This window comes from Podarcis melisellensis (genome assembly GCF_964234715.1).
Source record: "Podarcis melisellensis genome assembly, chromosome: 2".
NCBI lineage: Eukaryota > Metazoa > Chordata > Lepidosauria > Squamata > Lacertidae > Podarcis > Podarcis melisellensis.
In genome coordinates, this window is record NC_138529.1 from 62029697 (window position 1) to 62262182 (window position 232486).

Below are 232486 nucleotides of genomic sequence, written 5' to 3' on the forward strand. Positions count from 1 at the left end.
GCTGTATCCAAAGACATGGAAACTGGGAGCCTTTGGTGTCCATCCATAATATGGCTCTGGAGGCAAGTGCACTGCTTTTCAGGGATATTCTGAGCCTGTTCCTTCTCCTCCCACAAGAGGCAGCTGGCTGGCCACTGTCAGAAGAAGATGCTGGACTAGATGGGCCTGACCCTGCAGGCTTTTCTTAAGTTCTTAGGCTCTCCAAGACTTCTGGTACAATGCCGTCTGGGCCAGGGAGAGCAACAGACCTCCACTTTATTCTGCCTTTTCACACATGTCTTTGCCTGTGAGGTTCACCTGACTTGAGAGCAGGCTCTTTCAACAAAATGTTGCAGCGCTCCGGTTAGCATCGCTCTTTGAGGATATCCCATTCCATTCACCTGACACTCTTATTGCACAGTGTGATTCCTTTTGTGTGGTGCAATGGTTAGAGTGTTGGACTTGGACCTGGGAGAGTAGAGTTCTAATCCCCACTCAGCCAGGAAGCTCACTGGACGACCTTGAACCAGTCAACGTCTCTTAGCCTGACCTACCTCACAGGGTTGTTGTGAGGTTGAAACGGGGAGGAGGAGAACCATGTCCACTACCTTGAAAGCCTTGGAAGATAAAGTTGGTATATAAATATCAACAATAACAACAACAGCCAATGATCAGTCCTACCACATTGACCATAATACAGCACCTAACTTCATTATTTATATATATGATTTGTGGGAAGGCGGAAAGAGGAAGCCTCTTTCAGACTCAAGGTAAGTGGCTGACAGAGGAAACAGCTACTTCCTGTTGTTGCTGCTGCTGCCTCCTCCTTTCCTCTCCACCCCATCTTGGATCCTGCATCTGAGGGGCATTCACATGCCTCTTGAACTCCCCCAGCTTAACAAGCAGATATTTAAACTCAGGGCATGTCTTGTTAGCAGTGCCCCACAATTTCAGTCTGGCCTTGGTGTGCAAACCTGAATAGCAGGAAGCAAACACAAAGCAAATATCCTAGAAAAGCCGCTGCAGCTTCTAGTATGACACTTGTTATGTAAACTGCACAACCAGCTTTGGGCCTTCGAGTGCTACTGCTTAAAGCAGGGGTGTCCAACCATTTGGGGCACATTTGAGAATCTAAGCAACTCTCATGGGCAGCACAAAATTGCCATGTCACATGCAGAGGAAAAACTAGTGATGGTCAGACCAAAAATGAATGAGACATAAACTAAAAAGCAAGACCCTCCCCACAAAAAATAGGCAACCTGCTCCCAAGCAAACAATCCCCAAAGACACAAATACTCATTTTAAAAATAAATAAAAATAAAGATTGTAATCTGAGGGTGTTGTGGTGCCCACTCGCACCACCTTGGGAACTCCAGACCTAAACATACAAAGGATGTCAGATCAGAATTGCAAAAATAATGGGGGGCTCTTGTGTCTGAAGTAATATGAAGTACAGTGGTACCTCAGGTTAAGTACTTAATTCATTCTGGAGGTCCGTTCTTAACCTGAAACTGTTCTTAACCTGAAACACCACTTTAGCTAATGGGGCCTCCCACTGCTGCCGCGCCGCCGGAGCATGATTTCTGTTCTCATCCTGAAGCAAAGTTCTTAACCTGAGGTAATATTTCTGGGTTAGCGGAGTCTGTAACCTGAAGCGTATGTAACCTGAAGCATATGTAACCCAAGGTACCACTGTATCAGTTAGATGAAGGGTAATGTATAGGCAAGACTGCCCAAATACCTTTACTGCTCATTTTAATGCTCTTTAAAGGTTTTTAATTTTACAACTGTTTTCCTTAATAACTTTAATATTTCTAGTAAACCCCTTTTAGAGGTTTCATTATAATTAAGTGATATACTTAATTTCTGTTAGTTAAATAAAGTGCTGAAATAATGACTTTGTGTGGGTTATTAACTATAGGAACGTGATGTCTTGCTCTATAATAAAATTGTAAGTCTGTCATCATGCTGCATTTTGCATGGCTGCCAACAGGCAGCTCCAACATGATGACAGACTGGCAGGGAGGCGGGCAGGTGAGCAAGCAAGCAGTGTGGGAGGCAGGTGGCCCAGGAGAGCTGCTTAAAGGGAGGGGGAGGCACTTCAGGAGGCACCTGGGCTCTCTGAAGTGCCTCTTAACCTCCTGTAAAAGGAGTTGGGTCAAGTTATGAGGGAGTGGTAGCAGTTTGGGACGGGGACGGGGTGGGGGTGGGGAGTAGGTGGGTGCAGTGGCGTAGCATTGGGGTGCAGGGGGGGCCGGCCGCACCGGGCGCAACATCTGGGGGTTAGGGTTAGGTGGCGCAAATCCACGGGTTAGGGGGCCCAAATTACTTGCCTTGCCCCGGGTGCTGACAACCCACGCTACGCCACTGGGTGGGTGGGGTATAAAGGGAGAAGGAGTTAGCTGGGTGCAGAGGAAGGGGGCTTGGCAGGTAGGGGGATTGTCAAGCAGAGCAAGCGGGGTGGCAGCCCCAGTTAAGAATTCAAGTGTATAATAACTACCAGAGTTCCACTTTGTCTCACAAAGTTCACAAGTATGGCAAGATGGAGACAGACATTTCAAGAGCACTTCAGTTAGGAGCAAGGTGTGGAAACAAGGCAACCTTTTGTTGCCAGTGTCACTTGTCACTTCAATGCTCAGTTGAATCTATGCTTCGGTTTGTGGAGATGGACTCCCCTAAGTAGGTTCAAATCACTGTGACAGAGTGAGCTCCCATTGCTCTGTCCCAGTTCCTGCCAACCGATCAGTTCAAAAGCACACCAGTGCAAGTAGATAAATAGGTACCACTGTGGCAGGAAGGTAAACAGTATTCCTGTGCGTTCTGGTTTCTGTCATGGTGTTCTGTTGCACCAGAAGTGGTTTAGTCATGCTGGCCACATGACCCAGAAAGCTGTCTGCATACAGCCCTCGGCTCCCTCAGCCTGAAGCGAGATGAGCGCCGCAACCCCATAGTTGCCTTTGACTGGACTTAACCGTCCATGGGTCATTTACCTTTTTACTTTTATATTCAGTAGCAGAGATGCCCTTCAAAATAGGAGTCCTCTGGCAGCCCCAAGCAATATAGTTGTGCTGCAGTCACCCAGATGTGGCTGCCAGGCATTGGTGGAGCAGGTAGTGACACTGCAAACCTTCATGGGACCTGATTCTTATCCGTCAATCAAACTACTGTACTCTGCAATGAGTACAGCATGAGCAGCCTTAAGCTGCTAAACCAGCTGCCTGAGCACTCTGGAGTTTGGGGCCCCACCTGCTGGATAGAAGATGGAAGTGCATTTCTATATGGGCTGGGAAAAGTTCCTTCCAAGCTGTTTTCTCTAGAATTGGAATCATTCGTTTCACCCAGCTGTCATTGTCAAGCTGCTGCATTCCTTTACCTGTTGTGCGGTGTGTGTATTTTCCAGAAGTGGTGACTTGCAGCAGGTTTTTTTCCTGACTTAGGATTGCAATTGCAATGTCATGCTGTTCCCCGCGAACGAACAAAGCATCGCTGACGCATTTGACAGGACAAGCGGGCCATGCTGACCAGTGGCGTAGCGTGGGGGGTGCAGGGGGGGGCCAGCCGCACCGGGCGCAACATCTGGGGGTTAGGGTTAGGGGGCGCAAATCCACGGGTTAGGGGGCACAAATTACTTGCCTTGCCCCGGGTGCTGACAACCCACGCTACGCCACTGATGCTGACACAGGCGGTATGATGTGTTTCCACCCGGAAATGATTCAAAGGAAAGAGCCAGGGTCATGGGCAGAGCGGTCAGGAGACGTGGAAGCCGCTTGAAGCCACACCAAATGGGGACATCGTTGCTCGTTGAAAACTGCAATCCTTGATAGCACAAGGATGGAAGAATGAGGAAATCCTAACGAAAGAACAGTGGCAATAAAAATGGATGAGTTATGCAGAACTGGCTAAATTGGCATACAAACTGCAGGACAAGGACAACTGTGACTTTAAGGAAGAATGGGAGCATTTTACAAATTCTCTAAAAAGACAAAAAAATGAACTGGACTCCTTGGCAGGGTTTGAATAAACATATACAAATTTATTGGTTGATAACATGATAGATAGATAACGTAAGGATATGTATAATTTTATAACATGCAGAGAATATGTGCTGAGAAATCAGAGAGAGGAGCTGAGGGAAGTCTCTGGGATGGGGAAGGGAGGGTTTGAAAGAGGGAAAGGGGAAAAATAATAATAGTATGGTATGTTTTGATAGTTTGTATGTTGAAATTGTGAATAAAAGTATTTAAAAAGAAAGAAAAAAAACTGCAGTCCTAACCATGCTTCCTATGCAATAAGCATCAAGGCTGGGATGTTTCGTTAGAGTCAGCAGCAAGTAAAACTGAACGTGGACTGCAATAACAAATGTAACACTGTGTCCCCATTAGGGAAAACAATAAGCAACCTTGCTGGAGACTGAATGCGGTAGAAGCAGGGAGTGAGCAGCTGCAATCTTCTTTTAAAAAGGGAGACACCTGTATTAACACTTGGCATTGCCGAGGTAGTTTTACTTGACAATGGAATGAGTCCTCTATTAGAGTCTAACGCTCACTGGGTACACAGGACACCAAGAATTGAAAGGGTCTAAGCAGTGCTTTCTTCTAAAAAATAAAAATAAAATGTTTAGGGGTACTCTCATTTTCCTACTCATATTGAAATGCTGCCCCTCAATGAGGTCAAACTTAGACTCGCAAAATGTTTAGCGGTATGCATAACCCTGAGTACCCCCAGAAAAAAGCACCAGGACTAGGGGCATCATCTAGACTGACCCCTCAAATCCACAACAGCATGTCGTCCACACACTAGTGTTTACTGGAAAATGTAAAAAAACGGAACTTTGCTTTTCGACCATTTAACCTGAGAAGAATTGGACTACTGCGAGGGATAATTCCAAAAAGCGTTTTGTGCTTGTCCAATGTCAATAGGCTCCACTAAAGGGCAGTTCTCACAGTATTATCTTTTAGGCAACTGGTCAGCTGCCACAAGAACCTTATCACTGATATGAAAAGCTTCTAGTTACTTGTTCCTCTAGCTGACTTTCCCTGTCCTTGACACAGTCCAGTATTCATGTTTTCTTTTGGGGCTATATATAATTGCATTCTAGACAGCTACTTGTTCAAAGTCAGATCTAGGGGAGTGCGACTGGTCGTACCCAGCACAGAGCTTCTGGGGTGCCACAACTATTACATCCAACAGAAGGCGAGAGGTGGGGGAGGGTGCCCAATTTTGGCACCGCACAGGGCACCACTGAAATTTGAGGTGCCGAGGTCCACCACTGACATGTTCTCACCTTTATCTCCTTGCCTTTGAAGGCTGAAGTACCCTTGAATTCAGCCCCCATCTGTGCTCAACGTTTAAAGCAGTATCATTCCACTTTATGCAGTCATGCCTTCTGCCAAAGAATCCCGGGAGCCGTAGTTTTCTAAGGTTGTTGAGAGTTGTTAGGAGACCCTTATTCCCTTCAGAGAGCTACATTTCCCAGAGTTCCCTGGGAAGAGGGCTTGACTGTTGAAACACTCTGGGAACTGTAGTCCACGTACATTATGTCAATCTGAACATTATCTCCATGCTTGTTGATACACTCTAAGAAATGTAACAGGTTTGTGAAACGGAGTTGTGTTTGGATTTGTTTTTCTTATGTATTTTGTGTTTTTTTATATTGTGATTTTTATATTGTGTGAGATCTATGGGTATAAGAATGTATACAAAATTATCAATTAATTATTAAATAAATTTAAATCATTAAATTATTTATTTATTTAAAAGGAGCTACAATTTCTGGAACTATTGCAATCCATCACTATTATAGACCTCATAAGTGGATAAGTATAACTCAAAGAACAACCCTTTTTTTCTTTTTTCCTCCCCCCCCCCCATTTCTTTAAGAGACAATAATTGGAAACTGGACTGGCCTAACTTATTACTCTACCTTCTCAGTTTTTCGGAATACTAATTAACTACTTTTCTCTTTCACTGTTCAACATTGCATTTGTACATTTTATGTTTTTTTTTTTACTTATTGGAAGTTTTGCTTTTATTTTTTATGTTTCCCCTCTGTTTTTGTGATAAAAGTGCATGTTACAGTGTGGGGTGGGGGAGAAAGCAGACGAAAGGGAAAGAGAAACTAAGAGAAGTCTGGGGGGGGGGTAGTCTCACAGCTGAATAGACTCAGAATTTGCAAGTGTATCGCAAAGCACTGGAAGACACAAGATTTACCCACCCAGGAAGAATGGCAGATGAAGTTGATGGACTACATGGAACTGGCGGAAATGACTGGCAGAATCCGAGACCAGGGAGAAGAGTCAGTGGAAGAAGATTGGAAAAAAAATTAAAGACTATTTACAGAAACACTGTAAAATTAATGAATGTTAGAAAGATGTTGGAATGAAGTTACATGGCTTTAGCAGAAATGCTATAAAGAATTAAGTACAATAAATTGTAAAGGGATTAAAGGGAAAAATAAGGTTAGAATGTGTTAAGATAAATTATAGGACAGAGAATTAAGGAAGATGGAAAGGATTTGCTGAAACAATTAATTGAAGTGGAATACAAAAAAGGGAGGTGTGAGGAAGTCGCTGAAACAAGTTAATAAAAGATAATAATATTGAAAGTATTGAATGTGTTTTTAACTGTTTTTGTTTTGGTTTGTTATATATATGTAGTGTTTTTGTTTTTGTATTGTATTGTTATGTCTAATTTCTTTTCTTTTCTTTCTGTGATTTTCAAATTCTTAATAAATATAATTAAAAAAAACAACAACAGAATTTGCAAGTGTGACCTTGAACAGCTCATATAATGCTGGGAACCAACAGATAAGAAATGTCTGGCATGGAAAGAGCAACAAGGAAAGCCATTGCTGCGACTGCTGCCAGATGGGCCAGTGTACAATTGGGAGACATAGGAGATAAGGGAGAGAAAGAGCAGGCAGATCCTTTTGCATTGCAGCTTTTGGAATTCAGGAAAGAGATCAATCAATCAATGCAAGAATTTACACAAGTGGTTCGCAGTGATATGGAAAAATCTAACTTATCATTGAAGGAACAAGTACATAGAGACATTGAGAACTCAAACAAAGTTATGAAAGAACAGTTTGGGATATTGGGAGACAAGGTCACTAATTTGGAAACAAAAGTAGACAAATTATAAAAACTAAGCGAAGAGGTAGCAGAAGTAAAAGAGGAACAAAAAGGGGCGTTGGGACTGGGGTTCAAGGGGTTCAAGAGAAACAGAATGACTTAGAAGATCAGGTTCTTCTTTTTCAATTAAGAGATAAAGACAGGACGCTCAGAATCAGAGGTCTTCCATACTCTGACTCTGAGCCAATCTTAGAGACAAATGTCACACAGACAATCTCAGAATGGATGGGGGAAAGTAAAGACTGGTTGGATGACCTAGTAGAAAGCTGTTGTAGAATTAAATTGTTCCAAAGCAGAGAACGGAAGCAGCCAGGAGATATCTTGTTAACATTAGTGACAAAAGAAGTGAAGGATGCAATCCTTCAGAATAGTTTTGAGAAAGATCTCATGGTTACTGAGCAGAAGGTAGACATTTTTAGAGAAATTCCACTGAAATTGAGATTAAGAAGAACAAAATATAGGTTTTTGACCACAGTACTCAGGAGAGCTGACATCAGATACAAATGGAAATTCCCAGAGGACATTTCCTTTACATACATGAAGAGGAGATACAGACTGACATCAGAATTTCAGGCAAGAGAGGTTTTGGACAAAAACAGGAGAGACTTAGACCGTAAACAAGATAGGGAAGATCCCTGAGCTGAGCAAAAGAAACAACTAGCATTGGAAGAGGTACCATCAGGGAAAACAAATATTGTAACTGACTTCGGAAATTGCCAATCTTAAAATATTGAGTTGGAATGTAAATGGTTTAAACTGTGGAACCAAATGTCATGGGATTGAGCATGTAATAGCAAAACAGAAATTAGACATAATTTGTCTACAAGAGACACATATTGCAAAAAAGCATAAAAGGATTTTAATTTATAAAAAAATAGGTATGTACTTCATCTCATCAGATAAAACAAAAAAGAGAGGAGTTGTTTTCTATATTAATCCTGCACTTGAACCCAAATTGATTCAGAAGGATGAAAAAGGCTGAATTTTAATTATACAAATCAAAATCCAGGGAGAGAAAGTGATACCAGTCGGTATCTATGCACCTAATGATAAAAAATCATTTTTTTTCAAAAAGCTAGAGACAGAACTACTTGAATTCACAGATCAAAAAATTATTTTAATGGGAGATTTAAACAGAGTTCCATCCTTAGATAGAGACAGATCAGCCAGGAAAAAAGAGACTAAAGAAGGTAAACTGTCAAAAACCTTTTTTTGACATGACTCAAAATTTAAATTTGATAGATATTTGGAGAATAAGACATATGTCTGATAAAGAGTACACTTTTTACAGCCATGTACATGATAGCAGCTCAAGAATAGATTCTGGGAGGTTTTATGGGAGGGAGGGGGAAATGGGGGGGAATTAAGGATTATATGTTTTAAGATCATATGTTTTGTTTAAATTCCTAATAAAAAATTTAGAAAAATATTTATTTAAATAAATAAATAAAATTGCTAAAGTCGTGATGGCTTTGCTTCAGCAATTTGTTCTTCTTGGTTATTTTCTCTGTAACCATACTTTCCATCAGTTTTGTTTGTGCCCTTTAGATCTCATTTTTTAAAAAAGAAATCAAAATCAAAATACAGGTGAAGATAACTATTATTCCAGGTATATGTTATCTTTTAATGACCATACATGTTATCTTTCAATGCCAACCTAAAACTCTGAAATGTATAAATAAGCATGCAAACAAGTCACATATCTCTAGAAAGTACTCAAAGGACAATTGATAGGGCTGTAAGTCAAATTTACCACTTAGTTGTATAACTCTCATAGAAAGAGGTACATAACACCTACTCCTTATGCCTGTGTTAAACAGATCATCATTCTCTCCCCCAGAGAGTCTGTACCAAATAGCTTGCAAGCAGATGCCGCTGCAAATACAGGAATGAGTGGCAATGTCAGATCTATGGACCAGCAGTGGTTAGAGTGTCGGGCTGATGGGAGTTGGGAAATCCACATCTGTAGAACCACAGGTGTCCCATCCCTCCTCTACATAGAATAGCTCAGCTGTCCTCAACTTGGTGCACTCCAAATATTTCAGACCACAGCTCCCATCAGCTCGTGCTGGTTGGGGTTGATGGGAGTTCTAGTCAGAAACATCAGGAAGGCACTAGGTTGCAGAAGGCTGGAGCAACAGACCCACTGACACCCAAGTTAGCCATGCCTATTAATTCCAAATTGCTTAATGCAACCTTTTGGATGCACGGCTTCCTGCCCAACTTCCTTCTATTGAGTCAGTGTAACCAGGAGCTCAACCTAGACAGCCAGCAGTGGCTCCATCTGGCAGCCAGCTGTGGCATTTGTCAGCAAATGTATTGGCTGATGCTGGGTGTGTGTACACTGTTATGATAACTTTGAGGATTAGGCCTGGCGGCCCACTGCTTCCCTGGTATTTCTCAGGCCCAGCAGGGAGCAGAGCTTGGCAGTGCAAATCAACCCATGGTAGAGGGATTCTCTCCTCTGCTGATACCAAGAAAATGAAAAGATCGTGCCTCCACAGAAGGGAGGGAGGGAAGGGTCGGTAGGAGATATACTATTTATTTCCTCCCTTTAAGCCTTTGTAGAGGACAAGGGAAGAAGCAGTTGTCATTGCCTGGCTGGTGCGAAACGAAGCAATATGTTCCGTGAATACATCTCATTGTCTCAGTCCTTTGCAAACTTTCTCTCACACACAGTGATATATGGACACTCCGACTCTTCTTAAGCCCGATTGCTAAATAAGGCTGTTGCAAACCCAGGCCTGCTAAAAATAGCCAAGCGTTCTCGTGTCCTTCTTGACCTTCCAGATGCTCCCTCTCGTGAAGTCAGAAAATGTGGTTTAAAGAAGGAGAGCAATAGCTCTTCAGATGACTTTTGCACCTCCAAGGTCCTGGAGAGACATGCTCCCTCCCTCCATTCTCCTTTCGAGCACAGTTTTAGTACTCATCTGGTAGAGACAACAAGCTATGGAAAGCTAACATCTCTTTGACTCATGCACTGTATGATTAGGTGTCAACAAGACTGTCCTTCATCTTGGAGTGGGAAACCTGTAGGGTCCTTCAGTTGTTGTTGGACTCCAGTTCCCATCAGCCCCAGTCAGTGCATGGCCAATGGACGGGGAGCTACCTGCACTCAAGCGGAAGCCGCGTCGGATGTTTGGCTTCCGGAAAGCATTCAAAAACCGGAACACTTACTTCCAGGTTTTCGGCGTTTGGGAGCCAAAACGTACGAGTACCAAGGCATTTGAGAACCAAGGTATGACTGTATACATAACTTCTCAGAAGTCTCAAGCTTAATAGGGTTTAATCTCAGGAAAGTGGGTAGTATTGTAGACTTACACTTTTGTTACAAAGCTAACAGTGGAATTTTAGCTGCAAAGTTCTACGTAGTGCATTGTAAGTTTTAAGGGAGCAATCCTAAGGTGAGGACGGATAGGAATGTGAGGAGAGCAGTGGTGTAGGGAGTCACTGTCATTCATAAGAGTTCCACCATTTTTGCCAGGAATCTGGACAACCCTTTGACTGCATTTGTAGTGCTGGGCCTGAGAGACAGAATGTGGATCCCCTTGGTGTATCTCCCTTCTGATTGCTCATGGATTTTGCAATACTGTACACATATTCTAAAAGGCACAATTTGTGTACATGTATATAATATTTTCTCTCTCTCTGCTATGGGTATCTTGAAAATTGTATGCTGCATTTGATATTTATGGTCTTTAGACCAAATAAACTGAAGCAGAAAGAAAATAAATAAAAGCAGACCTCCAATGTGATTGAGAGGTTGAATATGTGAGATGAGGATAAGAGTTGAGTGGCAGTGGCATGGCAAGGTTGGATAAGAGGCTGGCTGAGTCAGTGGAGTGGGTGTAACAGCAATAAGTTACACCTAGAGTGTGGGTTAAACAGGGCCTTTCCCATGTAAATATCATATACCCACCCCCTCCCTCCTTTTAGTACATCATCAAAAGATTGCTTCAGTGTCCTGTGTTCTGCACACCCAAAAGACACAACTCACATTGCTTTCCCAGAGACTTCCACCCATAATAAAACCTTAACACATCTTATACAGATAATGCAACAAACTCTTTGGTTAAATGTATGTGCCCTGAGGGGAAAAAGGCTGTGTGTAAGTTCCACACCTGATTCACATGCGCCATACAGTTGCATAATGGCTTCCCATTTTCTCAGAAGATGTGTTGGTCTAGCTCACCTGCCATTTATGATAATGTTTTCTGATGGTTGTTGCTTAATGCTTTTTGTGGATTTGTTTTTATGGTTTGCATACAGTCATATCTCATGTTGCGTCTGCTTCAGGTTGCGGACTGCTGAAACCCGGAAGTACCAGAATGGGTTACTTCCGGGTTTTGGCAGTCGCACATGCGCAGAAGCGCTAAATCACGCTTTGCACATTTGCAGAAGCGCCGAATCGCAACCTGTGTGTGTGCAGACGCGGGTTGCGAACACTGCGGGTTGCGAACGTGCATCCCACACGGATCACATTCGCAGCCCGAGTGTCCACTGTATTTCATTTGCTGTAAGCAACTTTTAGTTTTTATTTTGGGGGTGGGAGAAAGCAGGACACAAATTTAAATTAATTTTTTTTTTAAGTCTTCTGTTCATTCTTTCCTTATATACAGGGCAGTAACGACCCATGACTTTGACATGGTGAATATGGAATATAACAACAGCATTGGAAAAACCCATGTAGGCAATTTCATCCAGCCCAGCAGAGAAAGTAATGGGCCAGTCTGCAACCCCTGTCCTGCCTATCCATCATTTGTGCACAGTAAATAGATTTTGAGGGTTTCTTTAGGATTTTTTGGTGGAGGCATCCTAGCATGCAGCTGTCCAGCTCAGCTGGCTTCCTGCAATTATTTTTGTCTTATGCTTTTGCTAAATTTCTAGGTGGAATTTGTATTCTACCTTTCCTCCAAGGAGGTCAAGGTCAAGTACATGATGCCCCACTCTCGATTTATCCTCTCAACATCTATATAGGGTGAGAGATGACAATTTCGTCCAAGTCACCTATTGAGACGCATTCTGCTTCTACACTCTAATCTTTATGGCACATATGAAACCCTCCAGATATTGCTGAACTACAACTTCCATCAGTATGGACATAGCTGCGGGGGGGGGGGGGGCAGGAGGAGCAGCTGCCCCCCAATCAAGTAAATCAATAAAAATACTTAACTAACTGAGGTTCTGCATCTGGAGCACCAAAGGTTCCCCACATCTATGGTGCATTTCCATTGGAATACTCAGCATAACTAGAAAGTGGATAAGTCAATAGAGTCTCCTCTACAGTTTCCTAGGCTCTCCAGTTCTCCAGCTGAAGATAAAAATGGGGAGGAGAAAAGTGAATTAAGTTCACTGGTACAGCATCTGCTTTGCATGCAGGTAGGGCTGGGAGATCCTTGCCTGCAGGGCCACCCATGAGGCAGACTGAGGTAGCCGCTGTGGGAGAAAAAGTGTGTGTGTTTGTCTGGGGGCTAAATTAAATCCATGCACACCCACATCCTGCCGCCTCCAGTTTTAGCCAAATAATGCCTGCTCCTATCGCCTTCTAAAATAGGAGCAAAGGAGAATGAAGCAAAAGGTGAGGGGGCTGAGCAGCACCTGCAATTCAGGCATCAGTACAGAGCCCTCACCTCTGTTGAATATGTGGCAACACATAGAACATTTATTCTAATAACTCGGCTGTTTATTGTTTACAGCTGCCCAAGTCCAGGGCCGGCCTGCCCATGCGGTAGACTGAAGCAGACGCTTTTGGTGGTGGAATCCTGCTTTAATGGCTATGGCAGCAGCTTCCGGCTATGGTACCAGCTTCCAGGGCCGGAACTCTCGTGAGATCTCGTGAAACTCCCGCGTGATCTTGCGAAGTCACTGCCTTATGGCCCTGGTAAGTGAAGCTTTGGAGGGAGAGGGCAGGTGTTGAAACCAGATGGGCCACTCCTGCCCAGGGCAAAGATCTCAGGCCAAAGAATTAATAATGCAGTGGTACCTCAGGTTACAGACGCTTCAGGTTACAGACTCTGCTAACCCAGAAATAGTACCTCAGGTTAAGAACTTTGCTTCAGGATGAGAACAGAAATTGCACGGTGGCGGCGTGGCAGCAGCAGGAGGCCCCATTAGCTAAAGTGGTGCTTCAGGTTAAGAACAGTTTCAGGTTAAGAACGGACCTCCAAAACAAATTAAGTTCTTAACCCAAGCACCACTGTATAACAAGAACAAGAACAACAACAACAACAACAAAATATTAAAAAATTTCATTTATACCCTGCCCATCTAGCTGGGTTTCCCCAGGCACTCTGGGCTGCTCTCAATAGAATATTAAAAAGCAAGTTCAACTTAAGTGGGAAACTGGCCCTGATTAGTAGTCCATTTGAGCCTCTCAGGGCGCTGAAGAGAAGTTTATTCTGGTCCAACCACTTAACATAGGTCTCTGCCTCAAAAATAAAACAATCCTACTCAGTTCTCTCACACGACCTACTTCTGCTGAGCCCTTCTGGGCTTGCCTCTTGAAGAGGCAGTATACAACACACACACACACAACGTACACATGTACCCTTGGCCCAGAGGTTGCTGAATGGCTTCCCACCCTTCCCTGTCAACAGTTGCCATCAGCAACAGCAGCCCACCTGTGGCAGACATGGGGAAAGGTGTTGCTCCCCAGGTGTTGTTGGCCTCTGTCTCCCACCAGACCCAGTCACCGAGGCAGAGAGAGGTGTTTACCAGAGGATGCAGGCAGATTTAGCCCCCAAAGGGATGGTGGCCCTGAGGCCTGAGCAGATGCATCTTTACTTCCTCCCATAAAAGTGAATGACTGGAATTTGTGATGCAGTGGAGCGAAATCTGCTCAGATGCTTTAGTTTTCATCAGCCAGACAGATTATACTTTAAGAAATTAAGGTATTGCAAATTCAAGCGAATGAGGCACATTACTCAGTTTCCTTCAAGATTTTTGTTTCTCAGCTTGAAGGGTTGTTTTATTTTTTTAATATCTCTACTCAAAAACAAAAACACCCCTTGCATACACTACCTTGGATATCATTCCACAGAATGACAATGTATGCATCTTTTCAATGACCTTAAGTAAATTATCGTTTGTAATTTGGATCCCCTGCATTCATCTGCAATTATATGTTTACACTGCATTCCTATACATGTTGCATCCCACGGATTTTAATGGGATTTACTTCCAGGTAAATGTGTACAGAAGTGTACCTTTATTATTAACAAATGAATTATAACCAACAACCCTTGGCCCTCAAACTAAAAAATACATAAAAACCATTCCCCAAAAGTGGGTCAAACCTGGAGTTCCCGTTTATAAGTACCACTTTATTTGAACAGGACTCTCTCTCTCTCCCTCCTTCCCGACAAAACTATTTCTTAGGCTCTGGAATTTATGGCTACACAAGATGCCTTTGTGCGCGTGCAAAAGGCCTTGGTGGGATGAGATGCAATACCCTCGAATGCCTGATCCCGACCTTTTATTTTATAAATGAAACACGGTCTGCGCGTGAATGGAAGCGCCTGAGTCCTCCTCCTCCTCTCCCTTTCCTGCGTTATCTGGGGGAAATGCGCCTTCCATCCCAGCAGAGGGCAGAGCCGCTTCCCTCCATCAAGGGCATGCTGGGTGATCATTTCCCGGTGCTCGCGGGGGGGGGATCCCTCTTTAAATGCGATTAAACCTGTGTGTCTAGTGCCTGCAGGGGAAAGGACAAGCCGGTACTTGAACTGAGCAAGCGTCTTCTGCTACGCTTGCTTGGGACGGTGTCAGGTGCTTTCTGTCTCCGACTCCTGAGCAGCTAAAGTCCAGCGTCTCGTTTTGCACCCGCCCTTTCCGCGCTTGTGATCCGCCTGCTCGCTTCGCTTCCTCGGTCTCCTTGGCGCTGCGTTCAGTTTCAGCCTCGCCTTCCTGCGTTCCGGAGCAGCCCCAGATATGCCCGCTTTGGCGCTCTCGCTGGCGCTGTGCGCCCTGCAGATGTTGCCAGCTGTGGTCGGCGGCCCTCCCCAACAGCGGTTCGCCGTGCTGGACAAGCCCTGGCCCCTGAGGCTCACCAAGGTAAGGGGCCAGCTGTTCGGCATCTCTTGCGGGGTGGAAGAAACACCGCGGACAGAATCATTGCCGCACACAGGAAGAACAAGGCTATAGTTCTGAGTTCCTCCCTTGCGGTTTTATAAATCATTTAATGTGTCAACACGAATAGAAGTGCAGTTGTTGGAGGAGGGATTATTACTGTGGCCCATCTTTTTGTGCCTGCCTAACAACCGTGTCATGCTTATAATATTTTATTCTCTTGTTAATTATGCTGTCTTAAATGTGCTTTTTATATTTGACTTCTCTTCGCAGTGTTTTCTTTTGAAATGTTTAAGATTTTGTTTTTTGTTAACTTTGTGTTAAATATGTATTCTGCAGTTGACCTCCTTTGTAGTGTTTTCTTTTGAAAATCTTTTGAGGTGGTATTTTGGTTTCCTGTTGACTGTGTTGCTTTGACTGTACTTGATATCTAACTTTCTTCAGAAATGTTTGAGTCTGCATTGTTTTATTGATGTTTAATATGCTGTAAACCGCTTTGAGATTTATATTTCTTAAAAATATAAAGCGGTATAGAAATGAAATAATAATAATTGAAATTAATAAGATTTTGGAATGCAGAAATACTGTAAAGAAAATCAAATCTAGCATCTGGGGGGCAACTTTATCTAAATTATATAATTCTGGATTTGAACGATTGGTATTAATAATTGTATTGTAAATTGATATTGTTATAATGAGGCTATTATTGGATTGTAATTGAAAACTAATAAAACTTAATATTAAAGGGAGTGTGGGATGGGGGTGTCGTTGTTAAATGGGAAATATTTGGGTGGGGGGGCATGTCTCCAATGTTTGCACACTGGTGGTACCCATCTTGGCATTGGTGAGTCACACACACCTCTGCTAGGATAGCCCATTATGGCAGGGCTAGCCAGCATAGCTCCCTCCAGATGTTGCTGGATGGACTGCTACTCCCCTTATCCCCAACCTTTGGCCATGATGGCCGGGGTCAATTGCAGGTGCACTCCAATATCTGGAGAGCACTATGTCAGCAATCCCTGCTTCAACATATTTCTCGGGGCCTAATTTTGCTTCCGCAGAAGTGTCTGCCTTGTAAAAGGCTTCAAAAAATTGCTTTCTCTTTCAGGCTATAAGTGCATTTCTGCACAGAGATACTGTACATTTGCATGTGGAAAACTCTTCTCATTCCATGTGGTGGGAGGCTATTCTTACAGTTGACGCTGCCTGCTTCCTTTAGCCTCTCTGTTGAGGTCTGCATTGATAACTAGCCCCTTCCAAAAGTCGGTATAATTAATGAAGCTCTAGCAACAAAGCTAAGAGTCTTGTGGCACCTTAAAGATTAATAAATTTATCATGGCATGATCTTTCAATGTGCTGCAATCAGGAGCTGTTCAACGGTGGAATGGACTCTCTGCAGAAGGTGGTGGGTTCTCCTTCCTTGGAGGTTTTTAAGCAGACGTTGGCTGGCCTTCTTTCAGGGATGCTTTAGCTGCATTGCACAGGGTTGGACTAGATGAAGCTCGGGGAGCTGTGCTATGATTCAGTCCTTAAACCTCTGTTTCCATAGGTAGCCACAATGACTCTGCATATGCTGGGTTTAGTGTTTCAGTTAATGCTTGCCACTTACGGAAAGTGAATTAGATAAGTGTTAATTGGATAAGTGTTAGATGTTCATCAGTGTGATGGTGTGGCATTAATAGGTTTGCATAACATAGTCTAGGAATAATAAGTGGAGCTCTAATTGGGCCTGCTTGCTCTGCCAGGATAATACTGTGCCCACTAGTGACAGGTGGAATGTGGAGCATTACAATCTGCCCAGCTGACGTGGGATGGATCAGAGCCAGTTATTGGGTTGGAAGGTTTTCAGACTGTAATGATCTGTGGTAAGCTCATCAAGCGTTATTGCTTGTCATTCAGTGGCAGCATCTTGACCCAGGCGAACATGGCTACTTGCAAAGCTACACCAGGGTCGTGTGGACTTGTACAAGTCAAGATGTAAGGTAGTAATTACAGTTATAGTGTACGACTTATTTGCACCAGGTTTTCCTGTGTGTTTGCAGCTGTTCGCGTTCCCATTTAATTCGCAGACCACAGGACATTGCCCTCAAAGAACAGTACAGTGGTACCTCGGGTTACATACGCTTCAGGTTACATACGCTTCAGGTTACAGACTCCGCTAACCCAGAAATATTACCTCGGGTTAAGAACTTTGCTTCAGGATGAGAACAGAAATCGTGCTTTGGCGGCGCAGCGGCAGCAGGAGGCCCCATTAGCTAAAGTGGTGCTTCAGGTTAAGAACAGTTTCAGGTTAAGAACGGACCTCCGGAACGGATTAAGTTCTTAACCCGTGGTACCACTGTAGTCTCAATACTTACCCCCTGTAAATTCAGGTTTGCCCAAGATAGGGGAAAATGGGGCTCTAAACTGCTCTACCAGGGCTACAGGCTATTTGTTTCAGTGTTTTGGGGTGGGTGGATTAATGGTCACTTTCTGCTATTCTCCTTTCCATGCCTGCTGCTTCCTTAGTGCTTTCATCCCCCCCCCCCCCAGCTGTGGTCATAACTATTTCCGGTGCTCTCCCGATCTTTTTGATCCCTCAGATTTGCAGAAAGCCAGAAAACTGCAGAAGCAAATCATATTTAAAAAAACATCACCAGATATATTGGGCAGCAATCCGAAAAGTGTGTGTCGAGTGTTTACAATCACTTTAATTTCTTTTCCAGCATGCCAGTAATGGAGAGTCAGGCACTTAGCCTCTCTCTCTCTCTCTCTCTCTCTCTCTCTCTCTCTCTCTCTCTCTCTGTCTCTTCCCTCAGATTTGCAAGAAAACTGTACAAGCAAATTTACAAGTTGCCTGATGGTGTGCTTTTGCAAACTTCTTGAGCAGGGAATCTTTTTTTTAAAAAAGGCTCTGTGCACATGCCTTGTCAGTATTTAACTGGCGTAATAGAAGCAACAAATTTGAAGGCAAACACAAGCACAAAAGGGAAAGCCTGCTGTTATGATTGGGAAAAGAACAAAGTTGTTCCTCATATGCAAATTCACATGTGTGGGTGTGGATTTCTGTGGTCTAATTCAAACTGGTGGGGTAGGATGGGGGGAGAGTTAACAGCAGAGTAATGCTCAAGTGTGGACAAGCCCATGGATCGTAGTAACTGTTGGTAATAGGAAAATGCCCAAGGCTTTGCAGTTGAATGTGAATTTGAATCAGAATTTGCCTACACGCCCCAAACCTCCCATTGCTTAATATGCTGATCTCTCTTTCTTTCCATTTCATTTCAACCATAAAAACGATGTTGCAAGTGCAGTTAGATGTTTCTCTTGGCACTATGTGACTAAGCAGCGTACTGCGACTGATCCTCAAATATTATAGCTCAATTGGTAGAGCATAAGACTTGCAATCTCAGGGTTGTGGGTTCGAACCTCCCATTGGACAAAATGTGCATTGCAGGGCGTTGGACTGGATGACCCTTGTGGTCCTGTCCGACTCTACAATTCTATGATTCTCTATAGCAATAAGATCCTGAAGCAAGTCATTTGTTCTATCTGTTCAGTACTGTGTATAATATAAGAGTTTCTGCATCAAAAATAAGGTCCGTATAGTTAAAGCCATGGTTTTCCCAGTAGTGATGTATGGAAGTGAGAGCTGGACCATAAAGAAGGCTGATCGCCGAAGAATTGATGCTTTTGAATTACGGTGCTGGAGGAGACTCTCGAGAGTCCCATGGACTGCAAGAAAATCAAAACTATCCATTCTTAAGGAAATCAGCCCCTCACTGGAAGGACAGATCCTGAAGCTGAGGCTCCAATACTTTGGCCACCTCATGAGAAGAGAAGACTCCCTGGAAAAGACCCTGATGTTGGGAAAGATTGAGGGCACAAGAAGAAGGGGACGACAGAGGACGGGATGGTTGGACAGCATTTTCGAAGCTACAAACATGAGTCTGACCAAACTGCAGGAGGCAGTGGAAGACAGGAGTGCCTGGCGTGCTCTAGTCCATGGGGTCATGAAGAGTCGGTCACGACTAAATGACTAAACAACAACAACAACATCAAAAATGGGGAACCTGCGGGCCTCTAGATCACTTCAGCTGGTGGTTGGGCCCTGCTTATATGCAGATGCTGAGAACTGAAACTGTGATCTTTTGCAATCAAAATATGTGAAATACAGCACTTCTCCATTCCACGCCTTGAGTCCACATGCTACCTGGGGAACTTGTTTTGTTAAGAACATTTGTTCCATGTCTGAAAAAAGAAATTTTGTAGAGTTCATGACAAGCAGAAGTGTTTCTTCCATAACCTAACCGTAAACAGCCCCCTCTCCAATTTGTTGTGTTTTTTTTCCCTACCTCTGAATTCCAGCTTTGTATTAGTAGCAACCTTCCCAAGACATTTAAACCTTGGGACAAAACTTTCCTGTCTAGAATGGTTTGTTTTTATTAACTTATTTTATTAGTTTATAAAACGCCTTCTACATAAATTTACAAACATAAAACAGCTGAGAATAATTTTTAAGAGTACCCAAAATAAATGGTGATAGGTTTAAAAATGATACAAAATGAGCAATACAGAATTATGTGTACTCAATTCCTATACCGGCTACATAGGAAGCTGTCTCATACTGAGTCAGACCATTGCATCCCATTTTGTCTGGCTCTCCAGGGTTTCAGGTAAGGAATTGTTCCCAGCCGCTGCATTTCCCAAAAGTGCCTAAGGTTTCCCCCTCCCTCTTGGGTCACATTTGGAGGTGATCTGCATTGTCAGAAATGCCACATAGTATTTCTGGAACTGTGCTACTTCAGAATTCAGGCATGCTATTGTACGATGGAACTTTCTTCCGTTTCAAAACTTTTATGCCTGTGGGAAGCTAGCATAGAATCATAGATTTGGAAGAGATGCCCAAGGCATCTCTACTAAAGCATCCATGGCAGGTGGCCCTCCAGCCTCTTCTTTAGTGAAGGAGAGTCCACCACCTTCTGAGGAAGTCCGTTCCATGGTCAAACAGCCTTTTCCATCTGTGACCTCTGTGAAGTCCAAAATGAAAAGTTAGCTGGTTGGTCAAATGTTATTGGTTATAAAAGCCATTGGTTATAAAAGAAATGGCCACCGGACCATTAATATATATATATATATCTTTGAAGGAGGAATGTCGTTCTTTAATTACAAGGGCAAACCAACGATAATCGTCTTGGTGAGTGGGGTGTTGTTCACTGCCAAAATGTTTCGGATAATTTCCATAACCAGCACTATAGTCCACATTTCACCAGTCACAGAAGTCAGTTACAGAGCTAATTGTAGCAATCACTTCAAAGTATATTGCGTAACTGTGGCTAACAAACTGTGTCGACATGCTGATGTGGGAGGAGGGTTGTACATTCTGAGCATATATCTGAGCAGGATGAGAGAAAGCCAAGGTTATCTTGCTTCTGGAATGCCAATGCCTTCCCTCCTGACAGTTCTACTTGCTTTAGGGCAAAAACTAGGCCTGTTTAACAGGACCCACAGTGAACTTGCGAACATCAGCTGATGTCCCAGTATCCTGTCAAATTCTTTACTGCTTTTTGAAGTAGTGTACTCTTGCCGATTGCTCAACACCCAACTGCTGCCTTACTCTGGATGTTCTAATTATCATAGAATTGTAGAACTGGAGAGTTGGAAGGGACCTCGAGGGCCATCTAGTCCAACCCCCTTTTTGCCTAATGTGGGGCTCGAACTCACAATCCTGCGATTAAGAGTCTCATGCTCTATCTATTGAGTTACAGCAACCCAGAGTCTCTGCATTGAGCACTCTTGAGGCGCATGGATATTGTTTGTGGAAGTCCCCATTTGCACCCGCAGAAAACTGAAACCTCTTTTCAGTGTTGCACTGAAGACCTTACTGGCATGCCCAAACCTTTTCATTACTCAATATATTTTCATGCTTTGTTTTATACTGTTGTAAACTGCTCAGAGGCTTGTGAGTTTGTTTTGCGGTGAAACAGTTTGTAAATGTTGTCAGATAAAACAAGAAATAATGCCCGGCCTTAGACATGTTTTGGCAACGTGGCTTTTCATTTGCAAAGCTACAGTGGCATATGGTTGCCCAGTATTTTGGTCCTTGTTGGGCTAAGTGGGTGGTCAAGGGACACTTTAGACTAAGCTTCCGCAAACTCAGCCCTCCAGATGTTTTGAGACTACAATTCCCATCGTCCCTGACCACTGGTCCTCCTAGCTAGGATCATGGGAGTTGTAGGCCAAAAACATCTGGAGGGCCAAGTTTGAGGAAACCTGCTTTAGGCCACCAGTGCCTCACTTGTGGCCCACTGGTTTTTCCTTGACTCAGCTCCCATTATCCCTGAGCATGGGCCATCCTGGCAGATGGGATTTGGGTATCCAACCACCTCTGGAGGGCCACAGGATTCCCAACCCTCCTCTTAGACCACTGCTTTTTAGAGAGAGAAAATCTCATCCGAGAGCCTCATGAGAACACCCTTCCATATCACTTATTTAATGTTAAACGTTGGGAGTCTGATCTCTGATAAAGGACCCTAAGCTGAGAAATGGGATGGGGGAGCCTTAGAAGGATACGTGCCTTTCTCAAGGTTGGTGAATCATTGAAGTTGGGCTGTACCCCTAACTGAGGACAGTGGGCAGGACACCATGAGCTTCACGGAGTGTCTGAGGAGTGCTGTGGCTCCAACATGTAGAGGCCTGGAGTGCTGTGTGATGAAATAAGATGTTGGTGCTGTACTCTGTCAAAAGAGATCCTTGGGAACATCTAGGCAGGTGCCCTTGAGATGACAGAGGTTTTACGGGTTGGGGCCAAGGGGAGTTGCCCCTGTCTAACCAGTCTGTTCAATGGCTGAATCAAACGCTGGGAAACTCCTAAGCCCAAAAAAAGCACTCCTGGGAATGAGTTGGAGTCTCGACAGCAGGTATGCTTGCCAGGTGTGCTGGATGCTGATTACAGAGCTTAGGAAATGGACGTCGCCTGAGGTGACCTTAAAAGTGCCGTCATCACCTGCAGATGAACATGGATCATTGGCATGCTTGCCGACAAAAGGGGAGGGGAACAGCCCTCCAATAGTGGTGGGAAATGAATTGAAGACCACCAAGGGCAAGCCTGCCCACCCATCCAATTTTATTATGTGCATTTGTCTTAAAATCTGTTGGTTTCATCTACTTTTGATAATTTTATTACGTCTGCTGGTTTTGTTGCAATTTTTAAATTAAGGTTTCATGCCTTTTTGTTTGTAAGATTTTTGTTCTTGATTAAGTGGTGCAGAACTTTTGCCAAATAAAGCCTCTTCCTGCGGTATATGGAGGCTGGCGTAAGGCAATGGCATAGTCTGCTTGGTGCAGCATTGCCAAGTTTTCCAGTTCTGTGACGCCTGGGTAGATAGAAGCTTGTTTGTGTTATCAGAAGACAGGAATGCAAGGTCCACGGAGCATTGTTTGAAATAGGACTCCCGCTTTCCTTAATCAAGGCCTGCTGGTTGGAAGATTCCCACAAAAGTCTGCTTTGGAATCTTCCGCTATGTTCACCTTTGCTTTACTTGCTTGGTGTGATGACAAGGGCCAGACTGAGTACCTTCCTCCACTTTAAGCTCCACACGTTTATTCTAACATATTTTCTCCTCTAAACCCTTCAGATCCAAAACTTCGCATGGCAGAACTGTGGCCCCCCCTCTGATCCTGCTGTAATCAGGAGTTTGTCCATATCTCCAGATCCAGTTTCGATGCCGGGAGATGTGACAGTCAGCGTAGCCGCTGCTACCACTGTGGCCCTCACTTCACCTCTGAAGGTATGTATGTGGAAGGCCAGTGGGCCAAGCCAGGCAGAAGTGGTTCCTTCACACTGGGAACAGTTTCAGTGCTCTAACAAGGACAAACGTGACTTGATGAAGCGTGTTTGCAACTATGGGCTCCTCTGCACCTCTGTTTGCCCCACTGCTTTCTCCCAGGAAAACCCGTGGTTTCACACGGAGTCAGAACAATCTGCAATGGGGTTTTCCACAGGTTTCTGTTTGTTCCCATTTTGCACTAAACTGCAGGTTTACTCCGGAAAAGTGGCAGGACAAAGGCAAAACTGCTTGGACCTGTGCTTTTTAGGCACGGGACAAGTGGAAGTGTGGACCAAGGCCTATCTGGGACTGGCACTAGATTGCATTGGGGCATCAGGAATGCCAAATCCAGGTGTGGGCCACAGCTTTCCCCACTTCCTTTCTTTTTCTTCCCCTCCAGAGTTGTGGTCAGAAAGAAGACATCTTTTCCAAAAGGACAGGCATGGGGAACTTGTGGCCTTCTAGATGCTGCTAGACCCCGGCTCCCATCACCTCTGACCATTGGCTGTGCTGGCTGGGGCTGGTGGGAATGAGAGCTCAGTAGCAGGAGCTAGAATAGAGGATATACAGTGGTACCTCGGGTTACATACGCTTCAGGTTACAGACCCCGCTAACCCAGAAATATTACCTCAGGTTAAGAACTTTGCTTCAGGATGAGAACAGAAATCATGTGCTGGTGGCATGGCAGCAGCAGGAGGCCTTATTAGCTAAAGTGGTGCTTCAGGTTAAGAACAGTTTCAGGTTAAGTATGGACCTCTGGAACGAATTAAGTACTTAACCTGAGGGACCACTGTATTCAAGATTTACAGGCCCCTCTTTTCTTTTCTGTTTTTCTTTTCCAAGTAAAGGAATTTGATATGTAAGTGCATGTCAAGAAAATATGAGCCAATAAAATGTGATCTGGGGAAAAAAGGACTTCATTAGATGGGGCGAGTCTCTCTCACTGACATAGGATCTCCGTCCGAGTCTCTGAATGGAGAACTGAAATCATAGAATCATAGAGTTGGAAGGGACCCTGAGGGTCGCCTAGTCTAGCCCCCTGCAATGCAGGACTATGCAGCTGTCCCATACAGGGACTGAACCTGCAACCTTGGCGTTATCAGTACCGCTCTCTAACCAACCGAGCTATCCAGTCCTGTGTTTAAATGGGAAATATCCCTTAGGATAAGGCAGAGGGGTGTGCACTGCCTTTCTCCCTGTAAATCAGCCAGCATAATACAAATCTTTAGATGGGGCAGGGCTTGTGAAAAGCTCCTGAGGCATGTTTTCCCTAATAAGAGGTTTCCCTTCTCTAATGTGCTAATGTGGGGTAATTTGAGCCTAAAACATCTAGTCATTAGGAAGACGACATATGAACATTTCTACTTGACATGTCGCACAGGTAGGCTGAGCAGAAATGGGAGCTTTCTTCTGCACAACAATTTAGACCCCTTAACAGGCTGCGACGGCCAAAGAAACAAAACTGGGACAACCTAGTGTTGGTCACTCTCCAGAATCCCCTTTTTGAAATAGAAGTATGTTGTGCTGAGTTGAGCAAACCCCTTAGTCCTGTGGCTGGTAGGAGCTGGCCTTATGCTGAAATGTTACTGTGTGGTTTTCAGTGGGATCAAGTTCTGCTGGTGTGGGTATGAAGCACTCAAAATTCCTGCTATGCTAACCACCGCTGAGCACCTGGTTGTCTATCAGCAGGAACTGGGCTGGGCCCAGCTGCATCCTCCCCTGTTAAGCAACTGCATGACCATAGAATTGTAGACCTGGGAGGGACCTTGGGGGTTCAACCCCCTGCATTGCTGGAATAGGATGTTGAAATCTGTTTCATTTGCATGTGTTAAGTCTCAACCTTACCTCTTAGTGCAGCCAAGTGGGGTGGGGTAGGGGGTGGGCTTGGGGGCTTGACAGAGAACCCTGGAAGAGGCAGTGTCAGTATTGAAATGGCCTCCCTTTTGGAAAGATGGTGATTATTTATAGAGAATACTCCTAACGCAGGCCAAAACATGCTGGTCTGTGTTTGTGGGTTGCATTGAAGCAACACATCTGATCAAAATCTTGGTAGCTAAGATATGTATACAGTGGTACCTCAGGTTACATACACTTCAGGTTACAGACTCTGCTAACCCAGAAATAGTACCTCGGGTTAAGAACTTTGCTTCAGGATGAGAACAGAAATCGTGCTCTGGCGGCGCGGCAGCAGCGGGAGTCCCTATTAGCTAAAGTGGTGCTTCAGGTTAAGAACAGTTTCAGGTTAAGAACAGACCTCCGGAACGAATTAAGTACTTAACCTGAGGTACCACTGTATGTCAAATGCCTACACACAAACACCTTCTCTTTCCGGGCCCTAGGCCTGGAAACTTTGATTGTGTGACTTCGATGATGCAAGTCGCTTGGGTCTTTACCTCTCTTGCTAGTACAGTCATATCTCAGGTTAAATGTACTTCAGGTTGAGCATTTTCAGGTTACGGTCCGCAGCGCCCCGGAAGTAACGGAGCGTGTTACTTCTGGGTTTTGCCACTTGCACATGCACAGACGCTCAAAAATGATGTCACTCGCATGTGCGGAAGCGGCGAATCACGACGCACGCATGCGCGCTCAGACATGGGTTGCGTTCACTTCAGCATGCGAACGGGGCTCCGGAACGGATCCCGTTCGCATCCAGAGGTACCACTGTATAATTCTACTGGTGATTTTCAGAGCTGTCTTTAATCTCATGCTCGTGTTTAGTGGTGGTATTCCTGCTTTAGAGGTGAAGGAAACAGGAGCACAGAGCTCCTATGTGTAGAACCATAGAGTTGGAAGGGATCTCTAGTCCCCCTACAATGCCAAATTTACATCTACAGAATCCCTGAGGCCATCCAGCCTCTGCTTAAAAACTTCCAATGAAGTAGAGGCCACCACCTTCTGATGTCCGGTAGTCAGTTCTGCTGCTGAGCAGCTCTTCCCTTCAGAGAGTTAGGTTTAGTCGGAATCTTTCTTGTAATTTGGATCTGTTGGTTCGAGTCCTACCCTCTACAGCAGGAGAAAACAAGCATGTTCCCTATTCCATGTGACACCCCTTCAGATATTTGAAGAAGGCTATCGTATCATATCTCCTCTCAGTCTCCTCTTTTCCAGGCTGAACGTATCCAACTCCTTCAACCATTCCCCTTAAGTCTTGGTTTCCAGACCCTCCTCTGCACACGTTCCAGCTTGTCTGATGACCTGCAGGGAAACTGAAGCAGAAAAGGAAAATGCACTCCACTGACCATGAGATAACCTATAGGACTTAACTAGCAGGGAAGCCCTTCAGCCTCCTTAAAGACCTTTCTTATAAGCAGCTCCACACTTGAGCTTATATTGGGCCTTTAGGCTACCAGTTGTTTTTTGCCACTTCCTATCCTGTGACAGATTCCCTGGACAGCTGCAGACATGGAATTCTTCCTGGGTTGGTCCAGGCGCCACAGCAAACCATGATTTGTCAAGCGCACGGACTTGGTGTGAGGGTTCGATCTTGGTTCCTTATTCTTTCCTGCAGGGCAAGCACAAACCATAGTTGGCCCGTTAGGCCAAAATGGCAAACCGAGGTTGCCGCAAACCAGAAAAGGAGGCGGGAAATTGCTGCAAGGGAGGGAGAAGTGTGTGCTTGGATGCTCAGTCTGGGCTCACATTTGTAATGCTAAACCGTGGTCTGCCATTCCATCTTGCCACAGCAAAAGCATGCACCTTTCTCGAATGGGCTTGAGATATGAGAAAGAAGGCTGTGATGAGTCTTCATAACCAAGTAGATGTAGAGAGTTTAAACGTGAGGCATCGGAGGAAGTGCAAGTGAGCTTCACTTCCTTTTACGAGGCTTCAGATGCAATATGGAAAGAGGAGGTGACCTCCAAAGAGGAACCTGTGTGTGTGTGTGTATGCATGCATGCACCACCTGTTTCCCATTCAGAAAGCTGTGGCCTTTTGCTTCATTCTCAATGTGGGTGCCACCATTTCTGGGACCCCAGTGGACACCTTGCCACCCCTCCACTTACACTGCCTTCCTGCATCTCCCCACAAGCTCCCTAATTATTATTTTTTGCAAGATTCCTTTTTTGAAACATGGGGAAGAAGCGTCACAAGAGGTAGCATGACCTGCTTGTGTGTTCCTGTCCAGTGCTGCTTTTTAGGACTCTGGCACAACGGGACAGGAATCCTCCTTGAGCTGGGGCTGGCACACTCTCCCTGGTGCCCGTCCTATTTAGCAAGACCACATTGGTCCATAATGGCAATTCCTAAAGAAGGACACTGTCAGAGAACAGCTTGCTGGAGAAGAGACTCGGGGAGGCAATGCTGGGTGCTTGAGCAGTGGGATCAGGTACACCCTGGGAATATCCTTACACTGCCTCTGGTTTTCTCAAACTCTCCATGCATAGCGACAGGTCAGGCAAAGGAAAGCACGAGAGCCAGTGTGGTGTAGTGGTTAAGAGCGGTAGACTCGTAATCTGGTGAACTGGGTTCGCATCCCCACTCCTCCACATGCAGCTGCTGGGTGACCTTGGGCCAGTCACACTTCTCTGAAGTCTCTCAGCCCCACTCACCTCACAGAGTGTTTGTTGTGGGGGAGGAAGGGAAAGGAGAATGTTAGCCACTTTGAGACTCCTTAGGGTAGTGATAAAGCGGGATATCAAGTCCAAACTTCTCCTCCTACTCCTCCTCTTCTTCTTCTTCTTCTTCTTCATGGTTAAACTGTGGAGGCAGTGCCCACCACCAACCTGGATGGCTTTAAAAGAGGATTAGACAAATCCATGGGGAGGAGATGAGGCTAGCAATGGCTAATAATCACAATATGTTCTCCGTATACTGTCACAGCCAGTATGCCTCTGAAAGCTAGTTGCTGGGGAGTGCAAGCATGGAGAGTGCTCTTGCTCTCAGGTTCTGCTTAGGGGCTTCTCTCAGGCATCTGGATGTGAGAAGAGGAATCTGGACTAGATGGGTCTTTGGCCTGATCCGTCAGGGCTCTTATGTTCTGATGACACTGAAGATGCAGCTGGGGCAGAGGGCCATGGGCCCACTTAGGCGCCACAGCAAATGCCTGAATTCTCCGATGTTGCAGAAAAATGGAACTTTGCTCATTGAGGGAAATGCCTGGCATTATTATACAGAGCAGCCTTATGTTCAGTGAGAGGAAGGAAAATAGCTAAGCTCAGCTGCTCCCGAAACATCTCCGAAAGCAAGAGAGGCCCTGTGAGCTATCATGCAGGTAGGGCCTGTTTCCAAACCAGTTGGAGCTGGGAGGCTTAATTAGGGTTGTTCCTTGCCTATTCAGCCAGGTTGCATGTTTAAACCCAAGGGTGGCAGAAGTACATGTGGAAAAGATCTAGGGGTCTTGGTGGACCACAACCTTAACTTGAGTTAATAGCGTGGCGCAGCAGCAAAAAAAGCTAATGATCTTCTAGGCTGCATCAACAGCAGTTGAGTGTTCAGATCAAGGGAAGTCATAGTCCCGCTCTATTCTGCCTTGGTCAGACCACACCTGGAGTTCTATGTCCACAAATTAAGAAGGATATTGACAAGCTGGAACATGTGCCGAGGAGGGGAGACCAAGATGACCAAGGGTCTGGAAACAAAGTCTTATGAGGAACAATTGAGGAAGTTGGGTATGTTTAGGCTGGATAAGAGGAGACTGAGAGGAGATATGAAAGCCATCTTCAAATATATTGTTGGTTTTTTGTTTTTTTAAAAAACCCTGTGAAGAAGCAGCAAGTAGTTTCAGACTGAGAGGGTTTAGCAGAAGCTGTTTACTGAACTTTGTCTGTTCAGAAATGCACACGCATGCGCACACACCCATCCACATTTGTTTTTCTCTCATTGAGAGGGAAGATGCAGAGGGCAGAAGGAATTCTGAGCAGATCAGTGTCTGGGAAGGAAATGGTTAAGCAGTTCCTCTGTACACAAGCACACTTTGAAGCAGAAGCTTTTCAAGATAAAAGAAGGATGGGAGGAGGGTGGTGTATATCTGGGACAAGAACCTGCTCTAATGTGGCCATTCATTTGTTTCTTCTCAGTTTTGCCTCTGCCTGTCGAATGTTGCAGTGTTGTTCTGTGTTTCTTTATTGTTGCATACAGCCCAGTAATCTGTTACAGTGAAGGTCAATTCAGGGGGGAAAGGCATAAAGAAATCATGAATTGTTGCTCCTTACTGCCCTCTTGTGGTGGTACCTAAGAGCTGACTCCAATCAAAGCTGCAAATTAGAGCCCACTCGGGTGCTTCTGGGGACTGACAAGTTCCCAGCCTCTGGTAATAAGAGGTACCGTATATGGATGTTATCAATGGCGATGCTGATGAGGCCAATGATGAGGGATAATGGGAGTTGCGGTCTTTCAAATGATGATAGACTACAGGCTCCCCAACCCTGGCCTATAGGTAGGATGGCCAGTTGTCCAAGCTATAGTAAGCATTGAGCTGTGGGTGATTTTTGAGGAGGAAAGTCGGAGGTTAAATTAATGTTTGTGTATAATGTTTGCTTCTAGGCAGAGGTTGTTTTGGAGAAGAAGATTGGCGATATGTGGATAAAGGTCCCCTGCGTGCAAGATCTTGGCAGCTGCACCTATAATGATTTGTGTGCCATACTGGATCAGGCTATTCCTCCCGGCCAGCCATGTCCGGAACCATTGCAGTCTTATGACATTCCTTGCCATTGCCCCTTCAAAGCGGTAAGTTTAAGCTCCCCCCTCTTGGGAACCAAAGAAACAAATCCCACATGAGATGGGCAGCTGCAAGGCATGCCACCAAATTCCACATCCCTGTGGAATGTGCAGGTCCATCAGAGAAGGACAGGGGTTCCATACAGCTGATAGGCTTAACCAAGGTTTGCAGTCAAATTTGCTGCATGTTTAATAATCAAGGAAGTATGGGGGCAGGGCAGATAAAGATTTGAAACCCCCGTAGTGGAGTGCACCTATAATTAAGCTCCATGTGCATTAAAAGAAATTAAGGGAGAATGAAGTTCAGTAAAGGAATGATGGAGCTGGCTGTCTTTCCAACAGATAGCTGGGTTTCCTCTGGAAAACCAATACTTGGAGCCTGAAAGATGAGTTTTAAAACGGCATTCCTCATGCAAGTTTTGCAGACCTTTAATTCAGTCCAATTTCTGCCCAACTCTGCTCCACATCTGCATTCTGTAAACCAAAAAGGGGCAGCCTACGAGGTATTTTTCAGGGATGCTTTTAGCAGCTCCTTGTGTCCTAAGGCAAGGTTCAGAGTTAGTGCATTGCTCATATAGGGACATCTCTAGGCGGCAGCTTGGGCCTTATATGCGATGGATAAGTCAGAAGCTGCTGACTCCAGCTAACCCACTCATGCTTCTAGAAAAGAGCATCTTCTAGATTTTGACAGGCTTGAGTGCATTGGTTTGTATGTTTTCAGTTGTGCAAACTGGGTGAGCCTGCTGGCTCCCAGTGAGGGGTTGGAATATTTCAGTGGCCATACCTATCAACCTGTAATTTCTCCTTGATTTCATACTGTAAAAGATCTGCTTATTGAGTGTTACCTATTGGCACTGTTAGTATACCTGATGGAGGGAGCAGAAAGTGTTGGCTGATATGGGCTGACAGATCTTTTTGTGTGTTTTCTCCTTTCAGGGTTCTTACAACTTGCCTTCCTCCACCTTCTACATCCCCACCTTGGATTTGCCTCCCATGCTCACCAATGGGGACTACAAGTTCCAGGTTGTGCTGAGCAATGGGGACCAACAGCTGGGCTGTCTCAGGTTGTCGCTTTCCCTGCACTCTGAGAGCCGGTGGTATTGGTGACTACAACACAGGCATCTTTGGGCTTGAGTGCCACATTTCTTACTCTCCCTCCCCCTCTTGAATTGCTAATACTGTGACTTCTTAGCTGCAACTGCTTTTATGATGGCTTCTGAGAAGGAGCCAAGATGATGATGTGAACAGCAGCCTCTATCTTTCACTCTGCTTTAAATTCTTTTTTTTTTAACTTCTGCTGATTGCTTTTAATAACTTGGAAAACCCACCAAACTCAATGAAGAAATGTTCGGAAATATTTTTTTTTAAATCATAAATTGAGATGTCTGTGCCCAACCAGTGTTTATGCATTGGTTATAATGAGGGCAGCTTCCCCTAACCTTGGTCCCTTCTCCTCCAAGGCATTGTTGGACCAGAGCTCTCATCATCTCTAAACATTGGCTAGGCCGGTTGGGGATGGTGGAAGGTGTGGTCCAATAATGCCCAGGGGAGCCAGTTGGGGAAGGCTGGATCAAGACCACATCACCCTGGATATATATGCTACACAGGGGTAGGGAGTGCATAATGGCTATGCAGATAGATGTAAGTGCAACTTCTCAGCTTCGTAAAGTGGCACACGCATAATCTTTATGCATCACCGTCCATAAGATTCCTCTACACCCCCAGGGTCTCAGACTATGGGGTTGTGAGAATACGGAAAGGTTGTTGGGGTATTCTGACAGGATAGCTTGAGCAGACTCATGAAGTCGTAACCAAAGGAAGAAACCACACTTCCTGCTTTCTGCATCACAGATCAAAATAGCCAGGCAGGCTCCACCATCTCCTCTGTATTTACTTCTGCAACACCTGCTTGGTCAAGGTGGCTCCTTCACTCTGCCATACACCAAGCACGTTATATGATCAAGCAGTTCCAATCCCTCAAAAGGCCCATATCTGTTAGTCTTGTGCTGCCTAAGTTGAACTTTGTGCATGAGAACTAGTTCCAAGCAAGAGAGTGGGACAATGAAGAGAACTAAGCCTTCTATAAAACACACACACACACTTTACACCTCCTGATTCCAAACCATATATGCTGTTTCATGCTCCTGTTTATCTTCTGAACAGAAGTTTGGTGCTTGGTTAGAGAGAGGGGTTTTTGGTGGGATTTATCTGTTCAGGTTAGCTTCTGATAAAAGCAGAAGGAAAACGCTCAACATAAAAGATCTGTATGGTATTTCATGTAAGACTCTTGCCAACATTTCTGGAAAAGGACCAAATGCTTGCAGTGCTCTCCCAAGGTATCTGTGGACAGTTTGGGGACTGTTGGGCAAAGTGACAAATTTCCATCTCTGTGGGAATTTTCTCTTCTTGTTCAACTAGAAAATGAAAGATGCTTACTTAACTTCTATTTCCTAAGGAACCAATTAATCCCACACTGATGGGAGTCGGGGGGCGGCGGCGGGGGAATCACAGATCTCTATTATTCTCAAGGAGATGTGCTCTGGATTGAAGGAGAACAAAAATTCTAACATTCTAAATGGTACCATTATGAACCAAGTAATCTAATTGCATGAATCAGCCAAGTAATCTGATGACATGAATGTAAGATGTATAGCTGTTGTGCCATATGGTGACAGTTTGAGTACTGTGTATAATTTCTGTGTTCTTTGAGGTGATGAACAGATTTGCCGAATACATATTGCATGTGCAGAACTGGTAAGAGACTGTTACAATGAGCCTGGACATCTAGACTAAGAATTAGTCGTTATTCTGTGAGCTTGCTTGGTTGGTGCTCATGGAAACTCTTCCCTCAACCTCCATAATGTGGGATGGAGCCCTTGGGTGTGTTTCCTCCTTTTCTTTTCCTCCACTTGCTTCCCTCCCAATGAGACCTTAAGCTTGTAGGGGATTGTTTTAAGCCTCACACATTTTTAAGGATTTGTACCTGTACTCCAGGTATGCAACATACTTTGCCCTGTTTTATTACCCTTGTTGGTACTGACATTATTAGAACTCTGCCTGAAGTATTCAGTGGGGATGTTAATTGTAGTAACCCTCCCTACCTTGTGCCATACTGGATAGGCCATGATGACTGTGCACTTTATTTCACAGTGCCATCTTGAATATCTGAACTCCCCAAAAGCTGGTCCTTCCATGTTCCAAACATACTTTTGTGTCTTACCCATCTCTACCATGCACAATGTCTTCTTGTTCCCCTCCTATGCAAACAAATATTGAGACTCTGGGGAAAATGCATTGCAACTTATAGAGGAGCAACAGTCTAAAGGAAAAACTACCATACCATCATAGTCCTTCCAGCCCACTGCCGTCTTTAGTCCTAAGAAATCATTATTCCAGTCCACTTAAAATATCAGCCTGGAGGGCCTAAGTCCTAGTGACAAATCCCTTTGTCAGAGCTAGACTTGGCAAGGCAGCATTGCTTTATCAGCGTAGGATTTCAAATATATTTAATGTGCACACGTCCAGAGTCATGGGGAGTGGCACAAGAAAATATATTGCCCTCTAGCTTAAAAAGAACTCTTTCGTTTCCTCTTGCATCACACAATAACCCCACAGCCTCTTCCAAATAATTGCACCCAAATGCATCAATAAAAAAGTGTTTCCCCACAGCACTGCCTAAGAGGTTTGCACACAAAACCACTGCTGTGCTGTCTTGCAATGTAAGCATGCGGTTGTTATTGTGCTCCCCATGTTAAATTGTCAGACCTGTGCCCTGGGTATATGGCAGCCTGCTAGTATTACTCCATATTTTTATATGACCATGTTGCTAAAGTGCCTTGTAAGCCTTAAATAATAATGGCCGTGGTGTGTCCAGATGCTGGATATAATCACATGGATAGATGTATGGAACATGATAGATGTAGCATATGTACCTGTGGGATATATTACTTGGGAAAACACCTTTCATTCTTCAAAAAACCCTTTTTAAGCTTGCTACATTTCACAAATGATCACAATTTTCTACTGATTTCCTCTGCATTCTAATCATCTCTTAAATTATCTGTACCCTGAATGCTTAGCAGCGGCTAGCTGATTTATTTTGTGGTATCCAACTTTATGATGGAAAAAAAAAATCAAGTGGCCTTTAGTGTTGATGCCATAAGAGAGTATTGAATAAAATCTTTTTATTCCATAGCTGCTGTGTTAGTGTCTGATTGGTCTACGATTGTGTACTTATGTGGAAGTGTGGCCATGCAAATCTTTGGGAGGGTCACAGTGACACATGCTACAACACTGAATTTCATTGACAAAGAACAAAGGTTACAATGTTCACATACAGAAGGAGCCCACTGCAAATTCAGAAGACATTGTTGTCTGGTCCTGGGTTATTGGAGCTTGTCGAACTGGCAATTTGTTGTGCAGGCAGTTGTATTTATAGTTTCTTACCACAAGCTGCTGCCACATCTTTTCAACATGTGAATCCACCTAATGGTAAAAATGCAAGAATAGAAAAAAACACTCTCTATCAACATGGAACCAAAAATTTATCAATGATCAATCGTCCCTATAGGATCCTTTCTAACTTACACTTTTCGGCAGTTGCGTACACCTCCATTTTATGTAAGTTTTGCATTTCTCTTCACGTCTTCAAATGCAAGGCTCATTTTAAGACTCACCTAACTGGTGTTGTCTAGGCGTAGTACAAAATGCACCCACGCTGCAATGATGCATCTTCTTTTTTCCACTATTTCCTCTGATTATTATGCTAAAGTAGATAGGAGAGATATGCTGAAGGTTGAGGATTGGAGTATTTATTACTGAGCCTTGCGTTGGGTTTTTACCATTCCTCTACATAACTACATCTGGATAGAGTGGCTGATAGTTACACAGATTATGTAGTCCATTTAGTCTCAAGCAGGATATTGTATATATGTAGCAGTGAACACAACGCTATGGAAATCCCATTATAAGTGAATATGCAATGCGTACACAAGCTCAGTTGAGTCTCAGACCTTGAGATGAATGCTGCTTGGTGGTGGCATCTGAGGAATCATCAATTCTGAATTTGGGAACTTACCTGGAAAGCAGTTTTTTGTGACCGTGGAATGCAGGAAGCTGCCTTCTACCCTTGGTCTATACCTGGGATGGGAAACTTGTGGCCCTCAAGATGTGTATGACTCCCAACTTCCATCCATCCCAACCTGCATAGCCAATGATCAGGAATTATGAGAGCTGATCTGGAGAGCCAAACATCCACCCATCTCACCCAACACTAGCTGGTTTTCCAGGGTGTCAGACAGAAGCCCCTTTTCCCCCAATAGCTGGAGCTTGCACCCAGCACCTTCTGCATGCAAAACAAGTCCTCTACCACTGAGCTGCACCCCTTCACCAGTCTGGTTTGGTGCTGTAGTCCCAACCTGGAAGCTCAGGAAGTGTCCAGGAGAAAACGAAGGTAGGCTCCCACGCCCCATCACCCTCTCTCACTGTAGAATGGGAGCAATGTGCATTGTGCAATTTGTTGTGGTGGTCAGCTATAGAATGAGGCAGAGCCTAGCGCAAGCCTGGCCTGAGGCGAACTGCTCCCAGTTCTTGTAGATAAGGGAAGAAGACAGCACTGCGTGGAAATGGCCAGAGCCTGGCCCTCCACCCAGCCTAAGCTTTGGCTTGCTTTCTTTGAGCAATCAGGGTGTGGTTCTGTTATTGTCATTAAAGCAAGTTGCAATTTTCAGCTTCTTGCCTCTGTTGTGGAAGCCCTCTGTTGTGAGAATCAAGATTGCTGTTTACACACACCACACCTTTAAAGCACATATAATTTCGACAGAATATATATATTCTTTTCAATTTAATTTAATATGTTTTAATTTTTAGCCATGTTCAATTGTTTTTAAGGATGGTCTTTGGCGGTTCTTCTTTTTATCTGCAAGCCACCCTGAGTCCCATGGGGGGAGGGGAGCAGGGTGTAAATAAATATACTGTATAACAACAACAAGCACCCTGTAAGGGTGAATAAGTACCCAGAAATCTCTGAGGGGGAAAGAGTGTACTTTTAAAAGGCCTGCAGCATTTGTTGCAAAACTCAGAAACATAGCTCATTTGGTAGAGCATTAGACTCTTAATCTCAGGGTTGTGGGTTCGAGCCCCACGTTGGGCAAAAGATGAACTTTGTGAGGGTTGGGCTAGATGACCCTTGTGGTCCCAACTCCACGACCAGATGCAAAGAAGGCGAAGGCGACGACCAGGTGGGGCTCCTGCAATTGCAGGTCACCTCAAACGCCCCTGCTCTCGAGAGGCGCTCCTTCCCACTCTGGGGCTGGCTAGCCAGCTTGGGGTCCCCAGCTGTCGTGGGACTACAACTCCCATCAGCCCTAGCTAGCAGGACCCAGTGGTCAAGGGTGATGGGAGTGGTAGTCCAACAACGGCTGGGGAGGGGGGGAATCCAAGTTTGAACGACCCTGGAAGAGTTCCTTTCTGGCGCTGTCCTCTAGGAGGCGCGCCTAACCCACCCAGGTGATGTTCCGGCTTCGCCACTGCGCACGCGCGTTATCCCCAGCAGCGCTCCTTGTCCGGGCGGAAGTGGAAACCGGCAGCTTCGGAGAAATCCTCACCCTGGGCTGGAAGAGTTCGGCGTGACGTCCGCTCCTCCGGCTGAGCCACGTGAGCATACAAAGCCGGTTCGATCAGATGACCTGCTGCAGGAAGAGGCCACGATGGAAAGGCGGTGAAAGGGGAAAGGCGGAACAAGGATCCTGCTTGCCGGGGTGGGACTGGTGAGTGATGGGGGCGATGGAGCGGGGATGTTTGCAAGGCTTGCGGGGAAGCTGGCACGGGGGGGACGGGCGCTGGGGCGGCTGCCAGCCTAAGTGGGCGCGGACTGGCAAAGGGGGCCACTCGCGTTCCCTGCTGCACGACGGGAGATGCTAAGTCGGTAGATGTCTCCAGGCAGCAAGGTTAAGTGGTGTAGTGACTCGGCTCCAAGGATAGGTGCGCAGCCCAAGGGGTGCGCGCAGAGGTGTGGGCTCAGGAGCCTGTCAGGTGCAGCTGCATATGTGCTTGCGCATCAGTGTGGGAGGGATTGATTGGCCGTGTTTTTGTTTTTGTTTATTGTTATGATCTTGAATAACGTACAGAGCTGGAATGGGTCACGAGACAACGTACCCCAGAAAAGGGCATGTCAGAGGCTAGATCATGAGATGCATGCTTGGCCAGGACGAATTATGTATTTAACGTTAAGCATGCAGATGTCATGGGTGACTTTGTTCTTTGCCAAGGATAACGTTTGGCTTGTCCTGCAGGGCTGGGGTGGGTGGGTAGCAGTCATTGGAGTGTCAGTTCAGGAATCATGAAGGAGGGAAACAAGAGCTGCTTAACAGAGGAGAGAAGGTTGCACTTGCGAATCGGGTAGGTGTCATTTTATTTTATTATTCTTTGTTTAATGTGCTTGAACGCTGCTGTACGCGGCAACATCCAAATTAGTAGCCGCAGCAAATGACTGCACACGGAGATGTCATTTTCATGTTCTAAACAGAGGTTATTTCTGTTTAGGAAAGCGAGGGCCCAGGTGGAGGAAGTTGCATAGCAGAACTGGAATCCAGTTACTTTGCAGTTGTTACGCAAGTTAGGTGGAAGTATCTGCTAAAAGAAGGTTTTCTTGCTGAGGAGCCGGTGTAGATTGGGAAAGCTGTGAAGAAATGTAGTCGAGCAGAGAGGTTGGAGCGGGTGGAAAATATATGGTGGATTTGAAGTGCCAGCTGAATCTCATAGACAATATCTCTCAGCAGTAAGTGCTTGGGATACAGCGCTCAGTAGAAAGACACTGCTAGGTTAATTAAATTTAGGTGAGGATGCGAGGAAGGAAGCATGCCTCAGGGACTGGGGCTGTCATTGAACTGCTGCCTTCTAGGAGCTACTTGAGCACTGTGTGTACACAAGGGTGGTCATGTAAGTATGTTATGGGCAATTCTTCTCCAAGACTTTCTTTTTCTTTTTTTTTCTTTACTCCTTACAAAATATTATTACTGTTGCTGGTTTTGGTTTATCCTTAACAGTACAACCAATGAAGGAAAAACAAGAAAAAGAAATCTCTGCAATGGACCATAGCAATTTGTAGTGCGATATAAAAGTAAACACAATTGGGGAAAAACTAAAGGAAGGACAGGGGTTGGGGGAGGAGGGAGAGTCCAAGTCGTGATTAAAAGCAGTACAGAATCTGGAGCAATTCACAAGCTTGTTATTTTCCGTGGCAAGTAGATATTTGCATTCACTTCAGTGAAGGCCCCTGTGAGTGACAGCATTATCAAAGAATTGGCGAGGGGTCGTAACTCACTGGCAATTCCCAACATTTGTATGTGGAAGATCCCAGCTTCAGCTGGTATCCAGGTAGGACTGGGAAAAATAAATGTCCCAAACCTTGGAGAACTGCTTTCAGTTCTATGCTAAGCTAAATGGACCAATCAGTGCTTGTTTTCTGGGGGGACGCAGGGGGACGCATACCCCTAAACATTTTGTGAATCTATGTTTGGTCTCATTGTGGGGCAGCATTTCAATATGAGTGGGAAAATGAGAGTACCCTTAAACATTTTTTTAGATAAAAAGCACTGGGACCAATAATGCAGCTGTTTTGCAGTACTTAGGAGGCAGTCACCTAGGAGACAACAAAGCTATGTAAACTTTTTTCTTTTTACAGTACTGTTGTCACGATTGATTTTTCACTAAGGTATATGACCAGTTATGATGTCAATGTCTTCTCAGGATCTCTCGGTTCTGTGGTTTTTTCTTCTTGTATCTGAGGTTGTAACCCTTCCTCCAGTACTTTTCCAGGTCTCACCTCCTCTCGCTGTTCTTGCTGATTGTAGTAGAATTGGCCTCTTGTGCTTCCTGCTACTTCATAGTCTCTAATCTAATCCATGCCATCAGTGGGGAGGAGACTTTTCCCTGGCTAGTTTCCCTGGCTAGTTTTCAAAAGAGAGCAACCCCACTACCTATTGATGGGGTAATTATAGGATGGCATTATGCCAGGGGTGGATAGGAGAATAAGAGAGTGATTATCTGTGCCTTGCAGTACTCAGACTCTAATACCTAGTTGCTGAGTGTTCTGCTTCAGCTATGATATATCTAGTGGGATAGGAGGGAGTACACAGCTATTGCTGTGCAATTATCTGTACTTGGACTACTTTGTGAAAGAGTTTTCTTTGTGCACAACAGCTTGCAGCTTAAGTTGTTAGGCTCTGCGCAACTAGGGTTTGCTTTGTTATATAAAGGTTGGAAATTGTAGCCTTTTACAATTGCAAAAAAGGATAGACTTTAGGGTCCATTTTTGGTGAAAAGGCTGAGATTGCTCCATGGTTAATATCTTTTGGCAGTGGCAGGTTATTGGAATATTCTGAATGTATGTTAAATTCAGCTAAGTTGGTGCAACAATTGTTTTGGGGAGAATTCAATGATGAAACTGAAACTTCCATTCTGTGTACAGTGTGCATATGTGAATGAAACGGAAAACTTATCTCTATACTATGCATTTGCATAGCTTGCGTATTTCTGAGGTGTGTTCTGTACTGCATTTCTATTGCAGGTTCAACATATGAGCTGTTGGAATAGAAATCAGATAAATAAATTAGATAATTACTACTGGCACTGCATTTGCGTTACAGCAAGATAGCCCTATGCTGAAGAGTGAAAGAAACATATTAATATAAAGCAGAATAGGTGCCAGACAAATTCCAGCAGAAAAGCAGTTGCCAGCCGAACAGCAGCAAAAAATATCAAAAGACTTGCACCTGGCAGTCCAAAATCTTGGTATATTTTAAGTCACATTAGAACTTATAATACCTAATTGAAGTGAACCTACAGAAACTGTTGTTAATTAAATGTATGAATAATTTGGTTCACACATTATGTGTATATGGAACTGTATGGGCTGCATGGCCATAAAATAGAGAAAAAAAATCTTTTAAATTCTTCTTAAACAATGGCTCAGATAGATGTAACACAATACCAAGATTTGGTGTTACATGAATGAGTATTCCACTTTCTCATTCTTTCCTCTTTCTAGTTGTACAAACTATCGTTTGGCTGTAATGGCAAATTGTAGTTTATCACTAACTCTGAATAACAGGAGAGAATTTATGTCTTTGGAAGGAGAGAACAGAGAATCACAAAATAGGTTTTTGATCCTCTAAACTGGTTTGAAGCACTGGGAATAGTAGGTCTGAAGCAAGGCCGTCCGACATGTGGCTCTCTAGGCTTTTTTTGGCAGCCCTTGGCAACATTTGAGGCCCCTGGCAGCCCTCATGCTCCCTTCCCAAAGTCAGGTAAGGAGGTGCTGGGCTTTGGGAAGGAGGCATGAGAGCTCTGACAAGGTCCTAGAGTCCTCCCACTTCCTTCCCAAAGCCTGGTAAGCACTTTTCTTTTTGGGAAGAAGGTGGGAGGGGTTTAGGACCCTAGAATCATAGAATCATAGAGTTGGAAGAGACCACAAGGGCCATCGAGTCCAACCCCCTGCCAAGCAGGAAACACCATCAGAGCACTCCTGACATATGGTTGTCAAGCCTCTGCTTAAAGACCTCCAAAGAAGGAGACTCCACCACACTCCTTGGCAGCAAATTCCACTGTCGAACAGCTCTTACTGTCAGGAAGTTCTTCCTAATGTTTAGGTGGAATCTTCTTTGTTGTAGTTTGGATCCATTGCTCCGTGTCCCCTTCTCTGGAGCAGCAGAAAACAACCCTGCCAGAGCCTTGCACCTCCTTCCCAAATCCCTGCACCTTGCTTAGCTGCTTTTGGGAAGGCAGCATGAGGGCATGTGTGTGTCAAATTTTGGTCTCGCTCCCCCACCCTGTGCGACAAGGCAATGCATGGCCCACAGCTCCAATGGGTGTGCCTCCCTCTTAGTTAGTCCTTATTAGTCATGCCACTTATATGCATCAAGCCTACTGACATATTTGTAGTTTGTTGCTCCTAAAATCACAAGTAATCATCAGACTTGCTAAAACTGTTTTCTTGGAAATAAAAAACCATAAAAGCTTGGAGGGGGAGGGAAGCCAAGAAAGAAGTTCTCAATCTCCACAGTGAACTTCATTTCATCCAGTCTTCTACAGACTGAGTATCAGTTACCATCATAGCTGTCAACGTTTCCCTTTTTTAAAGGGAAATTCCCTTATTCTGAATAGGATTCCTCGCAAGAAAAGGGAAAAGTTGGCAGCTATGGTTATCATTTCCAAGAAAGAAAAAGAAAGGTGTTGAGTAGCATCTGTTTATGTTTTCTTGCATTTTATTTCCCAGTGGAAAGGTATGTTTTAGCAAGAGGAGGTGTTTAGCTGAATTGACCTTTGCCAATCTGGTGCCTTCCAGGTGTTTCATACTACAGCTCCCATCAGCCCCTCTGTTTAGGGACAACAGCTCCCATCAGCCTTGCTGGCTGAGGCTGATGGGAGTTGTAGTGTGAAACAACTGAAGGACAGAGGTTGAGATAGATCACAGTCTTCGTAGGTGAAAGTACTGTAGGATTTACCTGCTTAACCTAGAAACATGTGGGAGCCGTATCTGATGTTAATCACTGCAATGTTTTAAAAAGGTAGGGGGTAAACTCTTTTGTACCCAAATTCATCAGTGTGCATGGAAGAGGAAGCAAAAGTTTCAGTTCTTTGCATGGACACTTTCTTTTTCCTGAAATCTAAGCCCACCACTTTAACCTGGGTGATAGAAAAAGCCCCCGCCCCCTTTTTTAGTTTTTCATCAGTATCAGTCAGGGGCAAATTGCAGGATTCAGGAAATAGGTGCTGACTTCTAATGTGCCCCTTCTTCTGATTGTGGGGGACGGAGAACCGACACAAATTCAGCAGCTAAATTTGGGTGCCTATACTGATAACGTTCAAGGTAGCAGCGATGGCCGAAGAAATCAAGAGTGGCTATCTCGGTTTTGCCTTCAGGGGGAAAGTGTGGGTGTCCCGGACTTTGACAGTGTTACTCTTTGACTCCAGTGATAATTATAGCTAAGTGCTGGTGCTAAAGCACTCCTCTGATCTGGAGTTCTCCTCTGAGGTTGGTCCTGTTGCAACTCCTCCTGCGTAGGTCAGGAGGTGTGCCACTATATAATCACTCTCCCTGGCAGCACCTGCTCCACGGGATCAGAGCAGGGCACCTGTGCTGCAGCAATGTCCCATCCGGAGAAACCTCATGCGATGGATGCAGCCCCGGGAGGAAGCATTGAGCTGGCAGGGGCTGTGGTTTCTAATGCTTCTTCTCCCGCAGCCACAATGTCCACCAGGCGGTTGCGCAGTGAAGACTACAATGACTACAGCTCCACAGAAGCGTCTCCGGATGGTAGCCCTCCCGAGGGCTTGAGCAACTTTTCCAGCCCCTCGTCCTATCAGCGGTTTGGAGAGGCAAACGGGACAACGTAAGTGATTGTGCTCTTCATTGGAATCTGTTTGCTTGCTGTTGCACAGACAAATTGCTTTCAATGAGGCGAGAGGGAAATTAAATTTGTGGACATTGCATCATGTAAGGCTTTATCCAGGACATAAATACAAAAAAAACCCTCAGAGAGTAATCATATGCACCACTTATGCATAGCTAAGTTTCTACGTTTGTTGGGAGTAAGCATTCAGACTTGAACCCAAATTCTTCTTTCATCTAGCAGTTATGTCACTTGTGGGTAAGTTGGGGCACCTCTTAGACCCTCGGATGCATGAATCCAGTCCACCAAGATTATTGTGAAGTTTCAGATTATTTAAGACCAGGGCTCTATAAATTTTCTGGCCCCTTTATTTCCGCAGGACTCCATGATTTGCAAGCACACCTTTTTTTCCAAGAGGCATTGCACATCTACATTACTTCCTCTGGGCTACTCTGAACTTGGAAAACCTGCCCTCTGCCCACGTTCTGTGTACTGAAACCAATTAAAATAATGAGCCCTACTTTGCTTTGCTCTCTGTTTATGTATTGGGTTCCTTGAAGTCCCAGGCTTGGTGTCCCTGATCAGTAACAGTTATGTGCAGGAGCAAACCAAGACTTTGCTGTAGAGAAATGCAATAAATTTGTGTTAGTTTCCAGGAGAAAATGCAATGCTTCCCAGCCTCAACAAGTATTTGATTTCATAGTTCTTCGTTCAAATGACCGAAACATCTCTAACTTATATTGTATGTTATTTTGCTCTTTGCCCTGGCTATTGTTCTTATCACCCTTTTCCCACACAAAAGGAGTTTCAGGTGCAGCTGGTTAATCTGTTGAAGAACTTAGAGGAAGCTTCAGAGCTGGGTCCTACCTGCAGCCTGGAGTTTGTTTTTACAGCTTCAGTTGATTCACCTTTCCTGCAGACTAGAGAGAGACAACATGGTGGCCTACAAGTGATGTTGGACTACAGCATCCATAATCCATGTACAATGTCCATGCCGGCTGGCGCTGATAGAAGTTGTAGTCCAACAGCATCTGGAAGGCACCATGCTGGCTATCGCTGCTGTAGATGAAAGATCTGGCCATTGTTCTGAAGGCTGTGATATGTCATGATAGCATGCTCTGTGTGCTCTAGAAATCTCAGCTGGTCTAGAATGCTGCCAGCTGCCAGAAGCATGTGAGACCAGTTGCTCATTGGCTACATCCTACTGATTTGTTTCCAGACTACACTAAATGTGTTTGACTACTTAAAGCTTGGGCCTGGGTTACCCTTAAAGAGTGTCTTCTCCCATGTATTCTGTTCTACCTTGTGAGAGAAGACTAATGGCTCTAAATGTAAGACCTGAAATAAGACTGTATTCCCCAAAATTCAGTTCTCTTGGTGGTTTCTGCAGCTGTCTCTCTAGAGAGGCTTGTCTAATGCATCAAAATCTTGTCAGTGTCTAGTGAAGATTCATCTGTTTTGCCTTCTTTCAAATGAACTTAACCCACCTCCATCTTTCCTACTCCTTTACCTTTTTTATTTTGTCCACATTATCTTAATCATGATGGTGCTTGAAGTTCTGTTTTGTTACTATGAAGTTTATAAAATATGTTAGTAAAAGTAAAAAAATAAAATAGATGTTAGTTGGCCTCTTATTTTTATTAACCACTTAGAGCATCTTCTGAGTGGAAATAAACAAGTAAGTTCAAATATAAGTTAATAACAGCATCAGTTTTTCAGCTTGTCCATTAGTGCATCCTAATCCTTAATTGTATCTTAAATTTTGCACGGAGTTTAAACCACGGTTGAAATTAGTTTCTCAGATTATGTACAATTCACTGTCTCCACTGGGGAAAAATAGGGATGCTCCCTTGAAAGTTATTGATGGCCTTCTCTGCATTTGTTTTCTCCTCAGATGGTTTCAAACCTTAATACACCTTTTGAAAGGCAACATTGGTACTGGTCTGCTGGGGCTCCCACTGGCCATCAAAAATGCTGGCATTGTGGTAAGACTTTTGCATTTATTCCAGTTGCTCAGATTCTGTGGTTACTCTCAGCCAGCTTTTGTACAAGGCAAGATGAGCTTGCAGGTTTCATTGTTTGACAAATGACATTTGTGCTGATGGCTTAGGACAGAAGAGGGAACCTGTGGGGTTCCATATATTTTTGGACTACAACTCCCATCATCCCTAAGATCCGAACTCTCGGTTCTAATCTTAGTTGGGCTACCGCAGTCACAAAATAATCTAATCACTAGCAGTTGGTAAGCTGCACGTTCATTTTCTGGTGGGCATGGAAGAATCACCAAGAGAGCAAAGGTGAAATGAAATCTGTGGGTACCTTCTCCCCATTCCTTTTTTTTTCTTCCTTTCTTCTATATCAGACTATGTATATTGAGATGCTGATGCATTTTCTGTGTACCTGTATCTGGTTACCGATTCACTCGCTGTGGGAGGGAGAATCAAAGGAAAGAATGGAAGAAATCAAGGGAGCAATTTCTTCATTAATTAGAGTTGTAGCATGGGAAGTAGTCCTTGACTGCTTTTAGCAAGCTCCAGCATCCTACTTCAGGCTGCAAGCAGAACAGAGAAAGCATGTACTAAGAGTATCCGCCCTTTTAAATAAATGGAAGCCTTCAGCCACAGAGCTGATTTCTAGCAATTTCAAAGGAGCCACCCAAAACATCTAAGCCAAAAACATTACCGGGGTTCTCTCCTTCCTGTTCTACTAGTAAGTCCCCACAACAGCAGGGAAGTGCCTGTTTGTACATTGTGCAACAGCAGCCCAGCCCAGCCTGAACAACAGATCTACTCTCTGTTTTGTAACATTGGTTAGGTATTAGATGTATGTAGGCCATAACCTAAAAAAAAAATTCCTCAAGCGTGTTGAAATTATGCTCCCTAACTTTCTTCTAGGATATGCAATGTGGGCATAAGCAGGAGAAACTATCTGGCAGTGAGAGCTGCTAGACAGTAGAACAGACTCCCATGAGAGGTTCCTTGCAGGTTTCTTCAGCAGAGCTTGGATGTCCACCTGTCATGGATGCTTTAGCTGAGATTCCTGCATTGCAGGGGGCCTGACTAGATCACCCTCAGGGTCCCTTCCAACTCTGCAGTTCTGTGATTCTTCCAGCACAACAAGGTTCTTCAGGGACACATAATCAAGATGATGAAAACTGCAATTAATCTATGTTGCATCAAAATAGTTCTAATTTCATATTACAAGATACTGTATACAAAAGAATTTATGTTAGCTACACACAAGCTATTAGCAATATTTTAGCCACAAACAAGTTAATCTGTAATATTTATTGTTTTTAAATCCTAAGTGCTTGATACTGTAAATATCTTGAGTTAAAAAGAACAAACTCTACCCATGGGCTTACCAGCAAGCAAGGCAATTTGGAAAAGGGAGTGAAAAGGGCTGAAAAGAGTTTCTTCAAGATATACGGTAGTTGTGTTTAAATAAAGCAATAGGCATGCATAAACAACTAGTGCCCCCTCTACTTAACAGGGAGGCAGCGGAACCTCAGACGCCTCCATTTTGAAGCACCAGCACCTCTGTGATTGCGTTTGGTGCATGCACCTTCCACGCCAACAGTGTGAGGTGCATTAAGAAGAGATTCCGTTTCCCCCTTTCTTATTCTTGTTCTAGTCCTTCTCCTTAGCCCTTGATCTATCAAGTGGTCTCCTTCTCCTTCTGAGCTGCTGATGTTCTGCTGCTCTTGGTTTGCCCGTGAAGTGTAGGAAGAGCCTCTAACAAAGGGTCCTTCCTAGGCAGCAGTGAGCAGGAGGTGGCTGTCCTTCTTCAGCACTGCTGCCAGAAAATGGACTTTCCTCCTGCAAGTGGAAGGCTGAGCTGTGTGCCTTCCCAAAAGGTGAAACCTAGCAGTGCCATAATGAGGGTAAATGGCCTTTGCCAAGACACCAGGCCCCTTCCGTGCCTTTCTTGATTACTGTGGTAACTGGACCACTTGATGCCCATCTTCAGAGCTCCTCTCATTTACACAGACCTCTATGCTCCATTAGAGTTGGTGCAACATAGAGGCTGAGTGACTAAGTTGTCAATCAGGAAGTCCCAGTTCAAATGTGACTTAGGTCATCAACTAATATTGAAGAAGAAGAGCCTTGCCAGATCAGACTAATCCAGTCTCCTCTTCCCACATTGGCCAACCAGCTGCCTATAAAAAGCCCATAAGTAGGACTAGTGAACAAAAACACTCTCCCCATTTGTGCTCTTCAGAGGCAGACAGTCTCCAATGGTGGAGGCATAACATAGCCATCCAGGCAAGCCAGATCTGGTAGCCTCCCACCTGCAATGTTAAGTTGCCACACAAGGTGGTGTGTAAGCCAGGAATGGGAAACCAAAGGCCCTCCATATGGCATTGGACTACAACGCCATCATCCCTGGCCATTGGCCGTGGTGGCTGAGGCTGATGGTAGTCGTAGCAACATCTCCTGGGCTATGACTTTCCCATTCCTGTTGTAAGAATTACAAGATACAAGAACACATGCACATGCTATATTCTATCATTGTCAACACGATGATGGTAAGTCCCACGGAAACAAACCTCTTGGAGAGCGTGAGCTTCTCTTTCTGACGAGTGGCTACGGTTGGGTTTACTGAAATGAGAACTTGCATTTCTCTCTTCAGCCACAAGAGTGTACTCCTAATGCTCTTCTCTTTCTTGCGCTGTTTAGATGGGTCCTCTCAGCTTGCTTGGGATTGGAATAATTGCCGTGCACTGCATGCAGATGCTGGTTAAGTGTGCTCACCACTTCTGCAACAAGTAAGAAGAAACTCCGACTACTGTTATTTCTCAAAGAACATGAATTTGCCTTGCCTGTCAGTGACATCCCTCTCTATATTTCTTTCCCATTCTTTGAACGTAATGGAACTTGGGGGGGACAGGGACGCTGGCTTCCATTCCCTTCCTTCCATGACTGCCAGTCTGGGTAGACTAGTTGTACCAGAGGCTTTCAGGTAGGCTGCCACCAAACTCTTCTTAGGATCCTTCTATCCCTGGATGGGACAGTGCTTTCAGGGGGGTCCAAGACAAATACTTAGGAAGGGAAGCAAAAAGAGCATCCAGCTTTTGCCTCTCTCTCTCTCTCTCTCTCTCTCTCTCTCTCTCTCTCTCTCTCTCTCTCTCTCTCTCTCCCTCTCCCCAGAGCCAAGGTAGCTTGCCTTTCTCTGCTAAGGCCCACTTACACACACACACACACACACACACACACACACACACAACATGAACCAAGTTGATGAAAGTGTGTGAGAGGCAAGTTTTCTATGAGTCTCACTCAAGCCCACCCAAGACTGAGATCCAGCGCCGAGGGCCTTCTGGCGGTTCCCTCATTGCGAGAAGTGAGGTTACAGGGAAATAGACAGAGGGCCTTCTCGGTAGTGGCGCCCACCCTGTGGAACACCCTCCCTTCAGATGTGAAGGAAATAAGCAGCTAACCTATCTTTAAAAGACATCTGAAGGCAGCCCTGTTTAGGGATGTTTTTAATACTTAATGCTTTATTGTTTTTAACACTCGATTGGGAGCCGCCCAGAGTGGCTGGGGAAACTCAGCCAGATGGGTGGGGTATAAATAATAAATTACTTTTATTATTAAGACTTGAGGCCTAGCGTCAGGCAGCAAACAGTCTGTGAGGCTTCCAAATTGTCTTCATTTTCTCCCTTCTTGCTCACGTGTCCTTTTGTCCCCTTTCTTTTCAAATAGACATCAGAAACGATTTGTGGATTATGGCGATGCTGTGATGCATGGACTGGAAGCCAGCCCCGTTGCGTGGCTTAGGGCTCACTCCATCTGGGGAAGGTACTTGCTCACCTTAGTTGCATTGATGGAGGTGTGAGTCTGGGTGTAAGCAGCTTGTGCATGTGGAAGAGGCTAGGGAACCATTACAGCGACGTCTGGAAGGATGCAACTCTCATCATTCCTGAGCATTGGCTATGCCACTTGGGCTGATGGGAGGTGGAGTCTGACAACATCTGAAAGGACACAGATTTGACCCTCCTCAATCTCTTTAGGGTCTTAAATGTGTGTGGGGGGGGTAGTGACTGCAGCGGGAGAGACAAATGTTCTGTTTAACAATGCTTTTAAAATATTTCCTTCATGGAGCGGGGAGGTGCTCATTCATTGCAAAAGTTCATGGTGGTGTCCCCCCCATGGTTTTTATTGTTGGCTTAATGATTATAAGCGTTATGTGACTTGGTTGCATTAAGCTGTATGTAACCCACCCGGGGGCTGCTCAAACAAATATGGCCTATAAATGCATGCTTACGTAAAAACCGGCCTGTTTGGCACAGAATGTGTAGATCTCATATATTTGGCAGATGATTGATCAGGTATGTTGCATTTATTCTGCAAAGTTCTTGCTATGAAATCAGCTTTCTAAATATGAAAAACTTGACTGGGTTTCAGAAAACATTTATATATTAACTTGGTATTATAATTATAATCATTATAATAGAAAATATAAAAAACAAATCTTCTAGTGCCATTGACGTCCCTTTTGGCAAATAAGCTTTCAAATTTCTGAAACCATGAGGGCTTTTTAAAAACTGGAAGTTGGGCTTCTGACACTAGTGCTGAATGCTGAATTTATCTATTTAGACCTGTGGTTCCCAACATGGGGCACATGCCCAGCAGGGGGCAATTTGATTTTTAAGGAGGAGCAATTCAAGAAGGAGTTATTAACAGTTAATGGCCTTTTAGGCTTTCTCCAAGTGAGTAGGAGTTCACTTTTTGAATAATTAGAATTATATGTCACGGAGGGGGATCTGGATTTTAAAAATGCTTAGGTGGGGCATGGCCAAAAAAGGTTGGCAACCACTGATTTAGACTGAATTGCTACAATTTATTATTTTTTCAGGTACCTGATTGGTTTTTTCTTGATTATCACTCAACTGGGGTTCTGCTGCGTATATTTTGTATTCCTAGCTGACAATCTGAGACAGGTAAGTCTATGGATAATTTACTGGTTCTTTTGTCTGCAGACAGCATAGTTGAGAATTCAGGGATTTAAGAGATCTTAGCATCTTCATTACTGCTGTAATTAGTAGAAAATGCTAAGACTGGCAGAGAAGGGACTTGTTTCTACGACTAGAGCTCTCTTAGCTGGTAAAAAACCCCACCCCTTTTTATTCTCCTTTTAACTTGTGACAAATGCATGGCTTGGCTATGATATACGAAACTCAGGACCCTCTTACATATCAGGCTTGGTCTTGCCTTAGACCTGTTGGATAATATGTTGCCCCTGTATTTGGCCTGGAATAGGATGATGTACCCAATAGGTACCCTGTGGCTGTGTACCTGCAGATTATATAAACACAAGTTCTCTGCCTTGTTTGGGAACAGGGCCTTCTCTGCACCCTGGGTCTGGGATGCTCCCATGAGATCTTGTGGGAGCTCAGACGACCCTGCAACTGGAGCCATCACATGGAGAGGTCCTTGCTCCCAAGCAAGTCAGGGTGCTTAAAAGCCCTTTTCATACTGGTAAAACATGGGTGGCGCTGTGGGTTAAACCACAGAGCCTAGGGTTTGCCGATCAGAAGGTTGGCGGTTCGAATCCCCACGACAGGGTGAGCTTCTGTTGCTCTTGTCAACCTAGCAGTTCGAAAGCACATCAAAGTGCAAGTAGATAAATAGGTACCGCTCCGGCGGGAAGATAAATGGCATTTCCATGCGCTGCTCTGGTTCGCCAGAAGTGGCTTAGTCATGCTGGCCACATGACCTGGAAGCTGTACGCCAGCTCCCTCAGCCAATAAAGCGAGATGAGCGCCGCAACCCCAGAGTCAGCCACGACTGGACCTAATGGTCAGGGGTCCTTTACCATTAGCTTTTAAACCCAGAAATAGTGGTGTCCTGAGATGTTGCGAACTACAATGCTTATCAGCCCCAGCCAACGAGGCCAACCAAAACCTCATTGGCTACTCCTGCTTTTAGCCCTAGCTCCTTATAGTCCCCTAGTTATAATTAGATAGTCGCATATTAACTTACTGACAATCACACCCTCAGAATCGTATTACAAATCAAGCAAAAACCACCTGCTTGTTAATCACCCATTCAACTTTCTTCTTCTTCTTCTTCTTCTTCTTCTTCTTCTTCTTCTCCTTCTCCTTCTCCTTCTCCTTCTCCTCCTCCTCCTCCTCCTCCTCCTCTTGATCCTTAGGTGATATCTGCGGCCAATGGCACAACCAACGACTGCAGTGCCAATGAAACTTCGCTATTGGCTCCAACCATGAGCTCCCAGTTATACATCCTGTCCTTGTTGCCATTTGTGATATTGCTCGTCTTTATCCAGAATCTCAAGTTCCTTTCCATTTTCTCCATGCTGGCCAATCTTCTCATGCTGAGCAGCCTGATAATGATATACCAGTACATTGTGAGGGTATGTACAAAGATCAGTGTGGAATCTCTTCAGAATTTCCCTGTAGCAATGGTGGTGCCATTTTGCAGGGCCTCCTGCAATTGTAGGTGAGCCATCAGAGGAGGTTCCTGCAGCTCCAAGGTCAGCACAGCCCCTTGGATGGAGTGTTTCCATTTTAATATAGCACCCTCAATGTACATGGTGCTATATAGAATAAGTAAACAACAAGACAGGTTTCTGCCTTAACTGGCTTGTGATTTAAATTTCAACAGAGAATGGCAAGCAAAATATGTTTTGCTTCAGTTGAAAGGTGAAGAGGTTAAAAACCAAGCCTTTTTGTATTTTGAGGAGAATTCTGGCCTAGGAAAAAGGGCACAGAGTTAGATTATTTTTTTAAGTTCAACAACATCTAGAAGGCTGGAAGCTCACCTTTCCTGATGTACAGGAAGAAGCAGAATGCTTTTGCTATGGGTTGAACACAAGGGGGGAGAGAGAGAGAGAGAGAGAGAGAACACTTTGTTAGGCTACAATACATCCCAAAAGATTAGCCACCGCTAGCGTAGCAGAATTGATATTAGTAATGTGTTAGGCAAGTTTAGGAATAAACATAGTGTTACATGGGCAAGTTCTCTAATGTTGGTTGGCTTTTCCTTGCATTAGTTCTGTTGTGAGTAGGGTGTAGGAGTGGTAGATAGATATTAGATATTCTACATTTCCTCTCAGAACGGGTGAGATAAAAAACAAAGTAGCTATGTGGTACAGCTGATGCTTTGCAAGCAAAGGGTAGAATTCGATATCAAGCTCTTCCACTTCTGATTACACAAACTCTCTCTCTCTCTCTCTCTCTCTCTCACACACACACAGAGTTGCTGTCTAATAACAACAGGGAACATTCCTCGGTACCAGGAAAAACATACGAGGTGGCCACACCACACTAACTGACCGTTCACAGAAATTGCTTCATATGAGTTTCCTAGGAGGGTCAACAACACTCTTTAAAAATGAAAGTTCAGAGTTTGGGGGCAACTGCTTGGGGGCACCAGTGAAAGTCTTTGTGGACACTGGGCTAGATGGACCAGTGGTCTCAGTTGGGATGAAACAGCTCCTATGTTTCTATTGGAACTCCCCCAAGGAAGTCTTTGGGACCTTTGCTCTCAAATATAAATGACCTTTTCTTTTGCCCTTTGCCAGGGCATCCCAGATCCTTCCCATCTGCCTCTGGTGTCCCAGTGGAAGACCTATCCTCTGTTTTTTGGCACAGCCATCTTTGCTTTCGAAGGCATTGGAGTGGTAAGTCTTTCCCTTGTGTGTGCTTGGCTTGTTTTGCATAAACATTTAATTAGGGGTTTGGATGCAGCAGCTCCCTGGCGTGCTGTGAATCCTGTAGCACTTAGGCATCAGTTGCTGAACATATGGGATGGCAATCTATGCATTCTAGTCATAGATATTTTCTTGTTGCCTCAGTTTTTGGAGAGAGTCCATGTTTCCCTTTGCAGGCTATTGATAAGCTTGCCGAAAAATGGTCTGGGGTACTGGGATCAAGCACTTTTAGATTATTATTTTTTCTAGCTTAAAATTTGTATTTGCAGTTGTGACGCATAACCGATGTATGTGAGGACTTGCCTGCATAGCTTTATTTTTGTGGTCTTCAGAGCTGGCTTGCTGGAGGAAAGTGGGGTAAAATGTTTGATCTCTCCCATCCTTCCCTTTATTCCTCAGGTAATTGTCTCTTTTTATGGAGCAGTGGTTTTAGCTTCAATTTAGTTCAGTGGCGATCTTGTTTCTGAGCTCCTGGTGCCATTCTGAGATGCATTAGCTGAAAAAGCATTGCGTCCACAACAGTACACTTCTAGTCAACACTGGTTAGGTCACAGCTGGAGCAACTGAGTTCAGTTTTCAGTTCTCTCATTGAGAAGTATGTCAACAAATTGGCCAGGGTTCAGAGCAGGCAAGGTGGTAAAAGGCTTAAAGTGCAAGGGGTATTATGGGACTCTGAAGGAAGTAGTTATTTGTTTACTTGAAAGGGAAGGTATGAAATGGGTTTGTACGATCGCTGTAGGGAGGTTGAGAGGCAAAGAGGTTATGCTGAGTACATCTAATCAGAACGGCAAGGAATGTTCTTAACTGGAAAAGGTAGTTGATTTGCACATTTATAGAATCTCTTGTTCTGGTTGACTTGCACGTTTGTAGATTTGAGTGAAAAAGACTGCAACGTTTGGGTTGGTCTGGGTACACACTGTCAAATATCTAAATTCAATAACTAAAAATTCTGTTGGAAAACTGACCTGCATCTTTGCTGTTTTGATCTTTGTTGATTGGTCCGCAACTTACTTACTTACTTTCTTTCTTTCTTTCTTTCTTTCTTTCTTTCTTTCTTTCTTTCTTTCTTTCTTTCTTTCTTTCTTTTTTAAAGAAAGCAGGATATTTAAAATATATACATGCATATATGGCGGAAATGCAATTTAAGTCATGTAACGTTATGACTTGTAGGTCTCATCCATGATTACTTGTGTTTAGTTTTGAAATCTCTAAATCCCTTCTATATAAAGCACCTCTGCTTGTTTCTGTTTTTCTTTGTAAAGTGCAGAATGGCTAATTGGTCTATGATTTCAGCAAGGGTCAGGGCTGTATCGTGTATACAGTACAGTATACAAAATGTTGAAGAGTCGTTTTCCTCTGACCTATGTACGCTTGTATTCTCTGGAAGCAGCAGTTGTATTTGAGTCCCTGCAGATTGCTTCTTGTGTGTGTGTCTTTTTGAATCCTGTAACACGAGAAAAGTGCCTTACATTTATTTGGCAAGGGCTAGAATGGCAGACGGCTAGAATGGACGGTGTTCTCGAAGCTACAAACATGAGCCTGACCAAACTGCGGGAGGCAGTGGAAGACAGGAGTGCCTGGCGTGCTCTGGTCCATGGGGTCACGAAGAGTCGGACACAACTAAACGACTAAACAACAATAAAGAATGGCAGAAAATGATTTTCAGACAGCTTTTAGAGATGGACTGAGGCTCAGTATTCTTAAACGGTTGAAATTTCCCAATGGCCTTTGAGCTTTTCATTATTGGTACATCAGGAAAGGTAGCTTTAGCTGTCCAGAACATCCGAACATGACCCACTGAATAAGGGGGAGGAATTTGAACCTTTGGATGGAATGCTACTTAGCAACTGTGCTTCATGTCCTTTATCATTATTGGGTCACTGTGTAAACATCAAAGCCCAAAGTCGATTAAGATTTTTTCATTGTTACAGAACATCCTGTACAACAATGGCAGTAATACATGTTCCTTAAATGAGCAGTGTGAAGAAATTAAAACTTTTGGTTTTTGCAATCCTTTCTTCCACAAACAGAAGCCCATTAAAAATAAGATGCAACATAATTAGTGGAACATAAGATGCATCTTTTATGCCACCAAAATAAACTTTATATTAAAAAAACTACCGTATTTTTTGCTCTATAAGACTCACTTTTTCCTTCCTAAAAAGTAAGGGGAAATGGGTGTGCGTCTTATGGAGCGAATGCAGGCTGCACAGCTATCCCAGAAGCCAAAACAGCAAGAGGGATTGCTGCTTTCATTGCACAGCGATCCCGCTTGCTGTTCTGGCTTCTGAGATTCAGAATATTTTTTTCCTTGTTTTCCTCCTCCAAAAACTAGGTGCGTCTTGTGGTCTGGTGCGTCTTCTAGAGCGAAAAATACGGTACATTGGGGGTTGCCTGGGGGCTCAGTGGTACTCCAGAGGTCTTTCCCTGGTGACTGGATTAGACAGCTAACTGTTCAGTAGATTTATTGGTGGCTATAAGTTATCAAGATCTAGACATCTTCAGTGTTCAAGAGATGGTGTATTTTGTTATCAGATGCTGGGGATTAACAGCGGGTTGATACTGAAAATACATTTTTGGCATCTGGCTGAATCCTGAGGAGACTGGATTGATGGAATTGGTCTGCCCTGGTGCATTGTGTTATGTTTTTTGAGGTTCTGTGGCAGAGTTCACGGGCTGAAGCGTCATTTGAGTGAAGAGTAAGGTGACTTAAAAGATTTTTCTCTTTCCCCACCAAGGTGCTCCCTCTGGAAAACAAGATGAAGACCCCTCACCATTTCCCCATCATCCTCTATGTGGGAATGGCAATTGTCAGCAGCCTCTACCTCAGCCTTGGAACCCTGGGATATTTGCGCTTTGGAGAAAACATCCAGGCCAGCATCACTCTCAATCTGCCTAACTGTTGGTAAGTTGAGGCAAGGGAAGTCTCTCTCCTGGTGCAAATAAGATTTTGAATATGCAGATAGATGCTGAGGTGTAGGAAACAATTTGCAAGAGACCTAAGGCACTCACTCTGTGGCCAGAAGATGTTCAAGTGGAGTGCACTGTGTGTGTTTGTTTGTGTTTGTGGTCAAGCCTTCATGGGTTCAGGCTCCTCAAGAGTCATCCTTCTGCCCTGTGCTCATAATCACTCTCAACAGTCCACTTATCTTCCACTCATCTTTGTGTTTTGACTGAGATGACCCAGAGACCGGTTGTGGTGCTATAACCAAGCAGATACTTCCTGTCAAAAACTGATGATAAGGACAAACACTTCTGAGTTGCACTGGGTGTAGCCATACAGGAGGCTAGTATCGCTCTGGGGAAACATATTTAATGGGTTGCTGCCGTGAAAACATTCAACAGAGCAGCCAACACCTGTAATTGCAATACGTCATCTTGCTTTTGCAAGTGATCTGCCTACTTCTTATTTGACTTTCTTAGGATCCGGTACCTGAAAAATTTCCTCCTTCCTTATTCATGTCCCTGAAAATCTGTTTACTATTCAAGTAATTTGACTGCCCGTGTTGCCACATATTGGACACTACCTCTTCTGAAAGTTCATTGCTGGTTACGAAACAGTGGCTATGACCCAGTCTGCAAGCACTAACTTAACTTAAATCCTTGTTTCTCTGATGCACGGCTCAATTCATGCTGGAAGCTTTTTTGGGGGTGATTATTCTCCACTTTCCTGTGATATATACTTTACAGGCTACTTTGAACCTGAAGGCACAGTGCAGCATGGGCATCTTTAAATCCAGAAACTCCTAAGGGGACTTGTTTGCATGTTACATTCTAGAGAGATATTTTGACCTAGTGTGATTCTTGGGCTCTCAAGCCCTTCTCTCCCTTTGAAACAAAGTGATAAAGGAACTGGTATGTGCCATATTATTGGATGCAAGATCTTCCTGACCACCTAATATTCTCCAGGAAAGCATGGAAAGTTTTCAGCTGGTTAAGGGAATACTGCATTCAAGTAAACACAACATGGGGAGTTTCAGTCACTACTTTGTCTCAGCAGGAAAGGGAGACATGTATTCATTCCAGGTCAGGATTTCTTAATAGAATATAACGAGAAAAGAGACTCCCATACTTATTCAGACATTAGCTGTGCAATTCTTTGTGCATCTATGAGAACTTTTGCATCAAATGTTTGTTTTCAGATGGACCTGATTTTTGAAAGCAGTAGTCCATTCTTGTATTTCAAAGGATGTTGAAATAATCTTTCATCACTGCCAGTGATGCTTAAACTGGAACTGTTTCAGTTTCTGTTTGTCATCTGAGTTTTTACCAGCTAACACCTTGCAGACTTGTCCGTTACCAAATCAGAATGAAGGAAGGGTTGAAAGACAGGGATTGTGGTGCTCTCTAGTGGATTCCTTGCTCTACAACCTGCTGCTTCAACCTGAATCTTTCTGAAAATGAAGGGTAATAGTTTCCACAGCGCTTTGAAATAGGGAAGTGCAAAATACCACATTAGGTTAGCCTTGTGTGTTGCAGTGTGACACACTTCTCTTAGTAAACAAAGGCAATGCATGAAGATACTGTTCAAAGCCAAATGGGTCCAAGCTGTGCCACTTGTAGCATGCGGCATTAGGTCGTCTATGTCTTGGTTTTTAAAAGATATGTGTCACAGTGAGATCTTTAAACACACTGGCTAAAAGGATGACGCCTAGGGCTGCCTTTTCATAGATAATAACATTAAAATTGGAATTCCATAGGAGGCCCTAGACAAAGCTTTTGCTGGTTGCAGTGATCTATAAGCCCTCAGTGTCTGCATAGCTGCTTTATCTTTTGTGCAAAGCCCATTTCTAGGGACTAAGCAGAGCTGAGGTTTGCGTCAGATGAAAAAATATGCATAGATTAAATGCCTAGTGGTGGCTGCTTGTTCATTTTTTTTAAAAAAATTTAAAGGCCATGTTAATTGATCAATCGTTTTGTCGGCACACTTTAGAGTGTCGGCGATCGAGGTCAAAGAAAAGGGGTATGTCTCTCTTCCGCAACTAGTAGCTTAGGGCCTCCTCCAGGCTGATGCCAGTCGGTCAGCTTCAGATGCTTCTAGGTGAACTCAGGTTTGCGTGAATCCACTGCTTTTGCGGCCAGTAAGTCACCTAACATGGAGCATCTGAGGAAACTGCAGATACAAAGCTGGATCTCTCTTAACTACATTTTAACAAACTGAACACCACATTGGGCATGTTTACAAATTCTGTCAATGGTAGCTAAATAGTATGACAGCACCAACACTGATCAGATTTCTCCTGGGTCTGACTTTTACTTTAGACTGTGATTTCAGATCTCGGGTAAAAGGGGACGCTGATTCACCATCATAATGTGTGTATTCGGACACACGGTTTGTCATCATTTATTATGGGGAGCATCAGTCGTAGGAGGTTGCATGAGGTTGCAAAAAGTGCCTTGTAGTGTGTGAAATGGCCCCCAAACTGGCTATACCTGGAGGCAAAAATATATGCCCCCCAGCAACTTCCTTTGGCTGTGATGCTGGCTGGAGAGATTTGGAAATAGCACTAAGTTAAGGTCAATTCCCCCCCCCCCCCCATCAATGCATTTTCATTGGTTTGGGCTGTTTCATGTTATAAAGGTGCCTGAGGGTGCTCAAAGAAGATTTATTTTAGGCGTACCTGCGGCACACAAAATGTTGCTGGTCTACTGCTCCCTGACCATTGGTCACATGGACTGGGGTTAATGGGAGTTGGAGTCTGGCAACACTCGCCCCCCGATCTAAATCCAGAAGTGCTGGAAGAAATCATTGCTGGGTGTTGGGAGTGGAGAGGTATGATATAATAGAAGCTTTTTCTCTGCCAGCAGCACTGCTTGTATATGTGGATTTCGGTGCTTGCTCTGAGCTCATTTTGTGCCGCGTAGCCGCTGCTACCAGCCTGCCACACAGATGGGCAGAGAACAACTCTGTAGGCAGAGTGGGCACGCCACATGACTTCCAGGCATGGGATGTGCAAAATCAGCACTTCTAATTAGGACTGGGAAGCTGTGCTGTGCTGCGGAACACACCTTAGGGAAGTGTTCCATTGCGTTGCCAGAGCTTAAAGACCTTTTTTGCAAGACAGGCAACAGACTGTTCAGTCAGGGCAAGGGGTGGGGATTGTGCCGAACATGGACTTTGAAGCCACCGAGGATTGTGCAAATTTCTGTTCCTGTCCTGCGGCAAGCAGCTGCATGGCATATTATTTCTGTTCCTTGCAAGGCAGGAACACTTTCTCCTCTTGTCTACTGTTCATTGCATTTGTTCAGATCACCAGAAGGCCTAGTTCTCTGGGTCCACATCTTTCCCATCAGTCAGACCTTAAATGCAGCTCCTGTTGACCCTCTTTCTGGAGAAAATAGCCTAGAGCAGTGGTTCCCCAATAGCTAATTCAGGGCCGGATTGCGGTTTGATGAGGCCCTCAGCTACTGAAGGTAACAAGGTCCTTTATATGTCTTGCTGTGCTTTGTCAACAACAAATTGTCTCTGTTTTTTGTGTTGAATATATGCTGTATGGTAATTTATGGACCTAATAGGTATCTAAAGCCATTTGCACATAACAAACTATGTATTTGATCAAAGTAATTGTTGAACTGAAACCAGTAATATTTTAGGGAGTAGGCTAGCAGGTGGGGTCCTTTACTTATATCATAGGAGCCTACACAACACAAAACACTGTTGCTGTATGTAGGTTTTATTTTATTTGTTTTTTATCTTATATTTTGGAAATGTACTCCCAGGTTTTTTTCCCTTTAGATTTTTTTGGCACCTCCAATAGAGCGGGGCCCTGAGCTACAGCTTGTTTAGGTAAAGTTAAAGGGACCCCTGACCATTAGGTCCAGTTGTGACCAACTCTGGGGTTGCGGCGCTCATCTCGCTTTATTGGCCGAGGGCGTACAGCTTCCGGGTCATGTGGCCAGCATGACTAAGCCGCTTCTGGCGAACTAGAGCAGCGCACTGAAACACCGTTTACCTTCCCACTGGAGCAGTACCTATTTATCTTCTTGCACTTTGACGTGCTTTCAAACTGCTAGGTTGGCAGGAGCAGGGATTGAACAATGGGAGCTCACCCCGTCGCGGGGATTCAAACTGCCGACCTTCTGATTGGCAAGTCCTAGGCTCTGTGGTTTAACCCACAGCGCCACCTGCATCCCATAGCTTGTTTATCTTATACGTAAATCCAGTACTGAGCTAATTACTGAGGAACCCCTATTTTTCAAAAGCCAAGCCACACTCCCTACTTTTGAAATTTTTGATAACTCTGTGGTAGTTACCTCTGCAAAACAATTTTTTGAAGAAAATGTGGGATAGCCTCTAATAGCAAAGGATTTTAGGTATACTAAAAAACAGACTAGGACTGAGCAATATCTAGTTTTCAACACTGTGATATATCAGCAGCTAAACATTGAAAATGACAAAAGTTTAGTTGTGGGGGAGGCAAGGAATGGGGCTGCAGACCCTTGGATGCGTTCTGCCGAACCCCAGGAGTCCCCAGACCCCTAATTGGGAACCACTGGCCTAGAGCTTTGTCCTGCATTGCAAGCTGCAAGACACAGAGGACAGAGAGAGCTCTACATGCAGAAATGAGTTTCAGAGGTTTGTCTTGTTATATAATCCACGGGTCAACTTTTACTTCTTTGTTACTTAGCCCTTCCTGAAGTCTTCCCTCCATAGATTTTATATCCTTGTTAAACATCTGTTGGATTCCCCTCACCCCATTTCAATAATATATGAGACTCCATCCTCTTTTTCTTTCACTTGTCTGGGGCCCATGTTTTCTAGATATTCACTTCCCTTTGTTTGGTTACCTTGACTTTCCATTCACTTTAATAGTCTCTATTTGTATTAGCTTTATTTCTGTTTTCACTAGGATGCTAATCAAATGAGAATTTCAATTCATTCACTTTCTTGCTTAGTTCATTGATAATACACATAACTCATTATGTGCCTTCTGAATTATTCATCTTAATTCCATTAAATTATGCGTTTGATTTTCAGTAAAGCAGTTGATATATTTACTTATTGTAATCTGACATTTCAGCTGTTGCTGTGGATAGTCAATTCGTAATTAATTTCAGTTTGTTTGTCTTAACTTCGTAATTCAATAAGCAAGGGGTTAATTAATTTGTCATCCAATTCATTAAGTTATTGCTTTAGAGTTAGTAATTCAATTATTCATTAAATAATCACTTTGTAATCCAATTTATTGTTTTATTATTTCAGTTCAAAGTTCATTTGTTTGACTTGGCTTAGCAATTCCGTTCCTTATATGCCTATCACTTGTGTATAAAATCTTTGATCCACTATTTCCTTATTAGTTTATCATTAGTTAATTTATATCTTCAGCTTCTGTACATTCCTTGTTCCTTTCACCAAGTCCTTTGATCTTATTTCTTTCTTCGCTCCTGTAGTTCAATGTCCAGCTGCCGTTTTTTCTTCTTCATACGGCTGCAAAGTATTTCTTTAGCTGCACGGCGTTCTGCCTTGCCGCCTCACTTTTTGCCAAATCTGCCTGCCAAAGTAGCAAGTCCCTCTTGGGGTGCTGCACCCCAGTGGCTGCCTTATAGGTCCTGGCTGGATCCTCAGGAAAGGTCTCAAGGTGTTGCTATTGAACCCTCCTCTCTCTTGAGACGCCTGTTCTGACCAGCTGTAGTGGCTGAGAAGCAAGCTCAATGCAGCATACACTCAGAAACTGCAAATAATCCAGAATGTGGCTGCCAGACTTGTGACTGGGAACGGCTGCCAGGACCATATAACACCGGTCCTAAAAGACCTACACTGGTTCCCTGAGCTCAGTTCAAAATGTTGGTGCTGACCTTTAAATTCCTAAGCAGCTTTGGCCCTATATACCTGAAGGAGCGTCTTATTTATCCTGGACACTGAGATCCAGCTCCTCTCACACCGATGGCTCGCTTCCCTTCTTTTCGCTTGTTTGTTCCTTTCCCGACTTTTGATTGTTGCCATTTTTACGTAACACGCTGTCTTCCACGTAAACATGCTCTATGGGTAGCTCCTGAAATAGCTTGCCTGTGAGCCGAGCTGGTGAAAGTGCAAGCAGCGATGACGTCTGTATTGCATAGGACTTACACCCGCGCTAAAGCTGGCAAGTGCTTGGCTGTGGGAGAAAGGGAATAATCAAAAACTGTGAAATATTCATGACTCAAACTGATAAAAAGCACTTTGAAGGTATGCTTCAGCTTTTCCGTTAAAAAAGAATAAAGTCAGGGTAAAATCATGCTTGCTGCTGCAGAACGGGACAAACGTCTTTTCAACTGCACATAGAAATTCCTCAGAAAGATGCAATGCAAAGGTTTTAGGTTACTGATCATAGAAGTAGTCGGGTGTGTAGTTACAACATCTGGCACAGCTCAAACATTGGAGTGAATGGTGCTGTTGTGGAGCTAGTGGCCGGATCAATTTTTTGGTGCTCTTTCAACTTTTCTCTTCCCTTCCCCCGCCTAATCTTCATGCCCGTCTTTCTTCATTCACTTGCCAAAACAATGTTAACGCATTTGGATGCTCTATAGAGAAAAAAATAAGTATATGCAAATTGGGTTTTAATCTGCGTAATTGTGGGCATGTAAATTTGGCTTCCTTGACGTAATCGTTGTGTTTTTGGAGGGATTGTTTACAGTATGTAGAACCCTTGGCATATGGCTCCAAATTATAGGTTCAAAACCCAGTGTTGGCTTGTGAATGCAGCTGATAGCTGGCTCCCTCTTTTGACAATGTGAAAGCAGCCTTACAGAAAGTTACAGCTGTTCTTGGGCAGAACTTTATTTTTTTGAAAAACAGAAATTGTGATTATTGCAGTCCAGCTAATCTTATAACCATCTTGGTCACTCCTCTTTCCACCTGCTCCTCTTTTAAATCGGGGAGGGAGAATCTTTTTCATCCTGGAGATCACATCCTCCCCTTCCAAGGGCCTCATCCTGTGGCGGGCAAGGCAGAAATGTGCAGCGCGTTAAATGTAAAGTTTACCTCTGTACATTAGGCCAGTTTCTTCACACACATGCCTCTCTCTCCTCCAGGCTAGCAAGAAGCTCTATTGGAGTTCAAGTCCAGCCAAAAAGCCCTCCAAGAGGGGGCAGAGTAGGCTTGGTGAAGGTTGTGAATCAATTAGGTGTGTGAAGAGAGTGTGACCTGGAAGGCAACTTTTGCCCCCCATCCCCAGGCCTGAGGTTTCCCCATTCCTGTTGTAAGCAGATGAACCAAATAGGATGTAGCATTGACTGGCCTCACCCAGTGCCTTTCATCAGTACTTCCTGTTTTATTAAAAGAGAAAAAGAACCCTGCTGGGTCAGACCAAAGGCCTGCTAGGGCCGCATCCTGTTTCCCACAGTGGTTAACCACATGCCTCTTGGGCATTCTGAACCACTGTTTATAGTCTGCTGCCAGAATGGGGTTTTTTTATATACCGCAAAGCTTTGTTTCATGATGCTGTGGTTAAAAAACATTCCATAAACCACCCAGAGAACAGTGGGCAGCTTTTATATACAGCGGTATCTCAGGTTAGACAGTGTTCTCGAAGCTACAAACATGAGTCTGACCAAACTGTGGGAGGCAGTGGAAGACAGGAGTGCCTGGCGTGCTCTGGTCCATGGGGTCACGAAGAGTCGGACACGACTAAACGACTCAACAACAACAACACCTCAGGTTAAGAACTTAATTTGTTCTGGAGGTCCATTCTTAACCTGAAACTGTCCTTAACCTGAAGCACCACTTTAGCTAATAGGGCCTTCCGCTGCCGCCGCGCCGCTGGAGCACGATTTCTGTTCTCATCCTGAAACAAAGTTCTTAACCTGAGGTACTATTTCTGCATTAGTGGAGTCTGTAACCTGAAGCGTCTGTAACTCGAGGTACCACTGTACATTTGGGGGCAGCTTTATATACAGTAAGCCCTCAACTTATGTTCCGGGGATCGCGCCTAAAGCCCAAACCTCATATTGTCAAAATCCATTGGGTGCATTGGCAGGTGGGATTGCCCCCTTTCAGCTCCCTTTTAAATTTTTTCAAAAATAATAAGAATTGCCAGGCGCTTAATGTGCCTAAGTTGCAACCTTACTGTACATACAGTAAATAAAATAAAATAAAATAAATAAGCAACATGAGCAATAGTCGTCTCCTGCTTTTGTTCCCCAGCACTTCTAATCCTAAACTTCATCTTCTATGGGTTTTTCTGCTGACTTTTTAGAAGCCATCTTAGTTGTTGGTGGTTGCCACATCTTGTGAGCTCCATAGTGTGGAAAAAGTGCTTCCTTCTGCCTTTCTTGAACCTTTTATCCTTCAGTTTCATTGGATGGCCCTGGGTGCTGTAGTATTATGAGAGAAGAAGGAAAACCCCTCTGTCCACTTTCCCTGCGATCACTATACATAACTAAGATACAATTACCCTGAGCTGTGCACAGTAATCCAAATTTCAGTGTGCTGTTGAGTTACACAGGGACCTTACAATATTGGCAAGTTTTAATTCATCCCCCATTCACACACACTGCAGTTGCAGAGTATCTGGAAATCTTTCCTGCTCGTTTGTTTTCAGCTGTTGAGCCAGCCAGTAATGAAAATGCATAATTACATGCAGAACTTCAGTTCCTTCCAAGGATTCTGTTTATTTCTATTTTTGTTCTGAAGAACAAAACACCCCATTCACCCTTCATATCTATTTCTTGTCTTTTAGCAAGGCCATCTAATTTTTCGGCGTTGATGGATTTCATCACATGTCGTGGGATGGCCTGCTGTTATCTTTGCTGTATCTACTTGTTTTGCTCGGAGATGGACTTTAGGAGATTGATTTCTGACACTTCACAGGCTCTGTTAATGAAAGTAAAATCCAAACGGAAGAGTCTATGAAAGAAATTAACCCTTCGGACAAACATCTGTGGGGAGACTTCCCAGTGTCCATTTCAAAGAAGGATCCTTAAGTTGTCTCCCACCAAGTTATACCCTTATGTAGACCCACTGTAGGTATACACATGTAACCTAAGCCCAATGATTTTGCTGTAGGTCTTCTCCTACCGTGACTTGATTAGATACAATCCCTTTACTTTTACAACCCATGAATTTGTGATTATTTATGAAAGAAGTGATTCTGAGATCACTTAAGGACAGATAGCTTTTTAGCATCCGTCCTCTTGACTCTGAAAAAGACATTACTTGCCCAAGGAAGTCCATGCCTCATCATACAGTAGCAAAGTCATTAGATCAGGGCAAGTACCTTTCCATGTTAAGCTTGGTCTCTGCAAAGCCCGGGATTGGAACAGTGTTCATATTCTCTCTCTCCCCTGCAAATGGAAATTGCATGCCATAGTCCCTTGGTACTCACTGGATTGGGGAGCAGAAACATTCCAAATATGCTTTGTCTCTGGGTTGTGTTCATTTTTGGTTTTGACATGAATGCTTCACCTGGGAGGATGAGTGGATGTAACTCTCGGTTCTTGTATTATTTCTGCAGGTTGTATCAGTCTGTCAAGCTGCTGTACTCCATTGGGATCTTCTTCACTTACGCACTACAGTTCTACGTCCCTGCAGAAATAATCATTCCTACGGCCATCGCTCAGGTTCCTGAGCGCTGGGCATTATGGTGCAATCTACTGCTGAGGGCATCCTTGGTCTGCGTAACATGTGAGTAAGAGATCAGAGTTGCTGTATATTTTCCATTCCATTTTGGCATGCAATAAGCGTCCTGAACAGGGGAATTGCAAAATTATGACTACTTATCCCACTTTTACTTAGTGAGATGGCTTTACTGAGGTGTCTGAAGCAAGTAATAATGATTGCTGCTGACAAGAAGTTACTTGGTGTTTTTTTAAAAAGCCCTTGTAAATGTGAAGGGAATGTTGCTAGCATGGGTTTCCGTGACAAAAATCATTTCTATAACTTATTTTGAGTTGAAGCCCACAGATGGAGTCTAGTATATAGAGTTCCTGTCAGTTGGCAAAGGGGCAAGGCGGTTTTGAATCTCCATGGGGTCCTTCTGTGACCCCATGAAAATTGACTCCGGAGGTTTGAGGGACCCTCCAGACCAATGTGGGAAGGGTGAATTTATTCTAAAAGCCATTGGCAAAAATTGTGTATAGCATAATTTTAGAACCAGAGGAAAAATCAGGCATCTTTATGGGAAAATAAAAAGGGCTTATATGACAGGAATTGAACATCAAAGCATGGAGATGGAGATAGGCCAAAATCCTACAAAGATTGATTTTCACAGATATAAAAGAGAACTTCCTTAAAACGCAGTATCTCTAGTATCTGACACTACATAGACCAGGCATAGGCAAACTCGGCCCTCCAGATGTTTTGGGACTACAACTCCCATCATGCCTGACCACTGGTCCTGTTAGCTAGGGATGATGGGAGTTGTAGTCCCAAAACATTTGGAGGGCCGAGTTTGCCTATGCCTGACATAGACTATGCTGGATGTATTCAGCAAAACAGAAGATGCAAAGCTACATGAGCAAATTTTACATACATATTTGGAAAGCCCCATAATCTGGGTGTTTTGAAATACCCCCCCCCCCCCTAAAAAAAAAGAATTGAGGGGGAAATGTTCCATTGATGTCAGAATGGTTTATTAAAATCTTGATGTTCATAGTAAAAGGTAAAGGTACCCCTGCCCGTACGGGCCAGTCATGTCCGACTCTGGGGTTGCACGCCCATCTCGCTTAAGAGTCCGGGGGCCAGCGCTGTCCGGAGACACTTCCGGGTCACATGGCCAGCGTGCAAGCTGCATCTGGCGAGCCAGCACAGCACACGGAAACGCCGTTTACCTTCCCGCTAGTAAGCGGTCCCTATTTATCTACTTGCACCCGGGGGTGCTTTCGAACTGCTAGTTTGGCAGGCGCTGGGACCGAGCAGCGGGAACGCACCCCGCTACGGGGATTCGAACCGCTGACCTGACGATCGGCAAGTCCTAGGCACTGAGGTTTTACCCACAGCGCCACCCGTGTCCCCTGGATGTTCATAATGGTATGTAAATTAAAATACTGTAAAAGAGCAAGTAACAAATAGCCAGACAAGTTTTGCTTTGACTTCTCTGTTCCTGAGCTTGAGAAGAAGTGTTGGTAGATAAAACTAGTCTGGCAAATGTTGATCATCACTGGTGCCAAGTGTCAGAATGGTGGAAGCCTAGCATATGCTATTTAAGATCCAATATAATTGTATCTCCCAGCCAGTATCACTTGACACCACATACCGTCAATGTAATTGCTGCTGGATACAACCCAGAAGAGGCTTGTCGTAAAGGCTTCAGGCAGAGTTCATTGCTGCCATAGAATATATTCATTTTCTCCTAGCCAACATGCACTTATTCATGCATGTGCACACAAATGCAAAGTGTTTGCCTAACTGCGGCAGGGAGAAAGGAGGAATCTAGAAAGGATCCTTGTCTACAGATAAGTAGATGAAGAGTGGTATACAAATGCAATCAATCAATCAATCAAAAGTATTGAAAATTAATGTTTCAAAAGAAAACAAACTAATTCAAATATGAAATGCACGTTTAAAACAGAATAATTAACAAGAGAATAAAATAGTATCCTAAGCATAGAACGTATCTGCTGCTGTTGCTGCCAGTGGTGGGCGGTTGCTGTGGAATCTCAGGCTCCATGACCTGGGTCTGCACTAAGAGACAGCCAAGATGGCCTCTGCCCTCTTCAGCAGCCTCAGCTTTTGCAGCTGGAGTCAGTCAGGGCCCCTCCCTCCCAGGCCAGGTGGGAAAAGACCTGCATGGCCGGGAGCAGCTCTTCCAAGAGTCACGGCCAAGATGGTCTATAGTCTAGACCAGGGATGTCCAACAGGTCAACTTCAATCAACAAAACAACCCGTGGTTGTTAGAAGTGGATTGCGGTCTCTTTTTCGTCCGCGGGGGGAAGGGAGCATTCACCCCCTCCCTCTTTCCTTTATCCGTGCATGATTTCAAGAACGGAAAACGGAGTTTCCGCTGGCGGGATGACTTATTTTTTATCGGTTTATGTCGCAGGCCCCTCCCCCAAAAGTGGCAGAAGTATTTGCTGTCCCCCCCCTAAAAAATGCTCAACAACCTTGACCTGCACCCCTAAAAAATGGTTGACAATTCAGACTTGGCTCCCTAAAAAAACCCCAACAACTTTGACCTGCACCCGCCCCCCATGGGTAGATCATTGCCAGTTTTTTATTCTGTGAGTAGATCGCAGTCTCTTGGGAGTTGGACATCCCTGGTCTAGACTAATCCAATAAATGCTGTTTTATTCTAATAGGCACAATTAGAATCAGAAGCAAAATTCTGCAACAGAAACTGATGCATCAGTCCATGGGTGCTTCACAGCACCATTGGAGATCACAGATGTGCAAGAGTTTGAGCATTTGTGCTATAACTGAAGCTGCCATTACATCACAGATTGCATAGAGTGCTCAAAGAGGTTTCATTTTTGATCTAACGAAGTAGCTGGTTTGCAGGCTTAGGTATTGTATTATATATTACAATGAGACTATCTAACCCACTGAAAAGAAATTTCACCAAAACAAAATTCCTTTTGAGGAGGATGAGTTAGGAGTGACACCCATGCCATGTCTCCACACTTCTCAATTTGGTGTTCTGGTGTTGAACAGAAGCATAAGAACAGCACTGATATCCTGAAGCTGATTCTGCAGATCCTGCCGTCAGTTTATTTATCAAATTGCTCTCCTCCTGTGGCACAGATGGCTGTAGCAGAGAGACTTCAGTCCTCTCAAAGCTTTTTGCATTCATACTGCAAGTTCAGGAGTCCATGTTTTTGCCCCTTACAATGCACTTACATTTAAAAATGTTTACGTATAGCTGTCTTCATAAAGATTTATCCCATCTCCAAGTTTATTAATCAGCTATATTAATTTCTTCCTCTCCATGTTTATTCTTGAATGGCTTACTGTTCCACCTTTGAAACTGAGCCCAGAAAAGATGTGGTTAGCAAAAAGGGGTGTTAGAACTACCTGCCTTTCTTTCTTTTTTATCTCCTTTGAATTAAGTGTAATCTTAGAATGCGGACAGTTGTATTTTATAAGACTACAGTGGTAGCTCGGGTTAAGTACTTAATTCGTTATGGAGGTCCATTCTTAACCTGAAACAGTTCTTAACCTGAAGCACCACTTTAGCTAATGGGGCCTCCTGCTGCTGCCACGCCGCCAGAGCACGATTTCTGTTCTCATCCTGAAGCAAAGTCCTTAACCCGAGGTACTATTTCTGGGTTAGCGGAGTCTGTAACCTGAAGTGTATGTAACCTGAAGCATATGTAACCTGAGGTACCACTGTATTCAACCGGGGAGATGGGTTTTTAACAGTTTGGCATGCAAGAAACCTGTATGTGCTGTACAACGGGAGTGCTTGTACAGTTGTTTCTTGCTGCATGTGAAGAAAACCTTACACATACTTTCTCCTGGTGTAGACTTCGCCTCATATGCAAGGTTTGACTTCATAAAAAGTAAACCATTCTCTTTAAGAAAATGCTTCTTAGTCCTCATCACCGTGGAGAGCTCTAAAAAAACAAGAGCAGTTTCTGGCCCAAACTAGAGGGAGGTTGAAAATCATTTTTTGCATTGATGGAACAGATCTGGTAAGATACCCATTGTCTAAAGCGGTACAGAAATGAAATGAATAATAATAACTTGAGAGATAACCAGCACCTGCTAAGAATGTAAGACCAGACTTGAGCAGTGGGTAGGCTGCAATTCAAGTTTTGTCCTGAGTTGTGTTGGTGGCAGGATGATGACAAGAGTGGTACAGATAATTGGGCTCAGCATTCTAGTCCAGAGACCCTAGGACTAGAATCCAAGGGTCCATGACGCCTTATGCTTTCTAGGTCCATGGTGCCTTATGCTTTCATCTTCTCCTACCATGGACCCTCTATTTCTAACAAAAAAGGAGAAAATCTCCTAAATGTAGCTCTGGTTTGGATGACTTATTTTTTTGTTCACACTTGGTTTTGCCAGGTGGACTGGAGATTTCCAATTCTGAAATAGAATCCTCTGATTTAGAAAGTAATCTCTTTGCCTACAGTCCTCACTTACCTGAGAGCAAATTCCCACTAAATTAAACTCAAGGAACCGTGTAGGATTGCACTGTCAGTCACTCCTATTACAGTGGAACACTGCTGTGCCCCTGAATACCACAAGTAGATGGAGCGCTTTTGGGCTCACGTCCTGCTTTTGAGCTTCTCGCATGCATCTGGTTGGACACTGAGAGAGCAGGATACTGGACTAGATGGGCCATTGGCCTGATCCAGCAAGTCTCTTCATACATTTTTGTAAGCCTTGGTTGGAAAGCCAACAGGATGGTGGGTAGAGGTTCATGTAACTGAGAAAGATGGGCTTCGGTGAATCCAGGGCCAAACAGAAGTGAAGGGCAAAGATTTAAGGCAATGGATTTAGGTAGCCGATGGCATGTGGCTGCAAGTGATTCCCTCAGATGTGGTGATGGGGAAGAAGTAGACCTGTGCTGGAAAGGTGCTCAGGGCAGGGGCGTTTCCGTTCTAGAAGATATCCTTGTTCGGTTTTGTGCCGTCAGAGGCAAGGAAGTAAAAGTTTATTGAGCTCTCAGCAAGGATAAAAGCAATTAAGTGGGTTGCATGAATATTAATTGAAATGATCTCCTGGCCTCAAAGCACGTCTGCGTCACTGCTTGGGTGTCTGAAGAGAGGATGTAATTTTGGGTTTTGAAGTGCTAAGCAAAAGGAAAGAGAGGTCTAGTTTAAAAGCCCTTTGAATTGATATCTATGGAAAGCATAACCGTTGTCTCCTGAGGGCTGAAGAGATGCAGCTGGATAATTTAGTTTTGCTGCCTATCTGTTTTTATTTTTTTTAAGTGGGCGTTTAAAATCCTGTTTCCTGTGAGATGAGACAATTGGCTGAGTCATAAAGGGGCTCATGACGCTGTGTTTGGACAGGCAGCTAATCCGCTGGTCCTGCTGAGCACTCTCTGGTGGGGGCTGTGTCTTGAGAGGATGGAGGGAAGGTAGAGATGAAAGGGAGAACATGATTGCTTATTTCCCCTTGCGATCAGCATCTTCCTCCTCTTAACCCATAGCCATAGACTCTCCCCTTTGGAGGGCACCTTCAAAAGCTGTTTGTGCAGCCTAACCCTCCTGTGCACGCTTATTAAAAAAGTTAGGCCCTTAATCATGAAAAATGGGGAGCCCACATTTCAGTCCTCCTCAAAACCTGCTTCCTTAAGTCAAAACAAGCTTGTAAGGCAAAATCTGAGAGGTGTGCTGTGGATGGGGAAGGCAATTGTCAAAGTTTCTCCTCAGGTGTTTCCAGGTCAGGTTGTCTCTTCGATGTCACACCACACACACTGCACTGCTTTCATATAAAATGAAAACAAGATTATCTTCAAAATGAGTTCCCACGTTGTTTTTGTTTTTTACCTGGACGTTTCTTTGGTAGATACCTGTGTGGATAATGTTGAGAAACGGCCAGACAATATTGTGCTCTGGCCCCAAGACAGCAGAGTTCAATGGAAGCTGCTTGCCCTCAACCCCTGTCCCCGTCAAATAGCTACCATTGAATAATTATGGGGGAAAGGCACCTTCTGTTACGTTTGTGTTCTGGCACCATGATTGCAAGGCATCCCTTAGAACACTGGGCTTTGATCAATGTCCAGCTGCGGATCTGGTAGGGCAGGACTTTGGAGTAGAAGACCAAAACTCCACTCAGCTGAATGAGGAAGAGGGCCCCCAAACAGAGCAGAGTTGGCTTGCCACATGTTGAAGTACAGTGGTACCTCAGGTTACAGACGCTTCAGGTTACAGACTCCACTAACCTAGAAATAGTACCTTGGGTTAAGAACTTTGCTTCAGGATGAGAACAGAAATCGTGTGGTGGTGGCGGGAGGCCCCATTAGCTAAAGTGGGACCTCAGGTTAAGAACAATTTCAGGTTAAGAACGGACCTCCAGAACGAATTAAGCTCTTAAGCCGAGTTACCACTGTAGGTGAAGTGATGTATCGCCCCAGGCCATTAAATCCAGTGTTCAAAATTATGTAACTTCACCCATGATCTCCTCCACTAGTGGCTAACCCTAAGCTTCTGAAAAACCCACAAGTAGGATAGCAGCCCTACTCTTCTGTTTTGCCTCCAGCAGACTACAGTCAGAGGTTCTCTGGGTCTGGACATGGAATACCCATTTAATTGTCATGGTGAATGGTCATTGGTGGCTTTCAAGTCATGCATACATATATGGTCAAGTTGACACATGGGAAATTGAAACTTCAGATGCATTTGCTGACAGGGGTCCTTGCATACACTAAACATAGAATGTATGCATTTTTTATTTGCTGTTGTAAGCTTCCCCAAGGCTGGAGGACAGTCTGTAAACACGGCAAATAAATACATAAATGGGATCTGTCTTTGCATAAGCTTAAATCCATTGCTACTGAATTGCGAATTGGCTCCTTCGGGACAATGTTGTGTAATCTGGACAAGTTAGCTTCCCTTTGCCAAGGGATACATAAACAGCAAAACGTGATTCCCAAACTCAAAGCCTCAGCAGCTTGTTCAGGCACATCCTAGCTGTTTGGGTTAGATAAGGGCCGTGACTTGTTTGCCTGCTTCTTTAAAATCGAACTCCGTCACTGTGAAATAGCTTCATTCATTTTCCTCAGTTTCACAGTGAAGCTGGAGCTGCTGCATCTCTTGGAAGCTTCCACCTTGTCAGTCATGGGGAATCCGTGGCACAGCAGAGGTTGTTGGGCACCACTTCTCATCAAACCTTACCAGGATGGCTAATGGGCATATTGTGGGAGTTGGAGCTCAATAACAGCTAAAGAGAGCACAGGCTCCCCATCCCTCATCTAAACAAAGCATTCATTGTCTTGCTTTGCAGTACAAATAAGCATTCACCCCACCCCAACACCCCACCCCGTGTCACCCATAAAGCAGCTGAGTTTTTCATTTTAAAATACTGCATTGTTGCTTGCCTCCCTCTCTCAATTTGATTTGTCCTAGTCCCCCAGGCTTATTAAGAGCGTAATTCTCACTGATAATATGAAGCCTGTAGGAACTGGAAAAGCAACATCCTACTTTGAAAACACACCATATTTTTTCAGGAAATAAACCAATTTCTCCTTCTCTCTGGTCATGGTGATTCTTCTCTTAGAAGTGCCCTACTTTCTTTGCCAACAAAAGCCAGCTTCATTATGGAGAATTCTCCTCTTTTACTGCTTCATTTTAGCAGGAGTTGTCTATGCCTTAAAATACCACAGAAGCATCAGGCAGCAGAATCACCCTCAGGTTACAACTCTAATAATAATAATAATAATAATAATAATAATAATAATAATAATAATAATATAATCTGCCCATCTGGCTCGGCTCATATTACTTTATGAATTAAATTTATACCCGCCCCCCTCCTAAAGAAGGCCAGGGTGGCAAACTCATGTGTTAAAGCAATGCTATTAAAAGCATAGTAAAGACAATCACGTATATTCACAGACATATTTTCAAGGTTGCCATGCACAGAAACTTTCAGTATTCAAATGCATGGGTAAACAGGAATGTTGTAAAATTCCTCTTGAAAGAAAATAAAGAGGGGGACAGACACACCTCGGGGGGGGCATTCACATATGGGGAACTGCCACCAAAAAATCCCTGCCACGACTCAACACCAGCTCGGCATTGAGTATATGGAGTGTCCATAAAGGGGATTTGGGGGCAATGGCATGAAAAGGGGAAATGCATCTTTAAACAAAACAAACAAACAAACAAACAAACCTGTGCAGTGCTTCATACTTTACGCATGTGTCTTTGGTAGAATTTGAGGTTTCTTTGGCCTCTGACAAAAAAAAATGGTAGAAAAGGAAGGAGCTGGAAGAGGGAAATATGAGTGCCTTAAAATGTGCGCTAATGTTACTTAAAGGCTTAAAAAAAAGTAAAGGACCCCTGACAGTTAAGTCCAGTCGTGGACGACTCTGGGGTTGCGGCGCTCATCTCACTTTACTGGCTGAGGGAGCCGACGTTTGTCTGCAGACAGTCTTTTCAGGTCTTGTGGCCAGCTTGACTAAGTTGCTTCTGGTGAAAGCAGAGCAGTGCACAGAAACGCTGTTTACCTTCCCACCAGAGTGGTACCTATTGATTTACTCACACTTTGACGTGCTTTCAAACTGCTAGGTTGGCAGGAGCTGAGACCGAGCAACCGGAGCTCACCCCATTGAGGGGATTCGAACTGCCGACCTTCTGATCGGCAAGCCCAAGAGGCTCAGTGGTTTAGACCACAGCGCCACCAGCATCCCACTTAAAGGCTTACCTCTGTCTTAATTCTCTGACGCACTGTGCCTTCAGAGCATCAGTGTCAGGGCTTAATTTCTGGATGCAACATCTGGACAATTAACATTATGTACTGTGTGTTGTTTTGACCAACTTTCAACCATGGCTTCATGCCTGTGCTTGTTTTGAAACCATTACCCATAGCTTCCCATAATATGCAAACCCACAAACCGTGGCTATGTTTACAACATGCTGCGCCCTGGCTTGTGTTACACCTCATGCATAGGATACAACAGAGGAGCAAGGAAGAAGTTAATAAGCCAGGGATTTTGGTTTAGTGTTAAATGCATTTTTGCTGTGGGTCAGCATGCACAACCCAGGCCTCATGCTAATATACTGCAAGCCGAACAGAACAAATTATCTGCATCATATTCTCCTTGTTTGTGGCACTTGGTCAGGCTGGCTGGGGCTCATGAGAGTTGTAGCCCAACAACAGCTGGAGGGCGACGGCTTTCCCCAGCCCTGTATTATTTAATAGACTTGTTTACAGGCATTTTTATTTTATTTTAAGGAGTGTATCTTCGCAAAAGGAGTAGCATAGCACACAAACAAAAGAACAACGAATATGCAATACAAAAACACTGCTTAAAGCTTATTAAGAGGCCCAAGATCCTGAAAAACAATGGTCGGAGCATAAATCACAATCAGCCTGGCATTATCATAAAACAGAAAAACAGCCCCACTCTTCCACAGTCCAATTAGATTCAATCCATAAAAGCAGCAGAGAACAGATGAGCCCATTTAAACATTTGTCAGGATGGGACTTGTTTTATCTTAAATTTTTCAAGCAGGGTTGTTTCTCTCTAGACGGGCTTTTACATTCCTCCAAAACTGTTACTGCTGAGAGAAGAAGAGAGAGGCGAGAGCAAGATGGCAGAGGTTTATGGAAGCTAATGATATACATGTTTTTGATAAGCTTTGCCTTTGCTGGAGCAAATTTGTGTATCATTTTATCAAATTCCCCAATATAAAAATGGTCTGGCTTATGTTTAGCTCAATATCTGTTTGTTTTCTTCTAACCTGAGTGCCTAGTTGTTCTTTTTTGATTTCTCATTTCCTTCAATACAATAGCTTCTCAAAGTGGGAAAGAGGAGAATGGTGTGTGGCTGCTTGAGTTTCTTGGAAGAAAGGCAGGATGCATATGTAATAATAGATAAATGAAGCTATAGAATATGTCAGAATCCTACATGAATAAATTCCAAAGACTGTCACTCCCTTACAATATTACCTGCTCAAATTCTTGTGCTGAGGATGAGATAGAATGAGATGAGATAGAACTGCAATGCGCTCTACGTGGGGTTACCTTTGAAGGTGACCCAGAAACTACAACTAATCCAGAATGTGGCAGCTAGAGTGGTGACTGGGAGCGGCCACTGAGACCACATAACAGCGGTCTTGAAAGACCTACATTGGCTCCCAGTACGTTTCCGAGCACAATTCAAAGTGTTGGTGCTGACCTGTAAAGCCCTAAACAGCCTCGGTCCAGTATACCTGAAGGGGCGTCTCCACCCCCATTGTTCAGCCCAGACACTGAGGTCCAGCTCCGAGGGCCTTCTGGCGGTTCCCTCGCTACGAGAAGCCAAGTTACAGGGAACCAGGCAGAGGGCCTTCCCGGTAGTGGCAACCGCCCTGTGGAATGCCCTCCCACCAGATGTCAAAGAGAAAAATAACTACCAGACTTTTAGAAGACATCTGAAGGCAGCCCTGTTTAGGGAAGCTTTTAATGTTTAATAGGTTATTGTATTTTAGTGTTTTGTTGGAAGCCGCCCAGAGTGGCTGGGGAAACCTAGCCAGATGGGCGGGGTATAAATAATAAATTATTATTATGAATATTATGTGCTGCTTGTTCATAACTTGTTGCCCAGAAGCCAGTAGCACAAGTAATACCTTAAGATCCTCAAGTGGCTTTCTCAAACAGAAGGGGATGAGTTGCACTTGGCTGGGGCCCCAGGGATCTGCGATTGGGCGTTCCAGATGTTAAGGCTGCAAGGGTTTTATTTGGGGTTATGAGCCTAGCCTCTGAAGTTAGGATGGAGTGGTATGAGCAGCTGGCTGGGGCTGAGACCCAGGGGGCTGGTTGGAGCTGGGGAACGAGCCAAGCTGACTTCATTGGTGGTTCTTTAGTGGGAAAAGGCCCTGTTAGTCTCTAGCCATGTCCTTCCCAGGCATGTATCCCCCTTGAGTATGAAGCAGCTGCTCTTACAAGTCTCTGGAGGTCCACTCACCCAGCCATTGCTCAGTCTTTGGGAATTTCTAGCTCTGGCAGGGAAGTCTTGGGGTTTGCTGTGCTGTGGATCTGAAACAACATCCCTGTTCATCTATGGATAATAGAAGGGGAGGTTGTTGGTGTGTGGTTCCTTTCAACCTAGCCTCAAAACTTCCTGGAAGAACGCAGATGCTATGCTGCTCCCAAATGAGCTAAACTGAAGCAAGCAAACTTGTGCTTCAATCCAAAGCTCATTTATTTGAAATGTGAACTTTCATGCATTCATGCATAAAAGTTTTGATGGTCTTCAACATCTAAAGTAATGGTAGCAGTGTGGAATAGCATCATATGGTTCTCTTTCCAAGAGGACCATAGATTTCTGTAGTACTCCTGAGTAAACTTAAGAGTCTAACATATGGAATGTTCAGTGGTACCTCGGGTTACAAACACTTCGGTTTACGGACTCTGCTAACCCGGAAGTAGTACCTTGGGTTAAGAACTTTACCTCAGGATGAGAACAGGAATTGCACGGAGGCAGCGCAGTGGCAGCGGGAGGCCCCATTAGCTAAAGTGGTACCTCAGGTTAAGAACGGTTTAGGTTAAGAACAGACACCTGGAACAAATTAAGTTCATAACCAGAGGTACCACTGTATTTCTAAAGTTCAGTAGCATGATAGATCTGGGGATTGAATTTCCAAATTGCCTAGCCTCTTTCCCACCACTGTACCATCTCTGCTGCTAGAAAGAACCTCTAGACTGGTTCTTTGGAAATTTTGTAGCTGTTGTTCACTGAATTGGACCATTTGCCCATCTAGCCCAATACTGTTTGTTCCAGGCGTAGCCAGTGTTATTGGACTATAGTTTTCATCATGTGCCCTACTAGAGTTGTGACCCAGTGGCCTCTGGGGCATGTCCTGTTGTGTGCCCCAGAGTGGCAGCAGGTCTTCAAGGTCTCAGGAAGGAATATTTTGCATTGCTTGCTACTTGAGATAGTTTTAATTGGGAGATGTTGAGGATTAAACCCAGGATCTTATGCATGCGAAACATTCTGCTGCTGAGTTTTGATCTCTTCCACTACAGCCTCCCTCTACAGCAAGGGTGCCAACTTGAATAAAAAATTGGGGAGGGGGCAGGTAAGCCCTGCCGCATAATTAAAAACATGACGTGGCCCCTCAAATGTTTTTTTTTGGGGGGGCAAAATAGACCTTGGCTCCTAGGAGTTGGCTCCTATGCTTTACAGTGCTGGATAAATCCACAGTTTTTTTAAAATATCAGTCACAGTGCTCTGTTTTCTCTTATACATTTAAAGTTGATGGCAACCTGTTGTAGCATCTACTTTGGCTAACAATACAGTGGTACCTCGCGTGAAGTACTTAATTTGTTCCGGAGGTCCGTTCTTAACCTGAAACTGTTCTTAACCTGAAGCACCACTTTAGCTAATGGGGCCTCCCGCTGCCGCCGCACTGCCAGAACACAATTTCTGTTCTCATCCTGAAGCAAAGTTCTTAACCTGAAGCACTATTTCTGGGTTAGCGGAGTCTGTAACCTGAAGCGTATGTAACCTGAGGTACCACTGTAAATGTTTTCAATCAGATGCATTCCTAACCAAGTTTTTATTTCCTCTTGTTTCTTTGTGTCTCAGGTCTGCTAGCAATCCTGATTCCTCGACTGGGCATTGTCATCTCTCTGGTGGGCTCAATCAGCAGCAGTGCCCTCGCCCTGATCATCCCGCCCCTTCTGCACATTGCCACCTACTACTCCGACGGCATGCATCCCTTGACCATTGCCAAAGATATCCTGATCAGTTTCATTGGTTTTGCTGGGTTTGTGGTGGGAACTTATGAGTCTCTCTTTGAACTCATCGTACCAACTCCCACCGCCGTCAATGCCACCCGTGCCTTATAAATGACACACTAAACCTGTGCACACCTTTCTATTTTTCTTTGCTATAGAATATTTCGTCAGCCTGGCTGGATCCTGGTTTCCATTGTAGCAACTGCAGTGACTTGTTGCCACTTCTTTGCTTCCCAACTGTATTTATTTTGCTGATTTAAATGCAAGCGGACAGTGGAAAAGGCAGGACTCCGATCCGCGTCTATGCTTCTTTATGCACAAGTCAGGGGTGGTTGATTTAAGAACCTGCACAGCACGGTTATTAGTCTTTGACAAGAGTGGAATATTGTTGTCTGCGCCAATGTGAGTCTCTCTGATAGAATGATGCTGAATAGTCCGCAGGGATCTTGGTTTATACAATCTCCTCTGGAATCTAGTGAATTAATAATTCCAATACTGTCAAAAGGGCGACAAAGCCCTTTAAACATCATGTTACCATTCCTTGGGAAGAGAACCCAAGACCAAGTGTATGGGCTGGAGGCACAAGATGCCACCACTTGGCTGATGCTAAGCAGGGTCTGGTCTGGTCGGTGCCTGGATGGGAGGAAACCACCTTGGATTCCATGACAGAAGTATGATGGGATTGATTGAAACAAACAAAAACCCTTGAATCTCTTTGCTGCTGTTCTGAAATGCTTCTGTCTGACAGCTTACTGATTGCATTGTGTATCTGCATTTTTGGGGAAATGATGTATAACTTGGAAGTGGCAGCAAGCACAGAACAGGAGAGAAACCAGCAGAAGTCTGTTAGCAGTTTTTTAAAGTGGATTGCACAGATTGAAGAGCCTGTTGGTTATGTTCCCTTCTTGCTTTCTGTCCTGCCCCCTTCTCCACCTTTGGGTTCATATCAGCAGGAACGACGGAGTTGTAGGTAGACTCAAGCACAATAAAATACAATGCACAGTACTTGAACCACTCTAATTGGGCTTCCTGCAAAAGATGGCAGTTTCTGTTGCTTCTCAGCAGTACTCCATGGCAGGGTATACTTGAGACTCTGTGGTTTCAAGCACACTGGGAGAAAGGTGCATGTATGAATTGGGCGTAGGATACGGTAATAATTTCAAAGAGGGAGGTAATATTGATTATAATTCATGGCAGGACATAGTCAACCGTAGGATACAAGCCATCCTCTCCTGTTTTGCAATGGAAGTTGCAACAAGCAGTTACTAAACATACGGTTTTGAAGAAAAGAAAGCAGTGACCGTACAAAATGTACAGAAATCAAAACTGTTGATGCTGTGCCCATGTATTGGGTCATAATTCAATGGAATCTGCCTACAAACGAGAGCCATTTTACATGAGAGAGAAAAACAAACACCCATCTAGAGAGAGAGGTGTGGGATGACTCTGACTGCCCCTCTTGTGACTCCTATCCACACTGTTGGAGCTTGCTGTTGAACATGACTTTTGTTTATTGTCATCTGTGCGGTCTTCACATGTGTACATTTTTTACTACACCTGCTGAGTAAAATGTCCTATGTTAAAAGGCCCTGAAAAATTAACCAATCAAAGCCCCCCCACCAAAAAAATAAAGGTGTTGAATATGTACATGAAAAGTCTTTTTAAAAAACCCTTGCATTTTTTGTCTTCTACTATATTATTTCCTCTTCTCTTGATACAGGTTTTACAGAAAAAGCAAAACTTAATGTGCCAGCTTGATTTGATGAAGTTATTTTGTCTAAAATCCAAATTTTGTGCATTAGCTAACCATAACTTGGAGTGCAGTCCTAAATATGTCTACTCAGAAGTGACTCTTACGGAATTCAACTTAACTTTCAGTGTATGTTGCATGGTATTGTACACTTACCCATTTTAAACTTTATAGTGGAAGCAGACCAACTTCCTTTTTTAAAAAAATTGCTCAGAAGTATATTTTAATTGTTTGTTACGGCATTAATTTATTGAGTATGTAATATAACTGCTAAAGTCCTTGCACATACGTACAGCTTACATTGCAGTGTCTTGCACTTCTGTCTTGATTCGTCAAGGCTTCCGAAGATTCCTGTATTTATTTCTCTGGGTGTAAGCCCTATTGAGTTTAATGGGATTTGCTTGTGGGTAAATTTGTGCAGAATTGTACTTTTAGTTTCTCAGCTAAAGAAAGAAAGATATGATGTGCATGGCAGCTAGAAACTTAAAGCAGCTAAGCAGTATGGCTGCCTTTACAGAACTATAGAACCCCAAATTTCAGGCCTGGGGGTTAGAAGTGGGAGATTTCATGAGTGCCAGAGTAAAGTACACTTCAGACATTGTACTTTACTGTTCATAAAATAAGTTTCTGAGATAGCTTTGCTCAAGTGTAAGTGTAAGGAAGTACTTATTCATACTTCCTTTTTAAAAACGTTCCTTTAACTCATTCTCTCTCTCTCTCTCTATATATATGTTCTTGCTTTAAATATATAATCATGATGCTTTATTTACTAGTCTCCAATATAAATCATACTACCACTCTCAGAGAAATGTAGAATGGCTTTCTATGCCCCTTTTTAATTCTCATAACACTACTACAAATGTCTCCTTTCCTTTGAGGTAGACTTTAGGTTTACACTGGAAAAGCATTTCTCTTCCTACATGGTAAGGAAGGCAGGAGTTTAGAGAAATAGAAGTAAAAACAGGACAGATTCACTATACAGTGGTACCTCGGTTTAAGAACAGTCTTGTTTATGAACTATTCAGTTTGCGAACTCTGAAAAACCGGAAGCAGTGTCCTGGTTTGTGAACTTTGCCTCGGTCTAAGAACGGAAGCTGAACGGTGGGAGGGCACCGGCTGTGGGAGGCCTCATTAGGGAAAGCACGCCTCAGTTTCAGAACAGTTTCGGTTTAAGAACGGACTTCTGGAACGGATTAAGTTCGTAAACTGAGGTACCACTGTAATGTCTTGTTACTTAATGCTGAGACATAAATTGAAATTACTTATGTTTTGCCCACTGAATCCAGAACCTCAATGTGGGCACTTAACAGTGCAGAACCCCACTGTGTTGATAGGTAGAAATTAGGGCACAATATTTTTAGATTATATTTTACAGAACACTCGCACAGCTTTAAGTAAGAATTACAAGAGATAAAATAAAAATGGCTTTAAGCAGTAATTTCACAGTAGGGACTCCTTTTTTATGAACTGGCATTTAGGCAGTCCATTCCTTCAAGACTGTTTCTGATTGTTGCGTATCAGTTTACTAGAATCATTAGGCTTACAGCTCGTATGGACTTTCACTTCTACTGTTGTATCTTAAATTTTAGTGTCCGATTAGCGTCTAAAGACTAGCAGCCGTTTGTTGTAGGGTAAACAGAACAAGGGACCTTAAAGGGGCGATGAAGCAATCATCTGAAAACCTGAGTTGCCTTCGTTTAGCCCTGGAGCTCATCCAGCTTCTCAGTTGAGTGCCATTTAAACTATTTTGCATGTCCTCTTAAAAAGAGCCTGCTGGAAGAAGATGGTTTTTGCATTCTCTGGGTCAGAATGCTGCCCTCTTCCTTTCTCTTCGTATTATGTGGTGTCCTCCTTGACTTTCATCACTCCCATAATGTCCAGTATTGAATTAAACATTCAATTGAATTAAACATTCAATTCCACTGCATTTAGAAACATTTTCATCTGTCTTAATCTGTTACTGTAATGGTTCCATAATAATTTCTAGTCTATTTAAATATTAGTTGAAATGCTCCTTTCAGTGGGAATAATGGTTCTACCTGACTCCTAGATAAATAAACTGCTTTAACAGCCATGAATCTTTAACTGGAGATTGTGGGGGGACACCACAGATTGATATCTGGATTACTGCTAAATATAACATGCATTGTTTGGGTGGTGGCAAATGCTCTTATCTGTGCAGCCTTGTTACTGTTATGGTGGTCTTTGGAGATCTATGGTTTATGAAGTACCCATTTTACTTGCTTTTCAAAGTACCATGCAGGTGAACCGAGGCCTAGTTGTGTTTTGTACAGAATGCAGGGAATAGGAGATTTCCCAGAGGCACTGAACTGAATATTTTTGCCCTGTTAAACATTTCCAGCACCTTGTGATTAAATCCAGAGAAGGGTTTCCATGTCTCAGTTTATGGACAGTTGATATCTGGTGAAGTTTCAAAATAGTCTCTTGGTCTAGTTGAGACAATAATCTGACCTTTCACATACTCCTTCCATGAGAGTCATCTGTATTGTTATTTCTGTGTTGACTTTGAAAAAGGATAGAAAGGGCATTTCCGTCTCAAACCAAATGTATGCTTCATTTATTTTTATTATTGTTGTTGTTTTAATAGCACCGTGGTGATCAGAGTTGTGGGAAAGATGCTTACAAGATCCAAACGCAACTCAGGTCTTCCATTAAATTTCTATGGGAGGAGAATTGCTGGCTGTGACCTTCATAAACTCACAGCAGAAGCTCCAAACTGGTAACCTTTCGATCTGCACAATGACACAGACAACATGGTTGCCAGATTGAAGCACAACATTTATCTGCCTCCTTATAGAAGACTATGGGAGAGCCTTGTTGCCTGTGCAGATCCAGCCTCTGGGATTACTTTGAAATCCCATGAGGTTATTCTGGGTTTACCAAGAGGAGAATATGGGAATGGCTGTGCTCCTTTGAAGGACCTTCCTATGGTGTCTCATTTTTTTATATATATAATATAGGGCAGATTCAAACAAACCAGTTTTTAGGGCAAGTTAAATTGGGGGATATGTTCATGTTTCTCAAAAATGACCAAGCAGAAGGAAATATATAGGATTATCGACAAAATGGCTGTGAAAGAAGAGGTAGCTTTGAAGATGGGCAAAGGGGTGTGTGTGTTTGTGTGTGTGTATATGGAGTCATTCATTATGTATTTATTTGTGCCTAAATTTGTCTGTTGCAAGCAAATATTTTGTTTGCTGCTACTGTGCAGATCAAATGGAAATGCTCAGTTGTGTATGTGTGTATAATGGTGCTGTACCTGAATCATGTTCTTTACTGGATATATTATTCAATAAAGTCTGTTTTTTACTTTATAAGTATTCAACAATGACTTTGTTTGGAATGTTTTTGGATTGTTTGTCTACGTCTCCTAATATCTAACTTCAGCAGATTACTAATTTTAGTTATTTAAGCCTCTGTGGGTGAGGACTGGGTAGCCACACAATGAACTGGGTTGCTTTTTTAACCGGAAACTTGGTGAGATGTCGCACAGAGTATTGTATGTTCTGATTTGTTTTACCTGGATTTTAATTGTCACTGTGTTTTTCTTTTTGTAAATAGCCCTGGAAATTTTGTGTATAACATAATAATAACAACAAATATAATAATGGTATGATGATTTCTGAATATGAGATCTTGATAAGAAATATGGTTCTAATGAAGAAAAATAAACTCAAAACTGTCTAGTTCTCCTTTATTATGCCTTAATGATATGTTTACCATCAACTTTTGATGCACTGTTTTGTGAGAGGACTGTTTTCAGGCAAACAGTTCTCAGATTCTGAAAATATATTGGTTTTCGTCTCTCAGAATGTAGGTTTCTTTTGCTGACCAATTTACAGAAATGCTTTAGACACCGTATTTTTATGGGCTGTCCTAAAGCCATCTCAAGGTAACACGCTGTTGCAGGAATGGACAACCTGTGCAATCCCTTGGCCCTGGTGTTGTTGAACTACAAGTCCCATCATCCTTGACCACTGGCCATATTGGCTATGGCTAATCCTAACCTCCTCCCTGCTCTGAGGCCTTGTTCCCACAGACAATGTGGTTAAGAGCTGTACTGTAGCTGGATTGAACCTGACTGCAAGTTGGGAGCTCATGTGATGGGATATTGCCCATTTTGAAGGAAGGAAAATTTAGATACATGGTAACCTAGCTTCTCAAGAAGAAAACTAAGCTGGGAACTTTCTCCTTATCGTACTTTTCGGGTTGGGTTTTGTTTTGTTTTTTTGTTTTCTTTGTATGGGACAGCATTTTATTAATGCCATTTAGGGAAGTTTTTAAGGTTTACTGCTGTATTGTGTTTTTAATATTTGATTGGGAGCCGCCCAGAGTGGGTATAAAAAATAAATTATTATATTATTCTAGTGGCAATGCAATTGGGACTTCAATTCATGCAAAATAAGCACAGTGCTTTTCACAACTGCAGGAGTTGGTGATAATGCAATCATAGAATAGTTGAGTAAACCAACCCCCGTAGTGTGACAGGGAAACCAGTGTGTCTATTTGTTTGAGTCTGAATAATGACTCCCTGGTGCACTGCAGGTGTTGGTTTACTGAGAGTGAAATAAAAATAATCATAAAAACTCATTTTTATATCTTCTCCATTATCCATAAGAAATAGATTTGACTAATTTCTAATGAGATCTTTATTATTCATAACACCCAGTCATTTTCCCTCCAACTCCTCCCATCTCTCCTCTCAACTACTGTGTCCTCTTCAGGACAAACGTTTTAAGCCCAGACTTAATAGTTAACAGACTATAACACCCATCTGTCTGGCTTGCCAATCAATATGAAATTGGAAATGACATCAGTGGTTGTAAACTAGTCTTCCCAGTGAATGACACTTCAATATATAAAACAAAATCCCAACACCTGGGCTCTTGAAGTCCTAGATTCCCAGACTGGGATAGCTTGGGAGGACTTGGGAATGTTGACACTTGAGCGTCAATCTGAAGTTTTTGGAAACACTCCAACATCTGAGCATCTGTGTGTTCTTTAAGCTTCTGTTTGCCCAGACAGCATAGTTGTTGCCTTTTAAACTACTCATGAACATGATGTTTCAATGCATGACTATATGTGTTTCTTCTGAAGAAGAAGAGAAGAAGAGTTTGGATTTGATATCCCGCTTTATCACTACCCGAAGGAGTCTCGAAGCGGCTAACAATCTCCTTTCCCTTCCTCCCCCACAACAAACACTCTGTGAGGTGAGTGGGGCTGAGAGACTTCAGAGAAGTGTGACTGGCCCAAGGTCACCCAGCAGCTGCATGCGGAAGAGTGGGGACGCGAACCCGGTTGCCCAGATTACGAGTCTACCGCTCTTAACCACTACACCACACTGTCTCTCTTCTGCCCAATGAAACGAGGCAAGATTCTGTTCGATTGAGTTTAAAACAAGTCTGCAATTGGTAGCTTGAAGAAGCATCTCCTGTGCTTTTTGAATCAATGTCCAGAGATGACCAGAGTACATCCAATATTTCTCTTCCTTCTCCAGCTTGCTTTCATGCATCCCTGATTACTGATGCCCTTATTACTGATCCCAATGTCACTCTTGATTCTTTGCAAGTGCTTCTTCCCAGTGTGTGGATCCTGTGTGCAAAGGGAGTCTTCACAGTCTCCCAACACACTGGTGATTTGTTTGTGTGAAGTAAATTGAAGGTAGCAGCAGAATTAAAGCTTTTAAAGTTGGTTTTATCCCAGCTTGTTTTTTTTTTAATTATTAGGGTGCATTTGCATCAGAAGAATAATATACATTTAAAGTGCAACTAGAGAATTACTCATGAAGCTAACTTTGCTCCCTGATTTCAGTTTATTTTCTAAAATGTGACATCACCTATAAAAGCAGTGCTTTATCACAAAAATTAGCTCTGTGAAATATAATGTAAGTTATATCATAGCATAATTGCCACGATCCAGTGTCTCTTAATTGTTTTTTTCTTATGCACTTCACACACTCTGGAGAGTAGGACTGCAACAACTTAAGGCTGCCATTGATCTCTCTCATTTTTCATTATGATCTCTCATTTAGAATTCAGAACATGGCACCACTGGCTAATAGTCTGTGAAATTAGAATGTTTTCGTACTGAAAATTGGAAACCCAATTTTGAGATTGCCATATTTAGGCTCTGAAGTGAAAAATGGAAATCATACTTCGGAGGTGTGGGAAGAGAAATCAGTAAACAGGGTTTCTGTGTCTCTGTACATCTTGGCCATGTCAGACATTCAAACAAGTGATTTTTTTTCCTCCTGGGGACTGAGTAGATGATGGGCAACAACTAAAACGTCATTATGCTTGCACCAATGATCTGAGAGGTGAAAAAGTCCAAGGATTCCTGTATGTATGCAGCTTCACTTCATTTTTAAAAGGACCACACAAGGCTTACGGCATTCTCAAAGATTTGCTTTTATTTACAAATATGCAGTTTTAAGCTGTGAACTGCCAATTGTGCTCAAATCACACCACAAAACACTGTTCCCTATCATATTTTGGGGATTGGGGACCCCTTCAGAGTGCCAAAGAAATACCCAGCACTGACCTTGCCTTATAGTGGGCTGTATAAAACTATATTCACAATGTAGGGACGCGGGTGGCGCTGTGGTCTAAACCATTGAGCCTCTGGGACTTGCCGATTGGAAGGTCGGTGGTTCAGATCTGTGCAACGGGTTGAGCTCCTGTTGATCTGTCCCAGCTTCTGTCAACCCAGCAGTTCAAAAGCAAATTAATGTAAGTAGATAAATAGGTACTGCTGCATCGGGAAGGTAAATGGTGTTTCCGTGCGCTTTGGTTTCTGTATGGTGACCTGTTGCGCCAGAAGCAGTTTAGTCACGCTGGCCACAAGAGCTGGAAAGCTGTCTGTGGACAAACGCCAGCTCCCTTGGCCTGAAAGTGAGATGAGTTGCCTTTGACTGTACTTAATCGTCCAGGGATCCTTTACCTTTACTTTACCTTTACCTATACTCAGAATATAGCCACTGAAATAAATGGATTTAACATCACTCGTGTCCATTGATTACAGTGATTGTGCTCTGGGTGTGACTTAGTCTGAAGCAACTCACAGATTTCAGCTGCAGCTACAAGCTGCTTGCCTTTATGCAGACACTGGTTTGCATGGGCCGTTGCTGTGAGGGAAGAGATGAAGCCCTGATTCCAAAAGTTCTCCTTGCAAAAGAGTCCAGTGGGTGGTGAGCAATCTCCCTAGCAAAGGAAACATACTTGACTATTCTGTTAATGACTCCAACAGCCTGTTTACTGAGCATCCTGATTTGCTTGCATAAAGCATATGTGAAGGTTAGGCTAGTCTTTCTAAGCATGCATCCCAACTTGTTTGTAGAGGGTTTAGATGACAAGGAGTATTCATCCCACTTTGCTAGTGGGTTGTTAATACATCTTCTGATTAATTGTTCATCTGAAACTTTTCAATACATTTTACAGCCTCTTTACTAAATGGTGTTTTTTTTAATAATGGATTTTTTGAGCTAAGACAACAATTGTTTAACCCACTTTCATTATGTAAAACTATTTTTCTGACATGTGCATTTAGCCCACCTGCAAAATAGTGACCGTATCCTAAAACTATCTCCAGTTTGGCACTTTTAGGATCTAGAATCCTAGAGGTTTGGAGGGGGACTGTGAGGATACCCAACCCCAATCCTATAAAACTGTGAACCTAAGTAAAAATACCCATACCAAGTATCAAACCTCAGATAAACCAGTATGTAAATGTTATGCATAAAAAAACTGTAGCTCCCTACATGGGAAACCTCAGTGGAGGCAGTTCACATTGCTGCAAGTCACAAAATGCCGGATAACTGAGTGGTGTCCATGAATGTGTCAAGTGGCCTTTTGCAATGGCAAACAAGAAACGAGTCCGACACATGGGACTTTGCCAGTTCTGTATGTCAGATGTGTGGCTTACTCTTCTGACAAAATGTATTTTTTGGTTATTTTTCTACAGTTCCCAAAAGGACTTCAAAAACATCCCCGAGGAATTAGCAATCATCACATCATACTTTCCATGGGTTGATTATTTACACAGGAATGCCTAGTCTTGCCCTCAGATGTTGGGGACCAGTTTGGGGTGGGGGGGCGGGACTGGACCACATGTCCTTCTCTGTGACCCAGTTGCAAGATTCTTTAAGATACTCCAAGTATGAGGCATAGCGACATCTTAGTCTATCATTTCAAAAGACTGTTGTTGCACACCACCCCACTCTCCGAGAAATGCAAGAATCTAGAGCTTCTAGGCACTTACCAGAGGTCTATGTTTCCTTTTCAGGCACAGCAAAGACTATGGTGTCCTTGTGATATACCGTTTATTTACACAAAAGAGGTTTAAAGACTCTCATGGCAAATCTAAAAAAAAGTGGAATAAACATGACAACTGAGAAACACTGGCCTGTGAGCTCTCCAGTTGGAGAACAGCCTTTACCAAAGGTGTCATGGGCTTTGAAGACACCCAAACTCAGGACGCAGGGGAGAAATGTGCTAAGAGGAAGGCACACTAGGCAAATCCACACCATGATCAACACCTGCCAGGAAACCAATGTCCAATGTGAAAGGATGTGTGGATCCAGAATTGGCCTCCACAGTCACTTACGGACTCACCGTTAAGACCGTGTTCATGGAAGACAATCCTATTCGGCTATGAGTGATCACCAAAGAAGAAGAAGAAGAAGATGGTGGGGCTCGCAGCATTTATACCCCAAAAGGGTCTTGCTTCTCCCATAGCTGCAACCTTGGATTCAAACAGAAATCAAGCATGTGGCTCTGACCTTCTTCTCAGTTTGCTGCCTGCAACATCACTGCCAAAAGCCCATCAACTCTAAAATTCTGATCTTGTCTTCAAATTAACTCAGAGCTGAGAGAGGGGCCTGTCTTAAGTTCCATCTGCCACAGAGTCCCCTCTCTCTGGCTTTCCTGATGGCCTATTACCTTCCCTATGCTTTTGGTTAATGGCTGATCTCCCAGGTCATTTCCTGTACACAGGAAGTTGGTATGGCCTGTTATTTTAACGCTTTGCCAAATCCCGTGTCTGGCAGCCAATTTTAACACTCCAGGCATCGATTAAGTTCTAGCACCTACCAGTCCCAGGAATTTAAGGGAATCTGGCACTCACAACTCATTACTTTAGGAACATTTGTTGGCAACATATGTTTGGCATCTTTGTGTGTGTGTGTGTGTGTGATGAGAGAGAGAGAGAGAGGGAGAGAGAGAGAGAGAGAGAGAGAGAGAGAGAGATATTATGATATAAAGTATTGCAGCAGATAGAGAGAGGTTATGATAAAGTATTGCAGCGATTCCACTGGATCGTTGAAGCTTTGGCAAGCCCTAACAACCAGCTGATCCTTGATGTTTGCAGAGACCCCTGTGCTGCACTTTGAAGCCCCAACAATCAGCTGATAGTTGGGGCTTCAAAGTGCCTTTCAAAGGGTTCTGAGGGTGTAACCTCCTTTTTGCCCCAGCTGTGACTTTATACACCCGATAGAGCAGGGTGGAGGTTCTTCACCTCTTCTGTATATTATAGCATAGTATTGGATTGAAATTTGAAGCTAGAGTTCCTGGAGGATGGAATTTTGCTCTGTTAAGAGGGGACACTCCTGGAGGAGGAATGGGTCATGGGGAGGCTTGTTCTCACCAATTCTTCTTTCCTCCCCTGCAGTTCACGTTCTTCTCTGGGCAGGGTGGGCAGTGGTGGCTGCAGGCAAAACTGCAAATCCTCACCTCCCTCCCTGTGGTGCTACCAAGGCAGGACTTCAGGACAGAAGTCAAAATTCATTTTAGGGGGGAAAGCAGACTAAGGATTCAAATGTGATAGTAGCAGGGAAGCAGAAAAATCTGGAGTTTATGGTAGATTTTTATTGTTGTTGTTAAATCACTCCTAGGGCCTGAGAACCTCAAACTGATTTTTGGTTGGATTTTTTAATAGGGTTCAGCTGAAATGAGTTCAGCTGAAGTCTGAGCCAGATTCCATTGTCCAGTCATTGTATGCCTGGGAAGCGGGAAGCTGATCTTGGCATCCTAAGGAAGAAGCATCAGAAGTATGATGTTCTCACATTGGCCTCTGGAAAAATCTTGTGCCATTAGCAAGAATCTGTGTGCTTTCTGTCCACCAGAGGGCACTTCACTTGGTTTCGAATGTGCCATTGGCACCTTTACAATTGACAACTGTGCCAGAAATAACACAGCCGTCCAAGTTGGTCTCCCCAGGCAATCAGTGTACAGTGTGAAAATGCACAATCTGTCAATCATTTGTTGAAGGGGACTTGAAGCATCTTCCCATAATTTCTTCTATTTTGGTTATGTTTTCCCAGCAGCCAAACTGCAAACAGAATCCTTCCCTCCAGCAAACATAGAGTCCTAAGAACAGGGAGGCATAAAACCCATTGAGTTCAATGGAGTTTACTCACATATAAGTGCACAAAAGATTGCAGTCTTAGTCAATCCATAAATCATTCCATTAAAAATCTAAAGCCATTGATTGGCTGCTTCCGATTTTTAATGGGATGATTTAAGTCCCTGGCTTTTCATAAAGATTTGAACTCTTCATGCCCTGAAACTCAACATAAGTTGAACATTACTTGTAGATTCTGGGAAATGTTAATTAGTGCCATGGTTTTCAAATCCTGATAAGCACACCCTCCCCCCAATTCTTTTGGACTTCACCAGATATTTAGAGAGCAATTTTCTACATCACTGCTGATCAAAGCTTCCATGTTCCAGTGCCAAATTTCTCATGTCCTTGTACTAAAAATATTTGTATTGCCCGAATTCTATTCTAAGGTTTTGAGGTGGCTGTGAGAATAGAGGGGCTTGGTTTGTATTTTTAAACAGTGAGAAAAAACTTGGTTGACATAGTAATGGGATATGCTTCATTTGAAGGTGGAGAGGTTACGTTTTCTCCCCCCCCCCCTACGCACGGGTCCTGTAGCTTCCCAAGTGCCATCTTTTGCATTACGGTTAAATGCACAGAAGTTCTCTCCACCTTCATCTGGCCACTTTCCTGTAGGGATAAGCAACCCATGGCCCCCCAGATGTTGCTGGGCTCCGATTTCCATCAGCAGCCCTTTCCCTAGTGTAGTCAATAACCAGGGATGATAGAAGCCGTCGTACATCATCTGGAAAGCCACAGGTTACCCACTCTTACTTTAATGGGGAGAGCCCAAATTTTCCAGGTTTAATCATGGAAAACATGTTGTATACTGTGACTTCCATAGCTGCTACTATCTCCCTCTCCATCATCTCTATCTCTGTTCCCACCCACCCACCCACCCACCCCTTTTGACAGGGAATCTGCCATGTGTATGACACATGTTTGTTTGCAGGTGTGTTAAATCCATACCTGTTCCAATGCTCCTGCAAGATGTGCCACCTCTCAACGTTCAAGACAGTCTCATCCTGCATGTTTCTTTAGAATTGTGATTGGCTGGGCTCTCATTCCTAACCCGGCACCCATCCCCAGACCCTGTCCCATGTGTCATCATTTTTTAAAGTTTCAGTTGTTGCAGGGACCCTGCACGCCAGCTAACAGTTTCTAACTTGCTGCTGGCCACATTGAGGGTGTTTTGTTTTTTTTTAAAAAAAAAGGTGGGATGAAAATGTTACATTTTTAAAAATAGTGCAAGTGTCCCAGGAAACCAAGTTAAAGAGATGGCAGGGAAGACGGGGGCCAAGAGAACCTTTTCTCTGTTATTCTTTAGTGACGTATGGGGATAAAGGCAGCGAAACTTCCAGGCTCTTAGTATTGGAAGGGAAGGCAGTGCTCTCTCCACACACAGAAGGACAGTTTCAGTTTCTCATTTTTCCAGTTTTAAATTATCCATATTTTTGCATCCCTTTGTGATTTTTTCCCTTAAGAATCCTTCACCCGCATTTCTCCTAATATGAATGTTTGAATGCAATATTCCCTAATGTAATCTATTTCTGTGCAATTTTCCCTAATAAAACACATTTTTGTATGTTATATTCACTAATCTGTGCATTTCTGTGCACACTTTACCCTCGTATATGCAGTTTTGTGCACATTGCTTGGCAGGAGAACTGCACTGCAAAATTCAGAGAATGTGAATTTTGAAAGATGACAGTGTTTTGGTTTCTGTATTGTTCCATAAAGTGTGAGTTATGTAAGCCCTGGACTGAATCGAACCCTATTTCCACAGAACATGGACACTCTTTGAAAAATGACAAAGCCCCTTGTACGGTGGGAGGAAATGCAGCTGTTTGCTTTTCCAGAAGAGGAGGCAGATTCACAAGAAGACTTAGCCCAATCCAAGTCTTACTCTCCCATTTTTCCAATGTACAGAGATGGGACCAGAGCATCCACAGCCTCCATGTCACATGTGTCAATTAGCCCCACCCCCTGGGGACTACATGTAGCTATGCGCACCAAGGCTCCATCCTTGCAGATGTTTGTGCTGTAAGTGTGGACACCAGGGAGCTGGGACTAGTTTGCACCTGTGACATCAGAGGTGTGGCTACTCAAAGCATTCAGAGCAAAATTTCTTGTGTTTATAGAAATGCCCAGCGCAGGCTACAGAAAGAAATACACATGCATTGAGAGTAGCGGATTGCATTTTATATGTCAGAGGGCAAGAGAAGGCTTCAAACAGTTCCATAACCATCTCCTCTCACCATCAGTCTTTCAGCTTGTTGGATAGGTCACCCTCTATTTATTTATTTTTAAATGATTTATTGCATTCTGATCCATATCCATGTGAGTTGTTTCAGCAGCAAATGTTCTTAAAGCCTGTTGCACCAGGATTGCTGAAGATTCCACACAGAAACCTGGCTCGATTTTTGGGGCCTGCTGCTCTTCTATCAACCTGGAAAGGTTGGTGATTGTTTTCTGTGGAATTTCATCTAACCCAAATGATGGGCTGGGTTGCAGAGTGTCCTTCTGTGACTACCTTCATTGTTCATAAAAGGGCTTTCCATTATCCTTGAGCATCCATCTCATTAGTATTCACATTTGACCATCAACTTCTTTTGAAAGTTTGCAGAAATACGTCTTCTGCTGAATCAGACCATTGGCCTCTCTAGCTCAGTAGGGTCTACACTGACTGGCATCAGCTCTCTAGCATTTTAGATCCTCAGCTTTATCCAGAGATGCTGGAGACTGAAAATGGGATCTTCAGCATTCACAGCAAATGCTCTACCACCAAGCTAAGGCCCTACATAGACCTCTCTGGTTCTCTTACCCTTCCTGGAGATGTGCTGGGTGTACCAGGCAGATAGAAAGACGGTGACCTGGCCTTTTTCCATATGCTTGGTTGTGCTTGGCACAAATGAGCAAAATGTGGGCAGTAGAAAACTGGAAAGATTATCCTGCTGGACTGTGCACTGACCTGGTAAGGCCTGACTATCCTACCCCTACTTGACTCCATCCCCTGCCTTCCTGAGTTCAAATCTGCTCTGGGACAAGTATGAACAATGGAAGGATGGAAAGCCGATTTCTGCATTGCCTGGAAGGACACGGCCTCATTCCCACCTTCACTCCAAACAAGAAGAGCTAAGGGAGACACTTCTTCAGGTTGTCAAGGAATAGCCTCAGGGATTAGATCCCTGTAATTGCTTATTTTTCATTTTGGGGAAAAACCACAGCATTTTGGAGCAGGCACACTGACTCCTCTAGTTCACAATATGGGACTTTCCAAAAGTTCAGCCTGAGGTTTTGCAGCGGTCTTCCTGAAAGCTAGCCTTCTCCTGGCACTCAGTTTTGCATTCCTCCACCAAAAAAAGATGAAACAAAAAAAAATTGCTTCCAGTAGCACCTTAAAGACCAACTAAGTTATTCTTGGTATGAGCTTTCGTGTGCATGCACACTTCTTCAGATACACTGAAACAGAAGTCACCAGACCCTTCTATATAGTGAGAAGGTGGGGAGGGGTATTACTCAGAAGGGTGGTGGGAATGGGTGATTGGCAGATAGCTGTGATTAGCCTGTTGACGACTCTTAACGACTGCAATAGGTCTTACAGGAAAAAGCAAGGGGTGAGAAGGTGAAAAATGGCTTTGTCATGTATAATGAGATAAGAATCCAAGGTCTTTGTTCCTGATGTCAGATTTATGTCCGTTTATTCTTTGGCGTAAGGTTTGGCCTGTTTGTCCAATATAGAGAGCTGAAGGACACGCAGATATTTTCCAAATCATCTCACCTTTCATCAAAGAAACTACAAGAGAAAAATCTGAGCACACTTTTTGGGGTCCTCGATGCTTGCCTGAGCATAGATTTTTGAACTGTGATAAAAAAATTGTTCATACCAGGATTGTTTCAATTTCAGCAGTCCGTTTCTCTCTCTCAACCCCAAGCCATTTTTGTGTTCTCAGCACAGCTGATGATCCATGTACCAAAACCTACAGCTCTTTGCAGATTGCATTCTCAGGATCTACCGAAGAAAGAAATCTACCAAGAAAGAAAGCACCAGTCATAAATTCTTTCCTAGTCAAGGTCCTTGAACTTCGTTCAACAAAGCTCATTTTGGAGATATTGGATAGCTTCTCAAAAACCATCTCAAATGCTGTGGGATTTTAAGAATCAAGTAGAGAAACCAGCAAGATGTTCCGTATGGAGAGCAGGTCAAAATTATTACAAGCATTATTTGCTAAGAATTATTTGGCTCAGCTCTTATCAGCCACCACAGTGATTTTACTGATAAGAAAAACAGGGCAGGTTGTGGGTGGGGGAAGGATCTAAGGAAGTTGATGTTTGCTGTGCCAACACAGCTCTCAAGTGCTACTCTCAAACCTCATTGAACAAGCCACAGTAAGCCACCATCGAGTATCCTGTTGCAGGCAAGTAACAAACAACTCTTTTGCAGATTACTTTGCTATCCGAGACCCAACCTCTCCAACCCATTTGAGCTTCGGTGGATTTCTTTCAGTCAGTTCTGCAAACCAGCTGGCAAAGGGTTAGTATGATTTTCTTGTACTCCTTTCGGAAATTGTGATTCAGGGCTCCATAAATCACGGCGTTTAAGCAGCTGTTAAAGTATGCCATGAAGTAACTGCCCGTGAAGAGCCATTTAGGGATGGAAGGCTCCAGTGCTGGCTTCAGAGCCACAACAAAACCAATGAAGTTCAGCGGCGCCCAACAGATGGCGAAAAGCACAAAGACCATAAACATGGTGAGGAAGTTCCGGAAGTCGTGTGGCTTCATTTTGGGCCGGACATCAGGCTTGACTCGCCGCCGCACCTGGAGCACCAAGGCCCAGATTCTCAGGTAGCAGAAGCTGACGATGGCGATGGGCAGGAAGAAATGGACCACCACCACCGCAATGGTGTAAAGGGAGCTGACGGACTGGGCAAAAGTGCAAGAGTACACCCGCGGGTCGTACTTGAGGGAGTCCACAAAGAGGTTTGGCATGATGGCCAGCAAGGTGAGGGCCCAAACGACCCCCACATAGCCCAGTGTGTTGCCGAGGGAGAAGACCTTGTCGTACTTCAGGCTGTGGCAAATGTAGCAGTAGCGGTTCAGGGCGATGCCGGTGATGTTGAAGATGGAGCCAATGACACTCATCCCCATCAGGAACCCGCTGACCTGGCAGTGGAGGTAGCCCATGACCCACTCGTCGTGGAAAATGGCGATCAGGGCCAGCGGGTAGGGGTACAGAGCCACCAGCAAGTCTGCAAAAGCCAGGCTGACCACAAAGGCATTCCCTAGAATTCAAAAGTTGAACAGTTAAAGGCACTTGAAAAGTAACCATTGTTAATAAACAATTAGCAACGTCCTTTTTAAAATCAAAACTACCGGTGCCTGCATACTTGTACCCTGAAGCTTCTTGTCTATATTTGAAATACAGTCGTACCGTGGAAGTCGAACGGAATCCGTTCTGTAAGTCTGTTCGACTTCCAAAATGTTTGGAAACCAAAGCACGGCTTCTGATTGGCTGCAGTCAATCGGAAGGCATCTTGGACATTTGGCTTCCAAAAGAATGTTTGAAAACTGGAACACTCACTTCCGGGTTTTGAATGTTCGGGAGCCGATTTGTTCAGGAGCCAAGGTGTTTGAGATCCAAGGCACGACTGTAGCTTGAGTTTTCATTCCGCTACAGAAAAAGGGACTAAATTTCATGACAGCAGGAGTCATGCAGGAACAGAAAGCTGGCTCCTAGTGTTTCTATTAGTGTTTCTATAGTTGTTTTGATTTTGTGTGGAGTGCCCTACCTGGGTGGATGGAGCAGCCAAGTAATTTCGTGGTCCCCGAGAGGGGGCAATGACAATAAAGATATTATTATTATTATTATTATTATTATTATTATTATTATTATTATTATTATTATTATTATTGTTTTGTTATTGTTATTGTTATTGTTATTGTTATTTATTATTATTATTATTATTATTATTAGGATTGTAGAGTTGGAAGGGACCACAAGGATCATCTAGTCCAAGCTGTTGCGATGCAGGAATCTTTTGCCCAATGTTAGACTCGAATCCACAGCCCTGAGATTAAGAGTCTCATGCTCTACAGACTCTCAGAGGGTGAACAGCCCACCCACTCAGTAAAAAATGGCCTGCTTTCACCTGTGTCCTTGTCACTCAGCACAAAAACAAGAGGAAGACATTTGTGCACTTGATGTTCTCGAATTTTATTTATAATAATTTTTTAATTTATATCCCGCCCATCTGGCTGGGTTTCCCCAGCCACTCTGGGCGGCTCCCAACAGAATATTAAAAACACAATAAAACATCACACATTAAAAACTTCCCTAAACAGGTTTGCCTGTTTTATTTTAATTACAGGTTAAATGAAATAGCCCTTAATCAAAATTTTTAGATGATGTATACTTGAGTTCCTGCCATTTCACAACTTACTTTGAATACGGAGATCATGGGCCTCTGGTATAAGTGGAAAGTGAAACAGAAGTGTGATCACCCATGCTAATAATTGTGAGCGCCTAGTTCTGTTTCACTATTGTTTATGGCTAGAAAGCCCCTGCTGTTTAATTGACCCAAGGACAGAGAAGGTGTATTTATTATTCCAGATATGGATCTCAGCAGTAACCCCAGAGCTTATAATTCTGTGTTTTTCCCACCACCCCTTGTCTACAAAGCATTTATAAGAAGTGTGTCATTATTTTTGCTACTTTATATTAGAATCACTGCAAGCACGCAAGCTGTTTGCAGTGTCTACAGATGGACAAAACCAGCAAGAGAGCCCTACATGTTTATCCCCAAACAGAAGTGCAGCTGCTGTTTGCTGAAGCTGCTCACAGCAAAATTTCAATAGACTGAAAGGCTGTTTGTTCCAGACACCCTGGGTCAGGCACAAGCAAAACTAAGCAGAGAATGCAAGTGGACACGGCAGAGCCAGCCATATCCTCAGGATCAAAAGCTTCAGCTGTGTTTTCTACTTGAAGATAACATGCAATGAATTCAAACTACTTGTGCAGAAGTGTGCTCGAGATATTATTGCTCAACGGGGTTTTCATGTAAGCACAAAAAGACAGCCATTCCGAGCCAGGTGGTGAGACCAGCGGCCGTCCCATTTTATCTAGTTCAACCTTCTCCAAACTGATGACCTCTAGATGTTTTGGATTTGCAACAGCCCCATTCAGAATAGTCAGTGATCAGGAATGATGGGAGTTGTAGTCCACAGCATCTGAGGAGGGGGGAGGGACACCAGGCTGGTCTGTTATCTCGCATTAACAAGGATTAGTGATGTTTATATATCAGACAACAGCTACATAGGTGAAGCTGCCCAGAAATTATCAAGTAACCTATGGAGCAAGGTGGGTGTGGCCCATCCCAGGTGTCATCTCTGAGCGGGGGTGTGACATCAGCGCAGGCGGCACCCCCCCGGGACGCTCCGCGCTGCCGCCGCTAGCTCCACCTCTGCCCATCCCTACGAGCACCGCGTGGCGGGCTCTGTCCCTATGGGTGCCATGCTGTGCAACGCATACTGCCCCAGGTGCCCGAGAGGCTTACTCTGGTACTGCTCGTAGCTTATCTCCTTAAATTCCTTCAGTGCTTGCTTCATGCACCACTGAGTCCACCATGCCCCACAACCACAAATTCAGTATTATGGGAATTCTGTCAACCTCCCTTCCCACTGAGGTCAGACAGGACACCTTCCTGTTGAACGTCTAGCACCTACTATGGTCTTTTAAAAATTCCAGCAAACATGTTAATTGAAGTCTGGTTTTATAGTTTTAATCTTCTCTGTATTGTATCCCTTGTATACTGCTTAGAGATGCGTGCAGTTAAGCGGTATATACATTATTGAGTAAAATTAAATTATGCAAAGTTGTACTAAAACACCCTGCACTTCATCAAGCTGATTCCGAGTCTCTGTGTTTTGGAGGTAACTTCAGATAATTTTGAATCAGGGACAGGGAAGCCAATGGCCAGATATTGTTGGATACCCCGAGCCAGGATCAGAGCCGTCTTTCCCATAGGGCTTAGTGGTGCATTGTGCCAGGGCGCCGGCCTCTCAGGGGCACCCCAGCAAGTGGGGGAACTGCACGGCTTTGCCGGCGGCCTCCTCTTTCCCTGCACGCCCGCCCCGTCAACCATATGGCTGACTGGCGTGCAGCTTCCTTCCCAAGCCTCCACAGGAGGAGAGCGATCCTCACAGAGGGTTAGGATAGAAGCTGCGCCCCACCAACTATATGGCTGGCGGGTGCGCAGCTTCCCTCCCAAGCCTCTGCGGGGATCGCTCTCCTGCAGAGGCATGGGGGAGAGTTGTGCACCCCCCATGGCTGGCAGTGCGCAGCTCCCCCCTCACTATCTGTGGTAATTTGGGAGGGGGGCTGAGCGGATATTTGCACCCTGGCATCGCATGTGCTAAAGATAGCCCTGGCCAGGATGGCCAACTGGACAGCCACAGGGTCCCAACCTTTGATTTACAAGTTGTGTTTTCTAGAAAGCAGGACATCTTTCAGAAAATGAGGTGTCCTCAAAGGCATCTCAGATCATAAGAATGCCACCTTTCTGGATCAGCCCAAAGTCTGATTGTTTAAAACGGTATGAGGGTGTTAAAAATATCTTTCCAAAGCAAATCTCGCTAGTCTTCAAAAGACAGAATTGCTATTTAGAATTACGGTATTTAATAACCAGGACACTTCCAAACCATCTAGCTATTTTTGGGTGAGATTCAATCATTCACCAGCTAATTCAGGCTGCACAATTAAAGTTGATTTTATGCTCCTGCACTGTTGACACACTCTCCTAAAAGATTGGATTGGGACTGTGTGTGTTTTGCAATAAGGAAAGTTGCAGGGGAAATGTGCTGGAAAGTGTGGCTAACACACTTGTTTGGATGCATGGGCATAGCCAGGATTTTAGTTAGGGGGGAGGCAGCCAAAGTTGTTCAGCTTTTTTTAGGAGATGCCCCCCCCCCAAGTTGTTGAGCTTTTTTGGGGAAATATACCTGCCCCAAATGGGGACGCGGGTGGTGCTGTGGGTAAAAGCTTCAGCGCCTAGGACTTGCCGATCGAAAGGTCGGCGGTTCGAATCCCGCGGCGGGGTGGGCTCCCGTCGCTCGATCCCAGCGCCTGCCAACCTAGCAGTTCGAAAGTGCAAGTAGATAAATAGGGACCGCTTACCAGCGGGAAGGTAAACGGCGCTCCGTGTGCTGCCCTGGCTTGCCAGATGCAGCTTGTCACACTGGCCACGTGAACCGGAAGTGTCTGCGGACAGCGCTGGCTCCCGGCCTCTAGAGTGAGATGAGCGCACAACCCTAGAGTCTGGCAAGACTGGCCCGTACGGGCAGGGGTACCTTTACCTTTTTATACCCGCCCCAAAGAGGACATTAATGAAGGCAGGTTTCTCCAGGGGAGGGACGAACACAACCTCAGTTAATTGAGTTATTTCATTGCTTTTCAATAATTTTAGTGGATCTAGGGTTACGCCCATGTCATCTAATGTCCCTGCAAACAGTGCTCAATAAACATGCCACCTGCACCCTAGAAAGGGAGTTTGTTCAGGAACCAGGTGCCCTTGAATGAACCCAAGGTGGCATCCTGCACTTCTTCTGACCGAGAAGGAGGGTCCTCCTCAGACAGCAAATATCTGCATGCCTAAATAAAATAAACAAATGTCAGCACTGGGCTTCTTCTGCATTTCATCATAAATTGCGGGGGAGAAATGCCTCTCCAGAATCTAATTTGGTGCTACAAGAAAATTTATCTAGGAGATCCTGCTGGGCAGACACAGCATGATATTCTGCTTCTGCTGGAGTGAAGACTCTCAGCAGTTCCTCAGAAGAGGCGGTGGAGAACGGGAACTTGGAACAAGGAGGGCAGATTCTTCTGCATCCTGCTACCTTTACAGGCAGGTTAAAGAATGCGCAGGCAACCCCATCCCAGGCAAACCCCGGTCAGTTATGGTAGCATCTGAGGCTGGACGAGAGCGGTGCGGGATGCTGTCTCTGGGGACAGGTGTCCTCTGGCCAGCAATGCCATTACCTGCTTTCCTCAGCTTCTTGTTCTTGTACACCGACAGAATCACCAGCAGGTTGCCCAGAATGTCCACGGCGATGGTGACAATGAGGACGACAGCGAGGAGGGCCGCCACCCAAACGGGATAGGGACTCGCCTCTCCCCTTTCCAGCCGGGCAGACTGATTCTTCCGCGGCAGCCACCCTTCCTCTTCCATCCTCGCTTATCGGGGGTTGAGGTGGGGGGCGCCCACCACCTCCGATTTCCGGGCGGGGGGAGGTGATCGTGCAGGGCAATCGAGGGCGACCCCCAGCTTGAGCGGACGAAGCTCATCGCACGGGGATCGAGGGCAACGCTTCCCAGGCTCCTGCCAAAGCTGGGCGCGAAGGCAGCGCCCAGCAACGTTGCATGGCTTCTTTGGAAACCGGCGCAGCTAACGCTACGGCCGGAGGAGAGCGTTGCGCGCCGCCTTGCAGAAGTTTTGCAGAGAAGTTGCTCGCGGCGGGGAGAGGCGCATGGCCTGGACTCCTCCTCCTTCTCGCCTCGTGGTAAATCCTGATGACTCGCAGGCAGCCGGGTGGCTTCTTTGGAAAGACTCTTGCCGGCCGACCCACAACTCCGGGGTTTGGCAAAGACTCAAGGCAAGGGCGGAGGAATAAGGGAAATCTTCCCGGCTGGTTTAGTCTGAGCGCTCCGTTCCACCGGATCCCTTCTCGCTTTTTCTTATGAGCCGCGGACGGATCGCCCAGAAGCTGCTGCGCCCAACGAGATCTCCCGGCTCCTTAGAGTCGTGCAAGCGAGGCTGAGCAGCGGGGAGAGCAGCTGAGAGTGACCGCGGGACACTTGGAGAGGAGGAGGAGTGTGGGCTCGTCGAGGGAGCCTCGCCACGCCGCAACTGCTATGGCCACACTTCCAGTTCAGTTCAGGGCGCGCTCACGCACGGGAAAGACCGACCATCTGCCCTGCCCCTGCCTGATGCAGAAGGTGTGGGGTTCAATCCCCAGCATGCCCAGGTAGGGCCGTGACTATCCACGGAGAGGCGTCGAGCCACTTCTCGGCGCAGACAAACATTCAGCTGCATGGGACAGATGCTCTGACTGCAGAAGGCAGCTTCCGAGGTTCTCGCGGTTGTGTCTCTCCCCCGAAGCTGCTCTTTTCATGCACGCGCCTTGCGACCGCCGACCAACTCGCCTCGAATGGATCTGCCCCCATTCATACCCGCGACCCGCCCCTCTCCCTTTCTTGCGCGCTGCCGGCCGCACTGGCAGGCTGGAGGGGACGCACGCCGGAGGAGCAAAGTTCTCTGGAGATGCGGGAAAGGCGTCGGCGAGGCGAAGTTGCCAACTCTTTGCCCTCTTACTTTGAGAACCACCCCATCAATTATTTCTCCCTCCAGAACAGCCCCGGGTTTGGCTACGATTCGGAGGTCTCTTTCCTACCCTCCTCTCGGCTCTGGACGCGTCGGAGGCAATAATGGACTGCAGCCCGCTTCCTGTGGTTATATAGTCGCTGTCCCTGCACTTGTTGCTGCCTGCGGACGCTAGTTCGGGCTATTAACTCCTTCCAGCCCGCGAGGCAGAGAGAATGTCTGGCTGGGGCTCTTCAAAGCAAGCCCATGTATTCCTATAGCTTTTGGTTGTTCGAGGGCTGCACACATTCTCAATTTAGTGGGGTATTTTCTTTGCAATGAATTACCACCTTTTCCTTCCTATTTACGAATTCCATCAAAAACATTTGAATGCCAATGGGAGGATGTCATGAAGCCCACAAGTCTTTTCATTGAAGAAGAAGAAGAAGAGTTTAAATTTGATATCCCGCCTTTTCACTCCCTTTAAGGAGACTCAAAGCGGCTAACATTCTCCTTTCCCTTCCTCCTCCACAACAAACACTCTGTGAGGTGAGTGGGGCTGAGAGACTTCACAGACGTGTGACTGGCCCAAGGTCACCCAGCAGCTGCATGTGGAGGAGCGGAGATGCGAACCCGGTTCCCCAGATTACGAGACTACCGCTCTTAACCAGTACACCACACTGGCTCTTTGAATGGATAATCTGTTGCTTTCCTCTTCTAATTTCTGAACCTCTTTGAAGCGCCTATGAAAAAGTGGAATGAAAATGTTTGAAAACAAATAAACCTTGCCCGCCCTTTGAGATCATCATCAGAAGCTCTCCTAGGTTTCCCAACATCTTGCAGATGCCTCCTAACTGGCACCAGGAAGAGGGTCTTCAGTGGCTTCACCCCAGCTCTGGAACTCCCCCATTCTGTTGGCCTAACCTAAGTTAGTTAAGGAAAGGAGATGCTATCCCATCAAAATTAGGCTGGAAGAACAAAATGCAAGAATATGTAGAACTAGCTAGATTATCAGCAAAATTCCAAGATGTCACTGACCAAAAATTTGACGTATACAGAGTCTATCTGAGGGAACATTGTAAAAAAGTAAATCTGTTCACAGGCCTGGATTGACTTTATGCATGAATTAAGAGTAGTTTACAAGATTAATGTAACCGAAACAACTTAGAGGAGGTAAAACTTAGTGTGTAGTTAAAGAATGTAACTTGGGAATCACAATGGGATGACCGGAGGTCATGATCACAAAACATCACATACAAGAAGTATTAAGTTTGGAATGAATATTTTATCCCCCCCCCCCCCCGTTGATTGCTTTGTGTCGTGTTGCTTTTAGAACCAAGAAAGCATAATAATCATAATAAACCCCCAAGTTAGTTAAAACCTTCCCTTTTAGGATTTTTTTGGGGGGGTCACAAAATGGTTTCTCCCTTTTTAAAGTGGTTTGATTCCCATGATTAATGGTTGCCACATTTCTCTCTGCCCTTTTAGTGTTTCCCAGCTATTTTGTTGCATTTATTGCTGCAGTCAAATTGTTTTAGATGTTGCTAAGTGGGCAATCCTAACCACCGGATCTGGAGCTAGTGTATTTGACCCCCCCCCCACTACCTACCCCATTGGAGAGGCCGTAATAAAATAAAAATACTAGGAGAATGCTACTACTAATACATTTTCTCACCTCTTGCCTTGGTTAACACAAACCACTTTACACCCATTGTCCACCCACAGTCCCACTCTGATTAGGGCTGCTAATCCATGCTGTTTGTCACCATGGGCTTCTTGAGGCAATGAATGTTTAAAATGAACAAGCTGGGGCTGTAATCTTAGACCTGCTTATTTACTCAGCAGGACTGATCTCAGAGTAGGCACTGGAGTCTGTAAGTACCGGCATTCACTGAAGTGGGTTGTGAAGTAGCAGCAGTCACTTGCAGCAAAGGATTATGAGAAAGGCACATGGACACTAGGCTTCTTTTTCTCTATGGTGAAGCTGATTGGGTTGCAGTTTAAGGGGACAGCTCAGTTGGTAGAAAGGGACGTGGGTGGCGCTGTGGGTTAAACCACAGAGCCTAGGACTTGCCAATCAGAAGGTCGGTGCTTCGAATCCCCGCGACGGGGTGAACTCCCGTTGCTCGGTCCCTGCTCCTGCCAACCTAGCAGTTTGAAAGCATGTCAAAGTGCAAGTAGATAAATAGGTACCACTCTGGCGGGAAGGTAAACAGCGTTTCCATGCGCTGCTCTGGTTTGCCAGAAGCGGCTTAGTCATGCTGGCCACATGACCTGGAAGCTGTACGCCAGCTCCCTCAGCCAATAAAGTGAGATGAGCGCCTCAACCCCAGAGTCTGCGTGGACCTAATGATCAGGGGTCCCTTTACCTTTACCTTACAGTTGGTAGAGCATGAGGTTTTTAGTTTCAGGGTTTGTGGGTTCAAGCCCCACGGTGGGCTGCATTGAAGGGGGTTGGACTAGATGATCCTCATGGTCCCTCCCAACTTTACAACACTATGATTCCCTAATTTTAGGGAGCAGGGATTTGCTCAGTGGCCATGGATGGGAATCCAAGACCGAAGGAGGCTTCCCTAGAAAGGGAGGAAGACAGTTTGGTTTGACCTCTTTTCCAGAAGTTCGCCACCTGGGTCCTGCTTTTATAATCTTGGAACGCCTGCAGAGGCTTCTAGTTAGGAGCAGATAAAAGGCACCCGTCTCTCACAAAGCAACCCAGTTTCTTACATTCAAAGCAGTAGGTCAGAGTGAGTGGCTGGGGAGGGAGGGAGGGAGAGAGAGAGAAGCTGTTCTAAAATAGCAATTTATTTCCCCCGTTTGTATCGGCCAAAAGGCTGGGGAGAAATAACAAACCACTGGCTGCTCTTTTCAAGGCAGGCTTCTCCACTGAACTCGAAGGCTCTCTGAAAAGACATTTGCAGCGCACCAGGGTGTGAAGAAAGTGGGCAATGAGGTGCTACTTCCATCAATGACATTTTCTTAGACAAAGCCGGTCCCTTCTTAAAATGTCCCTTTTCACTTGCAGCTGCACATCTCACAGTGTGTCTGACTCACTCAAGTGTTGGCAACTGGTTCAATGTCACTTCTAACCCTTCTTTCTTCCCTTGGTTAACTTGAGGAATTTAGGGGATGGGGTGGGGGGCAAAGAGGAAACCCTGCAGAGATTAGAAAGCACAAGCTAGCACAGTCCGATTATTGGTTTAGAATTCTTGTCCCAGAGAGCCTCACAATTTTGGGGGGCACAGAATCCCTTTGGAGACATGACAGGCGCCCCCTATCCACATTTTCTGGAAACATAAGAAATTTATTTTTGTTTCAGTGAACTTTTCCATCTGGATGAAAAGGTCTCTGTTTCGGGTTTTAAAACAATACAAAATAAAAGATATAAAATCTATAATCGTTGGGTTCTTCTGCTGTTTTTTAGCTGTTTTGTGGTATGTTTGTATATTGCTTTGGGACACATGTAAAAGCTATTAATAAATATTTACCACTGTTTATTTTTTTGTTCAGAATTCTCATAGGGAAACACCAACAGAAGCCACTTCCCACATGCTCTCCTTTTCCTCTAATGGCAGCAACTTAAATGCCTTGAAAGAACACAATTGCCACATTACTTGGCGATTTCTTTTTCTGGCATCAGGCAACAACAACCCCAGTTGGACCAGTTTTTCCACACATAAGCTCATAGGAGGAGGAAAGTTCCTCACTTCACTGTGATTGTCTTTTCCTAATACAAAAGAATGAATAATAAATAATCACCGCAGCAGATAGTTGGTAAGGTAAAGGGACCCCTGACCATCGTGACCGACTCTGGGGTTGCGGTGCTCATCTCGCTTTATTGGCCAAGGGAGCCAGCTTCCGGGTCATGTGGCCAGCATGACTAAGCCACTTCTGGCGAACCAGAGCAGTGCACAGAAACGCCGTTTACCTTCCCGCTGGAGCGGTACCTATTTATCTACTTGCACTTTCAAACTGTCAACCTTCTGATCGGCAAGGAAGGCCTAGGCTCTGTGGTTTAACCCACAGCGCCACCTGCGTCCCTAGATAGTTGGTAGGGATGCCATAAGAACAACTAGCGGTTGCTACATTGCAATTACTTGGATTTTCTACCTGAAAAACATGTGGTTAAGACTTTGTAGTCAGCAAGCTTGCAGAGAGGTTATTTCCATGTTGGGAAAAATATAAATAATGCCTGATAAGAGATGCTGACTTCCATTTTCTTAAGACAAGAGAAGGTGGGAGAGTTTTTCCTATAGTAAGGTCTGCTGATTGTTTACTGATAGAGAAACATTTGCCACTGCATTGTACCAATCATCAGGTGCCTTTTCAAGCTTTCAAATATCATAATAGAATAATTGGACAATGATGCATGTGCATAACCAGTTTCAATGCATTTAACCAACATGGAGGCACAGCTACATCTCAATGTACATCTGAGCCCTATTTATGCATGCATAAATAAACTGTTGTGAATGGGGATGTGCAGTGAGATTTAGGGGCCATTAGTTGTTATGTCTGACAAACGGCCTGAAATTTGGATGTGAGAAATTCCTGGAGGATAAGCCAATCAATGGCTATGAGCCATGATGGCTGTGTTCTACCAGCACTGGTAGAGGCAAGATGTCTCTGAATACCATCTGCTGGAGATCACATGTGGGGAGAGTGCTTGTGGGCTTCCCATAGGAATCTAGATGGCTAGTGTGAGAACAGGATGCTGGACTAGATGGGCCTTTGGCTTGACCTAGCAGGGATCTTATTTTCCTACGATTACAGTGGGGTCAAGGTCAGTGTCTTACCACTGAACTGACTCAGTAGAGCTGAATGCTCCTGTGGTTTGTTTGGTTTGGGTAAAAATTCCATAGCCCTGTCTTTAGTGTGATCTGTGCTGATTGCTTGCTGCTGGACCGTTATCCAGTAACCCAGTTATCCAGTAACCCAAATTGATCTGCAAATAACACATTAAAAAAAGTGGACACTTTATTGCTTTTGATAAACAAATGTCCGTAATAAACTCTCACAGAGAAATATTTCATTTAACTAAAGATGCACAGTGCATTAAAGGTACAGGCCAGCCTTGTATTAAATAATCCACTCCACACCCAATTTGGGCTCTCTTTCCCCATGTTTGTCCGTCAGCAGAGTCGCACGCATTCTCACACACATCACCTTGCACAAGTATGTCCATATGTATATCTATTTATATATATATATATATATATAAAGAGAGAGAGGGAGAGAGAGAGAGAGAGAGAGGAAATATACAGTTACATGCCCATGGTTCATGGCATGTACTAAAGCTGATGCAGATGGAGCCAGCACACTCTGTTTACAGGGCAGCAACACAGTAACACAGGCTCTCATAAATTATGGGAATTGTAGGCAGATAGACTGATCATCGACCACCACCCTTGACTTCCTTGATCTGGTTAATATGGCGCCCTTGTGGAGGACGCCACTTACAGGTAACAGACAAGGCTTGTGGTACAAATATGGCATATTGCCTTTATGACCTTTCCTAGCGCACCATCTGCACTCATTACTTTCACTTGACCTCTAGCGCCAGTGACAATTTGTGGCCTAAGATAAGGAGACGATGCTTTCTGGGCAGCCACTCTTTCTCCTATAAAAATATAAATGTTCTCTTTCTTTCCTTTTCTTCCCCAGGCCCTTTTCTTCTGCAGGGCTCGAGGGTGACAGGCCAATGAATGAATGGATGTGACAGTAGAGTCCCCCTCTCTATGAAAGGAGCAAGGAGACATAGAGCTGCAGGGCAGCCCATTCTCACCCGCCTCCTTTTCTCCCCGGGGAGCTTTCCACCTAATGTAAACCTTTGATGCCAGATCCAAAGGCAGTACTAAGAGATTTCTCACTGCCACTCCAATGTTTCCCTTATATTTTACAATAAGCAATCAGTTCAGCCCTGATTACTGCTGCTTTGGCGACTGACAACCACAAGTGCCCATGCATTCTAACATGTTCTATGTAGAAGGTGTCCATGCAAGGGGTTGGAAGATGGCGTTGAAGTTCTCTGTCCACTTCTGAAGGACTCCCTATTGCCAGTGTTCTCTTTGGCTCTCCAGATACAATCCAGCTCAAGAAACAAACAAGCTGTATTTGAAATCCAGTCCAAAGCAGAAGTGGTTGCTGACCAGGGTTGTGGCACCAATACTAATTTTCAGTGTAATTATGTGCATGGATGAGGCTGCTTAGAATACCACAGGAAGTCGCATGTTCCGGGAAATGGATACTCCAAAGAAAGTTGCCTCTCCTTCATTGTGCAGATGAAATTGGAAGTCCTCCTCGTTTCAAACACGAGTCCCACTAAAACATCACCTCCTCGCAGCTCCCATAGTCACTCTCCACCATGTCAGAGCCCTCGTAACTGGGAGGCGGAACTGGCTGAGTTCTGATAGTGGACGTAGGCCTCACCTCGCAGTCTGCGTAGGATGGCTGGGCCACACTGAGTCGCATGCTTACTCTCTTGTACCCACCGTCTGGGTGGTAAGGTGGCCCCTCGTTCTCTACATGCTGAGAAGGGTAGTAGCTAATGGCAGTATATTCATTCTGGCACTGGGAAGCAGGTAGCTCTACAGGAACAGGAGGTAAGAAGTCTTCCAGATTCTGGTTGCTATAGCGGGGTGGTATTGGGGCCCGTTTGTTGCTTTGGTCAAGCGGGAAAGGAAAGCCACCATAAAGGCCTGTTGTATCTGAGTCTACGGAAGGAGGAGGCGGCCTACGGCACGGAGAAGGTGGAAGAGGGCCTTGAATCACTTCATACTGATGGTACTCTTGGTGATCGGCTGGCTGGTATCTTGGAGGCCAGTAGGTTGTTTCTCCTGGGTACACTAGAAGAAAATCAGAAGCATGTTAATACCTCCCAAGGAATGTGTAGGCTTTTCTAGCCATCTCTGCACTTTCTGCCTAGAATCAGTTCATCATAAGAAGTTAGAATGAGCTATTTCCAAGGGAACACAATCTTTCAAACTTGATCTTAGCCAAAAGGCCGAGAAGCGATTGGGGAACACAATCCTTGAAGGATGAGGAAAAATTTGGATCCTCACACAGTAAACTTCTCCCCTCCTTCACCTGTTGGTTTATATAGCCATTTGTATGTGTGGTATTGTCAAGGTGCTCAAATTAAATCTTCAAAGCCCTAAATGACTCAGGCTCCAAATATATGAAAGACCATTTCTTTCCCTGCAGGCCCTCTTGGGTGTTAATATTAGCAGTAGGGGTCCTTTTCTTAGTTTGACCATCCTCAGAATTTTGTGGGCAACACACTGGGAGAGGGCATTTTCAGACACTAAACTGTGGAATTAGCTCCCAGTTGCATCTGGAGTCTTCACTGTGCAGTTTTAGTCCTATGCACCTCTATACCTTTGACACTTGAGATATATGTTTTTAGACCCACCCCATTCTTTTGATTGTAAGTTGTTGTAACCAATTTCAATACTGTATTTTTAAATTGCTGTATCAACTTATAGCAAATAGTGGGTAAGAAATCTTTAGGAACAGCAGCAGCAGCAGCAGCAGCAGCAGCATTCTACTCAGCCCTCTCAAGCATGGATAACCCACATGTTAAACATCTCACTAGACATCAAGGGGATGTAGCCAATGTTAGTTCTAAGAGTAAGGTAAAGGTACCCCTGACTGTTAGGTCCAGTCGCAGACGACTCTGGAGTTGCGTGCTCATCTCACTCTATAGGCCAAGGGAGCCGGCATTTGTCTGCAGACAGCTTCCGGGTCATGTGGCCAGCATGACTAAGCCACGTCTGGCGAACCAGAGCAGCACACGGAAACGCTGTTTACCTTCCTGCTGGAGCGGTACCTATTTATCTGCTTGCACTTTGACATGCTTTTGAACTGCTAGGTTAGCAGGAGCAGGGACCGAGCAATGGGAGCTCACCCCATCACGGGGATTCAAACCACCGACCTTCTGATCGGCAAGCCCTAGGCTCTGTGGTTTAGACCACAGTGCCACCTGCGACCAACTGAAGAGTAGACCAACTGAAATGAATGATCTTAAATTAGTTATGACCATTAATTTAAATGAGTGTGCTTCGAGGACTTAACGCAAGCTACAACCGAATGCTATTCCTTTGTACCCGTCATGTTGTTATAGCACTGAATACTGAACAATTCTGTAACAGTATGCAGTATGAAGTTTGAGGCACCTCTTGGCAAATATTTTTGCTGTTTGAATCACATTTAGTTGTGGATGGAAGAGTGTTGCAAGCAGGTTATACAGATGTATTCTAACATCTGACAGTGGGCTCTTGCTAATAATGCCACCCACTCCCCTTGGCTAATTCTTGTCAGTGACATCATGTTGGGGCTGGGGCTGATGGGAGTTTGAGTCCAACAACATCTAGCAGGCACCCCATTGGCCTCTTGTTACTGGGCCAAACTTACCACGGAGATGCTGTTTCTAGTAGTAGCCCCATGTAGAGTGTATTGGGCAGTTCCATTATTTCACCATGGAAAACAGGTGGGAAGACTTCCCACCTCTTTTTTACCTAGCCTCTAGTGATCAGAACATTAATTACCTCCCACATATTAAAAAATTCTGGGATCAAACATGCAGAATTTCTGTTCTGAACGTGACCATTCTTCATTTCTAAGCCTGTGGTCACCCCATCCTCCCTTATCCAAAATGCAATAGTGGTGGACCATGATATTTTCTCCCATTCTGATTGGTTATCTCATTCACGTTCTCTTTAATATGGCACATCCATCCATCACATTACTTTGTTACTGAAATATGTTGTTACTGGCATTTGAGATTCGTAGCTGGCCTGTTTGACTGCTATGTGAGAAGTGAAAGCAAGTCAGTTTGATGGACATGATAGCCTCTGACACTGAAACTTGGCTGAAAAATCATGAAATATTTCCATCATGAACTACATCAGAGCTCAGCTTGCCTACTACTCTGTCTATGTAATTAACTCCTTCTGCACAGTAATAAACTTGGATATATTATTGCCCCTGAATTAGCAATTCCCTTATTAAACACAGCTGCTTAAATATGATTTCATCTTATTTGCACGCAGCTTCTGCTTGCAGGGGAAGGAACTTCAAGCTGATAAATGCCATAGTATCCCCCCCCCCCAAAAAAAAATTGATTGCCAAGCTGCTCTCTTTTTATAAAAAGGCAAGTATAATCATACTTCACAGGCCCAGACAAAAGCACTGCTGCGTTGAAACAGATCGTAGGCAACTCAGTCTAGTTTTTGGTGTGTGAAAATGTCCTTTCTGACAGAGCATCAGAATCCACACATTTCAACGGCAGGGCATACAAGGCTGCATGAAGATTTCAGGGATCAAGAGCAAAACCATGGGGCTGGAAGGAGCAAATATTTTGCCTACATTACTTTTGTCTCCTATCTGAGCTAGTGGCTTCTTGCTGTTTTGCTGACTGCACACTCATTATTTTCAGAAAATACAAAAGCAAAGATCAGACCATTTCCCCATCTAATGGTTGTGTGTGTGTGGGGGGGGGGTGGCGGTAATCTTGCTTTGGTGTGATAGTCATACAAGTGGTCACCAAATCCTTTTACTCAGAAGGAAATCTGTGCACTGGTGTGAGAGATAAGGAAAACCTACCAGTCAAAGATTATTATTTTTTAACCCCCAAGTGTTGCATTGATGGAGAATGTGAAGGTAGCCTGGCTAGCTAGCTCACTTCTGTTTCTTTTAAGGGCAACATTAAGTTCCCGTGCTTGAGGGGTTCAGAGTGGAAAGCTTCTCAAAAATTAAAATCAATTTTTTTAAAAAGACCACAAAATGGCAGGAGAAGCTTCTGACCACTGATGTAATGGGCACAGCCAAAGTTACACAATACTCACACCAACCCTAGCACAACCAATGATCTATATTGGGGAGGGCAAAGGTGAAAATATGTTCCCCCAGAGACAAAATATTGTGTTTTGAATGGCAAGAAATGGAGATCCCTGTGACAGAATGGCTACTGGGAGACAAAGACATCTCACACAATAACAACTGTGAGCACTAACTGCTGGGAAGGAACGTCATTTGGAAGCACCCCAACGCAGCAGAGGGAAAGGAGGGAGGAGATAGAAAGAAGGTCAAACAAACCCATCTTTTCTCCAGCCCAGGTGCTCTTGATGACGGGCTCATTTTCAGATGAGGGCGTGGCAATTGGGAGATTGGGGGCCACACTGCACACAATGGCGCCCCGCTGTTTCTGAACATGGTTTGTGTTGAAGGTCGCAAACTCCGATGTGACAGCAGGCTTGCCTGGGTCTAGTGCATCGAGATGGTGGTGGTGACCGTCGCTGAGGATGTTTAGTTCAATGGGGGTAAGACCTTGAGTGCCAACCCCGACACTTTTGGATAATTCGCTTTTGGAGAGCAGGTCTGGGTCTTCTTTGGCCACAGGCTTGTGAGCCTTGACTTTGTGGCAGTAGAATTTGCGGATAAGTATAAATGCTGTCACCAGGATGAGGACACCTAACAGCCCAGCAGAAATCACAGCAATTTCTCCAGACCCCAAGATCCAGCTGGATGGACTAATTGTTGGAGTCACAATTTTCTGCGTGCAGAATGCTCCCTGGAAGTCGCCCGTGCAGATGCAGTGAATGGAACCATCAGAATTCACACAGCGCGCAGAGTTCAGACATGGGTTTTCCAGGCATTTCTCCGCAACTTTTTCACATCTGCGGAAGAGATGACGGAAGGCATCATTAGACAATGTGACATCACACGTATCAGAGACTCTACCTGTGAGATCATCGGGGAGTTACAGTGCCAGAGGAACAAAAAAAAAAACAACAAAAAAAAAACTGCATTCCAGTCTAGCTAAAAATGGTTGTGTCCATAGTACCATTGAAGAAACAATTAGGTATCTTAACTCATATTCACTTCAGTGGAAGAATTGCAATTAAGTGTAGCTAAATCCAGCCATCGGGATCTAATTCAGAAGAACTGATTCAAAGTGTATAGTTGTCAATATGCAAAAAAAGGGTTAAAAAAGAAGCTATTTTTGTAAAAAACAATGTTCTGTCCATAATGTTCATTTAATTCCTTTTTTAAATGTTTTTTTTTACTGTAAATATTGCTGGTGTGCTAACAAAACCATTTCCATTTTAATACTATAAAAGTTCATAATAGTTCAAAACTTGAAGTCATTTCTCTTCAGTGATAATCATTCTATAGCATGACCACACTTTGAAAACACTTTGGTGTATAACCTGCGTATAACATGGTATCAAAGATAAAGGAAGAACAAATGTTCATAGAAGGCCAGACAGTCTCATGGTAATGGCATGGGAATGCTGGTGAACAGGATGAGAGGCCATAAACTTTATGAATGCCAGATTTTTGTTGGCCTATGTCATCCTAACAACAGCTCTAAAAGTATCCTTTTGACAGAGAGGCCCAGGGCCGGTGCCAAACCTCAGGGGATCATTGGCACAACCCAGCCAATGTCTCCCCCCCTTAACCTCCCTGCCTCCAGTCCCCTTTTTGCTGCAGCAGTTTGACCACCCTTCCCTTCCCCCTGCTCCCTACAGCCCCCTCACCTACTTTTTTTTTTACAACCACTTCTCTGCATTCTGGGTTCTGAGAAGGAGACAAAGGCATCCTTTTTCAGACAAAGAGATTTTAGGTAAAGTCATTGAGAAGGCCTCTGGCACTAATGTGCTTTGCTGTGCTGGAAAGTACTTTTACAACTTTTAAAGCTTAAAAAACCCCACTGAGTTTAGAAAAGCCACAGTAGCAAAAAGCAGCAGCGGAAGAGGCATTTTTCTGGCCACCTCACCTACAATACCTGGCTCTGAGGATACCCTTGGACCTTTCTCAGAGCTCCCCAAAAGCAGGTGGGTGGAGGAGGAAGGGGAGCAGCTAGCTGGATGGGAGTCAAGCTTTACTGCCAAGTGAAGTGATGCCTACACAATGCCATCTGGGCCTGGTGGTGAGTGTTGGTCAGGCTGGTGAGATGCTCTTCCTAGCCCCGAGGCTTTAGACAGAGTCTGACTTGGGCAATTGTTGGTGCTGTGCCTTGAGCAGAGGCGCCAACTTCTCAAGATGATTGAGGGGGCCTGACACGACGTCCTGATGTCACACGTATGATGTCACGAGGAGCCAGGGGGTAGAGTTGAATGCCCCTTGAACACTGAGGGGCCCCAGCTGCCTCAAAAAAAAGGGGGGTAGGCAAAAGTGTCTCAGCTCCTAGAATCCGGTGTGTATCCTAGGGAGATCCATAATTGGGTTCCCATAACCCCAAACATCCTGCTCCTTGCCCAAACAATTGTATTTGCTATGTGTGTAAATAATTTCCGGTTTAATTAATTAATAATAGTGACATTGATGGCAGGTAATAATAATGAAAATACATTACTCATCAGTTATGTAGGTAAAGACCTACAGAACAACCTGATGTGCTTGTACAGCAGCACCATCTAGTGACAATTTGTGCATTTTCCTCACACAGGCAAGATGAGGAGAGTTCTTCTCCTTTTTCATGGTTGTCCTCAAAGCAAGGTTATTATAAATATTAACCAGCCTTTCCTTTTTCTCTAATCATCTGAGTGAATTCAAAGACCCGTCAGCAACTTTTTGTAACTACGAGATCTCACCTGACTTCATATTTAAGTAAGAGGCTGCCACTGCTTGATAGTGAAACTCTACAGGCAGTTATTATTTTGCAGTGTTTTTTAAAATAATGGAATTAGGGCATCCATGCTGAATGAGCATGTGTGAACCCATCTAGCATCTGAAACGTGTAAACCGACTCCTCTGACAGATGTTGCATTTCAGACGTGGCATGAAAACTGTTGGTAGTGCTATGATTCTCTGCTTCTTGTGTCACTCAAGTAGGGAGGGGCTAATGCTTAAGGGCCACACCTACCTTTCTCCCCAGTACCACTCTGGGCAATGGCAGGTATAGCCGCCTTTCTCGGATAGGGCACAAGTCCCCCCATGCAAACAGGGCTTGCCTTCACAAAGGTTATCAGCAACTTCGCAGTGGTCTCCAGAAAACTGGATGGGGCAGATGCAAGAATAACCTAGTGACAGGAGGGGAAAAAATGGAAAAGGTTTGAAAAACAAGTGAAACCAGAATGACATTTTTTCATGTGCGGAATCAGGGAACCAGCCCGGAGGCAAAGGACCAGATAGGGGCCTCCCACCCAATTCAATATAAAGAAGCTGGATGACAGTGGAATCCCACACCCTGCTGCCCAGCAATTTGATGATAGTTTTTCCCAGTGTACCTGAGGGTGGTAGAGTAGGACAGCTCTGTGGCACGTATTGCTCAGATCTGCAAAAGGGGAGAATGGCCAGGGGCTCAGGAGGAATATTAGGGCTCTTGCCCTCCAATCTACTGCCTGAGGCAATTGCCTCACTCTGCCTTATGGTACGGCCAGCCGTACAATGGAATGCACCATTGTTACAGCCACCCATTCCTGGGAAATAACATTTACAGTGCACCAAAACAAATGTGGAGTTGCTGGGGAAATCGGAACCGTTCACTGCTCAAACTACTACAGTAATTAGCACTGCAGCTGCACTACCTCAACTGCACCGGCGTCATGGGCACCTATTGGATAGCGCATATGGAATTGCGGCCACAAAAGACATTACTCTCCATTGCCATTTCGCTTACTATATTTTGCACCTTCCTGTTTTCTCCCAGCACAGGCGCTCAAGGGAAATGCACTTACAAAATGATCAGACGATGCTCAGATACCAATTCCGGGGCTGTTCTAGCTTATTGTTGGCATTCCAGAACACCCCAACCATGGCTACTGCGTTTATGCAGGCACACACTTCGTACGGGCGTCTTCCCACCATCACACGGAGACCGTCATGCATGTCCCCAAGCATGCTGTCACCGCGTGCTGCAGAAGCGCATGTAAATCTGTGAGGACATGAACTTATACGCCCTTGTCTCTCTGAAAATTGTTGTCTGGCAAGTGCGCCTGAGCTGCTGATCTGACAAGACAAGAACTGTAAGCTTTTTGCTCTGAGCTGAAGGAAAGGAGGACGTGTGCTCTCCGCCTTTTGCTAACTGCTCACCTGTCAGGGCATGCAACTTGACAGCAGGCTTCAGGCAGAAATAACAAAAGGTGCACATGCCTACAGAAGGTGGTTCAAAGTGTTTCTCAGTGCATGTCTCCCATTACCACACACTGCTCTCCAAGTCACCTCCAAGCACCCATCAGTCCCACCACCACCCCAGGATAGGGAAAGAAAAAATCTCTACAAGCCAACGAGCACCTTTGCTGGGTGCCCTCCTTGCTTATAAAATGTGTGGCTTCGTCCCATGAGCATTAGGACGGAATGCATTCCACTGATGTGGACACCAGTGACAGAGATTTTTGTTGGGGGGGCAGGCCTTTTGTGGGGGGAGGGGAAGAACCTCAGTTAGAAAGGGACCCTTGACCATTAGGTCCAGTCGTGGACGACTCTGGGGGTTGCGGCGCTCATCTCACTTTATTGGCCAAGAGATCCGGCGTACAGCTTCCAGGTCACGTGGCCAGCATGACTACACCGCTTCTGGCAAACCAGAGCAGTGCACGGAAACGCCGTTTACCTTTCCGCTGGAGCAGTACCTATTTATCTACTTGCACTTTGATGTGCCTTCAAACTGCTAGGTTGGCAGGAGCAGGGACGGAGCAATGGGAGTGCACCTCATTGTGGGGATTCGAACCGCCGACCTTCTGTTTGGCAATTCCTAAGGTCTGTGGTTTAACCCACAGCACCATCCGAGTTGTTAAGAGACCCCTGTTGCCCTCACAGTTACAATTCCTAGAGTTCCCTGGGAAGAGGGGCTGAATGGTAAACCACTCTGAGCTCTGTGAGGGGAATAGTGGTTTCCTAACAACTCTCAGCACCCTTAACAAACCTCAGTTCCTGGGATTCTTTGGTGGAAGCCATGACTGCTTAAAGTGGTATGAGGTTGCTTGAAATGTATAGTACAGATAACTTCTGGGGTTACCATTAAAGCCATTTGTCCAAGGATCAGTGTTCATGTGTGGCCACCAGACTAGAGACAGCTGAAAGCCTAAGCACCCCTGCTCAGTAGGCACCAGAACAACACACATTTTGCTATATGTGATTTTGCTGGGGAAGAAGAACTGCTTTAATTATGGTGCCAAACCCCTAAAAAGCCCTCATCTTTTCCTCTTCTAATGTGCTATCTTTCCACGTCTAGCCTCCCAATACACCTCCATTATAACCACCACTGCATTCTAATTGGAAATTATTACTCACCGACTTTGGGCCTGAGTACATGCATGCCTTCATAATGAATATGCCTCTCTTTGGAGTTCCCAACCCAATTATTTAAGCCCCTTTCCCAGTGCCACTCGCTTGCCTTCCAAAATACTCACAGGCCAAAACAGGTTCCCCTGCTCCTCCCATCCTGCCAGCCTAAACATTCTTGTTATCCAAATCTTCTTCGCTGGCCACAGGCTAAACCTTCATCCACACCCTTCCCCCTTTGCAGCAAATGCTGGCAAAGAGAAAATCCCACACTTTTCACATTCTTGTCCCTTGCACTGTTGTTTTAAATGTAAAGGGGGAGAGGCTGATGTGTAGGAATTCAGCAGCTGCCATTTGTCTGGCAGCCTTGCAATAAGCTCATTGGGTGACTTGAGGCTAGTCCACCCAACCTCAGCTTAGGGTTGCTATGTGGAGAAAATGCCTTGAGTTCCTTGGAGGATACAAATATTGGGTAGGTAGGTACAGTGGCGTAGTGTGGGGGGGTGCAGGGGGGGGGCCGGCCGCACCGGGCGCAACATCTGGGGGTTAGGGAAATCCACAGGTTAGGGGGCACAAATCCATGGGTTAGGGGGCGCAAATTACTTGCCTTGCCCCGGGTGCTGATAACCCACGCTACGCCACTGGGTAGGTAGGATACTAGGGCAGGTTCAGACAAACCAAGTAAACATCTACTCCTGTCTGACAGTACAAATGGATCTAAAGAGCAGACTCCCAAGTGCTTAAGTTATTGAAAGAAGGGACGGCAACAGAAAACTGGAGGAAGAGCTTTCTTTCTGCTGCCTTTCCCCCCAGGCACACTTGAATGAAGGCAATGAAGCAGTTTGGTCCTTCAATGATCAAATCATTTGGAATTTCCCAATTGACCTTATGAACTCAAGATGTTCCAGCTAGTGGGAATACCTAGCAACAGCGGCCAGCGTCACACAAGCCCAGTTCACCTGTAACATTGCCAGTTCCATAAACCATGGCTTAGGAAGCCTGGGTCAAGTCTCTTGCCTCTGCCTTCCTCTTCCCCTTGTGTGCTGGCTTCGACATGAAGATCCTGGCTTGTTTAAACCAGAGTTCCTTGGTACATTCCAAACAGAGAAGTCTGGTTTAATGTTGGTTAACCAATCAGGATATTAAGCAGATGTAAAGGAAGTGTGGGCAGGCAGTGTTATTTTTCTAAAAAAAGAGGTGCTAGAATTCACAACAAACACCTCCCTCATTCTCTTAGAATGGCAATGATGCCCTCCTGAGAGGTACTGGAACCCATCTGAGAGGTGCCGGGCTGAGTTTCTGTGAGTTTCCCCTGAAAAAAAGCCCTGTGTGCAGGTTTTAGGCTCATTTCTGGCTTCTTAAGCCATGCTTTATGAAGAGGACACATGACATCCTAAACAGACCAATGTCTCCACTATCGTTCATATTTTCACAGAAGCCATTTTCCTTAAATGTGACTAATCCCTGCTGTTATTTCTCTAGGCCAGCCTTCCCTAGCTTTGTGCCCTATGGATGTTTCAGAGTACAACTCCTATCAGCCTCAGCCAGCATGGTCAATGGTCAGGAATGTTGGGAGCTGAAGACCAAAACACCTGGAAGCTGTCAAGTTGGGGACGCTGCTCTATCCCCCACCCCCCCAAAAAAAGTGTACATTGCCCATTACTGTTATTAACACCGCTCTTACCTCCACCTTGTATCTCAATGCAGAGTCCATCATTGAGGCACGGGTTGCTTCTACAGGCACCGGTGTGTGGGCAGCATTGCCGAACGCCTGCCTCTTCAACAACACCCCTGGACCTCTTTTCCTTTGGTATGGCCACCAGGTCTCTTCCATCGAGCGTAATGGCATCCAGGCACCCTCTGAACCCATCAGTGACCCTCTGAGCCTGATGGTGCTGCACAAACCCTCCAATGAGCAGGTCTCTTCTGGAATGGGAAGGGTTGCAGGCCTCGGGGAGCTGCAGAGAGGCATTTCCCAAGCTGTCAACAAGCAAACGGATGGAACTGCCTTTCACTTCCAGGAAGACAGAGTGCCACTTTCCGTCACCCACAAATTGGCTGGACGAAAGGTTACCGCTGAAACCACTCCGACATCTGTACCCAAGGAGAGGCACTCCATTCACAAGCTGCAAAACATACCAAAACAGGCATAGGTATTTGCTAAATAAATAAATAAATAAATAAATAGTGTCCATTTTGCTTTCTTCTTCTGTTTTTAGAGTCTGGGGCTGCATTCACACTATACCTTTAAGCACATTCTAATCTAAGCACGTTTCCCTCCTCAATGAATTCAGGGCACGGTAGTCTGTTGGGAATTGTAACTCTGTGAAGGGTTACGGTAAGTATAGTGCCCAGAATTCTTTGACTGGGGGTAGGGATGTGCTTCAAATGTGGTTTAAAGGTACAGTGTGTTCACAGCCTAAGCATCAAACACAATTTTACAGTGGTATTTTATTGTGGGTTCCCGCACCAAAACGATATAGATAAACCAAACAAAATGGAAACATGAATCCAAAGAAGCTCAGAAAATACAGTACATACATTATAACCCAAACTTGCACTGTCATTAATTAAGATTGATTCTTCCTAGAATTTACAGCCATTCAAAATTCATAGTAATCATGCCTGCCATTTGGGCCTTAGATGATTCAGAAGTAAAGAAATAACACTGGCACTCGGGAAGACTTGACTGACGACTTGCCTACCAAATGGCTGTGTAACAACTCTGTTCTCGCCCTCTTGTTAATGCTATAGAAGTTGCTGCCTAAGCTGGAGCTGCTCTTTTGCTGGCGCCAGTAGAGGAGTGTTGGCAGAATCCAAACAGCGGAAGGCAGCTGACAGTTTTGCACCGGGGAGAGTCAGCAGAGAAAACATAGAGGCAGAGAAAAAGATCAATTGTAATAGTCAGCAGCTTCTCAGCAAGATGGAAGCAGAGACCAGCTGCTCCAGAAGACCTATCTATTCAGCTAAGTTGTGTGCACAGAACAAGGTCTCCCTCTCCATGCTTCCTAAATCTGCTCTGGAAGATTGGTGAAACCCTCAGAACAGGGTTTTTTGGGGGTGGGGGTGTCCTGCACCCCCCACTTAGTGCTATGTTGAATTCCACCTTGAACATTCATCCTGATTTGCTTACACAAAGCTAATGTGGGGGTTAGATTACCCGTTTTGATTTGTTTATGCAACCATGAGCACTGGTCCTGCATTCATCCAGATTTGCTTGTAGGAATGTGGGACGCCCACATTTTTCAATGCATTTCCCCCACTTTCAAAACCACAAAAAGTCTTATTATAAAGTGGATCTGTTGTGCTGGGTGTAACAGAGCCCTTTGTTCCACTTTAATTGCAAAAACCTAAAGTTAGAGCATGCTCTTGAATCCCTCCTACTAAGGACAAAAGTTCTGTTAGCAGAAGCATTTTGGCTTTCCAGATGGAACTATCCCCCATTTTCCACCACTGTGTGCTGCTCTAGACGTTTTCCTGACTCTCCCCAGAGTCAATTCCAGGGGGAAGATGAAGACAGAGGGTGCAGGAGTAGTGGTAAAGATCTGCCTTGACAACTGCTATGGTATAGTGACACATATTGGAGTGGTTGTGGTGAAATTGCAACTTTACACAGATCTCAAGGTGGGGGTTGGGGAACCTACTTTCCCTAAGGATATCCTTTCTACAGAAATTATATAGTATGAAAAAGGAGCTAGTTGGTTGGATTTTGTTTAAAGAAAATCATTATTCTCAATGAGGTGAGATTACAGTGATTTTCTTTGGAATGAATCATTACAGTCAAGGAAATACTATACCTTACTTCCTTTCTAGAACAATATTTATTTCATTCTTTTTAAGCATGCTATTACTATCATCAATAACAAATAAATTATAGTGAATAGTAAGATATACATATACCCACACCAAACCTATGGCTCACAGAACACAAGATGAGCCTGCTGGATCAATGTAATGACCCATCTAGTCCAGCTAGGAATCAAAGCAGGGATCTTCTACACTCAAGGCATGTGTTTGGGCATTGAGTTATGGTTCCTACCCTCTTATTAAGCCCATCCTGTCACTTATGTTTATGGAGGGCTGCAGAAGAGTGCTTGCCAGAATGCCCTTCCCTATGGAATTTATTCTCCGAAAAGCCCTGTCTAAGCCCAGCCTATGTTTCGCAAGTGAAAAATCTGTTGCAATTTCTGCAAATTACATTTTACTGTCTTTTTTGTTTCCTTGTTAGGGAGGGGCTTCATACCTGTTTGATTGTTGGCTGTGCCTTTGTGCTATTTAACAGACCTTTATAACATTATTTTAATTTCATATGTTTTACACCATTTATGAGCCACGCTGAACAGCTTTGCTCACAGAATGAGATGTAAATAGCTGTGGAGGAAAGCTGTTGGTTTGGAAGATGTTGGGAGGGTGAAAGGAAGGGAGGGAAATCTATTTCAAGGAGTGAATGATAGAACAACCGTAAAGATACAATTTGACCAAAGTTAATCACTTTAAGATGCTGCTGATGTCAGCCAAGCAGACTGCTTCATTCTCCCGTTGAAATCATTAGGATTTAAATGTGCTTAGGACAGATTGTGCACTAAAGTATTAAAATGAGTTAAATAGCTGTGTGGTTTTTCTAAACTAAACAAATGGGGCAAGGGATTCAAAGATAATTTTAAAGTAATTTGTTTTCTCTGCTAAGTGCTGTGCTGTAGCAATGGCGAAAGATATATTAAAATTTTGTAAGTTACAAGGTCCTCTTTCTGCATCAAGGTGCATTAAACTCAACCAAGGAGCATCAAATAAGGAGAAAACTGTATCTGGAGGGTGAAGTTCTTCCTCTGCTGCCAAGCGAGAAGCAGTGAGCACACCTTTGAATTCCATAAAGATTCTAAAAGTACAGCCAAAAAAGAAAGAAAAGGGAATGATATCAGATTAAAATGTTCCTGCTTCTGGCTAGATGTCTTGAGTGATGAAACTCATCAAGAGAAATATAAGCACATGTTGGTGCTTGACTAACTCTCTTCTTCTTTCACATGGGCTGTTCATCAAGGAGTACCGTATTTTTCGCACCATAGGACGCACTTTTTCCCCTCCAAAAATGAAGGGGAAATGTGTGTGCGTCCTATGGTGCGAATGCAGGCTTTCGCTGAAGCCTGGAGAGTGAGAGGGGTCGGTGCGTACCGACCCCTCACGCTCTCCAGGCTTCGCGGACCTCTTCGCAAGGAGCGGGAGCACTCCGGCTCCTTGCGGAGAGTTGCCAGCATGGCGAAGCCTGCGCGCGCTGAGCTCAGCGCGCCCAGGCTTCGCGGACCTCTCCGCAAGGAGCCGGAGCGCTCCGGCTCCTTGCGGAGAGTTGCCAGCATGGCGAAGCCTGCGCGCGCTGAGCTCAGCGCGCCCAGGCTTCGCGGACCTCTCCGCAAGGAGCCGGAGCGCTCCGGCTCTTTGCGGAGAGTTGCCAGTATGCCGAAGCCTGCGCGCGCTGAGCTCAGCGCGCCCAGGCTTCGCGGACCTCAATACCTCAAGGATTGCCTCTCCCCATATGAACCGACCTGGACTCTGTCATTATAATCTGAGGCCCTTCTTCATGTGCTTTCTCCATGATAGGTTTGGAGGGTGGCAACAAGAGAACAGGCCTTTTTTACAGTGGCTCCCCATTTGTAGAATTCCCTCCCCAGGGAGGCTCGCCTGGTGCCTTCGTACTTATCTTTAGGCACCAGGTGGAAACATTTTTCTTCTTGGCTAATTAAACAATCTACACAGCCTTTTAAACTGAGGGAGGGTATTGTTTTGTTTGTTGTTATAGTGTGTATTTTTGTGTTTTTCTACTGTGATCTTCCTAAAACCACCGAGATACACCAAAACCACTAAAATACATAAAATAAGTGTTATCTGTCAAATCTGAATCATTACTAATAAAAACACAAGCTATGGATCACGTAAAAACAAAGATAAGAAGTTAATTAAAATTGTGGTGAAACAACTAAACGGAGACCTCAGCTTAGAGGCTGTGCCTGTGATAGCCAGCGCTAGGAAAAGCTGTGGAACTGGATTTCCAAAAGCATCTCTCTAATTCCACCGATTTCAGTAAGAAAAGCCAGAGCTAGACCAGGATTGAGGAATTGGGGGGATTCTGTCCCACAATAAGTGACACTGCCTTCCAGCAAAGTGTTTCAGCCAAAAAGATAAAACTATTAGGAGACGTGCAAGAAAAACAGCAACAAGATGCGCGAGGTGTTTTTAGCTCAGACTCATTGTGTAAACAGGCTAGATCATTAAAAGCTAATGAATTATGTGTAGTAATTATTATAAACTGTCATCAGACTACCTGAATAGCTATTATTAGCTAGTGCTTTGCCTATTCATCTTTATCCAATGGCTCTTGAGTGTTAGAAATGTAGGAGGCAATTCTGTGGCTGCCTTCTCCCCTTATGAATCATCAAAGGATATTCAATATTTCTAACCTCATGCCCGTTAAGCATGTTCTTTTTCATTGAATGCTGTGTAAGGAGACCAGACAGCCATTTTGTTGAGCAGTCATTCTTTTTTTTTTTCCTGCATGAAGATTAGTCAATGCTGGCTATTTAACAAGCATTCATTGCAATCTGATTGCTGATGTTGCATCAAGGCAAGCATTCCTCACACCTCCCAGTGTCTTTTCCATTACTTTCCTTATCACAAGAAGTCTGATATTTTGGGGGAATAGGTTTATTGTGCAACCTCTGCAGATCCACCATAATTGTGCGATCTGAATGTGCAAATTTTCTCATGAAGATTATTAGCAGCTAGTCTAAACCTAATTCAGTTTAAGCAATTTTATGAATGTTGTTTAAGAAAGTGGGTTGTGAAGGTAAAAAGCCCCCATAGACTGCATGGATAATGCCTGTCCTTCACCCCCCACAGTGGGGTTAACAGTAGGTTCAGGCTGAATGGGGTGGGAAGGGGTGAAGTTCCCATTCCCTCAGCACTGCTCTGTTGATTAAATTAGGTGCTTGATATGTAGACAATCTCCCATGGCTGCTTTAATGGGGGGAAAGGGCCATAGCTCAGTGGTAGGCCATCTTCTTGTATGCTAGTTCAATCCTCAGCATATCCAGGTAGGGCTGGGAATATCTTCTGCCTGAAACATATTCCCTCCACCTGGTGATCTGTGGCCAATCAGTGTAGACAATACTGAGGTAGATGGACCAATGATCTCACTCAGTGTAAGGTAGCTTTCTATGTTCCTATGTTAACAGGGTGAGCAGATGACAGTCTCCTGCACCACATCAGTTTTGACCCCAAATGTGAGAAGCTTATTCATTCATCCAGATCAACCGCATGGCCCATGACACTATATTTCAGCACATCTCCACTTGAAAGACATAGACATGTATTGAGATAATTATGGCAGCCCGCTGGGATTGATGACTGCTGTTTCTTGTGTGGCCAGGATGAGAGGAACTGAACCATGAACTCGGATCATGGTGAAATGGAAGCCCTGAGGCTTCCCAAGTTCGTAAGTTCATTGAACTGGCAGGATACCCTGATACTGAAAGCTCTGCATTGATTGCCAGTTCATTACCAAGTTAAGACTGGTATAATCTGTGTAAAGCCTGATGTCCCAAAGTTATCACATATTTGTTTAGCTTCTACACGAACTAAGGCCTTTAGTACAGTGGCACCAGGATTCTGGTACACTGCTCCTGCTGAAACCAGAGGGGCACCTACAATTTTGGCTATTTCATTGCCTGCTGAAAACAGGCAGTTGTAATCGGAGAATTAATTTGGTTCAGTGTTGACCATTTGTTCTGTATATTATGATTTTATAATTCTATTATGTTTTAATGATTTTATCGTACACCACAATATTACTTTTATAAGTTTAGATAAACTTCTTTAAATAAAGATGGAAACTTACTGACTTTTCAAGAAACCACAATAGTTGTTTTTTTGACCCCCCCCTCTTGTTGTTGTTGCAAAGTGCACCTCTACATACAGAATCAAAGAGTTGGAAGGGACCTTGAGAATCATCCAGTCCAATGCCCCGCAATGTAGGAATATGCAGGTGTCCTTTGCAAGGATCAAAGCTGTAATCTTGGTGTTATTACCACCACACTCTAACCAACTGAGCTATATATGTAGGTGCTCTACATTTGAGATGGGGAAGGACATTGTGCCTGCTTCCTTGGGTTGCAGGGTAGTGGTAGTGGAGGATGTAAGGATCCACAATTCCTACCTGCAGAACTGCACTATTGGTTCCATTGGTAGTGAGCAGGACGGCATGGAGCTGATGGGTTTTCAAGTGGAACTGCATTTGCCAATCCCTTTTACCTTGGTGGTGGTACCATATGTAGCTGTGTCCACTGAACCTCAAAGCTGTACCTGGAAACGAAAGTTTAAAAAAGGCTGTTTTCAGAAACAGGACATCATACTGTACTCTTCCAGTTCTATGCATTCTTTATCCTGAACATGATCTGTAGTGATACTCAATAATAATACTTCACATTTATATGACACTTTTGAATGCGATTTGGACATGCATGACCAGATCCATGCAATAAAGGAAACCAATATTGCTACCCTCAGTATTGCAGGTGGGAGGACTGAGAGAGTATAGCTTGCCTAAGTCTACCTAGCAAGTCATGGCAGAGGTGAGATTTGAACTAGGGACCCCCTGATTCAGAGCTCAGTTTCTTTAGCTGCAAGGCCACGCCAGCTCTGCTTCCCCAAGGCACAACATCACAGGGGTTTTAATGAACATCCCTTGCAATCCACATCACAAAAGTGCATCAGACAGGGAGTGAAGCCATCAAAATTTGCATTTCCTACTGGATGACAGTCTCAAAAATTAATTTCCAGATGCCTTCATCTGCCCCTTTTGCCATAAAACACCTCTCTCCCATATTGATCTCTATAGCCACAGCCACTCTCAAACAGTTGGACTTTATCCCTGGTGGCGCAGTCTTCCGTTGCGTCTTGAGACAGACAGATGCCATCAAAAGCCTATTGCACTGTGAAAACCACACCTAGTTGAAGCAATACTAGGTGTAGCAGCATGTCAGGTATCTGAGAGGGAGCAGGGAAAGACCGAATTCCCTGGCCCACCGCTGCTGGAGCAACAGTGCAAGGAAATGGGTATGTGGGATAGAAACTGGGGAGAACAAGGCAGGCAGGTAGATTTCACAGTAGGGCAGGGGGAAGGATTGGACTCTGTTGTGCTTCCAGTGACTACATAGGAAGCTGACTTCTTTAGAGTCTGGCGGTTGGTTGATCTAGCTCAGCTGATGGGTTGCAGATGTCCAGGGTTTTGTATGGGAGGGGTTTCCAAGCCTATCTAGGGATGCCAGGGATTGAATCTGGGACCACCTGTATGCAAGGCGTAGGCTCTATCACTGAGTTACAGGTTAGTTTGGGGGTGGAGTAGCTATTTTCTGAGTTTTGGGAAAGACATTATTTAGATGCAAGAAGGGTGTGTGTGTGTGTGTGTGTGTGAAGAAACAAAACATGCAGGGCATTCTACAATGTTCAAAAAGGACACCAACAGAAAACCCTGAACTACTTTCAAGGAGGTGGTTTATCAGAAGACTTTCTCACCATTGCAAGAACACATTTGTTCCAGACTGTGCCGAGGAGTGAGAACGCTGAGTCGGGCGGTACTGTAAGTGAACACCATGCCCGGGTCAAGCTGCATTGTCTCTCTGCAAGCACGCTGAGTGGTACAGCCCCCCTCCTGGCATGGGACATGAGTCACCTTCTTCATCTTCAGCCCTACACGCTGGTCCATCTCTTCAGCTGACTCAGAAATCCGGCTAGCAAGGAAGCTGGGCTGGAAGAATGGATGATGAGGCTCCCCAATGGCCAGCAGAAGGTCCACTCCATTGGTAGCACCTGAAGGCTGCAAGCTAGCCATGTGGATGTTCTGCCGCCTGGTTTCAAAGAGGCTTCCCAGAAACCTTTGCAGGTTGCGCCAGTGATCACCTATAAACTCCTCAGGGGTGAGGTGGCGGAAGTGCAGCACCACCGCCTTATCCACAGCTTCCTGGCTGAAGGACCACACGTGGATGTGGACGCTGGTTGTGGCTGCAAAGGTCCCATCACTGACAGTGACATTCAGGGCATAGTGACCGTGCGGGAGACTTTCGTCTGCAATTATCTTCCCATCTGTAGCCCCCACAGAGAAGTGTCTCTTTTCCGGCCCTTCCGACTCCAGAGTGTACAGCAGAGTGTCGTGAGGGTCTCGATCCGTGGCATGAATTTTGCCAAGAACCCCACCGCGGAATGCTCTTTCATTAGTACTGATGGAAATCTCTAGAGAGAGGGCTGAAGGTGGATATCTGCTTTGCTGCTTCACCTGGATGTTTACAAATGCAGATGAAGTGAGAGGAGGGATGCCACTGTCTGTGACCTGTTGAGGGAAATTCAGCAGATGTTTACAACTTTGCACTAACACTTTTGCTCAGCGTGTTGTTAGCATGCCTCTGTCTCCTACTCAAGTCTCCTCCTCAAGGTGTAATATACAGTTAACGACGCACACTTGCATAATGAAAGGGTTAATCTGAGTTCAGGTTGCCAGTGGGAGTGGAGTTTAGCAGGCTCCCAGCAGCCTTTTGTTTCCTTTCTCTTTGAGCTTCCTGGAAGAAGGAGCCATGCAGCCATGGCTCCCTGCAAGTGAACTGAATCTCCCTAAATGGAGACTTTATAACCAGCATCTTTGCTAACCCAACAAAGGAAGGAAAGAAACTTTTATTTTATTTTATTTTATTTAGTGCTTTTATTTTTAAGTTGTTTGGAACCATTTTCCCACCTTTATTTTACTGCTGGCAGATGGAGACATTTATGTTGTAACTTCTGAATTTCTGTGGGCAAAATATTCACTTACTTGCAAAGCTGAGTGTCTGTAATTTATTCAAGGCTAAGTATTTTGTGGGGGGGGGGTGTTTGTTTAAAGGTGTGGGTTACCAAAGGGTCTTTCTGTGTGGGTTACCAATGGTGTTGTAGCAGTGGCACTGGGGAAGAGGCTATTTAACCCAAACAATAGTGTGCTTTTGCAATGAAAATACTCACTTCCACACTGCTGTTTGCTCTGTTAGGTACTTGTATCTTTCTCTCAACAGCACAAATAGCAGGCTACTTAATAGGTGCACTTTTGATATGAGAAATGGCCCCTTAGCCAGCATTGCTGCTCTAAAGAAACTGGTAGTTCTCCAGCCCTGTGGCTCCATTTCATCTATAAAAAAATTGCTGGGAGAGCCACTCAGAATCCTCCCACGTAATGTGTGATTTGAGCCTAGGATGGATCTACCTGGACTTGCAGAAGATATTGTTCTTTTGTTCTTCTGTTCAGGATGGATGATGTCAGCAACACTCCATCCTGATTGATCTGGAATGCCTTTCCATCATTCCCTTCAGTGATCTGGAAAGAATATGGAGGACCGTTCTCTGGGGAGTCTCTGTCACTCATGATGAATTCCAGGACACTACTGCCAACTGGAGTGTTCTCCTGAAACGTTCAGAGAAAAAAGTTAGAGGAAGACCAGTTGTCTAGCTAGTTACAGAATGGCCAAGTTGGCTTACAGGTTCAAGGTTCATTTGCAGCTACAGCTTTGGTCAAAGGCCATCACAAAAACAGAAACAAAAAGTGCTAGGGTTATGCATGAGCAGAGCACGTGAGTATAATAAAATGTCCCACTTTGTATGCCTCTTTAAGAGATATTTTGGTAATTATGCTATAAAGAATCTTCTGACCAAATGTAGATACTGCAACACAGTTAATATCTTCAAATCCAGTTAAACTCAAGGGCTATGTAGAAAACTGTGAAAGAATGAAATATTCCTGGAATTTTACCGGATTGGGTTTTTTTAATAATTACTGGAAATCTTGAGTTGCCTCTTAGGCTATAGGAAACCCTGTGATTAACATGGCAACTCTTAGGATTATCTTTGAAAAAGACTAATTGGGTAAGGCTGATGCTTTGGAATCGATACTTTACCTGAACAGTCACACTGTAATTGAGCTGAAAGAACCTGGGTGGGTTATCATTGACATCAGACACCCGAATGAGTACAGTGGTGTCATTGAAAAAAGGCACCTGTCCATTGTCAGTGGCTCGGACTTTGAGAGAATAGCTGGATATCTAGAAAATATAACACATGTACCAAGGAGCTTGGTTATTCCAATACATATTAAATAATGATTAAGTAAAGTATCATTTATGGCCTAATATTATAAGTGCCTTCTACTTTACTAAGACTTACAGGGTTGATGAGTTCTAAGTCCATGTCAGTCAATCAGTAGTAAATTTGGATATGCAGTAAATTAAAATATAAACAAGGAACCACAGAAAGAGGGGAAGGGGAATCAAGAATGATTGTGATTTATTTTTATTTTTGTTCTGTATATTGTAAAAGCCTGTAAATAAAATTTAAAAAATAACAATAAATTAAGATAACTTTTGTTTAGTCGTTTACATTACCCTTATTTTATAAACAGAGATCACAACTCACAGATGGTGAAGCAAGGGTGGAAGATGTAAATGAGATTAGGCTTATACACCAAGTCAAGAAACTACAAATATGGGTATTCTAACCACTGATTGCTCCTGCCTTCCCATTTAAACAGCAGCTCTTACTGCGCATTCAAAGTAGCCTTCATATTGATTTCTATGCCCAGTGAATGTTAAGCTACCCTTTCTTATTGACTATCACATTTTATTTGTATTATGAACATGTTGGGCAGGTGGACACCATTAACTTCCATTGTCATTTTGGAAAAGTTCCCTCTTTTGTCTTGTGGATGTGTTGCCAGTAGTTTAATTATTCAGTATTAAACCCTAACACATCTTAGCCTCACTCCCACTGAATCTGTCACTCACTTCTTCTCTGTCCAGGTGCTTGGCAATATGGATTTGTCCACCTTTGGGATCAATGATGAAATGGCCCAGTGGATTCCCTACCACAATTGAGTATGTGATCTGGTTGTTCATCAACCCATCCTTGTCATCTGCTAGAACCTGTAGAGAGAAAAAGAGCTGAGTTATTACCACCACCAACCTTTAGCAGGAAAGAAGCATTATCTCTTGTGAAGGTTTCACTAAAATAAGCAGAATGGGTGGGTTGGATTGGCCTGATTGCGGGGGCGGGGGAGCATGGATCAAAGCCATGGGGCAGATTGTGTGTGTGTAGGCCTAGGAAATGATAGTCCTGTTTGGAGGTGTTGCCATTTCCTCTGTGTAATGCCAAAGCCCATACCAGCCTATTTAAAAGGTGTCAAAGATTGGGCTGATCACTAATATAAACTCAGTGGCCTGATTCTCACACAACCCTAAATTATGCCTTGGCTTTAGCTTTATGTGTGAGCCCTGCTCACTGGCGTAACTATGGTTTGTTTACTGCCAGAAAAGCCTCAATCTGAAACCACGGTTTGGTGTTGGTCTATGAACCCTGGTTCTTTTAAACTATGGCTTGGTGCTATGCATGAGCCTAACATTCTTCCTTAACCATGGTTTCCTTGGCCACCCAGAGGCTTGACAAGCTGCAAAGTCACAAGGCAAGAGCAGCTGGAAAACAACCCCAACTTTGGAGAAGCAAGCTATGGCTTGTTTGATAGTCTGCAGAACCACTCATGGTTTGTTAAAGATGTTAGATGCAAACCAGGCCAGTAATGGCTGCTTTTAAATGCTTTCTCTTTATGTACCATGTACCAATATGTACCAATATTGTGCCTGGTCTGATGATGATGAATGGAGATAGCTATCAGATAATATGCCTAACAGCATCTTTTCCCACTGCCTTTTCCCACTTCTCCCCTTTACTGCATCCATTATTACACCAGAACAAAGGCTCATCTTCTAGTGACAATCCTGTGCACTGCCCACTGTGTTTTCCTCCACAGAGGCCATTAGAACACAAAACTATAGTGCCAGAGGGTGTGGCCAAAATGCAGTAGTGAAGTCCCATGCTATTTCTTACCGTGATCACCATTTCACCAACAGCTGCATCTTCACGGATGTCGGCAATGTACGGGTCTTGGCTGAACATTGGCACGTGGTCATTTATGTCTGTGACGTTGATCACAACCATGGTGATGTCACTGAGAGAAGCAGAGCCCTTCCTTATACCCTCGATAGACAAGTAATATTCATGGCTAACTTCGAAATCCAGGCTTCCATTAACATATAAGATGCCTGCGTATAGACAGGGACAAGAAATGTTTTGAACACAGGACAACCAACATACTAGCTATACAAACTAAAGGGATGGGTGGCTACCTCACAAGAAAATATAACTATTTCAAATAAAGCAACATTTCCATTCAAAAGTGACCAAAATTTACTGCTGTATTTTTGAGTGAGAACAAAACAACCACTAGTTTTTCCTTTCCCCCACCCTATAAAACCATGGCTCTGCATTGTTGATAGATTTGTCATCAGATCTGTATGGAAAGGGACCAGGGGAAATAACTGCAGCGTGCAAGAGAAGCACCAGGGATAGACAGGAGAAGCCAATTTGCAGAAGAGCAAAAGTACCATTGGCTTATCTTGCCTGCTGAGTAAATAGCCCACTTACCTGTGCTGGAATGGAGCCTGAATTTCCCATGATCATTTCCATTCATAATTTCATACTTTATCTCGGTGCCCTGAGCACTAGCCCTTGTTAATGAAGACAGATTCAGAATCTCTGTGTCAACAGCCACGTCTTCCTGTACCACAACCACGTATTCCGTATCCAGGAACACCGGCAGATATTCCTTCAGATCCACTACTGAGACGGTGACAGTAGCAAAGGAGGAGAGGGAGCGTGGAAAACCCCTGTCTGTGGCACACACGGTGAGCTCCAGTGCAGTCACCTGTGATTCTTTTAGAGGCTTCTCCAGTCGGATCACTCCAGTTGCCTCCTCTATTGAAAAGTGGCCATTAGCTGACTCAGGAAGAGCATAGACGACTTCTGCATTAAGACCTGGGGGGAAGGGTGGACCCACAAGAGACAGAAATATTACAGGAGAGAGCATTTCATTTCCATCTTTATTTAATACATGGGAAACAAGCATATCTAGCGTCTCATTTCTTGCCTTAATAATCAGAGATCCAGACTTTAACCTGGAGTAGGTGGCAGTGCTTCCTGAAAATAGCATAAATTATAGGTTTACGTGGACGTTATAGATTGCGTTTTGTTATTATTTGATGAAGAGTGGAAGGTTACTGTGTTTAATTTGCAAGTGCTTGCAGGTTAGGCGTCTTGTCATGGCACAAAACGGGGCAAATCAGATTCTAAGATTCATGTTTCTTTGCAAGAAACAATTATGATCAAAAAGAAGTGGAATCCTTCCAGATGATATCATTTTTTAATAACTTTGGATCACCTGGGGGGGTTAAATCCTCCATAATAAATGAGAAAAATGATCTGCGGCAAACTACTCTATAGGCAGCATGGGTGTTTCTGCTGAATAAAGATCAGGTTTTTCCATCTGTTTAGATTAAAAATATATATATAAAACCATGCCGCAGATTTATAAGCTGATTGGAAACAGCAAATAACTGGTTTTGCAATGGCATGAATAGGGAGAGCTTCTTCGTCTCTGGTAGGAAAGTTTAAAAGTCAGAAATTTTTGGAAAATAGTAATTAACTTCAAAGAAGACGTACTTGAAATATATTATAATCCAAGAGGCTGAAGGCTTCAGGTATCCAGTTTCTGTTCAGTTTCAATTGCTCTAGTTCTGACTAGGATTAATTATGTTAGGCTATATAGAAATGAGTGACTATACAGGATCTGTGAAACAATACCATTGGCATTATAAAGTTACCAGATTGATAGGGTTGCCATATTTCGAAAAGTAATATGTTGAACTTTTATTAGAAACTCACTGGGTTTCCCCTGATACTGTATTTTGCTGATGTCCCGAAAACCAGGACATGTCAGGAATTTTACTGACATATGACAAGTCTACCAGAATGATGAAAGAGAGCTGTCTCCAACAGCCAATGGTCTGTAGTGACTAGATACATAGGCTATTTCACATCATTTACCTATGACACGACACAGCTACTCTAGATCTGGGAATTGTTTAATATATTACAATCACTTATTATACACTTTTATATATTACTGTCATGCATGATACAATTTGGATCATACATTTTGTATTAGCATACAAATTTTTCCTCTTCATTATAATGTGAAAAGAGTCATTCTAAAAATGACACACACACCCAAAGATTTTCCACTGCAGAAAGAATTTCCCATTAATCTATTTAGGCATAGCTAAACTTGAAACTCAAATTTCAGTAGCATTTGATTTCCACATCATATATGCACAAATCTGTCAATGGTCCATCAAATAGGTGCTTGCCTATGAGATGTCTTCCTAAATATCCTGAACTCTCAATCTCTCTCTCTTTTTAATCATTAAATTGCTTTGGGATGCTTCATGGGAAGTGGTTCATTAACAAAATAAATAAACACATACATAAATATCTTAACAAGATTACAGAAAACACTCACGATACTTAAAATTAAGTTACTCATGAATGATATCTTTTCTTCATTTGCCAAAAACATTGATCTGTTTGTTCTATAAACTTGCAATAGAGACCACATTTTGTCTCACCTTCATCAGGGTCCCTTGCGGAGACAACTGCCACGGGAGTCTTTACTGTGGTGTTATCAAAGACAGCTACTGCACAATGACTGGGAAAGAACCTGGGAGCATTGTCGTTTGTATCCTCTAGGTCCACAGTTATGCCCACCTGGCAAAAACGTCCTCCTCCATCTGTTGCCTTGGCAACAAGCTGGTACTTGGGCTTCAGCTCCCGGTCAAGTAATGAAGAAGTGGTCAGCTCCCCTGGCGTGGGAATGATCAGAATGAATAAAGACATAAATACGGGGCACATTCCATGACATCCTGGGCTTTTAAATTGATAAAACATGCATGCTTACCTAAACGTTTTTTTAAAAAATGGCTCCAGGCTTTGGAACTCATATTTAATAGCCGATAGCCTTCTCTGCTCTGCAGAGTTGCCTGAGTATGCTGTTCTTTCTTGGACTGGTGCAGAGAATTACGGACAGCATGTACCAGTCTCTTTAGAAATAGACCTTACTAAATATTATACTACTGAAAAATCACCTTCTTCAAGAGCTCATACCATATGGGAATATTCTGAAAATAATATATATCCAGGCCAGGGATGTCAGAAAGCAACAATTTCCATTCTGACGTGTATTCTTCACAATCAGCACTGTTTCTATTCTGCTGCAGTTCTGTTTTCAACAAATACTACATTATTTATCCCACTGTCTGCTCATGAACAAGATCAGCACAATTATTTATATAACATCAGCTGCCCTTATGTAACTTAAATTCATTGCGGTATAAAGACAACATTAAAAAGTAATTAATTAGGCATCATTTGTGGGCTTAAAGGCATTCCAACAAAATTGCGAATGAATGCCAATTGTATTTTTTTGACAGGCTATACCCACGTGCTGCTCCACAACACATGCTGACTGGGGCTGATGGGAGTTGAAGTCCAAAACATCAGAAGGGAACCATGTTGGGGAAGGCTAGCACACAGGGACAATATTCTGATCTCTAATGTATGTTCAAAGAGTGGGCATGAGAGTCAGGGATACCCCAGAGGGTTGAGGAAGATGCCCATCTTACCTGTATGGGGGTCTAATCTGAACTCATCAGCACCAGATCCATGGAGACTATAGGTAATTTGGCCATTGCTACCAACATCAACATCTGTGGCTGACACTTTCAAAATAGAAAACCCTTGAGGCACATCTTCTGAAACACTCTCTTCATATGGTGTCTGGAATGAAAAGAAAGAATGTTTTCAAGTGAAAAGAGTGACTTCATTCCAACTGAAATGCCTTGCTGAAGTGGTCCACTCCATTACAGATGCTGGGATTCAGAATAGTGATGAAATGGTCATTTCTTGCATTAGCTGAACCTATCTAGTTCAACCCCATTGCCTAAAGTCAAGGCTATGCATCCACAGGCATACGTATTGGCCCGGTTTGACTTTGCTATAGCAAATGGTGAAGCAAAGGAAATGCGGATCTAGAGAGAAGAAGACCACTGGAATCCTAATGAAAGATGCTTCAAGCTTTATTAAAGAAGAATGAGCTACATATATAGGCTATAAATACAAACAGCCATAGATCAGCCTCTGCCATCCTTACCACATTGTGTGTCCTAGGCAGAGTAAGAAAAGGGAAACAGTTACAAAATTCCAAGGCGCATAGCTCCTCAGGAGTACCTAGCCTCCCAGTTGCAGTGTCACTGCAAGAGGGCAGTGCAGCAGGGAGATATGCGCTGTGCAGACACAGTGCAAGGAGCACTGGATTGGCTCTGTTTGTGCACCCATGCAGTGCCACCCCCCACAATGTCACCCTTCCCTCTCTTCCTCCTGGCAAGTGGTACTGGCACTGCTGCTGAAAGGCCAGGTACAGTGGTACCTCGGGTTAAGAACTTAATTCATTCTGGAGGTCTGTTCTTAACCTGAAACTGTTCTTAACCTGAAGCACCACTTTAGCTAATGGGGCTTCCTGCTGCTGCTGCTGCTGCTGCTGCGACTGCGTCGCTGCACAATTTCTGTTCTCATCCTGAAGCAAAGTTCTTAACCCAAGGTACTATTTCTGGGTTAGCAGAGTCTGTAACCTGAAGCGTCTGTAACCCGAGGTACCACTGTATATGATGGAACACCTCCCCGCAGACCACTCCTGCAACTTTTTGTTAAATAAGGCCAGTGAATCCTCATCATCTAATACTCGTAAAGGACCTAAATCAGGCACCCCCAAACTCAGCCCTCCAGATGTTAAGGGACTACAGTTCCCATCATCCCTGACCACTGGTCCTGTTAGCTAGGGATGATGATAATTGTAGTCCCAAAACATCTGGAGGGCTGAGTTTGGGGGTGCCTGACCTCAATCATATCTAATCACTTTCAACCTAGTTTTTCTCTGGGGCAAGTTTTCTATGAGAGTGCAATTCCATGCATTTATGATTCCTTACACTACGCAGCTACCATTTTGATATCCAGAACCATCAAAAATATTAAGAGGCCATAGTTTGTACAAAGAGTGCAATTCTGCTCTGTTTTGCTATTCTCCATCTTCTCCACCTTGAACTCTTTTATATTGCCTCCTCCTTTGCCCCCAATCAGGTACAAGGCAACAGAATCACAACACAAGTCATAGTACTTCTAAAACAAGAGGAATGGGATGACTCAACACTGCCAACATGTAATTGCTCAAGGGGTTGTCCCACCTTACAAGGTGGCTTCTCCAGGTCAGCTTTGGTTCCAAATTGGCACACAGCTAGTGGTGTGGGGTTCTCTCTCTCTCTCTCTCTCTCTCTCTCTCTCTCTCTCTCTCTGTGTGTGTGTGTGTGTGTGTATGTGGACGAGGAGACACAACTTTATAGACATACACAATCACCTGCTTGCATTCAGGGCTGTTATCATTGACATCAAGGACTGAAATCTCCACTTCTGTTGCTGCTTGAAACTTTCCATCAGATACCATGACTTTGAGCAGATATTTTTCTCTTTCTTCCCTATTCAGAAGCTTCTTGGAAAAAACCTTCCATTCTCCATCAACCTCAGCAACGCTGAACTGTCCCAAGATATCTCCTTCTGATAAGGCAGAGAAGGCATCATAATTGAAGACAATACAAAGTAAAACAAAAAACAAAAAAACTAAGAGTTTAAGGAGAAGAGGTAAAGAAAAGAGACAAGAACCCTGACATTGCCATCCTATGCATGCGTGCTCAGAAGTAAGCCACATTAAGTTGAAAGGGACTTACTCCAACAAAGTATAGGATTGTATCCTGTGTCTCTTAAGTCTCATTCCTCTGTGTGGGATGTTTGCCCTAGTTATATTGAACACACTGCCCCACTGACTGCATCTATGTACTTGACTCTGAGCAGAATTAAAACTACTATATTAAGACTATATGGGCAAGATTCAGCTAATGAGCTTGACTACCAGAAGCCCACTTCTGCGATGGGGCTTTCCAGTCGCCACCTCCCACGCCCTGAGGGAATCCCCCAGAACAGCATGAGGAGGAGAAAGGGGAGCATAATGTGGCTTAGGAAGGAGCCAGGGATTGCTTTTGAGTTCTCTGATTTCAAAGGGTTGTCCTTCCAGGCAATGCTGGCATGTAGTTTTCAGGCCTGCACCCCACAGTACCACCTGATTTGAAACATGATGCATTACACGGTCCTTAGTTAATAAAGGCTATCATCTGATATTATCAGCTGCAGAGATTTCAGCAAGACTAATTGTAGGATAAAGTGCTTCAAGCAAACCTACCAGAAAACAAGTTGTATTCTATTTTATGAAAATGTTAGGAGAGATAGGTTCTTACCAGTGATGTAACATGTGACTTGTCTGTTCTGCTCTGAAATATCATTGTCTACAGTTCTAAGTGTGGTGATCATTTGCCCAGGCTCAGCGTTCTCAACCACAGACCCTTTGTAGATTTCAGATGTGAACTGTGGAGCATTGTCATTTTCATCAGTTATGGTGACCACCACAAGGGCTTGAGAAGAAAGCTGGTGTTTCCTACCATGGTCTGACGCCACAACAAAAAACTGGTAGGTTTCTTGAACCTCACAATCTAGCTCTTTAAGAGTCATGATCCAACCACTTTCACTGTCAATGGTGAAGAGCTCTCTGGTGTTGCTTGGTTCTGATCCTAAGCTATAACTCACTTGCCCATCACTTCCAGTATCTTGATCATTGGCAGTGACCTGAATCACAGTAGTTCCTGGTGGCATGTTCTCCATTACAAAGGCCCTGTAAGGATCAGCCTCAAAAATAGGCTTGTTGTCATTGACATCTTTTACATGGATGTTGATGGACACCAAAGAGACCAAGTCAGTATCCTGGTGTGAGCAGTGAGCCAAAACATCAATCTGGTACCATTTCATCTTCTCATGATCCATTGCCTTCTCAATAGTCAAGGTGCCTGTTCGTTTATCCAAAGCAAATATCCCCTCTTTATTGCTTTCAGCAGTGGTACCTTTCACCAAACTATAGATGACAGGGTCCTCTGCCACAGCACTAACTGATCCTATTTCGGATCCCTCTGGGAGGTCTTCAGATGCTGAGAAGGTGTATAGTGGCTCAGAAAACCTTGGCAAGGACACCTCCTTTGGAACAACTTGAAGATTCACTGGAACAACAGAATTCCAATTGGGAGGTCCTGCATCTTCAGCTTTGACTTTGAAGTTCACTGTCCTGTTTTCTAGCCTGCGGAGACTCTCTTTGACTTGAACAACTCCAGTTGCAGTGTTAATCTCAATCACATCCTCTGCAATAACCTCCTCCACTGAATCAACAGAGTAGGTGACGTCAGCATTCACTCCTTCATCAGCGTCATAAGCTAGTACTTGAATGACTGGTGACCCTCTGCTCACATTGGACTGGATAGACAAGATGTATTCAGAAGCTTTGAACTGTGGCGGGTTGTCATTTTCATCTGTGAGTATGATTTTGACAGTACAGAATGCCACCTTTCCTCCCCCGTCCTTGGCCATGATTTTAATAGCAACAACTCTCTCTGTGGAATTTTCTCTGTCCAACTTCTGCAGCGTTTCAATGCGTCCCTTGTCATCTATTGCAAATTTCTCTTGGCCAAGCTTGTTTATGATGGTGTAATCGATGGTGCCATACGGGCCATCATCTGGGTCAGTGGCTAGCAATTCAATCACTTTGGTTCCAACCTTGGCATTTTCAGCCAATACGGCTTCATATACATCCTGCTGAAATGATGGACTGTATTTATTTACATTTGTGGTATTGATGTATACTGGCACTGTGGTTTTAAACACGCCATCTGATGCAGAGACTCTGAGGTTGTAAAAAGACTCCAGGTCCCTTTTGCAACGATTCAGTGTGGAAATGATTCCAGAAGTGCTGTCAATGGTGAAATGCCTTTTCTCATTCCCTGAAAGGATTAGATATTCCAATCTATGGGTGTCCTCGCTATCAGGGTCAAAAGCCTGGACTTTTATCACAACATGGCCACAGGGGACCATTTCACTCACATTGGCTTCATAGTGAAGCTGACTGAACTTGGGTGGGTTGTCATTGACGTCTAACACACTGATCACCACAAGGGCTTCAGTGCTGAGAGGAGGCATTCCATGGTCTGTGGCTCTCACTCTAATGCGAAATTCATGGTTGGCTTCATAATCTAGAACCTGAGTTGTTGTTATTTCACCTGTGCTGGCATCAACATTAAATAACTTTGACGCGGCTGAACGGTCTTCCAAGATCTGGTATGAAACCACTTTGTTCCTCCCTGAATCTCTGTCAGTAGCAAGGAGCTGTATGATGGGGGTCTGAGCTGGCAGGCCTTCGGTGACTGATGCAGTATAAACCACCTGAGAGAATTCAGGAGGATTGTCATTGATGTCTTCAACCTCTACTTCTACTATTGCTTCTGAAAAGGCACCCATTGCTGTGTCTGTAGCTCTGACTGTAAAGGCATGTTTTGTGTCAGATTCATAGTCTAGTTGGCTGGTGACCATAAGCACACCGGTCTTGAAGTCAATGTTGAAATGTTTAAGAGCTCCTTCTTCCACAATGTTGTATATTAAACGCAAGCCTTCAGGGCTCCGAGCCTGGATGTGGAGAATAGACGTGTAGAGTGGAATGTTTTCAGGCACTTTCACAGTATAGAAGAGGCTTTGGAAGAGAGGGTTGGATTTGTCCCTCACCATGATCAGAACCTCTTCTTCAGCATACAAGGGAGGTTCACCAGCATCTCTGGCAATCACTTTTAGTATGTATTTATTTAAAGTTTGAAAATCAAGGGGTTTCTTGAGTGAGATGTCCCCTAAGTAAGGATCAATCCGGAAATACTTGTAATCTTCTGCAAAGGAATAAAAAATGACTCCATTATTCCCCAGATCCCAGTCAGTGGCAGAAACCTGAAAGATGACATCACCTGGCTCAGTGCCATCCTGCATAGTTATATAATATGGCACATTTTCAAAATTGGGTGCATTGTCATTAATGTCGTCCACATAGATTTTGAGCATTGCTTGAGACACCCTTGGCGGATTTCTAATGTCCTTTACTTCCACTGCAATATCATAAGTGTCTTGAGTTTCCCAATCAAATTCTACGCCCTTGGTCTGTAGCACTCCTGAAGACTGGATCACCCTGAACTTCTCTGTGCCATTCATGATGGAGTAGAAGAGGGGTTCATTCAGTTGATTCCCAATGACACCAAGAGCAACCAGAGTTTGAATATCTGTGGTGTTTTCCTTCACTGTTGCTGTATATATATCTTGATCAAATTTTAAGGTGCTGTCTTGTGGTTCAATAAAATGAATCCTAACCATAGCACTAGCTGTATATAAACCATCTCCAGCTCTAACTGTGAGTTCATGATAGCGTTCTAAGGTGGTAGCATTCAGCACAGAGATGAGGCCAGTTGTTGGATGAATGTAGAAAACGTGACCAGGATTCCCTTCTACTATACTGTAGGCTATCTCTGAGTCCGCATCTTCTGCATGTATGGTATAAAGCTCCATCCCGTGATGGACAGGAAGCCCTACAGAAAGTTCATAAATATCTTTTGTAAACACAGGAGGACAATCATTAACATCCTTGATATAAATGGTGACCTCAGTGGGTTTGGAAGCAAATAAATTGGGTTTCCCACTGTCACGCACATGGACATTGAAGTGATGAACTGGGACACGCTCATAATCAATTTCTGCACAAGTAGTAAGAGTGCCCATGCTTGGATCAATTTTGAAAAAATCCAGTGCCTCTGGCTGCAAAATTTCATAGACCAATAAGGCATTAGAATCTCGGTCAGCATCTGACGCATGAATCACAAGAGGTGCATTGTTTTCATCCATAATCATACTTCCCAATGGAACGTTCTCATTGATACGACCAACAAAGGAAGGCTTAGAAAAGATAGGCACATTGTCATTCTCATCTATGACATAAACAAACACCAGAACATCCATAAATGCTCCGGCCATATTGGTGCCACGGATTTTCAGCTGATAAGATGAAGCCCGCTCAAAATCTAGATTCCTTTGTGTTGTAATAAGGCCAGACTGATAGTTGATGGAAAATAAGCCATCTTTATCTCCTTCTTTTACTTCATAGGTAACAGACGAAAGGCTTGTGGCTGAAACTAGGATGACAGGAGAGCCAATAGCAGCAGATTCACTGATCTCTATAACGTACTCCTCCTCTGAAAACTGTGGAGGTGTGCCATCAGAGGGCTTCATAAAAATGTTCACAGTAGCAGAGTCCTTCAGTTGTGGAAACCCTTGATCTTCTGCCTTTACAGTGAGAACAAATCTCTCTTGCTTGGTCTGATCCAGCTTCTGAGACACTGTAATAATTCCAGACAACTTGTCTATAGCAAAGAAGTCTCCATTGTTTCCTGAAAAAAGAAAGAATGAAAAACCACATTTAAATTGCTGTTGTGTTTATTGGTTTTCGTCACCCATCTGATCACCCACCTAACATGTACCCATCTCATTTATTAGGAGATAATTGCTCTTAAAAACACTTGTTGATGGGACCCGCCCCCCAATTATTTCCCCCTGGAACTTGTGCTGTTAAGACAGTGCCATATATATACGTATATATATAAAACAGCCTTTCTAACAGTTAAAATGAAAGGCTTAATAGCCAGTTCTGATCTACTTTATTTGGAAGTAAGCCATTGCTTTTTCAGTGGCGCTTATTTCTGGAAAAGGATTGCAGCTTTAGGGACAAATAGCCTTACTCAAGAGAGCATAATGGGAAACAATGCCTTCCCTGGCAGGCTACACTTTGTTTAAAGAGATTTAGAAATGTGAAACGGTATTAGCCGCGCATCAATTCAAAAAGTTAAACAGACTTTCATGCTACACTTAGGAGCTGCTGGCTTGGAGATGTAAGGCTGTGAAAACTGATAGGAGCAAAGTGTGTTTGTGAACTCAAAGAAGAAAAATGCTCATAGAAAAAGAATCACAACTCAGATTCGTTCAACACATTGGCTAAAATGGTGGCCCATTTTTATTTTTAGATGCCACTTCTGTCCAGAATGAGTAGAGTGATACTGACCTGCTGAACATTTTATGATGTGTCCACATGGTGGGGGCGAAAGGAGAATGAATGAATGAGTAAACTATAGTGCTTTGCTGGCTGGCATAGCTGAGCAAACAAGTGCTAAGAAAAATTTCCAAATCATATGAATCTTTAGATTGGTAAGCAACAATTATTTATGTGCCTTATGATCTCAAGTGATTAAATTATGGCTATAGTAGCTTTTGGAGTATTTTTGATATGACATTTATTGTACTAATGGAATCGATTATTTAAAGCAGCATAGCCTTATGGTTTTAAAATGTTTATACATGGTATATTGAACCGATATGAATTATTGTTTTGTGTGTTTGGCTTTACAGCAATATGTATATACACTGATGAAGGATATATTTGGAAATGGGTGCTTTATGCTAGCTACTCTGCCTTTTTATTGCTCATTAGGATTTGATGCCGAATACACTATCATTCATATAAACTGAAATTTCACATCAGCCTTTTTGTGCACGTTTTTGTCTTTTTTTGCTTTACCAGGCAGAGAGCCAAGGAGCAAGCAAGCAGTGGCACCTACTACTCCTCTTTCTTACAACCCCTGTAGTTTAGGCCTGAATGAGAGGCAGGTAAACAATCAGGTTGTAATGGATAATGAGAAGGAGCAGGTCTTGTTGGTGGGCTTCCACCTGTGGTGTGTGCCCTTGGCAGATGCACAACCATCTGACTCTTGACTTGATGCTGGTTCTGCCTACTAATACAATGGGAATGTGGTCAATGAATTTGGAGCCTGTGGTTAGACGTGGGGAACCCAGAGGCACTGTCTTCAGCACACAAGATGGAAAGTGAAAGGACAGGGGCTGAGAAAGGACACGGGTCCTGCAGAACCAGGTCCATCTAGTCTAGCATCTTGTTCTCATAGAGGTCAACCAGCACATTCATATGCCAATCCACTCCAGTTCATGCAATTTTCTTGCTCCTATTAGTCTTGCATTTATAGCACACTGGGAAAAACCATATTTAGCTAGCACATGCCATTACACTCAGTATTCAGGGAAACACTTGCATTCATAGGCAGCTATAAATTGCTCGAGTCCCTTACCTGCCTCAAGGCAGTAGTGGATTTCAGCATTCACTCCTCGGTCTTGATCCAGGGCTCGGACTTGCACAACCTCTGTGCCTATTGGGGCTGCATCCAGAACTTCCGCCTTGTAATGGAGGCTGGAGAACTGGGGAGGGTGGCTGTTGCAGTCCTCTACGTGGATGACAATTCTGGCAAAGTCTCGCTTGACCGGGACTTCCTGGTCTCGCACCTAAGTGGCAGAACAGGTGGACGCGTGAATGTCAATCTTAGAGAAAAGAAGGCATTCATTGCAATGTGACACTTCCCAGCTGCAGAATGCCAAGTGGACCTGGGGGAAAGGGACAGTATGGACTTGGCATCGCAACCACTCTCATTCATTTGGATGAACCCGTGAGCCACATCTCAATCTCCTGATTCCAACAGCAACAGAAAAAGACTCCTACCCTGCAAGTGCATCAACTCCCAGTTCACTGCTGTTCTGCTCTATGTGCACCTACGTGGTGGAAGGCAGGGGCAACCACAGACATCTAGTTGGCTGGTGCTGTTGCACCATGTCCCAATTGGAGCTCAACCTCAGGAGCCAATAAGAGCCTTCATTTGGCGGTTGGGCAGGGCTTGGGTGTGGACCAGAGGGAAGCCTTGTTGGAGGTGGATGTAAATAGGAGCCCTGGGCTGTGACTTCAGTACTCAGTGTCATGACCAACTTCCCCTCCCTCCCTCCTACAGTTTCAGGATGTTCTTTGGTCACTGGTCAAAAAGGTCACAGTTGGCCAATGGCTGTGAGGTTATTGCCTTTCCCATAGCAAGAGTGTATGTTTGTGTATGTTCATTTATTCCTTACTGTCATATTTTTGGCAGGGAAGGACAGTGGGGATCCATAACTTATGGGGGGGACTACCATAAGGGATATTAGGTGTGGTGCTTCAAGGTCTTCACCCTAGCTTGGGGGGCCATTCCCAATGGCCATATATTGGCACATACCCCAGGTTGCCATCTCAGTGGTCCTTGGCATGGTGGGCTGCATGGTGGCCTCAGCAGTTGGGAAGGGTGGTGGTAGGCTGTTCTTCCCTGCAGACAGATACTTACCCATCCCAACCCAATATATTGACTGCAGCCAATAAAGTAATGGCCTTGTTTAACCCACAATAGTATCTTTGTGTTTTGGTCATTGCACCCTGGCACAACACCTAGCTGTGCACGGCAACAAGTACACTTTGACTGAAATTGAGAAAAACTGCTGTAAGGCACTCCAAGCCCATGGGATAGAGTTGGATATAAATCAAATAAATATACAAATTGCTTTCCTGTGACTCCCATACCATGACTGTCAGGGTGTGCAGCGACATGGATTGCGAATCAAGTGCTTCTGCCATCATGAGTGTGCCACTGCTTGGGTCCATCTGAAAAAGCTTCATGCTTCTGGGATCCACGCTGCTCTGAAGGGTGTAGATCAGTCCTTTCCCATGGTCCTTGTCTGTTGCACGGACCCAGGCAATTTCTGTCCCGGGAGGTGTGTCTTCTGGAATGTGAGCCTCATATTGATACTCCAAGAACTTGGGGGAATGCTGGTTAATGTCAATCACACGGATATAGGCCTGCAAGAGTGTAGGGAGAACATATGTAAGAGAGAAGGCAGGGTGGGGGCTGGAATGATGAGGTTAATTCTTAGACAAGCACAGCAATTTTGACAGAAAACTCTATTGCGGTTATTTTTTGTAGCTTTGGAAGTATATTCAGCATGCCAGAGTTAGCAGGCTTTGGACATGTGCACCCTGCCATGTGCACAAATGCATATCTAAAACTTGTGTTCCAGAGAGCTTCTATGCGATTTTTGTCAATGACTTGATGTGAGTCCAGTTCTAAGCTTGAGGTCTTTGGTGGACAACCTCTGCTCTGGATATGGCCTCCCTGCTGGTTTCCCACAGGCATCTGATTGGCTACTGTGAGAGCAGAATGCTGGAGGAGATGGGCCATTGGCCTGATCTAGCAGGTTCTTCCTATGTTGTTATGTGGGCTTACATGGCAGTGGGACCAGGTGACATAGGGCCACTGTTTTCATTCCCCACCATGTCCCCAAGTGACGATACTTCAGGGGCATGGAATTAAAAGTGCAGTGAGAACTGCTTGTGATGCCTGTCTGGAAAAGAACATCAAGGGGGCACAGGGCAGGTGTCAGTGGTGGGCTCTACCAGGGTGCCCAGCTTGAACGAGATGACACTATATCTGAAGTGATGACCTCATGGAGGAAGGACCGCAGCTCAGTGCTAGAGCATCTGCCTTGCATGCAGAATTTCCCAGGTTCAATTCCTGCCATCTCCAGGACTGGGAATGTCCCATCTGAAACCTTGGAGAGCTGTTGCCTATCAGCGTAGACCATACTGAGATAGATGGACACTGCATAAAGTAGCTTCTGATGCTCCTAAAATGGCATGGGGCATCCCAGCCAATCATACTGAAGTGTAGGCAAATGAGGCTGAGGATTATGAAGGTGAAGGATAAGGATAAGCAACAGCAAGGGGGACCAAAAAACTCAGACACCATGAATGTTTGGTGATAATCAGTTTAGCTGCACTGGATGTACATACTAGAATTTAGAAACTTATTTGGTGTAGTTGCACTTCTGCTTATTTCATCCCAGGAAACTAACAGAATAAGGACAGGAATGACATGGTGGGGAAAGTGTACAATATATCAGAAGCAGCCTGGAAACGTATTTGCAAGAGCCTGGAAACGTATTTGTAACAGGAAAAAATAAACCCATCCCTAAGCTCGCTGTCAAATGTTGCAAAGAGAATTTGGCAATCTCTGTCTATTTGCTCCAATTGTTTTTCATTGCAAACCACATCTTGGAAGGAGACAACCTGATGCAATCGCCTGCTTTCTTCAATGAAATCCAGCTTGCCACGATTTTGCAAGAGCAGGTTCACCAACATACCCAGCAGTGATTGTCAATGCCAAAGTAAACAGAATAAAAGTTCCTGGAGGCCGGGATTGCATGTCAGCCAAGGTGTCAGAAGATGACTCTTAGTGGCAGCAGAACAATGTTATAAAGACGTTGAAAATACCATCAATCTACTACTGAGTCACACTGAAACAGCACCCTCAACATCTGCTTCCCACCATCTCCTAGTTTTTACATAACTTTAGTGGCTATCAGTAAAGCAATTATCAGATTAAATCCCTGCTAAAAGCCTTGTTTTCCCAGGCAAACCTCTACTTGTTGGCAGGAGTGAAAGGTGAGGTTACCTACCTGTTGGGAGACAAAATGCATGTCTACACTATAAAATATCAGGTCACTTTTGAATTCATTAGCTGTCATGGCTACTGGCCAAAGACCCCCTGAACAACAGATCTATAGCAAATAATTCTCAGTATCTTGACAAAAGTTACAATTCCCAGATTGCTTCAGAGAGACTCTGACAGCTAAACCAGTATCAAAACAGTTTAGAGATGCCTTTGGATTGACACATGCAAAGGAAAGAGGTGGATTGGTGGAACCATTTTTGGTCCTCACCTTTCTCCTGGACTTGCTAATAGGCCTTACAAATCCTGCCAGTTATGTGCAACAGGCAATTGCATTAGATGCAGAATTATTCTGACTGCTCAGACCCTGGGACCTAGAAATCTGCCTTACCCTGAGTCAGACAATTGGTTCAGCTAACTCAGTATTGGCTACATAGACCGGCAGCAGCTCTCTGGGATTTCAGGCAGCGTTCTCTTCCAGGCCTACCTGGAGTTGCCAGGGATTGGTAATGAACTTGCCAATCTAATGAACTTAGGAAGCCTCAGGGCTTCCGCATCACCATGATTCAGATTCAGGATTCAGTTCCTCTCATCCTGGCCACACAGGGAAGAATGCTCATCAATCTCAAATGCCTGCCATAATTATCTCAATACATATCTTCATGTGGAGATGTGCTGAAATACAGTGTCATGGATGATGTGGTTGATCTGGATGAATGAATAAGCCCTTTGTTGTTTTGGGTCAAAACTGATGTGGTGCAGGAGACTGTCATCAGCTCACCCTTTTAACATAGGAAGCTACCTTCTGCTGAGTGAAACCATTGGCCCATCTAGCTCAGTACTGTCTACATTGACAGGCAGCAGCTCTCCAGGGCTTCAGGCAGCCCTACCTGGAAATGTCAGGGATTGAACCTGGGAGCTTCTGCATGCAAAGCAGGTGCTCTAAGCTGCTGCCCTCTCCCATGTGGCTTAGAACAGCTCAACACAGCAGCACAATGACCAGGTAAGAGGAAAGGGACCACAATCTCCTCTCTGACAGACTGCATGTTTGCTCATTTACATTAAGCAGTGGTTAGGCTTAGCTTTGTGTGCAAACTGGGCCCCTGAGTCTCCAAGTACTGTACCACAGTTGGCCAGGATCTGCAGAGGAAGGATTTTAAGAAAAAGTGACACTTTTGGTAAGTGTTCTTATTTTTATTTTTTTGCTGTGCATTGAGAAGAATTTGAGCATTGAGTTTGGGGTGTTTTCCCCAAGTGAGCCTGCATGAAAGACGGTGCCATTTTGCTAATCTACACAGGCCAAATTGGGAGCCCCTTATAGCACCTTATCCCCCAGTCTTATGCAAATTCAGCTGAACCATGAATTTTTAGCATTTTGGCAAAGTAATTTTTTGAGAGAACTCTATCTGTGTATGTTCTTATCCTAAGCTCTTATAAAAACTCTCCCTGAGAATACAGAAGGGTTTGGACAAGGCTTTGTGGATGCTCACCTGTGTCTTGATGATGCTCGATCCATCAGTGACCTGCACTGTGAGGTTGTAGTTTGATCTTTTCTTTGCATCCAGGGTTCTCGCAATAACAATGCTGCCAGTGCTCTTCTCGATGTCAAAATCCATGTCATCATCACCACCTTAGAGGAAAGAGATAACTTAAGTAGATAGGGTAGGAGTTATGACGGAGGAGGCCAGGTGTCTGAGTAACAGCATCTCCCCAGGCAGGCAGGGATCCAAGAGGGGGAAAAGTATCATTGCAGCTGGTAGCATTTGCAACAAATAAAATATATCCAGAGGCAGGCAGCAGAATAGCAAAAAAGGTGGGTGGAAAACCTCTATGAAAGGCTTCTATTGTCCTCATTGCATCTTTGTTTATTTTCCCTAAGTTTTGCATAGGCTTAAGCATGCAATAATGCCTAGTTTGTTGTTGAAATGCTATACAAGGTGAAGGGAGCTGAAATTAACCAGTGGGACACAGAAGGGCATGTTCTGTTGAAAAGAAGGACTATCAGGAGAAACTGGCAGGGGAGAGGACATTTGCTGGCTTTGCTTCAAGGTGTGATGCTTAAACCAGTTCCCCTCTCTCTGTTGAGACTTGCTCCGATTCATAGATGAGTCCTGGGCAAGGACAAACATCTGTAAGATTTGCAGTGGAGCAAGCCACCCCAAAAGAAGATGTTTTGGAAGCCACTGCAGAGTTCTTATTCATTTCCCCACTGTTAGTTACAATTGGATAAGGACTTAAATAATGCACATTTAGCATCTGAAGACTGAAATAAGACAGAAAAAAACGCAGCTTTATTCTCCAATAGTCCATAAAACTAAAGAGCAGGCTACATAGATGATGAAAGGTAGTCAGCTTGAGCAACCTGTGGCCTACCAAATGAAATGCAGCTCACCACCACCAATAGTGACCAGGCAGAGGCTGCAAAATTGCGAGGTTACCTGGCAGGCCACAATACCCATTTGGTGGGCTGCTTTCAGCTTGGAGTGTCACAAGTTGTGTAAGGTTGACTAATCTATAGGTTATTCTCCAAGCAAGGTTTCTTAGAGCTCTTTGTGTGACTATACACTGAGTTAGAGAATGTATCCTGCTTCTACACTAGGCATCATCTTGTGGAATAGTGATGCTGTGTTCCCTGACATCTGCATGACATCATGAATGAAACACCCTCCCATTTTTCTCCTTTCTCTGCCTCACCCCATCCCCAGAGCTAAGAAAAGATAACTTTTCAACACAATTGGCTAGCTGCATAATCTCCCCACCACTAATTCACAGCTTTTCCTGCCACATGAGGCGTGTATAGACTGCTCTATTTCGTCCACCATAGTCCACCTCTTTTCTCTGGGAATCACCTCTGTCATGTTAATCCTTCCATTTCCAAATAGCATTTCCTCTACAGCTATTTCTCCCCCCCCACACACAAAAAAATGCAGGCATATGTTGAGGTGGGAGGGGGATCATGATCAGAATGGGAGTGATAGTCCATACTACAGTCCTGACAAATATTCCTTTCAACCAAGATGATCAAGGGTCTGCAAACCAAGCCTTATGAGGAATGGTTGAGGGAGTTGGGGATATTTAGCCTGGAAAAGAGGAGACTGAGAGCAGATATGATAGCCACCTTCAGGTAGTTACAAAAGTCACATTGGGGAAGGGCCATAGCTCAGTGGTAGCGCATCTGCTTTGCATGCAGAAGGCCCCAGGTTCAATCCCTGACATCTCCAGGTAGGGTTTGGAGAGATCCCCTGCCTGAAACCCCAGAGACTTCCGGTCGGCGCCAGCGTTAATGGCGGTCCTTGCTTCGAGCTCCGAAGCAGGACTGCTCCGTGAGTTCGGGTCTGACCCGCTACGGCGAGCGGGGGACCCCTAAAATCACAGGCGCTGAAGCCTGTGAACAAGGAGATTCGGTGGGCACCTTTGCGCCCCCCGGTATCGCGAAAGAGCCTTTTTAAAGGCTCCGGAGCGGCATCGGGTGTGAGCGCGGTGCTGAGGATCGCAACCCAGCTCACGGAGCGAAGCCGCGTCGCCATTGACGGAGAGCGCCGATTCCTTCCTGAAACTACCGATTGGAAACAACACCCGTGAGTAAGAACAGCAAACAAAGGGAACGGGACTTTAAAATTTAAGAAGATTTGGCTGAAAACGGGAGAGGCAAAAATTAAGGAAGTCTGCCCCCCGGAACTGCATGATTGACTGAGCAACGAAAAGAGTAAGCTGTGCTTAAAAGGGACGTTTTTATGCTTTTTAACTTTGTTAAACCGGACATCGGAAGAGGACCTCCCCCCCCCAATGAGCAGGAGAGGGGGGGAAGAAATTTGACTTAATTTTATCTGCTTAAGAAAGGAGTTTTGAACGGGAAACCTTCCACTGCCGATACCTCTGGCCAGGCTGCCGGAGCAGTGAGCGCCTGAAGTGAGCTGTCAAATTTGACTGAGGATACAAAGTAAGATTTATCTGATATAAAATAACAGGGCTTTAGTGGACAAAATTTGCAACATTTTAAATTGCTACAAAGTTTACTTGGACTTTCGCTTTTGGAACTTTGCATGGCTATTTCTTTCCCTGTTTCTTTGTCTTCGTACTGGATACAATGTACTCCCTCTAGAGGCTTAAAAGAGAGACTGCTGCATTGAGGTAGAAACAGTGGGATTTTCCAACTGCAACTGTTCCTGTGGGAACGACCTTGAGATATGAGCGGCCCACTGGATGAAATATCAACAAGATCCAAAGCAAAACAGGCTCAGGCTCAAAAGAAAAGAGGCTCCTTGACAGGAGCAACAGCAACACAGGAAAGAACAACAACGGTATCAATGGATTCAATGACACAGGCTCTACTCAGGATAAATGAATCTTTAGAATCACTTACTAGGCAATCAACAGAGAACTCCAAGAAACTGACTGAATTGACAACAAGATTGGATTTGAACACGACAATAATATCGACTAATACAGATTCTATAAACCGTTTAATTCAGGAAAGTACAGAGACGAGGAAAATAGCCGAAAGCGCGAGGACCACGGCCGAGGAAACCAAAGGGAAATTTGTTCCTATTGCAAAGAAGGTACACGAGCATGATGAAGCCCTGGCCCTCATGGAATTGGAGAGGAAAGGCAAGAATTTGAAATTGAGATTGGTACCTGAGGAGGAGGAGGACAAGCTCGGGGAATTCCTTACAGACAAGTTCCAAGAATTTTGGAGTGAAGAGTTGGGGGAAGAGGAAGAGGATTTTACAATAACTACAGCCTTCCGGATTGGCAGAAAGCAAGGTAAGAAGCCAAGGGATTGCTTAATAACTCTCAGATCCAAGGAAGAAAGAGATAAAATACTGAACCTACATTTCCAGAGGGCATTGATTATTAAAAATTCCCAAATACAGATCTTCAAAGATATTCCTAGATACCTTTTGGAGGTCAGAACACAATTTAAAGACCTAGTCGACTTACTAAAACAAAACAACATTCAATTCAGGTGGGAATTCCCACAAGGGTTGTCCTTCAACTTCAAAGGGAAAAAAATCAAAATAAAAACAATTCAAGACAAAGAACACTTTTTGGAGAGAAACCTTGAGGACTTTCAGAAAGGAACTGTAGAGAGGGAAACACTGGATATTACAAACCTATCGTTTGGATTGAACCCAGCACCGACCGACGAGGAACAAGAACTTGGAGCAGTGGGTGGGAAAAATACCCAATAACAAAAATGTCTCTGCAACTTCTGAGTTGGAACTGCAATGGTCTAAACCATCCCCGAAAAAGAGACCAAGTTTTTCACATACTAAAAAAAGAACAGCTAGATATAATTTGCTTGCAAGAAACCCATATTGCCAGGATACACAGGAAACTTTTGATAAATAAGAGATTAGGACTAGAATTTGTTTCCTCAGACAAAGTCAAGAAAAGAGGGGTGGTGATTTATGCCAAGGAAAAGTGGGAACCAAAAATGATCTTTAAAGATGATGAAGGAAGATACCTGGCAGTAGAAATTCAAATTCAAGGAGAAAAGATCTTAATTGTTGGAGTTTATGCACCCAATGAGGGGAAGGCAGAGTTTTTCAAGAAGTTGCATGAGACCTTAATGGACTTTATGGACTTTAAAATTATAATGATGGGAGATTTCAACGGAGTTGTCTCCACAAACATGGACAAGGCACAAAGACAAGTAATATCCAAGGATGGGAGACTACCAAAGACCTTTTTCGAACTCACTGACACCATGGACTTGATTGACATTTGGAGAACTAGGAACCCTCTGGAAAGAGAGGGAACCTTCTTCTCGGAAGCAAAAATGACCTGGACTAGAATTGATCAAATTTGGATTTCTAGCAGTCTGGCACCAAGAGTGAAAAAAACAGAAATCTGCACAAAAACCTGCTCCGACCATAATGCAGTCAAGATGGAAATGAAATTAACAACGGCTGGAACCTTCAGATGGAGAATGAATGACACCCTATTTAGAGATGAAGAAATTTATCATAAGGCCCAAAAAATATTGAAGGATTACTTTGAGATAAATTTGAGAACTGAGGTGGAAAAAAGAATAGTATGGGACGCAAGTAAGGCCGTGATGCGTGGATTCCTAATTCAGCAAAATTCTATAAAAAGGAAGAAACAAAATGAGAAGAAGGAAAAGATTTTGAACCAGATAAAGGAAGGAGAAAAGAAACTGAGATCTAAGCCGAAGTCTCACGAGATTTTAAGAGAAATAAAGTACCATCAGACGCAATACATGGAATTGATGAATCAAGAAATAGAATGGAAGATAAAGCAAATGAGACAAAGGACATTTGAATCGGCAGACAAATGTGGGAAACTGCTGTCATGGCAACTGAAAAAGAGGCAAAAGTTAAATACGGTGACATCCCTGGAAATAGATGGGAAAATTATCAATAAACCAAATGAAATAAGCAACTGTTTTCAAAGTTTCTTCAAAAAACTTTACGCACAAGGGCCTACAAATGAACAAGAAATAGAAGAATTCGTCAAAAAATATGGACTATCAAAGATTTCAGAACAAAATAAAAGGATTTTGAATGAAAAAATTACAGAACAAGAAATAGAGGGTGCCATCCAGAATATGAAATTGGGGAAATCACCAGGACCAGATGGTTTGACTGCAAAATACTACAAAGATCTTAAAGAATGGCTAATACAGCCATTGAAGGAAGTATGCAACCAGATACTAGAGGGGAAAAAGGCTCCTGAATCGTGGAAAGACGCATTTATCTCACTTATACCGAAGACAGAAACTGAGAAACATCAAGTTAAAAACTACCGCCCTATATCACTCTTGAATGTGGATTATAAAATTTTTGCAGATGTTTTAGCAAAAAGATTTAAGAGAGTTTTGATGGAGGAGATTCATAAGAACCAAACAGGCTTTCTCCCAGGGAGACATATGTCAGAAAATGTGAGGAACATTATAGATATTTTGGAGATGCTAGAGGTGGACATTAATAGGAAGGCAGTTCTGATCTTTGTGGACGCGGAGAAGGCCTTTGACAACATTTCTTGGAAATTTATGAAGAAGAATCTCCATGGGATGGGGGTAGGTCAAGGGTTTGAAAACGGTATAGGTGCAATATATTCTGAACAAAGAGCGAAATTAATTGTGAACAATGTGGTAATGGATGAGATACCAATAGAGAAAGGTACACGACAGGGATGTCCTATATCCCCTTTACTGTTTATATCGGTCCTGGAGGTTTTATTAAACATGATTAGGAAGGACCAGCTGGTAAAAGGAATACAGGTCGGATCCAAACAATATAAGTTAAGGGCATTTGCAGATGATTTAGTGCTAACTTTGCAACAGCCAGAAGCTAGTACCAAAAGAGTTTTAGAATTAATGGAGATATTCGGCCAGGTCGCAGGATTTAAACTGAACAAACAGAAATCAAAGGTGCTGGAAAAAAATCTAACAAAAGAGGAGAAAGATAGGTTTCAAAGTGAAACTGGGTTGGAAGTAGAAAAAAAGGTTAAGTACCTGGGGGTAAATCTGACATCAAAAAATGTGAACTTATTTAAAGACAACTATGAAAAATGTTGGACAGAAGTTAAGAAAGATTTAGACATATGGTCTAGGCTGAAACTTTCCTTGTTAGGCCGAATTGCTGTTATTAAGATGAATGTATTGCCAAGAATGTTGTTTTTATTTCAGACGCGACAGATTCTAGACAAAATGGACTGTTTCAAGAGGTGGCAGAAAGATATCTCTAAATTTGTCTGGCAGGGCAAAAAGCCCAGAATAAAATTTAAGATCTTAACCGATGCAAAAGATAGAGGGGGCTTTGCCCTGCCAGACTTAAGACTTTATTATGAATCAGCAGCCTTTTGCTGGTTGAAGCAATGGCTACTTCTTGAAGACACAGACATTCTTGATCTGGAAGGATATGACAATAGTTTTGGTTGGCATGCATATTTGTGGTATGACAAGGTAAAGGTGTATAAAAGTTTTAAGAACCATATTGTCAGGAAAGCATTGTATAATGTTTGGAATAGATACAAGGATTTATTGGAAAGTAAAACCCCTAGGTGGTTGTCACCAATGGAAGCGAAAGCAGTGAAAAAAATTAACATGGACTCTAATTGGCCTAAGTACTGTGAAATTTTAGAATATGATGGCGAAAGACTGAAGCTACAAAGTTTTGAGAAGCTAAAGCATAAAGTTCGAGACTGGTTACATTACCGTCAGATAAATGAGATGTTTAAGCAGGACAGGAAACTTGGTTTTCAGAAGGAGAGGTCAAAGTTAGAAACAGAATTGTTAGAATCCAATACTAAAAACTTATCTAAAATGTATAATTTGCTGCTGAAATGGAATACACAGGATGAAACAGTGAAATCAGCTATGATTAAATGGGCACAGGATATTGGTCATGACATTATGTTTGACGACTGGGAACAGTTATGGACCACCGGTGTTAAATTTACGGCATGTAATGCCCTGAAAGAGAATATAATGAAAATGATCTATAGGTGGTACATGACCCCAGTCAAACTTGCAAAGATTTACCATCTGCCCAATAACAAATGTTGGAAATGTAATGAGGCTGAAGGTACCTTTTACCATCTTTGGTGGACCTGCCCAAAGATTAAGGCCTACTGGGAAATGATCTATAATGAAATTAAGAAAGTCCTTAAGTGGACATTTGTAAAGAAACCGGAGGCTTTTCTCTTGGGCATGGTCGGCCAATTGGTATCAAAGAAGGATAAGACATTCTTTATGTATGCAACCACGGCAGCAAGAATCCTGTTGGCAAAGTATTGGAAGATGCAAGAATTACCTACTCTGGAAGAATGGCAATCGAAGGTGATGGAATATATGGGACTGGCAGAGATGACCGGCAGAATCCGTGACCAGAGGAAAGAGACAGTGGAAGAGGACTGGGGGAAATTTAAAACATATCTAAAAAATTACTGTAAAATTGTGGACTGATAAGATGTTAAGGGGTAGGAAACAAAGAACTACAGCTGTAAATCTTAAACCTTAAGGAAATTCAAAAGGGACTTAACTAAAGACTGATTGATGAGTTGCTCGAAAAATGGTAAAACAAGGATGTGGCGAAGGGAAGGCATGGGGAAGTCAATTTTTGTTGTTTGTTTTTGATGTTTGTGTTTGTTTTGTATTGTCATTAATATGTGTAAAAAACTAATAAAAATATTTAAAAATAAAAAAAAGAAACCCCAGAGAGGTGCTGCGAGTCGGTATAGGCAATGCTGAGCTAGCTAGACCAATAGGGAAACTTCCTATGGTCCTATTTGTGTTCCAGAGATCTGGAAGTAGAGTTCCTTGAAGCAAAACAGCAGCAACTGGGAGGCTTTGATGGAGGGTCGCCATGGATCTATTGTGTCATGGATAGAGCGCAGCCTTGATGCAGGAGAGATAGGAACTATGGCCATTTTTAAGAAGTTTCTGTGATAACAGAAACAGTTTCACAGATAACAAGGGGAAACTAAGATGCTATTGTATGAGTTCCTGAAATGGTGGAGCAAAACTATATGGAGTAGGTAAATGTAGTTCTGCTCATATAGGCTACCTGACTTGACACGTGAGCACTCCTGAGCACTACTTGGAGAAAGTAGTAAGCCTCCAAGTTTAAAAAACTATGTTTCAAATAAAATGAGGCAAGTAGAGAATATGTCAGAGGTGGTGAGGCACTGGTGGTCATCAGCGATCCCATGGGTAATAAGCAGTTACACTCACAAAAGCCTGTCCCACAGCAGCAGTTCCAACAACCATTAATGGGGGACCTGGGAAAGAATCTTTGGTCTGAGTACTCAGAAAAATATGTCCCTAAGGGGAAATGTGTTTGGCTTTCCTGAAGTAATTTAGGAAGAGCCAGGAATGAAAATGAGAGTGGAGCAGAGGCACCAAGATTTTAAAGAAACAGTGCCTTTATAGAAAAAGGAGCAAAAGGGAAAGGGATGGGGCCAGACGACGTCTGGAAGAAAATGAACCCGTAGAACTATTTGAGCAGACAGGTGTGGACATTGTCTGACTTGCATTATAAATCACTTGAGCAGACAAGTGGAAGGGAAGGGCGTTATAGCGCCAAGAGAAACTTTTGGCTTGGAACTCAAGGGCAGCTCTATGTGTGAACTCGCAATGTCCTCTGCTGTGACACTAGGGAAAGTCCACACTTTCTGGGGAAGCCTAGTCATCCTGGGATAGCTCAGTTGGGAGCGCATGAGACACAGGGTCATGGGTTTGAGCGCCACGCTGGGCAAAAAAAATCCTGCATTGCAAGGGGTTGGACTAGACGAATCTTGTGGTCCCTTCCAGCTCTACGATTCTATAATGCTAACTGAACAGTTGCAGAAACAGACCAGGGCTGGGGAACTAATGGTCCTCCAGATGTTGTTGATTCCCCATCCCCACGGAGGAGCCCATATACCACTTTTTCCACTGCCTAAAGCAGAAGGCTGCATTCTGTTTCCTTCTCACAGAACTGTTGTGTAGATAAAAATAGATAGCCACATATCATGCATGCAGTGGCGTAGCATGGGTTGTCAGGACCCGGGGCAAGGCAAGTAATTTGCATCCCCTAACCCGTGGATTTGCGCCCCCTAACCCTAACCCCCAGATGTTGCGGCCGGTGCGGCCGGCCCCCCCTGCACCCCCCACGCTACGCCACTGCATGCATGCCACCCCAAACTGAGCTCCTTGGGGAATGGAGGGGTGTAAAACACAATTTCTAAAATAGAAAAGGCAACTCCACCAATGCTAGCTTGAGTATGCCAGCCAAACAAGGTAATGATTCAGGGCAAAGGATTACCCAGACCCACTGTGTGAAGGAGGTCCCATATTGTAAACAGTGTCTGATTTAGGAGAATAGATAAATACTGAGATTAAATTCCAAAGAAAATACCTGCAAGGGGACACAATGCGGGCAGACTGTCCCACACAAAAGTAAACTTTCCTCAAGCATTGTCAATTCTGTACTGTGTTGATTCTTGTCCTGCCTTCATTGTATTTGTACTCTATTATCCATGCCCAACTGAACCAGGCACAGAAGCATTCCTTGGAGGTGCCCTGAGAAGCACAATTCTTGCAGGTCTGCAAACTATCTGCCTTCAGGAATGGCTTCACTCAACAGAGGCAAAACAAAAACAGACAAACAAAAACCCCAAAGCCCCAAACTAAACCTTAAGCCTGCAATGTAATGCCAGGAAATAGGAATTACACACTCACAGATCAGTACAGCTGAAAGATACATCAAAGATCAGTCAGATGTGCAGGATACAAATGAAATGAAATGATCTTGGCACCTAAGAATTATTTCAAAAATCTATGCATTCCTGAAATTCTACCATTAAATGTGCATGAAAACCTACATGAGCCTGGGGAACATCTTACAGATGTTGCAATATACTATAAAAAAGGTAAACCCCCTTCAGAACCATGAGTTCTTGAAGATGGAAGTAGGACCACATTGGACACCCATCGGTGTCCCAGCCATTAATCCGAGTGAGGTCCATATCTCCAACAAAAACAAAAATGCATTGATCATTACACTGGAATATCTACCTAGAATGGGTCTCTCTTAACTCTTGCAAAAATACACAGAAGAGATTTGTATCTTTTGACACCCTTCTGCATAGTGAAAGCATAGGGCATTTCCAACTAATGGGGGAAAATAGAGAAGAATAGGAATCAAACATAATAGATTTTTATCAAGGGAATTGCTGGGCATTCATAGCAGCTCCCTACCAACTTAACATTTAAAGACTTTCAAAACCCCTTGTGGTTTATCTCTCTCTCTCTCTCCTGTTGGTTTGTTTTTATTGCTGTGGGGAATAGTTATGATTACCACATATTTCCTGTGAGCTGCAAATATGTGTTTTTGCCCGTTTGCAACACAAGAATTTTCATTTAAGGTTGGGAGAGTGCCAGAAATGCCATTTTGCAAAGTGCGATGGGTAGGTAACGCAAGACCTGCACAATGCGTTTTGTGGGACAACTGCTTGAGTCAGCCTCAATGCTGCTCCTTGCCAGCGCCAAGGCCTTGACTCTAATGTGCCTGCCATCTAAAATAAACAGCCTTTGTTCGCTCAGGGCATGTGCGTGCCAAATATCTGGGGAACCGAGGCAGCGTTTTGTCAGCCCAGAGTCACCCTCAGAGCTCATTTCCCAGCCGCATGCCACTCACCTGTGATATTAAACCAGAGCTGGCCGAGCCCAGCCTCCACACTGATCACTCCCACCATGTGGTTCACTGGGTCTGTTTCCATGACAGCAAAGTTGAAATGAGGCTCATCAAAAGTCAGAGGCTCTGAGGATGGGAGGGGCTTAGGGATCCAGTTGACATGCAGCCTCACGCTGGAAGAGAGTGGGGGGCTGCCGCCATCAGTAGCCTTGACCTGCCAAGAGAGACACCAGCTTACATGCAGTGGAAACCAAAGTTGCTCTTGCCAATGTTCTGAGTGAACCTAATAGGATAGGACATCAGCCTTTCATGGTTCTATTGCCAGAAGCACCACAAAGTGGGCAGCCTGCAGGTGCCTTTGCCTTCCTTCAGCTGGTAGGTAAAATGTACACCTGGATGGCATCCATTTGCTTGCCCCTGTTAACTTAGCAGGGTTCATGCAATACAAGAGTTTGATAGGATTTTTTTGGCATATGCAAAGCTGCCAACTCTGGTCTGACTCTGTAGCCTGCAGAGCTTGTTGCTCAACATACAGAAGAAAATAAGAAGACCTGACCATCTAGAGAAGTGTCCTGCTGCCCACAGTGGTCAGCCAAGATGCCTCCAGGAAGTTCACGAGGAGGGATTGAAAATAGCAACCCTCTCTTGCTGCTCCTCCCCAGTAACTGGCATCCAATGATGACCCACCAAACTGCTCTTGGCCTACCCATGCAAGCTGAAGAAGGTAATGGAGTATTTTGTCTTCTGCAATGAACGTGTTGCTGTTGTTTCATGGCAGGTTTGGGCTAAATAGGTTTCACAGGTTCTTGATGTAATTATGTTGCCCAATATACCAATATACCAATGAGACAACAACAACAACCTGAATACCCTCTTTGACTACAAGGCCCTTAAATACTCAAGCAAAAAACTACTGTCTGCCTCCATCCTCCTTAACTTCCTATATCTCACTCACCGTCAATATGTTGTACTCCTGGACAGGAAAAGCCTTTTTGGAGAAGACCATGCCGGTCACTGGGTGGATGCTGAAGACTCCGTCACTGTTTTCTTCAAGGCTGTAAGTGACTTGGCAGTTCAGTCCCTCATCCCGATCTGCGGCAATCATCCTGTAGACTGGCAAAGGAGTCTCAGATCCTGTTTTCTGTGGTAGATTAACCATGAAGAACTTCTGGGAAAATGTGGGAGGATTATCATTGACATCTGTGATGTGGATTACAACTCTACTGGTGGATTTCAGAGTTGGATCCCCATTGTCTGAAACAGAGACCTATAAGGAAAAGCCAAAAGAATATCATATCTGAAGCCTCGAGAAAACAGTTAATGCTCATGAAACCCAGATGTTTCCCTGCTATGGCAGAGGGGAAGACCCAAGGTCCTCCAGATGTTGCAAGATGTCTGTAAGCATAACCAATGCTCTGGGATGATGAGAGTTGTAGTCCAGCAACATTTGGAGGATCTCCTAATATCTGACAAAGTCTTCTGGGAGTGGTTGAAGTGTTACAATGTGTGGTTTGCCTACATTGAGGGTTAAGGGCTGTATCCAATGCTGCTGTCACATTCAGGCAACAGACTTCTGCTTGCTCAATAGAATCTACCCCTTGTTCCTCCTCGGGCCCCCTGTGTACCCTCAAAATCTGCTCCAGAGCATTGGGGGACCCTTTTGGAGCATGAAAGGAGAGGAGAGGAACGGGAAGTCCTGCTGCGTGAGGAGAAGACCCATCATGCAGGGTTGGATACAACCTTACAGAAGCTGCCTTACATTGAGTCAGACCATCTAACTCGGTGCTGTCTATACTGACTGGGAGTGGTTCAACCCGGTTTCAGAAAGTCAAGATGCGAGGACTTTCTGCATGTACAACACTGAACGGCAACCGAAACAGTTCGGTGTGCATGTGTTAGGTAGAGAGATGTTAGTGAATCAAAAACCAGAGACTACTCATGAAGGTGTAATCTCAGAGATGCTGTCCAATACAAAGCATTCTCTTTTGCATTGACTCTTCCCAATAATGAATCTTCGAGCAAGCTGAATATAGCTCATTTGAAAGAGCTGCTGTTTGTAGAAGCTAGCCTGCAAAATGGAGCAGATTCTCTCAGGCAGCAGCCAGGAGCTCGTAATGTAAGTTTAGACTAAGAATGCCAACTGGCCAGATGGGAAAAAGGTGGTGGTGAGGGGGAACAGTCTGTCTGAATTCCCCCTGCTTTCTTTGGAGTTATTTGGTAGAAAGGCAAAGAGAAAGAAAGGATGAGGGGCATCTTATGTTGTGTGCTGGGATCTATCCAACCTCCGCTCCAGACCCAACAAAAACTGCTAAAGACCTCCAAGCCTGTACTTGCTTCTGAAAGAGCTTCTGTACTCCACCTTCTGACAGAGACAACTCTTCAAAAGTTGGCAATCTGAATATGTGCCACATTTATTGAAATGCATTGTTCCTACCAGCACCCATGAATTTGGGTATGAGCTATCTTCTCAGAATGTGTTTGAGTGCAGCACAGTGGTTAGAGGAATGGCCACAGCTCAGTAGTACAGCATCTGCATCTGAAGAGCCACTGCCAGTCAGCATGGACAAAACTGCATTACATGACCCAGTGACCTGACTTTGCGTTAAGGCAGCTTCTTATGTTTCTTTTGGAGGATGGGCTAAAACCCAGTGGTACACCTTGCATGCAGAAGATCATCGGTTCAATCCTCAGCATCTTCAGGTTATAGCCGGGAGACACCCCTGACTGAAAATATAGTCCTTACAGTAAAACCAGCCTTCTCCAAACCAGGCCCCTCTAGGAAATTTGGACTACAACTTCTATTATCCTTAACCACACTTGGCCATACTGGCTGAGACTAAGGATGAGTGAAAATGTCCATTTTGTTTTTTTCTCTGTTTCTCATTTCCCCAACCTTAAGAGCAATTCCCCACACATCCACATCAGTCTGTGATATTATTTTTTCTTAAAGTCAACGAAGATTCAGCATTCTAATGTGCATTTCTCTTAATATACACATTTTCACATAATTTTGTTGAATAAATACTTTTTTTTTTTGCAAAGCTAAAGAAATATATTTCACTAATACATGCATTTTTATGTACACTTTACCCTAATTTGTGCATTTTTGTACCATTACTTTTCCGGAGCAGAGTGTGAATTTTGAAGGGTCCCTGTGTTTCAGTTTGCTCATTGTTTTGGAAAGTGTAGATTGGATAAATTTCCCTTTATATGCAAGTAGAGTCAAATTCCTCCCTTCTCCCTGTCTGAGACTGATGTAGTCTAGAACAGGCATGTCCAAAGTCTGTTTCGGGAGCCTAATCCGGCCCGCCGATCAGTTTAATCTGGCCCCTGTGGCAGTTTATTTTCCTGGAGTAAAATCCTAAAAAAACCTCAACAACTTGAATCCTTAAAAAAAGGCCAACTTTGGTCAGCCCTTTGGTTGGCCCTCACGGCCCTTCACTTCATCAAATCTGGCCCTCTTTGAAAAAAGTTTGGACACCACTGGTCTAGAACATCTCTTATGAAGGCCTCTGAACCTGCAACCTACTGCCTCTTAGCTGGGAGACTGCATTTCAGTACCATGTACTAGTGAAATCCCCTAAGTGTCCATTTTGTCAAAAGGGGCAGGAAACCACTTTGCCCCCCTTTACTCTGCAAGGGCTTAGCGGCAAGATTCCTGTTGCAGCCTTTCAGTTAAGAAGCTAAGCCAGGAGTATTAGCGAGGCTGGCACTGGGGGCAAACCCACAAAAATGCAGAAGAAGCAATTATCTTCCTGAGCAATTTGGAACTGATGGAATGAGTCCTCCTCTTTGGTGTGCTCTGACTTGCAAGGAAATGTTCTTTGAGGACTTAAAAAAACAACACACTCCACTTTCAAGTAAATAAAAGTAATTACAACTTCGTCATCACTCACCTCTAAGATATGCTCAGCCCTGTATTCGCGATCGAGCTGCCGAGATGTGGTATAAATCAGACCTGCCATGAGAGAAAAAGACCATGATCAGTTCCAAGAGCCCATGTGCTGCTGTGCCTCGCTCACCTGCCATGCCAACGTGAGCCGATTCTAAAGGTGATGCTGCCCTGAAGCAAATCTATGCCACAAGCAAAAGAAGCTCACAGATTTTTTTTAAAAAACACTTCCTGCCTCCCAACCATGGAAGTTTTCCATACTTCGTATATTAACCAAAATGATTTATTTCATTCCCTGGCACCTCCAACAAGTTTTCCCATTCATCTCACCAAATTATGCAATATTTGAGGCCCTCCACCTCTGGAGATGCCATTTCAGGCTTCAGAGTGGAAGGATAATACTAATACTAATAATTATAATTAATTTATTATTTATTTATTACAGTGGTACCTCAGGTGACATACGCTTCAGGTTACAGACTCCGCTAACCCAGAAATATTACCTCGGGTTAAGTACTTTGCTTCAGGATGAGAACAGAAATCGTGCTCTGGCAGCATGGCGGCAGCAAGAGGCCCCATTAGCTAAAGTGGTGCTTCAGGTTAAGAACAGTTTCAGGTTAAGTACAGACCTCCGGAATGAATTAAGTACTTAACCTGAGGTACCACTGTATTTATTATTTCTACCCTGCCCCAGGGCCATCTTAAGCATGTCCAGTGCTGTGGTGCAAAGCTCCCTCCAGTGCCCCCCCCCATTTCCCAGAGTTTTTTAGGGACGACGGCGCTGCCGGCAGGGCTGGAGGAGGCGGGTAGCGGCTGGAGGGCGGCTCCTCTGGCATGGAAGAAGCGGAGGCTGGATGTGCTGCTTCCCGGCTCAGCTGGCTGCTTCATGCCGCGGTGGCCACTGCAGATGGAGGCTCCAGTAACGGCACTGCTTCAGCGCGGCATGGCTGAGGCGGGCGAGGGCAGCGAGCTGATGCTGGGAGGCATCGCGTCCAGTCTCTGCATCTTCCCTGGCACCCTCCAGAAGCTGGCGCCCCAGCGCCCCGCACCACTAGCCTCTATGGGTAAGGTGCCCCTGCCCCGCCCATATGGCTGGGTTTCTGGAGGACTGAGAGAGCTCTCAGTGGGGCACAGGAGCTTAAGCAGTTAAGTCAGTCCTCTCATTCATCTAGCTCAGGGTGATGGTTTTGGGAGGCATACAGCCTCTGAAGGTAGAACATAGCCATGAGCCTCCCTGGTGAGAACATTCCACAGTCAGGGGGCTACCACAGAAAAGGTCTATCCTCTGGTTGCCACCACATGTGATGGAGAGGGCAACAGCCTCCTATGGCGGTGATACTACCACCTACATCCTTAATTAAGGATTAATAATAATAATTTTAAAAATCGTAAGCCAGCATTTTGAACTATGCTTCCTTCTTTCTTGTTACACTTGTACCTCCTCAGTCCTATGGTCCCTACATTGAAAACAATGCCAACAAGGCTAGGGCAGGTGTTGCTGCATGCACATTCTGAGACGCACTTTATATTGCAAAAACATTGGCTCCATTTTGAAGGCTGTAGATTTCAATCTTTCCTGATGTATGCATGTATGGTTAGCGGCATATCTTGTTATCTTCAGCTGCAAGAAGCTCTGGGAAATGTCATGGTTGTTGTTCAGCTTTCGCAAATGAAGTAACGCTACATGGAAAAAACCCAGTCGATGCTGTATTTTAGAGGAAGCTGATATGAGCAAGCTAACAGATAGTAGATAAGATCCAAGGGTGCCAGATTGACAGATCAACATGCCTACTAGTAGGGATGGGTGAGTCTGTCAACTTCTGATTCTCTCAGTTTCCCCTTCGTCCAACTCTTACTCTCTACAAAAGTGGCGGGTTTTAAAGAATTCTCAGCATTTTAGAAAAAATTTCTAATGGACACATTTTTGCAGCACAAAATTTCACCTTCTATACTTCATTTTTGGATGTTATTTTCACTAATGCATGCCTTTTAATGCATACTTGATTTGGCTGAAGAACAGCATTGCAGAATTTAGAGAAACAAACATTTCAAGGGAAGACTGTGTTTTGGTTCACATATTGTTTCAGAAAGCGCAAATTAAGCAGGATTGCCTATAAATGCAAAGGGAATCCAATTTCTCCCTCATCCTTCCTTACTGGTAACTGATCAGCCAAAGAGGTAGGATTGACAGGCTTTAAACTTTATTATCCTTTGAGATTACTATAATTTCCTTAGCATCAGCAGCATTATCCTTCCCTCAGACTTCCAGGACTGATCTGCCCTAAGGATATAACAGCATCCTAATTATGGGAGTTGCAGTCCAACAACCTGTGGAGGACCACAGGTTCCCCATCCATGTCCTAGAGCAAGTAGTTTTACTAGAAAACCAGACGATGTCTGTTGATCCTTGCTTCCTCTATAGACTTCTGTTCTCTCTAGTTTGGTCACTGGCATCATGCCTCTGAATCACCTTAAGGCAAGAGGTTAACTCTAGACCCATTGTTCACTGATCCAATCTCTTGCTTCATTTACCTGCTATGGGGAAATATTCCTCTAAAGGTGAAGAGACAAGTTGTAAACAATGTGTTGACACAATCCGTTATTTCGATGGCAGCCTCTACTAATCTACTGTCATTTATAGCTGGCGGGGGGTGGGGGAATAATGTTGCAGGGGCAGGAAACAGGAATTAAAGTGAGGAGGGATTTCTTTTTATCTCAGGATACATGATCTAAGCAGGATCAGCCCACCTACATATCAGAGTGAATTGCATGATATCAGATGGCACCATGAAAATGGGGAGAGGGGTGGATGAAGGCAGGAATCAGTGCCTGAATGATGCCGCAACACACTGTGAAGTATTGGACCTACCAAAGGGGATGCCATTTGGGTTCCACTTCAGTCAACAACATGCAGTATGTTGGCACTGGACCCAAGTCTTGAGGATAAAATATTGCACTTTAACCCAACAGACCAGTCTTCAAATCCAATTTTACCCATGATGACATATTGTTACTCCACTACACAAATACAGGTATTAGAAGTGCAGGAGGCCTGCCCTCCCCAACCCCCTCCTAGTAACCTAAATGGGGCTCTTTAAACACTCTAATACTCACCTGAGGAACGTAGGATGAGCCCTGCTTGATAAGACCAAAGGCCCATCTAGTTTAAATGACTACTGAATACATTTTTGTTTAGGAAGGCTTTCCCTGAAGTGTAACCCAGCCATTGATGGAGTATTAATTTTATCGCCAGTTAAATTGTTTTGTGGGGCTTGTATGGATGGTTTTATTGTTCTTAGAGCTCGTGTTTATGCGCTTTATTCTCTTCTGATCTTGGATACCACTTTGATGGCTTTATGCTGTGAAGTGGTCCATAATCTTGTATAATAATAATCATCATAGACTCCTGTTCTCACAATGTGTCCTGTTCTCACAATGGCCAACCAGATACCTATGAGAAGCAGGACTTAAGCGCAACAGAACTTGCTTGTGATTACCAGTGACAACTGCTATTTGTCAGGGACTGGGCAGAGGAGGAACGGTGGAGACCACCTCCCCATCCTGACCCTCCCAGGGAGGAGGAAGAGGAAGACAGTATAGATTTACTACAGTGGTTTCTGGGAAGTCACAGCTCAGAGGCGGATGAGGGGGGGAATTGGGAAATAATGGGAGAGGAGGAGGGGGCAGAAGTGGAGCAACAGCTGACAGACTCAGTGTCATTGGAAAGCCTCCCAGACCCTCCATCTCCCAGAACCTGGCAAGCCTTAAAAGTAGGAGAGCAATGAGCTCAAAGACAAAGGACACGTAGCAGCACCCGTAGAAGTGACAAGTGAGAAAATGGGAGAGACAGGGGGTGGGGTGGAGATTCACTTGGGACATCACCATTATCCAAGAGGCTGGGTTCTATAGCCTCTCTCTGTAAATACTGAATAAAAAAAGGACAGTAAGAAACCTTCCCTTGTCTTTATACTTTCCTGGGCAACCAGCCAGGAGCCGCTGACAGCATCCTGACACTATTCAGTGGGAATCTGCCTCCAACGCTGGAGGGAGCACATAGCTATCAAAGCTCCTAGCTCTTTGCTCCATAGATTCCAGTTCATCCTCATAACTTCTATGCAGGCCTGGCCTATGCAAGCTGTGACCCACCAAGCTGAACATAGTCTGTCAGTCATGTATAGTATAGCCTACAAGAGGCTTTATATCTTGTTATTACTGTTTCTCTGGGACTACAAAAGGTATGGGATTGACTAGCGACAGCAATACAAGACACGTGAGTTGGGTTTTGGTTTGGCAGGTTGCAAGTTGCGCTGAGCAGCTATAGGCAGAAGACGATTCCATGGGAAAACAGGACGTGCTATCCAGCTCCAGGGATTGTGATGTAAGTATTTGGAACAGGGCTTCAGTTAGCAGTCATTACTTGTTCATTACTTTCTCCCTCTAAGGGATTATGGATATTTGGCTTATAAACTATGTTTAAAACCAAAGAACACAATGTGTTACAACAAGACGAATTTAATGGACCCTGCATAGAGCCCACGTCTGGGCTGCTGTTTGTTTATTTCATCCTTACATCTAAGCATGAGCAGAAGATCCCAAGGGCAACAACGAAACTATAAAGGAATGTTTGCATTCCTCTTCGCGGCCATGAAGAAAGCTTCGGGCAAAGCACTTAAGCATGTGGTCTCTGAAGTGCAGCCCAAAGGTCTTTGCAAAATTGGGTCCTACATATGGAGCCAGAATGACTCATGCAGAGCAGAGAATGAACGCACCGTGCAGAGGTGCTTGTTGACAGCTGCCCTTTACAGATGTTCTCACACAGGTGAGGAGGAGGCTGGCATCCTGGCAACAACTCCACCTCTTCCTACAAGTATTCAGTCCACACACTGAAGGCCAAATTAGATGTGATGCTATTAATGTCCTCCCATACCAGTGTTTTGGTCCTCGGTGAGCTTTTGTCCTCACTACTACAGCAGCCTCTCTTCTCTCACTCTAGGCCCAACTGAGGAACTCAAGGAAATGGTGGGAGCACCTACTGCTGTTCCTCCTTCTCTTCACCCCAACTTCTTCACTAGGCTGGGCAGGATGGGCAGGCAGTGAGGAACCTGCTGGGGTGTCCCAGCATGCAACAGTGAGCCACTTCACTGAGCTGTGGGCCTTACAACTGTTTGAGGGAGCCAACCCCCTGATGCCAGCCATGTCCCAACCTCCTGGCCAGGCATCTTATTCCATATTACCCTCCCCACCATCTAAAACCAACAGCTGAGGCTTTTCCTTTTTCTCTGTTATAAGTGAAGCAGGCAACAACTAGAGAGAAGGCCCTTTCAGGCTTGGCACCCCATATACTGAATGTCCTCACCTGGCACCAAGGCTCCAAATCTTGTTTGTACTCTACGGTTTCTTGCATTTTGATATTTTTAATCCTGGAAACTAACCTGAAACCAACTTCAGTGAAGGGAGGTTTATAAATATTCTAAACAAATCAACTGACTGTGTGACTCAAGGTCCATAACATAATGGGCTTCCCCACCCATCAACCATATCAATTGAGGCTGCTAATTATGGCAAGAAAACCCACAGCATTTACTCACATGGCACACTCACAGCTTCCCCAGTGGGGGATGGGGAGCTCACCACAAGGATCCTGGTTTTGATAGCAAAACTAAAGGCAAATTCTCCATCAAGAGGAGAATGGGCAGGTAGAGACAGATTTGTGTGGTAATACGAAAAGTGACTCACTGCGGTTTTGGTGCTCTGCAGAAGCTGAGTGTTCCTCCTATATTTTATGACCTCATTTACTTGTGAGTAAGCTTTAAAATAAACTAACAGAGCAATAAGAAATTGCCACTTTTCCCTCACTCACATTTGAAAAAAAAAAATCAGAAATACATCACAACACCGATTGAAAGGGTTCTCATCCCAATTCCCATGGCTGCTGTGAAGCTAAATAGCTGAAGTTTGACAAAATTAAGAGCGACTATATATATATATGTGTGTGTGTGTGTGTGTGTGTGTGTGTGTGTGTGTGTGTAATGGAATAGTTTAAGCAATTGCAACAAGACCTTTAACTATTTGCTGTCTCTTAGCCTATCGTGCACCAGAGGGAGAACTATATACAACAGATTGAGCTCCTTGTAAGAAAGGTGGAATAGAAATGTAATAAATAAAAGTAAAAAAGGAAGCTTCACAGGACAGGGAGACAGCACAAGGCACAGGAATCCTAAAACTGGTATCATATGAACTGAGATGAAGAATAATGCAGTAGATGACACAAAAGCAAAGAACTAATAATTTTTACTCTGCAGGATTGCTGGTATGAGATATTAAAAATATATAAAAAGGAAGAAAATTTGTTACTTCCTGAAATGTAGCACCTTTATTCTTATTAACCTATTTTGAATTTTTACTCTGTGCTGGAGTAATACAAAGAACAGGCTGAAACAAACAAACAAATAAAAAACCCTAAACAGAGAAAATGTACAGTGAAGGAGCCAAGTGTGAAGGCCGATGCACGATTTTTAAACAAATCAACATCCCGAAATTATTGTTTTGCTGGAAGACAACTGGAGAGAACCCAAAGCATCCTGGAACTTTTGAATAATAAGAATAAAACTGGGAGAATCTGCAACTAATCCTTATTACATGGAGCCCCTTTGGGGCATTTGCAAGGGAGAATTGGCAGGTACTTATTTCTCCCACTACCAAACTCTTCTTTGCAAATCTCTCCCAGCATTTTTTTTACCCTAGCCACAATTAATTCTGGTTTAAGAGCCTGGAGAAGCATTTGCAGGGGAGAATCATTAGGTGGGAGAAGACAGAGCACCTACATCTTCTTCCTGATGCTCCCATAATGCACAATGACCACATGTTAAATCAGGAGTAATACGTCTGCCTTCCCGCCCCTCCTCCCTGTTTTGGGGTTTATTTCCCCAATTTCTCTCATCCTGCTTTTAATTGTTTTGCTCCCTGACAAGGCAGTTGTACTTTTAGAGGGAGATCTTGTTTGGCTGCCCTGTGATTCCAGTCCATGCCACACACCCCACTGATTTCCTTACAAGGTCTCTTAAACACCCTGTAATGAGATATGAGAGCAATTGTGGTTAATGGTTAATTGCACTAATTCCAAAATAGAGCTGTGATGTTTTTGCTCCTGCACACAAATATGAGATGTGTTGACATGGATCCATGTACCACACATCTAGGAAGATGCAGTGACATGGAGCTGGCATTAAGGAGAAACTAATTAGAGTGAATGCGCTTTCTTTTTGAAATGCTGCTCATTTCCCTATAAAAAGCAAGGGTTAGAAATACAGGCAGGGTGCAGCATCTAAAGCTTTTGTTCCCCCAAAGATATACACTTTTATTTTTTGCCACTTTAGACAGAAAAAAATAAATTCTTTTTCACTATTAATAAGCATGCTGTCCTTCTTCACTACACTTCACATTTTTAGGTGTACGCCTAAGATGTTTTAAATGAATACCTACAAATCTAAAGTGTCAATGTGACTAAAATATTTGGAAAACTGATGTCCAGAGCATAAACATTACTGTTTTATTTAGCTGGGCTTGCTGGTGGTGGATTGAATAGAGGTGTCCCTCTATTTGGTTCTCTCGGCTGAGCTGGTTTCCTGTCAGTCCTTGCAGTGCTGAGTGACCTTTGCCTTTTGCCCCCACTGAATGGGCAGGTTGGCAGGAGGCCTACAAGAAGTTTGTTAGAATTCCTGCTCCGTGATTACAGTCATGGGATTTTTGTCTGTCACATGATGGTGTATGTTTTGACTCCACAAAGTGGGAAGTGACGGAGACAGGATGTTTGTGTTACTGTGTTCCGTGAAGTGGGACTATTGTCCTTTGTTCTTCCTCTTTGCTATCTGATGCTAGAGAGAGAGGGAGCCATGTTGCAGTGCTCCGTGTGTGTTTATATGTAAATAAAGTAGATTAGCCAAAATGCTGAGTTGCTGAGGTCTGTTGCACAAACTGCGAAGACTCTGCAGATCCCTAAGTGTGCCACTGTCTGTTGGCATCAGTTGCTGTGATGTTCGGGCTGAAGAAAGCTTTTGTAGCTCCCGAACGATCGACCAGGAGGGAGAGAACATGCCCGTCTTTGCCAGGGTCGTACTCGAGTGTAGGAGGAGCTCCTGACAGTTTCCCTGCCAGCAGAATCCAGTGGAAAGCCCTGGGGAAGAGGTGGAGCTGAACCAACCCAGGAGCCACTGGACCTCACACTCTGGAGCTGGGGCAGGGGCAGGGATCAGCTCCAATCATCCAGCTTGCCACCTCCCACTGCGATGTGTGGCCAAGCTGTGAAGGTGACCCTACTGTTTCTCAAAGCCACAAGGATGAGGGCTGAAGAATGCAGCTCTACTTACTGTAAATAAACAAGCCTTTGGGTGGATTTAGGAGTTAGAAGGCGGGCTTGACCCTCAAAATGTATTCATGAAGCAATATTCAACACATTTTCAAGTATCTGTGTATGGTGGTACCTCAGGTTACATACACTTCAGGTTATAGACTCCGTTAACCCAGAAATATTACCTTGGGTTAAGAACTTTGCTTCAGGATGAGAACAGAAATCATGCAGCGGCGGCGCAGCAGCAGCAGGAGGCCTCAAGTGGTGCTTCAGGTTAAGAACAGTTTCAGGTTAAGTACGGACCTCCGGAACGAATTAAGTACTTAACCCAAGTTAAGTACAACCATGTACAACCATGAGTTAAAGACATTTTTGAAAGGCCCAGAGTCCTCAAATCCCTCATCCATTGATGCTGCTAACACTGCATTGGCATAATGTAACATCTGTGCCCTCTGCCGAAAATCACCAAGAGGGAAATGACTAGAGCGCTAGGTCTCTTAGAAACGCCGGGGCAATGCTTCCTATTAGGCTGTTGCCCTAGTTAATTGGTAACCTGAGTGGCTTCATTACTAAACTCCTGAAAAGCCCAGCACCAAAGTGTTTATGTTGATCAATCAATTTGGATTACAAATGGACTGACACCTGACTGTAGCTCTGAAGTGTCTTCCACACTCACTGCAGAACTGGATTCATGTAGTCCTGTGTCTGTGTGCTCTACATAATTCAAAGGCCTCTCAAAAACAGTGTTTTCCAGTCGCAGAAAAAGAGTCCAGTAGTGTTTTGCTGATTGATAAGAAACTTAGAATCCTTCCTTGCTAAGCCTTCCCTGCCCACTCCCCAAATCCTGGAATTAAAAAGGTAAAGATAAAGAGACCCCTGACCATTAGCTGACAGTAAATCTTAAGTTTGATCCGGGAGGTGGAAATCAGGTGAGCAGGACTTGCTTAAACCAGGATGAGTAAATTATGGAGTCCATCCTTTCCCTGGCCGAATTAAAGTTGCTGACGTAAGGAACCCGAGAGATGACTGTGGTACAAACTCTTGGTTGTCATAGCTTCCTCTATGGAATTACAGGTGCCGCCATTTTGCAAAGGCGGTGGGTATTCTTTAAAATAATGTTTATTCTTTGAATTCTTGTTTGGTTTTTCTTACTTTGAGTGGGATTGGAAAGGAAATGCTGCATGCGCAGCAGATAAATGTCACAAATAAATACATTCTGTTTCGGTGCTTCTGAGCATATTTGGAAATTCTGTGAGTCTGTGGCATTCTAAAAGAACAAAATCACCACATCAATATGTCACCTTTCCTCCAAGGAGACATCCATGTCCCCCCAGTTTTATCCTGCAATAATCCTGTGACACAAGTTATACTGAGAGACTGTGGCTGACACAGGTCACCCAGTAAGCTTTATGTCTCATTGGAGATTTGAACCCAGGACTCCCAGGTCCTCACTCAGCACTGTATTACAGTGGTGCAAATGGGCCCTGAAAGTACTTCTGTGTGTGCTGAATTGTCCTTTAGAATCTGCTCAGGCCTCAGAAAATGGTATATAGTCTCCCATTGTGTGATGGGGAATGAGTGACTACACTTTATGGCAAAGTAACTGACCTGCATATGCTAGCAGATTTTGCCATGGTGTTTGTGCCTCAGGGTACATTTCTAAACCATGGGGGCAAAGCATTTGGGTTTCTTTACTCCTGGTTTGGAGTTTGCTACCTATATGGCTGAGCTCACACGTAGAGAATTGGGAACGTATCGTTTCTGCCTGCAGTTATGGAATGCCTGGCTTCTGCTTTTCGTCAAGCAAAGAGAAAGAACATCCAGTCATGTCAGAACAGAAGCAGAAATATTAACACTGCACAGTTGGCCAAGCATAAAAAACCCCCAATTTCTTTTGGCAAAGGTGGAGCTGAGGACAAAGTCCTGGTCCAACCTTATTAGAACTTAAGGATTTAAAAGAATGCGAACCAAGTTACTGGGCATGTCTGTGTACGTTGTGGGAGGGGGGTACCAACTAAATGAGATTTAAGTGGTTTGCCTAAAATTTGCTGCTTTAGCAACAATTTGCATTCCTTATTCTTTTGAACTCCTAGGTACTGAGAGTGTGAGAACATAATTCTCCCCACCCATCCAGATCCTGTAAATTCCTACAAATTGCAGCATTTGGTTTAGGGTCCAGATTTTTCAGGATCCAGGTTGTCTATTTGAAGAGGATGACCAACATGGTTTCAAAAAGAGCATTGCTCCTGACTCAAGTTACTCATCACCTGACACGTTGAACCTATGCAATTTCATAAGCTGTGGTCGACATCTTTCAACATTTTCAGAGAAGCCTAGACTAATGCAGATATCAGGGGCTAGTATCTTATTGCTTTTTTTTGCAAGAAGCAGGTGTCCATAGCAAACACTTATAATATAAATGCATATATGAAGTTAGTGGCTAACTGCTGCAAATTGCATCATGTCTTCTGCTACACATTGTATTACATACTGGGGATTGTGGGGTGGTGGCAATATTAAACCAGCTTTTCACTTTGATGAATATGTGTGTAACTGGGATATTACTTCTCTCTTAATCAGGGGTAGACAACCTAAGGCACATGGGCCAGATGTGGCCCAATCGCCTTCTCAATCCGGCCCCGCGGATGGTCCAGGAATCAGCGTGTTTTTACATGAGTAGAATGTGTCCTTTTATTTAAAATGCATCTCTGGGTTATTCATGTGACATAGGAATTCGTTCATTTCCCCCCCAAAATATAGTCTGGGCCACCACATGGTCTGAGGGATGGTGGACTGGCCCATGGCTGAAAAAGGTTGCTGACTCTTGCTCTTAACCATAACCGATTGAAGCTGTCAAGCCTGCATGTAGGTTGACTGTAAACAGTGCAGACTGGTACTAAAAGAACTTAACTGTGTGGAAGCAGTCCCCTCCACCCCCGGGGCATTTCAGAACATCTACTTGTCCATACACAGAAGCAGAAAGGGAGATAATCTGATTTAGGAGAGGGCTTTTCTACATGTACCTCTTGGGTTCATTTTCTATCATTCCTAATTCCAAGAGTCAAATCCAGGAATGTAAGACTTGATAATAAAAGGCAGCAGATTATGTTTTGGAACAGCCCGAGCATGCAGAGTCTTGCTGCAGGAGGAAAGGTTAGAAATCCAAGTTCTCCAGTTACTACAAAAGCCTTCGATCCAGTATCATCCACTATTCTTCTTGCTGAATGCATCCGTTTTTTTAAAGATCTTCTCATCCAAGCATTAACTGCCGTTTGCCAGTATCGCTATGCAGAAGTCTCAATCAGCAACACAGGGCCCGCTTTTAATGCCCTTTATTCTCTCTCTCTTTCTCTGTTTGTGTAAACATATCCTCTGCATTATGAGCAAACTTCATCTCCAAGTGTGGAGCCTTATGTAGCTAAACTGGCATTATCTTGTGTGCAAGAAGGATGCGTCTGTTGACAACAGGCTTTAGAGATCCCCAAGATTTGTAGAAGATGATTAAGTCTTCAATTAATTAAAATAATAATAGAAAGAAACCCTCTAAGAAAGAGGGAGCCCAAACGGCTCAGTGTGGGTGGCAGCTGCATCCACACATTTTATTGCAGAATCAATGGAGAATCAATGGCACTTAGTTTTTTCTACAAAGTCCACCTACCATATAGATCTACTTTGCATTCCTTTGCCCCTAAAAAGTAGTTCTTGAGAAAAGGGTTTCATTCCAAAAATAAAAGCTCATTGCAGATTTAATTTTGTATCATCTTGTACAAAATGTACCAGCAATGCGGAGTTGTACCAAAACCTGCCCAGTGATGTTGCGGGTATGCATATCACAGTCACCAATTCCTTCTTTGTACACGTGGGGGTGTGCAGAGAGGAAAAGGTGTTGTTGACCTAATCGTGGGGATGGTATCAAGGAACCACACTCACCCTTGTGGACAGCAGCATCTAGAATTAATCCGGACTGAAAGCAGCATATTTAGGCAGAGCATCAATGATTCTGGGTTGAGAAAAACTACATTTTTGTGCTTCAGATGGGTTAGTGTAGACACAAGCTGAGCATGCTCAGTAGCCATGGAATGCTGACAGGGGTTGTGGTGGTAAAACAACAACAACAACATCTTGGAAAAGGCACTGCAACACATCTCTATTTTCTCTCACTCTCTCCCTCCATCTTTCCCTTTCTTAAAAAGGAAAAGAATAAACTGAGGGTAGAGCAATGGGTGTAACCTACCAAACCAGGAATGAAACCTAGCTTAAAGATGAATGATATAACAAGCTACTCTTCACAATTAGCCCTGACAAGGCCTGCGGCGGGAAAATGAGCAATATGTGGTTGGAGAAAAAGACAAGACGAGCCAGTTTATGGCTAATCCATAATGTGTAGATTAATAGATCTTGGTTAAAGCGATTCCTGATGCAAAGAAGAATTCTGAGCAATTTCACCAACCAAATGACAGCATAATACACAAAAGCTGAGCTACCCTTTGAATCAGGAAGCGCCCAAAGAAAAAGAAAAAGGTGACCTTGAAAGGATGCTGCTGCACTGGCTGGTCCTGGTTGTCATTCCAGTCAAGCATGTCTTCCAGAAGAGAGAGTTCAAGAAAATAAGGTGAAGGGGCTTGCTCTCTCACTTGTACAAAGAGATGCATTGGGGCTTGGACAAAGAGAGCATTGGAGACTTCTCTGAGTAACCCAACATTGTGGAAGACAGCTTGGGGTTAGTTGATGGTGAAAGAAAGGCATTCTGTACATGCCCAGGAACCTAAACAGCCATTTTATTATTATCTAAGAATCACACAGATTTGACAGCAGAAGCTCTTTCGTAAAGAGCTGAAGTGTTACTAACATTTTATAAGGCTTAGCAAAAGAAACATTATAACTGTGTAGCAGACGCATTTAATTAACACCGCATTTTTACACCAAATCTTTTGAATTCAATTTCTTTAAGCAGGGGGACCCTGGTATTATTCCTGGATACATGAGTCTGAGGCCCGCAAACTGTGATCCAAAGACATGTGGGTAGATGGAGCTTTCTTGCTACTTTGTACAGCTCAAAATCCAACCTGTTGCTGGGTTTCAGAAGCAGCTGGCCTTCTTGGCTGCTTGAGCTACAACAAGAAAAGCTTCAAAGAAAATTCCAGCTGAATGCCTGGTTCCCGAGCACACGTGCAAATGGCTTCTTTGGACTGTAAAAGCTCCCCAGTGAGAAAGCACTTGGCAAAAGCTCAGCTGGGCCATCAGCTCAGGTAGGGATATAAATCCATTGCCAGCGGCAGGTAGTTTGAAGTGTCACAAAGGAGCTGCAAACTGCTGCCGTGTGGCGCATTCCCTGTGCAGGATTTCAGCTAATTCTGGCTCATCTCCCAAAAATCTATCCAACTTCCTTAGCTGACATTGCCCTTTGCACATGCATCTCATTCACCTATGCCTTCCACATATGTAACTAGGGTCATCATTCCTCTCTTCTAGCACCTTAACTATCTAGAACAGAACTAAAGAGAGAACAACAAAAAGATAATATTGAAACTTCGACATTTCATGTGGCTGGGTGGAAGCCCAATATCTGGTCAGAGCTCAAGAATTAAAAGAAATAATGCATTCATACAAATCTATGGTGTGTTCACACTTGGAATAATAATAATGATGATAATGATAATATAATAATTATTACATTATATAATTATTATAATATAATAATAATCATCAAATATTTTAAACTTCCCTAAACAGGGCTAAGTAGGGAGTCAAGAGATAAAAGGAACAACTGGCAAGTTTGGCCTTGGAGTTCAAAACAAAGCAGGGCAAAGGCTAATAGAGTTCTGTCAAGAGAACAAGCTGGTCATCACAAACACTCTTTTCCAACAACACAGGAGACGACTCTACACATGGACATCACCAGATGGGCAGCATCGAAATCAGATTGATTATATTCTCTGCAGCCAAAGATGGAGAAGCTCTATACAGTCAGCAAAAACAAGACCTGGAGCTGACTGTGGCTCAGATCATCAGCTTCTTATAGCAAAATTCAAGCTTAAACTGAAGAAAGTAGGAAAAACGACTGGACCAGTAAGATACAATCTAAATCAAATCCCTTATGAATACACAGTGGAAGTGAGGAACAGGTTTAAGGATTTAGATTTGGTGGACAGAGTGCCTGAAGAACTATGGATGGAGGCTCGTAACATTATACAGGAGGCAGCAACTCATGGGCATTTGATCTTATCCACAGGACAATCTTTGTGTAGGAGGTTCTGGAGTGTGCCATCACTGCATGAAACATTCTGGCTACGTAAAAATATTGACTTTTATTCTGTTATATGCCGTGCTTCTCAGGACTGCTCATTTTACAGTTAATGGAAACGGTTGTTGAATTAATTAATTCATATGGATTTAACAGATTTTTTTGTATCCTTGCTCTGGTTTGGATATGATTTTGATCTTTACCTGTTTCATTTTTTGATATATTATTCTTGGCCACATTTATTGATCATTCTGATATGTTGTGGTCTACTTTTACTTCCCTTGGGAAGGAGAAGCAGGTTGTAAGCAATAGATGAAAAGAAGTCAAAAGACAATGCAGTTTAGAAGCAGTCAATGAAATGAAACTGAAAAGATACCAGGCATGCCAGCTACTGGCACTACTTGTGGCAAAGGTTGTGCCAGAGTCTGCATGCTCCTATTTAAATGCTGTAAATCACAAACAACAAAGCCAGTTTTGCCGCCTGAAGACAACATGGTGCATCAACAATTCTCTCCTACTGTCAGCCACAAACTCAAAACTAGGGAACTATTCCAATACATTTCACCCATATCCCTAATATACACATACAGCAGCTCAATTGGGAACTCATCGCCTCCACATCATGCAGTGAATGAAGCCAATGTCTCTAGCATTGCGTCACTTACAGCAGGAGTGCTTTGTTTAAAGACTGGCCCAACACCAGACCCAGAAGACTACTTTTCAGAGGCAGTTTACATTAAACACTGGTAGGATTTGAACAATCTGGATGGATCTGTTCCCTAAGCTAGAGATGACACAGACATAATGGAGGCGAAAGGCTGAGTTGATACCTCCTCTGCTAACACTGACAAAACAAGGGAAGTGATAGACACAGCTCAGATTTATAGAAATGGTAAAGCAAGGGGAATTTAGCTAGTGTTGATAGCGGTTTGCATTGAATACGAATGCTGAAGCCTGAGCTTCTAAAAGGCCATTTCTTGTCAGTGTGACTGCTCTTGATGCACCAACTGACTCCCAGTTCACACAATAACAACAGTGGTTTTGGGTTGTTGTTTGTTAATTCAAGAAAGTAACACCCTGGGACTTACTTTAATTTATTTATTTTTATTTTTGTGATTGTCAGCTGTTTTAATCTGTTGATTAACACTGTGTTTCAGTTGTTGTAACCTATCCTAGGGCCTTAGGGGGGAAAGGGCAGGTAATAAATTACAACAACATCGACAACATCTGGAAAGCCACAGGCTCCCCTTGCATGGCATGAATGAATTCTCCTGACATATGGTTGTCAAGCCTCTGCTTAAAGACCTCCAAGGAAGGAGACTCCACCACACTCCTTGGCAGCAAATTCCACTGTCGAACAGCTCTTACTGTCAGGAAGTTCTTCCTCATGTTTAGTTGGAATCTTCTTTCTTGTAGTTTGGAACCATTGCTCCGTGTCCGCTTCTCTGGAGCAGCAGAAAACAACCTTTCTCCCTCCTCTATGTGACATCCTTTTATATATTTGAACATGGCTATCCTAAGACCCACATTCAGACAATAGTAGCCTATTCATGTTTTATACTCATTGCTCTGAAAAAGCAATGATCTATATTTTTATGTTTTCTCATTCATCTATCTTCCACCTGCTCCAAGCGAGGAAGCCAAGCAAGAAACATTTGTTCCCTCTAGACATCTGAACATTTTATTTGTTTGTGGTGACCAGCAGTGTGTGTGGGGGGAGGGGGTCTTTGACAGAATTGTAAGCATTTTCTAATAAGCAGATGCCATAGTGAGATCGAGTCTTAGTAAATGGTGGGCATTACCAGACTTTACTCCTTATAAAACAAACCTCATACACATTAGGAAGGATTAAAAAACAAACACAGAATCTGCATGTGTTTATTCCTTACCTGTGACAGGATTAATGGCGAAAAATCTATTATGGTTTTCATTTATGATGTGGAAGGTGAGCTTCCCTTGGGAGCCAGAATCTGGGTCAGTAGCTTCTACCTGAAGGATGGAGGTGTTGGCTGGGGAATTTTCCATGACAGAGGCATAAAATATTGGTCTCGACATCTGAGGCGGATTGTCATTTACGTCAGTGACTTCAATGTAAATGTCAACCACAGAAGACAGAGGGACTGATCCTCTATCAACAGCTAGCACCGTCAACCAATAATGACTGTTGGGTTCTCTGTCCAGTGGACCTGTGGTAAAGATTGTACCTAAGAGAAATAAAAAAAGGGGGGATATATGGATTCCACAGTTTATATATATATATATATATATATATGAATTCCTTTCAAAAATTAAAGTAAGTGGATTTCTTACTCCGAAGCCCTTTAAAGACAAAGTAGCCCAGGCTTCCTCAACCTTGGCCCTCCAGATGTTTTGAGACTACAATTCCTATCATCCCTGACCACTGGTCCTGCTAACTAGGGATCATGGGATTTGTAGGCCAAAAAAATCTATCTGGAGGGCCAAGGTTGAGGAAGTCTTATAAACATAGATAATACAACAATTTTTTTAAAAAGATGCTGGCAAATGAAAATTTCAGGCCAAACAACCCATGCCATTTAAGCCATTTTTTCTATCTTGTCTAGTGTCCTGTTATTATTATTACCTGTGTCCTTTTCAATATCGAAGACAGCCAAGCCTGTTCCCTCTCTGATAAAATACTGGATTTCTCCATCTTTCCCTTTATCGCCGTCGTGTGCTATCACCGTCATCACTGATGTCCCTTCTGGTCTGTTTTCCTTCACCGACCCTTCATACACAAAAGAGGCAAAGCGAGGTGGGTGCAAGTTTTCATTGACGTCCAGAACATCAATCTCAATATGGCAGAGGGAAGAAAGAGACAGGGGCGTCCCAGCATCGCTGATTCTCACAGTTAGATTGTAAGAGTCCCTCTTCTCATAGTCCAGCTCTTTTTCCAAGATTAGGGCCCCTGTAAACTCATTCACGTGAAACATATCCTCATCATCTCTGAACAGGCTATATTTTAGCTCTCCCCCAGATGCAATATCTGGATCAAAGGCTTCTAGGAACAGCAATGTTGTCCCAAGGGGCAGGTCCTCAGGAACCTTCACCTTATTCAAGGCTGGGATGCAGCGTGGAGAATTGTCGTTTACATCTTCCAAAGAAATAACCAGATCAGCCACTGCAAAGAGCTGCTGGCCTGTTAGTGGCTGGTCTCGGGCTTCAACTTTTAATATGTAATGAGGACACAATTCTCTGTCAAGGGGAACAGTCACTGCTACTTCACCAGTGATGCTATTGATGTCAAATTTATCAGAAGGTGCCAAAAAGGAATATTTCACTCTCCCATTGTCATTTGTATCCGCATCATCGGCTTTCACCACAGTGATGGTTGTGCCTATTTCTACGTCCTCTGGTATAGTAACCAAGTATGTATGTTGCGAAAATTTAGGAGCGTTATCATTTGTATCCAGAATGTTTACTGCTAGCAACTTCCAGGAAGACTTCTGAGGAATGCCAAGGTCGTATACTGTAATGTTAAGTACGTAGAAACTTGTTCTTTCATGGTCCAAAGGAGAGGAGACCAGGAGGAGACCCGTTTCTGTGTCAATGTAAAAACGACCATCCTCATTCCCAGAAGATATTACATAGACCATCTTTCCATTAAAGCCGGTATCACTGTCTACAGCTCTCAGCTGTGCAATGGTTGAGTTGACTGGGATTGTCTCCATTATATCAATAGATCTTGGGAAGGCATCATCGAACTGTGGCGCATGGTGGTTTATAAGATGCACATTCAAGGAGGAATCTTCATCTGGTTTTTGCTCTGGAGACTGGGATTCAATAGAGTGGATCATGCTCTTAGTTAGTTCCTTAAGGACCCCAGTATCCTCACACTGAACGTCTACTTGGGTATCCTGGTAGACCACAGTGATATTTACATAGGTTGGGAAAGCAGAGTTTTCTCCATCTGTGGCTGTGATTTTTAAAGAGTAGGACGTCGCTAGTTTATCATGGAGATCTCTTAGAGGAGCTCTAAGAGAAATCACCCCAGACACAGGATCCAATTCAAAAAGCTGCCTCTCATTGCCAGACATGATTTCATATTTGATGGGCTGAAGCTCGTCATTATCAATGGCTGATACTGTGATCACAGAGTGGCCAACAGGTAAGTCCCATGGAATACTTGCATTGCAGTTAATCTTCTCAAATGCTGGTGCATTATCATTCATGTTATTCATTCTGAGGGAAACGAAAACCTCGGTCTGAAGGCGAAAAGGAGACCCCGAGTCTGATGCCCAGACACGCAAATGGTACAACCTCTGCATTAGCTCATAATCCATTAACTTGGAGATGGAGATGACACCTGAAAATGGGTCAATGGTAAATGGAACAGCTCTCTGGTTGGCTATGGTATATGTGATGAAACCATTCTCCCCAGAGTCACTATCTGCAGCCTTCACAGACAGGATGCTGGTGCCCAGAGGCAGATTTTCATCAAAGCTGCCATGGTACGATGGTTGGTTGAAGCTTGGAGCATGGTTGTTGCAATCAATAATACTAACCAAGACAGTGGCAAAGACCTCACTGTAACTTGTTGTAACTTTGAGTTCAAAGTGGGACTGTTCCTGGAAATCTATTAGTTTGTCTGTAGTTAACAGGCCAGTCTGAGGATTGATTTTAAAACTTGTGCTACCAGAACTGGGTTTCAGAATGTATTTTAGGTTTGGGAGAACTGGACTAATCTGAACCATTGCAACATGACTGCCAGGAGGTGCAAATTCACTGAGCTGGACATGATACAGATCTTTTTCAAATCTCGCAGAGGCGTATTTGGAAGGTGGTATTTGAATAACTACAATCTGAGAAAGAAGAGGTGGCTTGTTTTTGTCTTTAGCCCGTAGGCTGAGATTAAAACCATGTGGGTTATCGTTCCAATTGATCTCTCTGGCTGACACTATCATGAACTCATTACTTCCCACATAGGATCTAATGGATTTGAAGTGCATCCTTGGATCTCCAGCCACAATGTCAACTGAATCTACCCCAGCTCCTGATCCACCTACTTCCACACTCAAGGTAGCATAAAGGAGATCCTCAGGAGAATCGGATGGCCTCACCATCACTGAAGTTATAATGGGGGGTTTCTTGATAGATGGCTCCACCTGGATTGTAAGACTGGCCACGTTTCCAAAGCCACTTCCTTCAGAGATCTTCTTCATTCTGTCCACAGCCAGAACCTTTAACTGGTGCTTCCCCCTGTGGGTGGAGTTCAGTTTCACAGCAGTCATAATTACCCCACTGGTGGGGTGAATGGAAAATAGTGGTGACTTTGTACTAAATGCATAATAGAACTCTGCATTCTGACCAACATCAGCATCTGTGGCACTGACTGCACCAATGGAAGTTTTCAGGGGTGTATCTTCTTGGATGGTGACTTTATAAGAGGGTGGTGAGAACAGAGGCTTCAGGTCATTTCTGTCAAGGATGTGGATCAGTACTTTGGCCCAAGCCTCATAGGCAAATGTTTTCTCCAAGGCTTGGATTATTAACACGTACTTGTCTTTGAACTCCCTGTTCGGCCGCTCGGTATTACCACTTTTAGTCCTGATCCTCAAAAAGCAGAAATCTCCCACAATATGCTCCTCAGTTTTAAACAGGCCACTCGTGTCCCCAGAAGCAATCTTGTATCTGATGTCCCATGCTGGGTCCGTGATGTAAATGCCCATTTTGACATAGCTCTCCACATAGGTTTTGGGAGGGGAATTTTCATAGACTGTTGTGTTATAAAGGGGATAAGTAAAGTGCAACAGGGAAGCATTGCCTTTTTCTGAATTCCCTTCACAAGCCAGAAAAGATGTCAGGCACAGTGCAACAGTCACGGCGAGCCTCCTTGTTCTGATTTCCATTGCAGGCCCTAAAGGAAGGAAAATGAGAACAGTGAGGAGGCGGAATTGCCAAAGGGAAAACAAGGTACAGAAAAAAATAATACAGAGCCTAAGTTAAATGCAGTGGTGACCAGCAGGATGTGGTTGGGCTGTGCTGTTTAGCTGACTTCCTGCCAGTTACAGAGGGAGACAGGCAAGGGAGGTCAGTGTGGTGTGGGTGCAGTGGCGGAAGCATCAGATTGGCTTTCCCCCTGCACCACACCAATCACCTCACTGCTTCACCCATCTCCCTCTCATTTCACTCCTCCTATACCCTGGTCACATTTCTGTCTCTCCTGTGTCAGAACCTAGCTTATTATTATTATTATTATTATTTAATCATTTTTTTGATACAAACAACAACAGCAAAAGAAACATACAACAAAAAACATAATAACAATAACAACAAAATTTGACAATTCAGATTTGAATACCTGACTACACCTTTTAAAACAATATTTTCCCACCTCTCTCTCTCCTCCCCCTACTTCTCACCACTATCCGCCTTATCACTTAAATATTTGTTCCAGATTTCTTCATATTTATCCATTCTTACTTTGCGTTGACATCCAATTCGTTCGTATGTAGCTAATCTAATCTGTCCATATTATCAATCCATGTGCTCAATGGAATCTTTTGGGGGCTCTTCCAATTCATCAAAGCAAGTTTTTTTCTTCTAATATAGCATGGTGCATCCATTTTTTTGACCCCTTGAAATCTCCAATGTTTCCGGAATATAATTTAGAATTAAATTAAATTCCCCTAAATAACATTTATTATTATTATTTATTATTCTTGCTATAAATATCCTCACCTTGCACCAAAATGATCTTATCATCGGGCAGTTAATCATCATATGTACTAAGTTCGCATTTTTACTCCCACATCTCCAGCAGTTGTCTGCACTTGGTGTCAGAACCTAGCTGCCCTCTTTCCCTCCTTAACACATGACATGCTTTATGGCTGGTCTCTTCAGTTACACATCATTTTGTTAGCGATATTACAGATATCACAGAGGAAAGGGCTTAAGGCTAATCATAATACTGAAAATATTTTTGCAAAAAGACAGGTGAATGCTTTTTAAAATTTGCATTCAGGGATGAAAAGAGAGAATATTTACATACATTTTGGGTTAATTATAGGTGCCTATATTTACCCTGGATATCCCGGGAGATCTCTATCAGGTGCTGTTCCTTCCTGTTTTAAATTAAAAATCAATGATCAAGTACCTGCCAGATGTTTGGCACTATCCTGCCTTAAACAAGGCAGACTTGTTTGTCCAGACACTTTTTCAAGATCCCACGCCCCAAAATAGCTTGCTTTTCACTTTAAGTCAAATGTATGGTGCACATAGCCATAGCCTCAGTTTGTAACTGTGCTGGTTATGTGTGTATGAGTCTCACTTGTGGAGATGCTTTATTAAACTAGATACAGCGGTACCTTGGTTGTTGAACTTAATCCATTCCATGGGCACACTGGCAGATTGACCGGATTGTCTTTGCTTATGCACCTGCATAGCTCCAGCCTCACCCTGTCTCATCCCAATCTTCTAACTACTTAGGCTGCTACTGGATATAGAATTGGGCTGGGGAGGGAATACAGTACACATATTTTGCCAACCAAAATGTCACAAAATTGCATGCAGTTCTACAAAACTCTTTTATCAGACTAGATGGTAACAAAGCAGCAGCAACAAAAGGGACACACACACACACACACACACACACACAGTGTATCTTGTAGTGACGTCATTTGTCTCTATTTTGTAAGAGGCCAAAGATGAGGTCGGGAAGGAGGCAACAGTCAAGCAAATGAGGTCTATTTGGTTGCCATTCAGGTTGTACTAGGGAGCAGAAACACACAATGGCTGTTCCCTTATCTAGGCAAATACCCAAACGAGTCTAGATCCAGGTCTGTCCTCCATCCTTAGACAAAACACACAGGTTCCTTTGTAGGTGGGCAACAGGTAAACAGAAGAAACAAAGGAAGACATAGATTTATGGTGGAGTGCTATATCCCCCCCCCCAAACCACCCCAATCGAAGCCAGATTGAGTAGCTTTACCCAACAGTTGAAGGGAATATAGATGCTTGAGATGTCAGGTATTGATCGTCAAATTGACGATCTCTCTTGGGAGGTTGTGGACTCCCCTTCCTTGGAGGTTTTTAAGCAGAGGTTGGATGGCCATCTATCATGGATGCTTTAGCTGTGATTCCTGCATTGCAGGAAGTTGAACTTGATGACCCTTGACGGTCCCTTCCAACTTTACAATTCTATGAAATTTATTTGATAGAAACCAATGGTCAGCAGAAAAATACAAACAGCAATGAAGTACATTTTAGAATTCATGGCCCCTAGCATGCAGGACTCCTTTTGACATTTTGTCTAATGCTTTGGGCTGCTTAGGGAAACATAGAATCTTTATATGTAGTGTATCTATTTCTATCAACAAATAGCAGATTTGCTCCCTATACTGTTATAAAGGAAATTCTTTGGGAATACTACCCCTGGGAGAATAATACATGAATATATTGCAAGGAGCACAATGAAATATTTTTTTCCACCTCTCCCTGGATGCAGATAAACAGGCATTCTGGCATATGTCCCATCCAAATATGCTGTGGGCATAATTTGAAATCTCAAAGCTGTAAATGCCTCCCTCAGCATGTCAACCAATCGCTTAAAAAAAAAAGCAATCTGGAAGACCATAATCTGTTTTCTCAGAATGATAAAATGGTGAGAACTGCATAGTTTGGAGATGACATCTAGCTAAAAGAACCTCCCACACTTTAACTTAATTTATAGTGCACTGTTTTTCAACTATAGAAGTAGCAAACTTGGGGGCATTAACAATCAGTCCATATTGGATTATGAGGGTTTCACACTTGTACAGCTCTATTAGGGACGCGGGTGGCGCTGTGGTCTAAACCACAGAGCCTAGGGCTTGCCGATCGGAAGGTCGACAGTTTGAATCCCCGTGATGGGGTGAGCTCCCGTTGCTCAGTCCCAGCGCCTGCCAACCTAGCAGTTTGAAAGCACGTCAAAGTGCAAGTAGATAAATAGGTACCGCTCTGGCGGGAAGGTAAACGGCGTTTCCGTGCGCTGCTCCGGTTCGCCAAAAGCAGCTTAGCTATGCTGGCCACATGACCCGGAAGCAGCTCCCTCGGCTAATAAAGCGACATGAGCACCACAACCCCAGAGTCGGTGATGACTGGACCTAATGATCAGGGGTCCCTTTATTAGAAATTTGCTCCAAATGACATGCTTTTGGGGCGACAGGGTCTGGTATATTCTGCTGTTTCAACCAATACAGAAGCAAAGCAGTATGATCTGTGGCCTGTCAGCTACTGAAAGAAGGGTTCACTTCCCCTCAAAGATGCTTGCCAACCCATATGCTGAGCAAATAATTTGAGAGAGAGAAGTGCTCTTAGAGAAAAATGACAAGTTTGGGCTCTGAGAACAAAAGGACGGACAAACACACACACACACACACACACTCTGCTTATTCTCAGCCAGAGAGCCATGATTTTAACAGTGCGGTTCATGTCACAACTTTAACAGGGTTGAAGAGTCAGGGAGCATGCAGGAACTTGTTTCTCTTTCTCTTGGTTCCTCATCTGCTGATCCTAGAAAGAAGCCATGCAAATGCTGGTGCCCTCAAGTCCTGTGAAGCAGGAAGGATTTCATGTCTCATACAGTAAATGAAATGAGCAGAGGCTTCATATGATATCAAAAGGGACGGGTCCTGCTGTGGAAGTTTAGCTAGTCAAAATTGGCATCAGGGCTTCTGGTCTTTCACAGGTGGTCTCCTTGCCCAGCAGTGGCCAGCTGGTGACAGCATGAATGCAGCACACTGATGTGATTGGTGGGTATTCACTGATTTTGCAATTCTATATTGTTGTGATCGATTCATTGTATTTACTGTAATGTTGTTCAATGCTTTTGGTGGGGCTTGGGCTAAAAAGCAGTACATCAACCAATCTGTTTGTTACAGCCAATGACCACTATGCAAAAAGCAGTAATATAAACAAACCATACCGCAACATGCCCTAACATTTCACAAGTCACGTGAGCCAGCTTGTCATGTGCCAAGGCTCTAGACCACGGGTGTCCAAACTTTTTTCAAAGAGGGACAGATTTGATGAAGTGAACATGTGTGAGAGCCAACCAAAGTTGTTGAACTTTTAATCCACAGGGGGTGGATTAAATCGACCGGTGGGCCAGATTAGGCCCCCGAAACAAACTTTGGACATGCCTGCTCTGGACCATCTGTGAGCAAATAAGTTCTCTGAAGGCAGTCGGGGCTGTGCCCACACCATACAGATAAGGCATATTTAAAGCACACCCCCACCAAGAATCCCGGGAACTGTAGTTTGTGAAGGGTGCTATGAATTATAGCTCTGTGAGGGGTAACTACAGTTCCCAGGATTCTTTGGGAGGAGGAAAGGAATGTGTTTTAAATGCATGGGTGAATGCAACACCTTTTGGGATAATAAATAAAGGTGCCAATCAAGCAAATCTTGATAAAAGTAGGTGCCTTGATGCTCATACAGTGCAGCTGTTTTAACAATGGTGTGACTTTTTCTCCGCCATCAATAATCAGGCTACTGAATTTTGCACTAGATGGAGCTTCCAAATCAGACACGCATAGAGCGCATTACAGCAAACCAGCATCGACGCATGGAGAACATCAGAAGACCCTGCTGAGTCAGGCCAATGGCCCATCTAGTCCAGCATGCTGTTCTCACAGTGGCCAACCAGATGCCTTTAGGAATCCCACAAGTGGAGCTTGAGCATAATGGCACTCTGCCCACCTATGATTCCCAGCAACTGGTATTCAGAGGTAACGTACCACTGATGGTGGGTAGCCATTATGGCTAGCAGCTGTTGAAAAGAAGCAACATAGACTACACCTCCCAAGGAGAGCATGATGGGGAGATCAACAAAGGAACAGAGGAAAGTTCTTTATACTGAGCCATATTATTGGTCCATTGAGCTCCACATTTACACTGACTGCTGGCAGCAGCTCTCCAGGACTTTAGACAGGGGACAGTCCCAGCCCTACCTGGTGATGTCAGAGATTAACCAACTGGGGACTTTCTGCTTGCAAAACTGTTACTCTGATGTGAGTGGTGCTGTGGTCTAAACCACTGAGCCTCTTGGGCTTCCTGATCGGAAGGTCAGTGGTTCGAATCCCCGTGATGGGGTGAGCTCCCATTGCTCTGTCCCAGCTCCTGCCAACCTAGCAGTTTGAAAGCATGCCAGTGCGAGTAGATAAATAGGTACACACTGCGGTGGGAAGGCAAACAGCATTTCCGTGCGCTCTGGCTTACATCAAGGTGTTCCATTGTTCCAGAAGCGGTTTAGTCATGCTGGCCACATGACCCAGAAAGCTGTCTGTGCACAAACGTCGACTCCCTCGGCCTGAAAGTGAGATGGGCACCGCAACTCCATAGTTGCCTTTGACTGGACTTAACCATGCAGGGGCCCTTTACCTTTCCCTTTTTTTCTGCCCAGAACCATGGCCCGAACTAAAAAATGTTTGGGGTCATTTCCTACTGACAGATGTACACTACAATCACTACGGAACACTCTGCCTAATACTATCCTTGCTTTATTGAAGCTCAAACCTTGGAGCACAGAATGGACGATTTCACCTGCACAACAACATGAAGGTCTTCATCTTCCACAAAATCCTCTTCATATACAAACACACTTTCCCTACCATATCCACAAAGGTCAAAGAACACTTTGCTTTTCTTGGACCCCAATGTATTTTTGAACTACTGCCAACCATCAAGCTTAATGCAGTTGCATCAAGCCCAACTACAGTGGTACCTCGGGTTACAAACACCCCGGGTTACAGACACTTTGGGTTACAGACTCCACTAACTTGGAAGTAGTACCTCGGGTTAAGAACTTTTCCTCAGGATAGGAACAGAAATCATGCGGTGGCGCAACGGCTGGAGGCCCCATTTGCTAAAGTGGTACATCAGGTTAAGAACAGTTCCAGGTTAAGAACGGACCTCCAGAAGGAATTAAGTTCAAACCAGAGGTACCACTGTATTGCCAACTGAGTGGGTCCCACAAGCCCAAGCCCAAAGACAACTGATAAGGTAGACAGTAGTCCATGAAAGCTTATACCATAATATGTTTGTTAGTCTTTAGGGTGCTACAAGGCTTTACAATAGTTTATGCTGGCATACTTTCCTTGTCCTGCTCCCAGCTTAATGGAGGAGAACATATATAGCTCAAAACAAAAGATCTGAAGCTGCAGTGCCTGCAGTTTGAATAGTAGAAGGGAATTATGGGCTGGGCTAGGGGAATGCCATATAAGCTATGGTGTACTGCAGACATCAGGTGCAATTAATTAATTTTGGGTTCTATAACACACCTTTAAGGTGGGGAAGGGATGCTCAAGGTGTGGTCTGTCTGGTACTTTGCCTCAGAAGCAGCAGCAGATGCCTACAAGGCATCCTGGTGTTTATGAGGGAAACAAATGCACAGAAGTACCTTGTGCTTTCATCTCTGAGGACTTCAAAAAAATTTCTCACTTTGGGACAATGGGTGCCAAAACTTTCTCTAGGAAGTACTCAGATCCGTCATTATGAGCTGTCAGCGAGGCATTGTGGGTAGACCACAATCTCCTTCCCTAACTTAATACTGAGAGTGTGGAGGTGGTCTGGCAAGGCTGCAGAGGACGCTTTTCATGCTCCACATGCTACTTTGTGTGTGTAGGCCATGCAGAAAAAGCATCAATCCATAAGGTACATCCACTACCTTGTATTTTGGGAAGACTGCCTGAAGTCGTAAGTGAGTGAAAGTTTAGAGCAGGAAACGTAAAATGGATTCACAAGGGTTTGGTAATGTGAAAATGAATAGATAGTTCATGGCTGGAATCTAGCATATAGCGTAATGACAGCTTCTGCTCAGCTGTGTACTATAAAATGAACAGAAAGCAATGCAGTCTTTGATCACATCAGTGTTAAAGTAGGGAAAATGAGTATTCTTTTATGAAAGCAAGAGATGTACAACTGGGAAACTGTGGACTGGATCCAGCTCCCAAAACAGTTGATTCCTGGCAGGTCTACCAAATTTTAATCAAGGTGTGGTGAAATGATTGCCTACAGATTAACTCCTAAGAAAAACAACTATTTAAGTGGTAAGAGGAAAGAGCCCACAGGGAGTGTGCCTCTCTCTCTCTCTCTCTCTCTCTCTCTCTCTCTCTCTCTCTCTCTCTCTGGGTTCCTTATCTAATGCCCTTGCAATATGTGCACAACTGTGCAGGTCGGAAACTCCTTGTATGATCAGGAACTCAATGCATACAATCCCACTCCACCAAACATACATACATACATACATACATACATACATATATGCATGGAAACAGCTTGAAATACTGTTCATTAAAAACAGTGCTACATGATCATTCTGAATGTACATTTTTGTTCAACTCTGATTCCTCCTTTAAAGAGACAATGAGTATTGGGGAGTTGAGGTGGAGCAGTTTTGTTACACTGGCACCAAGGTTATACAGTATGTATCCTAGCAAGAACTACAAATGCTTAAACTGAAAGGTGTTTTGATTTCATCTCGACTTCTGAAGGATTTGAGTGGTATCCTGTGCTGAGTTCTCTGTGGGTCCTCAGAAGAAATATAGGCAGGGGCGAGCCTCACAGTTGAAGGAAGGAAGAGGGATTGACTAATATTTGTGTATCCTTTATGTTGCAAGCCCACCTGCCCCGATGAACTGTAATTCCCAGAGCCCCAGCTCTGTCTCTTTTATTTTTAAAATTAAATTTCTAGTATTTGCATAATCTTAGATATGAGGTAAAATGTACCAGCACTATTCTCATCCTTTGTGTTTCTGTGCTCCCCCATCAGTCTTTTACTTTGCCCCTCAATACTACCACAAAGCATTCCTGTGGACACCCAGGTATCCCACCTTGTTTCACAAACCCAGGCAATGTTGGAGTTGCCATATTTCAAGGAGTAAAATTCTGGACTTTGAGCTTTTTTTTAAAAAAATGAATTACCCAGAAAAAGGCATTTCCTGCTTCTGTCAGTAAAATCCCAGACATTTTGCTGATTTCCTGAAATTCCCCCGTATGCTATTTTCACCGCTTTAATCCCCGGCAATGTAGACATAGGCATCCACCCACGATGATGAGCTTCAATTCAAGAATTTTCAGAACAGGATTCTGGGATCTATCAGAAGCCCCATATTGGCCCCACCTTCCAGATTTTGTGAAGGTTGTCAGAAGACCTTTGCAACTCAAGCAAGCAGGAAAGAAGGAGGATCGGAGGCTGCCAAAACAAAGGAACCGGTTTGCAAAGGCTTGCTAGTCATCTGCAGATGCTGGGGCCAGGCAAGGTGCTGATCTTTGATACAGCAACTGGTGAGAAAAAGCAGAGGAACAGAGGTGTGCCCAAGACAGAAGCAGGGAGCCTCAGGCAGGTGTGCCTGCTATACTGTGTTATGACTGGCTGGACGGAGAGAGGGGTGGTTTTGCTTTGTGGCCATACTAGAACCAGCATTACTAATCTCCCCACTTTGTCCTTGCTATTTGCTCTGGTGGTTTGGGAATCCTCCTTGTAATAATACATTGGTAAGAAGAAGAAGAAGAAACACCAGCTACACAGGTGGTTCCGTGTTAAGTGCTGGTAGGTAAACACCAAGAGATCTCTGCCAAATGACTCATGATCCTCACTAAAGGTTTCAGGTTCTTAAATATAAGTAAACTTCCCAAGCACCTCATTATGTTTTTAATTAATTCAGCATTTTAACTGAGCAGCCATCTTGGTGAGCTTAAATTAAAATCCCATTTGACTCTACATTTACAAGTCTGGCTACGACATATTCAAATGAAGAGGCTGGCACAAGGGTGAGGTTCTGGAGAGGAATTTCTTTGAAATGTGGGAAATATTACTGGCGACCAATAATTATATATTGTGCTCAGGGACTAATTCATCCATCTGCAGTTTAATGGATGTGTATGTGCGCGTGTGCGCACACACACACACACACATGATTTCCTACTTCTTGATAATGTAAAAATATGTTGGCCTTTGATTCTTTGAGACCTACAGCAGCAGCAGCAATGAGGACACTGGCAATGATCTCTATTTGGGTGTCTTCTATTAAAAAAGAAAACAAAATGGCTGCAGAACCTGTCCCAAAACAATATTGGGGAGTTATCCCATACAAGCCCCAGTAAAAGAAACTGGAACACTACAAGAGCACTACCAACCTTTTTGCACTGCTTGCAGGTATAATGAGGATGGGCGATACTAAAGGTACCCCATTCCCTCTGCTGCCCCAGTTTCTACTTCTGCTTCTCTTATGCCATCCATGAAATTGTGTTACGGAGGGAAAGGAAATATTATTACTACTGCAACTGTTGCTGCTAGAAGTATAAGTGCCTAAAATTAACTACTGGTAAGTGCTGCCGTTGCATTAAAAACAAGGCAACTCCTGGTCCACGTGCTTACAATCTAAAAAATGCAGCACACAGGAAGAAAAAAAGGGATGCTGGCAAATAAGAAAATAAACTCCAGAAAAATAATTTCTGTAAGAGGATTGAACTGATAAGACTGAACTTCTGCAGCACTGTCTTTGGACTTGTTCATTTAAATGGGGTGTAGTTTGACGCAATGCACACTTCACATGAACTTCTAGACCATTTATATTATAGTCGCTTCAAAGGAAGGAACAGTGATGTGTGCAGAGTAAATTCATTCTTGACCACCTGTAAGTCCTTATAAACACCATCTCCAACTCCTCGAAAGATTCCATCAATGGTGTCTCCGAAAATTTGTACACATCACTTGGGAAGACAGGTGTACTGGAAGAAGCAAAGATCACCAGTGTTGAAGCAATGATTCTTCAACATCAACTTGGTTAGACTGGTCATGTTGTGTGGATGCCTGATGATCGTCTTCCAAAGTAATTACTCTATTACGAACTTAAAACTGGAAAGCGTAATGCTGGTGGTCAACAAAAGAGGTTTAAAGACTGTCTCAAGGCAAATCTAAAAAAATGTAGTATAAACACTAACAACTGGGAAACACTTGCCTGCAAGTGCTCCAGTTGGGGAACAGCCTTTACCAACTCCCACCCAGAACCAATGTCCCCACTGTGGAAGGACATGTGGATCCTGAATTGGCCTCCACAGTCACTTACGGACTCATCGTTAACACCGTGTTTATGGAAGACAATCTTACTTAGGTACAAGTGATCACCAAAGAAGAAGAAGCAGCCCCAACATACCTGTCTCCATACAGATCCCCTTGCTAGCCCATTCACTGGGCAGCCACAGTAGTGTGCATTTTGCACTTGCACCATGATACAAATATGGATTCCATGATGGTGTACATAAACAATTTCCAAACTCTGACACAACATTAAAGGCAGCATCAATCATTCAGCAAAAATACATCTGAATTGAGAGGAAACCCTTGTCTGTTGAATTGGTAAGGATTCCATAGAAATGTGGTTTTCCATAAGAAGAAGAAGAAGAGTTTGGATTTGATATCCCGCTTTATCACTACCCAAGGAGTCTCAAAGCGGCTAACATTCTCCTTTCCCTTCCTCCCCCACAACAAACACTCTGTGAGGTGAGTGGGGCTGAGAGACTTCAAAGAAGTGTGACTAGCCCAAGGTCACCCAGCAGCTGCATGTGGAGGAGCAGGGACGCGAACCCGGTTCACCAGATTACGAGTCTGTCGCTCTTAACCACCACACCACACTGGCTCTCATAAATGTGTGGTTTGGCAGCGCCTAAAGTGTGAAGTTCCTTCCTTCCTTCACAGTGGTACAGCTTTCGCCCCAAGAGTAAAGACACATCTCCTTACTCTGACATTTGACACGAAGCTATTTTGTTTTGTAGCATCCATATTGTTTGATTTGAGATGGAAAGAAGATAAAGTCTCTACCAGAGAGGAATGGCAAATCAAGCTGTTGGAGTACACCAAAATGGCAAAATTGACTGAAAAACTCAGGAACCAAGAAGACAAAAAAAAAAAAAAATTATCTAGGAGACCACTCCAAGCAAATGAAAACATTAGCAGGATTCCAATAACACTTGTAATGTAGCAAATATCATGGACAATAACTATGGATTATGAAATAATATGCCGTAGAAAAGGTTTACAATAGAAGCCATGGAGCGCGGGGGGGGGGGGGGAGTCAGGAGATTCAGAGAAGTCTCTAAATATGGATTTGTATTTTGAATTGGTATAATTCTACACTTGTAAAAACAAATTAAAATTATTTCCAAAGAGTGAAAAAGAGAGAGACAGGAGGAGGAAATGAGGAGGGAAAAATTGTTTGATTTTGGTTAGAACAATTTTACTGTTCTACTTGCTTCCATCATTGTAACTGTTTTGCTGGTTGTTATAAGTGTATGACAATATTGTTGTGTAACCGTTCCTTGGACCTTATGGTGAAGGATGGGTAGGAAATCTCGTAGGAAAATAAATACTGGATGTGACTGCACAGTCTGGATAACCCCCACCATAAATTCCCCTTGACCTCTCTCCTGACTCCGTCAGCCTGGCTTCCATTTTTGCATATGCTCCGTAATCTCTGTCCCAGTTGCCTTTCTGATCTTTGCACTTTTACAGCCCCAATAAAACTGACCCTTTCTTGACTTATCTGTGGAGCTGGAAGAGTTATTTCCCTCCCCCTCCGTCTTCATTCTTCCCTGTAACCTTTAGAGAGAGGGTAGGCATGTTGCTGCATGTGGGTCTTGTGTGGCAACAACATAGGCAGCCTTTGTCCAGGTGATTGGGAAAAGTGGGGGAGGAAAAGGAATCCCTGCCATCTCATGCAAGGAAGCGAGCCAGCATTGCCCAGAAATCTGCTACTGTGCTCACCACCTGGCTCCCTGATAGCATTACCTAGAAGCTGCCTCAATAAATGGGTGAATAGGAAAAAAACAAGAAGGAATACTCCACTAGACCAAAGAACAGGGATGGGCAAGCCTGTCAATTTCAGTTTCTTCCAAACTCAGTTCTCTGTTTTTCCACACTATTTTGCAAACTTTTTTTTAAATCATGAATTTTAATATAATTTTACATTTAATGCAATTTTCTCCTAATATTTCCACTTTTTATAGGACATTTTGCCTAATGTACACCTTTTTGCAAAGCAGTTTCCCCTTATATAATGCATCTTTGTATGCTATTTTCACTCGAAAGATTTGCTTATATGAACACTTTACCCTAGTTTATGCATTTTTGCAGACATTAATTAGCTGGAAAACTGCACTGCAAAATTCAAAGAAGTGCAAGTTTAGAAAGATCGCTGTGTTTCACTTTGCCTATTGTTTCAGAAGGTGAAAATTAAGTAGGTTTGCCTTTAAATCGGAACTGAGTCAAACTTCTTCCCCCATCCTTACCAAAGAACATGTACATATATGAATCTGTATAACTAAGTTAATAGAAACAGAGAGCTGGGTGGCACCCAACCCTGAATTATAAATCCAGAGTCAGAATATCCGCAGCAGACATCTCTGCTTGAATACCTCATGAGAGGGATCCCACCCTATGCAGCACAAGGTAATTGGTTCCCTTATTCTCTTATCATTAGGAAATTTCTTCCAATGCCTCAGTGTGTACATCAGTGTTCACTTTGGATGTGTGTACACATGAACATGTAATGTGTGTTTATGAGACTAACCGGCAAAGCATATACGATACGATTATGCATAAAAGGACTAGGATTGACTACAGTTCCTTGTTACATGTATATATGCTTGCACACATGGGTTTGTGGACACATTATACAGGAGGAACTGGATGCGGGTGGCCCTGTGGTCTCTTGGGCTTGCCGATCAGAAGGCTGGCGGTCCAAATCTCCGCAACCGAGTGAGCTCCTGTTGCTCTGTCCCAGCTTCTGCCAACCTAGCCATTCGAAAGCATGCCAGTGCAAGTAGATAATAGGTTCTGCTGTGGCGGGAAGGTCAATGGTGTTTCCGCACACTCTGGCACTTGTCACAGTGTCTCATTGTGCCAGTAGCGGTTTAGTCATGTTGGCCACATGACCCAGAAAGCTGTCTGCGGACAAACGCCGGCTTCCTTGGCCTGAAAGTGAGATGAGTGCTGCAACCCCATAGTTGCCTTTGACTGGACTTAACTGTCCAGGGGTCATTTACCTTTTTCTTTACCTTTTACAGAAGGAACTCCTCTCCTAGTCTGGCTCCTTTGAATTTGTTTGCAAACTTTGATGAAAACCTGAATAACAAGGAACTGATTTCACACCTTGATCTAGTAATCTGGATTATTGGTATTCCAAGACCTGGCAAATCAGCCTTCTTGAAAAAATCTCACATAAAATTTGCCCAGAGGCCAAAATCCTCAAGTTCATTGCTTTGCCATTTTGTCTAATTTTATTTTATATATGAGTACAGTGGCTCAGGTGACTGTTGGAATTTAGTATAGTTTAATATTAGTTTTATCTTCTTTTCTGAATTTTAAAATTATTATTTGGACTATGGGACCCTTTATCATTATAGGCCACACATCCTTTTTTTCCTGATATGTTTTATTATTGACTGAATTATTTACATAGCTGTATTCACACCCTTCTTTATTGGTAATGGTAACAGTTTATCCTTAAAAAACCTGATTTTTTTCCTTCATTTCTTCTTTTTCTGTAACTTTTTTGTTGTTATTTGAATTCATTTTAAAGTATCTGGAGAAAAATACAGAAGAAATCTGTCAGTGTTTGTAAAAAGCAAAAAAAAAAAGGAGGAAAAGGTTCTGACCTCCCTTTGCCTCTTCAGCCTGGTCCTCGGACCCTTTGTCGGCACAAAAAGAGTCCACGAGAATATCCTTGCAGAGTTTTATTCTTAAAAGTCTTTGTGCAAAACACGACTGAATAACTCCACACACCAGCATCAACCAACCCAAACACCAGCCTCAGCAACAAACTAACATTTCTCACTTATATATACAACTTGGTGCAGACCGCTGAGTCATGCTGACCGAGCTTTATTCGCATTAAAGAAACAGCGGCCATTTTAGCCGTGACACCCCTTCTGTTTCTTTAAATGCGAAAAACCCCAACAGAAACAATACATACATACATACATTATATACATAAACCCAGTTTTGTCATCAGTTCATTATGGCATGTTGCTGGCAAAGGCTTGGTGAACAAATCAGCAATATTATCTTGTGATTGACAATACTCCAGTTTGATTAGCCCATTCTGTACACAATCTCTAACATTCGCATGACGGATAGCAATATGTTTTGATGCGGATTTCATTATTTCCGAGCCCGCTAATGCAATGCACGATTGGCTATCTTCATACACTTGGATAGGCAAATCAACTTTACAATCTAGATCTTTTAGGATCTGTATAAACCACATGATTTCATTGCATGCTAGCGACAGGCTCCCATATTCTGCCTCACAGGATGAGGTTGCAACAAATCCTTGTTTCTTTGACCTCCACCCAATTATGGAATTGGCAAACATCATAACCATTCCACTTGTAGATTTTCTGGTAGCTATACAGCTTCCCCAGTCCGCATCAACAAATACTTCTAGTTTTTCGTCTTGTGTACTAGATATCTTCAAACATACATTTAATGTCCCCTTTAGATATCTGATAAGCCTTTTCAAAGCACACCAATCAGCAGTACTGGGTTTAGATACACGTTGACTCAGAACATTTGTAGCACATGCAATGTCTGGCCTTGACCACTGGCTTAAATATAACAGTGATCCTATTTTTGAGTGATACAACTCAGGCTGATCAAATTTATCATCACACACTGTCTTTGGGAAATCTGGTGTCATGGGAGTCTGAACTGGCTTGCAGTTTTCCATGCCAAACTGCTCTATCAAACGAAGAATTTTCTCTTTCTGACTCAATAGGAAGCTTCCATCAGCTTCCTGCCTTACTTCTACTCCCAAGTAATTACTTACAGGCCCCAAGGCTTTAAGCTTAAACCTCTTTTCCAGTTGACTTGTGAGCTTCTGGATCTCATCTGTAGAACTCCCTGCCACAAGCAAATCATCAACAAAGACTAAGAGCATTAGATATTTGTTGCCTGATCCCTTGGTGTACAGGCATGGATCAGCCACACTCCTTTTAAAACCAAGTTTTACAAGGGCTTCATTTAAACACTGGTTCCAACACCTTCCACTTTGTTTGAGACCATAAACAGCCTTTCTCAAACGCCAGACTGCACCATTCTCCTCTTCAAACCCAGGGGGTTGTCTCATTAATACTTCATGGTCTAAATTTGCATGCAGATATGCAGCATCAACATCAAAATGGTGCACTGCTAGTTGTCTTACAGCAGCAATGGAAAGCATTAAGCGAAAAGTTTCACTCTTTACAGTGGGAGAAAACACTTCATCATAACTCTCCCCTTTAATCTGAGTGAACCCTCTGGCTACTAATCTGGCTCGAAAACGTGGTTCCCCAGATGCAAGGGTTTTCCTTTTGTAAACCCACTTGCATGACACCACTCTGCCACCAGGTGGCGGCATTATGACCTCAAACACTTTGTTACGTTTAAAAGAGTCCATTTCTTCTTTCATAGCTTGTTCCCACAAAGCACGTTCCCCAGGGGGTAAGTCTAAGACTTCATTATAACTTTGTGGTTCCACACAACTCACATTGCATACTCTCACTTCTCCTAGGGTCAAACGCTGAGGAGGTACACCCTTGTTTGAACGCTGGGAGCGCCTAGGCACTATTACTTCTTCTTCCCCCCTTATCTCTGGCTCTTCTTCCTCTTCCTCTAGAGAAGTATTATCTTTTGCCACATCTTTTGGGGAAATCTGTGCCTCCTCCTCCTGCTCCTGCGTTGCCAATGGCTGAGAAGAAGCCTCTTCTCTTACTTGCAGGGGCAGTAGGCAATCTGGGTTGGCATGGATCACAGTCCATCTGTCCTGGTCAGCGAAGTCTGCACTTCGTGACAGAACTACTCGTCCTGGGCGTAAATTGAAACGCCACCCTTTGCCATAGGACTGATATCCCACAAACCGCAGTCTCTGCGCTCTAGCACCCCCTTTCTGGCGCTGAGCTTTGGGGATGTTTACATGTGCCCAAGCACCCCAGTTATGGAGCATTGTCCACTCTGGTTCTTTCCCAAACAACACACGATAAGGAATATCTTTTATAGAGCTAGACCAGGTTCTATTAATCAAAAAGTTCGCTGTCAGAAAAGCCTCGCCCCACAGCCTATGGTTGTGACCCAATCCTGCATCCACTAGCAGGCAGTCCTTTACTGACTGTATTACAGCCCCACGTCTTTCACACAGACCATTTTCAGCAGGGCTATAAGGGTTAGTCAAACGATGAGTGATCCCCTTACGTCGCAACCATGTCCCAAATTGTTTGTTCAGAAATTCTCCACCCCTATCTGTTTGCAACTGCACAACAGGGCGAGCGAAGAGCTTTTCAGCTTGGGCAACCCATTCTCTGAATGTGGGGAAACACTCAGATTTCTGCTTTAACAAAAACAACCAACTAAAACGTGATTTATCATCAATTACCAGAAAAGCATATCTGGCGCCTCCTTCAGTCTTCTGTGGAAAAGGGCCTATCACGTCACAATGGACAAGTTCTAAAACCTCTTTAGATACTCTGTCACTTTTAGAAGCCACAGGCTTCCTCTTAGATTTGGCCATTTTACATACATTGCAATCTAGGAAACAGTTACAGCTGTTTACTTTTAGGTTCTTGCACACCTTTTGCATCTCTGAAAGCACACGGAAATTGGCGTGACCCAGTTTTCTGTGCAGTTCATGTACACACCCCTTATGAACTGGCAAATTATCCTGAACCACCTGGGCTGCTTTAACAGGCTTGTCCTGCATTACATATAACCCATTTTCCAACTTTGCATGGCCACATACCTGAGTTCCATTCTTTATCAGACAGCCATCCCGTGTGAAGTTAACACTATACCCTGCATTAATCAAACAGCTTACAGACAGCAAACAATAGTCCAAACTGCTGACAAACAGAGTCTCTGGTAGAGTAGTGTTCAAGCACTGCAGGAAACATGTTCCCTGGCCATCAATCTTGCTTCTACGACCATCAGCAAGATAAATTGAGTCTTTTCCATCAGCTGGCTTCCCCAGGGTCTTAAAGTCCTCCCGACTGTTGCAGATAATCCTGCTGCTCCCAGAGTCCAGCAACCATGTTCCTCGAGGTATCTTCCTCTCCTCTCGAGAAAATGCAGAAACAAACTGAGCAGAACGCGTGTTCTTCTTCTCTGAAGAGAACCCCTTCTGCTTACGTTTCTGCGTTGGTTGCTGTCTCTGCTCCACGTCGTCTCCTGGAAGTCTTGCCCTGCATTGACGTTGGAGATGCCCGGGTTGGTTGCATCTATAGCATCTCCTCACTGCCATGGCCAAGTCCAAACCTTGGCGTTGCTCCATTGGCAGATTCTGCTGCTGGCCCCCTCGACTGTAACTCCTCCGCTCTTGGAGTTCAGCTTGTTTATCTGACCTTCTTTCTGCTTCTTCGGTCAATCTTCCAACCACATACTCAAGGGTCAGATCTCGGGGACGCATACTCTCCATGCTGTTAATCACGGGCAACCAGCTTTCAGGCAAACTTGAAAGAATAATGTAGGTTTGGTCAGTCTCATCATAACGCTTACCTCTCTGCTGTAGTTGAAGAAACAGAGATTTCAGCGTTTGAAGATGAGTTGCCAAACTCTCACCTTCTTTCATAACAGTCCTGAACAGCCTTCTGGTCAGAGAAATTATAGTTCCAGCAGTTTCTCTGACGTGCATTGCCCTTAATAAATTCCAGCACTCAAACGCTGTGCTGGCATTTGCTACATGCAATAACTGAGAGTTGCTCAAACACAGCATAATTTGGGCACGAGCCCTTTCATCTAGCCGTTTTTTCTCAGCAGAGTCAGTCCTCAAAACCTCAGTTTCAACACAGTCCCATAGTCCATCTCTCCTTAACAACTGCTGCATTTTAATTGACCAACTCAGCCAGTTGCTTTCTGAGAGAAGTTCAAAAGGGATGCCTCCCCCAATATTTACAACTTGGGAAGACTGGAAATCTGCCATCTCTGCTGGTGCTTGCTGAGCCCCTTTTGTGGGGCCTCCAGCAAACTCTCCAGACTCTCTCTTTAGAGTCCCACTAGATGGTCCTGGCTGGCACTCACCGGCTTCTAGCTGCTGCCTCTGTTGACCCTCAGGTCCCGCCTGGCTCTGCAACTGGTGTAGCCGCTCTGTGAGTCGCCTACTGTGGTCCTCTAGCAGTTCAAACTGTTCCAGTAGCCGACGCTGAGTGCTTTTCTGGTCCTCAGATCCTAGCTGCTCCAGCGTTGCTGCAGACAGTTACAGCTTGCCACCAACTGCTCCAACGCACAGCCACCGGCTCCATACACCACCAGGACTCACCAGCTCCCTGCTGAGATGCTGTCAGTCGTTTTGCACTCTGCACATGCTCAGAAACACTGGGCCCATAACCTGTCAGTGTTTGTAAAAAGCAAAAAAAAAAAAGGAGGAAAAGGTTCTGACCTCCCTTTGCCTCTTCAGCCTGGTCCTCGGACCCTTTGTCGGCACAAAAAGAGTCCACGAGAATATCCTTGCAGAGTTTTATTCTTAAAAGTCTTTGTGCAAAACACGACTGAATAACTCCACACACCAGCATCAACCAACCCAAACACCAGCCTCAGCAACAAACTAACATTTCTCACTTATATATACAACTTGGTGCAGACCGCTGAGTCATGCTGACCGAGCTTTATTCGCATTAAAGAAACAGCGGCCATTTTAGCCGTGACAAAATCTTTCCGTGCCCTGATGTGGAACAGATTCACCTTTTAAGAAAATCCCAACTTTTAGGTTAACAGATGACTGCAAGGAAGAAGACTGAAGCAGAAACAAAACCAGCTCTTAAACTGAATGGTGCGGCAAAGGGGAGACAACAGCCTGTCAAGAAGAAAAATAGGGTTTATTCTGTTAATTGTGGTCAAGGCCAAGGTTACTCAGATGCCCCAGGCATAGACATTGTGGTTTGCTGGGAATCTCAACAAGTTTCTAGTTCCTGTGGTTATTGAGGTCTTTTTTTATGTCAGGGAAGTACCTAGTAAACTTGAAGATGTGTTGGGCAAAACTGCTGGTGGTCAAGGGATCAGTTAGGGATTTAATTTCCTTTGGTGAATACGTTTGATGATAACCTCTGATAAAGTGCTTATCAGATACTCAGGTAAATAGCAGGCAGCCTGAGAAAATTCCATTTTATACCATGATTGTTGCCCTATCTCCGTTTGAATAGGGGCAACAGGGGCTGTTTGGGTGTGATTCCCTTGTCCCTGGGTCAAGAAAATTGGGAGTTCACTGAAGCCAGTTTCTGGTTCATACAGAGAATGCTCAAATTAGTATCAGTTTTGTACTGGATTCCATTCTCCCAGGGTGGATCATCCTTCTAATAGAGGGTGTGGATTTCTAAAATCAGTGTCTTTCCATGCTATCTCCATCCAGATCAAGGGATAGAGCAGATAGGAAAATCACAAGCATGGACAATAGGAGCTTTCTCTCTAAAGGTTAAAAAACAAGGCAGAAGTGGGGGCGGGATGTGTTTCATTTATAGTGAGGCTGGGAAAGTAAGGATTAAAACGACTCTCTCTGTATATTGTGGTCCTGATGAAAATAGGGAGACTTGCCTACTATTATAATTTTTAAAAACTGACATGCTTCCCAATGGCATGTTTAGCATCACATGTTGTTTGGCCATTTGAATGTAGAGCAGATGTAGACAACATGGTGCCCTCCAGATGTTGTTGGACTACAACTCCCATCATCCCTTGCATTTGGCCATGCTAGCTAGGGCTAATGGGAGTTGTAGTCCAACAACATCTGGAAGCCACTCTAATGGCTGCTCCTGGCAATGTATAGAGTGTTTGGTGTCAACTACAAAAGTCTATGCTGACCTGCAAAGCTTCCCAACCTCTCTGATGCCTGTGAAGTAACTATCTTTCTACACCGTATTTTTTTATTTACAGGTGCTTGCATGCTATTTTGCATTTTGTGCCACTTCTCTCCCCACTTAATTTTCTTTGGAAAATGCCACGACAAACCAGTTTCAATTTCACTTCTTGATTTTTCATGGTTATCTCTATATCAGCATGCCATAGCAAAGTGTTTTTTTGTTGACCAAGAGTATTTGTGAATGCTTATCCAGGATTGCATTTACACTGGATTTGGCAGGGTATGCTTTGGGGGGGTGGTGTATGAGCTTTTTGGGGGGAATAGACTCAACTGGATGGAGCAACGCAGGCAAAATGTGCAGTTAACTGCTTTCCTAACAGACTTTGAATCGCAAGTTCACTTAAAACAAAACAAAAAAACAACAACCCCCAAACCCAAAAATGTTGCTTTTAGAGCACTGAAATATTTTCCTAATTGCCAAACAGCCTGCAGCAACATGATATGGGTAACCATCTAAAAACTGGAGTGTTGAGCATTTTTGTTTTAAATTCCTTATTTGGAATGGCCCCTGGCTATTCCACCCGTATTTGCAACACATTTCTTATGGTTGGTAAATATAGGGTAAATATAAGTGCAAATATACACTTTACATTCAATGAGTGTACCATCTGTGTACCTGTGCACACAACAATTGTGCTGCCCAATTCAGCAAGTGTGCATCCTTTTGCACAAGCACTTGCACATGTGTGGAGACAGCTTGAACCTGTGTTCACTGAAACATGTGAACAAGCCGTATATGATTTGAATAAAGGGCTAAGGCTGCAGTCCCTCAAACCGCCAAAGCAGTTGCTGTGGGAGGAAAGTGTCTGGCTCCTGATATGCTACTGAATAGATTGGGAAGGGACCTTACACTGATGGTACTGGCATGCATTGGGATTGCAAGAGCAGAGAAGCAGCGGACAACTTTCCTTTAAAATGCTCTGTGATGTGAATCAGGGCAGTTTTCCCCAAATGTCTTTACGATTCAGTAGATCTCTCCCCACCCTGCACCCAACCCAACCAACAATCAGATACTCTAGCTCTCTTATGAATATCATGGGCCTGGCTATGCTTCAGGGTAGAGGGTGCAATACCCCACCCTTCAATTATAAGCATTTTGATATGAGTATTGTAAACATTGTGAAGGTTCTTTGTGAGAAGTAGGAGTCCTATAAAGTAAACAAAGAGGTTTGCGCTGTCATCAGAAAAACTGTGCCCCAAGGCAATAAAAACAGATAAATGGATAAATTAGCAGATTAGATAGCAGAAATGTCATCGCTCTGCTTGCACAAGCCTGTGTGGATGTTTTGGTTAGTTGCGGAAGAAGCTCCAGTGACTTCTGGTCCTTCGGGCCCAACTTTGTATTGGAGAAGCTCAATTGCTACTCTGCTCAGTTCAGACATAACGTGAGTCACATTCAGATGATCACACCTTGGTTTAATAACCTAAGATATGAACAAGCCTTGTGATTCTGCATGTAGCCACTTCACTCCTCCCTTTGTGTGGGTGAGCAACAAGCCAGGAAACCTTCAATAGCAAGGGTGGGAAATCTCAGGTCCGTGGGCCAAATGCAGTCCTCCAGGCCTGTCTTGAAGCTGTCATGAAGCTGAGGCTCCAATACTTTGGTCACTTCATGAGAAGAGAAGACTCCCTGGAAAAGACCCTGATGTTGGGAAAGATTGAGGGCAAAAGGAGAAGGGGACGACAGAGGATGAGATGGTTGGACAGTGTTCTTGAAGCTACCAGCATGAGTTTGACCAAACTGCGGGAGGCAGTGGAAGACAGGAGTGCCTGGCGTGTGCTGGTCCATGGGGTCATGAAGAGTTGGACACAACTAAATGACTAAACAACAGCAGGCCTGTCTTTCTGGCCCTCAGGACTCACCAGCTCTGCTCCATACTATCTTCAAGTGCTTTTGCCTGGAATTAGTATGTCCTTTTGCTGGTCTGGATGGAGAAATTTGTGTGGCTGTTTGTTTCAACACTTTGCATAGCTAGAATGCAGCCTACTGTACAAAGATAAGAGCCACACCTCCTGTCCTCCCCCCCCCCCACTTTTGCCTCTGGTTCTGCCCACCACTCGAAGGTTGACCATATAACCCTCAGGCTAAAAACTGTTACCCACCTTAAACTACAGTTTCCCAATTCACCCAAACCAGGAAGCAATAGTATGGCTTTGGGATGAGACAGATTTGAAGTTGACTTCAGATCGCCTGGCTTCTTCGAAAGCTGCTAACCATGGTTTCTGAGTTTAGATGAAAGAAGAGACTACAGTTAACCAAACCCTTTCTGATTAGTTTGACAGCTCACACAAAGGGAAGAGTGGCATGGCTCCATGGGAGCATGAGACTTATTCATTAAGCCAATATATGATTATTAAAACATGGCTAGTGACTCTTACATGAGTTTCTCTGGAGTAGCACATCACTCCTTGGCTCAGGTCTAGCAGTGTTCGTTTCCAAGTGGTATTTTAAAAAACCAATGCAATGGCAGCCACAATTTGTGATGGTCTGTTTTCAAGCTGTTTCAGTGGTATAAATTTCAACAGCAAGATGATCAGGTCTTGGATGGAAGAACCAGTTTACCCAAATGTCTCTTCTGCCTATTTTGTTGCTGGAGATTACAGAAGGTTGGCGGTTCGAATCCCCACGACAGGGTGAGCTCCCATTGCTCTGTCCCAGCTTCTGTCAACCTAGCAGTTTGAAAGCACACCAGTGCAAGTAGATAAATACAGTGGTACCTCAGGTTACAGATGCTTCAGGTTACAGACACTTCAGGTTACAGACTCCGCTAACCCAGAAATAGTACCTCAGGTTAAGAACTTTGCTTCAGGATGAGAACACAAATCATGCTCCTGCGGCGAGGCGGCAGTGGGAGGCCCCCATTAGGTAAAGTGGTACCTCAGGCTAAGAACAGTTTCAGGTTAAGAACGGACCTCCAGAACGAATTAAGTTCTTAACCCGAGGTACCACTGTAGGTACCACTGCGGTGGGAAGGTCAATGGTGTTTCCATGCGCTCTGGCACTCGTCACAGTGTCCTGTTGTGCCAGAAGCAGTTTAGTCATGCTGGCCACATGATCTGGAAAGCTGTCTGTGGACAAATGCTGGCTCTTTCGCCGTTGACTGCACTTAACCATCCAGGGGTCCTTTGCCTTTTTACCTTACTGCAATGTCTAAATTGAGCCTCAGGTGTTACAGGGGGGTTGAAGGACTGCTCTGTCAATTTAAGGACTAAGAACTAGGCTGCATTTTTATACCTCACAAAGCTATGATTCCCAGCACCCTTAGCAAACTACAATTCCCAGGATTCTTTGGAGGAAGTTATGGTCTACATGTAGCCCTATAAAAAGAGAGACCAGCAGGGGCCTTGAAGTTGCCCATCTTCAACAGTTAGCACCTGCTTATCAAGAGCATCCAAAAATTGGTCTCTGTAAATTCATCTTCACACCTTCACTTTCTCTCTCCAATGGCATTTTGAGACCAGATATAACTCATGCCAGCACTGATAATGGAGACATCTGTCATTCTTTACCTTTTCCTCTCCTTCTCATTCCAAATGTGGAAATGGCAAAGTACATTTTTGCTTTCCAGGCACACAAACAGGATCATACAAGTCCAACTGATTGGGAAGGAAAATAATCAGAGGTAATATATCATCTGATCATTACTTATTACTTGACATAAACAAGCCTGACAGTTATTTATGCTGCTAATAGTCAAAGCACCACTAATACTTTATAATAATATAGTGGTAAAATACACTGTGAGTCAGGGAGTCTCTGAACTCTCTGCACATTTTAGGGAAAGAGGCCTTGCTGCTTTCTTTTGAATTAAGCTAATCCAGGGGTGGGATGGGGCCTTCCAGATGGACTCCAACTCCCATCATCCCTGACCATCCTGACAGGGCTTGATGGGAGCTGGAGTTCAAGAAATCTGGAGGGCCACAGGATTCCTCAGCCCTGAGCTAATCAGTCATTACAAGTACCTTAATCATCATCCCATCTAACAATAAGGAAACTGAGGCACCAAATAGTAAAGTGACTGGTGAAAACACAGAATTAAGTTTGAGAATCTAAATGAAAAGATTCCCCCGTTATTATTTTTTGCACAACGTACGAGCAGGACAACTGCCGTTCACTGTTAGTTTGGATTTCATGAGATGTACTTTGGAATTCACGGTTGTGAATTTCCAACTGGAAAAAACCCAAAACACCTGGGAACATATGAAGCTGTCTTTTCCCAGGGCAGAATGCTTGTCCATCTCGCCTAGTATTATCTTCTCTGTCTTTTCAGGGTCTCAGGCCAATGTTCTCCCTATCAGCTACCTCTTAATCCTTTTGGCTGGAGAGGCCAGGGGGACATTCTGCAGGCACTTCATGTGCTTACCATTACGCTAGGCCTGCCCCTGTCCACTGAGTTTTCTTCAGGTCCTATCTGCACTCTATACCACTTTAAACATGGATTCCCTCAAAGAATCCTGGGAGCCAATGTTTGTCTTAAGGGTGCTGAGAATTGTTTTAGGTGACCCCTATCCCCCTCAGAGCTCTAATTCCTGGAGTGGTTTAAGAAGCAATCGCTCTTCCTGAGGAACTCTGGGAAATATAGCTCTCTGAAGGGAATTAAAAACACACATTGCAAGCGGCATAAAAGCGATGTACAGAGGATTAAAAGCCTGGGAAAGTAAATAAAGGACATTTCCTGGTGCCAAAATGACATCAAAGTTGGCACCAGGTGAGCCTCCCTGGGAAGAGTATTGCATGGCTGAGGTGCCACCGCAGATGGCAGAGGAACAACACTAAAACTAACATTTTTGTCAACAGACCCCTCCTGTTCTGTGAGACACTGAATGTTTATTAAAAAGGAGTTGAACTTGACTTGGTAGCCTTAATAAAACTAAATGTCATGTGCATGGGCCAGTAAAATTTAAGCATTTTATTTACTACTTATTTCCATTAAAGAGTCAATCACATTCTCAAATCTTAACTCTGGCTTGATAGTGGGCCATATTAATTTCTCATTTTCTTTATTCCTTTGACTTGCTTCTTCTCTGTGCTCCACTCAGTTTCCTCACAGTACAGTGGTACCTCAGGTTACAGACGCTTCAGGTTACACGTTTTCAGGTTACAGACATGCTGAAACCCAGAAGTACCGGAACAGGTTACTTCTGGGTTTCAGCACTCACGCATGCACAGAAACACTAAATCGCGCTTTGCGCATGTGCAGAAGCGCCGTATCACATCACGCATGTGCGCAGATGTGGCACTGCAGGTTGTGAACACTGCAGGTTGCGAATGTGCCTCCCGCATGGATCACATTCGCAAACCGAGGTTCCACTGTAGTAGCCTGGGCTATTTTGCAGTTTTCCTCTCCCTTCTCTCAGTTAGTCTCTTAATCTGACCCCCTTGTGTAGCAATAGGCACAAAGATATAGAATGAGAATAATTTTCTGACTTCAAACATTTCAGTCCTGACCTAATCCATCATATACAGTGGTACCTTGGGTTAAGTACTTAATTCGTTCTGGAGGTCTGTTCTTAACCTGAAACTGTTCTTAACCTGAAGCATCACTTTAACTAATGGGGCCTCCTGCTGCTGCTGCACAGCCAGAGCACAATTTCTGTTCTCATCCTGAAGCAATGTTCTTAACAGGAGTCTGTAACCTGAAGCATATGTAACCTGAAGCGTATGCAACCCGAGATACCACTGTAAATTGGTGGCTGAAAAGCAACTGTATTCAACTGATTCATCCTCTTAGCGCAAGGATCACCGCTAGCACAACCTTCCTTCCTTCCTTCCTTCCTTCCTTCCTTCCTTCCTTCCTTCCTTCCTTCCTTCCTTCCTTCCTTCCTTCTTTCCTTCCTTCCTTCCTTCCTTCCCAACCAGCCTACCACATTTATATCCCACCTTTCCTCCAAAGGAGTTCAAGATGGCATATGTGGTCCTGTTCCTCCCTATGTTATCTTCACAACCACCCTGTTTGGTAGGTTAGGCTGAAAGACAGTGACTAGCTGAAGGTCACCCAGTAAGTTCCATGGCCAAGTAGGGATTTGAACCCAGCTCTCCCAGTTCCTAGTCCAACACTCTAAGCACTACACCACACTGGCTCTTTCCCTCCTCCTGTGCATGCCCCACACCTTCCCCACAGGACTGGGGGGGGGGAATCCCTAGAATAAATTTAGGGGGATGTATCAAAGTAGGTGGGCTGACTTTGTTTCTTTTAAATGGGGCCATTGGGGACAGAATAAAAATATCACATAACAATGTTAGTCCAATAGGAAAAGAAATCCAAACACCATTACCAAAGTTAACTAAAAGACACAAATGGTACAATGATCACTATGGCACATGTTCAGTCATCACATGGAGTCATGATTTGGCATGACAAGAAACAGCTGCAGCAAGCCTTAGGCTCCCACATTCCCTTCTCTTCCCACTTCTGGTGGGGCCACAAAGAGGCGCTCAGAAACATTTGCTTCAAGATTAGGTGACCCTCAGCATGCCCTTGTTAACCATAGTTAACATTTAACCACAGTTCATAGTTTGGGTGGCACTGTGGGTTAAACCACAGAGCCTAGGGCTTGCAGATCAGAAGGTTGGCGGTTCGAATCCCCACAATGGGGTGAGCTCCTGTTGCTTGGTCCCTGCTCCTGCCAACCTAGCAGTTTGAAAGCACGTCAATGTGCAAGTAGATAAATAGGTACTGCTCCGGCAGGAAGGTAAACGGGATTTCCGTGCACTGCTCTGATTCACCACATGACCCGGAAGCTGTACGCTGGCTCCCTCGGCCAATAAAGCTGGATGAGTGCCGCAACCCCAGAGTCGGCCATGACTGGACCTAATGGTCAGGGGTCCCTTTACCTTTACCTTTACATAGTTTGGACAGCACACTAAACTATGGTTAATCTACATATGACCATGGCAGAGAAGAAAGTGGAAAACTCAAAGCTCACTGAAGCTCATGGTTGTCACAATAAATAAGTGTGATGTCTAAATAAGGCCTATTTAAAGACGGAATAGCAGCTAAATCAACTATTGGTCTTATCACTTGTTAGCAACCCAAGTGATAGCCATGTTAGTCTGTTGCAGCACAACCATCAAAGTCTTAGATCTATTAGTCCACATCTCTTAGTAGTTTTATCTCTCCTTAGCCAATTCAATGTCCCTGAGAGACTGTGAAAAAAGTTTCATATTTGATTGCAGTCCTCTCTCTCCCTGATCTTATATTAATAAGAATGGTTGATTCCTCTTCTAATTTCTCTGCCCAGTTTTCCTTGGTGGAAGGACACAAAAATCAGGTATTGTGGTATTGGAACAACTGCCATTTCAGACTCTACTGTATCTATGGTTTATATTTCAGCAGCAGCATTGCAACAAATCTTAGGATGCAAATAAAACTGTGATGGATTACCTGTGAAAATATTTGCAAACAGTGAAAAGCACCTTGAAAAGGTAGCGGTTTTTCTTAAGTTGTACAAAACTATGGTAACTTCTGGTTTAAAGGTGATATAAAAAGGATTTTAATAAATCAGTAAATTTGTTTGAAGACAATGGTGTTAGAATGATAAAGGAGGACAGAATGCAAAGAAAGGGGCATGCCATGTGCATCTCATATGTGCACTTGCCCCAAATTTTAAAACAGGCCGACAGAATCTCTTAATCAGAGTATTTCTGGTGATCTGCTCCTATGAACTCTCCACACACCAATCCCCAGTCACACAAACTGCCATCAAAATCCTCCATTAATTATCCATTTCCCTCCTTTGCAGGCAGAAATACTCCTGGGCTACTCTGGAGAAAGCCTAAGAATCACTTTACCTTCTGTAAAAAAATTCTTCACCTACTTTCAGGCTTGGGATCCAAATACACCTGTTGTTGTTTTTTACCTTGCAGTTTGTGGAGCTAGGTGAAGCCAACAATCTTCTCTTTCTGTTTGTGGTCAGCTTTAAGACTCTGTCACTGCCTGTCCTGTTTCTTCCAAACTCTTCATACTGTTGAGTTTATATATGCAAAGAGGTGAAAAGGGATGAGGTAATGAACTCAGCTGCATTGCATAGGAATGCTTCCAAGGGACTATTAAAGCCACAAAGAGATCGATGCCTACAGTAGGGATGGGGAACCTGTGCCCTCCCCCCCCCCAATGGTGCTGGACTACAACTCCCATCATACCTGACCATTGTTACCATGGGATATCAAGTCCAGCAAAGAGGAAGGGGCAGGATCCTCAGCTCGGGCTGGGGCTAACCATGTACAAGCAAGGACAGAATCCTGTGCGTTCAATAAATTTGTAGAAAGGGGCATTTCAAGAGGGGCAAATTATTTTCCTTCTGCACAAAAAGCAAAAGTTCTTCCTTCCATTGGCATAATTAGTCACAGTCTAGCCAGTCACCTTAAGAATGTCATCATTCTATTAAATGTAAAAGAAAGTTTGTAAGATAATATCAAGCCTCTGGGGTGGCAGTTTTGACTAGGATTCCCTAGGGTATTACCCTCTTATATGTTGATGTAGAGTAGCCAAATATTCTGAATAGACATCTGTTCATCATTGCTCTGATCCTCAACAAACCATGATCCACTAAGCCAACCATAACCAGCCATAGATGGTGGCCCACCAATTAAGACACACAAAACATGTCCTCCATGCCTCCTGCCAACACTGGTCGATTTTCAGTACCAGCTAAAAACTTAGTTTTTCAGTCAGGCTTTTAATCATGTGGAGTTTTGACACATTAGGCCATTGATTTTTGTAGTAAGGAGGAGTAGGGGTTATACGGATTAATGTTTAAGGTGCCTTGAATGTATTTATTGAATTTGTTGTACTGTTAGTTTGATTTTATATTGTATGCACCCCACCCTGAGATCTCTTGTTTGATGAAGCACAGATTGAAAACTAATTAAATAAATAGTTCTATCTCTTATCGCTATTTATTTAGAGTGGAAGGCTTTGAAAGATCACAGCCAGGCCAGATAATGAGACGGTTTCCTTTGAAGAGACATGCAGTATGGACCATGACTTCAGTCTAACAAGCACACACTTTTAATTCTTCAGTATCTTCTATCTGTTCAGAGTCACTTAAGTAAAGTAGCTGGAATCCAGAGATAAAATCCCAGTAACACTTACTGAACAAACTGAACAAAAGAGTGTATAACTTGAAGAGAAAGAAACAGAGGGGGTTTGTCTTTTAGGAGCTAAACATATAGAAGAAAAACTCCTTCAGAGCTACATAGCCAGTCAGGGCATGTGTTACCTCACCAGAGATCATGCCATGTTCAGTAGTTGCTAAGCAGCTTCTCCACTCCCCCTTGATTAGCTGATGTAATGCTAATTGAATTAACCCTTACATTACAAACTGAATGATTATTACTGTTGCATTTCCAACGCTAATTCCTGGACTGTTTACACTGAGAGAAAACTGAAACACCCCCACACCCCCACACGTCTTCTGCGCTAGCACAACTTGGGCTTACGATCCCACCCACCCAAGATTATCCTGATGACCTCTTAGCCTTTCTATTGAGAGCTGCAATACAATCCCAATTGCTTTTATAACATATGACAAATGTTTATTCAATACATAAATTGTTCAGACTGCAGCAGGAATCCACCCCACACTCATGGGAAACTGTGTTCATGATCAGATCACAGGGGTCAGCAAACTTTTTCAGCAGGGGGCCGGTCCACTGTCCCTCAGACTTTGTGGGGGGCCGGACTATTTTTTTTGGGGGGGGATGAACAAATTCCTATGCCCCACAAATAACCCAGAGATGCATTTTAAATAAAAGGACACATTCTACTCATGTAAAAACACGCTGATTCCCGAACCGTATGCAGGCTGGATTTAGAAGGCGATTGGGATGGATCTGGCCCTCGCGCCTTAGTTTGCCTACCCCTGATTAAGAGTAATCAAATGAAACTTTGTTGCATAGCATGACGAAAGTCTGTAATTACAGTATACTGGGACAAGTTGTTTGTTGTTTGTTGTTGCAACAATTGCTTTCTCAAAGTGTACCTTCTGCACCATGAAAAATAAATGAAAACATTAGTAGCATATATTTGAAACAGTTGACAGCAACTGTCCCAATCTTGCTGTGAATCTCCACATCAACACCAATGACTGCCAGGAATGTGTGGCAAGACCGGCATGAGATTATGCAGCCTGACTGATCTCCACAGTAGGCAGCAGCATTCAAATGTTATAGCCCCAATGTCAAATCTCAGCATACAAAAATAGCCCTGGCTTCCCATTCTTACGGCAGTGACAAGTTAGTCTGGTTTATACCTAAGGCTAAGCTATGATTTGCTTAGGCAAAGTGTGGCTTGTTGGAATGCCCATATCCAACACAGCAGTCTAGCCATGGTTTCTTTGGCCACACCACCCAAAATACTCACCAGCTTGATTTGTGGTTACAAGGATAAAAAGCCGGAAAGCAAATACAGCATTGGAGAAACAAGCTGCAGCCTTTTTGCTAGTCTGTGGACTTGGTTTGCACATAACGCTAAGCCAAACCATGCCTTAAAATGAACAAGCAAACATGCACAGCTCCCAGAGAAAAGATTGCAGGCACTTTGCTTCTCCCCAGTTATGTTGTTGTTGCACTGTGCTGAGCTAAACCATGGTTTGGCTTAGCATGTCTTCCAACCCTGGGTTTGTGGTCTTCAGGCACACCACAATTTGAAACCAAGGTTGTTCCTATTGGACTGAGGCTGAAAGCCCAGTAGCTTGCCTCATACCATGAAGCCCAAATAGCCTTCCACCTGAGATCCATAGCAGGGATGGGAAACCTGAGATTCTCCATATGTTGTTGCTCCTATCATGCTTGACCATTAGACGTGCTGGCTTCGGAAGGTGGAACCCAACAACATCTGCAAGGCCACAGCGTCCCCATCCCTACTCAATAACATTTCCTCTGTTTAGCTTTTCAACAATTTCCACCATCTTGCTTAAAAGTGTCCAACTGTCTTAGATCTTGATATTTGGTCAACTCCTTCCAAGTAACAGCTTCTCTGCTCCACTGAGCTTGCCCTTCTACTCCATCTCTTTAGAAAAACTGCAAGAGAATTTGGGAGACCTGCCTGTTCAGCAAAACTGGGCTTTTTTCTAATAGCACACAATGGCACCCACTTTTCAAGAGATACCGGCCCCTTTTTAATTCTATTACGTCCATGCATCAGTGAAGGCTAAATTGTGCTGACTGCCATGTGGAAATGTGCACATCACATGTGCATGCACTCTCACACAAGCATGTGTTTCAGGATGTACAGGCACTCAAACGAAAAGCCCTGTCTGTAGCCAACCACTGGCACCAACGGTCCTGTATGGTTTGCACTGGAGCCAAGAGCCGCTTACAACAGAGCATAATACAAAATGCATTTGTTGCCTGCAGCAGATGTTGGATTCCAGGTGTATGCAAACTTATTCCTTGTTTTCTCCCTCTGTTGACTTGGCCTACACATCCGAAATGCTTCTCGAGATATATCTTATCAGGACAAAACTATCATTCTGTGGAACATGTTTGGCACAATGAGAGATGCACCACCTTTTCTATGGAATAGCTCCAAGCATGCATAAACCATTTTGCGCTCACCGCATGCAAGCGCATTACCGAGTTGACACAAACACTTTGTGATCCAGAAGATGGTACAATAAGTTCTGCAGGCTCAAGGAGAAACTGGACGTGTGTTCTTGGACAACCCTCCCCACCAATGTATTTTTGTGTCGTGAACCACCCTGAGATCTGCAGATGGAGGGTGGTGTGCAAATTTAAGAAACAAATAAAAATAATAATAACAATGCAACATTGCAAATCACCATTGCAAAGTGAAGGGAGCTTGAGGGTCTACTGTTCAAAGTAAACAAAGGTAAGAAACCACCCTCAAATCCTTACAGATACGCTCAGACCATCAGCATACCTGAAGTCCCTACATCTTACACCAGGCAAGGGAAACCTTTTTGGATTTGGTGGCCACATTCTCTTCTGGTCATCCTTACAAGGACTACAGACCAGTGGTGGCTGCGACCAGAGACAAAAGCTGGCAAAGCAACAAATGCACATTTTACCTGTACAGTAAGTTAGTTTCTGCACACACTCATATACCCTCCTCTATCCTCCAACCTGACAAGCAAGGCGCATTATCAGAGCTCAAGGGTAGACTACAGCCAAGCAAAACACAGGGGGGACGGGGAGCAGAAGCCAAGGAGGGGGTGGCCTGGGGAGAGTTGCAAGGCTCAGACAGAGATGCCTGGAGGGCTGCATTTGTGCCCTAGGCCTAAGGTACCCCTCCCCTGTCTTACACAAACTAGAAGAATGTATACAGTGGTACCTCAGATTAAGAACTTAATTCGTTCTGGAGGTCTGCTCTTACCCTGAAACTGTTCTTAACCTGAGGTACCACTTTAGCTAATGGGGCCTCCCGCTGCCGCCATGCGATTTCTGTTCTCACCCTGAAGCAAAGTTCTTAACCCGAGGTATTATATCTGGGTTAGCGGAGACTGTAACCTGAAGCGTCTGTAACCTGAAGCGTCTGTAACCCAAGGTACCACTGTACAAAGGCAAAATTAAATGACAAGATGGTTCATGAAGCTCTTCCCAAACTACTCCTAATTCCAGCACACTTATCCAGTGCCCCTAAGTGAGAGTAGACCGATTATGGCACCCATTAAGCGTTGGCAAGGCTGCAGAGGCAAGCCAAATGACTTCAGCATGACTAAAAGGAAAGGGTGGTGCTGGGTTGTTGGTTTTCTTTAGCAAAGTAAGAAAATAGCATGGCTCACAATCTTGATTATTCGTAGCATTAGGATTTACCTCATACATCCGTCTATTTTGGGGACAGATTCCTCTCAGGACCACTTCCTAGATTACATGACAGCAGCACATATGTGCACAGAGGGGAGTAGAAATCAATCTGCATTCTTCAGCACATGTGCTTGCCTGCACCATACATGAATATGTCACGTGCTGAATTCCCTTACCCACAGAAATGAATGCACTTTGGTCCACTTAACCAACTCTTTGTTAAATTCCAAGCTACATTTTATACATGTGCAAAGTGACCTTGGGCCAGTCAGGTGACCTTGGGCCAGTCACACTTCTCTGAAGTCTCTCAGCCCCACTCACCTCACAGAGTGTTTGTTGTGGAGGAGGAAGGGAAAGGAGAATGTTAGCCGCTTTGAGACTCCTTCCGGTAGTGATAAAGCGGGATATCAAATCCAAACTCTTCTTCTCTTCTTCTTCATACCACCTCTGTCGCATCACACAGCCCTTTGCAACACAGAGAGCTGGGAGCAGGATAAAAACAGTAGTAGACTATGCTTGATCTGAGTTTTACAGCCAAGTATCACAAGGGACTGAGCCGTGCGATGCAGCAGTTAGACAGTTAGGCTGAGACCTAGGAAAAGTCCATTTCAAATCCCTGCTTAGCTATGAGACTTACAGGAGAGCTTTGGGGCAAGTCTCTCATTCTGCCCAAGTGATAACATGAGCTACCACAAGATTTGCTGTTCTGAACTCAGTGTGGATAGTGTGGATGAGATTGATAGTTATGCAATGTTTATCATACTCTTCTGGAGCTGTGATGTACTAAAACAGGGGAGAAATGGATATTCAAAAATAAGCAATCCTCAACCTAAACCAACTGTTGTTATTCAGAATCTATGTATATATTTTTCTGCACATTGCATAAATTCATTATATTGTCACTTTCTTCCTCATATCAAGAATTTATGTATGTAATAATAGGAACATAGAAACGTGAAATTGCTTATACTGAGTCATACCATTGGCCCACCTAGCTCAAAACTGTCCGCACTGACTAGTAGTGGTTTCCCAGGTTTCAGACTGGAATCTGTCCCACCTGGAGATGACTTGTCTGCATGTTTCGGATGGAGGCATCGCTGGGTAGAGTAAGCATTGGTCACACTACATCTAGCTCAATTACAATGCATTTCAGGCTCAAGTGGCAACCGAGTCTAATTTATTTTATGAGCTTCAATTTGTCTGCGAATAGTGGAAAAACAAAGAAAAGTCTCACAACCTCATTGGCTTTCTCACTTGCCTCCACCCAGTTAAATCAGAATGCTTTGGTCTAATCCAGTTTTCCTCCATTTAAATTAACAGGGTTACTAAACTGTCTCTAATCCAGATATTCTAGATAGGCTAGGCTGCGCCTCCTCAGTACCACATTGTCCAAAAAGCAGATGCTATAGAGCAACTGATCTTTGTCCTTATGGCCTCTTGCTGTTCACCTAGTCGACTTTTAATTCCCCAAGGAGGTTAATTATCTGATAACTTCTGCTCCTATGTTACCTTTGCGTGTTACCTTTGTTCTGTCAATGCTCTCTGCTGGTCTCCATCTCCCTCTCCCCTAACCTCTATCATTCACTCTCTGTGGGTGCTGAGAGGAGCAGCATCTACACCACGGCTGACTTCAGTTTACTTTAGAGATTGATATCTAGGGCAGTCAGCCATACGAAGGCAGACAAAGAATCGGGTTATCTGCTGACACATATGCACATTCACCGACAACACGCACCCCCCTGCGAGAAAAGAGAGCAAACTGCAAGGCCTTGGCATTGCTGAAACATCTGTTCAGCACTTCCCACAACTAGAGATCTGTCAAGGAGAGCAGCGCTGAGATTGAAGGAGGCAGGAAGGTGTGAGGGACCACCTTTAGCGCAATCTTCAGAGCAGAGAAAGACACATGTGGCAGCAAAATCTCTTTTTGGCACAGTTGTTCTGACACAACTTCATTTTAAGTTGCAAGTTCCAATGAAACATTCCCAATGGAGGCACAATATTGATGAAAAGGTTGGCTAAGATAGCTGCCATATGCAAACATACAGAGGGCCATAAAACCCCACTTGCATACTATCTGCATGATTCAATCACCACATCCACCTTTCCCCCATATAATCATTCAATTCGTAACTAGTCATAACAAATATCCCATTGTAAATTGTCTCAGAATTGGACATCAAAGAGAAATACTCATCTGGGCAGTTACTCCTAGGCTTCCTGTTCAAGCCAGAATCACATAGGCAAGCAAAAGTAAACGGTTTAAACATTCTCATTAATCTGGGTGATGGATCCAACCCTAAAACCATTTAGACCCTTGATTTTAGACCTTGGACTGCATGACTTTCAACAAGCCTTTTAAGTGGAGATTTTCCCCAGTCTGCATTTGTCCTGGAATTGCTTCTAATGTTTTAAAAGCATTTTTATTGTTTTATCGCGTGTTGGATGCCACCCTGTGCGCCTTTGGGAGGACCTAAGGAATATAAATGTAATAATAAATACATATTTCTGGGTCGAACTGGAATCAATGAGAGGAACCAAGAGATAAAGTAAAAATTTGATTTGTAAACTAGTCTTGCTGATAATGATACATGGCACTATACATTCCAAGGGTTCAAAGCACATCACATTTATTATCTCGGTAATCCTTAGAACGACCTTGAAAGGTAGGCCAGTCTTCTGATACCCATATAAAAGACGGGAGGCAGAGAGAATAAGCAGCTTGCCTGATCCTGTGGGATTTCATGGCCCACTCCTCATACTCTTGCCATCCAATTCAAAGCACGTTTTCTTGGAGGGAAAGCTCCTTGACTACAAAGGTGCTTACTCCCAAATATGAATCAGATTATAGCCTTAACCACTGCATCACCCCAACAGCTCTCTCTTACATTTTCTCCTTTTCCTCTTTCATAGGAAACTGCCTTACATGAAGTTAAACCATTGTTCCATCTAGCAGTTACTCACTCCAGAGTTTCAGGCAGGGGTCTTCCTAGTTTCCTACCTGGAGGCACCAAGGATTGAACCTTGGATCTTTCTCATGAAACACACGTGCTCTGCCCCAGAACTATGGCCCTTCCCTCTCAGGCAGTGATGGCCAAACTTGGCTCTCCAGCTGTTTTGGGACTACAATTCCCATCATCCCTAACCATTGGTCCTGGTAGCTAGGGAGATGGGAGTTGTAGTCCACAATCCTGTTCTTTCTGACAAATGCCTTTTGATGCATCCTCTCTGCACACAAAAAACAGGCTTGTTTCAAAATGACACAAAGAAGGACCTAGCTGCACTTTCAGTCGGCAATGTGCACACACTCAAATAACGAAAAAAGTGCTACTTGCCAGGCAAAACTAAAGAAATCCTCCGTCAAACAAGTGCTACTGTCTTGAGAGGCTTATTCCAACATGGGTTTTTTAAAATAAGAAAAAGAAATGTGTACATGTCTCCGCTATCAAAGTTGGTGCTATACAGCACATTTACCAAAAAGAGAGAGACCTAAATCAGATTTGTTCAAATAGAAGAAGAATATAAAGGAAATGCTTTAGAAAATTTGGAACACGTGCATAGGAAAGTTTACAACACCATCTTAAAAACCAACAACTTGTTGCCTGTTTTCTGGCTGGTTGAAATGAATAAACTGCAGAAAGAAAACTGCCCCGACGAGTCTCCAAAGCTCGGAAGAGCAAAACTGAAACGTGCACCACCAGTTTGTAAAGCTCTTCCGCTGCTCACACTCGAGGAGAAAGTTTCGCCGCAATCATGCCCAGCTCCCAACCAAAAAAAGCCTTGGCTCTGGGTTCAATGCGCCTCTTGCGCAAGGCAAGGTCCAGGACGTCCTCCGCAAAGGTGGGTTTCTGATGGTACCCCGTGCAATAACAGAAATAAATATGGTAACGCTCCCAAGCGGAGCTGCCCGCGACTCGCCTTTACCTGGTTGTTGCAGGAGGCGATGTCCTCCTGCAAGCGTTTATCGGCGCTCTCTTTGTCCAGCTGGGTCCTCCTCTCTCAAGGCGCAGTGCGCGGCCGGCTGCGGAGGGCGCATGGCGAGCGCTGCTCCGGCTGCCGCTTGCAAGAAGTTGGGCTCAGCAGAAGTTCCAGGCAGAGCGGCGCGCCCGCAGCCAAGCAGCAGGAAAGACAGTTGCCAGGCAGGAGCTGGGGCGGCGGGCAGGCGCGCCTCTCTTCCGACCCCTCCTCCGGCGGTAGGGGGAGGAGGAACCGAGCGCGCCAAGCAGGTGGCCAGGCCTCCGCGCCCGCTCACCTACCAAAGGAAGGAAGGAGAGAGGAGAAGGAGGAGGTCTAGCGAAAGGAGGGTGCGCGAGGGTGCAACGCGGGGAGCAGATATATTGCAACCTGGAGAAGTGTGTGTGTGTGTGTGTGTGTGTGTGTGTGAGAGAGAGAGAGAGAGAGAGAGAGAGAGAGAGAGAGAGAGAGAGAGAGATCCAGTGGGGACAGGGGACAGCCCTCAGATTCCCAGTTTTCCGGGTTGTTGTTGTTCTTAAGTTTCTAGCATTTGCAGAGTTCGAGATATGAGGCAAAATGTACAGGTACAATTATTCTTATTTTTCTCAGAAACTAGCCTGCTCTCCCCTTTCAGTTGTTATATTCAGTTGTTATGTGGGGAATTTGGGGACGCCTGCAGATGCACATGAAAGGAATACTTTCTTTCCACACTTTCCCTAATCAAATGCCCCCCCCCCCGTATTTTGTCATACACGGGTCATACATAAAACGTTCGTTCAGTGTCACTGGTGGGATGCACCAGATTCAGCCTTATGAACCAGTCCATCTAATGCAAAGAGCACAGGATCTTATGCTACATGGCCATTTGGTCCTATTCTTTAAAATCTCTCCCTCTGTACATCCACATTTCATGGGAGAACATCCCTCGAGTTCTAGATAGGGTTGCACTCCTTCCCTTGAAGGAGCAGGTTCATAGCTTGGGGTTGCTCCTTGATCCATCATTGCCACTGGAGGTTAGGGTGGCCTGCAGAAGAAGAAGAGGAGGAGGAGGAGGTTTGGATTTGGTATCGCACTTTATCACTACCTGAAGGAGTCTCAAAGCAGCTAACATTCTCCTTTCCCTTCCTCCCCCACAACAAACACTCTGTGAGGTGAGTGGGGCTGAGAAACTTCAAAGAAATGTGACTGGCCCAAGGTCACCCAGCAGCTACATGTGGAGGAGTGGAGACGCGAACCCAGTTCACCAGATTATGAGTCTACCGCTCTTAACCACTACACCACACCGGCTCTCTGGGGTGTGTGGGTGGCCTGGAGCAGCTTTGTCTCATGTTCCTTCTGTGCTCTTTCCCGGGCAGAGACATCTTAAGCCACAGTGAGCCACACATTACTTACCCCAAGACTGGATTATCGCCATATGCTTTATGTGACTCAGCCCTTAAAGTTGGTTCAGAAGCTGCTGCTGGTGCAAAATGCAGTGGCTAGGATGGCCAGTGGTCCATCCTAGCATGCCCTTTGCTAAAGGAATTGCACTGGCTCCTGAGCTAAGTCCTTGTGACTTCATCAGGTCCTGAACAACTTAGGACCAGACTATCTGGACTGGAGGGGAAACAATGCCAATACAGATCTGGACTGGGAAAGATCTCAGCTTAAAAGGCTTGCTGAAGGAGGAAGGTCTTCATCAGGTATCAGCAAGACAGTGCCTGTCTAATATTCATGGGGAGGGACAGAGGTGGACTTTGATCTTTCAAATTTCAGCAGCATCCTCTATGAGGCAAAAAAATATATGCCACCGCATGCCTCTCGCCTTCCATGCTGCTCAATTCCCTACGCCATAGTTGCGATGCCCTATGGCACCCCCTAGGCTTGATGCCCAGTCACGCTACCCTAAATCTGCCTGGGGGTGGAATTCCAAAGGGTAGGTGTCACAGCACTAAAGACCGGATTCCTACATTGTGCAGAATTGATCTCCTGTTAAGGTGGTCTTTGCAAGAGGCCTATACCTGCAGAGGGCAGGGATTGATTGGGTGTATAAGATGTGAGAAGATATTTTAGGTACCATTGGTCCCAAGCTGTACAGGGCTTTTATACATTCTCCTCCTGTCCTTATCCCAATAAAGGTTAACCAAAGCAGATTCAGTCCTATAAGCAGGCCTAAACCTGTTGTTAAGGTTATTACTGTTGTTTGCCTAGCAGCCTCTGTCAGCATTCCTCACTGGGCAGCTGTGGGGTGTGTGGATTTTCACCTTCAGGGTTTCCAATCCTCCCCAGATTTTCATTTTCTTATTATTTTATGTTCTGCAAGGGTCAGGGTTGTGCTGATCCTGATCATACTTTTGTTTTGTGCCTGAATGGTGCTGTAAGCATATGAGATAGGCAAGAAGGATAGATATAGATGATAGATAGATGATAGATAGATAGATAGATGATAGATAGATAGATAGATAGATAGATAGATATAGATGATAGATATAGATAGATAGATAGATATAGATATAGATATAGATATGATAGATAGATAGCTGGCTAGATGATAGATGATAGACAGGGTTTCCTTTGGACCTCATTTATCTTTGCACATGTGTGCAAAGAGATGAAGGAAGTAAAATGAATGGCTTCAGAGATGGAAAGAAGACAAATTCCCTACCAGAGAATGATGTTGTTGGACTGTGCTGAAATGTCAAAATTGACTGGGAGGCTCAAGAACCAGGGAGACCAAAAACTTTAATAAGGAATGGGAAAAAATTATAATTTACCTTGAAGACCACTGTAAGCAGCTGAAAACATTAGCAGGACTGCATTAACACTTGTAACGTAATGAGAAATATGGACACAATTGAGTTATAATTTTTTTTGGTGGGGGGGGGAGTGTATTTTTAAAAAGATGTAGTAGAAAAGGTTTAACAACAGAACCCATGGAGGGGAAAGTGGGAAGTCCAGAGATTCGGGGGAATCTTGTAACTTTGGATGTGTTATGGAATGATTATAAACTTAAATATGTAAAATCAAATATTATTATTTTTTAAATGAATGGCTTCGGTTAAACTTTCCACCTGCTACTCTATCCTGGCATGGATAGTTTGGTTTTTTTTTGTATCTTATAGATGTTATATGTATCTTTAAGGAATGTTGCAATTTAAATGCAAAACTTCACAAGTCAAGGCGCAAATACGACCGGCGTTATATAGAAGGTTCAGTAAAGGGCATTTGATCAAAACTAACAACCAGCCCTTTTCATTTTGCAATTCTTTCCATTGCAGGAAAAGAGTCTGAAGAGAGTCATATGCGAACAGTTGCTTCTAACCTATGGGGCTTCCCTCAGCAGGCCGTGTGCTGTGCCCAGGGCAACAGAAAAGGAGGAAGTGAGTGGGTAGATCTGCATGCTTGGGCAGAGTCTCCAGAGGCCTCTAGGTGCCAGCATGCATGGATGATGTGTCAGCAAACCTTGCTAGCACTTAGAAGCTTCTGAGAGGGTTGCATGGTGCAGAGCAGGCCCTTTTCTCTGCCACGTCTGTGGTTCTCACTGCAGACTCCTTTTGTAGGGGAAGATGAAAGACCTGAAGAAGTCCTGGCAAACTGAATCATGTCAGTTGCAAGCACCTCCCCAACATTGCGGTCAGTCCCACAGAAACCCCGTGACCAAATTTGCCACTGTGCTAGGATTTAGCAGCACTACAAAGAGCTTTCCTTGCACATCAAGATACAGAAGTTGTCCTCTGCCCTGCAATATTTTTCATTTGGACGCCCATCATCCGCATTCCGGTTGAGGTCGTCAACTCTGTGTGACTTGGATGGTGACGGGAGAATGTCCTATTGGTTGTCTCCTGTCCTCGGTGCCTTCCTCCACCTTCGCTTTCCCTTCCGACTCTCATTCAGTTTCAAAAAGAGGAGAGAAAAGTTCACACAAACAAGATACGTGCATTTTACAGGGAGCAGAAATGTTTCACCCGATGAATTAATATAATAAATGAATTCAAAGCGGAAAGGAGGAAAGCTCCTTGAGCTCATTCTCCTGACCAAATGGAGGCAGCTGACCAAAAGCATCAGAGCTACTAGCCGTGATGGCTATTTTCTGCCTCCACTGCCAGAGGCAGGGGGTCTCTGAATGCTACTTGCTAGGAATCAGAAGAGGGAAGAAGAGGGACCTCAGGTCCTGCCTTGTGGGCTCCCTTGGACATCTGGTTGGTCACTGTGGGAACAGAATGCTGGACTAGATGTGCCTTTAGCCTGATTCAACAGGACTCTTCTTCTGTCCACCAGCCCACCTTGATTTTTTTATTATTTAGGTTTACATTTATACCCCACCTTTTCACCATGGAGCTTAAGGTGCCATACACAGTCCCCCCCTTCCCTGTTTCATCCTCATAATAACCTTGTGAAGTAGGTTAGGCTGAGAGAGCATGACAAGTCGAAGGTCACCCACTTCATGGCTGAGTAGGGATTTGAACCTTAGTCTCCCTGACCTTAGCCCAACACTCTAACCACCATATTGAGAGCCAGTGTGGTGTAGTGGTTAAGAGCGGTGGACTCGTAATCTGGTGAACCGGGTTTGATTCCCCGCTCCTCCACATGCAGCTGCTGGGTGACCTTGGGCCAGTCACACTTCTCTGAAGTCTCTCAGCTCCACTCACCTCACAGAGTGTTTGTTGTGGGGGAGGAAGGGAAAAGGAGATTGTTATCCGCTTTGAGACTCCTTCGGGTAGTGATAAAGCGGGATATCAAATCCAAAACTCTTCATCCAAACTCTTCATATTGTACTTGAACGAGTCTGCCCCTGTGGCTTGATGGAAGTAGAAACTGTCTCCCATGCCTTGTTATGCTGCCGTTTCTACGGGGATATACGCTCGGTATTTATTACCCCAGCTATGCAAAAATCTCCAAATGAATCCGAACTTCAATGTCTAAAATCCCTGGTAGAGGACAAGGATCCTGAGATCACATTAAGGGTAGCCAAAAAGATTGCCATAAAACTTAGTGTCAGGGAACTGACATCGGAGCCGAGTGGAGAGGCAAGGCTCCCTAATGATGCCGGAGAGGGAACCAGCAAGGAGAGAGAGAGAGCTTCCGCTGGGGAAGGAAACCAAGGTGACACCAGGAAGAAAGGAAAGGCTGAGAGTACTTTGGAGGGGAGGCTCCAAGACTCTTCCAGTGAGGTCAGTGAGGAAAGTGCAGGACCACCCCTTGGCACACCCACTCTGCGCAGAAGGCTTCCGCGCAGAGAAGCGAGGAGGAGATTATCTGTTAAGGAATTCTTATGTTGGAGGAAGTTTAGGAAACGCCCACTGACGGATTCTGCCAGTGATTGAGACAGTCGCATTTTTAGGGCTGTCAAACCGGGAAAAGGTCCAGCTACGTAGCCAGCTCAGAGCAGTTTGGAATTTACGCACAAGCAACCCCAATTCCCATTACACTTAGGGAACAAGCTGTGCTATCATCATGATTAAGACCTTAAATGATAATTTTAGGTTATATGTTAGTGACTAAGTTTTAATTTACTGTATTTTTCACTCTGTAGGATGCACCAGATGATAGGACGCACCTAGTTTGGGGGGGAGGAAATAAGGGGGGAAATTTCTGAATCCCAGAAGCCAGAACAGCAGGAGGGATCTGGCTTCTGGAATAGCCTCTTGCTGTTCTGGCTTCTGGGATAGCTGCTGGGATAGCTGGTCTAGCTTTGCGCGAAGCCTCTGCAGGGCACGGGGAGCCTTCATCCACCTTCTGGCTTAGCCGCGCAGCCTGCATTCGCTCCATAAGACACACACACATTTCCCCTTACTTTTTAGAAGGGGGAAAGGTGCGTCTTATAGAGCGAAAAATATGGTATATATATCTTTTAACTGTTGCTATATCTGTATTGTCCCTGTTATGTCTAATTGCAAATTCAAACGTATCCCTATCGTTTTATGACTTCCTTGATATTGTATGTGGCCTGGAACTGGTCTGTGTCCAAAATAATAAAATTTATAATAAATAAAATTCATTTATATCATACTTGCTCTCTGGCTCTTCTGTGCCAATCAAATAAAATCCAGTTGTTTGGGGCTGTTTAGCATTGGAACAGGCAACCTCTGGTGATGGTGGGCTCTCATTTGATGGGAAAGAGAAGGCTAGACAGGCATCTGTCAGGGGTACCATAATTACATCCTACATTGTAGGACTGAGCAAGGGGTTGGATCAGATGACTTCAAAGCTACTTTCCAGCTCTAAAATTTGATGGCGCTGAGAAAGCAATAACAAGTTTTGAGTCCTACCACCTTTGATTGCTTTCATAGTTGGGCTGGTGTTAAGAGGAAATTGTTCCATCCATGTGTGGGAGTCGGTTTGATTAGCAGCAACTGACTGCAAATGGCAGGTGCTTAATTAGAAGAACATCTGCTCAGCTGTTGGCACAATTCATATTTAATTAATATTAATATTAGCAGAAAATAGAATTTGAGAATGAAGACACGGAAAGGAGGTTAGGAGAGTGACTGAGTGACAAGCATTGCATTCCTGCTCCCTGCTTTATATAGAAAATCCCAGGCCCAAAACTGTAGGCTGTAGAACACAAGATAACAAGATATAAACTATGTAGATATAACTGTATAAAAACAAGAGTCTTATAGCACCATAAAGGCTATAAAATTGATTGTTGCATGAACAATTCACTTCATCAGATGCACCTCTATTCAATAAAATCTGCAGAATCCATGTACATATGAGACAAGCAGCAGATCCACACCATACATTTGAAGTACAGTGGTACCTTCGTTCTCAAATGCCTTGGTACTCGAACACCTGTGAACCCAAGCTCAAACCAGGAAGTAAGTGTTTTGGTTTGTGAACTTTTTTGGAAGCCAAACGTGCTCCGTTTTAAGTGTTACGCTTTCGTTTTGAGTGCCACACTTCTGTTTTGAGTGTTACACTTCCAATGTTAGTGTTACGCTTCTGTTTTGAGTGTTATGCTGAGGTCTGTCTGCTATTTATTTCACGTTTTTGTTTTTGCGGCTCTTTTTCTTTTTTCTTTTTGTGACTGTGTGGAACCCAATTCAGCTACTGATAGACTGATTTTGTGACTGCAGTACATTGTTTATTGCTTTCGTTTTATGGATCAATGCTCTCATTAGATAGTAAAATTCATGTTAAATTACTGTTTTAGGGGTTGTTTTTAAAAGTCTGGAACGGATTCATCCAATTTGCATTACTTTCTATGGGAAAACTCACCTTGGTTTTGGAACGCTTTGGTTTTGGAACAGACTTCTGGAATGGATTAAGTTTGAGAACCAAGCTACCACTATACATCCATTGCACATATAGAGCACATGACTTCTCCCAAAGAATCCTGGGGCCTGTAGTTTGTTAAGGGTTCTGCATATTGTAGCTATGTGAAAGGGAAGCTACTGTTCCCAGTTATCCCCGAAGGAAGCTGTGTGCTTTAAATGTGTGTTGGCTGTGCCTTAAATGTATGGTATGGGTCTGTCCAAGGACATGCATGTGTGAATGTATGCCCACGAAGCAGAAACCCTGGTTTCCAATGGTATGCACAGGCAACAAAAGTAGATCCTCATAGCTTCATTACAAAGGGGGGCATATACATAGAATGCATACTGATGATTCCTACATTGGAAGTATATCAAGTGTGAAGTGATCCTGATCATTGATCTTCCTTCACCAGCATCACTTTCCCTCTGGCATTCTAGAGAGTCCAGTATAAAGAAATGTAAGTGTTGCTTCCTAGTCCCACAATGCAGTGCATGCAATGACTTTGTGCTGAAAAGGATGAAGTCATCCGTATACGAGGCCATCTGGAGCCACGATGACTTCAGGAACTCGGCGAAACAGAAGGCTTCATGCAAGTTGGGATTGCCAACGTCATGCTGAGGGGGAATGTCATCACTCCTCGAAACAGATGGGACCCTGATGGGAAAAGAAAGATGCTCTGACAAAGTCTGGTAGAGCAAAGACCTTGGTGGGGATGCAGTCATGCATGCAGTGAAGTTGTTGGCACCACCAGCAAGGTGACACACAGTCTCTCTTATCTCTGAGAGTGAGATGCGACAGGGTGATGGACCATGACCGCTGCTCTCCCAGAATGGGGTGGATGGGATACAACCCAACTGTAGATGTCACCATCAGATGACTTGGCTACGGGTTATTTTATCTTACTTGTAAGCCATTAGCTCACCTTCAGCCAATCAGCCTCCGTCTGTTCTAGAAACTCTTATGTCATCTCCATCTTTTGGCACTGGGAGCTGTGTTCCATCCCTGCAGCCCTATTTGGGATGCGCCAGCCAGAGAATCAAAAGAGAAGGAAGCAGGAAAAGATAAAAGTTCCACAAATGTCCTTCTGTCAGCATGCTGAGGCTCCAGGAATGAGATCATTCTCACCTATATGCTTCAGAGGATAATGAAATCTGCATGACGGCTCAAGACAAGAGTGGCAGAAATTACTTTTGGGGCCCAATTACAGCATTATCTGAGTTGGTGAATAATTCCATTGTTCATCTATGTTTTATTGATTGATTGTTCTTAGACCTCACCCTTCCTCCTGATGGAGTTCAGGGTGGGTAACAACAATGTTAGAAAGCGCATAGCTGATAGTAATCTAATATAGTCTCTAGGTGTTTTACAAATAAGATCCAAATACAGAATTAAAAACATAACAAGAACCATCTCAACAGTAACAGTAAAACAACAACAACAACAAACCAGTACAGACAGTGATGTCAGCTGGATCACTGCTGCTTACCAGGAGATAAAGGGAAGCAGGTGAGGTCACAGAGAGGTGGGCACGGTGCAAACACACAGACTGAGCCAATCTGGCATTTCTGCTAGTATGTTTTCACTGCGCCAACTTCCTCACCACCTCCTCCTCTGCCTCGCTGTGACACAATCAACTAGTGGTCAGGTGGCAGATCAGCTGCCACTGGCTGTATATGCCCACCACACATTTAAAGCGCACAGCTTTCTCCAGAGAATCCTGGGAACCACAGTTTCTTAAGGGTGCTGAGAATTGTAGCTCTGTGAGGTGTAAACTACCATGCTGAGGATTCATTGAGGGAAGCCATGTGTTTTAGATGTGTATTAAATGTATGGTGTCACTGCAGCCTTTGGCTCTCTGTTAGCAGTTGCCTAGTGCATCATCAGCCAGTCAAACTATCTGAACTGTTTCCACCCTCTCTGGTTGTTCTAAGAACGTCGACTTTCAGAACTTGTGCCAAACATGCTTTTTCCCTCTTCCCATCCTCCTCCTCCCCCTTTCCTGTTGTACCTTTTAGTATATAAACCAGAGGACAGGGTGTGGCTTGAGTGTCATCGTCGTCCCCCCCCCCACTAATGAACTTTTCGTGAGCCTTTTTGGCTGAAGAACTTGTGCAAATGCTTAAAACCAAGCTATTGATTGGAAGTGGGGGTTTTTGGGGGGGGGGGAGTGATGTGCATAAGAACTAATTCTGCTCCATCATTATTAAAAGGAATATCATCTACCCTTAGAAGAGGCACACCAAAGAATATTAAAGCAAATATGAGGCGGTTGGTCAGGAAACATTCAGAATGATATAATTACATGTGTGTAGAGGACAAATGTATAAAGGATGAGAAAGGAGGAGAATGTTTCAAAATAATTGGGAATGGGCAGGGGGGGAAGGTGGGGGTTAATACTGGCACAAAGAGGAGAGGCAGGCTGGGACTTAACCTGTGCAGCACAGACAAGCAGAGCAAAGGGTTGGTGTGCAGTGCATGTTCCTGCCTGCCATCCTGCATAAACCTGATGCCTGGGGTTATTTGACGCTGGCAGCTTACCCCAGAGAGAGGCTGGAGTTTAGCTAAGTCATAGTGGCTCCCACTGCATAATAATTATCCATCTGAGATGGGTTATGAAGCAGTGACAACAATAAGAGCGCTTAAAAATAAATAAATAGCAGACTTCAAAAATATATGTGACAATGAAATGCCAAAGGAACTTGAACTTTTCTCCTGCAGGTATCTAGAAAAGAACCTCGCAGCAGATGCAAGCAAATGTTAAGCACCAAGCGTCATAACCAGATATATATTTCAAGCTTTATAAGGAGGTAAATTGTCAGCGCAACTGGACACATGCTTATTCAGAAGTGAGCCCTGCTTTGTTTACCAGGGCTCACTCCCTTACGTGAGGTTGATGGGACTAACTTTTTGAGTAGATTTGCATAATATTCTCTAATGCAATATCGACGATCTTTTTCAAAAAGTGATGGATGCCAAGCAACCGCGTGAATTGCATTAATGCTGTAATTTAATTTGGAACAGCGAGCCGCAGATGTAAAAAAAAATATGTAAGAAAGAAATCTTGACATTGGGCAAGATGTGTCATTTTAAAAAGGAAAAAAAATGTAGTCTTTGTATGTACTGGCATGTTCCTAGATCTTTAACTTAATAGAGATATGATGCTTTCAAGCGTATCTCTGAAATCATGAAGCTTTCATTTTCTTAAAGACAAAACCTGTGAATCTCAAAGTCTGGTTTCTACTTGAGCCATTCTATTACTAGGTGAGTGCTGATGTCATGTAGAAGGTAAAGTGTTGGGATTCAAGCACCTGCTTGGCCACAAAGCTGACCAGGTAGCCTTGGGCTCGTCCCTGTCTCTCAGCTTATCCTACCTCACAGGCTTATTGTGAGAATAAAAGGAAGACCCATTTATGCCACCCTGAGCTCACTGGAAAAAGAACTGGATAAAAATACCATCATCATCACCACTGTATACTTCATCTTACCTCCTGCAGCACAAAAACCTACCTACAGCATTAGCATGTTTACTGATGGCAATTTTGCATCACCTACAAACATCCTACGATAAAAGGATCTATTGTTAAAGAAATGTAATGTACCACATATCATTACCATAGTTTCACTGAATGTGTGGCATATGAGATTATAAAATAAAAAATAATTAATTAATTGTTTCCAGGGCTCTTTGCCATACAGTGGTACCTCGGGTTAAGAACTTACGGTAATTCATTCCAGAGGTCCGTTCTTAACTTGAAACTGTTCTTTACCTGAAGCACCACTTTAGCTACTGGGGCCTCCCGCTGCCGCCATGCTGCCAGAGCACAATTTCTGTTCTCATCCAGAAGCAAAGTTCTTAACCCGAGGTACTATTTCTGGGTTAGCGGAGTCTGTAACCTGAAGCGTCTGTAACCCGAGGTACCACTGTATTTCTTTAGCTCAACTGAACTACCTTCTGCTCTCCTGAAGCCAAAACAGTGGAAGGCATTCCCTGCTCTCCCCAACCCCCAATTTTGCCATTTCTGTTCTAGGAAATGGTGGAAAAACAGACCTGCCCAAGGCGCCATTGCTTCTGCTCTCTTGTCCACAGTCTTGATGAGCAGCTAGAATCTCAGGGTTCCATGGGATTCCTTGACCTTTGGAAATATGGAAATAGAGGGCATAAATGAAACATCCTATCATGGGATGAGGGGGTGCATTTTCATGGGATAAACATTCAAAATAGAGTCATCCAAATTTCATTTCCTCTATTGTTGTGGGCGTTTGGCTCCTATTGTTGAACCGCATGATACTGTCATTCTAACATCTAACCCTCTACCTGTGAGTCATCCTCTTTCACTGCGAATGCATTCTCACACAGCTTTTGAGAGATCTGTTTAACATGCCTCGTTTATGTAATGTAAGTATGCAGTGTATATACCAAATAGCACTGTAAGCATATAATAGTGTGTGCTAAGAATGCAAATGCATAGAAAACAAATTAGCCTAATGATAACCCCAGGTATGCATAGATACTGAACCATGGGAAATCCAGCAATTGGGGATATCTAATCCTCACAAAGCGGCATATATTTTGCTTACACCAACTGTAACAGGCAGGTTCTCTGGGCGTGTGCAGGCATGGCGGTGCATCCTCACTATTGTCTCGCTGCATTCCCTTTGCACCAGCTGATGGAGTGGCCAAGACGTTTCTCAACAGTGCTGAACAATGTGCACAGATTCTTGCAAAACTGCCCAAAGGGCAAAGCGGTTCTTCTTTGCTGAACTCAGCAGTAAAACCAAAGCTTGTGCATTTGTTTGGGAGTGCAGGTGACTTCATTGAACGCCACAGAGACCTCTTATGCAGAAAGAAAGAAAGAAAGAAAGAAAGAAAGAAAGAAAGAAAGAAAGAAAGAAAGAGAGAGAGAGAAAGATGAGAAAAAGTATGCTTTCAGTGATTGGCTCCTAATCCTTTTCAGATCTACAGATGTTGTTGTTGTTGTTGTTGATGATGATGATAGTATGTTCCCTACTAGCTGGGTAACCATTGGGAAAGACAGAGAATGAAAGACAGAGAATGCCTCCATCCCACCCCTGCTTAGACATTTTAGTGACATGCTATTGCCTTAGCATAAACTTTGGATACCCAAGACTAAAATGTATATGTAGCCTGACAGGTAAAGTACATGTTAAAAGATCAACACTTTCCTTCAGAATTCACAGGAGTGGTGAGCTGGAAAGCTGACTGCGTATTTGAAGGAAAACATGACTACTTATCATGGACTTGCCCTTCTCAGCGTACACTATACCAACCTTTGCCAACCTGGTGCCCTCCAGATGTTTTAGATTACAACTCCCATCAGCCCCAGTCATTGTCTCCTCCCCCCTGCCCTCTTCCCTCTTCCTCTTCTTTCCATTGTAGTAGCCCAAGGTGGCTTGCATCAAAAATAAAAAACATTCAACCTAAAAAATAATAACAGAACAAAATGAAAACAAAACAGGCACAGCTGCTAAAAAGTATCAGTTAATGCAAAACAAGTAGAGAAAATAAAATCAGGCACCAGCAAGGCCATGTTGGCATCTGTCTGCCTCAGGAGACAATGAAAGAGTGTGTATTTCAAGCTGTTGGAAGGTTACAGAGCCTACTGTGGCTGTGGAGGCCAAAGGCATGTGAGAATAGGCCTTGTGAACTGCTAAACATGGCCCTGGATGTTTCTTTAACTGAAGGCTGCAGTATAACTCTAGGAAAAAACCCCAAACCCCGGGAATAAAGCGTCTTCAAGTGACAATGGAAAGCCATCAAGGTGGGATCCAGTTGGTTCTCCAGTTGGTTCTCCTGGGACAGGGCATTTCACAAGCGAAAATTCTGACATGTTTCCACCCACCAGCCCATGTGATTGCTTGAACAGGGTTCTGTTAGCGGAAACGGTCCTTTTAGTAACTTGATGCAAAGCCCTTAGGGCTTTCCAGTACAGCCATGTCATCCTCACAATACTCTAAACAGATTACTGAGCTACCTTCAGGGATCAGAAGAGCAAAAGGATTGACTCACTGGTGGCTGCTTCAGCATGCCATATAGTCCCAGTTTATCCTGCTTCTTCCTTCTAAGTGTATCTGTCAATAAAGTGCACAAGAACAGGGGAGGAGAGCATGATGAAGGACTGTGTTTTACCCAGGTATTAAGGGTTCACATTAAAAAAGGGGACATTGTTGTTGAAAATGTATTGCCATAGCTCCTGGCCATTTGCTGGCTTAACAAATTAGTGTTTGTCAATCCTACTTTAGTGGATGACGAATGTGCCATAATTTAGGTCTGCTTTCCTTTCTAAACAACATTCCCCCTCAGTCTCCCTCTTTCACATTAGCTTATGAAGAAGATACATAACAACCAGTGCAATGCAGATAAGCATTAACAGCTGTATATGGAAGTGTATGTCTACAGTGTCTTTGGGTGGGGCAAGGGTGGGCCCTACTGTTAGACAGAGGGAGGTGGCTGCCTCAGGTGTACAGAACAGTTTGGGCCATAAGGCCCTTCTTGCAGCTCCTAAACTAGCCTCCTTCCCTCAGGTGCAGTGAAGGAGGACAGCCTGTTGCTGGTGTTAAAATACGATCGATCTACCAGTCTTGTCAGCTTCTGTACATGGAATTGGAGGACTAGGGGTATATCACCATCTTGACCTCTGCCTCAGGCAACAAAATGTTTTGAGACAGCGCTGTGTGTGGCTTCTTCCTGGGAAAGGTATAAAAAGATCTGGCTGCAGATCTTTTGAATGTGAAGGGCCTCATCTGGCCCTTCTGGCTCTGCATCTGGCTCTGAGATGCAGGCAATGGCAGTACATGGAAGTAGGGAAAATAAATAAACACTGGCTTTAAGAAGAGATGCTGTATTTATTTATTTATTGAATTTGTTTATATTGAAAAGAAGGTCAAAGTGATATACAAAACAGAAGCAAATACAATAGTACAGTATGTTAATAACCAGGTAAAAAACCAATTAAAGAAACTTTTCACAATTC

General features: G+C 43.9%; 4 protein-coding genes across 9 annotated transcripts; 2 read left to right on the forward strand and 2 right to left on the reverse strand.

Annotated features, from left to right (window-relative positions):
* The first annotated feature begins 14787 nt into the window (after positions 1 to 14787).
* Positions 14788 to 33826, forward strand: GM2A (ganglioside GM2 activator). 2 transcript variants are annotated; one of them, XR_014165770.1, is made up of 5 exons: positions 14788 to 15158; positions 22787 to 22939; positions 29459 to 29641; positions 30569 to 31550; positions 32250 to 33826. XR_014165770.1 is itself a non-coding variant. In XM_081901148.1 (4 exons), exons 1-4 carry the CDS (start codon positions 15036 to 15038, stop codon positions 30737 to 30739), a joined length of 630 nt encoding a protein of 209 aa, XP_081757274.1. In that variant the 5' UTR covers positions 14788 to 15035; the 3' UTR covers positions 30740 to 33826. The 2 variants fall into 2 exon arrangements, 1 of the variants encoding a protein (XP_081757274.1); XM_081901148.1 differs by having other exon boundaries at positions 30569 to 33826.
* A 2429-nt stretch (positions 33827 to 36255) lies between these two features.
* Positions 36256 to 77595, forward strand: LOC309364198 (proton-coupled amino acid transporter 1-like). Of its 3 annotated transcripts, none has more exons than XM_081901060.1 (11): positions 36256 to 36399; positions 41877 to 42024; positions 43919 to 44009; positions 46704 to 46792; positions 47730 to 47825; positions 48883 to 48967; positions 50182 to 50400; positions 51571 to 51669; positions 54438 to 54604; positions 64131 to 64300; positions 76800 to 77595. In XM_081901060.1, exons 2-11 carry the CDS (start codon positions 41882 to 41884, stop codon positions 77060 to 77062), a joined length of 1422 nt encoding a protein of 473 aa, XP_081757186.1. In that variant the 5' UTR covers positions 36256 to 36399; positions 41877 to 41881; the 3' UTR covers positions 77063 to 77595. The 3 variants fall into 3 exon arrangements, with proteins under 3 accessions (XP_081757186.1, XP_081757187.1, XP_081757188.1); XM_081901061.1 differs by lacking the exon at positions 36256 to 36399 and adding an exon at positions 36929 to 37030; XM_081901062.1 differs by lacking the exon at positions 36256 to 36399 and adding an exon at positions 38232 to 38293.
* Positions 77596 to 92874: 15279 nt separating this feature from the next.
* LOC309364215 (melatonin receptor type 1A-like) lies at positions 92875 to 102687 on the reverse strand. 2 transcript variants are annotated; one of them, XM_081901098.1, is made up of 4 exons: positions 102126 to 102686; positions 101132 to 101193; positions 99130 to 100874; positions 92876 to 94378 (listed from the first exon to the last, which is right to left on the reverse strand). In XM_081901098.1, exons 3-4 carry the CDS (start codon positions 99317 to 99319, stop codon positions 93600 to 93602), a joined length of 969 nt encoding a protein of 322 aa, XP_081757224.1. In that variant the 5' UTR covers positions 99320 to 100874; positions 101132 to 101193; positions 102126 to 102686; the 3' UTR covers positions 92876 to 93599. The 2 variants fall into 2 exon arrangements, with proteins under 2 accessions (XP_081757225.1, XP_081757224.1); XM_081901099.1 differs by lacking the exons at positions 99130 to 100874; positions 101132 to 101193 and having other exon boundaries at positions 92875 to 94378; positions 102126 to 102687.
* Positions 102688 to 105411: 2724 nt separating this feature from the next.
* Positions 105412 to 218374, reverse strand: FAT2 (FAT atypical cadherin 2). Of its 2 annotated transcripts, none has more exons than XM_081900955.1 (24): positions 218226 to 218374; positions 178264 to 181536; positions 177551 to 177865; positions 161075 to 161136; positions 158134 to 158445; positions 157182 to 157392; positions 146526 to 146665; positions 143112 to 143387; positions 141811 to 142021; positions 136012 to 140067; positions 135081 to 135277; positions 133297 to 133450; positions 132244 to 132477; positions 130205 to 130594; positions 129608 to 129822; positions 128512 to 128649; positions 127630 to 127773; positions 126942 to 127139; positions 125234 to 126044; positions 123876 to 124021; positions 117357 to 117798; positions 113316 to 113472; positions 110705 to 111123; positions 105412 to 107292 (listed from the first exon to the last, which is right to left on the reverse strand). In XM_081900955.1, exons 2-24 carry the CDS (start codon positions 181526 to 181528, stop codon positions 106769 to 106771), a joined length of 13017 nt encoding a protein of 4338 aa, XP_081757081.1. In that variant the 5' UTR covers positions 181529 to 181536; positions 218226 to 218374; the 3' UTR covers positions 105412 to 106768. The 2 variants fall into 2 exon arrangements, with proteins under 2 accessions (XP_081757081.1, XP_081757080.1); XM_081900954.1 differs by having other exon boundaries at positions 110543 to 111123.
* Positions 218375 to 232486: the final 14112 nt, after the last annotated feature.

What these genes read in the sequence shown, in the direction of transcription:
- LOC309364215 (XM_081901098.1), bottom strand. Translation starts at nt 99,319, where the DNA reads ATGGAAGAGGAAGGGTGGCTGCCGCGGAAGAATCAGTCTGCCCGGCTG. An exon ending in CAAGAAGCTGAGGAAAGCAG is followed by an intron (nt 94,379 to 99,129) that starts GTAATGGCATTG and finishes TTTGAATTCTAG; the next exon opens with GGAATGCCTTTGTGGTCAGC.
- FAT2 (XM_081900954.1), bottom strand. Translation starts at nt 181,528, where the DNA reads ATGGAAATCAGAACAAGGAGGCTCGCCGTGACTGTTGCACTGTGCCTG. An exon ending in CAGATTAGACCCCCATACAG is followed by an intron (nt 132,478 to 133,296) that starts GTAAGATGGGCA and finishes TTCCCACGCCAG; the next exon opens with GGGAGCTGACCACTTCTTCA. An exon ending in CATTGAGATACAAGGTGGAG is followed by an intron (nt 113,473 to 117,356) that starts GTAAGAGCGGTG and finishes TCCTGTCACTAG; the next exon opens with GTTATTCTTGCATCTGCCCC.
- LOC309364198 (XM_081901060.1), top strand. Translation starts at nt 41,882, where the DNA reads ATGTCCACCAGGCGGTTGCGCAGTGAAGACTACAATGACTACAGCTCC. An exon ending in CTTTCGAAGGCATTGGAGTG is followed by an intron (nt 51,670 to 54,437) that starts GTAAGTCTTTCC and finishes TTCCCCACCAAG; the next exon opens with GTGCTCCCTCTGGAAAACAA. An exon ending in CTCAATCTGCCTAACTGTTG is followed by an intron (nt 54,605 to 64,130) that starts GTAAGTTGAGGC and finishes TTATTTCTGCAG; the next exon opens with GTTGTATCAGTCTGTCAAGC.
- GM2A (XM_081901148.1), top strand. Translation starts at nt 15,036, where the DNA reads ATGCCCGCTTTGGCGCTCTCGCTGGCGCTGTGCGCCCTGCAGATGTTG. An exon ending in CCCTCACTTCACCTCTGAAG is followed by an intron (nt 22,940 to 29,458) that starts GTATGTATGTGG and finishes GTTTGCTTCTAG; the next exon opens with GCAGAGGTTGTTTTGGAGAA. An exon ending in GCCATTGCCCCTTCAAAGCG is followed by an intron (nt 29,642 to 30,568) that starts GTAAGTTTAAGC and finishes TTCTCCTTTCAG; the next exon opens with GGTTCTTACAACTTGCCTTC.